The sequence below is a fragment of the Idiotropiscis lumnitzeri genome, unplaced genomic scaffold (assembly GCF_059441095.1).
Source record: "Idiotropiscis lumnitzeri isolate Australia: NSW breed Sydney's pygmy pipehorse unplaced genomic scaffold, RoL_Ilum_1.0 HiC_scaffold_50, whole genome shotgun sequence".
Taxonomy (NCBI): Eukaryota; Metazoa; Chordata; class Actinopteri; order Syngnathiformes; family Syngnathidae; genus Idiotropiscis; species Idiotropiscis lumnitzeri.
In genome coordinates this window covers 869,936-1,158,293 of record NW_028283588.1, presented here as the reverse complement: position 1 = coordinate 1,158,293, position 288,358 = coordinate 869,936, and positions in this window count along the sequence as shown.

The window sequence follows — 288,358 nt, the reverse complement described above, 5'->3', positions numbered from 1 at the left end:
GTACGGTCCGAACCGCGCGAAACGTCGGCACCGATCGTGTCCGGGGGAACGTGCTCTTCTTCGTCCACTCTCCTCTTCGCCCACGCTCTTCTTTGGCGCACGCCGGCCGTCTAATCTCTCCAGCGACCCGTCGTGCCGCTCGGCGAAACTACAATGCCCCCGAATATTTTTTAGACCCGCGAAGCACTGAACCCGCGAAAGGTGAACCGCGAAGTAGCGAGGGTTCACTGTATGTATAAGACCAAGACCTACAAAAAAGTCTCTTGGAGCAATGAGCTAGGTTTTACAGGAAGTCGGCCATTTTGAATTTACTTAAAAGGGGGCGGGTCACCACAATGGACTTTGTGTCGAAATTATTATTGGGGCCCGAGCAGCGACCGCGGCGAGGTCCCTATTGTTTTTGTAGAAAACATTATTACTTTTATTATTATTATTATTATTATTATTAGGGCCTGAGCAGCGACCGCTGCGAAGTCCCTATTGTTTTTGTAGAAATTATTATTATTATTATTTTTCCGATTGTTCGATCGCATTTTTGACCCCCGAAACATGCACAAAAACTCACCAAACTTGGCAGTCTCATCGGGCATGGCGAAAAATTTGATATTTTAACGTCTAATATGAACAGGAAGTGAGTTATGAATTTTTGAAAGTCCGACTTTTGCCCTTTTTTGCATGTTTACAGGGGTCATTCTTTTGCACCCTGATCCTAAAGGCTTCATCTGATTGCCTTAAAATTCTGTCTGTAGCATCTGAAGACCTGGGACAAACACTGGGGCTAAAATTTTTTGTTTCCGAAATACTATATGACGGGGGCGGGGCTTCAAAGTTTTCACTTAAGATTTCCTTCGCCGCAATGGACAAAATGCTTAATAACTCTCCTGCACATGCTGCTAAAAATCCAAAACTTCACATGTACATAAAGAGTCTGTACCTGAAGACATCTATATGTTTATATTCAGTTATACACCTTGCGCCAATCAATATCATTTTTTACATTTTGACGTACTGCACGGTGCCCTTTTAACGAATCCGATTGAAAATTGGCTAGAAAAGACTCAAGACATTGATCTTACTCTATCCCTATTTTTATGACTTTCCTTCAAAGGGCGTGGTTATTACGGTGCCGCAGAGTCTGATTATTCTCCGTGGCAAAAAAAGTTCCTGCAAAATGATTCAGATGATCCATCTTCTGGAAATCTTTCACATTTGAGGATATTCAGGCCCTGAAGACGGCTGCCAACTTATTTTTGATCGCAGTGGTAGCGCCACCAACTGGTTAAAACAAATACAAATTATTTTCGTTGATGTTTTTCTCCGGGCAGGTGAACAAAATCTACCTTATATTTGCTCGGATGAGTGTTTAGGCCTTGAGCATGTCACAATACGAAAGTCTTTCGCCTTCTTCAGAGTGTCACATGATGGTGTCTTGTGACCCGTCTTTATCAGCTGATGTTCCATGAGGGCGTGACTTACCTGTCACAAGAATGAAGGCAAGTCACGCCCCCCGCTGTCCGTTCACTCCGCCAAAATGCTGCTCCAGGTGGTAGAGAGGATGAAGGCTCCCTTGTCTCTGTTCATGGTTTTTATGCCTCGCTTGCAGATCTCAATGGCCTCTCTGATCCAGCGCTGTTGTTTGTTCTCTTCGGTGCGGATGACCCTGCCCTTCTCCCGGTCCATGATGTGGTTTTCCCTTTTGCAGTGGTCAGTGATTGCTGATTTGTAATGTTCATGTTGTGCTTGTTCTTTTACTGCTCTGATTTTTCATTTTTTTGACAGGTAAGTCACACCCTCATGGAACATCAGCTGATAAAGACGGGTCTCAAGACACCATCATGCGACACTCTGAAGAAGGCGAAAGACTCGCCGAAACATGTCAGGTAAAAAATTAACCTAAAACATAATTGTCTGCTTTTAATGAATCAGTCAAATATCAAAAATAAGAAGACAAAATGAACCTAATACAAATAAATGAATGCTTAATAACTCCCCTGCACATGCTCCTAAAAATCCAAACCTTCACCTGTAAATAAAACGTCCCGACCTGAAGACATCTTAATGTTATTATTTTGTTATACACACAGTGCCGCCAAGTGGAATCAAAAATTTGTTTTTATTTTAATTTTCACGTACTGCACGGTGCCCTTTTGACGAATCCGACTGAAAATTAGTCAGAAAAGACTCAAGACAATGATCTTACTCTCTGCCGAATTTTGTGACGTTTTGGCAAAAGGCGTGGCTATTAAGGTGCTGAAAAGTCCGATTGTACTCTGTGGCAACAAAAGCTCCGGCAACATGACTCAGATGATCCTATCTTCTCGAAGTTGTACACATTTGAGGATACTTCAGCCCTGAAGACATCTACCAACTTATTTTACATCGTAGTAGTAGCGCCACCAACTGGTAAAAGCTAATACAAGTTATTTTCTTGGATGTTTTTCTCCGTGCAACTCAACAAGGTCGCCCTCATATATGCTCGGATGACTGTTTCGGCCATGAGGATGTCACAATACGAAATTCGTGATTTTTCGTGAAAAGTTGTGGGAGTGGCATTGCACTGTTCGGCAATAAAACAAAGCTGATTATGAGGTTCTAAATATGAACGACAACTCGTAAAACTTTACACACACATCAGGCCGAGCAAATTTATCAATATTTTATACGTTAGTTGTGCAGCTTTTTTGAAATGGCTCGCCATGGCCCTCGAGAAATGTTAAAAAAAAGCAGCTCTGGTTGAGTGTTTCACCTCGCTTTTTGTAAATTTTATGGAGTACAGTGAACCCTCGGTTATCGCGGTTAATGGGGACCGAGACCACCCGCGAAAACTGAAAATCCGCGAAGTAGCGGCGCACCTTCAAAAATGCTTAAAAAAAATATACAATATATATAATAAATATAGAAATATATATATATATATATATATATATATATATGTATATATATATATAGATATATAGATATATATATACGGGGAGAGAGAGAGTGAAATTCATGTTATAACAAAAAAACCAAATTATTATTAAAACGTATTATTTTTTTATTCCCCAGCCATTCTTTTTGTATTTATTTAATTACTCCGACTTTTACCTGCTGGTACGCCGTCCGGTGTGCCCTGTGAAATGAAAGGTGGCATTCTTTATTTATTTATTCATTTATTCATTCATAACTGACAGCCTCGCGCTCCGCTCGTGCCCGGGCAGAAGAGGTGCTCCAATTTGGCTTAACTGTGACACACGCCCGTCCTCCTCCCCCGGAGCTTCCATTCGGTTAAACTTAGGGGCCGCTTGGCACCGCCCGTGCCCGGGGAAGGTGCTCCTCTTCGGCTTACTGTGACGCGAGCATGCCCTCCTCCTCCGGAGCTTCCATTCGGTTAAACTTAGGGGCCGCTTGGAACCGCCCGTGCCCGGGGAAGGTGCTCCTCTTCGGCTTACTGTGACGCGAGCATGCCCTCCTCCTCCGGAGCTTCCATTCGGTTAAACTTAGGGGCCGCTTGGCACCGCCCGTGCCCGGGGAAGGTGCTCCTCTACGGCTTAACTGCCACGCACGCTGGCCGGAGCTCTGGTACGGTCCGAACCGCGCGAAACGTCGCCACCGATCGTGTCCGGGGGAACGTGCTCTTCTTCGTCCACTCTCCTCTTCGCCCACGCTCTTCTTCGGCGCACGCCGGCCGTCTAACCGCTCCAGCGCCCCGTCGTGCCGCTCGGCGAAACTACAATGCCCCCGAATATTTTTTAGACCCGCGAAGCACTGAACCCGCGAAAGGTGAACCGCGAAGTAGCGAGGGTTCACTGTATGTATAAGACCAAGACCTACAAAAAAGTCTCTTGGAGCAATGAGCTAGGTTTTACAGGAAGTCGGCCATTTTGAATTTACTTAAAAGGGGGCGGGTCACCACAATGGACTTTGTGTAGAAATTATTATTAGGGCCTGAGCAGCGACCGCTGCGAAGTCCCTATTGTTTTTGTAGAAATTATTATTATTATTATTTTTCCGATTGTTTGATCGCATTTTTGACCCCGAAACATGCACAAAAACTCACCAAACTTGGCAGTCTCATCGGGCATGGCGAAAAATTTGATATTTTAACGTCTAATATGAACAGGAAGTGAGTTATGAATTTTTGAAAGTCCGACTTTTGCCCTTTTTTGCATGTTTACAGGGGTCATTCTTTTGCACCCTGATCCTAAAGGCTTCATCTGATTGCCTTAAAATTCTGTCTGTAGCATCTGAAGACCTGGGACAAACACTGGGGCTAAAAATTTTTGTTTCCGAAATACTATATGACGGGGGCGGGGCATCAAAGTTTTCACTTAAGAGTTCCTTCGCCGCAATGGACAAAATGCTTAATAACTCTCCTGCACATGCTGCTACAAATCCAAAACTTCACATGTACATAAAGAGTCTGTACCTGAAGACATCTATATGTTTATATTCAGTTATACACCTTGCGCCAATCAATATCATTTTTTACATTTTGACGTACTGCACGGTGCCCTTTTAACGAATCTGATTGAAAATTGGCTAGAAAAGACTCAAGACATTGATCTTACTCTATCCCTATTTTTGTGACTTTCCTTCGAAGGGCGTGGCTATTACGGTGCCGCAGAGTCTGATTATTCTCCGTGGCAACAAAAGTTCCTGCAAAATGATTCAGATGATCCATCTTCTCGAAATTTTTCACATTTGAGGATATTCAGGCCCTGAAGACGGCTGCCAACTTATTTTTGATCGCAGTGGTAGCGCCACCAACTGGTTAAAACAAATACAAATTATTTTCGTTGATGTTTTTCTCCGGGCATGTTAACAAAATCTACCTTATATTTGCTCGGATGAGTGTTTAGGCCTTGAGCATGTCACAATACGAAAGTCTTTCGCCTTCTTCAGAGTGTCACATGATGGTGTCTTGTGACCCGTCTTTATCAGCTGATGTTCCATGAGGGCGTGACTTACCTGTCACAAGAATGAAGGCAAGTCACGCCCCCCGCTGTCCGTTCACTCCGCCAAGATGCTGGTCCAGGTGGTAGAGAGGATGAAGGCTCCCTTGTCTCTGTTCATGGTTTTTATGCCTCGCTTGCAGATCTCAATGGCCTCTCTGATCCAGCGCTGTTGTTTGTTCTCTTCTGTGCGGATGACCCTGCCCTTCTCCCGGTCCATGATGTGGTTTTCCCTTTTGCAGTGGTCAGTGATTGCTGATTTGTAATGTTCATGTTGTGCTTGTTCTTTTACTGCTCTGATTTTTTTCATTTTTTTGACAGGTAAGTCACACCCTCATGGAACATCAGCTCAAGACACCATCATGCGACACTCTGAAGAAGGCGAAAGACTCGCCGAAACATGTCAGGTAAAAAATTAACCTAAAACATAATTGTCTGCTTTTAATGAATCAGTCAAATATCAATAATAAGAAGACAAAATGAACCTAATACAAATAAATGAATGCTTAATAACTCCCCTGCACATGCTCCTAAAAATCCAAACCTTCACCTGTAAATAAAACGTCCCGACCTGAAGACATCTTAATGTTATTATTTTGTTATACACACAGTGCCGCCAAGTGGAATCAAAAATTTGTTTTTATTTTAATTTTCACGTACTGCACGGTGCCCTTTTGACGAATCCGACTGAAAATGAGTCAGAAAAGATTCAAGACAATGATCTTACTCTGCCGAATTTTGTGACGTTTTGGCAAAAGGCGTGGCTATTACGGTGCTGAAAAGTCCGATTGTACTCTGTGGCAACAAAAGCTCCAGCAACATGACTCAGATGATCCTATCTTCTCGAAGTTGCACACATTTGAGGATACTTAAGCCCTGAAGACATCTACCAACTTATTTTTCATCGTAGTAGTAGCGCCACCAACTGGTAAAAGCTAATACAAGTTATTTTCTTGGATGTTTTTCTCCGTGCAACTCAACAAGGTCGCCCTCATATATGCTCGGATGACTGTTTCGGCCATGAGGATGTCATAATACGAAATTTGTCCTTTTTCATGAAAAGTTGTGGGAGTGGCATTGCACTGTTCGGCAATAAAACAACGCTGATTATGAGGTTCTAAATATGAACGACAACTCGTGAAACTTTACACACACATCAGGCCGAGCAAATTTATCAATATTTTATACGTTAGTTGTGCAGCTTTTTTGAAATGGCTCGCCATGGCCCTCGAGAAATGTTCAAAAAAGCAGCCCTGGTTGAGTGTTTCACCTCGCTTTTTGTAAATTTTATGGAGTACAGTGAACCCTCGGTTATTGCGGTTAATGGGGACCGAGACCACCCGCAAAAACTGAAAATCCGCGAAGTAGCGGCGCACCTTCAAAAATGCTTAAAAAAAATATACAATATATATAATAAATATATAAATATATATATATATATATATATATATACGGGGGGAGAGAGAGAGAGAGAGTAAATTCATGTTATAACAAAAAAACCAAATTATTATTAAAACGTATTATTTTTTTATTCCCCAGCCATTCTTTTTGTATTTATTTAATTACTCCGACTTTTACCTGCTGGTACGCCGTCCGGTGTGCCCTGTGAAATGAAAGGTAGCATTCTTTATTTATTTATTCATTTATTCATTCATAACTGACAGCCTCGCGCTCCGCTCGTGCCCGGGCAGAAGAGGTGCTCCAATTCGGCTTAACTGTGACACACGCCCGCCCTCCTCCCCCGGAGCTTCCATTCGGTTAAACTTAGGGGCCGCTTGGCACCGCCGTGCCCGGGGAAGGTGCTCCTCTTCGGCTTACTGTGACGCGAGCATGCCCTCCTCCTCCGGAGCTTCCATTCGGTTAAACTTAGGGGCCGCTTGGAACCGCCCGTGCCCGGGGAAGGTGCTCCTCTTCGGCTTACTGTGACGCGAGCATGCCCTCCTCCTCCGGAGCTTCCATTCGGTTAAACTTAGGGGCCGCTTGGAACCGCCCGTGCTCGAGGAAGGTGCTCCTCTTCGGCTTACTGTGACGCGAACATGCCCTCCTCCTCCGGAGCTTCCATTCGGTTAAACTTAGGGGCCGCTTGGCACCGCCCGTGCCCGGGGAAGGTGCTCCTCTACGGCTTAACTGCCACGCACGCCGGCCGGAGCTCTGGTACGGTCCGAACCGCGCGAAACGTCGCCACCGATCGTGTCCGGGGGAACGTGCTCTTCTTCGTCCACTCTCCTCTTCGCCCACGCTCTTCTTCGGCGCACGCCGGCCGTCTAACCGCTCCAGCGCCCCGTCGTGCCGCTTGGCGAAACTACAATGCCCCCGAATATTTTTTAGACCCGCGAAGCACTGAACCCGCGAAAGGTGAACCGCGAAGTAGCGAGGGTTCACTGTATGTACAAGACCAAGACCTACAAAAAAGTCTCTTGGAGCAATGAGCTAGGTTTTACAGGAAGTCGGCCATTTTGAATTTACTTAAAAGGGGGCGGGTCACCACAATGGACTTTGTGTAGAAATTATTATTGGGGCCCGAGCAGCGACCGCGGCGAGGTCCCTATTGTTTTTGTAGAAAATATTATTACTTTTATTATTATTATTATTATTATTATTATTAGGGCCTGAGCAGCGACCGCTGCGAAGTCCCTATTGTTTTTGTAGAAATTAGTATTATTATTATTTTTCCGATTGTTCGATCGCATTTTTGACCCCCGAAACATGCACAAAAACTCACCAAACTTGGCAGTCTCATCGGGCATGGCGAAAAATTTTATATTTTTTAACGTCTAATATGAACAGGAAGTGAGTTATGAATTTTTGAAAGTCCGACTTTTGCCCTTTTTTGCATGTTTACAGGGGTCATTCTTTTGCACCCTGATCCTAAAGGCTTCATCTGATTGCCTTAAAGTTCTGTCTGGAGCATCTTAAGACCTGGGACAAACACTGGGGCTAAAATTTTTTGTTTCCGAAATACTATATGACGGGGGCGGGGCTTCAAAGTTTTCACTTAAGATTTCCTTCGCCGCAATGGACAAAATGCTTAATAACTCTCCTGCACATGCTGCTAAAAATCCAAAACTTCACATGTACATAAAGAGTCGGTACCTGAAGACATCTATATGTTTATATTCAGTTATACACCTTGCGCCAATCAATATCAATTTTTACATTTTGACGTACTGCACGGTGCCCTTTTAACGAATCCGATTGAAAATTGGCTAGAAAAGACTCAAGACATTGATCTTACTCTATCCCTATTTTTATGACTTTCCTTCAAAGGGCGTGGCTATTACGGTGCCGCAGATTCTGATTATTCTCCGTGGCAACAAAAGTTCCTGCAAAATGATTCAGATGATCCATCTTCTGGAAATCTTTCACATTTGAGGATATTCAGGCCCTGAAGACGGCTGCCAACTTATTTTTGATCGCAGTGGTAGTGCCACCAACTGGTTAAAACAAATACAAATTATTTTCGTTGATGTTTTTCTCCGGGCAAGTGAACAAAATCTACCTTATATTTGCTCGGATGAGTGTTTAGGCCTTGAGCATGTCACAATACGAAAGTCTTTCGCCTTCTTCAGAGTGTCACATGATGCTGTCTTGTGACCCGTCTTTATCAGCTGATGTTCCATGAGGGCGTGACTTACCTGTCACAAGAATGAAGGCAAGTCACGCCCCCCGCTGTCCGTTCACTCCGCCAAGATGCTGGTCCAGGTGGTAGAGAGGATGAAGGCTCCCTTGTCTCTGTTCATGGTTTTTATGCCTCGCTTGCAGATCTCAATGGCCTCTCTGATCCAGCGCTGTTGTTTGTTCTCTTCTGTGCGGATGACCCTGCCCTTCTCCCGGTCCATGATGTGGTTTTCCCTTTTGCAGTGGTCAGTGATTGCTGATTTGTAATGTTCATGTTGTGCTTGTTCTTTTACTGCTCTGATTTTTTTCATTTTTTTGACAGGTAAGTCACACCCTCATGGAACATCAGCTCAAGACACCATCATGCGACACTCTGAAGAAGGCGAAAGACTCGCCGAAACATGTCAGGTAAAAAATTAACCGAAAACATAATTGTCTGCTTTTAATGAATCAGTCAAATATCAATAATAAGAAGACAAAATGAACCTAATACAAATAAATGAATGCTTAATAACTCCCCTGCACATGCTCCTAAAAATCCAAACCTTCACCTGTAAATAAAACGTCCCGACCTGAAGACATCTTAATGTTATTATTTTGTTATACACACAGTGCCGCCAAGTGGAATCAAAAATTTGTTTTTATTTTAATTTTCACGTACTGCACGGTGCCCTTTTGACGAATCCGACTGAAAATTAGTCAGAAAAGACTCAAGACAATGATCTTACTCTCTGCCGAATTTTGTGACGTTTTGGCAAAAGGCGTGGCTATTAAGGTGCTGAAAAGTCCGATTGTACTCTGTGGCAACAAAAGCTCCGGCAACATGACTCAGATGATCCTATCTTCTCGAAGTTGTACACATTTGAGGATACTTCAGCCCTGAAGACATCTACCAACTTATTTTACATCGTAGTAGTAGCGCCACCAACTGGTAAAAGCTAATACAAGTTATTTTCTTGGATGTTTTTCTCCGTGCAACTCAACAAGGTCGCCCTCATATATGCTCGGATGACTGTTTCGGCCATGAGGATGTCACAATACGAAATTCGTGATTTTTCGTGAAAAGTTGTGGGAGTGGCATTGCACTGTTCGGCAATAAAACAAAGCTGATTATGAGGTTCTAAATATGAACGACAACTCGTAAAACTTTACACACACATCAGGCCGAGCAAATTTATCAATATTTTATACGTTAGTTGTGCAGCTTTTTTGAAATGGCTCGCCATGGCCCTCGAGAAATGTTAAAAAAAAGCAGCTCTGGTTGAGTGTTTCACCTCGCTTTTTGTAAATTTTATGGAGTACAGTGAACCCTCGGTTATCGCGGTTAATGGGGACCGAGACCACCCGCGAAAACTGAAAATCCGCGAAGTAGCGGCGCACCTTCAAAAATGCTTAAAAAAAATATACAATATATATAATAAATATAGAAATATATATATATATATATATATATATATATATGTATATATATATATAGATATATAGATATATATATACGGGGAGAGAGAGAGTGAAATTCATGTTATAACAAAAAAACCAAATTATTATTAAAACGTATTATTTTTTTATTCCCCAGCCATTCTTTTTGTATTTATTTAATTACTCCGACTTTTACCTGCTGGTACGCCGTCCGGTGTGCCCTGTGAAATGAAAGGTGGCATTCTTTATTTATTTATTCATTTATTCATTCATAACTGACAGCCTCGCGCTCCGCTCGTGCCCGGGCAGAAGAGGTGCTCCAATTTGGCTTAACTGTGACACACGCCCGTCCTCCTCCCCCGGAGCTTCCATTCGGTTAAACTTAGGGGCCGCTTGGCACCGCCCGTGCCCGGGGAAGGTGCTCCTCTTCGGCTTACTGTGACGCGAGCATGCCCTCCTCCTCCGGAGCTTCCATTCGGTTAAACTTAGGGGCCGCTTGGAACCGCCCGTGCCCGGGGAAGGTGCTCCTCTTCGGCTTACTGTGACGCGAGCATGCCCTCCTCCTCCGGAGCTTCCATTCGGTTAAACTTAGGGGCCGCTTGGCACCGCCCGTGCCCGGGGAAGGTGCTCCTCTACGGCTTAACTGCCACGCACGCTGGCCGGAGCTCTGGTACGGTCCGAACCGCGCGAAACGTCGCCACCGATCGTGTCCGGGGGAACGTGCTCTTCTTCGTCCACTCTCCTCTTCGCCCACGCTCTTCTTCGGCGCACGCCGGCCGTCTAACCGCTCCAGCGCCCCGTCGTGCCGCTCGGCGAAACTACAATGCCCCCGAATATTTTTTAGACCCGCGAAGCACTGAACCCGCGAAAGGTGAACCGCGAAGTAGCGAGGGTTCACTGTATGTATAAGACCAAGACCTACAAAAAAGTCTCTTGGAGCAATGAGCTAGGTTTTACAGGAAGTCGGCCATTTTGAATTTACTTAAAAGGGGGCGGGTCACCACAATGGACTTTGTGTAGAAATTATTATTGGGGCCCGAGCAGCGACCGCGGCGAGGTCCCTATTGTTTTTGTAGAAAATATTATTACTTTTATTATTATTATTATTATTATTATTAGGGCCTGAGCAGCGACCGCTGCGAAGTCCCTATTGTTTTTGTAGAAATTATTATTATTATTATTTTTCCGATTGTTTGATCGCATTTTTGACCCCGAAACATGCACAAAAACTCACCAAACTTGGCAGTCTCATCGGGCATGGCGAAAAATTTGATATTTTAACGTCTAATATGAACAGGAAGTGAGTTATGAATTTTTGAAAGTCCGACTTTTGCCCTTTTTTGCATGTTTACAGGGGTCATTCTTTTGCACCCTGATCCTAAAGGCTTCATCTGATTGCCTTAAAATTCTGTCTGTAGCATCTGAAGACCTGGGACAAACACTGGGGCTAAAAATTTTTGTTTCCGAAATACTATATGACGGGGGCGGGGCATCAAAGTTTTCACTTAAGAGTTCCTTCGCCGCAATGGACAAAATGCTTAATAACTCTCCTGCACATGCTGCTACAAATCCAAAACTTCACATGTACATAAAGAGTCTGTACCTGAAGACATCTATATGTTTATATTCAGTTATACACCTTGCGCCAATCAATATCATTTTTTACATTTTGACGTACTGCACGGTGCCCTTTTAACGAATCTGATTGAAAATTGGCTAGAAAAGACTCAAGACATTGATCTTACTCTATCCCTATTTTTGTGACTTTCCTTCGAAGGGCGTGGCTATTACGGTGCCGCAGAGTCTGATTATTCTCCGTGGCAACAAAAGTTCCTGCAAAATGATTCAGATGATCCATCTTCTCGAAATTTTTCACATTTGAGGATATTCAGGCCCTGAAGACGGCTGCCAACTTATTTTTGATCGCAGTGGTAGCGCCACCAACTGGTTAAAACAAATACAAATTATTTTCGTTGATGTTTTTCTCCGGGCATGTTAACAAAATCTACCTTATATTTGCTCGGATGAGTGTTTAGGCCTTGAGCATGTCACAATACGAAAGTCTTTCGCCTTCTTCAGAGTGTCACATGATGGTGTCTTGTGACCCGTCTTTATCAGCTGATGTTCCATGAGGGCGTGACTTACCTGTCACAAGAATGAAGGCAAGTCACGCCCCCCGCTGTCCGTTCACTCCGCCAAGATGCTGGTCCAGGTGGTAGAGAGGATGAAGGCTCCCTTGTCTCTGTTCATGGTTTTTATGCCTCGCTTGCAGATCTCAATGGCCTCTCTGATCCAGCGCTGTTGTTTGTTCTCTTCTGTGCGGATGACCCTGCCCTTCTCCCGGTCCATGATGTGGTTTTCCCTTTTGCAGTGGTCAGTGATTGCTGATTTGTAATGTTCATGTTGTGCTTGTTCTTTTACTGCTCTGATTTTTTTCATTTTTTTGACAGGTAAGTCACACCCTCATGGAACATCAGCTCAAGACACCATCATGCGACACTCTGAAGAAGGCGAAAGACTCGCCGAAACATGTCAGGTAAAAAATTAACCGAAAACATAATTGTCTGCTTTTAATGAATCAGTCAAATATCAATAATAAGAAGACAAAATGAACCTAATACAAATAAATGAATGCTTAATAACTCCCCTGCACATGCTCCTAAAAATCCAAACCTTCACCTGTAAATAAAACGTCCCGACCTGAAGACATCTTAATGTTATTATTTTGTTATACACACAGTGCCGCCAAGTGGAATCAAAAATTTGTTTTTATTTTAATTTTCACGTACTGCACGGTGCCCTTTTGACGAATCCGACTGAAAATTAGTCAGAAAAGACTCAAGACAATGATCTTACTCTCTGCCGAATTTTGTGACGTTTTGGCAAAAGGCGTGGCTATTAAGGTGCTGAAAAGTCCGATTGTACTCTGTGGCAACAAAAGCTCCGGCAACATGACTCAGATGATCCTATCTTCTCGAAGTTGTACACATTTGAGGATACTTCAGCCCTGAAGACATCTACCAACTTATTTTACATCGTAGTAGTAGCGCCACCAACTGGTAAAAGCTAATACAAGTTATTTTCTTGGATGTTTTTCTCCGTGCAACTCAACAAGGTCGCCCTCATATATGCTCGGATGACTGTTTCGGCCATGAGGATGTCACAATACGAAATTCGTGATTTTTCGTGAAAAGTTGTGGGAGTGGCATTGCACTGTTCGGCAATAAAACAAAGCTGATTATGAGGTTCTAAATATGAACGACAACTCGTAAAACTTTACACACACATCAGGCCGAGCAAATCTATCAATATTTTATACGTTAGTTGTGCAGCTTTTTTGAAATGGCTCGCCATGGCCCTCGAGAAATGTTAAAAAAAAGCAGCTCTGGTTGAGTGTTTCACCTCGCTTTTTGTAAATTTTATGGAGTACAGTGAACCCTCGGTTATCGCGGTTAATGGGGACCGAGACCACCCGCGAAAACTGAAAATCCGCGAAGTAGCGGCGCACCTTCAAAAATGCTTAAAAAAAATATACAATATATATAATAAATATAGAAATATATATATATATATATATATATATATATATATATATGTATATATATATATAGATATATAGATATATATATACGGGGAGAGAGAGAGTGAAATTCATGTTATAACAAAAAAACCAAATTATTATTAAAACGTATTATTTTTTTATTCCCCAGCCATTCTTTTTGTATTTATTTAATTACTCCGACTTTTACCTGCTGGTACGCCGTCCGGTGTGCCCTGTGAAATGAAAGGTGGCATTCTTTATTTATTTATTCATTTATTCATTCATAACTGACAGCCTCGCGCTCCGCTCGTGCCCGGGCAGAAGAGGTGCTCCAATTTGGCTTAACTGTGACACACGCCCGTCCTCCTCCCCCGGAGCTTCCATTCGGTTAAACTTAGGGGCCGCTTGGCACCGCCCGTGCCCGGGGAAGGTGCTCCTCTTCGGCTTACTGTGACGCGAGCATGCCCTCCTCCTCCGGAGCTTCCATTCGGTTAAACTTAGGGGCCGCTTGGAACCGCCCGTGCCCGGGGAAGGTGCTCCTCTTCGGCTTACTGTGACGCGAGCATGCCCTCCTCCTCCGGAGCTTCCATTCGGTTAAACTTAGGGGCCGCTTGGCACCGCCCGTGCCCGGGGAAGGTGCTCCTCTACGGCTTAACTGCCACGCACGCTGGCCGGAGCTCTGGTACGGTCCGAACCGCGCGAAACGTCGCCACCGATCGTGTCCGGGGGAACGTGCTCTTCTTCGTCCACTCTCCTCTTCGCCCACGCTCTTCTTCGGCGCACGCCGGCCGTCTAACCGCTCCAGCGCCCCGTCGTGCCGCTCGGCGAAACTACAATGCCCCCGAATATTTTTTAGACCCGCGAAGCACTGAACCCGCGAAAGGTGAACCGCGAAGTAGCGAGGGTTCACTGTATGTATAAGACCAAGACCTACAAAAAAGTCTCTTGGAGCAATGAGCTAGGTTTTACAGGAAGTCGGCCATTTTGAATTTACTTAAAAGGGGGCGGGTCACCACAATGGACTTTGTGTAGAAATTATTATTGGGGCCCGAGCAGCGACCGCGGCGAGGTCCCTATTGTTTTTGTAGAAAATATTATTACTTTTATTATTATTATTATTATTATTATTAGGGCCTGAGCAGCGACCGCTGCGAAGTCCCTATTGTTTTTGTAGAAATTATTATTATTATTATTTTTCCGATTGTTTGATCGCATTTTTGACCCCGAAACATGCACAAAAACTCACCAAACTTGGCAGTCTCATCGGGCATGGCGAAAAATTTGATATTTTAACGTCTAATATGAACAGGAAGTGAGTTATGAATTTTTGAAAGTCCGACTTTTGCCCTTTTTTGCATGTTTACAGGGGTCATTCTTTTGCACCCTGATCCTAAAGGCTTCATCTGATTGCCTTAAAATTCTGTCTGTAGCATCTGAAGACCTGGGACAAACACTGGGGCTAAAAATTTTTGTTTCCGAAATACTATATGACGGGGGCGGGGCATCAAAGTTTTCACTTAAGAGTTCCTTCGCCGCAATGGACAAAATGCTTAATAACTCTCCTGCACATGCTGCTACAAATCCAAAACTTCACATGTACATAAAGAGTCTGTACCTGAAGACATCTATATGTTTATATTCAGTTATACACCTTGCGCCAATCAATATCATTTTTTACATTTTGACGTACTGCACGGTGCCCTTTTAACGAATCTGATTGAAAATTGGCTAGAAAAGACTCAAGACATTGATCTTACTCTATCCCTATTTTTGTGACTTTCCTTCGAAGGGCGTGGCTATTACGGTGCCGCAGAGTCTGATTATTCTCCGTGGCAACAAAAGTTCCTGCAAAATGATTCAGATGATCCATCTTCTCGAAATCTTTCACATTTGAGGATATTCAGGCCCTGAAGACGGCTGCCAACTTATTTTTGATCGCAGTGGTAGTGCCACCAACTGGTTAAAACAAATACAAATTATTTTCGTTGATGTTTTTCTCCGGGCAAGTGAACAAAATCTACCTTATATTTGCTCGGATGAGTGTTTAGGCCTTGAGCATGTCACAATACGAAAGTCTTTCGCCTTCTTCAGAGTGTCACATGATGCTGTCTTGTGACCCGTCTTTATCAGCTGATGTTCCATGAGGGCGTGACTTACCTGTCACAAGAATGAAGGCAAGTCACGCCCCCCGCTGTCCGTTCACTCCGCCAAGATGCTGGTCCAGGTGGTAGAGAGGATGAAGGCTCCCTTGTCTCTGTTCATGGTTTTTATGCCTCGCTTGCAGATCTCAATGGCCTCTCTGATCCAGCGCTGTTGTTTGTTCTCTTCTGTGCGGATGACCCTGCCCTTCTCCCGGTCCATGATGTGGTTTTCCCTTTTGCAGTGGTCAGTGATTGCTGATTTGTAATGTTCATGTTGTGCTTGTTCTTTTACTGCTCTGATTTTTTTCATTTTTTTGACAGGTAAGTCACACCCTCATGGAACATCAGCTCAAGACACCATCATGCGACACTCTGAAGAAGGCGAAAGACTCGCCGAAACATGTCAGGTAAAAAATTAACCTAAAACATAATTGTCTGCTTTTAATGAATCAGTCAAATATCAATAATAAGAAGACAAAATGAACCTAATACAAATAAATGAATGCTTAATAACTCCCCTGCACATGCTCCTAAAAATCCAAACCTTCACCTGTAAATAAAACGTCCCGACCTGAAGACATCTTAATGTTATTATTTTGTTATACACACAGTGCCGCCAAGTGGAATCAAAAATTTGTTTTTATTTTAATTTTCACGTACTGCACGGTGCCCTTTTGACGAATCCGACTGAAAATTAGTCAGAAAAGACTCAAGACAATGATCTTACTCTGCCGAATTTTGTGACGTTTTGGCAAAAGGCGTGGCTATTAAGGTGCTGAAAAGTCCGATTGTACTCTGTGGCAACAAAAGCTCCGGCAACATGACTCAGATGATCCTATCTTCTCGAAGTTGTACACATTTGAGGATACTTCAGCCCTGAAGACATCTACCAACTTATTTTACATCGTAGTAGTAGCGCCACCAACTGGTAAAAGCTAATACAAGTTATTTTCTTGGATGTTTTTCTCCGTGCAACTCAACAAGGTCGCCCTCATATATGCTCGGATGACTGTTTCGGCCATGAGGATGTCACAATACGAAATTCGTCCTTTTTCATGAAAAGTTGTGGGAGTGGCATTGCACTGTTCGTCAATAAAATAAAGCTGATTATGAGGTTCTAAATATGAACGACAACTCGTAAAACTTTACACACACATCAGGCCGAGCAAATTTATCAATATTTTATACGTTAGTTGTGCAGCTTTTTTGAAATGGCTCGCCATGGCCCTCGAGAAATGTTAAAAAAAGCAGCTCTGGTTGAGTGTTTCACCTCGCTTTTTGTAAATGTTATGGAGTACAGTGAACCCTCGGTTATCGCGGTTAACGGGGACCGAGACCACCCGCGAAAACTGAAAATCCGCGAAGTAGCGGCGCACCTTCAAAAATGCTTAAAAAAAATATACAATATATATAATAAATATATATATATATATATATATATATATATATACGGGGAGAGAGAGAGTGAAATTCATGTTATAACAAAAAAACCAAATTATTATTAAAACGTATTATTTTTTTATTCCCCAGCCATTCTTTTTGTATTTATTTAATTACTCCGACTTTTACCTGCTGGTACGCCGTCCGGTGTGCCCTGTGAAATGAAAGGTGGCATTCTTTATTTATTTATTCATTTATTCATTCATAACTGACAGCCTCGCGCTCCGCTCGTGCCCGGGCAGAAGAGGTGCTCCAATTTGGCTTAACTGTGACACACGCCCGCCCTCCTCCCCCGGAGCTTCCATTCGGTTAAACTTAGGGGCCGCTTGGCACCGCCTGTGCCCGGGGAAGGTGCTCCTCTTCGGCTTTCTGTGACGCGAGCATGCCCTCCTCCTCCGGAGCTTACATTCGGTTAAACTTAGGGGCCGCTTGGAACCGCCCGTGCCCGGGGAAGGTGCTCCTCTACGGCTTAACTGCCACGCACGCTGGCCGGAGCTCTGGTACGGTCCGAACCGCGCGAAACGTCGCCACCGATCGTGTCCGGGGGAACGTGCTCTTCTTCGTCCACTCTCCTCTTCGCCCACGCTCTTCTTCGGCGCACGCCGGCCGTCTAACCGCTCCAGCGCCCCGTTGTGTCGCTCGGCGAAACTACAATGCCCCCGAATATTTTTTAGACCCGCGAAGCACTGAACCCGCGAAAGGTGAACCGCGAAGTAGCGAGGGTTCACTGTATGTATAAGACCAAGACCTACAAAATAGTCTCTTGGAGCAATGAGCTAGGTTTTACAGGAAGTCGGCCATTTTGAATTTACTTAAAAGGGGGCGGGTCACCACAATGGACTTTGTGTAGAAATTATTATTGGGGCCCGAGCAGCGACCGCGGCGAGGTCCCTATTGTTTTTGTAGAAATTGTTATTAGGGCCCGAGCTGCGACGGCTGCGAGGTCCCTATTGTTTTTGTAGAAAATATTATTACTTTTATTATTATTATTATCATTATTATTATTAGGGCCTGAGCAGCGACCACCTTGCACCACCCAGTGGTGACAAAAATGATAATTTTTTACATTTTGACGTACTGCACGGTGCCCTTTTAACGAATCTGATTGAAAATTGGCCAAAAATGACTTTAGACATTGATCTTACTCTATCCCTATTTTTGTGACTTTGCTTCGTTGGGCGTGGCTATTACGGTGCCGCAAAGTCTGATTATTCACCGTGGAAACAAAAGTTCCGGCAAGATGACTCAGATGATCCTATCTTCTCGAAAATTTTCACATTTAAGGATATTGCAGCCCTGAAGTCATCTACCAACTTATGTTTGATTGTAGTAGTAGCGCCACCAACTGGTCAAAGCAAATACAAATTATTTTTGTTGATGTTTTTCTCTGAGCAGGTTAACAAGATCGCCCTCATATTTGCTCGGCTGAGTGTTTCGTCCTTCAGGATGTCACAATACGAAATTCGTTATTTTTTGTGAAAAGCTGTGGGCGTGGCATCGCACATATCACCAATAAAACAACACGTATTTTGAGGTTCTAAATATGAACGAAAACTCATGGAACTTTGCACACACATCAGGCCTGACAAAATCATGAATATTTCATTAGTTTCTCGTGCAGTTTTTTTAAAAATGGCTCTCTATCGCCCTCTAGAAATTTTCAAAAGAGCAGCCCCGGTTGTGTGTTTCACCTAGCTTTTTGAAAAATTTATGTTGATTGTATAAGGCCAAGACCTTCAAAAAAGTCTCTTGGAGCCATGAGCGAAATAGCACAGGAAGTCGGCCATTTTGAATTAACTTCAAAGGGGGCGTGTCACCACAATGGACAAAATGCTTAATAACTCCCCTGCACATGCTCCAAAAAATCCAAAACTTCACCTGTACGTCAAACGCGGACCTGAAGACATCTATATGTTCTTATTCTGTTATACACATAGCGCCACCTAGTGTAATCAATCTTTTTTTTTTTTTTTTTTACACGGAGCCCTTTTGACGAATCTGACTATATTTTTTGTCACAAGCACCTCTAGACATTGAACTCTCTGCCAAATTTTGTAACTTTTTGGCGATGGGCATGGCCGTTACGGTGCGTACTGCACGGAGCCCGTTTAACACATCTGAGTGAAAATTTGTCAGAACAGCCTCAAGACATTGATCTTAGTCAATGCCGAATTTTGCGACTTTTCAGCAAAGGGCGTGGCCACGACGGTGCCGCATTGTCTGATTTTTCTCTTTGGCAACACAAGTTCCTGTAACATCACTCAGATCATGCTATCATCTCAAATTTTTTCACATTTGAGGAGAGCCCAACCCTGAAGACATCGACAAACTAATTCTTAATCGTAGTGGTAGCGCCACCAACTGTTAAAATCAAATACAGGTTATTTTTGTTGATGTTTTTCTCCGAGCAGGTTAATAAGGTCTAACTCATATTTGCTCGGATGAATGTTTAGCCCTTCCGGATGTCGCAATACGAAATGTATCATTTTTTGTGAAATGCTGTGGGTGTGGCTTTGCATAGTTCGCTAATAAACTTAGGCTTATTTTGAGGTTCTAAATATTCATGAAAACTCATGAAACTTTGCATACACATCAGGCCTGGCAAAACCATCAATATTTTATTAGTTTCTCATGCAGCTTTTAAAAAATGGCTCTCTATCGCCCTCTAGAAATTTTCAAAAAAGCAGTTGGTTGAGTGTGATACCTAGGTTTTTGAAAATTTTGTGGAGTATTTATAAGGCCAAGACCTACAAAATATTCTCTTGGAGCCATGAGCTAAATTGCACAGGAAGTTGGCCATTTTGAATTTACTTAAAACATTGATGACGCTTTGACAACAAAAGCTGCTCTAAATTTAACAACGCAAAAATTTCTCTTGAAGGTTCCTCACGTTATTTCTCGTAAATATTTAACATTTCCAACAAAACTCGCCAAACTTGGCAGTCTCATCGGGCATGGCGAAAAATTTGATATTTTTGCGTCGTCATAAACGACGCAAACAAAATGGCTCTCTAGCTCCAACTAGAGTGGGAAACATCAAAGGAAAAACTGGCCCGTTTGACGTAGGCCTCCGAAAATTGCCAGGCACGTGTAGTACCCCGAGATGTACAAATACTTTCTTTGATGACAATAGTCTATAATGAACAGAAAGTGAGTTATGAATTTTTGAAAGTCCAACTTTCGCCCATTTTTGCACGTTTACAGGGGTCATTCTTTTGCACCCTGATGCTACAGGGTTCATCCGATTGCCTTACAATTCCGGCTGTACCATTTTAAGACCTGGGACAAACACTGGGACAAAAATCTTTAGTTTCCGAAATACTATATGACGGGGGCGGGGCTTCAAAGTTTTCGTTGAATATTTCCTTCGCCGCAATGGACAAAATGCTTGATAACTCCCCTGCACAAGCTGCTAAAAATACAAAACATCACAGGTACATAAAGAGTCGGTAGCCGAAGACATCTACATGTTTGTATTCAGTTATACACCTTGCGCCACCTAGTGGTGACAACAAATTTTTTTTTTACAATTTAACGTACTGCACGGAGCCCTTTAAACAAATTCGGCTCAAAATTGGTCAGAACAGACTCAAGAAATCGATCTTACCCCATACCAAATTTTGTGACTTTTTGTCAAAGAGCGTGGCTTTAACGGTGTTGCAAAGTCTGATTATTCACCGTGGAAACAAAAGCTCCGGCAACATGACTCAGATGATCCCATCTTCTTGAAATTTTTCACATTTGAGGATATTCCAGCCGTTGAGACCTCTAGCAACTTATTTTTGATCGTAGTGGTAGTGCCACTGTCAGGTTTAAATGTCCTGACGCCTTTTGGGCGAGCTTATTGAAATGGCCAAGGCCAGAGAGGAACCAAGCTACGCTCATGTGTCACTCTTGTTACTCCTTTCAACCAATGAATTAGGCAGCCAGGATTTGCCATCTACCAATTTGCGGAACCTGTCCTCAGCAATGTTTGCACCTTTGTTATCCCAATGTGTGCGTTCAAATAGTGGTGCATTTTTCCTGGTGTGAGATCAAATTGTCAAGTTGATTTGCTGTTCAAACTTTGACTTTCTCACACCCGCCTACGCTCTTCCTGCTTATTCTTACAATTTCTCTCTAACAAGTTCTCTGTTTTGTGACCTTGGTTCTCAAACGCTTCTACTTCTTATCAGTCTGGAATGTGCACCTGGTTTTGTGTCTTACAAGCCTGAATCAGTGCAAAACATTCTGCTGCTTGTCCTGAACATACAGATTTTAATATCCCTTGAAACTAAATTTCAATTTGCAATCCTAATAAAAATGTCTCTCCAGTCGGGAGAAAAGTGTCCAAAAGGTCAGGTCGCGGCTTGGTGGCAATTTGGATGCGGCTTCCACAGTCGTGAGGCATGTTCTACTGGTGCGGGAAAAAATGACGCAGAGCGCACCCCACCTTATCAGTGTAATGTGTCCCTGTGACAATTAGGTCGCCGTGCAATGTGAATGTGGTGGACAAGGATGTCATTTTTGGATTCCTTAAAGCAGCGGTCAGGACTGCTTGATCACACTCTGACGTGGCTCTCGCCACGGGATCCAATTGTTGTGACTAATATACAAATGGATTCACTTTGCCCTGGTTCCTTCAGTAACCCAGGCTAATGAAGTCATTTTTTGCAGTCACTGTTTGCTCAAATGGCTCATAGTAATTTGGTAGTGCGTTAAGATGCTTTGTCAATACAATCTTCTTTTTGGTCTCATCTTCCCTTGAACATTATGTTTACTACACACTAGACATGACCTACAATTTTTTTATTTTAATTTTTTTTTAATTTGTAGAACTTGTGGTACAGCAAATGTCCTGTACTCTGGCTATCAATCATCATACTATGGATATCAATCATATCAATCATCATACTATGGATATCAATCATCATCCCCCCCCTGTTGAGACATGGGAGTTCCCATGACTCAATTTATCAATTAAATATCAAGTTGGTAATGCTAATACATTGTAATCAATGATTTCATGCGTGACAAGTTCAAAAGCTTTGTCAGCCGCAAGTGTTCAAACTATTTTTTGTCATTGGCTTGTCATAAATGATGTCCAGCAATGGTAATTTCAGAAATCAGAAATCCCTTTGTCATTGTACTCAAGTGTGCAACGAGATTAGAGAGTTCCCCTCTCCAGTGCAATACAACAATAATTCAGATAAATATATAAATTTGATAAATAAGAGAATAGTTAGTGCGGGAGGGAGAGCCGTTAGCCGCTGCGTTTATGCGCGCCGCCATCTTGTATTCTTGAGTATTCTGAGTAATTTGCAATCCATGCCCGACAATAATTGCACACTTCTTTCAAAGACATCATTTACTTCTCTTTTATTTCTTTTAAGGCTTTGGCACAGTTTTTTCTTTTTGCTTATCACTGACAATGCGCCCTTTTTTAATCGAAATGAGGCCTCAGTAAGTCACTTACTTTTGATACATTGTATCTGATAGTCCCTTGCAGACTAACCATGTGTTGCACGTCATCGCCCAAACAGACTCTATTGTGAGCTACTTCTAATAATTTATTGACGTCCTATTTTGTTCTTCCAAATGTAGCAACCGATAATAATGTGCCCTTTTAAAGTTTTGACGTTTGTTTGAATTCGCCCTTGCTTATTGACTCTGATAATAAGGTCCAATTGTGTCAGTGTATCACGGCCTAATAAGTAAAACGCACGTTGATGTAGAACTGCTTCTCCACTTGCTTTTTTTGTTTGTTTTTTACGTCACGTGATCCTCCGTTGCTTTCACGACTGGTCCTGACAAATCACAAATTTCTTATCAAACTTGATTCTGTCTGTGTAAATTGTAATCGGTTTTCCTGGGTGGTTGACGGCAGTTTCGAGCAAAGTGGCCATGTTTCCTACAGTTGTAGCAGACGTCGTCTTTTGTTGGCAGGTGTCCTCTTCCTCTTCCACGTCCTTGGTAGAAGATCGGTGCTGACGGGGTGGTCGTGAGGCCCGCAGCCCATTTACGCATATTATCTTGGATTGGTGTGATTGTTTGGCAGGCCGCTTTGCATTCATCTCTTGTGGCAGGCTTCCCAGGGCGCTGTTGTCCACTTGTTGAGGCAATCCCGGCTCCTTTTCTCGCTGGCCCTCCTCCTCAGCTCTCTCACCCTGACTTCCTTTTTCACTGTCACTGTCTCTTTGATCCTCGGCTGGTGCATTTCCTCCTTTTTTTCTCGCTCCTGTTTCTTCGTCTTTCTTTATCTCCATATTAAGTACTTTCTGCTTCTTCTCTTAAACGTCTTTCACTCTCTTTCTAAATCAGCACACATCTTTCTTGGAGATGATAACCACCGGACTGCACCACTCCGACTTGGAAGGCTCAATGACTCCAAGCTTCAGCATTTCCTGGAGCTCCTTGGTTAGTCTCTCCACCAAGTGTTGCGGAACTCGGTAGGGGCGCTGACGAATTGGTAATCCTTCTTTGAGACGAATGACGTGTTCTACCACCGTCGTCTTCCCTGGGCTGGCGGAAAAAAGAGAAGGCACCGTCTTGAAAATTAAGCACATCTCTGTGACTTGCTTGGGTTTCCGACGTGCCAGTGCAGGCGCATCTGTCGTCGTCGAGGACTCCAGCTCTGCCTCGTCATCATCATCATCATCATCATCATTGTCGTCGTCCTCGTCCTTGTCGTCGTCGTCGTCCTCCTCCACCTTCCGCGCGAGTATGACCTCCTTTGGAGCCTGGTTTGAACGCTCCTTCCACTCTTTGAGGAGGTTCACATGATAAGTTTGTTTATTTTTTTTCTTCTCCGGATGGAAAATCTCATAGGTCACTGGACCCATCTTCCGGGTGACCTCATATGGCCCCTGCCACTTTACTAAAAGCTTGTTGTTGCATGTGGGGAGAAGCCGCAATACTTTTTGGCCGGGTTTAAACTCCCGGTGGCGAGCTTGCTGGTCATACCAGGTCTTCTGGCTTTTCTGGGCCTCCCGCAGGTTGACCTCTGCCTCCTACTGGTACCTGGCCAGTCTCTCCCTCATTTCCAGCACAAATTTCACCACCCCCCGATCACTTCACGTGGTGGAAGGTGCCTCCTAGGCCTTTCGGAGCAAGTCCAATGGCCCCTGAACCTCCCAAGCATGCAAGAGTTCAAAGGGAGAGAAACCTGTTGACGCCTGAGGAACTTCGCGATAGGCAAACAGCAAAAAGGGCAGCCACCGGTCCCAGTCTTTTCCAGTATCATCCACAAATTTCTGGAGCATCTTCTTTAAGGTCTGATTGAACCTTTCCACTAGTCCATCAGTCTATGGGTGGTATGGAGTGGTTTTGATGGCGGAGATGCCCAGTTGTTTGTTGAACAGTTGCATTAACCTTGAAGTGAAATTGGTTCCCTGGTCTGTTAGAATCTCATCTGGTATGCCAACTCTGGAAAGGAGTTGCACCAAGGCACAAAGTACTGCCGGAGCAGTGATTGTGCGCAATGGAAATGCCTCTGGGAAACGTGTGGCGTTGTCACACACTACACCACTGCTTTTTGTCAAAGGACCCACAATGTCCATAGCAATCCTGCGGAATGGAATGTGCAGCTTTTTTAAAATGGCTTGCCATGGCCCTCTAGAAATATTCAAAAACATCAGCCCTGGTTGAGTGATTCACCTACTTTTTGTAAATTCGATGGAGTATGTATAAGGCCAAGACCTACAAAAAAGTCTCTTGGAGCCATGCGCTAGGTTTTACAGGAAGTCGGCCATTTTGAATTTACTTAAATGGGGGCGGTTCACCACAATGGACTAAATGCTTAAAAACTCCCCTGCTCATGCTCTAAAAAAATCCCAAACTTACCCTGTACATAAAACGTCCCGACCTGAAGACATCTATATATTATTATACTGTTATACACACAGGTCCACCTCATGGTTTCAAAACAATATATTTTTTTTACATTTTAATATGCTGCACGGATCCCTTTTCAGGAAGCCGAATGAACATTTGTCAGAACAGCCTCAAGACGTTGATCTTAGTCTATGCTGAATTTTGTGACTTTTCAGCAAAGGGCGTAGCCATTACGGTGCTGCAGAAATTTATTAATCTCTGTGGCAACAAAAGCTACCGTAACATGAATCAGATGATCCTAACTTCTATAATATTTTCAAATTTAAGGATAGTCCAACCCTGAAGACATCTACCAACTTATTTTTCATCGTAGTGGTAGTGCCACTTACTGGTTAAAGCAAATACAAGTTATTTTTGTTGATATTTTTCTCAGAGTAGGTTAACAAGTTTGCTTATTTTGAGGTTCGAAATTTAAATGAAAAATCAGGCCTGGCAAATTCATCAATATTTTATTAGTTTGTTGTTTAATTTTTTTTAAATGGCTCGCTATCGCCCCCTTGAACATTTGGAAAAAAAAACAGCCCCGGATCTGTGTTTCTTCAAACTTTTTGAAAATTTGATGATGCATGTATAAAGCCAAGACAGAATAAGAAGTGTCTGGGAGCCACATTCTAAATTGACAGGAAGTCAGCCATTTTGGACTTACTTCAAACATGGACGAGGCTTTGACAACAAAAACTGCTTGAACTTTAACTCCACAAAAATTCCTTGTGAGGATTCCTCACGTTTTTTCTCGTAAATATTTCACATTTCCAACGTGCCGGTACCCCAACGTTGCCAGGGCTGCGAGGGCCCTTTATCGCAGCTCGCAGCGCTAGTTATTATTTTTTTTCTATTTTCCGATCGTTCGATCGCATTTTTGACCCCCTAAACATACACGAAAACTCACCAAACTTGACAGTCTCATATGGAGATGGTGAACGACCGTGGAAGAACAGTCAGTTAGCGATGACGCAAGAGAGGCTGTGCACCGAGAACGTTTTCTGAATATCACTATTGTGCCCTGACAGGTATGTGTTGGTAATGTATCAACCAAGCTGAGGCACGAACGAACTCTGAGGAGACGCAACCCGTGACGTCACTAGTAGTAGTTTTGTGTGGTTTTCACACCTCCTGTCTCATCCCTGAAAGCCATGTCTTGAATTCATCTCCACACTGGAATACCGTATCATACCCTCCCTCTATCGATGTATAAGGGCAGTCTATAATCAGATGGTCCATATTTTGACACTCATGGTTACACCAGGGGCATGCTTGCGTAGCCACTGCCCCCCATCTTTGCAAATTTTGGGCTGTACGTCCTTGTTTGCAAAGGATCCTGTTGTAGGATGTCCACTCTCTCCTGCTGGTTCCATTGTAGCCTGGGAGCTTCTCAGTGGGGTCTCCAATTCTCTCGCCTCCAACAGGTACATTTCCTCTCCATAGGTCGCGCCACCTATCTGCTGACGTGTGCTCTGATTCCCGTTCTTGGCTGAAGGGTCTTCTGGATCTCAGGCGGTGCCCTCCTGGGTTGTGTGCTAGGGCCCGACACAGGGGAGCCTCCTCCGGGAGTGCCAATATATTTTTTTGCATGATCTGTGTTGCCTGCTCTCTTCTAACTGCTGGAGGTTCAATGTTGCACATTGTTGGAAGCCAGTTTATAGGAGTAGAACGTATGGCGCCCGATATCAGTCTCATTGCTTCATTCAGCTGGACATCAACTTTGGATGTATGTGCACACCGGCCCCATACGGGGCTGCAATATTCAGCCACGCTGTAGCACAGTGCCATGACTGACGTCCGTAGAACGTTTTGGTTGGCACCCCAACCTGTTCCCGTAAGTTTACGGATTAGTGCCACTCTTGATTTCAGCTTCTGGGCTGTATTTTCTAGGTGTTTCCTGTAGGTGAGAGTTCTGTCTAGAGTTACCCCTAGATATTTTGGTTCACAATCCACCGGCAGGTTTCCCCCCTCTATTTCCACCCTTAGCTTGTAATTAGCTTGCTGGTTGGTTAGATGGAATGTTGTTACCACTGTCTTGGTTCTGTTCATTCTTAGGTACCATCTTTTAAAGTAATTTGAGAGCAACGCTATGTCCAGCGATAATGTTCTCTTGATTGTACCAAAATCCCTGTCTTGGGTTACCAATGCCCAGTCATCCGCATAACCGAATTTCCAGGATTCGTATCTGGAGGCAGGCCCTGGCATTAAGCGACCAGTTAATAGTTCGAATGGCGCAAAACCTGTTATTTTGTGAACAGTTTGGCGGACGACCAACAGGGCTAGGGGCAAAGCTTGCAACCACGTCATTTTTGTTTGAGCCATGATCTTAGCCAATTTTTCTTTCAAATTCCTGTTAAACCTTTCAACTTTGCCTTGGCTCTGGGGGTGGTAGACACACCCAAAGCGATGCTTCAGCCCCAACAGCGCCTCCACTTTAGCCAGCGCTTTGTTGTTAAAATGTGTCCCATTATCAGATCTGATTAAAGCAGGGAAACCATGTGTCGGAATATAATGATTTACCAAAGCTTTAAGGACTGACGTGGTATCTTCCTTTGCACACGGATACGCCTCCGGCCAGCGTGAATAAGAATCCACAATGACCAGAAGGAACCGCTTCCCGTTCACCCTGTCAATCATGTCCGTGAAATCAATTACAATTTCTGCTCCAGGCCAGGCCACAGGGGAGAACGCCCCTGGCTTGGGTTTTAATGTCGGTCGTGCATTAAATGTTTGACATAGTTCACAAGCCGCCACAAACTGCCAGACCACCTCCTGTAACCTTGGATGCCACCACTGACGAAGTTTTGGAAGCATTGCCTGAGGCCCCACATGTGCCACTGTATGGGCCTCAGCCAACACTGAGGTCATGAGTTGCCCTTCAGGGAGGACCGGCTGGCCCCTGGGACCCACCCGCCTGACCACCTTAGATGCGATCCACATTTATTTTTGTTCCGGCGACGACTTACCTTGTGCATCCATAATATCCTCCAGTGCCACTTCGGGTGCCACTGGAAGATCCGGGGGTTCCCCATCCCAGACCACAGCTGGGGTTGTTAACATCATCCCGCCCTGAGGGGTGTATCCAGCCACCTCTTTCGCGAAAGCATCCGCCCTCTCATTACCTTTCGCCACCATGGTGTTGGCCTTTGAGTGTCCCGGGACCTTTACAATCGCCAATTCGTGTGGACCCTTAATTGCTTCATACAATCGCTCCATCAAAGTTCTATGAGCAATTTCTTTGCCTTTCGCTGTTAGCCAGCCATTGTGCAACCACCCCTTTAGGTCAATCAGGGCAGCTGACGCTGCATATGCCGAATCAGTATATACAGTTAATTGCTGTCCTGGACACTGTTCCAAGGCCAACACCAGCGCCAACACCTCTGCCGCCTGGGCGGAGGGTTTTATTGTCAACTTCTGAGCTGTCACTGGGAGGAAGAAAGAACCTTTCCACTCCACCACTGCCGCGGCCGCGTGGAGTGTCCCATCCTTGGCACGCCAACAACACCCATCGGTGAACATAACCCGTCCACCTTCCAATGGTTCCGCATACAAGTCCTCACGGACCTTCTGATCTTTCTGTACTTTCAGAGCGCACTCATGTGCCCCTTCCAGGAGGTGATTAGCCATGTTCACACCATCATGCACATAAGTAACGTTTGGTGCCATCAATGTTTTCATCATCCGTGTTTGTCGCAGGGGTGTCAATGTAAATGCCACCGATGCTACAAAAGCTGACACCCCATGATCTGTCAACACCTGGACGGGATACCCCATGACCACATGAGCTGTTTTCTGTAGGACCTTTGCCAGGCCTGCTGCGTACCTAACACAGTCTGCTTGTTTCTGTTCAATTCCGTCTGATGGCACACTACAATACAATAAAACTGCCCTGTCTGTTCCATGTCTTTGGTACAATGCCGCATTCACTGTTTTCTCACTGCTCGCAACGTCTAAATAAAACACCTTAGTGTAATCTGGAGTGGCCAAAGCTGCTGCTGATGCTAATTCCTGAATTAATTGCACAAAGAATGCATCATCCTCAGGGGTCCACTGCAATGTGGCCTTCAAATTTCGGACCCCTTGTTGTTTGACCAGGGCCCGCAAGCCTGCTGTTTTATCCACATAACATGGGATGTATGCTCGGCTGTAGCCACACAATCCCAAGAAAGACAACATGTCCTGCACTGTGTGTGGACGTGGGTGTTGCAGGATGGAGCTGCGGTGATTTGGGGACATAGCCAAGCCGGCTGGGGTGATGACACGCCCCAGAAAAATCACAGACTTACGACAGCACTGTAACTTTTTCCTTGACACTTTGAAGCCCAGGTCAGCAAGCTTCAACAGCACTGCTCGTGTGGCTTCCACACACTGGTCGGATGTTTCGGCCGCAATGAGGAGATCGTCCACATACTGCAGGAGCACTGAGCCTTGGGGTAGCGCACATGAAAATAACAAGTCCTTCAAGACCTGATTAAAAATTCCTGGCGAATTCTTAATGCCCTGAGGGAGTCTTTTGTACTGCAATTTCACCCCTTTGTAAGAAAATGCAAACACGTGTCGTATTGATTCAGCCAGCGGTAAACAGAAATATGCATTCGCCAAATCAATTACCGTATACCACTGTTTCTGCGGGTCCAGGGAGGACAGGATGCGATGGGGGTCAGGAACTGGCAAAACTGGAGTTATAGTGATGTCATTCACTGGCCGCAAATCGTGGGCCATCCTCCATGTCACCCCATCAGCCTTCTGGACCGGCCTCAGAGGTGTGTTCCAAGAGGACGCCGACGTTTCCAACACCCCCGCATCCCACAATCCTGCCACTGTGTCCTCCATTCCTTTGTCTGCTTCCTTCGGCCATCGATATTGAGGACGGCGAACCGGAATGGAGCAGTCAACTTCCAATTGGATTGGCTGAACCGTCCGACAAAAACCAACATCAAATGGACCCTGTGACCACACGGTCTGTGGCATTTGATCCAACATTGCCTGTGCGGACTCATGGTCCGTCTGTTCCCGCCCATGATGGCGGTCCAAGAATACCAATTCAAGGTCTGACTTATCTACCATTTTTGCCATTATCCTGTAACTTTTGGTTGCAGCTGAGTGCCACACATCTAGAATTTCAGTCATCATCCAGTCATGTTGTTGTGTTAATCGTTTCACCATGGGCCCCAATTGGCGGGGATCATGGCCTGGCGACACAGCTAGTGACACGTGAGGCAAACCTTCCTCACTCATTCGATACCATTGCTCTTGCTCCGGCGACAACTGCACATATGCTGCCACCCCCTCGGGGCCCACAAAGATGCATGGTGCGCGCAATATCCAACCATCCCCCTCAATTTCTTCGAACGCATCTCTATATATGTCATCTGATTCTCTATCATAATATAGAGTGCAGTGCAATGGATCCAGTGGGGGGTGGTACGGTGCCAATGTCTGGATCCACGGTTTCCACAAGAGGTATGTGGAGTAGACACCTCCCCCAAGTGGAGTCTCAGGATTCAATCTAGCCCAGTAGATCCGTGCCGTTTCAGGTACTGTGGGGAGTGGTGCCATCAACCACTGACCCCTAGGTGTCACAGGCTGGAAGCATTCCAGTACCTGTCCGTCAGGAAATGTCACTGTAAGTCCCTTCTCGCCGCACAATATCTGGGCTCTCAATGCTGACAACATGTCTCTGCCCATTAAATTGATGGGTGTGTCCATTGCATGAACATATGAATGATATAGTCTCTGTCCAGTGTTTGTAATTTCCGTTTTCAGTGGCCGAGTAAAGGGCAGAGTCTGAGGACGTCCCGAGAAGCCGACTAACGTTGTAACTCGCCTCGACAACGCTGTACTTGGCAGTGGTATGTTGATTGATGAATGTGTTGCTCCAGTGTCCACCAACATCTGGACTGGAGTGTCCGCCACTGTCAACTGAAGCATTGGCTCTGCCTGGCCAGTGCTTCCCGAGCTTCCCAGGCCCCCCTATTCGTCTGGGCCGTACCACTGGTCAGCTTGGAAATACTGACCCCATGGATTCGGCTGTGGCCACGGGCGGGGCTGCTGCGGTACCCCTTGGTGTGGTGGCCCTGCTTGCTGGTTCTGCTGCTCCACCCCTGGTGGTGGGTTGCCATGACAATCACGTGCCCAGTGGTCAAGGGACCCGCAGTTGAAGCAAGTCCCTGGAGCGAACCCATTCCGCCCCCGGCCTGGGGGGGCGCCACGACCACGCCCTCTGTATCTACCACGGAACCCTTGACCTTGGCGCCGTTCAGCCCCCACTGGAGTTTGATACATCTGTTTTTGTTTCACCTTTTCTTGTTTTGCCTCACCATGCAACTTTGCCAACTGTAGTTTAACCAAACTAGTCGCCAGAGCGTCAGATTCCTTTTGATCTTTATTTGCTTTTTCCATGTAGATGCGGCAATGGTGTATCAAATGCCTCTTAAATCTCGGTTCCGGACAAACCAAAATGTCCGGATCAATTCTCAAAATCGCCTGCACCTCATTTGGGAGGCCGTTCAGCATCGCCGTCCTGAACATCATTTCAGCTTCAGGATAGTTGCCTGGGTGTTTACCTGTGGTCTCAATCCACAGCTCCAATGCCTGAGCATAATGTTGCTCGGGAGTCACATCTTTTCCGTAATTAAAAATTGTTGGCGCCACATCCACTGGGGAGGGAAAGGCCGCCCTCAGCTCCCGAAACAACGCCTCAGAAGTCTCAGCCAAGGGGGTTTCTCTCCCCAGCTGGCGGGTGCCAGCTGCCCCCTCAATATTCTGTAATTGAATCAGGGAACACGATCCCAAAATGGCTTGTCTAAAATCTCCCAATGCTACTCCCTGTCCTGACATGGCGGCTAAGAATTTAGTAATCCAGGCTCGTGCCCCTTTATGCAGCGGAGGCAATTTTTCCACCAATGCAGCCACATCCCGAAGCACCAGAGGCTCATAGTGACGGCCAGCGTGAGTCACCACTAGGGGTGCCATTGTTTGAGGCTGCTCCTGCTGTGCCATCATCTTATCTTTACTGCGTGTATTATAGCCTCGCTCAGCCCTGGACATGCTCTCCTCTTTATCGCCCAGCCTCTCTCCTTCACTCAACGCTCTGAGCATCTGCCGCTGTTCACGTAACACTACCTCGGCTTCCTCATCACTTTCCACTTCCTCCTCGCGGGGATCTGCGTCACTGGGCATTGCCTGCCCATGTTTCCGTGTCCCCGTCATCACTCCCTCTAACATCTCTCTTTCCTCACTTTGCACCCTGTGTCCTTCCAACAACTTTCGCGACGCCTCCTTCATCAGTGGTTTCGAATTTCTCTCACTCCCGGCACTCGGGGTGCCCCCACCTCCTGCGAGCGCTGCCCCTGACGTCAGCACGGGCGACTCCACATTCCCCTGCTGCTCTCCGCGCACTCTCTTCCTTTCATTATTCACAGCCTGTTCAATCAACTGTATGGTCGCTGGCGTCATCCGTGAATCGTGATCTTCTACATCCAAAACCATCCTGCCGCCCAAAGTGACTACGGGGGCCATTATTTGCGCCATCGGATACGGCGGCGGCTCATACACATACTGTCGCGAGTCAGGCAACTGTGGATAAATGCCTCTCCGACCTTCCGTCTTTTCTTCCACTTTTCCAATCACTTCATCCTTCTTTTTCACTTCATTCACACTCTCTTCCTCTTTTATTGCCCCCAGCGCAGTGGCAATAATTGCCAATTGGTGAATGCCTCGTCTATCTTTGTCCAATTCCTTCACTTCCTTCTCAAGTTTAATACGCTGTCGCCATCCAGCTTGGCTCTGATCCTCCTTCATATCTCGAATATTTGCCAACATTCTGGTTTCCTTTTTCTGTAACTGCCTCGCTAACTTCGACATGTCCCACGTTCCGGGACCACCGCAAAACAAATCATCCTTTTTTAATTTCAGAAACAACTTCTGACTCCGTTCTTTCACCTTCTTAATTTTCTTACTTTCCATTCCACTAATCAACTGTGATTCCAGCTGAGCATAATGACCATTAATCTCCGACCAGACTTCCGCCCGCTCGTCTGAAGCGCCAGACACAAGAAAACCCTCACATTTCCTCCCATTTTCCATCTCCAAATCCACTCGTGCGTGTCCCAAGCACTTCATACGCAGAACAAATTTAGGCTTCACATTCACACCGCTTCCACACAGACACGTAAATCCCAGATTTTAAACCGTGTCCTGATACGTAAATCCCAGATTTTATACCGTATCTTAACCACGAATAGTTCCAAACTATTCTAGTAGGTAAATCCCAGATTTTATATCCTCCTAACGTCCACACTGTTACACTTTTTTTTTTTTTTTTTTTTAATTTATTTTTTCTTTTTATTATGCCGTTCCGCTCCTCCTTCCTCTTATAATTTAGCGTTGCCAATGTGCAGAATTTGAAAAGGATCTGCTTACCTTATGTCACTGTGGGCCCAAAGAGGAAAGACGGTCGGATGTGCGGCTCCTATCAGGTCGTCACCTGGTGTGGACATGCGAGACCCAGTCTCATGTGGTCTTTCTCGAAGTTCCAAACTTCTTTTACCTCTCATGCATCGCGTTGGCGTCACCATAAATTGTTGGAATTTATCTTTAAATCAATGTTAGAATTTAATTTTAAACCAATGTAAACTCAAATTAATAATCTGACTCCAATTTGTGACTTTACCCAACTCTCACTCATCCAACAATATGCGCGCTCGTTCTGCAATAGAAAGGTATCAGGAAGCCGGCATTTTCACACACGAGTGGATTTATTCCTAACACACAAATCTACAACTTGAGTTTGGGTCCCTCTCAATACAGCTCTCTTTGTCTTCGCTGTTCAGCATTAATTTATAGACACAATATGCAAATGACACAGAGACAAAGGCATCCTGGCATGATTCTATTGGCTATGTGTATGCTGCAGTTAACTTTAGCTTGCTTCTCTTGGTCTTTCTTCAAGTGGTGGCCCCTCCTGCTTGTGGCTGGAGGGTCCAGTTTCTTGTGCATCCCTTCCCCCTCGAGGTATCTGTCTGCGCCAGGCACCGACCTAAAACCTCCCAAACCTCACATTCTTTCACTTTCTTTTTCCAGCTTCACCAGCCACCCACACAGCATTCCACAGAATAACAGTGACACAAGATGCAGGACATCGAATAAAACTAGCCAGGTTTAAACTCTTCCACTCCTTTAAAATAGAGGCACCACTTTTTAGTTTTCTTTGGTATCCTGCCTCTATGAATGTTGTTAGAGCCAGTACCTGTTCTGTGGTGCTTCTGTGCTTTCTAAATCCTGCCTGCTGGCAAGGAATATTCAGCTCCAGGGTTGGTGTTATTCTGGTTAGGATTATCCTCTCCATTATCTTATACATACTGCATAGCAGGGATATTGGTCTGTAGTTATTTGGGTCTTCTGGTGATTTCCCCGGTTTTAAGATGGCTATGACCCTAGCTCTTTTCCAGAGATGGCAGTATCTACCCATGTTTATTGCATCAGTGATAGCAGATGCCATCCATTTAATCGCAGCTGGACCCAGGTGTTTCAACATATCTGGGTAGATCCCATCAACTCCTGCTGCCTTGCCTGACTTCGTTGCTCTGAGTGCTGCTTTCACCTCCTCTTCGCTCACTGGGTGGGAGAACCCGTCTTCTTCTGGCATGTCTCTGATTAGCTGCTGGTACTTTTTCTTTATGGTGGTTTCGAACTGGTAGTCAGGGGTGTGAGCTCCTCTTCCTCTTATATTAATTGCAACACTATCAGGGCTCACTACGTTAGACTGTTTGCTCTTTTTTCCACCCCCGTCCAGTTTTTTAATCAGTTTCCATGCATGTCTACTGGATCTTGTAAAATCCATGCTCTCTACCGTTTCCATCCATCTTCTCTGTCTCTCCTCCTGCAGTCTCTCCAGCAATTTCTCTCCAGTATCTGGATTCTGGGTTTCCTCATAGGATTTTAATATTTCCTCACATTCTGGTGTCCAGCATGGTATATATCTTTTACGGACTCCCCGGGGTATGTGCTTTTTTGCACTGCTCTGAATGAGTTTATTGAACCTAATTATATTCTCCTGTTTTGCTGGGATTCGCTTGCATGTCTTATCAACTTGCTCTGCGAAACCCTGCCAGTTTGCCTTTCTAAAGTTTAAAGGATAATGTAAATGGCAGTCAATTTAAAAACTGAACAAAGAGTAGACTGCTAGGAGCCACTTTTGTGATCCCGGCATGGAAGTCCATTGTTTCAGAGGGGTCTCGTTCACACCTCCTGTGGTGCAGCTGTGATCCAATCTTCCTGCATTCCAATCCTGAGGGTTTGGTCATTAGCATGGTCTAAACTTCAGTTACACTTAAAGGATTTCATACATTTGACTATTAAAGGAATATAAGAGTTTGAGCTTAACATAGTTCATTAGATGTTGGTGCATCCAATGTATGAAAATGTGATATTGTAAAATGCTGAGAGTGTGACTGGTGAAGCGAAACTGGTTGCGGGGGTTGTGCAAGAATGGAATGTTTTAGAAGCAGAAGGTGCTGAGCGAGACAAGATGACTCCGGGAAGGAGCGGCCATCGGGGGATCGCACGCAGGAGGAGCCACGGGATTCGGCGGGAGGAGAAAGACCAATGAGAGCGAGCTAAAGTTAACTGCAATAAACATAGCCAATAGAATCATGCCAGGATGCCTTTGTCTGTGCCATTTTTGCATGTTGTATAGTATGAATCAGTACTGGGCAACTCGGGGGTAGAACACATTCGCTGGTGGCAAGAGAGGTGTAGAGTTGTATTGAGAGGGACCCGAGATCCAGGTGCCATGTAGAAAATCTGTATTGGGAATAAATCCACTTTGTGCGTGAAAATGCCGGCTTCCTGATACCTTTCTATTGCAGAACGAGCGCGCATATTGTTGGATGAGTGAGAGTTGGGTAAGGTCGCAAATTGGAGTCAGATTACTTATTTGAGTTTACATTGGGTTAAAGTTAAATTCTAACATTGATATAAAGATAAATTCCAACAAGTTCCATCTTGGCAGGGGTAGAGATTGTGTGACTGGTATGTTGATTCCTGTTTTTATCAATATTGGTCGGTGCTGGGACCTTGGGAAGTTACCCAGCACTCTTCGATGTGCTGGCATTGATATGCCATCTGTGTCCCTCGTAACGAAGGTCAGGTCAGGTGTGTATTCCCTCTGCCATCGTGCTGAGTGGAAGGTGCCTGGTTCATTTGGATGGTAAAGGAGGTGGAGATTATTTATTTCTGCCCAGTTGCTGAGCTGGATTCCAGCTGGGTCGGGCTCTGTGTATCCCCACGATGTATGGTGGCTATTGAAGTCTCCTAATATTATAGATTGATGTTGGTATTGTGGGAGGACACTAATTGGCCAGCTTGTATTTGGAGGCTTGTATATGTTGACCACTGTTGTACCCAGCACCTCAATCTCTGACCTGTGTATATTGTGTTCGTCCATAGAGGATCCTCTGTCTATGGCAGGGATGTCTTCATGTACATATATCATGGTTCCGTACTGTTGATGATCTATTCTCGTGATGGGTATGAAGCTGGATATACTGTATCTCGATGGGGGCGATTCTTTAGTCAGATGAGTTTCCTGCAGTGCCAACACTTGTACATCTTTCTCCCTCAGCATCTGCGCCATCAACTCACACTTAGCCATCGATATACCCTCCACATTCAATGAGATTATCCTCAGTCCTCCTCCTACTGTCACTACATTGTCATTTAGGTCATCATTAACTGAGTCTAGCGTATTTTTCGAAGTTGCAGGACTCTCTACTGCACCAACGCGGACCTGGTTATCCTGGGCGACGGCCGATCCAGTATGAATATTCCTTCTTTGAGCTTCCATTTCCATTTTTGAGGTGTGTAGTCGAGAGCAAGTTTTTAACGCTTGGTTCGACCACCAGGGTGGGATTCCTCTTAGTCAGGCCCCCAGAATGCTGGCTGCACTCCAGGGAGCCGCTCAAGCCTCCACACGACGACAACGTGGGAATCCCGGTCGTGGAGGGTGTCGTCACTTTCGGCGCGACATCTGTTCGTCTGCTTTCATCCACCAGGCGAGTAAACGCAACTATGGTTTCGTGCACCACCACATGCAACACTTGCACCATTCTCATGGAAAGACTCTCCCTGCTGGAGGGACGTGTCTGCCAGCTAGAGCAGAGTAATGTGGTAAGCGTAAATGTGGCGGACAGCACCGGTTAGCATTGGCCGTAAACGGCTTGCTAATCGCGTTGAGCCTGTTAAGACACAGAGCAGTTCCATTCCACCTCGGTCTCCTGGCTCCCGCACTTTAGTGAAAGGTGACTCCATTACTCGATACATTAAGCTTGAAAATCCAACCACAGAATGTGTATTGCTGGGGCCAGAGCACCCGACATTGAAGCTAATCTTATGGAGCTAGCACGCAAGAGACCTAGACACCAGCGCAGTGCAAACAACGCTAGCTATTCAGATATAGTAATACACGTCGGCTCCAATGACACTAGTGTTACTGCCGTTTCAATGATACGCTGGCTAAAGAAAGTTTTAACGCGCACTCACTCACCATGGGTTGAAGTTGCGATGACGTTCGCTCGGCTTCACTGGTCTTGATGTTGATGTGTAGTTATGTATGTCACGTCAAACAGTCAAGGGTTAGTCTTAATCGTAGTCATTTCAGTCCAGATGTCATGCCGTGAAGTCAAGTAAATCAAATAAATAAATCAATGGCTACGGTCTTCCAAACTTCAAATCAAAAACATCCGCGCATATGCGGTAATCAATACAATATACTATCTTCTATCTTCCAGTTTGTACATAAATAATGCGTCTTGAGTAAGTGCGGTTGAAAAACGGTATCCGACCAGCGTTCCCCCACCTGTCCTGCATTTGTTATTTATGGATGAACGCAACCAGTGCTGACGTCATCAATTGCCCTAGTGGTGGTGTTGCCATACTGCATTACTCAAAAGAAAACTGCTCCAACAACTAGGATGAAGCAATCAGAGATCACAAAGAAAAAACATAGCAAGGACTTGTGATCTCGCCAGAAAGATGAGTCTGAGTCGAGTAATTGTCTCTGGCCCCTTGCCTGCGAGAGGCAATGATGAGAAAGATGGGGGTGTAGCCCTCATTTCCGAATTTAATCTAAAACTTAGTCCTCGTCCTAGCAATTCCTTCAAAACATTTGAAGTTCTCATTATGCGATCCACGGCCGCACTGCCGTTTTATCTTGCCGTTTTTTACCGTCCCCCTGGCTCTTACTCAGGCTTTTTAGATGAATTTTCTGAATTTGTGGCTGATTTGGTAACTCATGCGGATAATATATCATGGGCGACTTCAACATTCATATGAATCTCCCGTCGGAACCACTTACCGTGGCGTTTCGGACAATAATTGATATGTTTGGTTTCATGCAAATAATAGATGAAGCAACGCATATAAATGGTAACACGTTAGATTTGGTATTAACCCGGGGCTTAGCATCCTCAAAAATAATTGTATTACCATATACTAGTGCTATAGCTGACCATTACTTAATCAAATTTGAAGTCTTGGCGCATTGCCATCGTTCTGACCATGATCAAAGCTATAGCAGCCGCAACATTAGCTCCTTAACCACCGCTGCGCTCTCTGAGCTACTCCCTTTAGTAACCGATTCGTTTCCTAATTATATTGGTACGATTGATGATCTTACAAACAACTTTAATGTCGCTCTGTTAAATGCGCCTGACTCCGTCGCACCTTTAAAAACTAAAACTTGTCCAAAGAGGCTGACTCCGTGGTTTAATGAGGAAACACGCATACTGAAACGATTCTTGTAGGAAGCTTGAGCGCAAATGGCGTGCGACCAAACTGGAGGTCTTCCGTCAGGCATGGTGCGCTAGTTTATACAAGGAAGCGCTCAATCTAGCCAAAACTAATTATTACTCTAGATTAATTGTTTTACATAAAAACAACCCTAAATATTTATTTGCTACTGTAGCAATGCTAACGCAACAGCAACCAACCTCGGATAGCTCTTCCTATTCAGCTCACGATTTCATGCAATTCTTTACTCAGAAGATTGAGTGTATTCGTGATGAGATTAAAGACACTGTTCTTACAATTCCGTTGAATTCCGTCATAAATGGTGTTAATAGGGACATTAGGGCTGATAACTGTCCGATAACCTTATCTCAATTTAAAAAAGTATCTCTTGAAAGCCAAACAAAATTGGTTAGTGGGGCAAAACCGACAACTTGTGTGCTCGATCCGCTTCCTGGCAAACTAATTAAAGAACTGTTTATGACCCTAGGACCGTCTGTCTTAAATATTATTAATCTATCACTTACCACGGGTATAGTACCAGCAGCTTTAGGACCGCCATTATGCGACCGCTACTTAAGCAACCAAACCTCGACCCAGAGAGTCTCAACAACTATAGACCGGTTTCAAATCTTCCGTTTATTGCAAAAATCTTGAAAAACTTAATGAATATATGACTAGTAATAATCAATTTGAACCTTTCCAATCAGGTTTTACCGAATGGAAGCTACGGAGGAGGAGGGCATGCTCGCGTCACAGTTAAGCCGAAGAGGAGCACCTTCCCCGGGCACGGGCGGTGTCAAGCGGCCCCTAAGTTTAACCGAATGGAAGCTCCGGAGGAGGAGGGCATGCTCGCGTCACAGTTAAGCCGAAGAGGAGCACCTCTTCCCCCCGGGCACGAGCGGAGCGCGAGGCTGTCAGTTATGAATGAATAAATGAATAAATAAATAAATGAAGAATGCCACCTTTCATTTCACTGGCATGATCCGTGCCTGTCATGCCGCGTGTGTTTTTGTTTTTTCAGCTGTGTGGGCGTTCCTCCAGCGATCGTCTCGCGCCATGCGGTCAGCTGCTGCGAGACGCGCCCACCAGCCCCGCACCGGATTCCCATTCACTCACTGATTACACTCACTACCACCTACACTGACTACCTGGCGTCGGATTGTTATCCTACTTGTGTCTGCGTTTGGAGAGTCCTGCTCAATCCTCCAGCTCTGCTGGAGGATCATAACATTCACAGGGCACACCGGACGGCGTACCAGAAGTTAAAAGTCGAAGTAATTAAATAAATACAAAAATAAGTAATTGAATAAATACAAAAATAATGGCTGGGGAATAAAAAAATAAGAAGTTTTAATAATAATTTTTTTTTGTTATAACATGAATTTCAGTCTCTCTCTCTCTACCCGTATATATATATATATATATATATATATATATATATATATATATATATATAATTTAAGCATTTTTGAAGGTGCGCCGCTACTTCGCGGATTTTCAGTTTTCGCGGGTGGTCTCGGTCCCCATTAACCGCGATAACCGAGGGTTCACTGTATTACTCTTACTCGATCTTGGCGCCGCTTTTGACACTTGATCATAACATATTATTAAAACGCCTTGAAACTTGTGTTGGCATTTCAGGTTCAGCGCTTTCTTGGTTTAATTCGTATCTGTCGGAGAGGACGCACTGTGTAATTCATGGCAATGCGACTTCTGATCTTTGTAAGATCACACGCGGAGTTCCGCAGGGATTGGTACTAGATGCTACCGCTTGGTGATATTATACGGAAATATAACATTAGTTTTCATTGTTATGCTGATGATACGCAATTATACATGCCGTTGGATATAACGAATCCGTGTGATTGCTATAAATTAGAGGCATGCCTTGCCGAAATTAAACTATGAATGTCTTTCAATTTTTTGCGTCTTAACTCAGATAAAACCGAGATGCTGATCATTGGACCAGCGCGTCATCGGTACCTTTTTCAAAGACACCACTATGAGTATCGATAAATTGCCCAAAAGGATTCAACAAAAAATCTCGGTGTTATATTTGACACAACTATGTCGTTTCAAATGCACATTAAAAATATTACTAGAACTGCATTTTTTCATCTGCGTAACATTGCTAAAATTCGCCCAATTCTATCAACTTGTGATGCAGAAATCTTAATCCATGCGTTTGTTTCGTCTCGCCTCGACTATTGTAACATTTTGCTCTCGGGTCTCCCCATGTCTAGTATTAAAAGTTAGTTCAAAATGCAGCAGCTAGACTCTTGACTAGAACGAGAAAGTTTGATCATATTACCCCGATACTTGCCAATTTGAATTGGCTTCCGGTCCACTTGAGATGTGATTTTAAAGTTCTGCTACTTGCCTATAAAATATTGCATGGCTTAGCTCCTTCCTATCTCGTTGACCTCGTGGTACCATATGTTCCGTCCCAAAACCTTCGCTCACAAAATGCTGGTCTTTTAGTGATTCCGCGAGCCAAAAAGAAGTCCACAGGTTCTAGAGCGTTCTCTATTCGGGCACCAATGCTTTGGAATGCACTACCCTCAGGTATTAGAGGCGCCACCTCAGTAGAAATGTTCAAAACACTATTAAAGACGCATTTATACTCTTGTGCATTTAGTTGAACTATTTGTTGGCCTGTTTACTGCCGCTTTTTCTCTTTTCTTCTCTATTCTGCCCCCTTTTCCCCGGCTGGGGGATTAGGTGACGGTGACCCACTAGGAAGTTTAAGGCATTGACAAACTGGGCATGCACCTGTTCCAGTGATGTCGTCTTCCTGCAGCGCGACATTTGATCAATTTATTTATATACTTTAGCATCTAATTTAATTATTTGTTGGCCTGTTTACTGCCGCTTCTCCTCTTTTCTGCCCCCTCTTCCCCTGCTTGGGAATTAGGTGATGGTGACCTGCTATGAAGATTACGGCACTGACCAACCGGGGAGGGACCTGCTCTCCCAAAGTCGTCTTCATGCAGCGCCTCTTCTGATTTCCCTATATTTCAGCACTTCGTTGAACTACTTGTTGGCCTGTTTACTATTTCTGTTCTTTTTTTTCTGTTCCCAATTCCACGGCTTGGGAATTAGGTGATGGTGATTCACTTGGAAGTGGCTGTTCTGAATTTACCCCAAACTGACTATTTCAAGATCGAAGGCTCATCCTCGGATATGCTGCCATGGAGATTACGGTCCTGGATGAGGACCCACTCCACTAAAGTCATCTTCCTGCAGCACTTCATTTAATTGACTCTCACATTATCTCATCTAACATTGTATAGCATCATTGTATGTGTCAAATGTTGCCCACTTAGCATCCAAAGCAGCCTGGTCATCCTGGAAGGGGGTTTCCCCCCCATCTGTGGTCCCTTCTCAAGTTTTCTCACTTTTCCCCCAATGGGGTTTTGAGTTTTTCCTTGCCCTCCTGGGGGTTAAGATCAGTGGATGTTGATTGTGGTTATGTAAAGCCCTTTGAGACTGTCTGTGATTAAGGGCTATACACATAAAATTGACTTGACTCGACTTGGACCAGAATAGAAGTGGATGAGGGAAAAAGGGAGGGGCGGTGTTGACTGATATTGTGCAGATGGAAGTAGGCTGACCGGGTTGTGTTATTATGCTTATGGAAAGATAGAGTGCTGTCAAGGATGACACCCAGACTCTTGACCTGAGGGGAGGGGAAAACAATGGAGGGGCCAACAGGAATGGGAAAACTGACAACTTTGGATTGTATTGATTTTGTACTGAAAAGAATAACTTCTGTTTTGTCGCTGTTAAGCCTCATGAAATCATTAGAAAACCAGTCATTGATTTCAGATAGACAGGAGGTGACGGAGGTGGGAGGGAGTGATATGCTGGGTTTGCAGGAGAACTAGAGCTGGGTGTCATCCGCGAAGCAATATAAAGCGATATTGAATTTTCGGAAAATGCTGCCAAGGGCAAGGAGGTATATGATACATAATAGGGGGGCCAGGACCGAGCCTTGGGGCAAACCTGAGGTGACTGGGAGGGACTTTGATGAGAAATATTTAAGCTGGATGAACTGAGTGCGGTCTTTGAAGTATGAATGGAACCAGTTGAGGGCGGTGTGGGTGATGCCGATGGAAGAAAGTCTTTTGAGAAGGATGGTGTGTGAGATGGTGTCAAAGGCCGCAGTCAGGTTAAGAAGGATGACAATGGAGAATGAATCGGAGTCAGCTGCAATGAGGAGATCAGAGGTGACCTTGAGTAGAGTTGATTCAGTGCTGTGAAGTGCACGGAAACCGGACTGAAAGGGTTATTGCAGGTGAGATGAGAGTGGAGTTGAGTGGCGACTACATTATCTAGGACTTTTGAAATGAATGGGGCAGAGGTTCAGGAAATAGTACTGAGCGGCTTTTTCTTAATCTCATGAGAAAATGTACTCGGGCAAGCACAGTCGAAAAGAGTCGTGCGTTATCTCAGCCCAGCCTCACATTCTTCCCCCGACACGGGTCTACGTCCAAGGGAAGGTCCTCTCCAGATTAATCATTGTCTGGATGGTTGATTCCCAGCTGGTCCCCAAGACTGGTATTCCACGGCTGGCCTTCTCCGGCGGGCAGTCTCTCCGTCTCTCCTGCTGGTATTCCCCTGTAATCTTGTCAGTGTGCATGTATGTGTGCTCCAAAATCAAATTATGTCTTTCAGAATGTGTTTTTGCAATGGCGTCCCAGTGAACCCTCCAATCAATCAATCAAATTTTATTTATAAGAGCACTTTTCATACATAAAATGCGGCTCAAAGTGCTGTACAATAAAAACATCCAAATTACAACGAAAAACTAAAACCCATTCCACCCACTCAACATAAACACAAGACACATCAACATACACGCCTGAACTCGCATACACACAGAACACTCGCATTCACACAACTTAATAAACCATCTTAGTAGAAAGACAGGGTAAGGCACAGAGAAACCATATGAGAAAATGTACCCAGGGTAGGTAATCCACGCTGAGAGGGATGACGGCTCACGCCCACAGGGAGCTGCGCCAACACACAGACCCCTAGCCCAGACTGACCGGGGTAGACCCTACACATAGTGCAGAGGGCCCCGGGCCTAAGGAGCCTCCGGGATGAAGCCCCCTGTGAGAAGGCCAGCCACACCTCCCAGCGCGGAGGCCCCCCTTGAGGAAACACTGGAGCTAAAATATATAAAAGAAAATGATAATGCTAAACAAAAAAGAAGCTAAAAATTAAAGGACAATAATATAAAAAGACGAAGCTAAAATATTTAAGAAAAATTATGATACTAAAAGACATAGAAGAAGCTAAAAATTAAAAGACAATAATATAAAACGACGGAGCTAAAATGTATAAGAAAAATTATACTAAAAGACAAAGAAGCTAAAAAAAATTAAAGACAATGATAATAGATAAAATGACAGTCCTGAATTAAAAGACTAAGATAAATTATTTAAAAGCCAAACAAAAAAGGTGAGTCTTGAGCAGGGGTGGGCAATTATTTTTTCCATGGGGCCGCATAAGAAACATAAAATATTGTGGAGGGCCGGGCCAAAAGGCTGAACTCAATTCTGCATAATATTAATTGTATTTCTTTTTTAAAAAGCAGTAAATAGCACTGTTTTGACAAGCTGGCAAGAGTATATATTAAAGTTAAGCAATGAAACTAAATACCAAATAAACTGAAAAAATGAGGTTGCCTTCCAAAAATTTATTCATTCAAATTTCTCAACACAATGGTAGACAAAATATTAACATTTTTTACTATTTGTGACTCATATTAGTAAACATATTCTGTCACATTCACTTCAAAACACATTTTGAGTTCCATATACTGTTGGATAGTTGTGTAAAGGTTCTGAGCATTTTAAAGACATCACAATATTGTCTTTTTGCACCAAACATTAAGCAAGATACAACATATTGACTGTCACTGAACTGTGATTTTGAGAAAAAGTGTCCCAGTTCATTGTTATCTGGTGCCGTTTTTATATTTCTCTCCATGTTTCGTCTGGTAATGCCGACTCAAATTGTAGTCCTTCAACACGGCGATCTGCTCCCCGCAAACTAAACACACAGCTTTACCTCTAACTTCAGCAAATAAATACTTCGCTGTCCAATTTTTGTTGAAAATTCTACATTCGGCATCTACCTTTCTTTTTTTAGCCTGAGCGGACATTTTTGAGGGCGAACGTCGTCTTGTTGTGATTCAATTGCGCGCATGTCTTGATAAACGCATTACGTCATTATGTGCGACGCACATTGTGCGGGAATAAAAAAAACAAAACAATTTCAGAATAAAAGCAGTGCAGCTTTAGCCCATGAATGAGGTGAAATTAAAAAGTATGTTTATTTTGAAATTTCCAATTAACCTTACACTCGCGGTCAGAGTCAACCAAAGGTATGTGGCCCGGGCCATACAATGCCCAGGTCTGTCATACGGGCCAGTCAGTGCCACCCGGCGGGCCGGATGTGGCCCGCGGGCCGTGCAATGCCCAGGTCTGGTCTTGAGCCTCCTTTTAAAAATATCAACGGTCTCTGCGGACCTGATGTCCTCCGGCAGGCTATTCCATAGACGAGGACCAGAATGGCTGAATGCAGCCTCGCCATGTGTTCCAGTCCTCACCCTAGGAATAATTAACAGGCCGGTGCCAGAGGACCTCAGGGTCCGCGAGGATGGCCCAAGACCGTTAAGGCATTTAAAAACTAATTGAAGCACCTTAAAATCAATCCTGAAACACACGGGGAGCCAATGCAGCGATTTTAAAACTAAATCCAGTGCCCAATTTGGTATGTTTGCATCTCTATGGCCTATGTGGAGAATGTGCTTTGTCATATTTGTCCATGAAGTGCTGTCTGGCTTGTCATCAGTTTGTAATGTGCAGACTGAATATGTATGATGTGAATGTGAGTGTAGGTCATGAAAATACTATGTTCACACATTTATAAACTAAGTAATATAACGTTAGCATGTGAAAATAATATCATAAAACAGTAAAGACCATGACTACAATCAGTCATTCCTATGCGTAGTAGAATTAGAATTAGAATTAGAAATCCCTTTATTGTCATTGTACTCAAGTGTGCAACGAGATTAGAGGGCTCCCCTCTCCAGTGCAATACAACAATAATACAGACAAATATATAAATTAGATAAATAAATAAGAGAGTGCAATGGAATTTAGTACAGAATAGGGTATATAAAAACACATCACGATGCTGTTCTGCAAGGTAGGGGTGTTCTCGTGTGTGTGTGAGAGTTCAGAATGGAGATGGCTCTCGGAAAGAAACTGTTTCTCAGTCTATTGGTCCTCGATTTGATGCATCTGTAGCGCCTGCTAGAGGGCAACAGGTCGAACAGGTGTGAGTTTGGGTGGGTATTGTCTTTGACGATGTTGAGAGCCCTTCTGAGGCACCGGGCGGTTTAGATGTCCGACAGTGAGGAGAGAGGGCAGCCAATAATCCTTTGCGCTGTTTTGACTGTCCTCTGGAGCCTCACTCTGTCCGCCTCAGTGCAGCCGCTGTACCAGGTGGAGACACAGTACGTCAACAGGCTCTCAATGGACGAGTGGTAGAAGGCTAGCAGCAGCTTCCTGTCCAGGTTGAATTTCCTGAGGACTCTCAGGAAGTGCAGACGCTGGTGGACCTTCTTTACCACTGCTGTGGTGTTGTGAGTCCAAGAAAGGTCGTCGGAGATCTGTACTCCGAGGAACTTGAACGTGTGGACCCTCTCCACACACACGCCTTCGATGCAGAGGGGGGGCGGCACCGTCTTGTTCCTCCTGAAGTCGACGACAATCTCCTTTGTTTTTGCAGTCTGTTGTCCTTGCACCAAGCTGTCAGTCTCTTTACCTCCTCTCTGTAGGCTGTCTCGTCACCTTTCGAGATCAGACCGACCACTGTCGCGTCGTCAGCAAACTTGACGATGGTGTTGTTGCCGTGGGCCGGGCTGCAGTCGTAGGTGTAGAGGGCGTATAGGAGAGGGCTCAGCACGCATCCTTGAGGGGAACCGGTGCTCAGCATGCAGGTGGAGGACGTGTAGGGGCCGAGCAACACAGTTTGGGGTCTGTTGGTCCGAAAGTCCTTAATCCAGATGCGTGTGAGGGCAGGGAGGCCGAGAATGTCCAGTTTGGCGACGAGGATGTCTGGGATGATTGTGTTGAATGCCAAGCTGTAGTCCACAAAGAACATCCTTGCATAGCTCCGCTGTTGTTTCAGGTGGCCCAGCACAACATGCAGAGCAGTGTTGATGGCGTCCTCAGTGGATCTGGTATGCAAACTGGTAGGGGTCCAGAGTGGGAGGAAGGCAGTCCCTGATGTGCTGGAGAACCAGCCTCTCGAAACACTTCATGATGACTGGTGTGAGAGCAACAGGACGGTAGTCATTCAGGTGGACGGCTGGTGACTTTTTGGGGACAGGAATAATGGTGGAAGTTTTCAAGCAGGAGGGGATGACTGCTTGAGCCAGGGAGCGGTTGAAGATCCTGCAGAAAACATGTGAAAGTTGGTGTTTTGAGGACCTTGCCTGGTATTCCGTCGGGTCCAGTAGCTTTCCTGGGTTTAACAGCCAGGAGCGCGCGCCTCACATCGTGTTCCTCTACGGTGAGTGGGGGGGAGTTGGAGCATGAAGTGCGGGGGTGTGACGGTTGGGACGAGTCAAAGCGAGCGAAGAAGCAGTTAAGCTCCTCTGCCAGCGATGCACTCGGGTCTGCAGAGGTCGTGCTGCTGCCACGGAAGTTGGTGATGCTCCGTAGACCCTGCCACACCTCCCGTGGTCTGTTACTGGCAAGGTGGGCCTCCAGCCTCCCCTTGTAGGTTGCCTTGGCTAGCTTGATGCCTTTGCTCAGGTCAGCACGAGCCACCCTGTACTGGGCTTTGTCGCCTGACCTGAAGGCAGCGTCACGGGCCTTGAGGAGAGAGCGAACCCTGCTGGACATCCAGGGCTTCGCATTTGGGAAGGTCCGTATAGTCCTGTGTAGGGACACAGTTTCCATGCAGAACTTGATGTAGTCCAGTACACAATGTGTGTAGACATCAAGGTCCTGATGATCAAAGAGGCCCCAGTTTGTGTCTTGAAAGCAGTCCTGTAATTCACTCATGGCGCCGTCACGCCAGGTTTTCACAGTCTTTGTGGTGGGCCTGAATCTGCGCCTGAGAGGGGTGTATGCAGGTGCGAGCTGCAAGGACAGGTGGTCTGACTGGCCGAGGGGGGCGAGTGGGAGGGCCCTGTATGCGTGCTTGATGTTCGAGTACACATGGTCGAGAGTGTTGTCTCCCCTCGTTGGGCACTTGACATGCTGGTGAAACTCTGGGAGTACAGTCTTTAAATTGGCCTTATTAAAGTCTCCCGCTACTACGTGAACGCCATCAGGGTGGGCCCGCTGATGTTTATTGATGACGCACGCGAGTAGCGAGAGCGCCGTGCTAGTGCTAGCGTCGGGAGGGATGTAAACAGCTGTGACAATCACGACCGTTAGCTCCCTCGGGAGAAAATAAGGCCGGCATTTAACGGACATGAACTCGATGTCGGGGGAAGAGTGCTTCTCGACGATCGTGCTATCGCCGCACCAGTTCTCATGCACGTAAACACAGAGCCACCCCGCCCCTTCTCTTACCGGTGTCCCTCGTCCGATCCGCGCGATGTAGCGAGCGCCCGGCCAGCTGGATGCTAGCGTCGGGGACGTCTGCGTGCAGCCAGGATTCCGTGACGACGATCACACTGCTGTCTCGCACATAGCGGTTTCCCAGGATTTGTAATCCCAGGTCGTCGATTTTGTGGACCACGGATCTGGCGTTGGTGAGGTACAGGCTCGGCAGTGGTTGCCTATGGGGCTGCCGTCGCAGCCGTTGCAAGACACCGGACCTGCAGCCCCGCTACTGCTTCCTCTCTCTGTGTCGCCTGCGCCGCCTCCCGGTCCCGATGACAAGCCACGGTGAGCCGGGCAGCCTCGCCAGTTCGTCCGGAATTTTGCAATCATAGCATATTCAGTAAATATAAACCTGCTAAATTAAATAATTGACATTCTGTCCCATAAATGTTTAAAATGCCGGTAATTGCCATACAATCCTTCAAGGGTCGACGAGCGATGTTCGGGAGGAGGAGCAGTGGTGGTGGTGCGTTTCCCTCGGGCATGTGTCGGTAAATCCAGCGGAGTTCAGCGGCAGTGGATTGAAGTTGTCCTGACACAGGTTGATGACATGACAGGAACAGGCAGAAGTGCGAGAAGCAGACTGGCCTGCGGGTCCACATGGCAGACAGGTGCTAACTTTGATAGGTAAGCTAAACTTTAGCCACAGTAGACGCGTCAGCGACAATGCAATCGGTGGGTGGCATTCATGAGAATCGGGATCGCTCAACATACAGATAATAAATAAAATCACTGTAACTGGAGGGATTGTAAACTGCTAAAGCAGGTACAACAAGCGGATCCAAAAAATTTCTGAGAGTTACCGGTGAGCAGTGGCAGCCAAACGTGCCAGCGTCCACCCAACCGGGAGTTGATTCAATATTCACAATATTTTATTATTTTGTCGTACAGTTGTTTAAAAATGGCTCGCTATCGCCCCCTAGAAAAAAAAAACAACAAAAAAAAACAGCCCCATATCTCTGTTTCACCAAACTGAAAATTTGATGAAGTGTGTACAAAGCCAAGACCTAATAAAAAGTCTCATGGAGCCGTATGCTAAATTGAACAGGAAGTCGGCCATTCTAAATTTATCAGAATCCGAAATCCTTTTATTGTCATTGTACAGTGTGCAACAAGATTAGGGAGCTCCCCTCTCCAGTGCAATACAACAATAATTTAATCAAATATATAAATTAGATAAATAAGAGAATAAATATTGTGATGGAAAATAGTATGAAATTGGAGAAATACAACACAATACGTCGCTGTTCAGCAAGGTAAGGGTGGTCGTGTGTGTGTGCATGTGTGTGAGAGTTCAGAATGGTGATGGCTCTCGGAAAGAAAATGTTTTTCAGTCTATTAGTCTTTGATTTGATGCACCTGTAGTGCCTGCCAACAAATTTACTTCAAACATTGACGAGGCTTTGAAAACAAAAGCTGCTCTAACTTTAACTACAAGCAAATTCCTCTTGAAGATTCCTCACGTTATTTCTCGGAAATATTTCACATTTCCAACGTGCCAGTACCCCAACGTTGTCCGGGTGGCGAGGGCCCTTTATAGCTGCTCGCAGCTCTAGTTTTTAATTAATTTTTTAAAATCAATGGTGATGACAGTGAAATATGTCTGGTCTGGTATCATGATAGCTGGAGGATATTTTGTCATGATATTTTAGTCAGGCCTGATAACAGTGATGTATGCTGATTTCAGGCTACTTTTATTTTGAAATGCCGTATCACATTTTGGTGGGACCGCAATTGATGGACAACTGGGGTTGTCTAGTGTCCCCCAAAATGGGTCTGATATCACGATAGCTCGAGGGTATTTTGAAATGATTATTTTAAAATCAGTGTTGATGACAATGAAATGTGCATATTTCAGGTGTTTTTTTTTTTATTGTGAAATTACACCAGATTTTGATGGGACCACTTTTGATGAACAGCTGGGGTCGTCGAGTGTCCAACAAAACTAGTCTGGTATTACGACAGCTCCAGCTCTTTTATTTTAAAATGCCTCCTTACATTTTGATGGGACTACTTTTGGTGGAAAGCTGTGTTGTCTAGTGTCCTCCAAACCTGGTTTGGTATTACCATAGCTAGAGGATATTTTTTAATGAAATTTTAAAGTCAGGCATGATGACAGTGAAATGTGCAGATTTCAGGCAACTTTTAGTTTGAAATTACAAATTAGATTTCAATGGGACCACTTTTTATGGACAGCTGGGGTAGTCTCGTGTCCCACAAAACTGGTCTGGTATCACGAAAGCTCGAGCTATGTTTTTTTTTAACTCAGTGGTGATGACCGTGAAATAAGCGAATTTCAGGCTACTTTTATTTTGAAGTGCCACATCACATTTTGATGTGACCACTTTTGGTGGACAGCTGGTGTGGTCTAGTATCCCCAGTCCTGGTTTGGTATCACGATAGTTTGAGGATATTTTTTAAAGATTTTTCTTTTAAATCAGTGTTGATCACAGTGCATATTTCAGGTGATTTTTTTATTTTGAAATGCCACATCAAATTTTGAAGTGACCACTTTTTGTGGACAACTGGGGTGGTCTGGTGTCCCGCAGAACTCGTCTGGTATCACGATAGCTTGAGGATTTTGTAATGATTTTAATTTTTTTAATCATTGGTGACGACAGACAAATAAGCAAATTTTCACGCTTTTATTTTTAAATATCCAATCAGATTTTGATGGGACCACATTTGTTTTTCCGGTTCCGTCGCCACGCGAGTGGCTACCTGCTAGAGCAGCACGGCTCACTATTTGAGCCTTTTTCGCGTGTTTTTCCCTTTACCCAGTTTTATTTATTTTACCTCATCGCAGCAATGGACATCCAAATTGCGGTGGTTTTATTGCTGCTGAGGGCTGTTTTTTGCGTGATCGTGTCCGGAGATGTCACTGGGAGCTACGGATCAATCGTTTACACAAGACATCAGCTGTTAGCACTTCGTGCTAACCCCGTGCCGACTCCCGGAGCGAGACCCGATATCCCCCGCGAGTTGAGGAGGAAGAGACGGGGGATGTCGTGCGGGGGCGAAACGCCAGGCAAAGAGGAGGCGTGACCACCCCGTCCTCCCGTCCGTTTTTATGGGAAATGTTAGATACCTTCCCAAGAAAATGGACGAGCTAACAGCGCTAACGCGGCACGAGAGGAACTTCCAATGAGCTAGCTTGCTGATGTTCACGGATTCATGGCTAACAGAGCTAACGCCGGACACCGTTGTGGAATTTGACGGCTTCCAAATACTACTTGCGGACAGGACACTGGAAAGCGGGAAGAGGAAAGAGGAGGGCTGGCTGTGTTTGTTAATGATAGATAGTGTAACCCTAGGCACATCACAGCTAAGGAGCAACTTTCCAGTCGGGACAATGAGCTGCTAGCTGTTAGCATGCGTCCATACTTGACAAGCATCGCGAGTTAACAAGGACGCGCACGTAACAGGTGCGTGAGTAAACTGCTTAAAACTTTGATCGTCATTCGGCTGACCTACAAATTGAGACGCTACAGTCAGTTTGACGTTTTTGTTTGCTTCATTGTGGATTGACATGGAGGAACAAGACAGTGGAAAGCGGACATTAAAAATGACGGAGAAAAGCTGTAGAAGATCACAAGCCTAAACGGATGCAGGCACGCAGCTGCAAATTTGCTCAATTGACCTCCATGCAACGTCAAATTGAACAATTGATGGAGGATGATGCAAATGTTGACGCTGTAAAAAACTGAGCTTCGTGTTTGCTTTAGCGGCATGGAGCAAGAATTTGTGGACCTCAATTCCGGTCTGCAAAATTTAAAGACTGAAGAGGATTTTGCCGATGACCAAAATAACTGGTTTGATCCAAAAAATGTAATTAATGGAAATGTGAGCAATGGAAGAAGGACGTTTTGAAACGTGCAGAGGAAGGATGCAATAAACAAATATCACCTGCTGATAGTAGATCTGCATCAACTAACTACACCCATAGAAGTAGAAGTAAAGAATCTAACAGACAGAAGCTCACTTCTGTCAACGTCTTCAATTAAATTAAAGGCTCAAATGGAACGAGCATGTTTAAAGGCAAAGGCTGCTGATTTACAACAAAGGTTGGCACTTGAGCAAGAAGAAGCTGCAATTAAAGCAAAGAAGGAAATGCATGCAATGCAAACGGCACTCCCTGAGTCTGATGCTAAATTGGATGTCTTGAGAAGATATGAAAATACCCAGGAGGATGGTATCCACATTCCTGATGAGTGTGTTACAATTTAAACAAGGAAAAACATTCAATTACCATCACAGCCTATCAGAGCAACAAGCAGTGTTGACCTGAAATGCTCCCACTTCGACTATTCCAATGGCTAGATTTCCACATCAGACAGAAAGTAGAGAACAACAGGGACATGTGCTTGATGGCCTTTGCCACGCAATCTCACAGCAAGCCAGTGTCGCAGAATACTTAGCAAAGAGTCAAAAAGCATCGCTTCTTCCCGAACTTTCCATTCCTACGTTTTACAGGCGACCCTCTGCATTATAAAACCTGTATAGGTGCCATTGAACATGGGATTGAAGGCCGTACAAGTGATAACCGTGATCATCTTCAATTTTAGCTGCAGTATACTAGTGAACAACCACATGAGTTGGTGAAGAGCTGCATCCATATGGAACCTCTGACAGGATATACCAAAGCAAAACAAATCTTGAAGGAGTTTTATGGTGATGACTTCATGATAGCAGAAGCATATTTAAAGGAAGCCATGGATTGGCCAACAATCAAGTCTGAAGATGGTGTTGCACTTCAGTCTTTCACATTATTCCTTATGGGCTGTTCGAACATATTGGCAGATGTTAATTACATGGAGGACTTGGACAACATGGCTAATATAAAGGCATTGGCAAACAAACTTCCATACAGACTTATAGAATCTTGGAGAAAATTTGCCTGCAATCTCCAAGAAAGAACAAATAGAAGAGTGAAGTTTAAGGATTTTGTTGACTTTGTTGACAAGCACGAAAGATTTCTATAAAACAGAAAACAAAATCACAACACACAGAAACAACAAAATCAAAGAAAGTCTTCACAACAGTCATTGTGCCCGCCAAGATGGAAAACAACAAAACCACCACGCCAAAGGCAGAACCTGTTTCAGTGGATGCTATTGCCAAACCATGTGCTAATTGTAATGGAGAGCAACACAGTCTCACAATTGGTAAGGAATTTAGGAGAAAGCATCACAAGGATAAGATTGACTTCTTGAGGAGCAAGGGTCTGTGTTTTGCATGTTTGATGCACGGTCGCATTAGCAGTTGCTGGAAACAAAAGCTTCAATGTCAAGAATGCTCTAGACTGCATCCTACAGCACTACACATTGTCCATAAACTTCTGCAAAGAAACAGCCTAAGACGATTGTGAATAGCAGTACCTATTAAGCGCCCTCGTACAAACAACAGAAACCTGGGGTGTCACTGGGGCCTGTAAATAGGACTGCATCCTTTCAATAATTCCGGTATGGGTCAAGGCACAAAAAGGAACCAAGACAGTGGCGACTTACTGTCCGGTTTAAAAATGCCCTGACGCCTTTTTTAGACTGAAATAACTTACTAAAGTTTTCGTTTTGTGCCATTCAGAATGGGAGAGGGAGCCAGGAGGTGAAACAGCCGTCTTGCCAGTTCAATCCCGCACACCCTCTGACTCTCACCCTCCGTTCTGCCTTTTTATTGAAACTAACTCATCAATAACTAATCACCAGAAGACAGAAAAGCATCAACAACTAATCACCAAGAGACAGAAAACATCAATAACTCACGGTATAAAGGTCAGTTTAACTAAAGCATCAATAACTAATCACCAGGGACTCCAGCAGGCAGAAAATCATAACCCAAGGTCAGTTTAACTAAACACATCTTCAGGATACGGTGTCTGTGTGTGTGTGTGTTAAAATAACAAGTAAGTGTCTCTGTGTGTGTTCAACATTAATGAGTGTATAAAAACATGATTATGAATACACAAACTGATTACCTATCCTCAGCCCATCTTACATTTCCCCCCTGTTGTGGATTTAAAAATCATGTCCTTGCGGCTTTAAGACAGATCATCATAATGAAATCATACAACAGTGTGATCATCAGTGGAGGAGCGAAAACCTCACATTAGGGAAAAATTCCCCTCCTCCCTTCCGGCGTAGAATGAGATCCTCATAATTTGATGACCATCAGGGAATAAAACTTGTCCCTGGGGTGACTTGGTGGAGGCCCTTGCCTCGTTGTAGGAGAGATAAGATAAGATAAGATGTCCTTTATTAGTCCCACAATGGGGAAATTTGAGGTGTTACAGCAGCAAAGATATAGATCACACAGAGTCGGCGGCGTAATGTAGCCGTTAATGTATAACATTAGCAGCAGACATTCAGAAAAAGCATGCAAATATACACAGTATAAACGTATCTAAGTGTAAGGAAACACTCCTAATGTTTGTCCATTATACGGAGGGGGAAACGCTGTAATGATAAAAACTACTGAATGATTGAAAATACTGCAATCATAAAAATATTGCAATGATAAAAGTACTGTAATGGTAAGAGTACTGAAATGATAGAAAAGTACTGCATGATAGAAAATACTGCAATGGTAAAAGTACTGTAATAGTAAAAGTACTGCAACGATAGAAAAATACTGCAATGATGAAAGTACTGCAATGGTAAAAGTACTGCAATGGTAAAAGTACTGTAATAGTAAAAGTACCGCAATGATAGAAAAATACTGCAATGATAAAAGTACTGCAATGATAAAAGTACTGTAATAGTGAACATCCTGCAGTGGTAGAAATACTACAGTGATAGAAGTATTGTAATAAGAATACTGTAATGGTAAACAAAATACATCATTGGTCAATATTTAAGTACACCCTTGGCTGAAAGTACAGTAGTAGTTAATATTGCATCCTAGGACTGCACAATTGCACTAATGCCCTCCCGTTTGTAGGCCTGACCCAATGTTCTTGTTAAAAAGTCTGACAGCAGTTGGCAGGAAGGAGCGGCGAAATCTCTCTTTGGTACAGCGAGGGTGTAAAAGTCTGTCACTGAAGGAGCTGTAAAGTGTTCTCAGAGTGTCATTGAATGGGTGGGCTGGTTTGTCCAGCATTGATGACAGTTTTGCCGTCATCCTTCTGCCCCCCACTGAGTCCACAGAGTCCAGGGAGCAGCCCAGGACAGAGCTGGCCCTCCTCACCAGTTTGTCCAGTCTCTTTTTGTCTCGGCCCGAGATGCCTCCTGCCCAGGAGACCACTCCATAGAAGATGACTGATGAAACCACCGAGTCATAGAAGTTCCTGAGGAGTGTTCCCCGAACGCCAAAGGACCTCAGCCGCCTGAGTAGGAAGAGTCTGCTCTGACCCTTCCTATAGAGAGCGTCTGTGTTGTCGCTCCAGTCCAGTTTATTGTTCAGATGAACACCCAGGTACTTGTAAGTTGAGACCCTCTCAATGTCTGTTCCCTGGATATTCACTGGTGCAGGTGGAGAGTGCCGACGCTTGCGGAAATCCACCACCAGCTCTTTGGATTTCCCAGCGTTGATTTGGAGGCGGTTCTGCTGACACCAGTCCACGAACCCCTGCGTAACCCCTCTGTACTCCCGATCGTCATCGTCAGTGATGAGGCCGACAATCGCAGAGTCATCAGAGAACTTCTGCAGGTGACAGGTTGTGGAATTGTATTTGTAGTCCGAGGTGTAGAGGGTGAACAGGAAGGGAGCCAGCACAGTTCCCTGCGGCGCTCCCGTGCTGCAGAGGAGCACGTCAGACACACAGTCCTGTGTTCTCACGTACTGTGGCCGGTTTGTGAGGTAGTTGTGAATCCATGTGATGAGGTGGTGGGCCACTCCCGCCTGCTCCAGCTTGTCTCCCAATAAGGCGGGCTGGATGGTGTTGAAAGCACTTGAGAAATCAAAGAACATGATCCTCACCGTGCCCCCCGCCTTCTCCAGGTGGAAGAGTGAAGTGTGGAGCAGGTAGATGATGGCATCATCCACACTGATGCCAGGCTGGTATGCAAATTGGAGTGGGTCCATTGAGGAGCTGACCAGGGGGCGCAGATGGACGAGGACCAGTCTCTCCAGGGTCTTCATCAGATGAGACGTCAGCGGCACTGGTCTGAAGTTGTTGAGCTCCTTCGGATGGGGTGTCTTTGGAACCGGAACCAGGCAGGATGTTTTCCACAGCTGGGGGACTCTGCCCAGCTTCAAGCTCAGGTTGAACATGTGCTGGACGATTCCACACAGCTGGTCTGCGCAGGATTTGAGGAGCTGGGAGCTGATCCCATCTGGGCCTGCCGCCTTCCTCGCCTTCATCTTCCTCAGCTGGTTCTTCACCTGAGATGTTGTGAGGAACAAGGCTGAGCAGGAGGAAGTGGTGGTTGTCTGATGAGGCTGGGAACTGGAGCCTGTGGAGAGAGAGAGGGGCGAGAGAGGGGGAGAGAGGGTCTTGTTCGCAGTGGCAGGAGGGGTGGGTGGGGGCTGCATCAGGGAAGCCTGAGCGGGGTCAGACATTTGATCAAACCTATTGAAAAATAGGTTCAACTCATTTGCCCACTGAAGCCCCCCCCCTTCTGGGTCTTACCTGCTTGTCCGTGGCCTGAGATGGTCTTCAGGCCCCTCCAGACATCCCTGGCATTGTTCCGCTGCAGTTGTTCTTCCATCCGCATCCTGTAGGACAGCCGTCCTTACCTCCCGGATCTTCGTGTATGGTGTGTGTGTGTGTGCACGTGTGAGGACAGGGGCAAGAAGTCCATGTGTTTTTACGTTTCAGTGTCCAGTTTGAGTTCGTCATTCTCAACATTAATCAGGTTGTAATGGTACATTTGGGCAACAAACCTACGATTAACCATCGTCTTTGTCATAAAAATAATGCAACATGAACAGACTACACATAACAAAATGAAAACTATAATTATCCCTATATATTGTTTTTTAAATTCTTCATAGTGGTCATAACATCAATAATTGTTTCATTTTTATTAAAAATTTAAATGCAGTAATGTACTCCAATCAAGGCTGATATTCCTTTATGTACGTCATTAATTTCCAAACAATATCTAATCTTTTTGTTCTGTGGCTTCAACATATTTATCATCTCATCAATATTAGCACCACAGAGTACTGAGTTTCGAGATCCTCACAATAGTCGTTCTCAAAATGATATTTTATTTTTATCAATTTAGCTTTGTTAAGGTAAGATATTTTATTGACACTCTAACATTAATATGCAAAGAACATGTACATTAGTACGAAATGTAAAAGAAAATTGTGGTGGGGGGGTGCGAATTGTTTTCTTCTTGGTAGGGGGGGCATGACAGGAAATAATTGAGAACCACTGGTCTAGTCACACACCAGCTCGGGTTCATTCCCTACCAGAGAAATGACATTCCATGTCCCCAGAGCTAGGCGCTTTATGTTGCCGGGGATTGGACTGCCTTTGACTGCCTCCTAGCTCAAAGGAAACCCAAATTCTTTGGTCCCGCCCACTGGTAGTGAGCCGAAGCCCTTGTATTAAATAATAAATAAATACATAAAATAAAAAAATTAATAAATTTAAAAAACGGACCGATCCACTGCTTGGGTTAGTTTGACCCACCTTGAGATCCGTTCCCACTCAGTGACAGTGTCTACAAGCCACTGCCACCAGGCCAGTGAACCCAACGTCCAGGCAGTGACAAAAAACGTGATCAAATTACATTGCTCATCATCAGGTGTTTGTGAGACGCTCTTTGTATGTTTCCTCAATTAAGACCTGTTTTCCATTGGTGTATTTGAAAAAAGTGGTGAACCTGTTAAATTCACTACAAAACGTTAAGAAGATGAAAGTAATGTTTGAAGGAATATTATTTTTCTATCGACGTGCCGGCGGGCGGGCACAGATAGAGAGTGATAAAGCAGCACCACCCGCGCGGGGCGTGCTGACGAAAAGGCAAGCGCTCCCTCCTCTCATCGCGTCCTTATTAAGACAGAAAAAAGACGCTGTTGAATTTGACCTATTCGCAGTTCGAGCAGGTGCTTAACGCTGGAGAATATCACCACTTCGAAGTTCGAACTGCTGTTGAAACGGAGAGGTAAGTGTTTTTCGTTGGGTTTTTTTCAAAACATGCGTCGAGTGCATTTGTTCATAGTTAGAGATAGTTGTGTGGAAAACACTATACAAAGTAGCACCATGGATGTGGGCCTACAACACTGGCCTAGCAAACATGTGCTCCTACATCGACATAATTGACGAGCTCCAGTTAAGCATTGAATAATTATAAAACGTCATGGTGCTTTTACTCATTTAAAGAACTAAACCGACGCGTATTGTCATCCGGTGGTCAGGTTTGCATTGAATGTGAGCACGAGGGACGCTAGCTTGTTGCGTTAGCTTTGCGGAGCTAACAGCTTGCACTTTTGTTATAGAACCACAGAATGCAAGTACCATGATAATTTCTGTCATTAATTTTTGTGTAGGACACGATGTTCACTGGTTAATTACATGATTCTTAAAGCAAAGGTTACTGTGAATGCAATTTTGGTAAGATTTTTGTAGTCACACTGCATAAATCTGTCTGTGTCTGTTGTTTAAACTTCAATATAAACTATTATGGTTGAAATCGTTAATTGGGATGGAGGAATTGATATTTTTTTAATTTATAATTTATTTTTCTTACACTAATATTGTTAAAACTCCATTTAGCCCATAGTATTAATAATTCTCAACACAATACTGTCTTTTTTCTTTATAGAATAAACAATGCCTTCCCTGAGATGCAGGAAGTCCCCAAAGCAGGATACTATTGAACATGCAGTCAAGGGTCTGGACAAGACTGCAGAGTTAGAAGCGAAGTATATAAACTAATTTAAAGGTATGAAGTTAACGCTTTTGCTAAGATATATTATTGTTTTCTGATAACCAAGCTGACATCGTTTTTTAAGTGGTTATTTTACATTAAGAGTGTCTTGACCTTTTCTTTTGCCACTTTTGTCAGTTTCAAGTTATTTCAGTGAGTGTGAAACCTGATGGTAGGAGTTCTATCTAAATTAAGGCTGTACTTGATGACGCCCTCCGGCATTTTTATACCACAATAGACCGGTGAACAAGTCCGATATTGATAGTCTAGTGTAAAGCACGTAATACGTCACAGAGATCACGTGACGCGATCCAATATGACTGTGTACAGTGTATGTCATTGTTTTGAAACTAAATAATCTTAAAGTTTTTTTTTTACGTAACCAGGTGCAATTGACATTTGTACTTTCAGTCCTAATACATACTGGCTAATGCAATGCTGGAAAATGAATTTTGGCTGGTCTGTTCCTTTAAAATCATAAAGAAGGGCTCTGCTCTATCCCTCACAAGAAGCAATGTTTCAAACCACCCTACATTAGTATAGTGGCACAAATGAATATGATGACTCCTTATTTGTGTGCTTAAAAATATGACGAAGCTAACTTGATTTCCCTGTTAACTAGGTCGAGGAGTATTTACCAAGGCCCCTTTCAGGAAAGACGACTTTATTCTTTATTATGGAGTACAGAGGAAAATTGATAGATTCTGATGAATCTCAACGCAGGAAGATGGATGGAAGAGGCACTGTCTTTTTGTTTGACTTCCGCCGGCAAGAAAAAACTTGGAGGTGAGGCAAAGATTGAGATGTTATCTTATTTTTGTTTTTATTTAAAAAAATAAACACATACTCATCCCATAAGTGTTAGGGGAAAAATCATTCTCTAAGCAAAAATGTATAATTACTTTTATTCATGCGTTGAATCTGTACAAATGAAAATATAGATCATGAAGTCTCAAAGACAAGCTGTTAATAGGGTCTGATTCCAATAGAAATTTCTTGTATGATTTGATTTAGATTTAAAAATTGTGGATTTCCTATTTTTATGTTTTGTGTACACAAGATTGTCTCAAAGATTAATTTCTGACATTGATTGAATAATTGTTTTTTTTTTTTTTTTTAATCTATTTTAAGTGTTGATGCAGCTCAAGAAGATGGCAGTCTGGGAAGACTGGTTAATGATGACCACATGCACCCCAACTGTAAAATGAAGAAGATGACAACAGAGGACAGACCACACCTCTGTCTGTTTGCGCTCCGAGACATTGATGTTGGCGAAGAAATAACTTAAGACTATGGACCAGCTGGCCTTGGAGAACACAGGTTTGTAAGATGCATCTTTAAGTACAATAACAGAGCCCACTTGTGGTGTTCTGGTGATGTAGTTTCCAATTAGTTTGGCAATCTAATAAATGTATGTGAGGTTTCTATGGAAGTTGAACATGCTGACTGACTGGGGGAGTTCTCCATTGTCCACTATCTGTAATTCAAATTTGTGGGTCTGAGTCAAAGTTTGGCTCTGCAGGAACAACGAACTGGTCAGGGAGTGACAGTATTACAAAGTTCTGCGTTACTCCTTTCTGGGCGGTGGCCCTGTTAGGCCATCATATGCCATATTGCAAATATCCCCATTGTGGGACTAATTAAGGACATCTTTATGTTGTGGTTTCCCTACCAGAACCAGCACCAACCCTGTATATTCATGATATAAAACACTGTTTCAATTTGATATTTAGCCTTTCTATACTGTAAAAATAGAAGACCCCAGGCTTTCCTGCGCGCCCTTGCCCAATTGGTGGTGTTCAGGAGACAACCTGGGACTGAAATATCAGTCACAACCAGTGTTGTTTTCGTCACTGATGACTATGACGAAAATACTTCGTTAACGCCCCTTTTTTAATGACGATGACAAGCTATACGAGGTTCTTTTATGACGAAAACATGACGTGATGTACATGAATTTTTTTCGTTGACTAGACAAAATTGTTAGCATGTGGTTCATAAATTATTTTATGTTGCTTTTAGTGAAATAAAGCCACAACAGTTGCCCAACAAAATGTTTTGCTTCTCTGCTTATTTTGGAGCAGTGAGTATTGATTCCACTGTTGCCACTTTTTTCTGTTTGTGATGTAGTAGTCCATCCAAAAGTCTTTGTTATTGGGTGGAAACCTTGAATGCCTTGTTTTAACTCAAATGGACTTAAACCCATCCATCCATCCATCCATCCGTTATCTGTACCGCTTCTCCTCACTAGGGTCGCGGGGGGTGTTGGAGCCTATCCCAGCTGTCTTCGGCAGTAGGCGAGGTACACCCTGAATTGGTGTCCAGCCAATCGCAGGACATGCATAGACGAACAACCATCCACGCTCACACTCATGCCTCGGGGCAATTAGAGTGTCCAAGCAACTTGCCATGCATGTTTTAAGAATATGGGAGGAAACCGGATTACCCAGAGGAAACCCACGCAGGAAAGCCGGAGCCAGAATCGTACCTACGACCTCAATATTGTGAGGCCATCATGCTAACCAGTTGGGCCACCGTGCCGCTTGGACTAAAACCTTTGTGAATAAATTGACGAAAACTAGGGTAAAACTTTTTTTGCGTTTCCGTCGATTAAAACTGGACTAAAACCCTTTTTTTAGTTTTCGTTGACTAAAACTGGACTAAAACTATAACGAATTGGGATGACTAAATGTGATGTAAACAAATCAGCACTTTGTCCAAATGACTTGGACAAAATCTAAAATGCCTGCCAAAAACAACACTGGTCACAACACGTGTCTACAGAAGATTAATTGGCATGGGCAAAATTAATTAGTTTTATTTCATTCATGAGCTTATGTTTTGTTTTGGGTGGCTAAGGCTTAAAATGTGTAAAAATCTAATCCAACCTCAAATATAATTAATTCAATAAATTTATGATGCTACTAAAACATCGAAGCAGCCTCCTCCAGGCTTTACAGACTCAGAAATGGAGGTATGCGTATCATGTGCTCATCCTGTCGTGTCTCGAGATGTTAAAATTGCAGTTAGATAGACGTGTGCTGATTAGACAAGACTTCTAATATATCTGGTGTCACAGGATATTTGTCAGTGAATGTGTATGTCTGGTTTGAGGCTCACTCAGCTTTTTCTTGTGTTGTGGGGTCCAGTTGAGTTGAATTGCGAGTCAGATATGTTGGCCATCTGACACCCAACTGTCAGGTTTGCGTTCGTGGGGACCCCGTAGAGCCATTTTTATTGTTGACATAAATCATAGCTAATCATCTTTTCCTTCATTATCATATGAAATACAGTTAGGAGTTGTATGTGCCTTTACTATGTTATAATCTTAGAACCTACCAGCCACTACAGCTGTCCGACAAGAAGACTTTTGGCTGTCCTGTGCTCCATTGCGGCCCTGGTGGCGTTCAAAAGACAACCTGTGACTGAAATATCAGTCACAACATATCTCTACTGAAGATTAATTGTCATGCGCTAAAGTAATTGGTTTTGTTTCATTCGTGAACTTGTTCTTTAAAATGTGTAAAATTCTGATCCATTTTCTTTTTTTTAATTCATTAAATTAATATTCAACTTGTTCATTAGGATGGAGGACAACCGACAATGACTGAATCGGCTGAGGTTGATGCCACCAGAACATCGAAGCAGCCTTCTCAAGGTTTGACAGACTCTGAAAAGGAGGTATGCGTATCATGTGGTCATCCTGTCGTGTCTTGAGATGTTAAAATTACAGTTAGATAGACCTGTGCTGGTTGGACAAGTTTTCTAATATATCTGGACATAAATCGTAGCTAATAATATTTTCCCTCATCATCATATGATATACAGTTATGCGTAGTGTATGTCTTTACTATGTTACAATCTAAGAACCTACCAGCCACTACAGTTCTCTCATTGGGAGACTTAAGCTTTCGTCAGGCTGTCGACTGCTGCATTGCCCTCTTATTGGCTTTAAGTACACAACCTGTAACTGAATTATCTGTCAGAACAGAACCTATGTGTCCACAGCAGGTGATTTGGCATGTGGATTCTTCAGATTGTTAGAAAATAGGTAAAATTGTGATCAAAAGTTTAAAATGTATAAAATTCTGGTATAGTTTGCAATAGTATATCTATTAAATCATTTCAAAACTTCTTAACAAGGATGGAGAACATTGGCTGTGACCGAATTGGTTGAGGTTTACATTACCAGGACCATTGAGCAGCCTCCTCGGGATCTACAAATTTAGGAATGAAGATATGCATCCCATGTTACAATCCTGTTATGGCCCGAGGTTTTGAAGTTGCAGTTACATATTGGGCTGGGCGATATGGCTGATAAGTACATAGCGATATAAGTATTTCATATGGGTCCATCGATACACATTGAATTCTTTTTTCATATTATTTTATTCATTATTTTTTTTATTTTCCAATATTTTCACTGCCCTGTTAAAAAAACATTTAATGTAGTTTTCCTCCCGGGAGCTTTTTGTTACGGTCAATTAAGTGTTTTTGTTAAATATAGCTGCGTAGAATAATTATATGCATTATTATCGTACCACAATGTTTTGGTTTTGCAAATAATTTCCTAAAATCATTCTAATTTTGTTATTACATTATTTTGTCATAATATCATTCATCAATATTTTAGTTTTTTTTTTTTTTCAAATAGAATTAAGACCTTTTTCTGTGCAGATTCCTCTGGGGATTAAGTATTTAATGGGTTCTCAATTTTCTCTTGGACTCTGATGCAACCCAGTCTCCTCCCTTGGACAAAAAATATGGGCTGAATCTTCCTTGGAATAACGACACAGATTCTGACGAATCATTGTCAAATCCTGCCCCTGAACTTTGTTCCTCAGACCCAGACCATATTACTATCCCAAGGCTCAGGAGGACCAAAAGTATACAGGTAAACAACCCATATAGATTTCAGGGAATCTTACAAGCAAATTGCATATATTTTATTGGTCTCCTGCCTTCTATCCTTTATATTTCGTTGTTGTTGTTGTTTTTTAGATTAAAAAAACAGGCTGACTTTGGAATGGATAAGCATTATTACTCCAACTCAGATGACAGTGGAGATGAATATATTCCGGATACAAGTGAGGCCTCTGATTCAGACGGAAGTGAATCTTTGAAAATTGTGGACCCTCTCTTGAAGTCTAAGAATGCCTTCAGAGATTTTTCTCCCACACCACGAATCTCAAAAGCCACCTCAACGCAGGTTGTTAATCAAGGGCGTTCACCCGTTCGGAGGAGTAGCAGCACTGGTGTGATTCTTGAATTCTATGGCTCTTCAAATATTTGTGCAGTTTAACACAAATCATCCAAAATAGAATTCAAGCACATCTGTGACAGAAATTCAAATTCAGAAGTCAAAGAGAGAGAACAAAAAAAAAATCTAATGCTGCCCTTCTTCCGAAGACATATACTGTAAACATTAAATGTATGTTAGGACAATCTTGAAAAAAGTATTAGAACACCCTTTACTTTTATTTCTTGTTAATTTTATTAACCAAAATATGTCCATTTTTATTACAGATTAATGAATACAAAATTAAAACTCTAATCAGCTACTTTTTAATCGTTATATTTGTATAAACAAATGTTATACATCTGTGTGTTAACTTATACAAGAAATGACGGAAAAGCAAGGGTGGTTTAGTATTTTTTTATCGTATATAGTCTGTATAATATCTTTAACCTATGCTGATGCTGTTTAATACTGATTTAAATAATAATAATAATGTCATAATCTGTTGGTTTTACATGAACAAAACCTTTCAAGCACTTTTTAAAATTCTAAATACTACCTCTTGTCAGTAAGTTGGTTCACAGCACTGCCTTGGAGTGAAAGTGTGTAGTGCTGAGACAGTCGGTATGTGCTGAGTCGTCTGACGTTTGTGTGACTGGTACCCAGGAAGGTAGCAAAACCAGGCAGTGTGTATGTCGTGCCCAGGAAGGCAGAGAAACCAAGCAATATGTATGTGGTACCCACGAAGGCAGAGAAACTAAGCAGTGTGTATGTGGTACCCGGGAAGGTAGCAAAACCAGGGAGTGTGCATAGATACAGACCCCAAAAGTGATTAAAACCAAATAAAGTCCCCAGAAGATCATCTGTAGTCAGGTGAAGGACCCTGTACTTTGTTCAACTCATTTACTCCCTTAGACGTACAAAGACGTCTTTTAATGCAATGGCGCCCTCTACCAAAGACGTATAAGTACGTTTCCTGTCTTTTTTACGTCATAGTGTACATAAGGGTCTGATGCAACCTCTGACTGAGAATCAGCCTTGTCCGCATTGTGAATCATGTAAAAATCACCCAGCAGGGGGCAGAGGTGCAAAAGATCCGCCTTGAATCTGCGCCAGAGGTACAAATGGGGGGGCGGGATCCTGGGGTAGACTTATAAGTGTGGAGAGCAGCGTGGGTAGCAGCAGCATCGGCAGCACTAGCAGCAGTCGCATTAGTAGCGTTAGCAATGAAATCCTCCAAGCAAATGACGATCGAGGAATGCTTTTTTGTAAAAAAAAGCTTCCTAAAAGCATCAAGGCGATGGAGACGCTTTGGTTGAGAGGATGACGCTTCGTCGTCGTCACAACAAAACGGCGTCTAAAGAGGGTGCGCGTGCCTTGCGGCCTGCATCGCCTGCCTTCGGACAATAGCCAAAGCAGCTGAGAGTCCTCACCAGATCCCCCCGAACGAGGAGGTAAGCGCTCGCAAGTTACCATTGAACATGTGGTTTTACCCCTCATGCTTTTATTGTACATATCATGCATCTTGCGGGCAGAAAATGTCGCGTAAATGTGCAGTTAGAAGCGAGCTTGCTCGCTGACTTCCTCGTCCGGCCGCCTCTATTGCACAATTACACGCGAGCGTAAGTCCTCGCCGACGAGGAAGTAAACGCTCGCAAGTTACCATTAAACATGTGGTTTTAGCCCTCATGCTTTTATTGTACATATCATGCATCTTGCGGGCAGAAAATGTCGCGTAAATGTGCAGTTAGACGCAAGCTTGCTCGCTGACTTTCTCGTCCGGGCGCCTATTGCACAATTACACGCGAGCGTAAGTCCTCGCCGACGAGGAAGTAAACGCTCGCAAGTTACCATTGAACATGTGGTTTTAGCCCTCATGCTTTTATTGTACATATCATGCATCTTGCGGGCAGAAAATGTCGCGTAAATGTGCAGTTACGCGCGAGCGCATCTCCTCCCGACGAGGAAACAACAATACTGAATGGTGTGGTAATCATGCATACTTTCTAAAATTCACAGATTGTGCATCCCGCGGCAAGAAAGTTCCTCCTCGTCTTGTTGGTGTAAAGAAAGGTAAATTATAATATGAAACTTCACACGCCAGCAATAAAATGCAGCAATAAATATATATTTCCAATTGTTTATATTTCTGTAATTTACAGGTTGTGCATCAGGAAGCAGTGGTTCCGGATGGCGTCACACTGGATGGCAACCGAGGAAAATCGACTTTACAGCAACCCCTGGACCACTGAATGCCGCTGCCCATTTGGAGTCTGAGGAGCCAGCTGATTTCCTGCAGCTGTTTCTCACGGATGAGCTTCTGCAGCACATCGCGGATGCCAGCAATCACTTCCCAGACAATTATTTTCACACAAACCCCAGTGGACAAACACAAGCTCGCCTATTTTCCACGGACCAGCAAAGCCAGACCACAACGAAAGTGTCGGGTCTGTTTGCGCAAAGGCAAACGGAGTGAAACAAGAATGTGGTGTGAACTATGTTGTGTGCCCTTGCATCAAGGCAACTGTTTTATTTTATATCACACAAAAAAAAAGTATGTATGACACTGATGTATTTCATTTTTGTACATAGTTCAACAGTTCAGTCGTTTAGTGTTTTGTGCAAATAAATTTATTTTATCAAAAACATTTTTTGTGCTTTTTTTTGTTATTTTATAGAAGGCATGCATTATTTAGATGTTAGAGGTGTCATAAAAGCCATAAATAATAGTGTCAAAATTCAAATTATGGTCAAAATGCATCAGTTTACAAAGCTCATTTTCTCAGTTTTTTCCCCAGGGATTGGAGTTTTCATGAAATTTAGCTATTTTCAAATGCTGATTGCTCAAGAATGGAAAAAGATAGGAACAAACATTTTTTTTCTGTTGAAAGAAGAGAGGCTCATCTTTCTTCGGGTGTGCTCCATGTCTATATAGCATTAGAATACTATATTCTGTGGGCCTTGCAATATTAGTCAAAACCCAGGAAAACGCTGGGATTGAGCGGGTTGCTCCAGTGAAAATGGCTGGTATTTAATGAGTTAAGACTGGTTAGGACATCCGGCTCGCAGTCCCAAGGTGCAGGGTTCGATCCCGGGACCCAGCTTTCCTGTGTGGAGGTTGCATTTGTGAGTGAGTTTGAGCGCAGATGGTTGTTCGTCTTTGCGTGCCCTGCGATTGGCTGGCAACCACTTCAGGGTGTGCCCCGCCTACTGTCCGTTGACAGCTGGGTAGGCTCCAGCACGCTATCCTTGTGAGAATAAGCGGATTGGATATTACATGTATGTGTTTATGCCCTAGGCCAGGCGAGGGCAAACTACGGCCCGGGGGCCACATGCGGCCCGTTAAGTTTTAATCCGGGCCGCCGAACTTGAAAAAAATTTAATGAATAAACCTTGTTAATGTTTTATTTTCTAAACACTGTGGTTTTCAAAGACAAATATTATTGTTGGAATGCTTTTATTCACTTTCATTTAAAATTAAATGTATTTTTTTTCTCAGATGAGGTGAGGTTTCCAAAACACTCCATCCATCTGCTCCTGGTCCGGCCCCTCTGTCATATTTTAGAACCCATTGTGGTCCTCCAATCAAAAAGTTTGCCCGCCCCTGCCCTAGGCTTTGTGTCTTTGCTTGGTTGACTGTGTAATGAGTGTATGAATGCATTTCTTTCTACCAGACACCTTGGACTTCCCATGGCAGATTAATAATCTATTTTATCTATCCATCAGGGTCACGAATGTCATTTGATGAGTAGAGAATTTAGAGTCTCCAATTAACCTAATATACATGGATTTGCGCATGGAAACCTGAGAAAAAGCCCTTAGTCCTACTTTTCCATCTGAACCACTTTATCCTCACGAGGGTCACAGCCGTGACATCCCAGCTGACTTCAGAAAGTAAGTGGGCGACGACTCATGATCTCTTGGTTGAATAATATTGTTAGGGGCTCAAAATGGCCCTCTACAATAAAATGGCAGAAGAATATTACATACTCTCTGGCAGAAGAATATTGCGTTTTTTTTGTTTTGTCCAATTAACTTAAATAAAACTTGGGAAAATTTAATGATTACATGTAAACCAGCTGGTCTTCCCCATACCAAGCCCTGGCTAAAACTGACTGAAAAATGCATGATGTGTGCCTTTTAAACTCCTCGGCCCATCCACTATGCCAGGGATGGGCAAACTTTTTGATTGGGAGGGGGGGGGCACAATGAGTCCTAAAATACATTTAATTTTAAACGAAAGTGAACAAAAGCATTACAACAATATATATGTCTTTGAAAAACCACAGTATTTAGAAAATAAACCATTAACAAGGCTTATTCATTTAATTTTTTTCAAGTTTGGGGGGCTGGATTGAAACGTTTAACGGGCCACAAGTGGCCCCCGGGCCGTAGTTTGCCCAAGTGCCCTAAGCCAATTGATTCTAAAAAATAACAGTTTTCTTCATCAAAACAACATTTTATGATCAACATAAATGTTAGTGAGTACATAAAGGTATACTCATTCGATCTATCATAACCCCATGCACTTAGACTGTACAAAAAAAAGAAAATTTTTATTTTAAAACCTAGTATTTCGCCATGACGTCACACGCTAGCGTCAAGTGCTTGGCGCTAAAAACCCGGAAGTAACAGCGGCGCTCGGTTTGAAAGTGGAGAGTTGTGCATGGTAGGCGAATTCGGGAGAAATGTTTGTTGAACACGAGGACTGTGGCGTAGAAGATGGTTTAACAGCGATCTAGTGCGCACCCAACCGTGATGGCTGACCAACGAAATAAATGCGGACCGACGGAGTGGACTGACAGGACGTGGAAAACAGGTGTGTGGCATGTGTGCGTGTGCACGAATGTGGGAGCGCGTTCACTATGGTGGCAGCGATCGCAAAGCAGCAGCACCACTCCTTGACAAAAGTATTGTACTTTCTCTGATGTTTTGGGTTTGCTCTGCTTTGGGGTTTGTAGTTCTGGCCACGCAAAAGTAACAAAGCAAGTTCTTGGATGTCTGCTTTTTTCTTGAACTGTTAATTGGTTAACATCGTGGCTCTTATTTTTATCTAATGTATGGAGTTTGGTGGCTATCTATATGCACAACTATATTAGTTGCACTTGAAATTGCATACAGAAAATTAGTATAAATAGGTTACGCTATAAAGTATAACAATATTAACAATCGTTATTGTTGTTACTGTTTATTTATTTTATTTTGCAATAACTGTGCTCCAAGCTTAGCTGTTGTGCCAGCTGCCAAGTAAAAATATGTAATCTCACTCAATAATAGGAATAAATACTTAACTAACATCTCAATTTTTCGGGTTGGGCTGTGGGGGAGGGGAGGGTGGCTGCCTGACATAAAGCAGACTGTCCTGCACATGCGCAGACCAGCCGAGTGTGTGAAGTGTGCGTAAGTGCAGTACCGGGACCGACCACTAGACAGCGATCCTGAGTAATTTTTCCGCACACACATTTCTAGCACACTCGTCTTGTTTTTGTGACCTTCCTGGGAAGCCCTGAAACTTTGACAGGACCTCCCCCTGAGCTTCTTATCACTGAATTCAATGCTCTTTTTTGTGGGGCCCAGATTTTTGGTCCCCACAAAAATTTTGGTCCCCTACAGTGGGTGTGCTGTCCGATGTTGGTCCCCAACATGTAGCTTATACATACAAACACACACACACCCCCCTACTTGTTTTTGTGACATTGTTGGGCCACCTGAGCAAAACTCACATTGTGGGAACCACCCTTTCTAGTGGTTGTACAGCTCTGAAAAAAATCAGGCAGTGTCCAGGAATTTAGTTAAACACAAAAACCACTTCAAATTACCAATTAATGACCAGGAGGTCAAATGAGTGACTCAAGTGCATGTAATTCAGTCACTGTAGCCCAAAGATTCTCTGGGCCAGTGGATGAACCATTATTCGTCTTGGACAGCATTGAAGCAGGCCGTAGCCTGGTTTCTAAAGCTGAAAGACTTACTGACAGAGTAAAGGAAAATAGAAAGGAGTTAATCACATTAGGTGAAGAAGGCAAGATGAATTTATTCAAGAGAACTGTCAAAGGAAAGTATTTGACCTGCGACGACTTGGATAAAGCAGAAAGAGAACTTGTGAAATACTGTCAAAGGCGAAGTTTCAAAAAAGATTTAGCCATATTTGAAAAACAAAAAAGGGTGAAGAAAAGTAGCCCACTTTACAAGTTCAATATAGTACTTCAAGATGGTGTCATGAGGGTTGGTGGACAGTTGAGCCACGCAGCCATGCCTGAAACAGCAAAACAGCAAGCCATCTTGCCAAGGATTCACATAACACAAAGCTAGTCCTGAGATACATTCATGAGATTACAGCTCACGCTGGAAGGAACCACATGATGGCTAATCTGCATCAACAGTTTTGGATACCTCGAGCTGCTAGAGTCATCAGAAGAGTGCTACCTGACGATCCGCCTTTCAAGAGAATTGGCGTTGATTATTTTGGTCCATTCTAAGTAAGTAGGGTTAGAGGACAAGTAAAGAGATACGGCGTGATTTTTACATGTCTCGCTGTACGAGCCGTACATCTGGAAATTGCATCTTCACGTGACACAGATGCTTGTCTCAACGCAATCCGAAGATTTCTTGTCAGAAGAGGACAAGTGAGAGAGATGTATTCTGATAACGGAACCAACTTTAGATCAGCTGACAGTGAAATGAAGAAATCAATCAAAGAATGGAACACTAAGTAAATCGAGAAACACTTGCTGCAAAAAGGTATTCAGTGGCATAGCAATCCCCCAGCAGGTTCCCACCACGGAGGAAGCTGTGAGCGACTTATTTGGTCTGTGAGAAAAATCCTGAATGTCACTGTAAAAGAACAAATTTCGGGTGAAGAAAGTCAATATACCTTGCTTGGTGAGGCTGAAGCAGTTATAAACAGCAGGCCTATCACAAGGACATCTTCCGACCTCAACGACTTGGAAGCACTCACACCCAACACTCTGTTGTGGCTGAAGGTCAAACCTGAGTTACCTCCTGGAGTCTTCTGTAAAGACGACCAATACGCCCCAATACGTACCTCTGGGAATGAGCTGGTCAGCTCTTTAAAGAGTATTATGTAAGTTGAAATACATTAATCCATTTTTCTTTTTTGGACCATCTTTAACTGTGTAGTGTGTAATGTCTAAAATACAAAATGATCAGATTTTAGGGTGCAGTTGACGACTGTGGCACAGGTCCTCGCTCTACAAGTGCTAATAGTCTTCGGCAAAGAGAAAAATCTGCCATAAGGTACAGAAAACATTGGCATCAGAGTAAATGGATGCATGTTTTTGCAATGTGCGAGGAAACTGGCGAACTCAGAGAAAACTACGCAGGCTTGGGAGAACATGCAAACTCTACACAGGAAGGCCGGAGCCGGAATCGATCCCACAACCTCTGCATTGTGAGACCATCGTGCTCACAAGTCGCCCACCGTGGCGGCCGTCCATTATGAATGCCATCCCACCATCCATTATCTGTACGGCTTCTCCTCACAAGGGTTGCGGGGGGTGCTGGAGCCTATCCCAGCTATCTTGGGGCAGTAGGTGGGGTACACCCTAAACTGGTTGCCAGCCAATCGCAGGTCACACAAAGACAAACAACCATCCGCGCTCACACTCACACCAATTTAGGGTGTCCAAACAACCTGCCATGCATGTGTTTGGAATGTGGGAGGAAACCGGAGAACCCACGCAGGCGTGTGGGAAACATGCAAACTCCAAACAGGAAAGCCGGAATCAATCCCGCGACCTCTGCATTGTGAGACCATCGTGCTAACAAGTCGCCCACCATGCATCCCTGCTAAATAAATGATTAATTTTTACATTTTAGTATTTGTAAGCGATCTTGTGTTCATGACAGCATTTTCAACAGTGTGGGTGTTTGTATGAAAGCATTTCACTCGTGTATGGGCATGAGCATGTTTCAGTTGTATTTATGAATAACAATAATTTCACAATTGTGCCTGAGCGCCTTTCACTGGTGTGTATGAGAATGTTTCACCTATGTGTATGAGCGCATTTGACGAGTGTATGAGCAACAACTATTTCACTAGTGTGTATGAGAGCGTTTCACTCGTATGTATGATAGCGTTTCATAAGTATGCATGAGCAACAACAATTTCACTGGTGTGTAAGAGTGCATTTCAGAAGTGTGAAGCGATTCCTGACTTTTGTCCCCAACGGCACCTCATACTCCCCATCTCCCGCTCACTTCTCCTGACCCCATGAGCCATCCCCGTTGCTACTACATGGAGATTTGATGTGTTTTTTTGTTATTAGCTTCTTCAACATCTCTTCTGATTCTCATCTCTTCTCTGGCGCTCGTCTCCGCCTGTCTGATTTGAAGTCGACCTCAGAATTTGCACTATTTTGACATGACTTCTGTGGTAATCACTACTGACATATTGTGTCATTTGCTCAATAATACATTAAAATTATAATAAATAATTAAAATGGGTCCGGTGCCGAGCTCTGGCTTCATATCTTTAAAAGTGGTCTTCTCAAATCTGTTACTAATGGCCTCTAAATCAGTTGTGGTAGAGAAGGGGCAAATTAGACCTTATGGCATCTTAATTTGGTCAAGTCTTGTACCCATTTTCAAGGCCAGCGACTATTGCTTTAGCTATATACAAGAAAAGGATTACTCTGAATATATACAACAACAAATCCCAGATGTCCAACCCAAATGTTGTTTCAAAATAATCCAGTTCAGATGATAAACAAATGTATTGGTATGTTGAGGTCATTATTTCAAATCAAAATATACACTTCTTTTTCAGACAATGGGGAGGATCGAAGAAGTGGAAAAGTTGCAGGAGTAACTTCAAAACAATGCAAAGAGACAGAATCTGGAAGAATGTCAAGTTTGTCCATGTTTATATTTCTGGAATTTAGTGGGCGTGCATCTCGAAATGTTTGGGGATGGTTCGGGCTGCCAGACAAGACTTTCACTGCGAGCGCTGGACCACTGGATGCTGCGGCAAACAGCGGACTTCTTGCAGCTATTTATTACCAACAAGCTACTCCTGCACATCAATGATGCGGATGGCACAGACTGCTTTGCAGACAATTATTTTGAGGCAAAACCAAGAGGTCTGTAAGCACTCTGAAAACAAAGTAAAATATTTGACACCCACGGCAAAAAAAGCCATGCTACAGCATAGGGCTGGGCGATAAACCGAAAATTTACCGTTACCGAAATTTATTACAATGACCGAAATCATTTTGCCCATGTCGGTAAATTCGATGAATAAAAAAAGAAAAGCCTTTTGTCTGCGGCAATGTTCATGCCCCTTTAAGACCGCTACAGCGCCTCTAGTCATGTGACTCCACCCGTCTGTCGCTCTCGTTGCTGGCGATTCAAATCCAGAAGCTTTCTCACCACCCACAACACAACCATGCTGTGCTGAAAGTTCAAAGTGAGAAGCAAGGTTCGACAAGTGACAACAGCCCATGAACGGAGGCGACACCATACGAGAGAACGTCTCAGAGGTGGACGCGATAGCCTAGCACATAGCTAAAGATAAAGCTCCTCTAGTTACGTGGCGCGCACAGGATTTAAACGCTTCATGAAAGCCGTATTTCCCGATATGGACTACATCGGGCCGGGAGCTTAGACATGTCAAGCATTTTGCATCTACATCCGACTTGTGGTCGGGTCGCAACATGGATCCCTGATTGAGCCTAACTGTGCATTACATAGATGACAAGTGGCGACTGCGCAGCAGAGTACTCGAGACGGCACATTTTCCCCGATAATACCCACTTGTTTATTTGGCTTGCATTGACATTTTCTTTCATTTTATTTAGCGTTTTTTTATTTGCCATTATTTACATCATGAGAGCATTTTGGCGCAATCTATTTGCAGAAAAAGATTTCGCAAGAGGTACCCTTTTTCTTTGTGACATTGTTCAAGTCATGCAAAGCAAGCTCAGGGTTCGCGGTTAACCGCTTCCCGATTGCCCGGGGCAAGTGAAATTTGGCCACGGGCAAGGTAAAATTATGGGCAACTTGCCCGACCGGGCAAGCATTTTTTAAAGCAGCCAAATATCTTTAATTTTGACGAAAACGGTGGTGTGATCTGTTTGTGTGCACCGTATGGTGATGGTTTAACCCAGACAACCCCTTATGTTTTGGTATGGTCCATTGGCCTTATCGGGGGCAATGGGCGGGCGCTACGGGGATCAGTTAGTTCAGTGAATGTCGAGTTAAAGTGGACGTCAATAAATCCCGCAGTATTGGAACTCGCTGTCGTAGCATCCTCATTTGAAGTTTGAAAAACACAACAAAAACCTACGATATTTTGGCCGAAAATTGGCGACGAGTTCGTTCAAATCCGAACATTTCGGATTCCTCTGACATGACTAAAATAGCTCGAATATTTTTAAGTAGACAATTCAGTTGTGAGTAAGGAAGGGAGTAATATTTGATTATTGGCTGTTAATTCATTAGCTCCATGATGTGACCTGACATAGTGTCAGTGACTGTGTTCTGTATATGCTATGAAACTTATGGAGGCAGCACCACAGGCACTGGTCTTAAAGGAATACACAAATTTGCCACACTCATAATTTACTCATGTGATTCCTCAATTAATACGCTCTCCTGGACTTAAAATTGATCATCTGGATTGCTGTAATATCATTTTCCCAATTTAACATGCAGATTTGTTAATTATTAAAACTACAATTAACATTTTCAATAACTGCACAGGATGATACATTTGCTCTTGTGAGTAGGGTTTCATGGTTGACGATGAAAACAAGATTAATTTATGCTTATCAGATTATATGTTTATTTACATTTGTGGCGCACATTTTACAACCATAAACATTTTATTCTTAGAGAAAAAAAATTGTCACTTGCCCAAGTCGGGCAAGTAATTTGGCCACTCGGGCAAGGCAAATTTTAGTGGCACTTGCCCTATGGGCAAGCAGTTTTTAAAGTTAACCGCGAACCCTGCAAGCTATTTGGAATGTTCATACAAATGATTTTTGTACTTTTATTTTTCATTGAAAGTAAAGTGTACCAGTTGGTCAATAAAAAAAACAGTCAATATGCAATTCCTGCATTTATTTTGATTTTAGTCCACGTGGGAATTTATCGTGCATTTATCGTTATCGAGGTAAAATTGCTCGATTTCTCGCGATATTGATTTGAGGTCATATCGCCCAGCCCTTCTACAGCATGTATACAGTGTGAGACGTGTTGTGTTCACTTGCTCCAAGGCAATTGTTTTAGTGTATACCACATACCCAACGAATTGTGTAATTTGTATGGCGGGGTGTACACATGCGTTGCAAAAACACATGCACACACTGTCACTCACGCACTTCCGTATATAGTTTATTTCAGCACCTTTTGTCATGCTGTTTTTATTTTATAGAAGGAAAGCATTATTTTGATGTCTGAGCTGTCACAAAAGAAAAAATAGAACTGTTGAAGTCAAGTCAAGCTTGTGCTTGAAATGTTTGTTCTTAGTTTCTCAGTTTTTCGTGAGCAATGGGAATTCAGTTATATTCAAACGCTGTCAGGTAAAGGCTCCATATTTTTATAGCATTATAGCACACTATTCTGTGGGCGCTAGAATTGAAGGGTTTGCGTTAGTAAAAATAGGTGGGATTAAATGAGCTGAAGTGTATCTCTTGAGTGCTCCTTAAATATTTGCCTGTGTTGGTATATTTTATTTTGGTCGTGTCATGTTTATTCTTACGCTGAAAGAGACATGAGGTGTTCGAAAAAAATAAATGATTTTTTTTTCCCGGTCAAAACTACCAATGGTGTCTGTTTTTTTTCCCTCCGTGAAATGTACGAGTTATCACTTTGACGCGCATGATGTCACGTGGCTGGAGGACTGGAAACTTGCACGAACAACATTTACGTTGAAATGTAACAATGACACATATATCGACATCTAACAAACATGCATGGGCATCTAACATTGACACTTACATTGACGTCTATAACATAAACCATTACAATCACATCTAACAAACACGGACATCTAACAGACACATCGACATCCATCATAAACATTTACATAGACATCGACATCTAACCAACCTTTACATAGACATCTTACACACATCGACATCTAACAAACATTTACATAGACATCTAACATAAACACATCTAATATAGACACATAGATTGACATCTAACATCGACACATTGAGATCTAACATAGACATACATTGACATCTAACATAGACTGTTACATCGACAACTAACATCGACACAAGGCTTTGTCAAATGACACGTCATGACGACATATACAGAGACACAAGGCACAACAGCATATTTTTGGTACAAATTGAACCCGATATGTTAGCTACCTCGTTCGACTTAAAGGGTTAGCGAACTTGTTATGGTGGTTGAGGCGTGGTGGCTACCCAGCTCGTGTAGTGTATATTAAACTTAAGTTAATAATTTATGACCAGTAAACACGGATGTTGTAACGCAAAACAATGTTCAAATGTTAGTTTTTTTTCAACACATTTCATGAGAAAAAGCTCTACTTGTCTGTGAGAAATGTATGTTGTAGACCCATTATATAACACAATATTACACAATTTTACATTGGAATTTCATTTAATAAAACATTGACAATTATCTTTACAAACACTGTGTATGATTCATCTTTTCATTTGTTGTTCAATGAGCAAAACAGTGGCGATCAAAACAGTGCAAATTAAATGACATTTTATAGGTATCTGGCTGCAATACAGTGAACCCTCGCTACTTCGCGGTTCACCTTTCGCGGGTTCAGTGCTTCGCGGGTCTAAAAAATATTCGGGGGCATTGTAGTTTCGCCGAGCGGCACGACGGGGCGCTGGAGTGGTTAGACGGCCGGCGTGCGCCGAAGAAGAACGTGGGCGAAGAGGAGAGTGGACAAAGAAGAGCACGTTCCCCCGGGCACGATTTGGGGCGACGTTTCGCGCGGTTCGGACCGTACCAGAGCTCCGGCCAGCGTGCGTGGCAGTTAAGCCGAAGAGGAACAACTTCCGCCCGGGCACTAGCGGGGCGACATTTCGCTCCGTTCGGGACCGTGCGAGAGCTCCGGAGGAGACCGGCCGGCGTGCGTGGTTGTTAAGCCGAAGAGGAACACCTTCCGCCCGGGCATGAGCGGAGCGCGAGGCTGTCAGTTATGAATGAATAAATGAATAAATAAATGAAGAATGCCAGGGCACACCGGACGGCGTACCAGCAGGTAAAAGTCGAAGTAATTAAATAAATACAAAAAGAAGTAATTGAATAAATACAAAAATAATGGCTGGGGAATAAAAAAATGTTTTAATAATTTTTTTTTTTTGTTATAACATGAATTTCACCCTCTCTCTCTCTACCCGTATATATATATATATATATATATATATATATATTATTTTATTTATTTATTTTTTTAAGCATTTTTGAAGGTGCGCCGCTACTTCGCACTTTTTTTTTTTAAGCATTTTTGAAGGTGCGCCGCTACTTCGCACTTTTTTTTTTTTAAGCATTTTTGAAGGTGCGCCGCTACTTCGCGGATTTTCAGTTTTCGCGGGTGGTCTCGGTCCCCATTAACCGCGATAACCGAGGGTTCACTGTAGTAAGTTACATTCTAATTTACATTTACAGGTAATGGAAATGACTACTGGTAACCTCAATTTAACTGTATTTCAGTCAGAATGCCTCAAACATCATAAAAAAATAAAACGTTGAGTATTATTTCTCCTTCAAAATGTCAGAAGAAATACTCTATAATGGCCTGACGACATTAACATAGTTTATAGTATATAGCAGGGGTGGGAAAACTTTTTTATTGGCGGGCCACAATGGGTTCTAAAATTTGACAGAGGGGCTGGACCAGGAGCAGATGGATGGAGTGTTTTGGTAACCTCATCTCATCTGAGAAAAAAAATACATTTAATTTTAAATGAAAGTGAACAAAAGCTTGTCTTTGAAAAACCACACTATTTTGAAAATAAAACATTAACAAGGTTTATTTTTTTTTTTTTCAAATTCGGCGGGCCGGATTAAAACGTTTAACGGGCCGCATGTGGCCCCCAGGCCGTAGTTTTCTCACGTCGGTATATAGCATAGCGGCATAGGTTCCCTCGTCAACATCAAGTGAGTTACCCTCTTACCAAGACCAAAATACGGGGCTCCCCATCTCCCGGTCACTTCTCCAGACCCCAACAGTCACCCTCGTTGCGAGAACTTTAAGATTCGATGTTTATTTTTTTTCGCTTCTTCAACTTCGTGTCTGATTCTTTTCTCTTCTCTGGCTCCAGGATTCCGCTGTCAATCAGATGACGATTGAGGCGGGACTTCCGGTTCAAAGTCACCCTCAGAGTTTGCAACCATTTGAGATGGCTTCTGTGGTAATAACAACTGTCATAGGTGCAATTTGCTCTATAAAGCATTAAAAAAAAATAATAATAATAAATTACAAAAAATAGTCAAGTACAGCACTCGTCTCATAAACTAGGTAAGAATTTAGCGTTACTAACGTTGCTACACTATAAAGAGTGTTTTACTGACTAGCTAAACCCAGTTTTGGTTTAGCTGTTATAAAAGTTTGTTTTTTTAGTGCTGTAAATGCATTTTCAGCTCGCGCTGTACACATTTGCTATGAGAGGCATTATCTCATAAGGGAAATATTGGACAATCAAATTAATGACTGCCCAGGCATCAGGATGTCTTTTTACACTATATAAAGGTGGAAATTTACATTGGAAACGTTTAGTTTAGCTGTTAATGAAGTTTCGTTTTTTTTAGTGCTGAAAATTCATTGTCTGCTGGCGCTGTACACTTTTTCTAAGTGTTGCAATATCTCATGAAGGAAATACTGGACAATCAAATTAATGACTTTCCAGGCTTCAGGATGCCTTTCTACACTATATAAAGGTGGAAATTTACATTGGAAACGTTTGGTTTAGCTGTTATAAAAGTTTGTTTTTTTAGTGCTGTAAATGCATTTTCAGCTCGCGCTGTACACATTTGCTATGAGAGGCATTATCTCATAAGGGAAATATTGGACAATCAAATTAATGACTGCCCAGGCTTCAGGATGTCTTTTTACACTATATAAAGGTGGAAATTTACATTGGAAACGTTTGGTTTAGCTGTTAGAAAAGTTTGTTTTTTTAGTGCTGTAAATGCATTTTCAGCTCGCGCTGTACACATTTGCTATGAGAGGCATTATCTCATAAGGGAAATATTGGACAATCAAATTAATGACTGCCCAGGCTTCAGGATGTCTTTTTACACCATATAAGGGTGGAAATTTACATTGGAAACGTTTAGTTTAGCTGTTAATGAAGTTTCGTTTTTTTAGTGCTGAAAATTCATTGTCTGCTGGCGCTGTACACTTTTTCTAAGTGTTGCAATATCTCATGAAGGAAATACTGGACAATCAAATAAATGACTTTCCAGGCTTCAGGATGCCTTTCTACACTATATAAAGGTGGAAATGTACATTGGAAACGTTTGGTTTAGCTGTTATAAAAGTTTGGTTTTTTAGTGCTGTAAATGCATTTTCAGCTCGCGCTGTACACATTTGCTATGAGAGGCATTATCTCAAAAGGGAAATATTGGACAATCAAATTAATGACTGCCCAGGCTTCAGGATGTCTTTTTACACTATATAAAGGTGGAAATTTACATTGGAAACGTTTGGTTTAGCTGTTATAAAAGTTTGGTTTTTTAGTGCTGAAAATGCATTTTCAGCTCGCACTGTACACATTTGCTATGTGAGGCATTATCTCATAAGGGGAATACTGGACAATCAAATTAATGACTTCCCAGGCTTCAGGATGCCTTTTTACACTCTATAAATGTGGAAATTTACATTGGAAACGTTTGGTTTAGCTGTTAATGAAGTTTCGTTTTTTTAGTGCTGAAAATTCATTGTCTGCTGGCGCTGTACACTTTTTCTAAGTGTTGCAATATCTCATGAAGGAAATACTGGACAATCAAATTAATGTCTTTCCAGGCTTCAGGATGCCTTTCTACACTATATAAAGGTGGAAATTTACATTGGAAACGTTTTGTTTAGCTATTAATGAAGTTTCGTTTTTTTTAGTGCTGAAAATTCATTGTCTGCTGGCGCTGTACACTTTTTCTAAGTGTTGCAATATCTCATGAAGAAAATACTGGACAATCAAATTAATGACTTTCCAGGCTTCAGGATGCCTTTCTACACTATATAAAGGTGGAAATTTACATTGGAAACGTTTGGTTTAGCTGTTAATGAAGTTTCGTTTTTTTAGTGCTGAAAATTCATTGTCTGCTGGCGCTGTACACTTTTTCTAAGTGTTGCAATATCTCATGAAGGAAATACTGGACAATCAAATTAATGACTTTCCAGGCTTCAGGATGCCTTTCTACACTATATAAAGGTGGAAATTTACATTGGAAACGTTTGGTTTAGCTGTTATAAAAGTTTGGTTTTTTAGTGCTGTAAATGCATTTTCAGCTCGCGCTGTACACATTTGCTATGAGAGGCATTATCTCATAAGGGAAATATTGGACAATCAAATTAATGACTGCCCAGGCTTCAGGATGTCTTTTTACACTATATAAGGGTGGAAATTTACATTGGAAACGTTTAGTTTAGCTGTTAATGAAGTTTCGTTTTTTTAGTGCTGAAAATTCATTGTCTGCTGGCGCTGTACACTTTTTCTAAGTGTTGCAATATCTCATGAAGGAAATACTGGACAATCACATTAATGACTTTCCAGGCTTCAGGATGCCTTTCTACACTATATAAAGGTGGAAATGTACATTGGAAACGTTTGGTTTAGCTGTTATAAAAGTTTGTTTTTTTAGTGCTGTAAATGCATTTTCAGCTCGCGCTGTACACATTTGCTATGAGAGGCATTATCTCATAAGGGAAATATTGGACAATCAAATTAATGACTGCCCAGGCTTCAGGATGTCTTTTTACACTATATAAAGGTGGAAATTTACATTGGAAACGTTTGGTTTAGCTGTTATAAAAGTTTGGTTTTTTTAGTGCTGAAAATGCATTTTCAGCTCGCACTGTCCACATTTGCTATGTGAGGCATTATCTCATAAGGGAAATACTGGACAATCAAATTAATGACTGCCCAGGCTTCAGGATGTCTTTTTACACTATATAAGGGTGGAAATTTACATTGGAAACGTTTAGTTTAGCTGTTAATGAAGTTTCGTTTTTTTAGTGCTGAGAATTCATTGTGTGCTGGCGCTGTACACTTTTTCTAAGTGTTGCAATATCTCATGAAGGAAATACTGGACAATCAAATTAATGACTTTCCGGGCTTCAGGATGCCTTTCTACACTATATAAAGGTGGAAATTTACATTTGAAACGTTTGGTTTAGCTGTTATAAAAGTTTGGTTTTTTAGTGCTGTAAATGCATTTTCAGCTCGCGCTGTACACTTTTTCTAAGTGTTGCAATATCTCATGAAGGAAATACTGGACAATCAAATTAATGACTTTCCAGGCTTCAGGATGCCTTTCTACACTATATAAAGGTGGAAATTTACATTGGAAACGTTTGGTTTAGCTGTTATAAAAGTTTGGTTTTTTAGTGCTGTAAATGCATTTTCAGCTCGCGCTGTACACATTTGCTATGAGAGGCATTATCTCATAAGGGAAATATTGGACAATCAAATTAATGGCTGCCCAGGCTTCAGGATGTCTTTTTACACTATATAAAGGTGGAAATTTACATTGGAAACTTTTAGTTTAGCTGTTAATGAAGTTTCGTTTTTTTAGTGCTGTAAATGCATTTTCAGCTCGCGCTGTACACATTTGCTATGAGAGGCATTATCTCATAAGGGAAATATTGGACAATCAAATTAATGACTGCCCAGGCTTCAGGATGTCTTTTTACACTATATAAAGGTGGAAATTTACATTGGAAACGTTTGGTTTAGCTGTTATAAAAGTTTGGTTTTTTAGTGCTGTAAATGCATTTTCAGCTCGCGCTGTACACATTTGCTATGTGAGGCATTATCTCATAAGGGAAATACTGGACAATCAAATTAATGACTGCCCAGGCTTCAGGATGTCTTTTTACACTATATAAAGGTGGAAATTTACATTGGAAACGTTTGGTTTAGCTGTTATAAAAGTTTGGTTTTTTAGTGCTGAAAATGCATTTTCAGCTCGCACTGTACACATTTGCTATGTGAGGCATTATCTCATAAGGGAAATATTGGACAATCAAATTAATGACTGCCCAGGCTTCAGGATGTCTTTTTACACTATATAAGGGTGGAAATTTACATTGGAAACGTTTGGTTTAGCTGTTAATGAAGTTTCGTTTTTTTAGTGCTGAAAATTCATTGTCTGCTGGCGCTGTACACTTTTTCTAAGTGTTGCAATATCTCATGAAGGAAATACTGGACAATCAAATTAATGACTTTCCAGGCTTCAGGATGCCTTTCTACACTATATAAAGGTGGAAATTTACATTGGAAACGTTTGGTTTAGCTGTTATAAAAGTTTGGTTTTTTAGTGCTGTAAATGCATTTTCAGCTCGCGCTGTACACATTTGCTATGAGAGGCATTATCTCATAAGGGAAATATTGGACAATCAAATTAATGACTGCCCAGGCTTCAGGATGTCTTTTTACACTATATAAGGGTGGAAATTTACATTGGAAACGTTTAGTTTAGCTGTTAATGAAGTTTCGTTTTTTTAGTGCTGAAAATTCATTGTCTGCTGGCGCTGTACACTTTTTCTAAGTGTTGCAATATCTCATGAAGGAAATACTGGACAATCAAATTAATGACTTTCCAGGCTTCAGGATGCCTTTCTACACTATATAAAGGTGGAAATGTACATTGGAAACGTTTGGTTTAGCTGTTATAAAAGTTTGGTTTTTTAGTGCTGTAAATGCATTTTCAGCCCGCGCTGTACACATTTGCTATGAGAGGCATTATCTCAAAAGGGAAATACTGGACAATCAAATTAATGACTGCCCAGGCTTCAGGATGTCTTTTTACACTATATAAAGGTGGAAATTTACATTGGAAACGTTTGGTTTAGCTGTTATAAAAGTTTGGTTTTTTAGTGCTTAAAATGCATTTTCAGCTCGCACTGTACACATTTGCTATGTGAGGCATTATCTCATAAGGGAAATACTGGACAATCAAATTAATGACTTCCCCGGCTTCAGGATGCCTTTTTACACTCTATAAAGGTGGAAATTTACATTGGAAACGTTTGGTTTAGCTGTTATAAAAGTTTGTTTTTTTCGTGCTGTAAATGCATTTTCAGCTCGCGCTGTACACATTTGCAATGAGAGGCATTATCTCATAAGGGAAATATTGGACAATCAAATTAATGACTGCCCAGGCTTCAGGATGTCTTTTTACACTATATAAAGGTGGAAATTTACATTGGAAACGTTTAGTTTAGCTGTTAATGAAGTTTCGTTTTTTTAGTGCTGAAAATTCATTGTCTGCTGGCGCTGTACACTTTTTCTAAGTGTTGCAATATCTCATGAAGGAAATACTGGACAATCAAATTAATGACTTTCCAGGCTTCAGGATGCCTTTCTACACTATATAAAGGTGGAAATTTACATTGGAAACGTTTGGTTTAGCTGTTATAAAAGTTTGGTTTTTTAGTGCTGTAAATGCATTTTCAGCTCGCGCTGTACACATTTGCTATGAGAGGCATTATCTCATAAGGGAAATATTGGACAATCAAATTAATGACTGCCCAGGCTTCAGGATGTCTTTTTACACTATATAAAGGTGGAAATTTACATTGGAAACGTTTGGTTTAGCTGTTATAAAAGTTTGGTTTTTTAGTGCTGTAAATGCATTTTCAGCTCGCGCTGTACACATTTGCTATGAGAGGCATTATCTCATAAGGGAAATATTGGACAATCAAATTAATGGCTGCCCAGGCTTCAGGATGTCTTTTTACACTATATAAAGGTGGAAATTTACATTGGAAACGTTTGGTTTAGCTGTTATAAAAGTTTGGTTTTTTAGTGCTTAAAATGCATTTTCAGCTCGCACTGTACACATTTGCTATGTGAGGCATTATCTCATAAGGGAAATACTGGACAATCAAATTAATGACTTCCCGGGCTTCAGGATGCCTTTTTACACTCTATAAAGGTGGAAATTTACATTGGAAACGTTTGGTTAAGCTGTTATAAAAGTTTGTTTTTTTCGTGCTGTAAATGCATTTTCAGCTCGCGCTGTACACATTTGCAATGAGAGGCATTATCTCATAAGGGAAATATTGGACAATCAAATTAATGGCTGCCCAGGCTTCAGGATGTCTTTTTACACTATATAAAGGTGGAAATTTACATTGGAAACGTTTAGTTTAGCTGTTAATGAAGTTTCGTTTTTTTTAGTGCTGAAAATTCATTGTCTGCTGGCGCTGTACACTTTTTCTAAGTGTTGCAATATCTCATGAAGGAAATACTGGACAATCAAATTAATGACTTTCCAGGCTTCAGGATGCCTTTCTACACTATATAAAGGTGGAAATTTACATTGGAAACGTTTAGTTTAGCTGTTAATGAAGTTTCGTTTTTTTAGTGCTGAAAATTCATTGTCTGCTGGCGCTGTACACGTTTTCTACGTGTTGCAATATCTCATGAAGGAAATACTGGACAATCAAATTAATGACTTTCCAGGCTTCAGGATGCCTTTCTACACTATATAAAGGTGGAAATTTACATTGGAAACGTTTGGTTTAGCTGTTCTAAAAGTTTGTTTTTTTAGTGCTGTAAATGCATTTTCAGCTCGCACTGTACACATTTGCTATGTGAGGCATTATCTCATAAGGGAAATACTGGACAATCAAATTAATGACTTCCCAGGCTTCAGGATGCCTTTTTACACTCTATAAATGTGGAAATTTACATTGGAAACGTTTGGTTTAGCTGTTAATGAAGTTTCGTTTTTTTAGTGCTGAAAATTCATTGTCTGCTGGCGCTGTACACTTTTTTCTAAGTGTTGCAATATCTCATGAAGGAAATACTGGACAATCAAATTAATGACTTTCCAGGCTTCAGGATGCCTTTCTACACTATATAAAGGTGGAAATTTACATTGGAAACGTTTGGTTTAGCTGTTATAAAAGTTTGGTTTTTTAGTGCTGTAAATGCATTTTCAGCTCGCGCTGTACACATTTGCTATGAGAGGCATTATCTCATAAGGGAAATATTGGACAATCAAATTAATGACTGCCCAGGCTTCAGGATGTCTTTTTACACTATATAAGGGTGGAAATTTACATTGGAAACGTTTGGTTTAGCTGTTATAAAAGTTTGGTTTTTTAGTGCTGAAAATGCATTTTCAGCTCGCACTGTACACATTTGCTATGTGAGGCATTATCTCATAAGGGAAATACTGGACAATCAAATTAATGACTTCCCAGGCTTCAGGATGCCTTTTTACACTCTATAAATGTGGAAATTTACATTGGAAACGTTTGGTTTAGCTGTTAACGAAGTTTCGTTTTTTTAGTGCTGAAAATTCATTGTCTGCTGGCGCTGTACACTTTTTCTAAGTGTTGCAATATCTCATGAAGGAAATACTGGACAATCAAATTAATGACTTTCCAGGCTTCAGGATGCCTTTCTACACTATATAAAGGTGGAAATTTACATTTGAAACGTTTGGTTTAGCTGTTATAAAAGTTTGTTTTTTTAGTGCTGTAAATGCATTTTCAGCTCGCGCTGTACACATTTGCTATGAGAGGCATTATCTCATAAGGGAAATATTGGACAATCAAATTAATGACTGCCCAGGCTTCAGGATGTCTTTTTACACTATATAAAGGTGGAAATATACATTGGAAACGTTTAGTTTAGCTGTTAATGAAGTTTCGTTTTTTTAGTGCTGAAAATTCATTGTCTGCTGGCGCTGTACACTTTTTCTAAGTGTTGCAATATCTCATGAAGGAAATACTGGACAATCAAATTAATGACTTTCCAGGCTTCAGGATGCCTTTCTACACTATATAAAGGTGGAAATTTACATTGGAAACGTTTGGTTTAGCTGTTATAAAAGTTTGTTTTTTTAGTGCTGTAAATACATTTTCAGCTCGCGCTGTACACATTTGCTATGAGAGGCATTATCTCATAAGGGAAATATTGGACAATCAAATTAATGACTGCCCAGGCTTCAGGATGTCTTTTTACACTATATAAAGGTGGAAATTTACATTGGAAACGTTTGGTTTAGCTGTTATAAAAGTTTGGTTTTTTAGTGCTGTAAATGCATTTTCAGCTCGCGCTGTACACATTTGCTATGAGAGGCATTATCTCATAAGGGAAATATTGGACAATCAAATTAATGACTGCCCAGGCTTCAGGATGTCTTTTTACACTATATAAAGGTGGAAATATACATTGGAAACGTTTAGTTTAGCTGTTAATGAAGTTTCGTTTTTTTAGTGCTGAAAATTCATTGTCTGCTGGCGCTGTACACTTTTTCTAAGTGTTGCAATATCTCATAAAGGAAATACTGGACAATCAAATTAATGACTTTCCAGGCTTCAGGATGCCTTTCTACACTATATAAAGGTGGAAATTTACATTGGAAACGTTTGGTTTACCTGTTATAAAAGTTTGTTTTTTTAGTGCTGTAAATGCATTTTCAGCTCGCGCTGTACACATTTGCTATGAGAGGCATTATCTCATAAGGGAAATATTGGACAATCAAATTAATGACTGCCCAGGCTTCAGGATGTCTTTTTACACTATATAAAGGTGGAAATATACATTGGAAACGTTTAGTTTAGCTGTTAATGAAGTTTCGTTTTTTTAGTGCTGAAAATTCATTGTCTGCTGGCGCTGTACACTTTTTCTAAGTGTTGCAATATCTCATGAAGGAAATACTGGACAATCAAATTAATGACTTTCCAGGCTTCAGGATGCCTTTCTACACTATATAAAGGTGGAAATTTACATTGGAAACGTTTGGTTTAGCTGTTATAAAAGTTTGTTTTTTTAGTGCTGTAAATACATTTTCAGCTCGCGCTGTACACATTTGCTATGAGAGGCATTATCTCATAAGGGAAATATTGGACAATCAAATTAATGACTGCCCAGGCTTCAGGATGTCTTTTTACACTATATAAAGGTGGAAATTTACATTGGAAACGTTTGGTTTAGCTGTTATAAAAGTTTGGTTTTTTAGTGCTGTAAATGCATTTTCAGCTCGCGCTGTACACATTTGCTACGAGAGGCATTATCTCATAAGGGAAATATTGGACAATCAAATTAATGACTGCCCAGGCTTCAGGATGTCTTTTTACACTATATAAAGGTGGAAATATACATTGGAAACGTTTAGTTTAGCTGTTAATGAAGTTTCGTTTTTTTAGTGCTGAAAATTCATTGTCTGCTGGCGCTGTACACTTTTTCTAAGTGTTGCAATATCTCATGAAGGAAATACTGGACAATCAAATTAATGACTTTCCAGGCTTCAGGATGCCTTTCTACACTATATAAAGGTGGAAATTTACATTGGAAACGTTTGGTTTACCTGTTATAAAAGTTTGTTTTTTTAGTGCTGTAAATGCATTTTCAGCTCGCGCTGTACACATTTGCTATGTGAGGCATTATCTCATAAGGGAAATACTGGACAATCAAATTAATGACTGCCCAGGCTTCAGGATGTCTTTTTACACTATATAAAGGTGGAAATTTACATTGGAAACGTTTGGTTTAGCTGTTATAAAAGTTTGTTTTTTTAGTGCTGAAAATGCATTTTCAGCTCGCACTGTACACATTTGCTATGTGAGGCATTATCTCATAAGGGAAATACTGGACAATCAAATTAATGACTTCCCAGGCTTCAGGATGCCTTTTTACACTCTATAAATGTGGAAATTTACATTGGAAACGTTTGGTTTAGCTGTTAATGAAGTTTCGTTTTTTTAGTGCTGAAAATTCATTGTCTGCTGGCGCTGTACACTTTTTCTAAGTGTTGCAATATCTCATGAAGGAAATACTGGACAATCAAATTAATGACTTTCCAGGCTTCACAGGATGCCTTTCTACACTATATAAAGGTGGAAATTTACATTGGAAACGTTTGGTTTAGCTGTTATAAAAGTTTGGTTTTTTAGTGCTGTAAATGCATTTTCAGCTCGCGCTGTACACATTTGCTATGAGAGGCATTATCTCATAAGGGAAATATTGGACAATCAAATTAATGACTGCCCAGGCTTCAGGATGTCTTTTTACACTATATAAAGGTGGAAATTTACATTGGAAACGTTTGGTTTATCTGTTATAAAAGTTTGGTTTTTTAGTGCTGTAAATGCATTTTCAGCTCGCGCTGTACACATTTGCTATGAGAGGCATTATCTCATAAGGGAAATATTGGACAATCAAATTAATGACTGCCCAGGCTTCAGGATGTCTTTTTAAACTATATAAAGGTGGAAATTTACATTGGAATCGTTTGGTTTAGCTGTTATAAAAGTTTGTTTTTTTAGTGCTGTAAATGCATTTTCAGCTCGCGCTGTACACATTTGCTATGAGAGGCATTATCTCATAAGGGAAATATTGGACAATCAAATTAATGGCTGCCCAGGCTTCAGGATGTCTTTTTACACTATATAAAGGTGGAAATTTACATTGGAAACGTTTAGTTTAGCTGTTAATGAAGTTTCGTTTTTTTTAAGTGCTGAAAATTCATTGTCTGCTGGCGCTGTACACTTTTTCTAAGTGTTGCAATATCTCATGAAGGAAATACTGGACAATCAAATTAATGACTTTCCAGGCTTCAGGATGCCTTTCTACACTATATAAAGGTGGAAATTTACATTGGAAACGTTTAGTTTAGCTGTTAATGAAGTTTCGTTTTTTTAGTGCTGAAAATTCATTGTCTGCTGGCGCTGTACACGTTTTCTACGTGTTGCAATATCTCATGAAGGAAATACTGGACAATCAAATTAATGACTTTCCAGGCTTCAGGATGCCTTTCTACACTATATAAAGGTGGAAATTTACATTGGAAACGTTTGGTTTAGCTGTTCTAAAAGTTTGTTTTTTTAATGCTGTAAATGCATTTTCAGCTCGCACTGTACACATTTGCTATGTGAGGCATTATCTCATAAGGGAAATACTGGACAATCAAATTAATGACTTCCCAGGCTTCAGGATGCCTTTTTACACTCTATAAATGTGGAAATTTACATTGGAAACGTTTGGTTTAGCTGTTAATGAAGTTTCGTTTTTTTAGTGCTGAAAATTCATTGTCTGCTGGCGCTGTACACTTTTTTCTAAGTGTTGCAATATCTCATGAAGGAAATACTGGACAATCAAATTAATGACTTTCCAGGCTTCAGGATGCCTTTCTACACTATATAAAGGTGGAAATTTACATTGGAAACGTTTGGTTTAGCTGTTATAAAAGTTTGGTTTTTTAGTGCTGTAAATGCATTTTCAGCTCGCGCTGTACACATTTGCTATGAGAGGCATTATCTCATAAGGGAAATATTGGACAATCAAATTAATGACTGCCCAGGCTTCAGGATGTCTTTTTACACTATATAAGGGTGGAAATTTACATTGGAAACGTTTGGTTTAGCTGTTATAAAAGTTTGGTTTTTTAGTGCTGAAAATGCATTTTCAGCTCGCACTGTACACATTTGCTATGTGAGGCATTATCTCATAAGGGAAATACTGGACAATCAAATTAATGACTTCCCAGGCTTCAGGATGCCTTTTTACACTCTATAAATGTGGAAATTTACATTGGAAATGTTTGGTTTAGCTGTTAACGAAGTTTCGTTTTTTTAGTGCTGAAAATTCATTGTCTGCTGGCGCTGTACACTTTTTCTAAGTGTTGCAATATCTCATGAAGGAAATACTGGACAATCAAATTAATGACTTTCCAGGCTTCAGGATGCCTTTCTACACTATATAAAGGTGGAAATTTACATTTGAAACGTTTGGTTTAGCTGTTATAAAAGTTTGTTTTTTTAGTGCTGTAAATGCATTTTCAGCTCGCGCTGTACACATTTGCTATGAGAGGCATTATCTCATAAGGGAAATATTGGACAATCAAATTAATGACTGCCCAGGCTTCAGGATGTCTTTTTACACTATATAAAGGTGGAAATATACATTGGAAACGTTTAGTTTAGCTGTTAATGAAGTTTCGTTTTTTTAGTGCTGAAAATTCATTGTCTGCTGGCGCTGTACACTTTTTCTAAGTGTTGCAATATCTCATGAAGGAAATACTGGACAATCAAATTAATGACTTTCCAGGCTTCAGGATGCCTTTCTACACTATATAAAGGTGGAAATTTACATTGGAAACGTTTGGTTTAGCTGTTATAAAAGTTTGTTTTTTTAGTGCTGTAAATACATTTTCAGCTCGCGCTGTACACATTTGCTATGAGAGGCATTATCTCATAAGGGAAATATTGGACAATCAAATTAATGACTGCCCAGGCTTCAGGATGTCTTTTTACACCATATAAAGGTGGAAATTTACATTGGAAACGTTTGGTTTAGCTGTTATAAAAGTTTGGTTTTTTAGTGCTGTAAATGCATTTTCAGCTCGCGCTGTACACATTTGCTATGAGAGGCATTATCTCATAAGGGAAATATTGGACAATCAAATTAATGACTGCCCAGGCTTCAGGATGTCTTTTTACACTATATAAAGGTGGAAATATACATTGGAAACGTTTAGTTTAGCTGTTAATGAAGTTTCGTTTTTTTAGTGCTGAAAATTCATTGTCTGCTGGCGCTGTACACTTTTTCTAAGTGTTGCAATATCTCATGAAGGAAATACTGGACAATCAAATTAATGACTTTCCAGGCTTCAGGATGCCTTTCTACACTATATAAAGGTGGAAATTTACATTGGAAACGTTTGGTTTACCTGTTATAAAAGTTTGTTTTTTTAGTGCTGTAAATGCATTTTCAGCTCGCGCTGTACACATTTGCTATGTGAGGCATTATCTCATAAGGGAAATACTGGACAATCAAATTAATGACTGCCCAGGCTTCAGGATGTCTTTTTACACTATATAAAGGTGGAAATTTACATTGGAAACGTTTGGTTTAGCTGTTATAAAAGTTTGTTTTTTTAGTGCTGAAAATGCATTTTCAGCTCGCACTGTACACATTTGCTATGTGAGGCATTATCTCATAAGGGAAATACTGGACAATCAAATTAATGACTTCCCAGGCTTCAGGATGCCTTTTTACACTATAAATGTGGAAATTTACATTGGAAACGTTTGGTTTAGCTGTTAATGAAGTTTCGTTTTTTTAGTGCTGAAAATTCATTGTCTGCTGGCGCTGTACACTTTTTCTAAGTGTTGCAATATCTCATGAAGGAAATACTGGACAATCAAATTAATGACTTTCCAGGCTTCACAGGATGCCTTTCTACACTATATAAAGGTGGAAATTTACATTGGAAACGTTTGGTTTAGCTGTTATAAAAGTTTGGTTTTTTAGTGCTGTAAATGCATTTTCAGCTCGCGCTGTACACATTTGCTATGAGAGGCATTATCTCATAAGGGAAATATTGGACAATCAAATTAATGACTGCCCAGGCTTCAGGATGTCTTTTTACACTATATAAAGGTGGAAATTTACATTGGAAACGTTTGGTTTATCTGTTATAAAAGTTTGGTTTTTTAGTGCTGTAAATGCATTTTCAGCTCGCGCTGTACACATTTGCTATGAGAGGCATTATCTCATAAGGGAAATATTGGACAATCAAATTAATGACTGCCCAGGCTTCAGGATGTCTTTTTAAACTATATAAAGGTGGAAATTTACATTGGAAACGTTTGGTTTAGCTGTTATAAAAGTTTGGTTTTTTAGTGCTGTAAATGCATTTTCAGCTCGCGCTGTACACATTTGCTATGAGAGGCATTATCTCATAAGGGAAATATTGGACAATCAAATTAATGGCTGCCCAGGCTTCAGGATGTCTTTTTACACTATATAAAGGTGGAAATTTACATTGGAAACGTTTAGTTTAGCTGTTAATGAAGTTTCGTTTTTTTTAGTGCTGAAAATTCATTGTCTGCTGGCGCTGTACACTTTTTCTAAGTGTTGCAATATCTCATGAAGGAAATACTGGACAATCAAATTAATGACTTTCCAGGCTTCAGGATGCCTTTCTACACTATATAAAGGTGGAAATTTACATTGGAAACGTTTAGTTTAGCTGTTAATGAAGTTTCGTTTTTTTAGTGCTGAAAATTCATTGTCTGCTGGCGCTGTACACGTTTTCTACGTGTTGCAATATCTCATGAAGGAAATACTGGACAATCAAATTAATGACTTTCCAGGCTTCAGGATGCCTTTCTACACTATATAAAGGTGGAAATTTACATTGGAAACGTTTGGTTTAGCTGTTCTAAAAGTTTGTTTTTTTAATGCTGTAAATGCATTTTCAGCTCGCACTGTACACATTTGCTATGTGAGGCATTATCTCATAAGGGAAATACTGGACAATCAAATTAATGACTTCCCAGGCTTCAGGATGCCTTTTTACACTCTATAAATGTGGAAATTTACATTGGAAACGTTTGGTTTAGCTGTTAATGAAGTTTCGTTTTTTTAGTGCTGAAAATTCATTGTCTGCTGGCGCTGTACACTTTTTTCTAAGTGTTGCAATATCTCATGAAGGAAATACTGGACAATCAAATTAATGACTTTCCAGGCTTCAGGATGCCTTTCTACACTATATAAAGGTGGAAATTTACATTGGAAACGTTTGGTTTAGCTGTTATAAAAGTTTGGTTTTTTAGTGCTGTAAATGCATTTTCAGCTCGCGCTGTACACATTTGCTATGAGAGGCATTATCTCATAAGGGAAATATTGGACAATCAAATTAATGACTGCCCAGGCTTCAGGATGTCTTTTTACACTATATAAGGGTGGAAATTTACATTGGAAACGTTTGGTTTAGCTGTTATAAAAGTTTGGTTTTTTAGTGCTGAAAATGCATTTTCAGCTCGCACTGTACACATTTGCTATGTGAGGCATTATCTCATAAGGGAAATACTGGACAATCAAATTAATGACTTCCCAGGCTTCAGGATGTCTTTTTACACTATATAAAGGTGGAAATATACATTGGAAACGTTTAGTTTAGCTGTTAATGAAGTTTCGTTTTTTTAGTGCTGAAAATTCATTGTCTGCTGGCGCTGTACACTTTTTCTAAGTGTTGCAATATCTCATGAAGGAAATACTGGACAATCAAATTAATGACTTTCCAGGCTTCAGGATACCTTTCTACACTATATAAAGGTGGAAATTTACATTGGAAACGTTTGGTTTACCTGTTATAAAAGTTTGTTTTTTTAGTGCTGTAAATGCATTTTCAGCTCGCGCTGTACACATTTGCTATGTGAGGCATTATCTCATAAGGGAAATACTGGACAATCAAATTAATGACTTCCCAGGCTTCAGGATGCCTTTTTACACTCTATAAATGTGGAAATTTACATTGGAAATGTTTGGTTTAGCTGTTAACGAAGTTTCGTTTTTTTAGTGCTGAAAATTCATTGTCTGCTGGCGCTGTACACTTTTTCTAAGTGTTGCAATATCTCATGAAGGAAATACTGGACAATCAAATTAATGACTTTCCAGGCTTCAGGATGCCTTTCTACACTATATAAAGGTGGAAATTTACATTTGAAACGTTTGGTTTAGCTGTTATAAAAGTTTGTTTTTTTAGTGCTGTAAATGCATTTTCAGCTCGCGCTGTACACATTTGCTATGAGAGGCATTATCTCATAAGGGAAATATTGGACAATCAAATTAATGACTGCCCAGGCTTCAGGATGTCTTTTTACACTATATAAAGGTGGAAATATACATTGGAAACGTTTAGTTTAGCTGTTAATGAAGTTTCGTTTTTTTAGTGCTGAAAATTCATTGTCTGCTGGCGCTGTACACTTTTTCTAAGTGTTGCAATATCTCATGAAGGAAATACTGGACAATCAAATTAATGACTTTCCAGGCTTCAGGATGCCTTTCTACACTATATAAAGGTGGAAATTTACATTGGAAACGTTTGGTTTAGCTGTTATAAAAGTTTGTTTTTTTAGTGCTGTAAATACATTTTCAGCTCGCGCTGTACACATTTGCTATGAGAGGCATTATCTCATAAGGGAAATATTGGACAATCAAATTAATGACTGCCCAGGCTTCAGGATGTCTTTTTACACTATATAAAGGTGGAAATTTACATTGGAAACGTTTGGTTTAGCTGTTATAAAAGTTTGTTTTTTTAGTGCTGTAAATGCATTTTCAGCTCGCGCTGTACACATTTGCTATGAGAGGCATTATCTCATAAGGGAAATATTGGACAATCAAATTAATGACTGCCCAGGCTTCAGGATGTCTTTTTACACTATATAAAGGTGGAAATATACATTGGAAACGTTTAGTTTAGCTGTTAATGAAGTTTCGTTTTTTTAGTGCTGAAAATTCATTGTCTGCTGGCGCTGTACACTTTTTCTAAGTGTTGCAATATCTCATGAAGGAAATACTGGACAATCAAATTAATGACTTTCCAGGCTTCAGGATACCTTTCTACACTATATAAAGGTGGAAATTTACATTGGAAACGTTTGGTTTACCTGTTATAAAAGTTTGTTTTTTTAGTGCTGTAAATGCATTTTCAGCTCGCGCTGTACACATTTGCTATGTGAGGCATTATCTCATAAGGGAAATACTGGACAATCAAATTAATGACTGCCCAGGCTTCAGGATGTCTTTTTACACTATATAAAGGTGGAAATTTACATTGGAAACGTTTGGTTTAGCTGTTATAAAAGTTTGTTTTTTTAGTGCTGAAAATGCATTTTCAGCTCGCACTGTACACATTTGCTATGTGAGGCATTATCTCATAAGGGAAATACTGGACAATCAAATTAATGACTTCCCAGGCTTCAGGATGCCTTTTTACACTCTATAAATGTGGAAATTTACATTGGAAACGTTTGGTTTAGCTGTTAATGAAGTTTCGTTTTTTTAGTGCTGAAAATTCATTGTCTGCTGGCGCTGTACACTTTTTCTAAGTGTTGCAATATCTCATGAAGGAAATACTGGACAATCAAATTAATGACTTTCCAGGCTTCAGGATGCCTTTCTACACTATATAAAGGTGGAAATTTACATTGGAAACGTTTGGTTTAGCTGTTATAAAAGTTTGGTTTTTTAGTGCTGTAAATGCATTTTCAGCTCGCGCTGTACACATTTGCTATGAGAGGCATTATCTCATAAGGGAAATATTGGACAATCAAATTAATGACTGCCCAGGCTTCAGGATGTCTTTTTACACTATATAAAGGTGGAAATTTACATTGGAAACGTTTGGTTTATCTGTTATAAAAGTTTGGTTTTTTAGTGCTGTAAATGCATTTTCAGCTCGCGCTGTACACATTTGCTATGAGAGGCATTATCTCATAAGGGAAATATTGGACAATCAAATTAATGACTGCCCAGGCTTCAGGATGTCTTTTTAAACTATATAAAGGTGGAAATTTACATTGGAAACGTTTGGTTTAGCTGTTATAAAAGTTTGGTTTTTTAGTGCTGTAAATGCATTTTCAGCTCGCGCTGTACACATTTGCTATGAGAGGCATTATCTCATAAGGGAAATATTGGACAATCAAATTAATGGCTGCCCAGGCTTCAGGATGTCTTTTTACACTATATAAAGGTGGAAATTTACATTGGAAACGTTTAGTTTAGCTGTTAATGAAATTTCGTTTTTTTAGTGCTGAAAATTCATTGTCTGCTGGCGCTGTACACTTTTTCTAAGTGTTGCAATATCTCATGAAGGAAATACTGGACAATCAAATTAATGACTTTCCAGGCTTCAGGATGCCTTTCTACACTATATAAAGGTGGAAATTTACATTTGAAACGTTTAGTTTAGCTGTTATAAAAGTTTGTTTTTTTAGTGCTGTAAATGCATTTTCAGCTCGCGCTGTACACATTTGCTATGAGAGGCATTATCTCATAAGGGAAATATTGGACAATCAAATTAATGACTGCCCAGGCTTCAGGATGTCTTTTTACACTATATAAAGGTGGAAATATACATTGGAAACGTTTAGTTTAGCTGTTAATGAAGTTTCGTTTTTTTAGTGCTGAAAATTCATTGTCTGCTGGCGCTGTACACTTTTTCTAAGTGTTGCAATATCTCATGAAGGAAATACTGGACAATCAAATTAATGACTTTCCAGGCTTCAGGATACCTTTCTACACTATATAAAGGTGGAAATTTACATTGGAAACGTTTGGTTTACCTGTTATAAAAGTTTGTTTTTTTAGTGCTGTAAATGCATTTTCAGCTCGCGCTGTACACATTTGCTATGTGAGGCATTATCTCATAAGGGAAATACTGGACAATCAAATTAATGACTGCCCAGGCTTCAGGATGTCTTTTTACACTATATAAAGGTGGAAATTTACATTGGAAACGTTTGGTTTAGCTGTTATAAAAGTTTGTTTTTTTAGTGCTGAAAATGCATTTTCAGCTCGCACTGTACACATTTGCTATGTGAGGCATTATCTCATAAGGGAAATACTGGACAATCAAATTAATGACTTCCCAGGCTTCAGGATGCCTTTTTACACTCTATAAATGTGGAAATTTACATTGGAAACGTTTGGTTTAGCTGTTAATGAAGTTTCGTTTTTTTAGTGCTGAAAATTCATTGTCTGCTGGCGCTGTACACTTTTTCTAAGTGTTGCAATATCTCATGAAGGAAATACTGGACAATCAAATTAATGACTTTCCAGGCTTCAGGATGCCTTTCTACACTATATAAAGGTGGAAATTTACATTGGAAACGTTTGGTTTAGCTGTTATAAAAGTTTGGTTTTTTAGTGCTGTAAATGCATTTTCAGCTCGCGCTGTACACATTTGCTATGAGAGGCATTATCTCATAAGGGAAATATTGGACAATCAAATTAATGACTGCCCAGGCTTCAGGATGTCTTTTTACACTATATAAAGGTGGAAATTTACATTGGAAACGTTTGGTTTATCTGTTATAAAAGTTTGGTTTTTTAGTGCTGTAAATGCATTTTCAGCTCGCGCTGTACACATTTGCTATGAGAGGCATTATCTCATAAGGGAAATATTGGACAATCAAATTAATGACTGCCCAGGCTTCAGGATGTCTTTTTAAACTATATAAAGGTGGAAATTTACATTGGAAACGTTTGGTTTAGCTGTTATAAAAGTTTGGTTTTTTAGTGCTGTAAATGCATTTTCAGCTCGCGCTGTACACATTTGCTATGAGAGGCATTATCTCATAAGGGAAATATTGGACAATCAAATTAATGGCTGCCCAGGCTTCAGGATGTCTTTTTACACTATATAAAGGTGGAAATTTACATTGGAAACGTTTAGTTTAGCTGTTAATGAAATTTCGTTTTTTTAGTGCTGAAAATTCATTGTCTGCTGGCGCTGTACACTTTTTCTAAGTGTTGCAATATCTCATGAAGGAAATACTGGACAATCAAATTAATGACTTTCCAGGCTTCAGGATGCCTTTCTACACTATATAAAGGTGGAAATTTACATTTGAAACGTTTAGTTTAGCTGTTATAAAAGTTTGTTTTTTTAGTGCTGTAAATGCATTTTCAGCTCGCGCTGTACACATTTGCTATGAGAGGCATTATCTCATAAGGGAAATATTGGACAATCAAATTAATGACTGCCCAGGCTTCAGGATGTCTTTTTACACTATATAAAGGTGGAAATATACATTGGAAACGTTTAGTTTAGCTGTTAATGAAGTTTCGTTTTTTTAGTGCTGAAAATTCATTGTCTGCTGGCGCTGTACACTTTTTCTAAGTGTTGCAATATCTCATGAAGGAAATACTGGACAATCAAATTAATGACTTTCCAGGCTTCAGGATGCCTTTCTACACTATATAAAGGTGGAAATTTACATTGGAAACGTTTGGTTTAGCTGTTATAAAAGTTTGTTTTTTTAGTGCTGTAAATACATTTTCAGCTCGCGCTGTACACATTTGCTATGAGAGGCATTATCTCATAAGGGAAATATTGGACAATCAAATTAATGACTGCCCAGGCTTCAGGATGTCTTTTTACACTATATAAAGGTGGAAATTTACATTGGAAACGTTTGGTTTAGCTGTTATAAAAGTTTGGTTTTTTAGTGCTGTAAATGCATTTTCAGCTCGCGCTGTACACATTTGCTATGAGAGGCATTATCTCATAAGGGAAATATTGGACAATCAAATTAATGACTGCCCAGGCTTCAGGATGTCTTTTTACACTATATAAAGGTGGAAATATACATTGGAAACGTTTAGTTTAGCTGTTAATGAAGTTTCGTTTTTTTAGTGCTGAAAATTCATTGTCTGCTGGCGCTGTACACTTTTTCTAAGTGTTGCAATATCTCATGAAGGAAATACTGGACAATCAAATTAATGACTTTCCAGGCTTCAAGATGCCTTTCTACACTATATAAAGGTGGAAATTTACATTGGAAACGTTTGGTTTACCTGTTATAAAAGTTTGTTTTTTTAGTGCTGTAAATGCATTTTCAGCTCGCGCTGTACACATTTGCTATGTGAGGCATTATCTCATAAGGGAAATACTGGACAATCAAATTAATGACTGCCCAGGCTTCAGGATGTCTTTTTACACTATATAAAGGTGGAAATTTACATTGGAAACGTTTGGTTTAGCTGTTATAAAAGTTTGTTTTTTTAGTGCTGAAAATGCATTTTCAGCTCGCACTGTACACATTTGCTATGTGAGGCATTATCTCATAAGGGAAATACTGGACAATCAAATTAATGACTTCCCAGGCTTCAGGATGCCTTTTTACACTCTATAAATGTGGAAATTTACATTGGAAACGTTTGGTTTAGCTGTTAATGAAGTTTCGTTTTTTTAGTGCTGAAAATTCATTGTCTGCTGGCGCTGTACACTTTTTCTAAGTGTTGCAATATCTCATGAAGGAAATACTGGACAATCAAATTAATGACTTTCCAGGCTTCAGGATGCCTTTCTACACTATATAAAGGTGGAAATTTACATTTGAAACGTTTGGTTTAGCTGTTATAAAAGTTTGTTTTTTTAGTGCTGTAAATGCATTTTCAGCTCGCGCTGTACACATTTGCTATGAGAGGCATTATCTCATAAGGGAAATATTGGACAATCAAATTAATGACTGCCCAGGCTTCAGGATGTCTTTTTACACTATATAAAGGTGGAAATATACATTGGAAACGTTTAGTTTAGCTGTTAATGAAGTTTCGTTTTTTTAGTGCTGAAAATTCATTGTCTGCTGGCGCTGTACACTTTTTCTAAGTGTTGCAATATCTCATGAAGGAAATACTGGACAATCAAATTAATGACTTTCCAGGCTTCAGGATGCCTTTCTACACTATATAAAGGTGGAAATTTACATTGGAAACGTTTGGTTTAGCTGTTATAAAAGTTTGTTTTTTTAGTGCTGTAAATACATTTTCAGCTCGCGCTGTACACATTTGCTATGAGAGGCATTATCTCATAAGGGAAATATTGGACAATCAAATTAATGACTGCCCAGGCTTCAGGATGTCTTTTTACACTATATAAAGGTGGAAATTTACATTGGAAACGTTTGGTTTAGCTGTTATAAAAGTTTGGTTTTTTAGTGCTGTAAATGCATTTTCAGCTCGCGCTGTACACATTTGCTATGAGAGGCATTATCTCATAAGGGAAATATTGGACAATCAAATTAATGACTGCCCAGGCTTCAGGATGTCTTTTTACACTATATAAAGGTGGAAATATACATTGGAAACGTTTAGTTTAGCTGTTAATGAAGTTTCGTTTTTTTAGTGCTGAAAATTCATTGTCTGCTGGCGCTGTACACTTTTTCTAAGTGTTGCAATATCTCATGAAGGAAATACTGGACAATCAAATTAATGACTTTCCAGGCTTCAGGATGCCTTTCTACACTATATAAAGGTGGAAATTTACATTGGAAACGTTTGGTTTACCTGTTATAAAAGTTTGTTTTTTTAGTGCTGTAAATGCATTTTCAGCTCGCGCTGTACACATTTGCTATGTGAGGCATTATCTCATAAGGGAAATACTGGACAATCAAATTAATGACTGCCCAGGCTTCAGGATGTCTTTTTACACTATATAAAGGTGGAAATTTACATTGGAAACGTTTGGTTTAGCTGTTATAAAAGTTTGTTTTTTTAGTGCTGAAAATGCATTTTCAGCTCGCACTGTACACATTTCCTATGTGAGGCATTATCTCATAAGGGAAATACTGGACAATCAAATTAATGACTTCCCAGGCTTCAGGATGCCTTTTTACACTCTATAAATGTGGAAATTTACATTGGAAACGTTTGGTTTAGCTGTTAATGAAGTTTCGTTTTTTTAGTGCTGAAAATTCATTGTCTGCTGGCGCTGTACACTTTTTCAAAGTGTTGCAATATCTCATGAAGGAAATACTGGACAATCAAATTAATGACTTTCCAGGCTTCAGGATGCCTTTCTACACTATATAAAGGTGGAAATTTACATTGGAAACTTTTGGTTTAGCTGTTATAAAAGTTTGGTTTTTTAGTGCTGTAAATGCATTTTCAGCTCGCGCTGTACACATTTGCTATGAGAGGCATTATCTCATAAGGGAAATATTGGACAATCAAATTAATGACTGCCCAGGCTTCAGGATGTCTTTTTACACTATATAAAGGTGGAAATTTACATTGGAAACGTTTGGTTTATCTGTTATAAAAGTTTGGTTTTTTAGTGCTGTAAATGCATTTTCAGCTCGCGCTGTACACATTTGCTATGAGAGGCATTATCTCATAAGGGAAATATTGGACAATCAAATTAATGACTGCCCAGGCTTCAGGATGTCTTTTTAAACTATATAAAGGTGGAAATTTACATTGGAAACGTTTGGTTTAGCTGTTATAAAAGTTTGGTTTTTTAGTGCTGTAAATGCATTTTCAGCTCGCGCTGTACACATTTGCTATGAGAGGCATTATCTCATAAGGGAAATATTGGACAATCAAATTAATGGCTGCCCAGGCTTCAGGATGTCTTTTTACACTATATAAAGGTGGAAATTTACATTGGAAACGTTTAGTTTAGCTGTTAATGAAATTTCGTTTTTTTAGTGCTGAAAATTCATTGTCTGCTGGCGCTGTACACTTTTTCTAAGTGTTGCAATATCTCATGAAGGAAATACTGGACAATCAAATTAATGACTTTCCAGGCTTCAGGATGCCTTTCTACACTATATAAAGGTGGAAATTTACATTGGAAACGTTTGGTTTAGCTGTTATAAAAGTTTGGTTTGTTAGAACTGTAAATGCATTTTCAGCTCGCACTGTACACATTTGCTATGTGAGGCATTATCTCATAAGGGAAATACTGGACAATCAAATTAATGACTTCCCAGGCTTCAGGATGCCTTTTTACACTCTATAAATGTGGAAATTTACATTGGAAACGTTTGGTTTAGCTGTTAATGAAGTTTCGTTTTTTTAGTGCTGAAAATTCATTGTCTGCTGGCGCTGTACACTTTTTCTAAGTGTTGCAATATCTCATGAAGGAAATACTGGACAATCAAATTAATGACTTTCCAGGCTTCAGGATGCCTTTTTACACTATATAAACGTGGCAATTTACATTGGAAACGTTTGGTTTAGCTGTTATAAAAGTTTGGTTTTTTTAGTGCTGAAAATGCATTTTCAGCTCGCACTGTACACATTTGCTATGTGAGGCATTATCTCATGAAGGAAATACTGGACAATCAAATTAATGACTTTCCAGGCTTCAGGATGCCTTTTTACACTATATAAAGGTAGAAATTTACATTGGAAACGTTTGGTTTAGCTGTTATAAAAGTTTGTTTTTTTAGTGCTGTAAATGCATTTTCAGCTCGCGCTGTACACATTTGCTATGAGAGGCATTATCTCATAAGGGAAATATTGGACAATCAAATTAATGACTGCCCAGGCTTCAGGATGTCTTTTTACACTATATAAAGGTGGAAATTTACATTGGAAACGTTTAGTTTAGCTGTTAATGAAGTTTCGTTTTTTTTAGTGCTGAAAATTCATTGTCTGCTGGCGCTGTACACTTTTTCTAAGTGTTGCAATATCTCATGAAGGAAATACTGGACAATCAAATTAATGACTTTCCAGGCTTCAGGATGCCTTTCTACACTATATAAAGGTGGAAATGTACATTGGAAACGTTTGGTTTAGCTGTTATAAAAGTTTGGTTTTTTAGTGCTGTAAATGCATTTTCAGCTCGCGCTGTACACATTTGCTATGAGAGGCATTATCTCATAAGGGAAATATTGGACAATCAAATTAATGACTGCCCAGGCTTCAGGATGTCTTTTTACACTATATAAGGGTGGAAATTTACATTGGAAACGTTTAGTTTAGCTGTTAATGAAGTGTCGTTTTTTTAGTGCTGAAAATTCATTGTCTGCTGGCGCTGTACACTTTTTCTAAGTGTTGCAATATCTCATGAAGGAAATACTGGACAATCAAATTAATGACTTTCCAGGCTTCAGGATGCCTTTCTACACTATATAAAGGTGGAAATGTACATTGGAAACGTTTGGTTTAGCTGTTATAAAAGTTTGGTTTTTTAGTGCTGTAAATGCATTTTCAGCTCGCGCTGTACACATTTGCTATGAGAGGCATTATCTCAAAAGGGAAATATTGGACAATCAAATTAATGACTGCCCAGGCTTCAGGATGTCTTTTTACACTATATAAAGGTGGAAATTTACATTGGAAACGTTTGGTTTAGCTGTTATAAAAGTTGGGTTTTTTAATGCTGAAAATGCATTTTCAGCTCGCACTGTACACATTTGCTATGTGAGGCATTATCTCATAAGGGAAATACTGGACAATCAAATTAATGACTTCCCAGGCTTCAGGATGCCTTTTTACACTCTATAAATGTGGAAATTTACATTGGAAACGTTTGGTTTAGCTGTTAATGAAGTTTCGTTTTTTTAGTGCTGAAAATTCATTGTCTGCTGGCGCTGTACACTCTTTCTAAGTGTTGCAATATCTCATGAAGGAAATACTGGACAATCAAATTAATGACTTTCCAGGCTTCAGGATGCCTTTCTACACTATATAAAGGTGGAAATTTACATTTGAAACGTTTGGTTTAGCTGTTATAAAAGTTTGGTTTTTTAGTGCTGTAAATGCATTTTCAGCTCGCGCTGTACACATTTGCTATGAGAGGCATTATCTCATAAGGGAAATATTGGACAATCAAATTAATGACTGCCCAGGCTTCAGGATGTCTTTTTACACTATATAAAGGTGGAAATTTACATTGGAAACGTTTGGTTTAGCTGTTATAAAAGTTTGGTTTTTTAGTGCTTAAAATGCATTTTCAGCTCGCACTGTACACATTTGCTATGTGAGGCATTATCTCATAAGGGAAATACTGGACAATCAAATTAATGACTTCCCAGGCTTCAGGATGCCTTTTTACACTCTATAAAGGTGGAAATTTACATTGGAAACGTTTGGTTTAGCTGTTATAAAAGTTTGTTTTTTTCGTGCTGTAAATCCATTTTCAGCTCGCGCTGTACACATTTGCAATGAGAAGCATTATCTCATAAGGGAAATATTGGACAATCAAATTAATGACTGCCCAGGCTTCAGGATGTCTTTTTACACTATATAAAGGTGGAAATTTACATTGGAAACGTTTAGTTTAACTGTTAATGAAGTTTCGTTTTTTTTAGTGCTGAAAATTCATTGTCTGCTGGCGCTGTACACTTTTTCTAAGTGTTGCAATATCTCATGAAGGAAATACTGGACAATCAAATTAATGACTTTCCAGGCTTCAGGATGCCTTTCTACACTATATAAAGGTGGAAATTTACATTGGAAACGTTTGGTTTAGCTGTTATAAAAGTTGGGTTTTTTAATGCTGAAAATGCATTTTCAGCTCGCACTGTACACATTTGCTATGTGAGGCATTATCTCATAAGGGAAATACTGGACAATCAAATTAATGACTTCCCAGGCTTCAGGATGCCTTTTTACACTCTATAAATGTGGAAATTTACATTGGAAACGTTTGGTTTAGCTGTTATAAAAGTTGGGTTTTTTAATGCTGAAAATGCATTTTCAGCTCGCACTGTACACATTTGCTATGTGAGGCATTATCTCATAAGGGAAATACTGGACAATCAAATTAATGACTTCCCAGGCTTCAGGATGCCTTTTTACACTCTATAAATGTGGAAATTTACATTGGAAACGTTTGGTTTAGCTGTTAATGAAGTTTCGTTTTTTTAGTGCTGAAAATTCATTGTCTGCTGGCGCTGTACACTCTTTCTAAGTGTTGCAATATCTCATGAAGGAAATACTGGACAATCAAATTAATGACTTTCCAGGCTTCAGGATGCCTTTCTACACTATATAAAGGTGGAAATTTACATTTGAAACGTTTGGTTTAGCTGTTATAAAAGTTTGTTTTTTTAGTGCTGTAAATGCATTTTCAGCTCGCGCTGTACACATTTGCTATGAGAGGCATTATCTCATAAGGGAAATATTGGACAATCAAATTAATGACTGCCCAGGCTTCAGGATGTCTTTTTACACTATATAAAGGTGGAAATTTACATTGGAAACGTTTGGTTTAGCTGTTATAAAAGTTTGGTTTTTTAGTGCTTAAAATGCATTTTCAGCTCGCACTGTACACATTTGCTATGTGAGGCATTATCTCATAAGGGAAATACTGGACAATCAAATTAATGACTTCCCAGGCTTCAGGATGCCTTTTTACACTCTATAAAGGTGGAAATTTACATTGGAAACGTTTGGTTTAGCTGTTATAAAAGTTTGTTTTTTTCGTGCTGTAAATCCATTTTCAGCTCGCGCTGTACACATTTGCAATGAGAAGCATTATCTCATAAGGGAAATATTGGACAATCAAATTAATGACTGCCCAGGCTTCAGGATGTCTTTTTACACTATATAAAGGTGGAAATTTACATTGGAAACGTTTAGTTTAGCTGTTAATGAAGTTTCGTTTTTTTTAGTGCTGAAAATTCATTGTCTGCTGGCGCTGTACACTTTTTCTAAGTGTTGCAATATCTCATGAAGGAAATACTGGACAATCAAATTAATGACTTTCCAGGCTTCAGGATGCCTTTCTACACTATATAAAGGTGGAAATTTACATTGGAAACGTTTGGTTTAGCTGTTATAAAAGTTTGGTTTTTTAGTGCTGTAAATGCATTTTCAGCTCGCGCTGTACACATTTGCTATGAGAGGCATTATCTCATAAGGGAAATATTGGACAATCAAATTAATGACTGCCCAGGCTTCAGGATGTCTTTTTACACTATATAAAGGTGGAAATTTACATTGGAAACGTTTGGTTTAGCTGTTATAAAAGTTTGGTTTTTTAGTGCTGTAAATGCATTTTCAGCTCGCGCTGTACACATTTGCTATGAGAGGCATTATCTCATAAGGGAAATATTGGACAATCAAATTAATGGCTGCCCAGGCTTCAGGATGTCTTTTTACACTATATAAAGGTGGAAATTTACATTGGAAACTTTTAGTTCAGCTGTTAATGAAGTTTCGTTTTTTTAGTGCTGAAAATTCATTGTCTGCTGGCGCTGTACACTTTTTCTATGTGTTGCAATATCTCATGAAGGAAATACTGGACAATCAAATTAATGACTTTCCAGGCTTCAGGATGCCTTTCTACACTATATAAAGGTGGAAATGTACATTGGAAACGTTTGGTTTAGCTGTTATAAAAGTTTGGTTTTTTAGTGCTGTAAATGCATTTTCAGCTCGCGCTGTACACATTTGCTATGAGAGGCATTATCTCAGAAGGGAAATATTGGACAATCAAATTAATGACTGCCCAGGCTTCAGGATGTCTTTTTACACTATATAAAGGTGGAAATTTACATTGGAAACGTTTGGTTTAGCTGTTATAAAAGTTTGGTTTTTTTAGTGCTGAAAATGCATTTTCAGCTCGCACTGTACACATTTGCTATGTGAGGCATTATCTCATAAGGGAAATACTGGACAATCAAATTAATGACTTCCCAGGCTTCAGGATGCCTTTTTACACTCTATAAATGTGGAAATTTACATTGGAAACGTTTGGTTTAGCTGTTAATGAAGTTTCGTTTTTTTAGTGCTGAAAATTCATTGTCTGCTGGCGCTGTACACTCTTTCTAAGTGTTGCAATATCTCATGAAGGAAATACTGGACAATCAAATTAATGACTTTCCAGGCTTCAGGATGCCTTTCTACACTATATAAAGGTGGAAATGTACATTGGAAACGTTTGGTTTAGCTGTTATAAAAGTTTGGTTTTTTAGTGCTGTAAATGCATTTTCAGCTCGCGCTGTACACATTTGCTATGAGAGGCATTATCTCAAATGGGAAATATTGGACAATCAAATTAATGACTGCCCAGGCTTCAGGATGTCTTTTTACACTATATAAAGGTGGAAATTTACATTGGAAACGTTTGGTTTAGCTGTTATAAAAGTTGGGTTTTTTAATGCTGAAAATGCATTTTCAGCTCGCACTGTACACATTTGCTATGTGAGGCATTATCTCATAAGGGAAATACTGGACAATCAAATTAATGACTTCCCAGGCTTCAGGATGCCTTTTTACACTCTATAAATGTGGAAATTTACATTGGAAACGTTTGGTTTAGCTGTTAATGAAGTTTCGTTTTTTTAGTGCTGAAAATTCATTGTCTGCTGGCGCTGTACACTCTTTCTAAGTGTTGCAATATCTCATGAAGGAAATACTGGACAATCAAATTAATGACTTTCCAGGCTTCAGGATGCCTTTCTACACTATATAAAGGTGGAAATTTACATTTGAAACGTTTGGTTTAGCTGTTATAAAAGTTTGTTTTTTTAGTGCTGTAAATGCATTTTCAGCTCGCGCTGTACACATTTGCTATGAGAGGCATTATCTCATAAGGGAAATATTGGACAATCAAATTAATGACTGCCCAGGCTTCAGGATGTCTTTTTACACTATATAAAGGTGGAAATTTACATTAGAAACGTTTGGTTTAGCTGTTATAAAAGTTTGGTTTTTTAGTGCTTAAAATGCATTTTCAGCTCGCACTGTACACATTTGCTATGTGAGGCATTATCTCATAAGGGAAATACTGGACAATCAAATTAATGACTTCCCAGGCTTCAGGATGCCTTTTTACACTCTATAAAGGTGGAAATTTACATTGGAAACGTTTGGTTTAGCTGTTATAAAAGTTTGTTTTTTTCGTGCTGTAAATCCATTTTCAGCTCGCGCTGTACACATTTGCAATGAGAAGCATTATCTCATAAGGGAAATATTGGACAATCAAATTAATGACTGCCCAGGCTTCAGGATGTCTTTTTACACTATATAAAGGTGGAAATTTACATTGGAAACGTTTAGTTTAGCTGTTAATGAAGTTTCGTTTTTTTTAGTGCTGAAAATTCATTGTCTGCTGGCGCTGTACACTTTTTCTAAGTGTTGCAATATCTCATGAAGGAAATACTGGACAATCAAATTAATGAATTTCCAGGCTTCAGGATGCCTTTCTACACTATATAAAGGTGGAAATTTACATTGGAAACGTTTGGTTTAGCTGTTATAAAAGTTTGGTTTTTTAGTGCTGTAAATGCATTTTCAGCTCGCGCTGTACACATTTGCTATGAGAGGCATTATCTCATAAGGGAAATATTGGACAATCAAATTAATGACTGCCCAGGCTTCAGGATGTCTTTTTACACTATATAAAGGTGGAAATTTACATTGGAAACGTTTGGTTTAGCTGTTATAAAAGTTTGGTTTTTTAGTGCTGTAAATGCATTTTCAGCTCGCGCTGTACACATTTGCTATGAGAGGCATTATCTCATAAGGGAAATATTGGACAATCAAATTAATGGCTGCCCAGGCTTCAGGATGTCTTTTTACACTATATAAAGGTGGAAATTTACATTGGAAACTTTTAGTTCAGCTGTTAATGAAGTTTCGTTTTTTTAGTGCTGAAAATTCATTGTCTGCTGGCGCTGTACACTTTTTCTATGTGTTGCAATATCTCATGAAGGAAATACTGGACAATCAAATTAATGACTTTCCAGGCTTCAGGATGCCTTTCTACACTATATAAAGGTGGAAATGTACATTGGAAACGTTTGGTTTAGCTGTTATAAAAGTTTGGTTTTTTAGTGCTGTAAATGCATTTTCAGCTCGCGCTGTACACATTTGCTATGAGAGGCATTATCTCAGAAGGGAAATATTGGACAATCAAATTAATGACTGCCCAGGCTTCAGGATGTCTTTTTACACTATATAAAGGTGGAAATTTACATTGGAAACGTTTGGTTTAGCTGTTATAAAAGTTTGGTTTTTTTAGTGCTGAAAATGCATTTTCAGCTCGCACTGTACACATTTGCTATGTGAGGCATTATCTCATAAGGGAAATACTGGACAATCAAATTAATGACTTCCCAGGCTTCAGGATGCCTTTTTACACTCTATAAATGTGGAAATTTACATTGGAAACGTTTGGTTTAGCTGTTAATGAAGTTTCGTTTTTTTAGTGCTGAAAATTCATTGTCTGCTGGCGCTGTACACTTTTTCTAAGTGTTGCAATATCTCATGAAGGAAATACTGGACAATCAAATTAATGACTTTCCAGGCTTCAGGATGCCTTTCTACACTATATAAAGGTGGAAATGTACATTGGAAACGTTTGGTTTAGCTGTTATAAAAGTTTGGTTTTTTAGTGCTGTAAATGCATTTTCAGCTCGCGCTGTACACATTTGCTATGAGAGGCATTATCTCAAATGGGAAATATTGGACAATCAAATTAATGACTGCCCAGGCTTCAGGATGTCTTTTTACACTATATAAAGGTGGAAATTTACATTGGAAACGTTTGGTTTAGCTGTTATAAAAGTTGGGTTTTTTAATGCTGAAAATGCATTTTCAGCTCGCACTGTACACATTTGCTATGTGAGGCATTATCTCATAAGGGAAATACTGGACAATCAAATTAATGACTTCCCAGGCTTCAGGATGCCTTTTTACACTCTATAAATGTGGAAATTTACATTGGAAACGTTTGGTTTAGCTGTTAATGAAGTTTCGTTTTTTTAGTGCTGAAAATTCATTGTCTGCTGGCGCTGTACACTTTTTCTAAGTGTTGCAATATCTCATGAAGGAAATACTGGACAATCAAATTAATGACTTTCCAGGCTTCAGGATGCCTTTCTACACTATATAAAGGTGGAAATTTACATTGGAAACGTTTGGTTTAGCTGTTATAAAAGTTTGGTTTTTTAGTGCTGTAAATGCATTTTCAGCTCGCGCTGTACACATTTGCTATGAGAGGCATTATCTCATAAGGGAAATATTGGACAATCAAATTAATGACTGCCCAGGCTTCAGGATGTCTTTTTACACTATATAAAGGTGGAAATATACATTGGAAACGTTTAGTTTAGCTGTTAATGAAGTTTCGTTTTTTTAGTGCTGAAAATTCATTGTCTGCTGGCGCTGTACACTTTTTCTAAGTGTTGCAATATCTCATGAAGGAAATACTGGACAATCAAATTAATGACTTTCCAGGCTTCAAGATGCCTTTCTACACTATATAAAGGTGGAAATTTACATTGGAAACGTTTGGTTTACCTGTTATAAAAGTTTGTTTTTTTAGTGCTGTAAATGCATTTTCAGCTCGCGCTGTACACATTTGCTATGTGAGGCATTATCTCATAAGGGAAATACTGGACAATCAAATTAATGACTTCCCAGGCTTCAGGATGCCTTTTTACACTCTATAAATGTGGAAATTTACATTGGAAACGTTTGGTTTAGCTGTTAATGAAGTTTCGTTTTTTTAGTGCTGAAAATTCATTGTCTGCTGGCGCTGTACACTTTTTCTAAGTGTTGCAATATCTCATGAAGGAAATACTGGACAATCAAATTAATGACTTTCCAGGCTTCAGGATGCCTTTCTACACTATATAAAGGTGGAAATTTACATTTGAAACGTTTGGTTTAGCTGTTATAAAAGTTTGTTTTTTTAGTGCTGTAAATGCATTTTCAGCTCGCGCTGTACACATTTGCTATGAGAGGCATTATCTCATAAGGGAAATATTGGACAATCAAATTAATGACTGCCCAGGCTTCAGGATGTCTTTTTACACTATATAAAGGTGGAAATATACATTGGAAACGTTTAGTTTAGCTGTTAATGAAGTTTCGTTTTTTTAGTGCTGAAAATTCATTGTCTGCTGGCGCTGTACACTTTTTCTAAGTGTTGCAATATCTCATGAAGGAAATACTGGACAATCAAATTAATGACTTTCCAGGCTTCAGGATGCCTTTCTACACTATATAAAGGTGGAAATTTACATTGGAAACGTTTGGTTTAGCTGTTATAAAAGTTTGTTTTTTTAGTGCTGTAAATACATTTTCAGCTCGCGCTGTACACATTTGCTATGAGAGGCATTATCTCATAAGGGAAATATTGGACAATCAAATTAATGACTGCCCAGGCTTCAGGATGTCTTTTTACACTATATAAAGGTGGAAATTTACATTGGAAACGTTTGGTTTAGCTGTTATAAAAGTTTGGTTTTTTAGTGCTGTAAATGCATTTTCAGCTCGCGCTGTACACATTTGCTATGAGAGGCATTATCTCATAAGGGAAATATTGGACAATCAAATTAATGACTGCCCAGGCTTCAGGATGTCTTTTTACACTATATAAAGGTGGAAATATACATTGGAAACGTTTAGTTTAGCTGTTAATGAAGTTTCGTTTTTTTAGTGCTGAAAATTCATTGTCTGCTGGCGCTGTACACTTTTTCTAAGTGTTGCAATATCTCATGAAGGAAATACTGGACAATCAAATTAATGACTTTCCAGGCTTCAGGATGCCTTTCTACACTATATAAAGGTGGAAATTTACATTGGAAACGTTTGGTTTACCTGTTATAAAAGTTTGTTTTTTTAGTGCTGTAAATGCATTTTCAGCTCGCGCTGTACACATTTGCTATGTGAGGCATTATCTCATAAGGGAAATACTGGACAATCAAATTAATGACTGCCCAGGCTTCAGGATGTCTTTTTACACTATATAAAGGTGGAAATTTACATTGGAAACGTTTGGTTTAGCTGTTATAAAAGTTTGTTTTTTTAGTGCTGAAAATGCATTTTCAGCTCGCACTGTACACATTTGCTATGTGAGGCATTATCTCATAAGGGAAATACTGGACAATCAAATTAATGACTTCCCAGGCTTCAGGATGCCTTTTTACACTCTATAAATGTGGAAATTTACATTGGAAACGTTTGGTTTAGCTGTTAATGAAGTTTCGTTTTTTTAGTGCTGAAAATTCATTGTCTGCTGGCGCTGTACACTTTTTCTAAGTGTTGCAATATCTCATGAAGGAAATACTGGACAATCAAATTAATGACTTTCCAGGCTTCAGGATGCCTTTCTACACTATATAAAGGTGGAAATTTACATTGGAAACTTTTGGTTTAGCTGTTATAAAAGTTTGGTTTTTTAGTGCTGTAAATGCATTTTCAGCTCGCGCTGTACACATTTGCTATGAGAGGCATTATCTCATAAGGGAAATATTGGACAATCAAATTAATGACTGCCCAGGCTTCAGGATGTCTTTTTACACTATATAAAGGTGGAAATTTACATTGGAAACGTTTGGTTTATCTGTTATAAAAGTTTGGTTTTTTAGTGCTGTAAATGCATTTTCAGCTCGCGCTGTACACATTTGCTATGAGAGGCATTATCTCATAAGGGAAATATTGGACAATCAAATTAATGACTGCCCAGGCTTCAGGATGTCTTTTTAAACTATATAAAGGTGGAAATTTACATTGGAAACGTTTGGTTTAGCTGTTATAAAAGTTTGGTTTTTTAGTGCTGTAAATGCATTTTCAGCTCGCGCTGTACACATTTGCTATGAGAGGCATTATCTCATAAGGGAAATATTGGACAATCAAATTAATGGCTGCCCAGGCTTCAGGATGTCTTTTTACACTATATAAAGGTGGAAATTTACATTGGAAACGTTTAGTTTAGCTGTTAATGATATTTCGTTTTTTTAGTGCTGAAAATTCATTGTCTGCTGGCGCTGTACACTTTTTCTAAGTGTTGCAATATCTCATGAAGGAAATACTGGACAATCAAATTAATGACTTTCCAGGCTTCAGGATGCCTTTCTACACTATATAAAGGTGGAAATTTACATTGGAAACGTTTGGTTTAGCTGTTATAAAAGTTTGGTTTGTTAGAACTGTAAATGCATTTTCAGCTCGCACTGTACACATTTGCTATGTGAGGCATTATCTCATAAGGGAAATACTGGACAATCAAATTAATGACTTCCCAGGCTTCAGGATGCCTTTTTACACTCTATAAATGTGGAAATTTACATTGGAAACGTTTGGTTTAGCTGTTAATGAAGTTTCGTTTTTTTAGTGCTGAAAATTCATTGTCTGCTGGCGCTGTACACTTTTTCTAAGTGTTGCAATATCTCATGAAGGAAATACTGGACAATCAAATTAATGACTTTCCAGGCTTCAGGATGCCTTTTTACACTATATAAAGGTGGCAATTTACATTGGAAACGTTTGGTTTAGCTGTTATAAAAGTTTGGTTTTTTTAGTGCTGAAAATGCATTTTCAGCTCGCACTGTACACATTTGCTATGTGAGGCATTATCTCATGAAGGAAATACTGGACAATCAAATTAATGACTTTCCAGGCTTCAGGATGCCTTTTTACACTATATAAAGGTAGAAATTTACATTGGAAACGTTTGGTTTAGCTGTTATAAAAGTTTGTTTTTTTAGTGCTGTAAATGCATTTTCAGCTCGCGCTGTACACATTTGCTATGAGAGGCATTATCTCATAAGGGAAATATTGGACAATCAAATTAATGACTGCCCAGGCTTCAGGATGTCTTTTTACACTATATAAAGGTGGAAATTTACATTGGAAACGTTTAGTTTAGCTGTTAATGAAGTTTCGTTTTTTTTAGTGCTGAAAATTCATTGTCTGCTGGCGCTGTACACTTTTTCTAAGTGTTGCAATATCTCATGAAGGAAATACTGGACAATCAAATTAATGACTTTCCAGGCTTCAGGATGCCTTTCTACACTATATAAAGGTGGAAATGTACATTGGAAACGTTTGGTTTAGCTGTTATCAAAGTTTGGTTTTTTAGTGCTGTAAATGCATTTTCAGCTCGCGCTGTACACATTTGCTATGAGAGGCATTATCTCATAAGGGAAATATTGGACAATCAAATTAATGACTGCCCAGGCTTCAGGATGTCTTTTTACACTATATAAGGGTGGAAATTTACATTGGAAACGTTTAGTTTAGCTGTTAATGAAGTGTCGTTTTTTTAGTGCTGAAAATTCATTGTCTGCTGGCGCTGTACACTTTTTCTAAGTGTTGCAATATCTCATGAAGGAAATACTGGACAATCAAATTAATGACTTTCCAGGCTTCAGGATGCCTTTCTACACTATATAAAGGTGGAAATGTACATTGGAAACGTTTGGTTTAGCTGTTATAAAAGTTTGGTTTTTTAGTGCTGTAAATGCATTTTCAGCTCGCGCTGTACACATTTGCTATGAGAGGCATTATCTCAAAAGGGAAATATTGGACAATCAAATTAATGACTGCCCAGGCTTCAGGATGTCTTTTTACACTATATAAAGGTGGAAATTTACATTGGAAACGTTTGGTTTAGCTGTTATAAAAGTTGGGTTTTTTAATGCTGAAAATGCATTTTCAGCTCGCACTGTACACATTTGCTATGTGAGGCATTATCTCATAAGGGAAATACTGGACAATCAAATTAATGACTTCCCAGGCTTCAGGATGCCTTTTTACACTCTATAAATGTGGAAATTTACATTGGAAACGTTTGGTTTAGCTGTTAATGAAGTTTCGTTTTTTTAGTGCTGAAAATTCATTGTCTGCTGGCGCTGTACACTCTTTCTAAGTGTTGCAATATCTCATGAAGGAAATACTGGACAATCAAATTAATGACTTTCCAGGCTTCAGGATGCCTTTCTACACTATATAAAGGTGGAAATTTACATTTGAAACGTTTGGTTTAGCTGTTATAAAAGTTTGGTTTTTTAGTGCTGTAAATGCATTTTCAGCTCGCGCTGTACACATTGGCTATGAGAGGCATTATCTCATAAGGGAAATATTGGACAATCAAATTAATGACTGCCCAGGCTTCAGGATGTCTTTTTACACTATATAAAGGTGGAAATTTACATTGGAAACGTTTGGTTTAGCTGTTATAAAAGTTTGGTTTTTTAGTGCTTAAAATGCATTTTCAGCTCGCACTGTACACATTTGCTATGTGAGGCATTATCTCATAAGGGAAATACTGGACAATCAAATTAATGACTTCCCACGCTTCAGGATGCCTTTTTACACTCTATAAAGGTGGAAATTTACATTGGAAACGTTTGGTTTAGCTGTTATAAAAGTTTGTTTTTTTCGTGCTGTAAATCCATTTTCAGCTCGCGCTGTACACATTTGCAATGAGAAGCATTATCTCATAAGGGAAATATTGGACAATCAAATTAATGACTGCCCAGGCTTCAGGATGTCTTTTTACACTATATAAAGGTGGAAATTTACATTGGAAACGTTTAGTTTAGCTGTTAATGAAGTTTCGTTTTTTTTAGTGCTGAAAATTCATTGTCTGCTGGCGCTGTACACTTTTTCTAAGTGTTGCAATATCTCATGAAGGAAATACTGGACAATCAAATTAATGACTTTCCAGGCTTCAGGATGCCTTTCTACACTATATAAAGGTGGAAATGTACATTGGAAACGTTTGGTTTAGCTGTTATAAAAGTTTGGTTTTTTAGTGCTGTAAATGCATTTTCAGCTCGCGCTGTACACATTTGCTATGAGAGGCATTATCTCAAAAGGGAAATATTGGACAATCAAATTAATGACTGCCCAGGCTTCAGGATGTCTTTTTACACTATATAAAGGTGGAAATTTACATTGGAAACGTTTGGTTTAGCTGTTATAAAAGTTGGGTTTTTTAATGCTGAAAATGCATTTTCAGCTCGCACTGTACACATTTGCTATGTGAGGCATTATCTCATAAGGGAAATACTGGACAATCAAATTAATGACTTCCCAGGCTTCAGGATGCCTTTTTACACTCTATAAATGTGGAAATTTACATTGGAAACGTTTGGTTTAGCTGTTAATGAAGTTTCGTTTTTTTAGTGCTGAAAATTCATTGTCTGCTGGCGCTGTACACTCTTTCTAAGTGTTGCAATATCTCATGAAGGAAATACTGGACAATCAAATTAATGACTTTCCAGGCTTCAGGATGCCTTTCTACACTATATAAAGGTGGAAATTTACATTTGAAACGTTTGGTTTAGCTGTTATAAAAGTTTGTTTTTTTAGTGCTGTAAATGCATTTTCAGCTCGCGCTGTACACATTTGCTATGAGAGGCATTATCTCATAAGGGAAATATTGGACAATCAAATTAATGACTGCCCAGGCTTCAGGATGTCTTTTTACACTATATAAAGGTGGGAATTTACATTGGAAACGTTTGGTTTAGCTGTTATAAAAGTTTGGTTTTTTAGTGCTTAAAATGCATTTTCAGCTCGCACTGTACACATTTGCTATGTGAGGCATTATCTCATAAGGGAAATACTGGACAATCAAATTAATGACTTCCCAGGCTTCAGGATGCCTTTTTACACTCTATAAAGGTGGAAATTTACATTGGAAACGTTTGGTTTAGCTGTTATAAAAGTTTGTTTTTTTCGTGCTGTAAATCCATTTTCAGCTCGCGCTGTACACATTTGCAATGAGAAGCATTATCTCATAAGGGAAATATTGGACAATCAAATTAATGACTGCCCAGGCTTCAGGATGTCTTTTTACACTATATAAAGGTGGAAATTTACATTGGAAACGTTTAGTTTAGCTGTTAATGAAGTTTCGTTTTTTTTAGTGCTGAAAATTCATTGTCTGCTGGCGCTGTACACTTTATCTAAGTGTTGCAATATCTCATGAAGGAAATACTGGACAATCAAATTAATGACTTTCCAGGCTTCAGGATGCCTTTCTACACTATATAAAGGTGGAAATTTACATTGGAAACGTTTGGTTTAGCTGTTATAAAAGTTTGGTTTTTTAGTGCTGTAAATGCATTTTCAGCTCGCGCTGTACACATTTGCTATGAGAGGCATTATCTCATAAGGGAAATATTGGACAATCAAATTAATGACTGCCCAGGCTTCAGGATGTCTTTTTACACTATATAAAGGTGGAAATTTACATTGGAAACGTTTGGTTTAGCTGTTATAAAAGTTTGGTTTTTTAGTGCTGTAAATGCATTTTCAGCTCGCGCTGTACACATTTGCTATGAGAGGCATTATCTCATAAGGGAAATATTGGACAATCAAATTAATGGCTGCCCAGGCTTCAGGATGTCTTTTTACACTATATAAAGGTGGAAATTTACATTGGAAACTTTTAGTTTAGCTGTTAATGAAGTTTCGTTTTTTTAGTGCTGAAAATTCATTGTCTGCTGGCGCTGTACACTTTTTCTATGTGTTGCAATATCTCATGAAGGAAATACTGGACAATCAAATTAATGACTTTCCAGGCTTCAGGATGCCTTTCTACACTATATAAAGGTGGAAATTTACATTGGAAACGTTTAGTTTAGCTGTTAATGAAGTTTCGTTTTTTTTAGTGCTGAAAATTCATTGTCTGCTGGCGCTGTACACTTTTTCTAAGTGTTGCAATATCTCATGAAGGAAATACTGGACAATCAAATTAATGACTTTCCAGGCTTCAGGATGCCTTTCTACACTATATAAAGGTGGAAATGTACATTGGAAACGTTTGGTTTAGCTGTTATAAAAGTTTGGTTTTTTAGTGCTGTAAATGCATTTTCAGCTCGCGCTGTACACATTTGCTATGAGAGGCATTATCTCAAAAGGGAAATATTGGACAATCAAATTAATGACTGCCCAGGCTTCAGGATGTCTTTTTACACTATATAAAGGTGGAAATTTACATTGGAAACGTTTGGTTTAGCTGTTATAAAAGTTGGGTTTTTTAATGCTGAAAATGCATTTTCAGCTCGCACTGTACACATTTGCTATGTGAGGCATTATCTCATAAGGGAAATACTGGACAATCAAATTAATGACTTCCCAGGCTTCAGGATGCCTTTTTACACTCTATAAATGTGGAAATTTACATTGGAAACGTTTGGTTTAGCTGTTAATGAAGTTTCGTTTTTTTAGTGCTGAAAATTCATTGTCTGCTGGCGCTGTACACTCTTTCTAAGTGTTGCAATATCTCATGAAGGAAATACTGGACAATCAAATTAATGACTTTCCAGGCTTCAGGATGCCTTTCTACACTATATAAAGGTGGAAATTTACATTTGAAACGTTTGGTTTAGCTGTTATAAAAGTTTGTTTTTTTAGTGCTGTAAATGCATTTTCAGCTCGCGCTGTACACATTTGCTATGAGAGGCATTATCTCATAAGGGAAATATTGGACAATCAAATTAATGACTGCCCAGGCTTCAGGATGTCTTTTTACACTATATAAAGGTGGAAATTTACATTGGAAACGTTTGGTTTAGCTGTTATAAAAGTTTGGTTTTTTAGTGCTTAAAATGCATTTTCAGCTCGCACTGTACACATTTGCTATGTGAGGCATTATCTCATAAGGGAAATACTGGACAATCAAATTAATGACTTCCCAGGCTTCAGGATGCCTTTTTACACTCTATAAAGGTGGAAATTTACATTGGAAACGTTTGGTTTAGCTGTTATAAAAGTTTGTTTTTTTCGTGCTGTAAATCCATTTTCAGCTCGCGCTGTACACATTTGCAATGAGAAGCATTATCTCATAAGGGAAATATTGGACAATCAAATTAATGACTGCCCAGGCTTCAGGATGTCTTTTTACACTATATAAAGGTGGAAATTTACATTGGAAACGTTTAGTTTAGCTGTTAATGAAGTTTCGTTTTTTTTAGTGCTGAAAATTCATTGTCTGCTGGCGCTGTACACTTTTTCTAAGTGTTGCAATATCTCATGAAGGAAATACTGGACAATCAAATTAATGACTTTCCAGGCTTCAGGATGCCTTTCTACACTATATAAAGGTGGAAATTTACATTGGAAACGTTTGGTTTAGCTGTTATAAAAGTTTGGTTTTTTAGTGCTGTAAATGCATTTTCAGCTCGCGCTGTACACATTTGCTATGAGAGGCATTATCTCATAAGGGAAATATTGGACAATCAAATTAATGACTGCCCAGGCTTCAGGATGTCTTTTTACACTATATAAAGGTGGAAATTTACATTGGAAACGTTTGGTTTAGCTGTTATAAAAGTTTGGTTTTTTAGTGCTGTAAATGCATTTTCAGCTCGCGCTGTACACATTTGCTATGAGAGGCATTATCTCATAAGGGAAATATTGGACAATCAAATTAATGGCTGCCCAGGCTTCAGGATGTCTTTTTACACTATATAAAGGTGGAAATTTACATTGGAAACTTTTAGTTCAGCTGTTAATGAAGTTTCGTTTTTTTAGTGCTGAAAATTCATTGTCTGCTGGCGCTGTACACTTTTTCTATGTGTTGCAATATCTCATGAAGGAAATACTGGACAATCAAATTAATGACTTTCCAGGCTTCAGGATGCCTTTCTACACTATATAAAGGTGGAAATGTACATTGGAAACGTTTGGTTTAGCTGTTATAAAAGTTTGGTTTTTTAGTGCTGTAAATGCATTTTCAGCTCGCGCTGTACACATTTGCTATGAGAGGCATTATCTCAGAAGGGAAATATTGGACAATCAAATTAATGACTGCCCAGGCTTCAGGATGTCTTTTTACACTATATAAAGGTGGAAATTTACATTGGAAACGTTTGGTTTAGCTGTTATAAAAGTTTGGTTTTTTTAGTGCTGAAAATGCATTTTCAGCTCGCACTGTACACATTTGCTATGTGAGGCATTATCTCATAAGGGAAATACTGGACAATCAAATTAATGACTTCCCAGGCTTCAGGATGCCTTTTTACACTCTATAAATGTGGAAATTTACATTGGAAACGTTTGGTTTAGCTGTTAATGAAGTTTCGTTTTTTTTAGTGCTGAAAATTCATTGTCTGCTGGCGCTGTACACTTTTTCTAAGTGTTGCAATATCTCATGAAGGAAATACTGGACAATCAAATTAATGACTTTCCAGGCTTCAGGATGCCTTTCTACACTATATAAAGGTGGAAATGTACATTGGAAACGTTTGGTTTAGCTGTTATAAAAGTTTGGTTTTTTAGTGCTGTAAATGCATTTTCAGCTCGCGCTGTACACATTTGCTATGAGAGGCATTATCTCAAATGGGAAATATTGGACAATCAAATTAATGACTGCCCAGGCTTCAGGATGTCTTTTTACACTATATAAAGGTGGAAATTTACATTGGAAACGTTTGGTTTAGCTGTTATAAAAGTTGGGTTTTTTAATGCTGAAAATGCATTTTCAGCTCGCACTGTACACATTTGCTATGTGAGGCATTATCTCATAAGGGAAATACTGGACAATCAAATTAATGACTTCCCAGGCTTCAGGATGCCTTTTTACACTCTATAAAGGTGCAAATTTACATTGGAAACGTTTAGTTTAGCTTTTAATGAAGTTTCGTGTTTTTTAGTGCTGAAAATTCATTGTCTGCTGGCGCTGTACACTCTTTCTAAGTGTTGCAATATCTCATGAAGGAAATACTGGACAATCAAATTAATGACTTTCCAGGCTTCAGGATGCCTTTCTACACTATATAAAGGTGGAAATTTACATTTGAAACGTTTGGTTTAGCTGTTATAAAAGTTTGTTTTTTTAGTGCTGTAAATGCATTTTCAGCTCGCGCTGTACACATTTGCTATGAGAGGCATTATCTCATAAGGGAAATATTGGACAATCAAATTAATGACTGCCCAGGCTTCAGGATGTCTTTTTACACTATATAAAGGTGGAAATTTACATTGGAAACGTTTGGTTTAGCTGTTATAAAAGTTTGGTTTTTTAGTGCTTAAAATGCATTTTCAGCTCGCACTGTACACATTTGCTATGTGAGGCATTATCTCATAAGGGAAATACTGGACAATCAAATTAATGACTTCCCAGGCTTCAGGATGCCTTTTTACACTCTATAAAGGTGGAAATTTACATTGGAAACGTTTGGTTTAGCTGTTATAAAAGTTTGTTTTTTTCGTGCTGTAAATCCATTTTCAGCTCGCGCTGTACACATTTGCAATGAGATTCATTATCTCATAAGGGAAATATTGGACAATCAAATTAATGACTGCCCAGGCTTCAGGATGTCTTTTTACACTATATAAAGGTGGAAATTTACATTGGAAACGTTTAGTTTAGCTGTTAATGAAGTTTCGTTTTTTTTAGTGCTGAAAATTCATTGTCTGCTGGCGCTGTACACTTTTTCTAAGTGTTGCAATATCTCATGAAAGGAAATACTGGACAATCAAATTAATGAATTTCCAGGCTTCAGGATGCCTTTCTACACTATATAAAGGTGGAAATTTACATTGGAAACGTTTGGTTTAGCTGTTATAAAAGTTTGGTTTTTTAGTGCTGTAAATGCATTTTCAGCTCACGCTGTACACATTTGCTATGAGAGGCATTATCTCATAAGGGAAATATTGGACAATCAAATTAATGACTGCCCAGGCTTCAGGATGTCTTTTTACACTATATAAAGGTGGAAATTTACATTGGAAACGTTTGGTTTAGCTGTTATAAAAGTTTGGTTTTTTAGTGCTGTAAATGCATTTTCAGCTCGCGCTGTACACATTTGCTATGAGAGGCATTATCTCATAAGGGAAATATTGGACAATCAAATTAATGGCTGCCCAGGCTTCAGGATGTCTTTTTACACTATATAAAGGTGGAAATTTACATTGGAAACTTTTAGTTCAGCTGTTAATGAAGTTTCGTTTTTTTAGTGCTGAAAATTCATTGTCTGCTGGCGCTGTACACTTTTTCTATGTGTTGCAATATCTCATGAAGGAAATACTGGACAATCAAATTAATGACTTTCCAGGCTTCAGGATGCCTTTCTACACTATATAAAGGTGGAAATGTACATTGGAAACGTTTGGTTTAGCTGTTATAAAAGTTTGGTTTTTTAGTGCTGTAAATGCATTTTCAGCTCGCGCTGTACACATTTGCTATGAGAGGCATTATCTCAGAAGGGAAATATTGGACAATCAAATTAATGACTGCCCAGGCTTCAGGATGTCTTTTTACACTATATAAAGGTGGAAATTTACATTGGAAACGTTTGGTTTAGCTGTTATAAAAGTTTGGTTTTTTTAGTGCTGAAAATGCATTTTCAGCTCGCACTGTACACATTTGCTATGTGAGGCATTATCTCATAAGGGAAATACTGGACAATCAAATTAATGACTTCCCAGGCTTCAGGATGCCTTTTTACACTCTATAAATGTGGAAATTTACATTGGAAACGTTTGGTTTAGCTGTTAATGAAGTTTCGTTTTTTTAGTGCTGAAAATTCATTGTCTGCTGGCGCTGTACACTTTTTCTAAGTGTTGCAATATCTCATGAAGGAAATACTGGACAATCAAATTAATGACTTTCCAGGCTTCAGGATGCCTTTCTACACTATATAAAGGTGGAAATGTACATTGGAAACGTTTGGTTTAGCTGTTATAAAAGTTTGGTTTTTTAGTGCTGTAAATGCATTTTCAGCTCGCGCTGTACACATTTGCTATGAGAGGCATTATCTCAAATGGGAAATATTGGACAATCAAATTAATGACTGCCCAGGCTTCAGGATGTCTTTTTACACTATATAAAGGTGGAAATTTACATTGGAAACGTTTGGTTTAGCTGTTATAAAAGTTGGGTTTTTTAATGCTGAAAATGCATTTTCAGCTCGCACTGTACACATTTGCTATGTGAGGCATTATCTCATAAGGGAAATACTGGACAATCAAATTAATGACTTCCCAGGCTTCAGGATGCCTTTTTACACTCTATAAATGTGGAAATTTACATTGGAAACGTTTGGTTTAGCTGTTAATGAAGTTTCGTTTTTTTAGTGCTGAAAATTCATTGTCTGCTGGCGCTGTACACTTTTTCTAAGTGTTGCAATATCTCATGAAGGAAATACTGGACAATCAAATTAATGACTTTCCAGGCTTCAGGATGCCTTTCTACACTATATAAAGGTGGAAATTTACATTGGAAACGTTTGGTTTAGCTGTTATAAAAGTTTGGTTTTTTAGTGCTGTAAATGCATTTTCAGCTCGCGCTGTACACATTTGCTATGAGAGGCATTATCTCATAAGGGAAATATTGGACAATCAAATTAATGACTGCCCAGGCTTCAGGATGTCTTTTTACACTATATAAAGGTGGAAATTTACATTGGAAACGTTTGGTTTAGCTGTTATAAAAGTTTGTTTTTTTAGTGCTGAAAATGCATTTTCAGCTCGCACTGTACACATTTGCTATGTGAGGCATTATCTCATAAGGGAAATACTGGACAATCAAATTAATGACTTCCCAGGCTTCAGGATGCCTTTTTACACTCTATAAATGTGGAAATTTACATTGGAAACGTTTGGTTTAGCTGTTAATGAAGTTTCGTTTTTTTAGTGCTGAAAATTCATTGTCTGCTGGCGCTGTACACTTTTTCTAAGTGTTGCAATATCTCATGAAGGAAATACTGGACAATCAAATTAATGACTTTCCAGGCTTCAGGATGCCTTTCTACACTATATAAAGGTGGAAATTTACATTGGAAACGTTTGGTTTAGCTGTTATAAAAGTTTGGTTTTTTAGTGCTGTAAATGCATTTTCAGCTCGCGCTGTACACATTTGCTATGAGAGGCATTATCTCATAAGGGAAATATTGGACAATCAAATTAATGACTGCCCAGGCTTCAGGATGTCTTTTTACACTATATAAAGGTGGAAATTTACATTGGAAACGTTTGGTTTAGCTGTTATAAAAGTTTGGTTTTTTAGTGCTGTAAATGCATTTTCAGCTCGCGCTGTACACATTTGCTATGAGAGGCATTATCTCATAAGGGAAATATTGGACAATCAAATTAATGGCTGCCCAGGCTTCAGGATGTCTTTTTACTCTATATAAAGGTGGAAATTTACATTGGAAACGTTTAGTTTAGCTGTTAATGAAGTTTCGTTTTTTTAGTGCTGAAAATTCATTGTCTGCTGGCGCTGTACACTTTTTCTAAGTGTTGCAATATCTCATGAAGGAAATACTGGACAATCAAATTAATGACTTTCCAGGCTTCAGGATGCCTTTCTACACTATATAAAGGTGGAAATTTACATTGGAAACGTTTGGTTTAGCTGTTATAAAAGTTTGGTTTTTTAGTGCTGTAAATGCATTTTCAGCTCGCGCTGTACACATTTGCTATGAGAGGCATTATCTCATAAGGGAAATATTGGACAATCAAATTAATGACTGCCCAGGCTTCAGGATGTCTTTTTACACTATATAAAGGTGGAAATTTACATTGGAAACGTTTGGTTTAGCTGTTATAAAAGTTTGGTTTTTTAGTGCTTAAAATGCATTTTCAGCTCGCACTGTACACATTTGCTATGTGAGGCATTATCTCATAAGGGAAATACTGGACAATCAAATTAATGACTGCCCAGGCTTCAGGATGTCTTTTTACACTATATAAAGGTGGAAATTTACATTGGAAACGTTTGGTTTAGTTGTTATAAAAGTTTGTTTTTTTAGTGCTGAAAATGCATTTTCAGCTCGCACTGTACACATTTGCTATGTGAGGCATTATCTCATAAGGGAAATACTGGACAATCAAATTAATGACTTCCCAGGCTTCAGGATGCCTTTTTACACTCTATAAATGTGGAAATTTACATTGGAAACGTTTGGTTTAGCTGTTAATGAAGTTTCGTTTTTTTAGTGCTGAAAATTCATTGTCTGCTGGCGCTGTACACTTTTTCTAAGTGTTGCAATATCTCATGAAGGAAATACTGGACAATCAAATTAATGACTTTCCAGGCTTCAGGATGCCTTTCTACACTATATAAAGGTGGAAATTTACATTGGAAACGTTTGGTTTAGCTGTTATAAAAGTTTGGTTTTTTAGTGCTGTAAATGCATTTTCAGCTCGCGCTGTACACATTTGCTATGAGAGGCATTATCTCATAAGGGAAATATTGGACAATCAAATTAATGACTGCCCAGGCTTCAGGATGTCTTTTTACACTATATAAAGGTGGAAATTTACATTGGAAACGTTTGGTTTAGCTGTTATAAAAGTTTGGTTTTTTAGTGCTGTAAATGCATTTTCAGCTCGCGCTGTACACATTTGCTATGAGAGGCATTATCTCATAAGGGAAATATTGGACAATCAAATTAATGGCTGCCCAGGCTTCAGGATGTCTTTTTACTCTATATAAAGGTGGAAATTTACATTGGAAACGTTTAGTTTAGCTGTTAATGAAGTTTCGTTTTTTTAGTGCTGAAAATTCATTGTCTGCTGGCGCTGTACACTTTTTCTAAGTGTTGCAATATCTCATGAAGGAAATACTGGACAATCAAATCAATGACTTTCCAGGCTTCAGGATGCCTTTCTACACTATATAAAGGTGGAAATTTACATTGGGAACGTTTGGTTTAGCTGTTATAAAAGTTTGGTTTTTTAGTGCTGTAAATGCATTTTCAGCTCGCACTGTACACATTTGCTATGTGAGGCATTATCTCATAAGGGAAATACTGGACAATCAGATTAATGACTTCCCAGGCTTCAGGATGCCTTTTTACACTCTATAAATGTGGAAATTTACATTGGAAACGTTTGGTTTAGCTGTTAATGAAGTTTCGTTTTTTTAGTGCTGAAAATTCATTGTCTGCTGGCGCTGTACACTTTTTCTAAGTGTTGCAATATCTCATGAAGGAAATACTGGACAATCAAATTAATGACTTTCCAGGCTTCATGATGCCTTTCTACACTATATAAAGGTGGGAATTTACATTGGAAACGTTTGGTTTAGATGTTATAAAAGTTTGGTTTTTTAGTGCTGTAAATGCATTTTCAGCTCGCGCTGTACACATTTGCTATGAGAGGCATTATCTCATAAGGGAAATATTGGACAATCAAATTAATGACTGCCCAGGCTTCAGGATGTCTTTTTACACTATATAAAGGTGGAAATTTACATTGGAAACGTTTAGTTTAGCTGTTATAAAAGTTTGTTTTTTTAGTGCTGTAAATGCATTTTCAGCTCGCGCTGTACACATTTGCTATGTGAGGCATTATCTCATAAGGGAAATACTGGACAATCAAATTAATGACTGCCCAGGCTTCAGGATGTCTTTTTACACTATATAAAGGTGGAAATTTACATTGGAAACGTTTGGTTTAGCTGTTATAAAAGTTTGGTTTTTTAGTGCTGAAAATGCATTTTCAGCTCGCACTGTACACATTTGCTATGTGAGGCATTATCTCATAAGGGAAATACTGGACAATCAAATTAATGACTTCCCAGGCTTCAGGATGCCTTTTTACACTCTATAAATGTGGAAATTTACATTGGAAACGTTTGGTTTAGCTGTTAATGAAGTTTCGTTTTTTTAGTGCTGAAAATTCATTGTCTTGGCGCTGTACACTTTTTCTAAGTGTTGCAATATCTCATGAAGGAAATACTGGACAATCAAATTAATGACTTTCCAGGCTTCAGGATGCCTTTCTACACTATATAAAGGTGGAAATTTACATTTGAAACGTTTGGTTTAGCTGTTATAAAAGTTTGTTTTTTTAGTGCTGTAAATGCATTTTCAGCTCGCACTGTACACATTTGCTATGAGAGGCATTATCTCATAAGGGAAATATTGGACAATCAAATTAATGACTGCCCAGGCTTCAGGATGTCTTTTTACACTATATAAAGGCGGAAATTTACATTGGAAACGTTTGGTTTAGCTGTTATAAAAGTTTGGTTTTTTAGTGCTTAAAATGCATTTTCAGCTCGCACTGTACACATTTGCTATGTGAGGCATTATCTCATAAGGGAAATACTGGACAATCAAATTAATGACTTCCCAGGCTTCAGGATGCCTTTTTACACTCTATAAAGGTGGAAATTTACATTGGAAACGTTTGGTTTAGCTGTTAATGAAGTTTCGTTTTTTTAGTGCTGAAAATTCATTGTCTGCTGGCGCTGTACACTTTTTCTAAGTGTTGCAATATCTCATGAAGGAAATACTGGACAATCAAATTAATGACTTTCCAGGCTTCAGGATGCCTTTCTACACTATATAAAGGTGGAAATTTACATTTGAAACGTTTGGTTTAGCTGTTATAAAAGTTTGGTTTTTTAGTGCTGTAAATGCATTTTCAGCTCGCACTGTACACATTTGCTATGAGAGGCATTATCTCATAAGGGAAATATTGGACAATCAAATTAATTGCTGCCCAGGCTTCAGGATGTCTTTTTACACTATATAAAGGTGGAAATTTACATTGGAAACTTTTAGTTTAGCTGTTAATGAAGTTTCGTTTTTTTAGTGCTGAAAATTCATTGTCTGCTGGCGCTGTACACTTTTTCTAAGTGTTGCAATATCTCATAAAGGAAATACTGGACAATCAAATTAATGACTTTCCAGGCTTCAGGATGCCTTTCTACACTATATAAAGGTGGAAATGTACATTGGAAACGTTTGGTTTAGCTGTTATAAAAGTTTGGTTTTTTAGTGCTGTAAATGCATTTTCAGCTCGCGCTGTACACATTTGCTATGTGAGGCATTATCTCAGAAGGGAAATATTGGACAATCAAATTAATGACTGCCCAGGCTTCAGGATGTCTTTTTACACTATATAAAGGTGGAAATTTACATTGGAAACGTTTGGTTTAGCTGTTATAAAAGTTTGGTTTTTTTAGTGCTGAAAATGCATTTTCAGCTCGCACTATACACATTTGCTATGTGAGGCATTATCTCATAAGGGAAATACTGGACAATCAAATTAATGACTGCCCAGGCTTCAGGATGTCTTTTTACACTATATAAAGGTGGAAATTTACATTGGAAACGTTTGGTTTAGCTGTTATAAAAGTTTGGTTTTTTAGTGCTGAAAATGCATTTTCAGCTCGCACTGTACACATTTGCTATGTGAGGCATTATCTCATAAGGGAAATACTGGACAATCAAATTAATGACTTCCCAGGCTTCAGGATGCCTTTTTACACTCTATAAATGTGGAAATTTACATTGGAAACGTTTGGTTTAGCTGTTAATGAAGTTTCGTTTTTTTAGTGCTGAAAATTCATTGTCTGCTGGCGCTGTACACTTTTTCTAAGTGTTGCAATATCTCATGAAGGAAATACTGGACAATCAAATTAATGACTTTCCAGGCTTCAGGATGCCTTTCTACACTATATAAAGGTGGAAATGTACATTGGAAACGTTTGGTTTAGCTGTTATAAAAGTTTGGTTTTTTAGTGCTGTAAATGCATTTTCAGCTCGCGCTGTACACATTTGCTATGAGAGGCATTATCTCATAAGGGAAATATTGGACAATCAACTAAATGACTGCCCAGGCTTCAGGATGTCTTTTTACACTATATAAGGGTGGAAATTTACATTGGAAACGTTTAGTTTAGCTGTTAATGAAGTGTCGTTTTTTTAGTGCTGAAAATTCATTGTCTGCTGGCGCTGTACACTTTTTCTAAGTGTTGCAATATCTCATGAAGGAAATACTGGACAATCAAATTAATGACTTTCCAGGCTTCAGGATGCCTTTCTACACTATATAAAGGTGGAAATGTACATTGGAAACGTTTGGTTTAGCTGTTATAAAAGTTTGGTTTTTTAGTGCTGTAAATGCATTTTCAGCTCGCGCTGTACACATTTGCTATGAGAGGCATTATCTCAAAAGGGAAATATTGGACAATCAAATTAATGACTGCCCAGGCTTCAGGATGTCTTTTTACACTATATAAAGGTGGAAATTTACATTGGAAACGTTTGGTTTAGCTGTTATAAAAGTTGGGTTTTTTAATGCTGAAAATGCATTTTCAGCTCGCACTGTACACATTTGCTATGTGAGGCATTATCTCATAAGGGAAATACTGGACAATCAAATTAATGACTTCCCAGGCTTCAGGATGCCTTTTTACACTCTATAAATGTGGAAATTTACATTGGAAACGTTTGGTTTAGCTGTTAATGAAGTTTCGTTTTTTTAGTGCTGAAAATTCATTGTCTGCTGGCGCTGTACACTCTTTCTAAGTGTTGCAATATCTCATGAAGGAAATACTGGACAATCAAATTAATGACTTTCCAGGCTTCAGGATGCCTTTCTACACTATATAAAGGTGGAAATTTACATTTGAAACGTTTGGTTTAGCTGTTATAAAAGTTTGGTTTTTTAGTGCTGTAAATGCATTTTCAGCTCGCGCTGTACACATTTGCTATGAGAGGCATTATCTCATAAGGGAAATATTGGACAATCAAATTAATGACTGCCCAGGCTTCAGGATGTCTTTTTACACTATATAAAGGTGGAAATTTACATTGGAAACGTTTGGTTTAGCTGTTATAAAAGTTTGGTTTTTTAGTGCTTAAAATGCATTTTCAGCTCGCACTGTACACATTTGCTATGTGAGGCATTATCTCATAAGGGAAATACTGGACAATCAAATTAATGACTTCCCAGGCTTCAGGATGCCTTTTTACACTCTATAAATGTGGAAATTTACATTGGAAACGTTTGGTTTAGCTGTTAATGAAGTTTCGTTTTTTTAGTGCTGAAAATTCATTGTCTGCTGGCGCTGTACACTTTTTCTAAGTGTTGCAATATCTCATGAAGGAAATACTGGACAATCAAATTAATGACTTTCCAGGCTTCAGGATGCCTTTCTACACGATATAAAGGTGGAAATGTACATTGGAAACGTTTGGTTTAGCTGTTATAAAAGTTTGTTTTTTTAGTGCTGTAAATGCATTTTCAGCTCGCGCTGTACACATTTGCTATGAGAGGCATTATCTCATAAGGGAAATATTGGACAATCAAATTAATGACTGCCCAGGCTTCAGGATGTCTTTTTACACTATATAAAGGTGGAAATTTACATTGGAAACGTTTGGTTTAGCTGTTATAAAAGTTTGGTTTTTTTAGTGCTGAAAATGCATTTTTAGCTCGCAATGTCCACATTTGCTATGTGAGGCATTATCTCATAAGGGAAATACTGGACAATCAAATTAATGACTGCCCAGGCTTCAGGATGTCTTTTTACACTACATAAAGGTGGAAATTTACATTGGAAACGTTTGGTTTAGCTGTTATAAAAGTTTGTTTTTTTAGTGCTGAAAATGCATTTTCAGCTCGCACTGTACACATTTGCTATGTGAGGCATTATCTCATAAGGGAAATACTGGACAATCAAATTAATGACTTCCCAGGCTTCAGGATGCCTTTTTACACTCTATAAAGGTGCAAATTTACATTGGAAACGTTTAGTTTAGCTTTTAATGAAGTTTCGTGTTTTTTAGTGCTTAAAATTCATTTTCAGCTCGCACTGTACACTTTTTCTAAGTGTTGCAATATCTCATGAAGGAAATACTGGACAATAAAATTAATGACTTTCCAGGCTTCAGGATGTCTTTTTACACTATATAAAGGTGGAAATTTACATTGGAAACGTTTGGTTTAGCTGTTATAAAAGTTTGGTTTTTTAGTGCTGTAAATGCATTTTCAGCTCGCGCTGTACACATTTGCTATGAGAGGCATTATCTCATAAGGGAAATATTGGACAATCAAATTAATGGCTGCCTAGGCTTCAGGATGTCTTTTTACACTATATAAAGGTGGAAATTTACATTGGAAACTTTTAGTTTAGCTCTTAATGAAGTTTCGTTTTTTTAGTGCTGAAAATTCATTGTCTGCTGGCGCTGTACACTTTTTCTAAGTGTTGCAATATCTCATGAAGGAAATACTGGACAATCAAATTAATGACTTTCCAGGCTTCATGATGCCTTTCTACACTATATAAAGGTGGGAATTTACATTGGAAACGTTTGGTTTAGCTGTTATAAAAGTTTGGTTTTTTAGTGCTGTAAATGCATTTTCAGCTCGCGCTGTACACATTTGCTATGAGAGGCATTATCTCATAACGGAAATATTGGACAATCAAATTAATGACTGCCCAGGCTTCAGGATGTCTTTTTACACTATATAAAGGTGGAAATTTACATTGGAAACGTTTGGTTTAGCTGTTATAAAAGTTTGGTTTTTTAGTGCTGTAAATGCATTTTCAGCTCGCGCTGTACACATTTGCTATGTGAGGTATTATCTCATAAGGGAAATACTGGACAATCAAATTAATGACTGCCCAGGCTTCAGGATGTCTTTTTACACTATATAAAGGTGGAAATTTACATTGGAAACGTTTGGTTTAGCTGTTATAAAAGTTTGTTTTTTTAGTGCTGAAAATGCATTTTCAGCTCGCACTGTACACATTTGCTATGTGAGGCATTATCTCATAAGGGAAATACTGGACAATCAAATTAATGACTTCCCAGGCTTCAGGATGCCTTTTTACACTCTATAAATGTGGAAATTTACATTGGAAACGTTTGGTTTAGCTGTTAATGAAGTTTCGTTTTTTTAGTGCTGAAAATTCATTGTCTGCTGGCGCTGTACACTCTTTCTAAGTGTTGCAATATCTCATGAAGGAAATACTGGACAATCAAATTAATGACTTTCCAGGCTTCAGGATGCCTTTCTACACTATATAAAGGTGGAAATTTACATTGGAAACGTTTGGTTTAGCTGTTATAAAAGTTTGTTTTTTTAGTGCTGAAAATGCATTTTCAGCTCGCACTGTACACATTTGCTATGTGAGGCATTATCTCATAAGGGAAATACTGGACAATCAAATTAATGACTTCCCAGGCTTCAGGATGCCTTTTTACACTCTATAAATGTGGAAATTTACATTGGAAACGTTTGGTTTAGCTGTTAATGAAGTTTCGTTTTTTTAGTGCTGAAAATTCATTGTCTGCTGGCGCTGTACACTTTTTCTAAGTGTTGCAATATCTCATGAAGGAAATACTGGACAATCAAATTAATGACTTTCCAGGCTTCAGGATGCCTTTCTACACTATATAAAGGTGGAAATTTACATTTGAAACGTTTGGTTTAGCTGTTATAAAAGTTTGTTTTTTTAGTGCTGTAAATGCATTTTCAGCTCGCACTGTACACATTTGCTATGAGAGGCATTATCTCATAAGGGAAATATTGGACAATCAAATTAATGACTGCCCAGGCTTCAGGATGTCTTTTTACACTATATAAAGGTGGAAATTTACATTGGAAACGTTTGGTTTAGCTGTTATAAAAGTTTGGTTTTTTAGTGCTTAAAATGCATTTTCAGCTCGCACTGTACACATTTGCTATGTGAGGCATTATCTCATAAGGGAAATACTGGACAATCAAATTAATGACTTCCCAGGCTTCAGGATGCCTTTTTACACTCTATAAAGGTGGAAATTTACATTGGAAACGTTTGGTTTAGCTGTTAATGAAGTTTCGTTTTTTTAGTGCTGAAAATTCATTGTCTGCTGGCGCTGTACACTTTTTCTAAGTGTTGCAATATCTCATAAAGGAAATACTGGACAATCAAATTAATGACTTTCCAGGCTTCAGGATGCCTTTCTACACTATATAAAGGTGGAAATGTACATTGGAAACGTTTGGTTTAGCTGTTATAAAAGTTTGGTTTTTTAGTGCTGTAAATGCATTTTCAGCTCGCGCTGTACACATTTGCTATGTGAGGCATTATCTCAGAAGGGAAATATTGGACAATCAAATTAATGACTGCCCAGGCTTCAGGATGTCTTTTTACACTATATAAAGGTGGAAATTTACATTGGAAACGTTTGGTTTAGCTGTTATAAAAGTTTGGTTTTTTTAGTGCTGAAAATGCATTTTCAGCTCGCACTATACACATTTGCTATGTGAGGCATTATCTCATAAGGGAAATACTGGACAATCAAATTAATGACTGCCCAGGCTTCAGGATGTCTTTTTACACTATATAAAGGTGGAAATTTACATTGGAAACGTTTGGTTTAGCTGTTATAAAAGTTGGGTTTTTTAATGCTGAAAATGCATTTTCAGCTCGCACTGTACACATTTGCTATGTGAGGCATTATCTCATAAGGGAAATACTGGACAATCAAATTAATGACTTCCCAGGCTTCAGGATGTCTTTTTACACTATATAAAGGTGGAAATTTACATTGGAAACGTTTGGTTTAGCTGTTATAAAAGTTTGTTTTTTTAGTGCTGAAAATGCATTTTCAGCTCGCACTGTACACATTTGCTATGTGAGGCATTATCTCATAAGGGAAATACTGGACAATCAAATTAATGACTTCCCAGGCTTCAGGATGCCTTTTTACACTCTATAAATGTGGAAATTTACATTGGAAACGTTTGGTTTAGCTGTTAATGAAGTTTCGTTTTTTTAGTGCTGAAAATTCATTGTCTGCTGGCGCTGTACACTCTTTCTAAGTGTTGCAATATCTCATGAAGGAAATACTGGACAATCAAATTAATGACTTTCCAGGCTTCAGGATGCCTTTCTACACTATATAAAGGTGGAAATTTACATTGGAAACGTTTGGTTTAGCTGTTATAAAAGTTTGTTTTTTTAGTGCTGAAAATGCATTTTCAGCTCGCACTGTACACATTTGCTATGTGAGGCATTATCTCATAAGGGAAATACTGGACAATCAAATTAATGACTTCCCAGGCTTCAGGATGCCTTTTTACACTCTATAAATGTGGAAATTTACATTGGAAACGTTTGGTTTAGCTGTTAATGAAGTTTCGTTTTTTTAGTGCTGAAAATTCATTGTCTGCTGGCGCTGTACACTTTTTCTAAGTGTTGCAATATCTCATGAAGGAAATACTGGACAATCAAATTAATGACTTTCCAGGCTTCATGATGCCTTTCTACACTATATAAAGGTGGGAATTTACATTGGAAACGTTTGGTTTAGATGTTATAAAAGTTTGGTTTTTTAGTGCTGTAAATGCATTTTCAGCTCGCGCTGTACACATTTGCTATGAGAGGCATTATCTCATAAGGGAAATATTGGACAATCAAATTAATGACTGCCCAGGCTTCAGGATGTCTTTTTACACTATATAAAGGTGGAAATTTACATTGGAAACGTTTAGTTTAGCTGTTATAAAAGTTTGTTTTTTTAGTGCTGTAAATGCATTTTCAGCTCGCGCTGTACACATTTGCTATGTGAGGCATTATCTCATAAGGGAAATACTGGACAATCAAATTAATGACTGCCCAGGCTTCAGGATGTCTTTTTACACTATATAAAGGTGGAAATTTACATTGGAAACGTTTGGTTTAGCTGTTATAAAAGTTTGGTTTTTTAGTGCTGAAAATGCATTTTCAGCTCGCACTGTACACATTTGCTATGTGAGGCATTATCTCATAAGGGAAATACTGGACAATCAAATTAATGACTTCCCAGGCTTCAGGATGCCTTTTTACACTCTATAAATGTGGAAATTTACATTGGAAACGTTTGGTTTAGCTGTTAATGAAGTTTCGTTTTTTTAGTGCTGAAAATTCATTGTCTGCTGGCGCTGTACACTTTTTCTAAGTGTTGCAATATCTCATGAAGGAAATACTGGACAATCAAATTAATGACTTTCCAGGCTTCAGGATGCCTTTCTACACTATATAAAGGTGGAAATTTACATTTGAAACGTTTGGTTTAGCTGTTATAAAAGTTTGTTTTTTTAGTGCTGTAAATGCATTTTCAGCTCGCACTGTACACATTTGCTATGAGAGGCATTATCTCATAAGGGAAATATTGGACAATCAAATTAATGACTGCCCAGGCTTCAGGATGTCTTTTTACACTATATAAAGGTGGAAATTTACATTGGAAACGTTTGGTTTAGCTGTTATAAAAGTTTGGTTTTTTAGTGCTTAAAATGCATTTTCAGCTCGCACTGTACACATTTGCTATGTGAGGCATTATCTCATAAGGGAAATACTGGACAATCAAATTAATGACTTCCCAGGCTTCAGGATGCCTTTTTACACTCTATAAAGGTGGAAATTTACATTGGAAACGTTTGGTTTAGCTGTTAATGAAGTTTCGTTTTTTTAGTGCTGAAAATTCATTGTCTGCTGGCGCTGTACACTTTTTCTAAGTGTTGCAATATCTCATAAAGGAAATACTGGACAATCAAATTAATGACTTTCCAGGCTTCAGGATGCCTTTCTACACTATATAAAGGTGGAAATGTACATTGGAAACGTTTGGTTTAGCTGTTATAAAAGTTTGGTTTTTTAGTGCTGTAAATGCATTTTCAGCTCGCGCTGTACACATTTGCTATGTGAGGCATTATCTCAGAAGGGAAATATTGGACAATCAAATTAATGACTGCCCAGGCTTCAGGATGTCTTTTTACACTATATAAAGGTGGAAATTTACATTGGAAACGTTTGGTTTAGCTGTTATAAAAGTTTGGTTTTTTTAGTGCTGAAAATGCATTTTCAGCTCGCACTATACACATTTGCTATGTGAGGCATTATCTCATAAGGGAAATACTGGACAATCAAATTAATGACTGCCCAGGCTTCAGGATGTCTTTTTACACTATATAAAGGTGGAAATTTACATTGGAAACGTTTGGTTTAGCTGTTATAAAAGTTGGGTTTTTTAATGCTGAAAATGCATTTTCAGCTCGCACTGTACACATTTGCTATGTGAGGCATTATCTCATAAGGGAAATACTGGACAATCAAATTAATGACTTCCCAGGCTTCAGGATGCCTTTTTACACTCTATAAATGTGGAAATTTACATTGGAAACGTTTGGTTTAGCTGTTAATGAAGTTTCGTTTTTTTAGTGCTGAAAATTCATTGTCTGCTGGCGCTGTACACTCTTTCTAAGTGTTGCAATATCTCATGAAGGAAATACTGGACAATCAAATTAATGACTTTCCAGGCTTCAGGATGCCTTTCTACACTATATAAAGGTGGAAATTTACATTTGAAACGTTTGGTTTAGCTGTTATAAAAGTTTGGTTTTTTAGTGCTGTAAATGCATTTTCAGCTCGCGCTGTACACATTTGCTATGAGAGGCATTATCTCATAAGGGAAATATTGGACAATCAAATTAATGACTGCCCAGGCTTCAGGATGTCTTTTTACACTATATAAAGGTGGAAATTTACATTGGAAACGTTTGGTTTAGCTGTTATAAAAGTTTGGTTTTTTAGTGCTTAAAATGCATTTTCAGCTCGCACTGTACACATTTGCTATGTGAGGCATTATCTCATAAGGGAAATACTGGACAATCAAATTAATGACTTCCCAGGCTTCAGGATGCCTTTTTACACTCTATAAATGTGGAAATTTACATTGGAAACGTTTGGTTTAGCTGTTAATGAAGTTTCGTTTTTTTAGTGCTGAAAATTCATTGTCTGCTGGCGCTGTACACTTTTTCTAAGTGTTGCAATATCTCATGAAGGAAATACTGGACAATCAAATTAATGACTTTCCAGGCTTCAGGATGCCTTTCTACACGATATAAAGGTGGAAATGTACATTGGAAACGTTTGGTTTAGCTGTTATAAAAGTTTGTTTTTTTAGTGCTGTAAATGCATTTTCAGCTCGCGCTGTACACATTTGCTATGAGAGGCATTATCTCATAAGGGAAATATTGGACAATCAAATTAATGACTGCCCAGGCTTCAGGATGTCTTTTTACACTATATAAAGGTGGAAATTTACATTGGAAACGTTTGGTTTAGCTGTTATAAAAGTTTGGTTTTTTTAGTGCTGAAAATGCATTTTTAGCTCGCAATGTCCACATTTGCTATGTGAGGCATTATCTCATAAGGGAAATACTGGACAATCAAATTAATGACTGCCCAGGCTTCAGGATGTCTTTTTACACTACATAAAGGTGGAAATTTACATTGGAAACGTTTGGTTTAGCTGTTATAAAAGTTTGTTTTTTTAGTGCTGAAAATGCATTTTCAGCTCGCACTGTACACATTTGCTATGTGAGGCATTATCTCATAAGGGAAATACTGGACAATCAAATTAATGACTTCCCAGGCTTCAGGATGCCTTTTTACACTCTATAAAGGTGGAAATTTACATTGGAAACGTTTAGTTTAGCTTTTAATGAAGTTTCGTGTTTTTTAGTGCTTAAAATTCATTTTCAGCTCGCACTGTACACTTTTTCTAAGTGTTGCAATATCTCATGAAGGAAATACTGGACAATAAAATTAATGACTTTCCAGGCTTCAGGATGTCTTTTTACACTATATAAAGGTGGAAATTTACATTGGAAACGTTTGGTTTAGCTGTTATAAAAGTTTGGTTTTTTAGTGCTGTAAATGCATTTTCAGCTCGCGCTGTACACATTTGCTATGAGAGGCATTATCTCATAAGGGAAATATTGGACAATCAAATTAATGGCTGCCTAGGCTTCAGGATGTCTTTTTACACTATATAAAGGTGGAAATTTACATTGGAAACTTTTAGTTTAGCTGTTAATGAAGTTTCGTTTTTTTAGTGCTGAAAATTCATTGTCTGCTGGCGCTGTACACTTTTTCTAAGTGTTGCAATATCTCATGAAGGAAATACTGGACAATCAAATTAATGACTTTCCAGGCTTCATGATGCCTTTCTACACTATATAAAGGTGGGAATTTACATTGGAAACGTTTGGTTTAGCTGTTATAAAAGTTTGGTTTTTTAGTGCTGTAAATGCATTTTCAGCTCGCGCTGTACACATTTGCTATGAGAGGCATTATCTCATAACGGAAATATTGGACAATCAAATTAATGACTGCCCAGGCTTCAGGATGTCTTTTTACACTATATAAAGGTGGAAATTTACATTGGAAACGTTTGGTTTAGCTGTTATAAAAGTTTGGTTTTTTAGTGCTGTAAATGCATTTTCAGCTCGCGCTGTACACATTTGCTATGTGAGGCATTATCTCATAAGGGAAATACTGGACAATCAAATTAATGACTGCCCAGGCTTCAGGATGTCTTTTTACACTATATAAAGGTGGAAATTTACATTGGAAACGTTTGGTTTAGCTGTTATAAAAGTTTGTTTTTTTAGTGCTGAAAATGCATTTTCAGCTCGCACTGTACACATTTGCTATGTGAGGCATTATCTCATAAGGGAAATACTGGACAATCAAATTAATGACTTCCCAGGCTTCAGGATGCCTTTTTACACTCTATAAATGTGGAAATTTACATTGGAAACGTTTGGTTTAGCTGTTAATGAAGTTTCGTTTTTTTAGTGCTGAAAATTCATTGTCTGCTGGCGCTGTACACTCTTTCTAAGTGTTGCAATATCTCATGAAGGAAATACTGGACAATCAAATTAATGACTTTCCAGGCTTCAGGATGCCTTTCTACACTATATAAAGGTGGAAATTTACATTTGAAACGTTTGGTTTAGCTGTTATAAAAGTTTGGTTTTTTAGTGCTGTAAATGCATTTTCAGCTCGCGCTGTACACATTTGCTATGAGAGGCATTATCTCATAAGGGAAATATTGGACAATCAAATTAATGACTGCCCAGGCTTCAGGATGTCTTTTTACACTATATAAAGGTGGAAATTTACATTGGAAACGTTTGGTTTAGCTGTTATAAAAGTTTGGTTTTTTAGTGCTTAAAATGCATTTTCAGCTCGCACTGTACACATTTGCTATGTGAGGCATTATCTCATAAGGGAAATACTGGACAATCAAATTAATGACTTCCCAGGCTTCAGGATGCCTTTTTACACTCTATAAAGGTGGAAATTTACATTGGAAACGTTTGGTTTAGCTGTTATAAAAGTTTGTTTTTTTCGTGCTGTAAATGCATTTTCAGCTCGCGCTGTACACATTTGCAATGAGAGGCATTATCTCATAAGGGAAATACTGGACAATCAAATTAATGACTTCCCAGGCTTCAGGATGCCTTTTTACACTCTATAAATGTGGAAATTTACATTGGAAACGTTTGGTTTAGCTGTATAAAGTTTCGTTTTTTTAGTGCTGAAAATTCATTGTCTGCTGGCGCTGTACACTTTTTCTAAGTGTTGCAATATCTCATGAAGGAAATACTGGACAATCAAATTAATGACTTTCCAGGCTTCAGGATGCCTTTCTACACTATATAAAGGTGGAAATTTACATTGGAAACGTTTGGTTTAGCTGTTATAAAAGTTTGTTTTTTTAGTGCTGTAAATGCATTTTCAGCTCGCGCTGTACACATTTGCTATGAGAGGCATTATCTCATAAGGGAAATATTGGACAATCAAATTAATGACTGCCCAGGCTTCAGGATGTCTTTTTACACTATATAAAGGTGGAAATTTACATTGGAAACGTTTGGTTTAGTTGTTATAAAAGTTTGGTTTTTTATTGCTGTAAATGCATTTTCAGCTCGCGCTGTACACATTTGCTATGAGAGGCATTATCTCATAACGGAAATATTGGACAATCAAATTAATGGCTGCCTAGGCTTCAGGATGTCTTTTTACACTATATAAAGGTGGAAATTTACATTGGAAACTTTTAGTTTAGCTGTTAATGAAGTTTCGTTTTTTTAGTGCTGAAAATTCATTGTCTGCTGGCGCTGTACACTTTTTCTAAGTGTTGCAATATCTCATGAAGGAAATACTGGACAATCAAATTAATGACTTTCCAGGCTTCAGGATGCCTTTCTACACTATATAAAGGTGGAAATGTACATTGGAAACGTTTGGTTTAGCTGTTATAAAAGTTTGGTTTTTTAGTGCTGTAAATGCATTTTCAGCTCGCGCTGTACACATTTGCTATGAGAGGCATTATCTCATAAGGGAAATATTGGACAATCAAATTAATGACTGCCCAGGCTTCAGGATGTCTTTTTACACTATATAAGGGTGGAAATTTACATTGGAAACGTTTAGTTTAGCTGTTAATGAAGTTTCGTTTTTTTAGTGCTGAAAATTCATTGTCTGCTGGCGCTGTACACTTTTTCTAAGTGTTGCAATATCTCATGAAGGAAATACTGGACAATCAAATTTATGACTTTCCAGGCTTCAGGATGCCTTTCTACACTATATAAACGTGGAAATTTACATTGGAAACGTTTGGTTTAGCTGTTATAAAAGTTAGTTTTTTTAGTGCTGTAAATACATTTTCAGCTCGCGCTGTACACATTTGCTATGAGAGGCATTATCTCATAAGGGAAATATTGGACAATCAAATTAATGACTGCACAGGCTTCAGGATGTCTTTTTACACTATATAAAGGTGGAAATTTACATTGGAAACGTTTGGTTTAGCTGTTATAAAAGTTTGGTTTTTTTAGTGCTGAAAATGCATTTTTAGCTCGCACTATCCACATTTGCTATGTGAGGCATTATCTCATAAGGGAAATACTGGACAATCAAATTAATGACTGCCCAGGCTTCAGGATGTCTTTTTACACTATATAAAGGTGGAAATTTACATTGGAAACGTTTGGTTTAGCTGTTATAAAAGTTTGTTTTTTTAGTGCTGAAAATGCATTTTCAGCTCGCACTGTACACATTTGCTATGTGAGGCATTATCTCATAAGGGAAATACTGGACAATCAAATTAATGACTTCCCAGGCTTCAGGATGCCTTTTTACACTCTATAAATGTGGAAATTTACATTGGAAACGTTTGGTTTAGCTGTTAATGAAGTTTCGTTTTTTTAGTGCTGAAAATTCATTGTCTGCTGGCGCTGTACACTTTTTCTAAGTGTTGCAATATCTCATGAAGGAAATACTGGTCAATCAAATTAATGACTTTCCAGGCTTCAGGATGCCTTTCTACACTATATAAAGGTGGAAATTTACATTTGAAACGTTCGGTTTAGCTGTTATAAAAGTTTGTTTTTTTAGTGCTGTAAATGCATTTTCAGCTCGCACTGTACACATTTGCTATGAGAGGCATTATCTCATAAGGGAAATATTGGACAATCAAATTAATGACTGCCCAGGCTTCAGGATGTCTTTTTACACTATATAAAGGTGGAAATTTACATTGGAAACGTTTGGTTTAGCTGTTATAAAAGTTTGGTTTTTTAGTGCTTAAAATGCATTTTCAGCTCGCACTGTACACATTTGCTATGTGAGGCATTATCTCATAAGGGAAATACTGGACAATCAAATTAATGACTTCCCAGGCTTCAGGATGCCTTTTTACACTCTATAAAGGTGGAAATTTACATTGGAAACGTTTGGTTTAGCTGTTATAAAAGTTTGTTTTTTTCGTGCTGTAAATGCATTTTCAGCTCGCGCTGTACACATTTGCAATGAGAGGCATTATCTCATAAGGGAAATATTGGACAATCAAATTAATGACTGCCCAGGCTTCAGGATGTCTTTTTACACTATATAAAGGTGGAAATTTACATTGGAAACGTTTAGTTTAGCTTTTAATGAAGTTTCGTGTTTTTTAGTGCTTAAAATTCATTTTCAGCTCGCACTGTACACTTTTTCTAAGTGTTGCAATATCTCATGAAGGAAATACTGGACAATCAAATTAATGACTTTCCAGGCTTCAGTATGTCTTTTTACACTATATAAAGGTGGAAATTTACATTGGAAACGTTTGGTTTAGCTGTTATAAAAGTTTGGTTTTTTAGTGCTGTAAATGCATTTTCAGCTCGCGCTGTACACATTTGCTATGAGAGGCATTATCTCATAAGGGAAATATTGGACAATCAAATTAATGGCTGCCTAGGCTTCAGGATGTCTTTTTACACTATATAAAGGTGGAAATTTACATTGGAAACTTTTAGTTTAGCTGTTAATGAAGTTTCGTTTTTTTAGTGCTGAAAATTCATTGTCTGCTGGCGCTGTACACTTTTTCTAAGTGTTGCAATATCTCATGAAGGAAATACTGGACAATCAAATTAATGACTTTCCAGGCTTCATGATGCCTTTCTACACTATATAAAGGTGGGAATTTACATTGGAAACGTTTGGTTTAGCTGTTATAAAAGTTTGGTTTTTTAGTGCTGTAAATGCATTTTCAGCTCGCGCTGTACACATTTGCTATGAGAGGCATTATCTCATAACGGAAATATTGGACAATCAAATTAATGACTGCCCAGGCTTCAGGATGTCTTTTTACACTATATAAAGGTGGAAATTTACATTGGAAACGTTTGGTTTAGCTGTTATAAAAGTTTGGTTTTTTAGTGCTGTAAATGCATTTTCAGCTCGTGCTGTACACATTTGCTATGTGAGGCATTATCTCATAAGGGAAATACTGGACAATCAAATTAATGACTGCCCAGGCTTCAGGATGTCTTTTTACACTATATAAAGGTGGAAATTTACATTGGAAACGTTTGGTTTAGCTGTTATAAAAGTTTGTTTTTTTAGTGCTGAAAATGCATTTTCAGCTCGCACTGTACACATTTGCTATGTGAGGCATTATCTCATAAGGGAAATACTGGACAATCAAATTAATGACTTCCCAGGCTTCAGGATGCCTTTTTACACTCTATAAATGTGGAAATTTACATTGGAAACGTTTGGTTTAGCTGTTAATGAAGTTTCGTTTTTTTAGTGCTGAAAATTCATTGTCTGCTGGCGCTGTACACTCTTTCTAAGTGTTGCAATATCTCATGAAGGAAATACTGGACAATCAAATTAATGACTTTCCAGGCTTCAGGATGCCTTTCTACACTATATAAAGGTGGAAATTTACATTTGAAACGTTTGGTTTAGCTGTTATAAAAGTTTGGTTTTTTAGTGCTGTAAATGCATTTTCAGCTCGCGCTGTACACATTTGCTATGAGAGGCATTATCTCATAAGGGAAATATTGGACAATCAAATTAATGACTGCCCAGGCTTCAGGATGTCTTTTTACACTATATAAAGGTGGAAATTTACATTGGAAACGTTTGGTTTAGCTGTTATAAAAGTTTGGTTTTTTAGTGCTTAAAATGCATTTTCAGCTCGCACTGTACACATTTGCTATGTGAGGCATTATCTCATAAGGGAAATACTGGACAATCAAATTAATGACTTCCCAGGCTTCAGGATGCCTTTTTACACTCTATAAAGGTGGAAATTTACATTGGAAACGTTTGGTTTAGCTGTTATAAAAGTTTGTTTTTTTCGTGCTGTAAATGCATTTTCAGCTCGCGCTGTACACATTTGCAATGAGAGGCATTATCTCATAAGGGAAATACTGGACAATCAAATTAATGACTTCCCAGGCTTCAGGATGCCTTTTTACACTCTATAAATGTGGAAATTTACATTGGAAACGTTTGGTTTAGCTGTATAAAGTTTCGTTTTTTTAGTGCTGAAAATTCATTGTCTGCTGGCGCTGTACGATTTTTCTAAGTGTTGCAATATCTCATGAAGGAAATACTGGACAATCAAATTAATGACTTTCCAGGCTTCAGGATGCCTTTCTACACTATATAAAGGTGGAAATTTACATTGGAAACGTTTGGTTTAGCTGTTATAAAAGTTTGTTTTTTTAGTGCTGTAAATGCATTTTCAGCTCGCGCTGTACACATTTGCTATGAGAGGCATTATCTCATAAGGGAAATATTGGACAATCAAATTAATGACTGCCCAGGCTTCAGGATGTCTTTTTACACTATATAAAGGTGGAAATTTACATTGGAAACGTTTGGTTTAGTTGTTATAAAAGTTTGGTTTTTTATTGCTGTAAATGCATTTTCAGCTCGCGCTGTACACATTTGCTATGAGAGGCATTATCTCATAAGGGAAATATTGGACAATCAAATTAATGGCTGCCTAGGCTTCAGGATGTCTTTTTACACTATATAAAGGTGGAAATTTACATTGGAAACTTTTAGTTTAGCTGTTAATGAAGTTTCGTTTTTTTAGTGCTGAAAATTCATTGTCTGCTGGCGCTGTACACTTTTTCTAAGTGTTGCAATATCTCATGAAGGAAATACTGGACAATCAAATTAATGACTTTCCAGGCTTCAGGATGCCTTTCTACACTATATAAAGGTGGAAATGTACATTGGAAACGTTTGGTTTAGCTGTTATAAAAGTTTGGTTTTTTAGTGCTGTAAATGCATTTTCAGCTCGCGCTGTACACATTTGCTATGAGAGGCATTATCTCATAAGGGAAATATTGGACAATCAAATTAATGACTGCCCAGGCTTCAGGATGTCTTTTTACACTATATAAGGGTGGAAATTTACATTGGAAACGTTTAGTTTAGCTGTTAATGAAGTTTCGTTTTTTTAGTGCTGAAAATTCATTGTCTGCTGGCGCTGTACACTTTTTCTAAGTGTTGCAATATCTCATGAAGGAAATACTGGACAATCAAATTTATGACTTTCCAGGCTTCAGGATGCCTTTCTACACTATATAAAGGTGGAAATTTACATTGGAAACGTTTGGTTTAGCTGTTATAAAAGTTAGTTTTTTTAGTGCTGTAAATACATTTTCAGCTCGCGCTGTACACATTTGCTATGAGAGGCATTATCTCATAAGGGAAATATTGGACAATCAAATTAATGACTGCCCAGGCTTCAGGATGTCTTTTTACACTATATAAAGGTGGAAATTTACATTGGAAACGTTTGGTTTAGCTGTTATAAAAGTTTGGTTTTTTTAGTGCTGAAAATGCATTTTTAGCTCGCACTGTCCACATTTGCTATGTGAGGCATTATCTCATAAGGGAAATACTGGACAATCAAATTAATGACTGCCCAGGCTTCAGGATGTCTTTTTACACTATATAAAGGTGGAAATTTACATTGGAAACGTTTGGTTTAGCTGTTATAAAAGTTTGTTTTTTTAGTGCTGAAAATGCATTTTCAGCTCGCACTGTACACATTTGCTATGTGAGGCATTATCTCATAAGGGAAATACTGGACAATCAAATTAATGACTTCCCAGGCTTCAGGATGCCCTTTTACACTCTATAAATGTGGAAATTTACATTGGAAACGTTTGGTTTAGCTGTTAATGAAGTTTCGTTTTTTTAGTGCTGAAAATTCATTGTCTGCTGGCGCTGTACACTTTTTCTAAGTGTTGCAATATCTCATGAAGGAAATACTGGACAATCAAATTAATGACTTTCCAGGCTTCAAGATGCCTTTCTACACTATATAAATGTGGAAATCTACATTGGAAACGTTTGGTTTAGCTGTTATAAAAGTTTGGTTTTTTAGTGCTGTAGTAAATGCATTTTCAGCTCGCGCTGTACACATTTGCTATGAGAGGCATTATCTCATAAGGGAAATATTGGACAATCAAATTAATGACTGCCCAGGCTTCAGGATGTCTTTTTACACTATATAAAGGTGGAAATTTACATTGGAAACGTTTAGTTTAGCTGTTAATGAAGTTTCGTTTTTTTAGTGCTGAAAATTCATTGTCTGCTGGCGCTGTACACTTTTTCTAAGTGTTGCAATATCTCATGAAGGAAATACTGGACAATCAAATTAATGACTTTCCGGGCTTCAGGATGCCTTTCTACACTATATAAAGGTAGAAATTTACATTGGAAACGTTTGGTTTAGCTGTTATAAAAGTTTGGTTTTTTAGTGCTGTAAATGCATTTTCAGCTCGCGCTGTACACATTTGCTATGAGAGGCATTATCTCATAAGGGAAATATTGGACAATCAAATTAATGACTGCCCAGGCTTCAGGATGTCTTTTTACACTATATAAAGGTGGAAATTTACATTGGAAACGTTTGGTTTAGCTGTTATAAAAGTTTGGTTTTTTAGTGCTGTAAATGCATTTTCAGCTCGCGCTGTACACATTTGCTATGAGAGGCATTATCTCATAAGGGAAATATTGGACAATCAAATTAATGGCTGCCCAGGCTTCAGGATGTCTTTTTACACTATATAAAGGTGGAAATTTACATTGGAAACGTTTAGTTTAGCTGTTAATGAAGTTTCGGTTTTTTAGTGCTGAAAATTCATTGTCTCCTGGCGCTGTACACTTTTTCTAAGTGTTGCAATATCTCATGAAGGAAATACTGGACAATCAAATTAATGACTTTCCAGGCTTCAGGATGCCTTTCTACACTATATAAAGGTGGAAATTTACATTGGAAACGTTTGGTTTAGCTGTTATAAAAGTTTGTTTTTTTAGTGCTGTAAATGCATTTTCAGCTCGCGCTGTACACATTTGCTATGAGAGGCATTATCTCATAAGGGAAATATTGGACAATCAAATTAATGACTGCCCAGGCTTCAGGATGTCTTTTTACACTATATAAAGGTGGAATTTACATTGGAAACGTTTGGTTTAGCTGTTATAAAAGTTTGGTTTTTTAGTGCTGAAAATGCATTTTCAGCTCGCACTGTACACATTTGCTATGTGAGGCATTATCTCATGAAGGAAATACTGGACAATCAAATTAATGACTTTCCAGGCTTCAGGATGCCTTTTTACACTATATAAAGGTGGAAATTTACATTGGAAACGTTTGGTTTAGCTGTTATAAAAGTTTGGTTTTTTAGTGCTGTAAATGCATTTTCAGCTCGCGCTGTACACATTTGCTATGAGAGGCATTATCTCATAAAGGAAATATTGGACAATCGAATTAATGACTGCCCAGGCTTCAGGATGTCTTTTTACACTATATAAAGGTGGAAATTTACATTGGAAACGTTTGGTTTAGCTGTTATAAAAGTTTGGTTTTTTAGTGCTGAAAATGCATTTTCAGCTCGCACTGTACACATTTGCTATGTGAGGCATTATCTCATAAGGGAAATACTGGACAATCAAATTAATGACTTCCCAGGCTTCAGGATGCCTTTTTACACTCTATAAATGTGGAAATTTACATTGGAAACGTTTGGTTTAGCTGTTAATGAAGTTTCGTTTTTTTAGTGCTGAAAATTCATTGTCTGCTGGCGCTGTACACCTTTTCTAAGTGTTGCAATATCTCATGAAGGAAATACTGGACAATCAAATTAATGACTTTCCAGGCTTCAAGATGCCTTTCTACACTATATAAAGGTGGAAATTTACATTGGAAACGTTTGGTTTAGCTGTTATAAAAGTTTGGGTTTTTAGTCCTGTAAATGCATTTTCAGCTCGCGCTGTACACATTTGCTATGAGAGGCATTATCTCATAAGGGAAATATTGGACAATCAAATTAATGACTGCCCAGGCTTCAGGATGTCTTTTTACACTATATAAAGGTGGAAATTTACATTGGAAACGTTTAGTTTAGCTGTTATAAAAGTTTGTTTTTTTAGTGCTGTAAATGCATTTTCAGCTCGCGCTGTACACATTTGCTATGAGAGGCATTATCTCATAAGGGAAATATTGGACAATCAAATTAATGACTGCCCAGGCTTCAGGATGTCTTTTTACACTATATAAAGGTGGAAATTTACATTGGAAACGTTTGGTTTAGCTGTTATAAAAGTTTGGTTTTTTTAGTGCTGAAAATGCATTTTTAGCTCGCAATGTCCACATTTGCTATGTGAGGCATTATCTCATAAGGGAAATACTGGACAATCAAATTAATGACTGCCCAGGCTTCAGGATGTCTTTTTACACTACATAAAGGTGGAAATTTACATTGGAAACGTTTGGTTTAGCTGTTATAAAAGTTTGTTTTTTTAGTGCTGAAAATGCATTTTCAGCTCGCACTGTACACATTTGCTATGTGAGGCATTATCTCATAAGGGAAATACTGGACAATCAAATTAATGACTTCCCAGGCTTCAGGATGCCTTTTTACACTCTATAAAGGTGGAAATTTACATTGGAAACGTTTAGTTTAGCTTTTAATGAAGTTTCGTGTTTTTTAGTGCTTAAAATTCATTTTCAGCTCGCACTGTACACTTTTTCTAAGTGTTGCAATATCTCATGAAGGAAATACTGGACAATAAAATTAATGACTTTCCAGGCTTCAGGATGTCTTTTTACACTATATAAAGGTGGAAATTTACATTGGAAACGTTTGGTTTAGCTGTTATAAAAGTTTGGTTTTTTAGTGCTGTAAATGCATTTTCAGCTCGCGCTGTACACATTTGCTATGAGAGGCATTATCTCATAAGGGAAATATTGGACAATCAAATTAATGGCTGCCTAGGCTTCAGGATGTCTTTTTACACTATATAAAGGTGGAAATTTACATTGGAAACTTTTAGTTTAGCTGTTAATGAAGTTTCGTTTTTTTAGTGCTGAAAATTCATTGTCTGCTGGCGCTGTACACTTTTTCTAAGTGTTGCAATATCTCATGAAGGAAATACTGGACAATCAAATTAATGACTTTCCAGGCTTCATGATGCCTTTCTACACTATATAAAGGTGGGAATTTACATTGGAAACGTTTGGTTTAGCTGTTATAAAAGTTTGGTTTTTTAGTGCTGTAAATGCATTTTCAGCTCGCGCTGTACACATTTGCTATGAGAGGCATTATCTCATAACGGAAATATTGGACAATCAAATTAATGACTGCCCAGGCTTCAGGATGTCTTTTTACACTATATAAAGGTGGAAATTTACATTGGAAACGTTTGGTTTAGCTGTTATAAAAGTTTGGTTTTTTAGTGCTGTAAATGCATTTTCAGCTCGCGCTGTACACATTTGCTATGTGAGGCATTATCTCATAAGGGAAATACTGGACAATCAAATTAATGACTGCCCAGGCTTCAGGATGTCTTTTTACACTATATAAAGGTGGAAATTTACATTGGAAACGTTTGGTTTAGCTGTTATAAAAGTTTGTTTTTTTAGTGCTGAAAATGCATTTTCAGCTCGCACTGTACACATTTGCTATGTGAGGCATTATCTCATAAGGGAAATACTGGACAATCAAATTAATGACTTCCCAGGCTTCAGGATGCCTTTTTACACTCTATAAATGTGGAAATTTACATTGGAAACGTTTGGTTTAGCTGTTAATGAAGTTTCGTTTTTTTAGTGCTGAAAATTCATTGTCTGCTGGCGCTGTACACTCTTTCTAAGTGTTGCAATATCTCATGAAGGAAATACTGGACAATCAAATTAATGACTTTCCAGGCTTCAGGATGCCTTTCTACACTATATAAAGGTGGAAATTTACATTTGAAACGTTTGGTTTAGCTGTTATAAAAGTTTGGTTTTTTAGTGCTGTAAATGCATTTTCAGCTCGCGCTGTACACATTTGCTATGAGAGGCATTATCTCATAAGGGAAATATTGGACAATCAAATTAATGACTGCCCAGGCTTCAGGATGTCTTTTTACACTATATAAAGGTGGAAATTTACATTGGAAACGTTTGGTTTAGCTGTTATAAAAGTTTGGTTTTTTAGTGCTTAAAATGCATTTTCAGCTCGCACTGTACACATTTGCTATGTGAGGCATTATCTCATAAGGGAAATACTGGACAATCAAATTAATGACTTCCCAGGCTTCAGGATGCCTTTTTACACTCTATAAAGGTGGAAATTTACATTGGAAACGTTTGGTTTAGCTGTTATAAAAGTTTGTTTTTTTCGTGCTGTAAATGCATTTTCAGCTCGCGCTGTACACATTTGCAATGAGAGGCATTATCTCATAAGGGAAATACTGGACAATCAAATTAATGACTTCCCAGGCTTCAGGATGCCTTTTTACACTCTATAAATGTGGAAATTTACATTGGAAACGTTTGGTTTAGCTGTATAAAGTTTCGTTTTTTTAGTGCTGAAAATTCATTGTCTGCTGGCGCTGTACACTTTTTCTAAGTGTTGCAATATCTCATGAAGGAAATACTGGACAATCAAATTAATGACTTTCCAGGCTTCAGGATGCCTTTCTACACTATATAAAGGTGGAAATTTACATTGGAAACGTTTGGTTTAGCTGTTATAAAAGTTTGTTTTTTTAGTGCTGTAAATGCATTTTCAGCTCGCGCTGTACACATTTGCTATGAGAGGCATTATCTCATAAGGGAAATATTGGACAATCAAATTAATGACTGCCCAGGCTTCAGGATGTCTTTTTACACTATATAAAGGTGGAAATTTACATTGGAAACGTTTGGTTTAGTTGTTATAAAAGTTTGGTTTTTTATTGCTGTAAATGCATTTTCAGCTCGCGCTGTACACATTTGCTATGAGAGGCATTATCTCATAAGGGAAATATTGGACAATCAAATTAATGGCTGCCTAGGCTTCAGGATGTCTTTTTACACTATATAAAGGTGGAAATTTACATTGGAAACTTTTAGTTTAGCTGTTAATGAAGTTTCGTTTTTTTAGTGCTGAAAATTCATTGTCTGCTGGCGCTGTACACTTTTTCTAAGTGTTGCAATATCTCATGAAGGAAATACTGGACAATCAAATTAATGACTTTCCAGGCTTCAGGATGCCTTTCTACACTATATAAAGGTGGAAATGTACATTGGAAACGTTTGGTTTAGCTGTTATAAAAGTTTGGTTTTTTAGTGCTGTAAATGCATTTTCAGCTCGCGCTGTACACATTTGCTATGAGAGGCATTATCTCATAAGGGAAATATTGGACAATCAAATTAATGACTGCCCAGGCTTCAGGATGTCTTTTTACACTATATAAGGGTGGAAATTTACATTGGAAACGTTTAGTTTAGCTGTTAATGAAGTTTCGTTTTTTTAGTGCTGAAAATTCATTGTCTGCTGGCGCTGTACACTTTTTCTAAGTGTTGCAATATCTCATGAAGGAAATACTGGACAATCAAATTTATGACTTTCCAGGCTTCAGGATGCCTTTCTACACTATATAAACGTGGAAATTTACATTGGAAACGTTTGGTTTAGCTGTTATAAAAGTTAGTTTTTTTAGTGCTGTAAATACATTTTCAGCTCGCGCTGTACACATTTGCTATGAGAGGCATTATCTCATAAGGGAAATATTGGACAATCAAATTAATGACTGCACAGGCTTCAGGATGTCTTTTTACACTATATAAAGGTGGAAATTTACATTGGAAACGTTTGGTTTAGCTGTTATAAAAGTTTGGTTTTTTTAGTGCTGAAAATGCATTTTTAGCTCGCACTGTCCACATTTGCTATGTGAGGCATTATCTCATAAGGGAAATACTGGACAATCAAATTAATGACTGCCCAGGCTTCAGGATGTCTTTTTACACTATATAAAGGTGGAAATTTACATTGGAAACGTTTGGTTTAGCTGTTATAAAAGTTTGTTTTTTTAGTGCTGAAAATGCATTTTCAGCTCGCACTGTACACATTTGCTATGTGAGGCATTATCTCATAAGGGAAATACTGGACAATCAAATTAATGACTTCCCAGGCTTCAGGATGCCTTTTTACACTCTATAAATGTGGAAATTTACATTGGAAACGTTTGGTTTAGCTGTTAATGAAGTTTCGTTTTTTTAGTGCTGAAAATTCATTGTCTGCTGGCGCTGTACACTTTTTCTAAGTGTTGCAATATCTCATGAAGGAAATACTGGACAATCAAATTAATGACTTTCCAGGCTTCATGATGCCTTTCTACACTATATAAAGGTGGGAATTTACATTGGAAACGTTTGGTTTAGCTGTTATAAAAGTTTGGTTTTTTAGTGCTGTAAATGCATTTTCAGCTCGCGCTGTACACATTTGCTATGAGAGGCATTATCTCATAACGGAAATATTGGACAATCAAATTAATGACTGCCCAGGCTTCAGGATGTCTTTTTACACTATATAAAGGTGGAAATTTACATTGGAAACGTTTAGTTTAGCTGTTATAAAAGTTTGTTTTTTTAGTGCTGTAAATGCATTTTCAGCTCGCGCTGTACACATTTGCTATGTGAGGCATTATCTCATAAGGGAAATACTGGACAATCAAATTAATGACTGCCCAGGCTTCAGGATGTCTTTTTACACTATATAAAGGTGGAAATTTACATTGGAAACGTTTGGTTTAGCTGTTATAAAAGTTTGTTTTTTTAGTGCTGAAAATGCATTTTCAGCTCGCACTGTACACATTTGCTATGTGAGGCATTATCTCATAAGGGAAATACTGGACAATCAAATTAATGACTTCCCAGGCTTCAGGATGCCTTTTTACACTCTATAAATGTGGAAATTTACATTGGAAACGTTTGGTTTAGCTGTTAATGAAGTTTCGTTTTTTTAGTGCTGAAAATTCATTGTCTGCTGGCGCTGTACACTTTTTCTAAGTGTTGCAATATCTCATGAAGGAAATACTGGTCAATCAAATTAATGACTTTCCAGGCTTCAGGATGCCTTTCTACACTATATAAAGGTGGAAATTTACATTTGAAACGTTCGGTTTAGCTGTTATAAAAGTTTGTTTTTTTAGTGCTGTAAATGCATTTTCAGCTCGCACTGTACACATTTGCTATGAGAGGCATTATCTCATAAGGGAAATATTGGACAATCAAATTAATGACTGCCCAGGCTTCAGGATGTCTTTTTACACTATATAAAGGTGGAAATTTACATTGGAAACGTTTGGTTTAGCTGTTATAAAAGTTTGGTTTTTTAGTGCTTAAAATGCATTTTCAGCTCGCACTGTACACATTTGCTATGTGAGGCATTATCTCATAAGGGAAATACTGGACAATCAAATTAATGACTTCCCAGGCTTCAGGATGCCTTTTTACACTCTATAAAGGTGGAAATTTACATTGGAAACGTTTGGTTTAGCTGTTATAAAAGTTTGTTTTTTTCGTGCTGTAAATGCATTTTCAGCTCGCGCTGTACACATTTGCAATGAGAGGCATTATCTCATAAGGGAAATATTGGACAATCAAATTAATGACTGCCCAGGCTTCAGGATGTCTTTTTACACTATATAAAGGTGGAAATTTACATTGGAAACGTTTAGTTTAGCTTTTAATGAAGTTTCGTGTTTTTTAGTGCTTAAAATTCATTTTCAGCTCGCACTGTACACTTTTTCTAAGTGTTGCAATATCTCATGAAGGAAATACTGGACAATCAAATTAATGACTTTCCAGGCTTCAGTATGTCTTTTTACACTATATAAAGGTGGAAATTTACATTGGAAACGTTTGGTTTAGCTGTTATAAAAGTTTGGTTTTTTAGTGCTGTAAATGCATTTTCAGCTCGCGCTGTACACATTTGCTATGAGAGGCATTATCTCATAAGGGAAATATTGGACAATCAAATTAATGGCTGCCTAGGCTTCAGGATGTCTTTTTACACTATATAAAGGTGGAAATTTACATTGGAAACTTTTAGTTTAGCTGTTAATGAAGTTTCGTTTTTTTAGTGCTGAAAATTCATTGTCTGCTGGCGCTGTACACTTTTTCTAAGTGTTGCAATATCTCATGAAGGAAATACTGGACAATCAAATTAATGACTTTCCAGGCTTCATGATGCCTTTCTACACTATATAAAGGTGGGAATTTACATTGGAAACGTTTGGTTTAGCTGTTATAAAAGTTTGGTTTTTTAGTGCTGTAAATGCATTTTCAGCTCGCGCTGTACACATTTGCTATGAGAGGCATTATCTCATAACGGAAATATTGGACAATCAAATTAATGACTGCCCAGGCTTCAGGATGTCTTTTTACACTATATAAAGGTGGAAATTTACATTGGAAACGTTTGGTTTAGCTGTTATAAAAGTTTGGTTTTTTAGTGCTGTAAATGCATTTTCAGCTCGTGCTGTACACATTTGCTATGTGAGGCATTATCTCATAAGGGAAATACTGGACAATCAAATTAATGACTGCCCAGGCTTCAGGATGTCTTTTTACACTATATAAAGGTGGAAATTTACATTGGAAACGTTTGGTTTAGCTGTTATAAAAGTTTGTTTTTTTAGTGCTGAAAATGCATTTTCAGCTCGCACTGTACACATTTGCTATGTGAGGCATTATCTCATAAGGGAAATACTGGACAATCAAATTAATGACTTCCCAGGCTTCAGGATGCCTTTTTACACTCTATAAATGTGGAAATTTACATTGGAAACGTTTGGTTTAGCTGTTAATGAAGTTTCGTTTTTTTAGTGCTGAAAATTCATTGTCTGCTGGCGCTGTACACTCTTTCTAAGTGTTGCAATATCTCATGAAGGAAATACTGGACAATCAAATTAATGACTTTCCAGGCTTCAGGATGCCTTTCTACACTATATAAAGGTGGAAATTTACATTTGAAACGTTTGGTTTAGCTGTTATAAAAGTTTGGTTTTTTAGTGCTGTAAATGCATTTTCAGCTCGCGCTGTACACATTTGCTATGAGAGGCATTATCTCATAAGGGAAATATTGGACAATCAAATTAATGACTGCCCAGGCTTCAGGATGTCTTTTTACACTATATAAAGGTGGAAATTTACATTGGAAACGTTTGGTTTAGCTGTTATAAAAGTTTGGTTTTTTAGTGCTTAAAATGCATTTTCAGCTCGCACTGTACACATTTGCTATGTGAGGCATTATCTCATAAGGGAAATACTGGACAATCAAATTAATGACTTCCCAGGCTTCAGGATGCCTTTTTACACTCTATAAAGGTGGAAATTTACATTGGAAACGTTTGGTTTAGCTGTTATAAAAGTTTGTTTTTTTCGTGCTGTAAATGCATTTTCAGCTCGCGCTGTACACATTTGCAATGAGAGGCATTATCTCATAAGGGAAATACTGGACAATCAAATTAATGACTTCCCAGGCTTCAGGATGCCTTTTTACACTCTATAAATGTGGAAATTTACATTGGAAACGTTTGGTTTAGCTGTATAAAGTTTCGTTTTTTTAGTGCTGAAAATTCATTGTCTGCTGGCGCTGTACGATTTTTCTAAGTGTTGCAATATCTCATGAAGGAAATACTGGACAATCAAATTAATGACTTTCCAGGCTTCAGGATGCCTTTCTACACTATATAAAGGTGGAAATTTACATTGGAAACGTTTGGTTTAGCTGTTATAAAAGTTTGTTTTTTTAGTGCTGTAAATGCATTTTCAGCTCGCGCTGTACACATTTGCTATGAGAGGCATTATCTCATAAGGGAAATATTGGACAATCAAATTAATGACTGCCCAGGCTTCAGGATGTCTTTTTACACTATATAAAGGTGGAAATTTACATTGGAAACGTTTGGTTTAGTTGTTATAAAAGTTTGGTTTTTTATTGCTGTAAATGCATTTTCAGCTCGCGCTGTACACATTTGCTATGAGAGGCATTATCTCATAAGGGAAATATTGGACAATCAAATTAATGGCTGCCTAGGCTTCAGGATGTCTTTTTACACTATATAAAGGTGGAAATTTACATTGGAAACTTTTAGTTTAGCTGTTAATGAAGTTTCGTTTTTTTAGTGCTGAAAATTCATTGTCTGCTGGCGCTGTACACTTTTTCTAAGTGTTGCAATATCTCATGAAGGAAATACTGGACAATCAAATTAATGACTTTCCAGGCTTCAGGATGCCTTTCTACACTATATAAAGGTGGAAATGTACATTGGAAACGTTTGGTTTAGCTGTTATAAAAGTTTGGTTTTTTAGTGCTGTAAATGCATTTTCAGCTCGCGCTGTACACATTTGCTATGAGAGGCATTATCTCATAAGGGAAATATTGGACAATCAAATTAATGACTGCCCAGGCTTCAGGATGTCTTTTTACACTATATAAGGGTGGAAATTTACATTGGAAACGTTTAGTTTAGCTGTTAATGAAGTTTCGTTTTTTTAGTGCTGAAAATTCATTGTCTGCTGGCGCTGTACACTTTTTCTAAGTGTTGCAATATCTCATGAAGGAAATACTGGACAATCAAATTTATGACTTTCCAGGCTTCAGGATGCCTTTCTACACTATATAAAGGTGGAAATTTACATTGGAAACGTTTGGTTTAGCTGTTATAAAAGTTAGTTTTTTTAGTGCTGTAAATACATTTTCAGCTCGCGCTGTACACATTTGCTATGAGAGGCATTATCTCATAAGGGAAATATTGGACAATCAAATTAATGACTGCCCAGGCTTCAGGATGTCTTTTTACACTATATAAAGGTGGAAATTTACATTGGAAACGTTTGGTTTAGCTGTTATAAAAGTTTGGTTTTTTTAGTGCTGAAAATGCATTTTTAGCTCGCACTGTCCACATTTGCTATGTGAGGCATTATCTCATAAGGGAAATACTGGACAATCAAATTAATGACTGCCCAGGCTTCAGGATGTCTTTTTACACTATATAAAGGTGGAAATTTACATTGGAAACGTTTGGTTTAGCTGTTATAAAAGTTTGTTTTTTTAGTGCTGAAAATGCATTTTCAGCTCGCACTGTACACATTTGCTATGTGAGGCATTATCTCATAAGGGAAATACTGGACAATCAAATTAATGACTTCCCAGGCTTCAGGATGCCCTTTTACACTCTATAAATGTGGAAATTTACATTGGAAACGTTTGGTTTAGCTGTTAATGAAGTTTCGTTTTTTTAGTGCTGAAAATTCATTGTCTGCTGGCGCTGTACACTTTTTCTAAGTGTTGCAATATCTCATGAAGGAAATACTGGACAATCAAATTAATGACTTTCCAGGCTTCAAGATGCCTTTCTACACTATATAAATGTGGAAATCTACATTGGAAACGTTTGGTTTAGCTGTTATAAAAGTTTGGTTTTTTAGTGCTGTAGTAAATGCATTTTCAGCTCGCGCTGTACACATTTGCTATGAGAGGCATTATCTCATAAGGGAAATATTGGACAATCAAATTAATGACTGCCCAGGCTTCAGGATGTCTTTTTACACTATATAAAGGTGGAAATTTACATTGGAAACGTTTAGTTTAGCTGTTAATGAAGTTTCGTTTTTTTAGTGCTGAAAATTCATTGTCTGCTGGCGCTGTACACTTTTTCTAAGTGTTGCAATATCTCATGAAGGAAATACTGGACAATCAAATTAATGACTTTCCGGGCTTCAGGATGCCTTTCTACACTATATAAAGGTAGAAATTTACATTGGAAACGTTTGGTTTAGCTGTTATAAAAGTTTGGTTTTTTAGTGCTGTAAATGCATTTTCAGCTCGCGCTGTACACATTTGCTATGAGAGGCATTATCTCATAAGGGAAATATTGGACAATCAAATTAATGGCTGCCCAGGCTTCAGGATGTCTTTTTACACTATATAAAGGTGGAAATTTACATTGGAAACGTTTAGTTTAGCTGTTAATGAAGTTTCGGTTTTTTAGTGCTGAAAATTCATTGTCTCCTGGCGCTGTACACTTTTTCTAAGTGTTGCAATATCTCATGAAGGAAATACTGGACAATCAAATTAATGACTTTCCAGGCTTCAGGATGCCTTTCTACACTATATAAAGGTGGAAATTTACATTGGAAACGTTTGGTTTAGCTGTTATAAAAGTTTGTTTTTTTAGTGCTGTAAATGCATTTTCAGCTCGCGCTGTACACATTTGCTATGAGAGGCATTATCTCATAAGGGAAATATTGGACAATCAAATTAATGACTGCCCAGGCTTCAGGATGTCTTTTTACACTATATAAAGGTGGAATTTACATTGGAAACGTTTGGTTTAGCTGTTATAAAAGTTTGGTTTTTTAGTGCTGAAAATGCATTTTCAGCTCGCACTGTACACATTTGCTATGTGAGGCATTATCTCATGAAGGAAATACTGGACAATCAAATTAATGACTTTCCAGGCTTCAGGATGCCTTTTTACACTATATAAAGGTGGAAATTTACATTGGAAACGTTTGGTTTAGCTGTTATAAAAGTTTGGTTTTTTAGTGCTGTAAATGCATTTTCAGCTCGCGCTGTACACATTTGCTATGAGAGGCATTATCTCATAAAGGAAATATTGGACAATCGAATTAATGACTGCCCAGGCTTCAGGATGTCTTTTTACACTATATAAAGGTGGAAATTTACATTGGAAACGTTTGGTTTAGCTGTTATAAAAGTTTGGTTTTTTAGTGCTGAAAATGCATTTTCAGCTCGCACTGTACACATTTGCTATGTGAGGCATTATCTCATAAGGGAAATACTGGACAATCAAATTAATGACTTCCCAGGCTTCAGGATGCCTTTTTACACTCTATAAATGTGGAAATTTACATTGGAAACGTTTGGTTTAGCTGTTAATGAAGTTTCGTTTTTTTAGTGCTGAAAATTCATTGTCTGCTGGCGCTGTACACCTTTTCTAAGTGTTGCAATATCTCATGAAGGAAATACTGGACAATCAAATTAATGACTTTCCAGGCTTCAAGATGCCTTTCTACACTATATAAAGGTGGAAATTTACATTGGAAACGTTTGGTTTAGCTGTTATAAAAGTTTGGGTTTTTAGTCCTGTAAATGCATTTTCAGCTCGCGCTGTACACATTTGCTATGAGAGGCATTATCTCATAAGGGAAATATTGGACAATCAAATTAATGACTGCCCAGGCTTCAGGATGTCTTTTTACACTATATAAAGGTGGAAATTTACATTGGAAACGTTTAGTTTAGCTGTTATAAAAGTTTGTTTTTTTAGTGCTGTAAATGCATTTTCAGCTCGCGCTGTACACATTTGCTATGAGAGGCATTATCTCATAAGGGAAATATTGGACAATCAAATTAATGACTGCCCAGGCTTCAGGATGTCTTTTTACACTATATAAAGGTGGAAATTTACATTGGAAACGTTTGGTTTAGCTGTTATAAAAGTTTGGTTTTTTTAGTGCTGAAAATGCATTTTTAGCTCGCAATGTCCACATTTGCTATGTGAGGCATTATCTCATAAGGGAAATACTGGACAATCAAATTAATGACTGCCCAGGCTTCAGGATGTCTTTTTACACTACATAAAGGTGGAAATTTACATTGGAAACGTTTGGTTTAGCTGTTATAAAAGTTTGTTTTTTTAGTGCTGAAAATGCATTTTCAGCTCGCACTGTACACATTTGCTATGTGAGGCATTATCTCATAAGGGAAATACTGGACAATCAAATTAATGACTTCCCAGGCTTCAGGATGCCTTTTTACACTCTATAAAGGTGGAAATTTACATTGGAAACGTTTAGTTTAGCTTTTAATGAAGTTTCGTGTTTTTTAGTGCTTAAAATTCATTTTCAGCTCGCACTGTACACTTTTTCTAAGTGTTGCAATATCTCATGAAGGAAATACTGGACAATAAAATTAATGACTTTCCAGGCTTCAGGATGTCTTTTTACACTATATAAAGGTGGAAATTTACATTGGAAACGTTTGGTTTAGCTGTTATAAAAGTTTGGTTTTTTAGTGCTGTAAATGCATTTTCAGCTCGCGCTGTACACATTTGCTATGAGAGGCATTATCTCATAAGGGAAATATTGGACAATCAAATTAATGGCTGCCTAGGCTTCAGGATGTCTTTTTACACTATATAAAGGTGGAAATTTACATTGGAAACTTTTAGTTTAGCTGTTAATGAAGTTTCGTTTTTTTAGTGCTGAAAATTCATTGTCTGCTGGCGCTGTACACTTTTTCTAAGTGTTGCAATATCTCATGAAGGAAATACTGGACAATCAAATTAATGACTTTCCAGGCTTCATGATGCCTTTCTACACTATATAAAGGTGGGAATTTACATTGGAAACGTTTGGTTTAGCTGTTATAAAAGTTTGGTTTTTTAGTGCTGTAAATGCATTTTCAGCTCGCGCTGTACACATTTGCTATGAGAGGCATTATCTCATAACGGAAATATTGGACAATCAAATTAATGACTGCCCAGGCTTCAGGATGTCTTTTTACACTATATAAAGGTGGAAATTTACATTGGAAACGTTTGGTTTAGCTGTTATAAAAGTTTGGTTTTTTAGTGCTGTAAATGCATTTTCAGCTCGCGCTGTACACATTTGCTATGTGAGGCATTATCTCATAAGGGAAATACTGGACAATCAAATTAATGACTGCCCAGGCTTCAGGATGTCTTTTTACACTATATAAAGGTGGAAATTTACATTGGAAACGTTTGGTTTAGCTGTTATAAAAGTTTGTTTTTTTAGTGCTGAAAATGCATTTTCAGCTCGCACTGTACACATTTGCTATGTGAGGCATTATCTCATAAGGGAAATACTGGACAATCAAATTAATGACTTCCCAGGCTTCAGGATGCCTTTTTACACTCTATAAATGTGGAAATTTACATTGGAAACGTTTGGTTTAGCTGTTAATGAAGTTTCGTTTTTTTAGTGCTGAAAATTCATTGTCTGCTGGCGCTGTACACTCTTTCTAAGTGTTGCAATATCTCATGAAGGAAATACTGGACAATCAAATTAATGACTTTCCAGGCTTCAGGATGCCTTTCTACACTATATAAAGGTGGAAATTTACATTTGAAACGTTTGGTTTAGCTGTTATAAAAGTTTGGTTTTTTAGTGCTGTAAATGCATTTTCAGCTCGCGCTGTACACATTTGCTATGAGAGGCATTATCTCATAAGGGAAATATTGGACAATCAAATTAATGACTGCCCAGGCTTCAGGATGTCTTTTTACACTATATAAAGGTGGAAATTTACATTGGAAACGTTTGGTTTAGCTGTTATAAAAGTTTGGTTTTTTAGTGCTTAAAATGCATTTTCAGCTCGCACTGTACACATTTGCTATGTGAGGCATTATCTCATAAGGGAAATACTGGACAATCAAATTAATGACTTCCCAGGCTTCAGGATGCCTTTTTACACTCTATAAAGGTGGAAATTTACATTGGAAACGTTTGGTTTAGCTGTTATAAAAGTTTGTTTTTTTCGTGCTGTAAATGCATTTTCAGCTCGCGCTGTACACATTTGCAATGAGAGGCATTATCTCATAAGGGAAATACTGGACAATCAAATTAATGACTTCCCAGGCTTCAGGATGCCTTTTTACACTCTATAAATGTGGAAATTTACATTGGAAACGTTTGGTTTAGCTGTATAAAGTTTCGTTTTTTTAGTGCTGAAAATTCATTGTCTGCTGGCGCTGTACACTTTTTCTAAGTGTTGCAATATCTCATGAAGGAAATACTGGACAATCAAATTAATGACTTTCCAGGCTTCAGGATGCCTTTCTACACTATATAAAGGTGGAAATTTACATTGGAAACGTTTGGTTTAGCTGTTATAAAAGTTTGTTTTTTTAGTGCTGTAAATGCATTTTCAGCTCGCGCTGTACACATTTGCTATGAGAGGCATTATCTCATAAGGGAAATATTGGACAATCAAATTAATGACTGCCCAGGCTTCAGGATGTCTTTTTACACTATATAAAGGTGGAAATTTACATTGGAAACGTTTGGTTTAGTTGTTATAAAAGTTTGGTTTTTTATTGCTGTAAATGCATTTTCAGCTCGCGCTGTACACATTTGCTATGAGAGGCATTATCTCATAAGGGAAATATTGGACAATCAAATTAATGGCTGCCTAGGCTTCAGGATGTCTTTTTACACTATATAAAGGTGGAAATTTACATTGGAAACTTTTAGTTTAGCTGTTAATGAAGTTTCGTTTTTTTAGTGCTGAAAATTCATTGTCTGCTGGCGCTGTACACTTTTTCTAAGTGTTGCAATATCTCATGAAGGAAATACTGGACAATCAAATTAATGACTTTTCAGGCTTCAGGATGCCTTTCTACACTATATAAAGGTGGAAATGTACATTGGAAACGTTTGGTTTAGCTGTTATAAAAGTTTGGTTTTTTAGTGCTGTAAATGCATTTTCAGCTCGCGCTGTACACATTTGCTATGAGAGGCATTATCTCATAAGGGAAATATTGGACAATCAAATTAATGACTGCCCAGGCTTCAGGATGTCTTTTTACACTATATAAGGGTGGAAATTTACATTGGAAACGTTTAGTTTAGCTGTTAATGAAGTTTCGTTTTTTTAGTGCTGAAAATTCATTGTCTGCTGGCGCTGTACACTTTTTCTAAGTGTTGCAATATCTCATGAAGGAAATACTGGACAATCAAATTTATGACTTTCCAGGCTTCAGGATGCCTTTCTACACTATATAAACGTGGAAATTTACATTGGAAACGTTTGGTTTAGCTGTTATAAAAGTTAGTTTTTTTAGTGCTGTAAATACATTTTCAGCTCGCGCTGTACACATTTGCTATGAGAGGCATTATCTCATAAGGGAAATATTGGACAATCAAATTAATGACTGCCCAGGCTTCAGGATGTCTTTTTACACTATATAAAGGTGGAAATTTACATTGGAAACGTTTGGTTTAGCTGTTATAAAAGTTTGGTTTTTTTAGTGCTGAAAATGCATTTTTAGCTCGCACTGTCCACATTTGCTATGTGAGGCATTATCTCATAAGGGAAATACTGGACAATCAAATTAATGACTGCCTAGGCTTCAGGATGTCTTTTTACACTATATAAAGGTGGAAATTTACATTGGAAACGTTTGGTTTAGCTGTTATAAAAGTTTGTTTTTTTAGTGCTGAAAATGCATTTTCAGCTCGCACTGTACACATTTGCTATGTGAGGCATTATCTCATAAGGGAAATACTGGACAATCAAATTAATGACTTCCCAGGCTTCAGGATGCCTTTTTACACTCTATAAATGTGGAAATTTACATTGGAAACGTTTGGTTTAGCTGTTAATGAAGTTTCGTTTTTTTAGTGCTGAAAATTCATTGTCTGCTGGCGCTGTACACTTTTTCTAAGTGTTGCAATATCTCATGAAGGAAATACTGGACAATCAAATTAATGACTTTCCAGGCTTCATGATGCCTTTCTACACTATATAAAGGTGGGAATTTACATTGGAAACGTTTGGTTTAGCTGTTATAAAAGTTTGGTTTTTTAGTGCTGTAAATGCATTTTCAGCTCGCGCTGTACACATTTGCTATGAGAGGCATTATCTCATAACGGAAATATTGGACAATCAAATTAATGACTGCCCAGGCTTCAGGATGTCTTTTTACACTATATAAAGGTGGAAATTTACATTGGAAACGTTTAGTTTAGCTGTTATAAAAGTTTGTTTTTTTAGTGCTGTAAATGCATTTTCAGCTCGCGCTGTACACATTTGCTATGTGAGGCATTATCTCATAAGGGAAATACTGGACAATCAAATTAATGACTGCCCAGGCTTCAGGATGTCTTTTTACACTATATAAAGGTGGAAATTTACATTGGAAACGTTTGGTTTAGCTGTTATAAAAGTTTGTTTTTTTAGTGCTGAAAATGCATTTTCAGCTCGCACTGTACACATTTGCTATGTGAGGCATTATCTCATAAGGGAAATACTGGACAATCAAATTAATGACTTCCCAGGCTTCAGGATGCCTTTTTACACTCTATAAATGTGGAAATTTACATTGGAAACGTTTGGTTTAGCTGTTAATGAAGTTTCGTTTTTTTAGTGCTGAAAATTCATTGTCTGCTGGCGCTGTACACTTTTTCTAAGTGTTGCAATATCTCATGAAGGAAATACTGGACAATCAAATTAATGACTTTCCAGGCTTCATGATGCCTTTCTACACTATATAAAGGTGGGAATTTACATTGGAAACGTTTGGTTTAGCTGTTATAAAAGTTTGGTTTTTTAGTGCTGTAAATGCATTTTCAGCTCGCGCTGTACACATTTGCTATGAGAGGCATTATCTCATAAGGGAAATATTGGACAATCAAATTAATGGCTGCCTAGGCTTCAGGATGTCTTTTTACACTATATAAAGGTGGAAATTTACATTGGAAACTTTTAGTTTAGCTGTTAATGAAGTTTCGTTTTTTTAGTGCTGAAAATTCATTGTCTGCTGGCGCTGTACACTTTTTCTAAGTGTTGCAATATCTCATGAAGGAAATACTGGACAATCAAATTAATGACTTTCCAGGCTTCATGATGCCTTTCTACACTATATAAAGGTGGGAATTTACATTGGAAACGTTTGGTTTAGCTGTTATAAAAGTTTGGTTTTTTAGTGCTGTAAATGCATTTTCAGCTCGCGCTGTACACATTTGCTATGAGAGGCATTATCTCATAACGGAAATATTGGACAATCAAATTAATGACTGCCCAGGCTTCAGGATGTCTTTTTACACTATATAAAGGTGGAAATTTACATTGGAAACGTTTGGTTTAGCTGTTATAAAAGTTTGGTTTTTTAGTGCTGTAAATGCATTTTCAGCTCGCGCTGTACACATTTGCTATGTGAGGCATTATCTCATAAGGGAAATACTGGACAATCAAATTAATGACTGCCCAGGCTTCAGGATGTCTTTTTACACTATATAAAGGTGGAAATTTACATTGGAAACGTTTGGTTTAGCTGTTATAAAAGTTTGTTTTTTTAGTGCTGAAAATGCATTTTCAGCTCGCACTGTACACATTTGCTATGTGAGGCATTATCTCATAAGGGAAATACTGGACAATCAAATTAATGACTTCCCAGGCTTCAGGATGCCTTTTTACACTCTATAAATGTGGAAATTTACATTGGAAACGTTTGGTTTAGCTGTTAATGAAGTTTCGTTTTTTTAGTGCTGAAAATTCATTGTCTGCTGGCGCTGTACACTCTTTCTAAGTGTTGCAATATCTCATGAAGGAAATACTGGACAATCAAATTAATGACTTTCCAGGCTTCAGGATGCCTTTCTACACTATATAAAGGTGGAAATTTACATTTGAAACGTTTGGTTTAGCTGTTATAAAAGTTTGGTTTTTTAGTGCTGTAAATGCATTTTCAGCTCGCGCTGTACACATTTGCTATGAGAGGCATTATCTCATAAGGGAAATATTGGACAATCAAATTAATGACTGCCCAGGCTTCAGGATGTCTTTTTACACTATATAAAGGTGGAAATTTACATTGGAAACGTTTGGTTTAGCTGTTATAAAAGTTTGGTTTTTTAGTGCTTAAAATGCATTTTCAGCTCGCACTGTACACATTTGCTATGTGAGGCATTATCTCATAAGGGAAATACTGGACAATCAAATTAATGACTTCCCAGGCTTCAGGATGCCTTTTTACACTCTATAAAGGTGGAAATTTACATTGGAAACGTTTGGTTTAGCTGTTATAAAAGTTTGTTTTTTTCGTGCTGTAAATGCATTTTCAGCTCGCGCTGTACACATTTGCAATGAGAGGCATTATCTCATAAGGGAAATACTGGACAATCAAATTAATGACTTCCCAGGCTTCAGGATGCCTTTTTACACTCTATAAATGTGGAAATTTACATTGGAAACGTTTGGTTTAGCTGTATAAAGTTTCGTTTTTTTAGTGCTGAAAATTCATTGTCTGCTGGCGCTGTACACTTTTTCTAAGTGTTGCAATATCTCATGAAGGAAATACTGGACAATCAAATTAATGACTTTCCAGGCTTCAGGATGCCTTTCTACACTATATAAAGGTGGAAATTTACATTGGAAACGTTTGGTTTAGCTGTTATAAAAGTTTGTTTTTTTAGTGCTGTAAATGCATTTTCAGCTCGCGCTGTACACATTTGCTATGAGAGGCATTATCTCATAAGGGAAATATTGGACAATCAAATTAATGACTGCCCAGGCTTCAGGATGTCTTTTTACACTATATAAAGGTGGAAATTTACATTGGAAACGTTTGGTTTAGTTGTTATAAAAGTTTGGTTTTTTATTGCTGTAAATGCATTTTCAGCTCGCGCTGTACACATTTGCTATGAGAGGCATTATCTCATAAGGGAAATATTGGACAATCAAATTAATGGCTGCCTAGGCTTCAGGATGTCTTCTTACACTATATAAAGGTGGAAATTTACATTGGAAACTTTTAGTTTAGCTGTTAATGAAGTTTCGTTTTTTTAGTGCTGAAAATTCATTGTCTGCTGGCGCTGTACACTTTTTCTAAGTGTTGCAATATCTCATGAAGGAAATACTGGACAATCAAATTAATGACTTTCCAGGCTTCAGGATGCCTTTCTACACTATATAAAGGTGGAAATGTACATTGGAAACGTTTGGTTTAGCTGTTATAAAAGTTTGGTTTTTTAGTGCTGTAAATGCATTTTCAGCTCGCGCTGTACACATTTGCTATGAGAGGCATTATCTCATAAGGGAAATATTGGACAATCAAATTAATGACTGCCCAGGCTTCAGGATGTCTTTTTACACTATATAAGGGTGGAAATTTACATTGGAAACGTTTAGTTTAGCTGTTAATGAAGTTTCGTTTTTTTAGTGCTGAAAATTCATTGTCTGCTGGCGCTGTACACTTTTTCTAAGTGTTGCAATATCTCATGAAGGAAATACTGGACAATCAAATTTATGACTTTCCAGGCTTCAGGATGCCTTTCTACACTATATAAACGTGGAAATTTACATTGGAAACGTTTGGTTTAGCTGTTATAAAAGTTAGTTTTTTTAGTGCTGTAAATACATTTTCAGCTCGCGCTGTACACATTTGCTATGAGAGGCATTATCTCATAAGGGAAATATTGGACAATCAAATTAATGACTGCCCAGGCTTCAGGATGTCTTTTTACACTATATAAAGGTGGAAATTTACATTGGAAACGTTTGGTTTAGCTGTTATAAAAGTTTGGTTTTTTTAGTGCTGAAAATGCATTTTTAGCTCGCACTGTCCACATTTGCTATGTGAGGCATTATCTCATAAGGGAAATACTGGACAATCAAATTAATGACTGCCCAGGCTTCAGGATGTCTTTTTACACTATATAAAGGTGGAAATTTACATTGGAAACGTTTGGTTTAGCTGTTATAAAAGTTTGTTTTTTTAGTGCTGAAAATGCATTTTCAGCTCGCACTGTACACATTTGCTATGTGAGGCATTATCTCATAAGGGAAATACTGGACAATCAAATTAATGACTTCCCAGGCTTCAGGATGCCTTTTTACACTCTATAAATGTGGAAATTTACATTGGAAACGTTTGGTTTAGCTGTTAATGAAGTTTCGTTTTTTTAGTGCTGAAAATTCATTGTCTGCTGGCGCTGTACACTTTTTCTAAGTGTTGCAATATCTCATGAAGGAAATACTGGACAATCAAATTAATGACTTTCCAGGCTTCATGATGCCTTTCTACACTATATAAAGGTGGGAATTTACATTGGAAACGTTTGGTTTAGCTGTTATAAAAGTTTGGTTTTTTAGTGCTGTAAATGCATTTTCAGCTCGCGCTGTACACATTTGCTATGAGAGGCATTATCTCATAACGGAAATATTGGACAATCAAATTAATGACTGCCCAGGCTTCAGGATGTCTTTTTACACTATATAAAGGTGGAAATTTACATTGGAAACGTTTAGTTTAGCTGTTATAAAAGTTTGTTTTTTTAGTGCTGTAAATGCATTTTCAGCTCGCGCTGTACACATTTGCTATGTGAGGCATTATCTCATAAGGGAAATACTGGACAATCAAATTAATGACTGCCCAGGCTTCAGGATGTCTTTTTACACTATATAAAGGTGGAAATTTACATTGGAAACGTTTGGTTTAGCTGTTATAAAAGTTTGTTTTTTTAGTGCTGAAAATGCATTTTCAGCTCGCACTGTACACATTTGCTATGTGAGGCATTATCTCATAAGGGAAATACTGGACAATCAAATTAATGACTTCCCAGGCTTCAGGATGCCTTTTTACACTCTATAAATGTGGAAATTTACATTGGAAACGTTTGGTTTAGCTGTTAATGAAGTTTCGTTTTTTTAGTGCTGAAAATTCATTGTCTGCTGGCGCTGTACACTTTTTCTAAGTGTTGCAATATCTCATGAAGGAAATACTGGACAATCAAATTAATGACTTTCCAGGCTTCATGATGCCTTTCTACACTATATAAAGGTGGGAATTTACATTGGAAACGTTTGGTTTAGCTGTTATAAAAGTTTGGTTTTTTAGTGCTGTAAATGCATTTTCAGCTCGCGCTGTACACATTTGCTATGAGAGGCATTATCTCATAAGGGAAATATTGGACAATCAAATTAATGGCTGCCTAGGCTTCAGGATGTCTTTTTACACTATATAAAGGTGGAAATTTACATTGGAAACTTTTAGTTTAGCTGTTAATGAAGTTTCGTTTTTTTAGTGCTGAAAATTCATTGTCTGCTGGCGCTGTACACTTTTTCTAAGTGTTGCAATATCTCATGAAGGAAATACTGGACAATCAAATTAATGACTTTCCAGGCTTCATGATGCCTTTCTACACTATATAAAGGTGGGAATTTACATTGGAAACGTTTGGTTTAGCTGTTATAAAAGTTTGGTTTTTTAGTGCTGTAAATGCATTTTCAGCTCGCGCTGTACACATTTGCTATGAGAGGCATTATCTCATAACGGAAATATTGGACAATCAAATTAATGACTGCCCAGGCTTCAGGATGTCTTTTTACACTATATAAAGGTGGAAATTTACATTGGAAACGTTTGGTTTAGCTGTTATAAAAGTTTGGTTTTTTAGTGCTGTAAATGCATTTTCAGCTCGCGCTGTACACATTTGCTATGTGAGGCATTATCTCATAAGGGAAATACTGGACAATCAAATTAATGACTGCCCAGGCTTCAGGATGTCTTTTTACACTATATAAAGGTGGAAATTTACATTGGAAACGTTTGGTTTAGCTGTTATAAAAGTTTGTTTTTTTAGTGCTGAAAATGCATTTTCAGCTCGCCCTGTACACATTTGCTATGTGAGGCATTATCTCATAAGGGAAATACTGGACAATCAAATTAATGACTTCCCAGGCTTCAGGATGCCTTTTTACACTCTATAAATGTGGAAATTTACATTGGAAACGTTTGGTTTAGCTGTTAATGAAGTTTCGTTTTTTTAGTGCTGAAAATTCATTGTCTGCTGGCGCTGTACACTCTTTCTAAGTGTTGCAATATCTCATGAAGGAAATACTGGACAATCAAATTAATGACTTTCCAGGCTTCAGGATGCCTTTCTACACTATATAAAGGTGGAAATTTACATTTGAAACGTTTGGTTTAGCTGTTATAAAAGTTTGGTTTTTTAGTGCTGTAAATGCATTTTCAGCTCGCGCTGTACACATTTGCTATGAGAGGCATTATCTCATAAGGGAAATATTGGACAATCAAATTAATGACTGCCCAGGCGTCAGGATGTCTTTTTACACTATATAAAGGTGGAAATTTACATTGGAAACGTTTGGTTTAGCTGTTATAAAAGTTTGGTTTTTTAGTGCTTAAAATGCATTTTCAGCTCGCACTGTACACATTTGCTATGTGAGGCATTATCTCATAAGGGAAATACTGGACAATCAAATTAATGACTTCCCAGGCTTCAGGATGCCTTTTTACACTCTATAAAGGTGGAAATTTACATTGGAAACGTTTGGTTTAGCTGTTATAAAAGTTTGTTTTTTTCGTGCTGTAAATGCATTTTCAGCTCGCGCTGTACACATTTGCAATGAGAGGCATTATCTCATAAGGGAAATACTGGACAATCAAATTAATGACTTCCCAGGCTTCAGGATGCCTTTTTACACTCTATAAATGTGGAAATTTACATTGGAAACGTTTGGTTTAGCTGTATAAAGTTTCGTTTTTTTAGTGCTGAAAATTCATTGTCTGCTGGCGCTGTACGATTTTTCTAAGTGTTGCAATATCTCATGAAGGAAATACTGGACAATCAAATTAATGACTTTCCAGGCTTCAGGATGCCTTTCTACACTATATAAAGGTGGAAATTTACATTGGAAACGTTTGGTTTAGCTGTTATAAAAGTTTGTTTTTTTAGTGCTGTAAATGCATTTTCAGCTCGCGCTGTACACATTTGCTATGAGAGGCATTATCTCATAAGGGAAATATTGGACAATCAAATTAATGACTGCCCAGGCTTCAGGATGTCTTTTTACACTATATAAAGGTGGAAATTTACATTGGAAACGTTTGGTTTAGTTGTTATAAAAGTTTGGTTTTTTATTGCTGTAAATGCATTTTCAGCTCGCGCTGTACACATTTGCTATGAGAGGCATTATCTCATAAGGGAAATATTGGACAATCAAATTAATGGCTGCCTAGGCTTCAGGATGTCTTTTTACACTATATAAAGGTGGAAATTTACATTGGAAACTTTTAGTTTAGCTGTTAATGAAGTTTCGTTTTTTTAGTGCTGAAAATTCATTGTCTGCTGGCGCTGTACACTTTTTCTAAGTGTTGCAATATCTCATGAAGGAAATACTGGACAATCAAATTAATGACTTTCCAGGCTTCAGGATGCCTTTCTACACTATATAAAGGTGGAAATGTACATTGGAAACGTTTGGTTTAGCTGTTATAAAAGTTTGGTTTTTTAGTGCTGGAAATGCATTTTCAGCTCGCGCTGTACACATTTGCTATGAGAGGCATTATCTCATAAGGGAAATATTGGACAATCAAATTAATGACTGCCCAGGCTTCAGGATGTCTTTTTACACTATATAAGGGTGGAAATTTACATTGGAAACGTTTAGTTTAGCTGTAAATGAAGTTTCGTTTTTTTAGTGCTGAAAATTCATTGTCTGCTGGCGCTGTACACTTTTTCTAAGTGTTGCAATATCTCATGAAGGAAATACTGGACAATCAAATTTATGACTTTCCAGGCTTCAGGATGCCTTTCTACACTATATAAAGGTGGAAATTTACATTGGAAACGTTTGGTTTAGCTGTTATAAAAGTTAGTTTTTTTAGTGCTGTAAATACATTTTCAGCTCGCGCTGTACACATTTGCTATGAGAGGCATTATCTCATAAGGGAAATATTGGACAATCAAATTAATGACTGCCCAGGCTTCAGGATGTCTTTTTACACTATATAAAGGTGGAAATTTACATTGGAAACGTTTGGTTTAGCTGTTATAAAAGTTTGGTTTTTTTAGTGCTGAAAATGCATTTTTAGCTCGCACAGTCCACATTTGCTATGTGAGGCATTATCTCATAAGGGAAATACTGGACAATCAAATTAATGACTGCCCAGGCTTCAGGATGTCTTTTTACACTATATAAAGGTGGAAATTTACATTGGAAACGTTTGGTTTAGCTGTTATAAAAGTTTGTTTTTTTAGTGCTGAAAATGCATTTTCAGCTCGCACTGTACACATTTGCTATGTGAGGCATTATCTCATAAGGGAAATACTGGACAATCAAATTAATGACTTCCCAGGCTTCAGGATGCCCTTTTACACTCTATAAATGTGGAAATTTACATTGGAAACGTTTGGTTTAGCTGTTAATGAAGTTTCGTTTTTTTAGTGCTGAAAATTCATTGTCTGCTGGCGCTGTACACTTTTTCTAAGTGTTGCAATATCTCATGAAGGAAATACTGGACAATCAAATTAATGACTTTCCAGGCTTCAAGATGCCTTTCTACACTATATAAATGTGGAAATCTACATTGGAAACGTTTGGTTTAGCTGTTATAAAAGTTTGGTTTTTTAGTGCTGTAGTAAATGCATTTTCAGCTCGCGCTGTACACATTTGCTATGAGAGGCATTATCTCATAAGGGAAATATTGGACAATCAAATTAATGACTGCCCAGGCTTCAGGATGTCTTTTTACACTATATAAAGGTGGAAATTTACATTGGAAACGTTTAGTTTAGCTGTTAATGAAGTTTCGTTTTTTTAGTGCTGAAAATTCATTGTCTGCTGGCGCTGTACACTTTTTCTAAGTGTTGCAATATCTCATGAAGGAAATACTGGACAATCAAATTAATGACTTTCCGGGCTTCAGGATGCCTTTCTACACTATATAAAGGTAGAAATTTACATTGGAAACGTTTGGTTTAGCTGTTATAAAAGTTTGGTTTTTTAGTGCTGTAAATGCATTTTCAGCTCGCGCTGTACACATTTGCTATGAGAGGCATTATCTCATAAGGGAAATATTGGACAATCAAATTAATGACTGCCCAGGCTTCAGGATGTCTTTTTACACTATATAAAGGTGGAAATTTACATTGGAAACGTTTGGTTTAGCTGTTATAAAAGTTTGGTTTTTTAGTGCTGTAAATGCATTTTCAGCTCGCGCTGTACACATTTGCTATGAGAGGCATTATCTCATAAGGGAAATATTGGACAATCAAATTAATGGCTGCCCAGGCTTCAGGATGTCTTTTTACACTATATAAAGGTGGAAATTTACATTGGAAACGTTTAGTTTAGCTGTTAATGAAGTTTCGGTTTTTTAGTGCTGAAAATTCATTGTCTCCTGGCGCTGTACACTTTTTCTAAGTGTTGCAATATCTCATGAAGGAAATACTGGACAATCAAATTAATGACTTTCCAGGCTTCAGGATGCCTTTCTACACTATATAAAGGTGGAAATTTACATTGGAAACGTTTGGTTTAGCTGTTATAAAAGTTTGTTTTTTTAGTGCTGTAAATGCATTTTCAGCTCGCGCTGTACACATTTGCTATGAGAGGCATTATCTCATAAGGGAAATATTGGACAATCAAATTAATGACTGCCCAGGCTTCAGGATGTCTTTTTACACTATATAAAGGTGGAATTTACATTGGAAACGTTTGGTTTAGCTGTTATAAAAGTTTGGTTTTTTAGTGCTGAAAATGCATTTTCAGCTCGCACTGTACACATTTGCTATGTGAGGCATTATCTCATGAAGGAAATACTGGACAATCAAATTAATGACTTTCCAGGCTTCAGGATGCCTTTTTACACTATATAAAGGTGGAAATTTACATTGGAAACGTTTGGTTTAGCTGTTATAAAAGTTTGGTTTTTTAGTGCTGTAAATGCATTTTCAGCTCGCGCTGTACACATTTGCTATGAGAGGCATTATCTCATAAAGGAAATATTGGACAATCGAATTAATGACTGCCCAGGCTTCAGGATGTCTTTTTACACTATATAAAGGTGGAAATTTACATTGGAAACGTTTGGTTTAGCTGTTATAAAAGTTTGGTTTTTTAGTGCTGAAAATGCATTTTCAGCTCGCACTGTACACATTTGCTATGTGAGGCATTATCTCATAAGGGAAATACTGGACAATCAAATTAATGACTTCCCAGGCTTCAGGATGCCTTTTTACACTCTATAAATGTGGAAATTTACATTGGAAACGTTTGGTTTAGCTGTTAATGAAGTTTCGTTTTTTTAGTGCTGAAAATTCATTGTCTGCTGGCGCTGTACACCTTTTCTAAGTGTTGCAATATCTCATGAAGGAAATACTGGACAATCAAATTAATGACTTTCCAGGCTTCAAGATGCCTTTCTACACTATATAAAGGTGGAAATTTACATTGGAAACGTTTGGTTTAGCTGTTATAAAAGTTTGGGTTTTTAGTCCTGTAAATGCATTTTCAGCTCGCGCTGTACACATTTGCTATGAGAGGCATTATCTCATAAGGGAAATATTGGACAATCAAATTATTGACTGCCCAGGCTTCAGGATGTCTTTTTACACTATATAAAGGTGGAAATTTACATTGGAAACGTTTAGTTTAGCTGTTATAAAAGTTTGTTTTTTTAGTGCTGAAAATGCATTTTCAGCTCGCACTGTACACATTTGCTATGTGAGGCATTATCTCATAAGGGAAATACTGGACAATCAAATTAATGACTTCCCAGGCTTCAGGATGCCTTTTTACACTCTATAAATGTGGAAATTTACATTGGAAACGTTTGGTTTAGCTGTTAATGAAGTTTCGTTTTTTTAGTGCTGAAAATTCATTGTCTGCTGGCTCTGTACACTTTTTCTAAGTGTTGCAATATCTCATGAAGGAAATACTGGACAATCAAATTAATGACTTTCCAGGCTTCAGGATGCCTTTCTACACTATATAAAGGTGGAAATTTACATTGGAAACGTTTGGTTTAGCTGTTATAAAAGTTTGTTTTTTTAGTGCTGTAAATGCATTTTCAGCTCGCGCTGTACACATTTGCTATGAGAGGCATTATATCATAAGGGAAATATTGGACAATCAAATTAATGACTGCCCAGGCTTCAGGATGTCTTTTTACACTATATAAAGGTGGAAATTTACATTGGAAACGTTTAGTTTAGCTGTAATGAAGTTTCGTTTTTTTAGTGCTGAAAATTCATTGTCTGCTGGCGCTGTACACTTTTTCTAAGTGTTGCAATATCTCATGAAGGAAATACTGGACAATCAAATTAATGACTTTCCAGGCTTCAGGATGCCTTTCTACACTATATAAAGGTAGAAATTTACATTGGAAACGTTTGGTTTAGCTGTTATAAAAGTTTGGTTTTTTAGTGCTGTAAATGCATTTTCAGCTCGCGCTGTACACATTTGCTATGAGAGGCATTATCTCATAAGGGAAATATTGGACAATCAAATTAATGACTGCCCAGGCTTCAGGATGTCTTTTTACACTATATAAAGGTGGAAATTTACATTGGAAACGTTTGGTTTAGCTGTTATAAAAGTTTGGTTTTTTAGTGCTGTAAATGCATTTTCAGCTCGCGCTGTACACATTTGCTATGAGAGGCATTATCTCATAAGGGAAATATTGGACAATCAAATTAATGGCTGCCCAGGCTTCAGGATGTCTTTTTACACTATATAAATGTGGAAATTTACATTGGAAACGTTTGGTTTAGCTGTTAATGAAGTTTCGTTTTTTTAGTGCTGAAAATTCATTGTCTGCTGGCGCTGTACACTTTTTCTAAGTGTTGCAATATCTCATGAAGGAAATACTGGACAATCAAATTAATGAGTTTCCAGGCTTCAGGATGCCTTTCTACACTATATAAAGGTGGAAATTTACATTGGAAACGTTTGGTTTAGCTGTTATAAAAGTTTGTTTTTTTAGTGCTGTAAATGCATTTTCAGCTCGCGCTGTACACATTTGCTATGAGAGGCATTATCTCATAAGGGAAATATTGGACAATCAAATTAATGACTGCCCAGGCTTCAGGATGTCTTTTTACACTATATAAAGGTGGAAATTTACATTGGAAACGTTTAGTTTAGCTGTTATAAAAGTTTGTTTTTTTAGTGCTGTAAATGCATTTTCAGCTCGCGCTGTACACATTTGCTATGTGAGGCATTATCTCATAAGGGAAATACTGGACAATCAAATTAATGACTGCCCAGGCTTCAGGATGTCTTTTTACACTATATAAAGGTGGAAATTTACATTGGAAACGTTTGGTTTAGCTGTTATAAAAGTTTGGTTTTTTAGTGCTGAAAATGCATTTTCAGCTCGCACTGTACACATTTGCTATGTGAGGCATTATCTCATAAGGGAAATACTGGACAATCAAATTAATGACTTCCCAGGCTTCAGGATGCCCTTTTACACTCTATAAATGTGGAAATTTACATTGGAAACGTTTGGTTTAGCTGTTAATGAAGTTTCGTTTTTTTAGTGCTGAAAATTCATTGTCTGCTGGCGCTGTACACTTTTTCTAAGTGTTGCAATATCTCATGAAGGAAATACTGGACAATCAAATTAATGACTTTCCAGGCTTCAGGATGCCTTTCTACACTATATAAAGGTAGAAATTTACATTGGAAACGTTTGGTTTAGCTGTTATAAAAGTTTGGTTTTTTAGTGCTGTAAATGCATTTTCAGCTCGCGCTGTACACATTTGCTATGAGAGGCATTATCTCATAAGGGAAATATTGGACAATCAAATTAATGACTGCCCAGGCTTCAGGATGTCTTTTTACACTATATAAAGGTGGAAATTTACATTGGAAACGTTTGGTTTAGCTGTTATAAAAGTTTGGTTTTTTAGTCCTGTAAATGCATTTTCAGCTCGCGCTGTACACATTTGCTATGAGAGGCATTATCTCATGAGGGAAATATTGGACAATCAAATTAATGGCTGCCCAGGCTTCAGGATGTCTTTTTACACTATATAAAGGTGGAAATTTACATTGGAAACGTTTAGTTTAGCTGTTAATGAAGTTTCGGTTTTTTAGTGCTGAAAATTCATTGTCTCCTGGCGCTGTACACTTTTTCTAAGTGTTGCAATATCTCATGAAGGAAATACTGGACAATCAAATTAATGACTTTCCAGGCTTCAGGATGCCTTTCTACACTATATAAAGGTGGAAATTTACATTGGAAACGTTTGGTTTAGCTGTTATAAAAGTTTGGTTTTTTAGTGCTGTAAATGCATTTTCAGCTCGCGCTGTACACATTTGCTATGAGAGGCATTATCTCATAAGGGAAATATTGGACAATCAAATTAATGACTGCCCAGGCTTCAGGATGTCTTTTTACACTATATAAAGGTGGAATTTACATTGGAAACGTTTGGTTTAGCTGTTATAAAAGTTTGGTTTTTTAGTGCTGAAAATGCATTTTCAGCTCGCACTGTACACATTTGCTATGTGAGGCATTATCTCATGAAGGAAATACTGGACAATCAAATTAATGACTTTCCAGGCTTTAGGATGCCTTTTTACACTATATAAAGGTGGAAATTTACATTGGAAACGTTTGGTTTAGCTGTTATAAAAGTTTGGTTTTTTAGTGCTGTAAATGCATTTTCAGCTCGCGCTGTACACATTTGCTATGAGAGGCATTATCTCATAAAGGAAATATTGGACAATCGAATTAATGACTGCCCAGGCTTCAGGATGTCTTTTTACACTATATAAAGGTGGAAATTTACATTGGAAACGTTTGGTTTAGCTGTTATAAAAGTTTGTTTTTTTAGTGCTGAAAATGCATTTTCAGCTCGCACTGTACACATTTGCTATGTGAGGCATTATCTCATAAGGGAAATACTGGACAATCAAATTAATGACTTCCCAGGCTTCAGGATGCCTTTTTACACTCTACAAATGTGGAAATTTACATTGGAAACGTTTGGTTTAGCTGTTATAAAAGTTTGGTTTTTTAGTGCTGTAAATGCATTTTCAGCTCGCGCTGTACACATTTGCTATGAGAGGCATTATCTCATAAGGGAAATATTGGACAATCAAATTAATGACTGCCCAGGCTTCAGGATGTCTTTTTACACTATATAAAGGTGGAAATTTACATTGGAAACGTTTGGTTTAGCTGTTATAAAAGTTTGGTTTTTTAGTGCTGTAAATGCATTTTCAGCTCGCGCTGTACACATTTGCTATGAGAGGCATTATCTCATAAGGGAAATATTGGACAATCAAATTAATGACTGCCCAGGCTTCAGGATGTCTTTTTACACTATATAAAGGTGGAATTTACATTGGAAACGTTTGGTTTAGCTGTTATAAAAGTTTGGTTTTTTAGTGCTGAAAATGCATTTTCAGCTCGCACTGTACACATTTGCTATGTGAGGCATTATCTCATGAAGGAAATACTGGACAATCAAATTAATGACTTTCCAGGCTTCAGGATGCCTTTTTACACTATATAAAGGTGGAAATTTACATTGGAAACGTTTGGTTTAGCTGTTATAAAAGTTTGTTTTTTTAGTGCTGTAAATGCATTTTCAGCTCGCGCTGTACACATTTGCTATGAGAGGCATTATCTCATAAAGGAAATATTGGACAATCGAATTAATGACTGCCCAGGCTTCAGGATTTCTTTTTACACTATATAAAGGTGGAAATTTACATTGGAAACGTTTGGTTTAGCTGTTATAAAAGTTTGGTTTTTTAGTGCTGAAAATGCATTTTCAGCTCGCACTGTACACATTTGCTATGTGAGGCATTATCTCATAAGGGAAATACTGGACAATCAAATTAATGACTTCCCAGGCTTCAGTATGCCTTTTTACACTCTATAAATGTGGAAATTTACATTGGAAACGTTTGGTTTAGCTGTTAATGAAGTTTCGTTTTTTTAGTGCTGAAAATTCATTGTCTGCTGGCGCTGTACACCTTTTCTAAGTGTTACAATATCTCATGAAGGAAATACTGGACAATCAAATTAATGACTTTCCAGGCTTCAAGATGCCTTTCTACACTATATAAAGGTGGAAATTTACATTGGAAACGTTTGGTTTAGCTGTTATAAAAGTTTGGGTTTTTAGTCCTGTAAATGCATTTTCAGCTCGCGCTGTACACATTTGCTATGAGAGGCATTATCTCATAAGGGAAATATTGGACAATCAAATTAATGACTGCCCAGGCTTCAGGATGTCTTTTTACACTATATAAAGGTGGAAATTTACATTGGAAACGTTTAGTTTAGCTGTTATAAAAGTTTGTTTTTTTAGTGCTGTAAATGCATTTTCAGCTCGCGCTGTACACATTTGCTATGTGAGGCATTATTCTCATAAGGGAAATACTGGACAATCAAATTAATGACTGCCCAGGCTTCAGGATGCCTTTTTACACTCTATAAATGTGGAAATTTACATTGGAAACGTTTGGTTTAGCTGTTAATGAAGTTTCGTTTTTTTAGTGCTGAAAATTCATTGTCTGCTGGCGCTGTACACTTTTTCTAAGTGTTGCAATATCTCATGAAGGAAATACTGGACAATCAAATTAATGACTTTCCAGGCTTCAGGATGCCTTTCTACACTATATAAAGGTGGAAATTTACATTGGAAACGTTTGGTTTAGCTGTTATAAAAGTTTGTTTTTTTAGTGCTGTAAATGCATTTTCAGCTCGCGCTTTACACATTTGCTATGAGAGGCATTATATCATAAGGGAAATATTGGACAATCAAATTAATGACTGCCCAGGCTTCAGGATGTCTTTTTACACTATATAAAGGTGGAAATTTACATTGGAAACGTTTAGTTTAGCTGTAATGAAGTTTCGTTTTTTTAGTGCTGAAAATTCATTGTCTGCTGGCGCTGTACACTTTTTCTAAGTGTTGCAATAACTCATGAAGGAAATACTGGACAATCAAATTAATGACTTTCCAGGCTTCAGGATGCCTTTCTACACTATATAAAGGTAGAAATTTACATTGGAAACGTTTGGTTTAGCTGTTATAAAAGTTTGGTTTTTTAGTGCTGTAAATGCATTTTCAGCTCGCGCTGTACACATTTGCTATGAGAGGCATTATCTCATAAGGGAAATATTGGACAATCAAATTAATGACTGCCCAGGCTTCAGGATGTCTTTTTACACTATATAAAGGTGGAAATTTACATTGGAAACGTTTGGTTTAGCTGTTATAAAAGTTTGGTTTTTTAGTGCTGTAAATGCATTTTCAGCTCGCGCTGTACACATTTGCTATGAGAGGCATTATCTCATAAGGGAAATATTGGACAATCAAATTAATGGCTGCCCAGGCTTCAGGATGTCTTTTTACACTATATAAATGTGGAAATTTACATTGGAAACGTTTGGTTTAGCTGTTAATGAAGTTTCGTTTTTTTAGTGCTGAAAATTCATTGTCTGCTGGCGCTGTACACTTTTTCTAAGTGTTGCAATATCTCATGAAGGAAATACTGGACAATCAAATTAATGAGTTTCCAGGCTTCAGGATGCCTTTCTACACTATATAAAGGTGGAAATTTACATTGGAAACGTTTGGTTTAGCTGTTATAAAAGTTTGTTTTTTTAGTGCTGTAAATGCATTTTCAGCTCGCGCTGTACACATTTGCTATGAGAGGCATTATCTCATAAGGGAAATATTGGACAATTAAATTAATGACTGCCCAGGCTTCAGGATGTCTTTTTACACTATATAAAGGTGGAAATTTACATTGGAAACGTTTGGTTTAGCTGTTATAAAAGTTTGGTTTTTTAGTGCTTAAAATGCATTTTCAGCTCGCACTGTACACATTTGCTATGTGAGGCATTATCTCATAAGGGAAATACTGGACAATCAAATTAATGACTTCCCGGGCTTCAGGATGCCTTTTTACACTCTATAAAGGTGGAAATTTACATTGGAAACGTTTGGTTAAGCTGTTATAAAAGTTTGTTTTTTTCGTGCTGTAAATGCATTTTCAGCTCGCGCTGTACACATTTGCAATGAGAGGCATTATCTCATAAGGGAAATATTGGACAATCAAATTAATGGCTGCCCAGGCTTCAGGATGTCTTTTTACACTATCTAAAGGTGGAAATTTACATTGGAAACGTTTGGTTTAGCTGTTATAAAAGTTTGGTTTTTTAGTGCTGAAAATGCATTTTCAGCTCGCACTGTACACATTTGCTATGTGAGGCATTATCTCATAAGGGAAATACTGGACAATCAAATTAATGACTTCCCAGGCTTCAGGATGCCCTTTTACACTCTATAAATGTGGAAATTTACATTGGAAACGTTTGGTTTAGCTGTTAATGAAGTTTCGTTTTTTTAGTGCTGAATATTCATTGTCTGCTGGCGCTGTACACTTTTTCTAAGTGTTGCAATATCTCATGAAGGAAATACTGGACAATCAAATTAATGACTTTCCAGGCTTCAGGATGCCTTTCTACACTATATAAATGTGGAAATTTACATTGGAAACGTTTGGTTTAGCTGTTATAAAAGTTTGGTTTTTTAGTGCTGTAAATGCATTTTCAGCTCGCGCTGTACACATTTGCTATGAGAGGCATTATCTCATAAGGGAAATATTGGACAATCAAATTAATGACTGCCCAGGCTTCAGGATGTCTTTTTACACTATATAAAGGTGGAAATTTACATTGGAAACGTTTAGTTTAGCTGTTAATGAAGTTTCGTTTTTTTAGTGCTGAAAATTCATTGTCTGCTGGCGCTGTACACTTTTTCTAAGTGTTGCAATATCTCATGAAGGAAATACTGGACAATCAAATTAATGACTTTCCAGGCTTCAGGATGCCTTTCTACACTATATAAAGGTAGAAATTTACATTGGAAACGTTTGGTTTAGCTGTTATAAAAGTTTGGTTTTTTAGTGCTGTAAATGCATTTTCAGCTCGCGCTGTACACATTTGCTATGAGAGGCATTATCTCATAAGGGAAATATTGGACAATCAAATTAATGACTGCCCAGGCTTCAGGATGTCTTTTTACACTATATAAAGGTGGAAATTTACATTGGAAACGTTTGGTTTAGCTGTTATAAAAGTTTGGTTTTTTAGTGCTGTAAATGCATTTTCAGCTCGCGCTGTACACATTTGCTATGAGAGGCATTATCTCATGAGGGAAATATTGGACAATCAAATTAATGGCTGCCCAGGCTTCAGGATGTCTTTTTACACTATATAAAGGTGGAAATTTACATTGGAAACGTTTAGTTTAGCTGTTAATGAAGTTTCGGTTTTTTAGTGCTGAAAATTCATTGTCTCCTGGCGCTGTACACTTTTTCTAAGTGTTGCAATATCTCATGAAGGAAATACTGGACAATCAAATTAATGACTTTCCAGGCTTCAGGATGCCTTTCTACACTATATAAAGGTGGAAATTTACATTGGAAACGTTTGGTTTAGCTGTTATAAAAGTTTGGTTTTTTAGTGCTGTAAATGCATTTTCAGCTCGCGCTGTACACATTTGCTATGAGAGGCATTATCTCATAAGGGAAATATTGGACAATCAAATTAATGACTGCCCAGGCTTCAGGATGTCTTTTTACACTATATAAAGGTGGAATTTACATTGGAAACGTTTGGTTTAGCTGTTATAAAAGTTTGGTTTTTTAGTGCTGAAAATGCATTTTCAGCTCGCACTGTACACATTTGCTATGTGAGGCATTATCTCATGAAAGAAATACTGGACAATCAAATTAATGACTTTCCAGGCTTCAGGATGCCTTTTTACACTATATAAAGGTGGAAATTTACATTGGAAACGTTTGGTTTAGCTGTTATAAAAGTTTGGTTTTTTAGTGCTGTAAATGCATTTTCAGCTCGCGCTGTACACATTTGCTATGAGAGGCATTATCTCATAAAGGAAATATTGGACAATCGAATTAATGACTGCCCAGGCTTCAGGATGTCTTTTTACACTATATAAAGGTGGAAATTTACATTGGAAACGTTTGGTTTAGCTGTTATAAAAGTTTGTTTTTTTAGTGCTGAAAATGCATTTTCAGCTCGCACTGTACACATTTGCTATGTGAGGCATTATCTCATAAGGGAAATACTGGACAATCAAATTAATGACTTCCCAGGCTTCAGGATGCCTTTTTACACTCTATAAATGTGGAAATTTACATTGGAAACGTTTGGTTTAGCTGTTATAAAAGTTTGGTTTTTTAGTGCTGTAAATGCATTTTCAGCTCGCGCTGTACACATTTGCTATGAGAGGCATTATCTCATAAGGGAAATATTGGACAATCAAATTAATGACTGCCCAGGCTTCAGGATGTCTTTTTACACTATATAAAGGTGGAAATTTACATTGGAAACGTTTGGTTTAGCTGTTATAAAAGTTTGGTTTTTTAGTGCTGTAAATGCATTTTCAGCTCGCGCTGTACACATTTGCTATGAGAGGCATTATCTCATAAGGGAAATATTGGACAATCAAATTAATGACTGCCCAGGCTTCAGGATGTCTTTTTACACTATATAAAGGTGGAATTTACATTGGAAACGTTTGGTTTAGCTGTTATAAAAGTTTGGTTTTTTAGTGCTGAAAATGCATTTTCAGCTCGCACTGTACACATTTGCTATGTGAGGCATTATCTCATGAAGGAAATACTGGACAATCAAATTAATGACTTTCCAGGCTTCAGGATGCCTTTTTACACTATATAAAGGTGGAAATTTACATTGGAAACGTTTGGTTTAGCTGTTATAAAAGTTTGGTTTTTTAGTGCTGTAAATGCATTTTCAGCTCGCGCTGTACACATTTGCTATGAGAGGCATTATCTCATAAAGGAAATATTGGACAATCGAATTAATGACTGCCCAGGCTTCAGGATGTCTTTTTACACTATATAAAGGTGGAAATTTACATTGGAAACGTTTGGTTTAGCTGTTATAAAAGTTTGGTTTTTTAGTGCTGAAAATGCATTTTCAGCTCGCACTGTACACATTTGCTATGTGAGGCATTATCTCATAAGGGAAATACTGGACAATCAAATTAATGACTTCCCAGGCTTCAGGATGCCTTTTTACACTCTATAAATGTGGAAATTTACATTGGAAACGTTTGGTTTAGCTGTTAATGAAGTTTCGTTTTTTTAGTGCTGAAAATTCATTGTCTGCTGGCGCTGTACACCTTTTCTAAGTGTTACAATATCTCATGAAGGAAATACTGGACAATCAAATTAATGACTTTCCAGGCTTCAAGATGCCTTTCTACACTATATAAAGGTGGAAATTTACATTGGAAACGTTTGGTATAGCTGTTATAAAAGTTTGGGTTTTTAGTCCTGTAAATGCATTTTCAGCTCGCGCTGTACACATTTGCTATGAGAGGCATTATCTCATAAGGGAAATATTGGACAATCAAATTAATGACTGCCCAGGCTTCAGGATGTCTTTTTACACTATATAAAGGTGGAAATTTACATTGGAAACGTTTAGTTTAGCTGTTATAAAAGTTTGTTTTTTTAGTGCTGTAAATGCATTTTCAGCTCGCGCTGTACACATTTGCTATGTGAGGCATTATTCTCATAAGGGAAATACTGGACAATCAAATTAATGACTGCCCAGGCTTCAGGATGTCTTTTTACACTATATAAAGGTGGAAATTTACATTGGAAACGTTTGGTTTAGCTGTTATAAAAGTTTGGTTTTTTAGTGCTGAAAATGCATTTTCAGCTCGCACTGTACACATTTGCTATGTGAGGCATTATCTCATAAGGGAAATACTGGACAATCAAATTAATGACTTCCCAGGCTTCAGGATGCCTTTTTACACTCTATAAATGTGGAAATTTACATTGGAAACGTTTGGTTTAGCTGTTAATGAAGTTTCGTTTTTTTAGTGCTGAAAATTCATTGTCTGCTGGCGCTGTACACTTTTTCTAAGTGTTGCAATATCTCATGAAGGAAATACTGGACAATCGAATTAATGACTTTCCAGGCTTCAGGATGCCTTTCTACACTATATAAAGGTGGAAATTTACATTGGAAACGTTTGGTTTAGCTGTTATAAAAGTTTGGTTTTTTAGTGCTGTAAATGCATTTTCAGCTCGCGCTGTACACATTTGCTATGAGAGGCATTATATCATAAGGGAAATATTGGACAATCAAATTAATGACTGCCCAGACTTCAGGATGTCTTTTTACACTATATAAAGGTGGAAATTTACATTGGAAACGTTTAGTTTAGCTGTTAATGAAGTTTCGTTTTTTTAGTGCTGAAAATTCATTGTCTGCTGGCGCTGTACACTTTTTCTAAGTGTTGCAATATCTCATGAAGGAAATACTGGACAATCAAATTAATGACTTTCCAGGCTTCAGGATGCCTTTCTGCACTATATAAAGGTAGAAATTTACATTGGAAACGTTTGGTTTAGCTGTTATAAAAGTTTGGTTTTTTAGTGCTGTAAATGCATTTTCAGCTCGCGCTGTACACATTTGCTATGAGAGGCATTATCTCATAAGGGAAATATTGGACAATCAAATTAATGACTGCCCAGGCTTCAGGATGTCTTTTTACACTATATAAAGGTGGAAATTTACATTGGAAACGTTTGGTTTAGCTGTTATAAAAGTTTGGTTTTTTAGTGCTGTAAATGCATTTTCAGCTCGCGCTGTACACATTTGCTATGAGAGGCCTTATCTCATAAGGGAAATATTGGACAATCAAATTAATGGCTGCCCAGGCTTCAGGATGTCTTTTTACACTATATAAATGTGGAAATTTACATTGGAAACGTTTGGTTTAGCTGTTAATGAAGTTTCGTTTTTTTAGTGCTGAAAATTCATTGTCTGCTGGCGCTGTACACTTTTTCTAAGTGTTGCAATATCTCATGAAGGAAATACTGGACAATCAAATTAATGACTTTCCAGGCTTCAGGATGCCTTTCTACACTATATAAAGGTGGAAATTTACATTGGAAACGTTTGGTTTAGCTGTTATAAAAGTTTGTTTTTTTAGTGCTGTAAATGCATTTTCAGCTCGCGCTGTACACATTTGCTATGAGAGGCATTATCTCATCAGGGAAATATTGGACAATCAAATTAATGACTGCCCAGGCTTCAGGATGTCTTTTTACACTATATAAAGGTGGAAATTTACATTGGAAACGTTTAGTTTAGCTGTTATAAAAGTTTGTTTTTTTAGTGCTGTAAATGCATTTTCAGCTCGCGCTGTACACATTTGCTATGTGAGGCATTATCTCATAAGGGAAATACTGGACAATCAAATTAATGACTGCCCAGGCTTCAGGATGTCTTTTTACACTATATAAAGGTGGAAATTTACATTGGAAACGTTTGGTTTAGCTGTTATAAAAGTTTGGTTTTTTAGTGCTGAAAATGCATTTTCAGCTCGCACTGTACACATTTGCTATGTGAGGCATTATCTCATAAGGGAAATACTGGACAATCAAATTAATGACTTCCCAGGCTTCAGGATGCCCTTTTACACTCTATAAATGTGGAAATTTACATTGGAAACGTTTGGTTTAGCTGTTAATGAAGTTTCGTTTTTTTAGTGCTGAAAATTCATTGTCTGCTGGCGCTGTACACTTTTTCTAAGTGTTGCAATATCTCATGAAGGAAATACTGGACAATAAAATTAATGACTTTCCAGGCTTCAGGATGCCTTTCTACACTATATAAATGTGGAAATTTACATTGGAAACGTTTGGTTTAGCTGTTATAAAAGTTTGTTTTTTTAGTGCTGTAAATGCATTTTCAGCTCGCGCTGTACACATTTGCTATGAGAGGCATTATCTCATAAGGGAAATATTGGACAATCAAATTAATGACTGCCCAGGCTTCAGGATGTCTTTTTACACTATATAAAGGTGGAAATTTACATTGGAAACGTTTGGTTTAGCTGTGATAAAAGTTTGGTTTTTTTAGTGCTGAAATGCATTTTCAGCTCGCACTGTACACATTTGCTATGTGAGGCATTATCTCATAAGGGAAATACTGGACAATCAAATTAATGACTGCCCAGGCTTCAGGATGTCTTTTTACACTATCTAAAGGTGGAAATTTACATTGGAAACGTTTGGTTTAGCTGTTATAAAAGTTTGGTTTTTTAGTGCTGTAAATGCATTTTCAGCTCGCGCTGTACACATTTGCTATGAGAGGCATTATCTCATAAGGGAAATATTGGACAATCAAATTAATGACTGCCCAGGCTTCAGGATGTCTTTTTACACTATATAAAGGTGGAAATTTACATTGGAAACGTTTAGTTTAGCTGTTATAAAAGTTTGTTTTTTTAGTGCTGTAAATGCATTTTCAGCTCGCGCTGTACACATTTGCTATGTGAGGCATTATCTCATAAGGGAAATACTGGACAATCAAATTAATGACTGCCCAGGCTTCAGGATGTCTTTTTACACTATATAAAGGTGGAAATTTACATTGGAAACGTTTGGTTTAGCTGTTATAAAAGTTTGGTTTTTTAGTGCTGAAAATGCATTTTCAGCTCGCACTGTACACATTTGCTATGTGAGGCATTATCTCATAAGGGAAATACTGGACAATCAAATTAATGACTTCCCAGGCTTCAGAATGCCCTTTTACACTCTATAAATGTGGAAATTTACATTGGAAACGTTTGGTTTAGCTGTTAATGAAGTTTCGTTTTTTTAGTGCTGAAAATTCATTGTCTGCTGGCGCTGTACACTTTTTCTAAGTGTTGCAATATCTCATGAAGGAAATACTGGACAATCAAATTAATGACTTTCCAGGCTTCAGGATGCCTTTCTACACTATATAAATGTGGAAATTTACATTGGAAACGTTTGGTTTAGCTGTTATAAAAGTTTGGTTTTTTAGTGCTGTAAATGCATTTTCAGCTCGCGCTGTACACATTTGCTATGAGAGGCATTATCTCATAAGGGAAATATTGGACAATCAAATTAATGACTGCCCAGGCTTCAGGATGTCTTTTTACACTATATAAAGGTGGAAATTTACATTGGAAACGTTTAGTTTAGCTGTTAATGAAGTTTCGTTTTTTTAGTGCTGAAAATTCATTGTCTGCTGGCGCTGTACACTTTTTCTAAGTGTTGCAATATCTCATGAAGGAAATACTGGACAATCAAATTAATGACTTTCCAGGCTTCAGGATGCCTTTCTACACTATATAAAGGTAGAAATTTACATTGGAAACGTTTGGTTTAGCTGTTATAAAAGTTTGGTTTTTTAGTGCTGTAAATGCATTTTCAGCTCGCGCTGTACACATTTGCTATGAGAGGCATTATCTCATGAGGGAAATATTGGACAATCAAATTAATGGCTGCCCAGGCTTCAGGATGTCTTTTTACACTATATAAAGGTGGAAATTTACATTGGAAACGTTTAGTTTAGCTGTTAATGAAGTTTCGGTTTTTTAGTGCTGAAAATTCATTGTCTCCTGGCGCTGTACACTTTTTCTAAGTGTTGCAATATCTCATGAAGGAAATACTGGACAATCAAATTAATGACTTTCCAGGCTTCAGGATGCCTTTCTACACTATATAAAGGTGGAAATTTACATTGGAAACGTTTGGTTTAGCTGTTATAAAAGTTTGGTTTTTTAGTGCTGTAAATGCATTTTCAGCTCGCGCTGTACACATTTGCTATGAGAGGCATTATCTCATAAGGGAAATATTGGACAATCAAATTAATGACTGCCCAGGCTTCAGGATGTCTTTTTACACTATATAAAGGTGGAATTTACATTGGAAACGTTTGGTTTAGCTGTTATAAAAGTTTGTTTTTTTAGTGCTGAAAATGCATTTTCAGCTCGCACTGTACACATTTGCTATGTGAGGCATTATCTCATGAAGGAAATACTGGACAATCAAATTAATGACTTTCCAGGCTTCAGGATGCCTTTTTACACTATATAAAGGTGGAAATTTACATTGGAAACGTTTGGTTTAGCTGTTATAAAAGTTTGGTTTTTTAGTGCTGTAAATGCATTTTCAGCTCGCACTGTACACATTTGCTATGTGAGGCATTATCTCATAAGGGAAATACTGGACAATCAAATTAATGACTTCCCAGGCTTCAGGATGCCTTTTTACACTCTATAAATGTGGAAATTTACATTGGAAACGTTTGGTTTAGCTGTTAATGAAGTTTCGTTTTTTTAGTGCTGAAAATTCATTGTCTGCTGGCGCTGTACACCTTTTCTAAGTGTTGCAATATCTCATGAAGGAAATACTGGACAATCAAATTAATGACTTTCCAGGCTTCAGGATGCCTTTCTACACTATATAAAGGTGGAAATTTACATTGGAAACGTTTGGTTTAGCTGTTATAAAAGTTTGGTTTTTTAGTGCTGTAAATGCATTTTCAGCTCGCGCTGTACACATTTGCTATGAGAGGCATTATCTCATAAGGGAAATATTGGACAATCAAATTAATGACTGCCCAGGCTTCAGGATGTCTTTTTACACTATATAAAGGTGGAAATTTACATTGGAAACGTTTGGTTTAGCTGTTATAAAAGTTTGGTTTTTTAGTGCTGTAAATGCATTTTCAGCTCGCGCTGTACACATTTGCTTGAGAGGCATTATCTCATAAGGGAAATATTGGACAATCAAATTAATGACTGCCCAGGCTTCAGGATGTCTTTTTACACTATATAAAGGTGGAATTTACATTGGAAACGTTTGGTTTAGCTGTTATAAAAGTTTGGTTTTTTAGTGCTGAAAATGCATTTTCAGCTCGCACTGTACACATTTGCTATGTGAGGCATTATCTCATGAAGGAAATACTGGACAATCAAATTAATGACTTTCCAGGCTTCAGGATGCCTTTTTACACTATATAAAGGTGGAAATTTACATTGGAAACGTTTGGTTTAGCTGTTATAAAAGTTTGGTTTTTTAGTGCTGTAAATGCATTTTCAGCTCGCGCTGTACACATTTGCTATGAGAGGCATTATCTCATAAAGGAAATATTAGACAATCGAATTAATGACTGTCCAGGCTTCAGGATGTCTTTTTACACTATATAAAGGTGGAAATTTACATTGGAAACGTTTGGTTTAGCTGTTATAAAAGTTTGGTTTTTTAGTGCTGAAAATGCATTTTCAGCTCGCACTGTACACATTTGCTATGTGAGGCATTATCTCATAAGGGAAATACTGGACAATCAAATTAATGACTTCCCAGGCTTCAGGATGCCTTTTTACACTCTATAAATGTGGAAATTTACATTGGAAACGTTTGGTTTAGCTGTTAATGAAGTTTCGTTTTTTTAGTGCTGAAAATTCATTGTCTGCTGGCGCTGTACACCTTTTCTAAGTGTTGCAATATCTCATGAAGGAAATACTGGACAATCAAATTAATAACTTTCCAGGCTTCAAGATGCCTTTCTACACTATATAAAGGTGGAAATTTACATTGGAAACGTTTGGTTTAGCTGTTATAAAAGTTTGGGTTTTTAGTCCTGTAAATGCATTTTCAGCTCGCGCTGTACACATTTGCTATGAGAGGCATTATCTCATAAGGGAAATATTGGACAATCAAATTAATGACTGCCCAGGCTTCAGGATGTCTTTTTACACTATATAAAGGTGGAAATTTACATTGGAAACGTTTAGTTTAGCTGTTATAAAAGTTTGTTTTTTTAGTGCTGTAAATGCATTTTCAGCTCGCGCTGTACACATTTGCTATGTGAGGCATTATTCTCATAAGGGAAATACTGGACAATCAAATTAATGACTGCCCAGGCTTCAGGATGTCTTTTTACACTATATAAAGGTGGAAATTTACATTGGAAACGTTTGGTTTAGCTGTTATAAAAGTTTGGTTTTTTAGTGCTGAAAATGCATTTTCAGCTCGCACTGTACACATTTGCTATGTGAGGCATTATCTCATAAGGGAAATACTGGACAATCAAATTAATGACTTCCCAGGCTTCAGGATGCCTTTTTACACTCTATAAATGTGGAAATTTACATTGGAAACGTTTGGTTTAGCTGTTAATGAAGTTTCGTTTTTTTAGTGCTGAAAATTCATTGTCTGCTGGCGCTGTACACTTTTTCTAAGTGTTGCAATATCTCATGAAGGAAATACTGGACAATCAAATTAATGACTTTCCAGGCTTCAGGATGCCTTTCTACACTATATAAAGGTGGAAATTTACATTGGAAACGTTTGGTTTAGCTGTTATAAAAGTTTGGTTTTTTAGTGCTGTAAATGCATTTTCAGCTCGCGCTGTACACATTTGCTATGAGAGGCATTATATCATAAGGGAAATATTGGACAATCAAATTAATGACTGCCCAGACTTCAGGATGTCTTTTTACACTATATAAAGGTGGAAATTTACATTGGAAACGTTTAGTTTAGCTGTTAATAAAGTTTTGTTTTTTTAGTGCTGAAAATTCATTGTCTGCTGGCGCTGTACACTTTTTCTAAGTGTTGCAATATCTCATGAAGGAAATACTGGACAATCAAATTAATGACTTTCCAGGCTTCAGGATGCCTTTCTACACTATATAAAGGTGGAAATTTACATTGGAAACGTTTGGTTTAGCTGTTATAAAAGTTTGTTTTTTTAGTGCTGTAAATGCATTTTCAGCTCGCGCTGTACACATTTGCTATGAGAGGCATTATCTCATCAGGGAAATATTGGACAATCAAATTAATGACTGCCCAGGCTTCAGGATGTCTTTTTACACTATATAAAGGTGGAAATTTACATTGGAAACGTTTAGTTTAGCTGTTATAAAAGTTTGTTTTTTTAGTGCTGTAAATGCATTTTCAGCTCGCGCTGTACACATTTGCTATGTGAGGCATTATCTCATAAGGGAAATACTGGACAATCAAATTAATGACTGCCCAGGCTTCAGGATGTCTTTTTACACTATATAAAGGTGGAAATTTACATTGGAAACGTTTGGTTTAGCTGTTATAAAAGTTTGGTTTTTTAGTGCTGAAAATGCATTTTCAGCTCGCACTGTACACATTTGCTATGTGAGGCATTATCTCATAAGGGAAATACTGGACAATCAAATTAATGACTTCCCAGGCTTCAGGATGCCCTTTTACACTCTATAAATGTGGAAATTTACATTGGAAACGTTTGGTTTAGCTGTTAATGAAGTTTCGTTTTTTTAGTGCTGAAAATTCATTGTCTGCTGGCGCTGTACACTTTTTCTAAGTGTTGCAATATCTCATGAAGGAAATACTGGACAATAAAATTAATGACTTTCCAGGCTTCAGGATGCCTTTCTACACTATATAAATGTGGAAATTTACATTGGAAACGTTTGGTTTAGCTGTTATAAAAGTTTGGTTTTTTAGTGCTGTAAATGCATTTTCAGCTCGCGCTGTACACATTTGCTATGAGAGGCATTATCTCATAAGGGAAATATTGGACAATCAAATTAATGACTGCCCAGGCTTCAGAATGTCTTTTTACACTATATAAAGGTGGAAATTTACATTGGAAACGTTTAGTTTAGCTGTTAATGAAGTTTCGTTTTTTTAGTGCTGAAAATTCATTGTCTGCTGGCGCTGTACACTTTTTCTAAGTGTTGCAATATCTCATGAAGGAAATACTGGACAATCAAATTAATGACTTTCCAGGCTTCAGGATGCCTTTCTACACTATATAAAGGTAGAAATTTACATTGGAAACGTTTGGTTTAGCTGTTATAAAAGTTTGGTTTTTTAGTGCTGTAAATGCATTTTCAGCTCGCGCTGTACACATATGCTATGAGAGGCATTATCTCATAAGGGAAATATTGGACAATCAAATTAATGACTGCCCAGGCTTCAGGATGTCTTTTTACACTATATAAAGGTGGAAATTTACATTGGAAACGTTTGGTTTAGCTGTTATAAAAGTTTGTTTTTTTAGTGCTGAAAATGCATTTTCAGCTCGCACTGTACACATTTGCTATGTGAGGCATTATCTCATAAGGGAAATACTGGACAATCAAATTAATGACTTCCCAGGCTTCAGGATGCCTTTTTACACTCTATAAATGTGGAAATTTACATTGGAAACGTTTGGTTTAGCTGTTAATGAAGTTTCGTTTTTTTAGTGCTGAAAATTCATTGTCTGCTGGCGCTGTACACTTTTTCTAAGTGTTGCAATATCTCATGAAGGAAATACTGGACAATCAAATTAATGACTTTCCAGGCTTCAGTATGCCTTTCTACACTATATAAAGGTGGAAATTTACATTGGAAACGTTTGGTTTAGCTGTTATAAAAGTTTGGTTTTTTAGTGCTGAAAATGCATTTTCAGCTCGCACTGTACACATTTGCTATGTGAGGCATTATCTCATAAGGGAAATACTGGACAATCAAATTAATGACTTCCCAGGCTTCAGGATGCCTTTTTACACTCTATAAATGTGGAAATTTACATTGGAAACGTTTGGTTTAGCTGTTAATGAAGTTTCGTTTTTTTAGTGCTGAAAATTCATTGTCTGCTAGCGCTGTACACTTTTTCTAAGTGTTGCAATATCTCATGAAGGAAATACTGGACAATCAAATTAATGACTTTCCAGGCTTCAGGATGCCTTTATACACTATATAAAGGTGGAAATTTACATTGGAAACGTTTGGTTTAGCTGTTATAAAAGTTTGGTTTTTTAGTGCTGTAAATGCATTTTCAGCTCGCGCTGTACACATTTGCTATGAGAGGCATTATCTCATAAGGGAAATATTGGACAATCAAATTAATGACTGCCCAGGCTTCAGGATGTCTTTTTACACTATATAAAGGTGGAAATTTACATTGGAAACGTTTGGTTTAGCTGTGATAAAAGTTTGGTTTTTTTAGTGCTGAAAATGCATTTTCAGCTCGCACTGTACACATTTGCTATGTGAGGCATTATCTCATAAGGGAAATACTGGACAATCAAATTAATGACTGCCCAGGCTTCAGGATGTCTTTTTACACTATCTAAAGGTGGAAATTTACATTGGAAACGTTTGGTTTAGCTGTTATAAAAGTTTGGTTTTTTAGTGCTGAAAATGCATTTTCAGCTCGCACTGTACACATTTGCTATGTGAGGCATTATCTCATAAGGGAAATGCTGGACAATCAAATTAATGACTTACCAGGCTTCAGGATGCCTTTTTACACTCTATAAATGTGGAAATTTACATTGGAAACGTTTGGTTTAGCTGTTAATGAAGTTTCGTTTTTTAAGTGCTGAAAATTCATTGTCTGCTGGCGCTGTACACTTTTTCTAAGTGTTGCAATATCTCATGAAGGAAATACTGGACAATCAAATTAATGACTTTCCAGGCTTCAGGATGCCTTTCTACACTATATAAAGGTGGAAATTTACATTTGAAACGTTTGGTTTAGCTGTTATAAAAGTTTGGTTTTTTAGTGCTGTAAATGCATTTTCAGCTCGCGCTGTACACATTTGCTATGAGAGGCATTATCTCATAAGGGAAATATTGGACAATCAAATTAATGACTGCCCAGGCTTCAGGATGTCTTTTTACACTATATAAAGGTGGAAATATACATTGGAAACGTTTAGTTTAGCTGTTAATGAAGTTTCGTTTTTTTAGTGCTGAAAATTCATTGTCTGCTGGCGCTGTACACTTTTTCTAAGTGTTGCAATATCTCATGAAGGAAATACTGGACAATCAAATTAATGACTTTCCAGGCTTCAGGATGCCTTTCTACACTATATAAAGGTGGAAATTTACATTGGAAACGTTTGGTTTAGCTGTTATAAAAGTTTGGTTTTTTAGTGCTGTAAATGCATTTTCAGCTCGCGCTGTACACATTTGCTATGAGAGGCATTATCTCATAAGGGAAATATTGGACAATCAAATTAATGACTGCCCAGGCTTCAGGATGTCTTTTTACACTATATAAAGGTGGAAATTTACATTGGAAACGTTTGGTTTAGCTGTTATAAAAGTTTGGTTTTTTAGTGCTGTAAATGCATTTTCAGCTCGCGCTGTACACATTTGCTATGAGAGGCATTATCTCATAAGGGAAATATTGGACAATCAAATGAATGACTGCCCAGGCTTCAGGATGTCTTTCTACACTATATAAAGGTGGAAATTTACATTGGAAACGTTTGGTTTAGCTGTTATAAAAGTTTGGTTTTTTAGTGCTGAAAATGCATTTTCAGCTCGCACTGTACACATTTGCTATGTGAGGCATTATCTCATAAGGGAAATACTGGACAATCAAATTAATGACTTCCCAGGCTTCAGGATACCTTTTTACACTCTATAAATGTGGAAATTTACATTGGAAACGTTTGGTTTAGCTGTTAATGAAGTTTCGTTTTTTTAGTGCTGAAAATTCATTGTCTGCTAGCGCTGTACACTTTTTCTAAGTGTTGCAATATCTCATGAAGGAAATACTGGACAATCAAATTAATGACTTTCCAGGCTTCAGGATGCCTTTCTACACTATATAAAGGTGGAAATTTACATTGGAAACGTTTGGTTTAGCTGTTATAAAAGTTTGGTTTTTTAGTGCTGTAAATGCATTTTCAGCTCGCGCTGTACACATTTGCTATGAGAGGCATTATCTCATAAGGGAAATATTGGACAATCAAATTAATGACTGCCCAGGCTTCAGGATGTCTTTTTACACTATATAAAGGTGGAAATTTACATTGGAAACGTTTGGTTTAGCTGTGATAAAAGTTTGGTTTTTTTAGTGCTGAAAATGCATTTTCAGCTCGCACTGTACACATTTGCTATGTGAGGCATTATCTCATAAGGGAAATACTGGACAATCAAATTAATGACTGCCCAGGCTTCAGGATGTCTTTTTACACTATCTAAAGGTGGAAATTTACATTGGAAACGTTTGGTTTAGCTGTTATAAAAGTTTGGTTTTTTAGTGCTGAAAATGCATTTTCAGCTCGCACTGTACACATTTGCTATGTGAGGCATTATCTCATAAGGGAAATACTGGACAATCAAATTAATGACTTACCAGGCTTCAGGATGCCTTTTTACACTCTATAAATGTGGAAATTTACATTGGAAACGTTTGGTTTAGCTGTTAATGAAGTTTCGTTTTTTAAGTGCTGAAAATTCATTGTCTGCTGGCGCTGTACACTTTTTCTAAGTGTTGCAATATCTCATGAAGGAAATACTGGACAATCAAATTAATGACTTTCCAGGCTTCAGGATGCCTTTCTACACTATATAAAGGTGGAAATTTACATTTGAAACGTTTGGTTTAGCTGTTATAAAAGTTTGGTTTTTTAGTGCTGTAAATGCATTTTCAGCTCGCGCTGTACACATTTGCTATGAGAGGCATTATCTCATAAGGGAAATATTGGACAATCAAATTAATGACTGCCCAGGCTTCAGGATGTCTTTTTACACTATATAAAGGTGGAAATATACATTGGAAACGTTTAGTTTAGCTGTTAATGAAGTTTCGTTTTTTTAGTGCTGAAAATTCATTGTCTGCTGGCGCTGTACACTTTTTCTAAGTGTTGCAATATCTCATGAAGGAAATACTGGACAATCAAATTAATGACTTTCCAGGCTTCAGGATGCCTTTCTACACTATATAAAGGTGGAAATTTACATTGGAAACGTTTGGTTTAGCTGTTATAAAAGTTTGGTTTTTTAGTGCTGTAAATGCATTTTCAGCTCGCGCTGTACACATTTGCTATGAGAGGCATTATCTCATAAGGGAAATATTGGACAATCAAATTAATGACTGCCCAGGCTTCAGGATGTCTTTTTACACTATATAAAGGTGGAAATTTACATTGGAAACGTTTGGTTTAGCTGTTATAAAAGTTTGGTTTTTTAGTGCTGTAAATGCATTTTCAGCTCGCGCTGTACACATTTGCTATGAGAGGCATTATCTCATAAGGGAAATATTGGACAATCAAATGAATGACTGCCCAGGCTTCAGGATGTCTTTCTACACTATATAAAGGTGGAAATTTACATTGGAAACGTTTGGTTTAGCTGTTATAAAAGTTTGGTTTTTTAGTGCTGAAAATGCATTTTCAGCTCGCACTGTACACATTTGCTATGTGAGGCATTATCTCATAAGGGAAATACTGGACAATCAAATTAATGACTTCCCAGGCTTCAGGATACCTTTTTACACTCTATAAATGTGGAAATTTACATTGGAAACGTTTGGTTTAGCTGTTAATGAAGTTTCGTTTTTTTAGTGCTGAAAATTCATTGTCTGCTAGCGCTGTACACTTTTTCTAAGTGTTGCAATATCTCATGAAGGAAATACTGGACAATCAAATTAATGACTTTCCAGGCTTCAGGATGCCTTTCTACACTATATAAAGGTGGAAATTTACATTGGAAACGTTTGGTTTAGCTGTTATAAAAGTTTGGTTTTTTAGTGCTGTAAATGCATTTTCAGCTCGCGCTGTACACATTTGCTATGAGAGGCATTATCTCATAAGGGAAATATTGGACAATCAAATTAATGACTGCCCAGGCTTCAGGATGTCTTTTTACACTATATAAAGGTGGAAATTTACATTGGAAACGTTTGGTTTAGCTGTGATAAAAGTTTGGTTTTTTTAGTGCTGAAAATGCATTTTCAGCTCGCACTGTACACATTTGCTATGTGAGGCATTATCTCATAAGGGAAATACTGGACAATCAAATTAATGACTGCCCAGGCTTCAGGATGTCTTTTTACACTATCTAAAGGTGGAAATTTACATTGGAAACGTTTGGTTTAGCTGTTATAAAAGTTTGGTTTTTTAGTGCTGAAAATGCATTTTCAGCTCGCACTGTACACATTTGCTATGTGAGGCATTATCTCATAAGGGAAATACTGGACAATCAAATTAATGACTTACCAGGCTTCAGGATGCCTTTTTACACTCTATAAATGTGGAAATTTACATTGGAAACGTTTGGTTTAGCTGTTAATGATGTTTCGTTTTTTAAGTGCTGAAAATTCATTGTCTGCTGGCGCTGTACACTTTTTCTAAGTGTTGCAATATCTCATGAAGGAAATACTGGACAATCAAATTAATGACTTTCCAGGCTTCAGGATGCCTTTCTACACTATATAAAGGTGGAAATTTACATTTGAAACGTTTGGTTTAGCTGTTATAAAAGTTTGGTTTTTTTAGTGCTGTAAATGCATTTTCAGCTCGCGCTGTACACATTTGCTATGAGAGGCATTATCTCATAAGGGAAATATTGGACAATCAAATTAATGACTGCCCAGGCTTCAGGATGTCTTTTTACACTATATAAAGGTGGAAATATACATTGGAAACGTTTAGTTTAGCTGTTAATGAAGTTTCGTTTTTTTAGTGCTGAAAATTCATTGTCTGCTGGCGCTGTACACTTTTTCTAAGTGTTGCAATATCTCATGAAGGAAATACTGGACAATCAAATTAATGACTTTCCAGGCTTCAGGATGCCTTTCTACACTATATAAAGGTGGAAATTTACATTGGAAACGTTTGGTTTAGCTGTTATAAAAGTTTGGTTTTTTAGTGCTGTAAATGCATTTTCAGCTCGCGCTGTACACATTTGCTATGAGAGGCATTATCTCATAAGGGAAATATTGGACAATCAAATTAATGACTGCCCAGGCTTCAGGATGTCTTTTTACACTATATAAAGGTGGAAATTTACATTGGAAACGTTTGGTTTAGCTGTTATAAAAGTTTGGTTTTTTAGTGCTGTAAATGCATTTTCAGCTCGCGCTGTACACATTTGCTATGAGAGGCATTATCTCATAAGGGAAATATTGGACAATCAAATGAATGACTGCCCAGGCTTCAGGATGTCTTTTTACACTATATAAAGGTGGAAATTTACATTGGAAACGTTTGGTTTAGCTGTTATAAAAGTTTGGTTTTTTAGTGCTGAAAATGCATTTTCATCTCGCACTGTACACATTTGCTATGTGAGGCATTATCTCATAAGGGAAATACTGGACAATCAAATTAATGACTTCCCAGGCTTCAGGATGCCTTTTTACACTCTATAAATGTGGAAATTTACATTGGAAACGTTTGGTTTAGCTGTTAATGAAGTTTCGTTTTTTAGTGCTGAAAATTCATTGTCTGCTGGCGCTGTACACTTTTTCTAAGTGTTGCAATATCTCATGAAGGAAATACTGGACAATCAAATTAATGACTTTCCAGGCTTCAGGATGCCTTTTTACACTATATAAAGGTGGAAATTTACATTGGAAACGTTTGGTTTAGCTGTTATAAAAGTTTGGTTTTTTAGTGCTGTAAATGCATTTTCAGCTCGCGCTGTACACATTTGCTATGAGAGGCATTATCTCATAAGGGAAATATTGGACAATCAAATTAATGACTGCCCAGGCTTCAGGATGTCTTTTTACACTATATAAAGGTGGAAATTTACATTGGAAACGTTTGGTTTAGCTGTGATAAAAGTTTGGTTTTTTTAGTGCTGAAATGCATTTTCAGCTCGCACTGTACACATTTGCTATGTGAGGCATTATCTCATAAGGGAAATACTGGACAATCAAATTAATGACTGCCCAGGCTTCAGGATGTCTTTTTACACTATCTAAAGGTGGAAATTTACATTGGAAACGTTTGGTTTAGCTGTTATAAAAGTTTGTTTTTTTAGTGCTGTAAATGCATTTTCAGCTCGCGCTGTACACATTTGCTATGAGAGGCATTATCTCATAAGGGAAATATTGGACAATCAAATTAATGACTGCCCAGGCTTCAGGATGTCTTTTTACACTATATAAAGGTGGAAATTTACATTGGAAACGTTTAGTTTAGCTGTTATAAAAGTTTGTTTTTTTAGTGCTGTAAATGCATTTTCAGCTCGCGCTGTACACATTTGCTATGTGAGGCATTATCTCATAAGGGAAATACTGGACAATCAAATTAATGACTGCCCAGGCTTCAGGATGTCTTTTTACACTATATAAAGGTGGAAATTTACATTGGAAACGTTTGGTTTAGCTGTTATAAAAGTTTGGTTTTTTTAGTGCTGAAAATGCATTTTCAGCTCGCACTGTACACATTTGCTATGTGAGGCATTATCTCATAAGGGAAATACTGGACAATCAAATTAATGACTTCCCAGGCTTCAGAATGCCCTTTTACACTCTATAAATGTGGAAATTTACATTGGAAACGTTTGGTTTAGCTGTTAATGAAGTTTCGTTTTTTTAGTGCTGAAAATTCATTGTCTGCTGGCGCTGTACACTTTTTCTAAGTGTTGCAATATCTCATGAAGGAAATACTGGACAATCAAATTAATGACTTTCCAGGCTTCAGGATGCCTTTCTACACTATATAAATGTGGAAATTTACATTGGAAACGTTTGGTTTAGCTGTTATAAAAGTTTGGTTTTTTAGTGCTGTAAATGCATTTTCAGCTCGCGCTGTACACATTTGCTATGAGAGGCATTATCTCATAAGGGAAATATTGGACAATCAAATTAATGACTGCCCAGGCTTCAGGATGTCTTTTTACACTATATAAAGGTGGAAATTTACATTGGAAACGTTTAGTTTAGCTGTTAATGAAGTTTCGTTTTTTTAGTGCTGAAAATTCATTGTCTGCTGGCGCTGTACACTTTTTCTAAGTGTTGCAATATCTCATGAAGGAAATACTGGACAATCAAATTAATGACTTTCCAGGCTTCAGGATGCCTTTCTACACTATATAAAGGTAGAAATTTACATTGGAAACGTTTGGTTTAGCTGTTATAAAAGTTTGGTTTTTTAGTGCTGTAAATGCATTTTCAGCTCGCGCTGTACACATTTGCTATGAGAGGCATTATCTCATAAGGGAAATATTGGACAATCAAATTAATGACTGCCCAGGCTTCAGGATGTCTTTTTACACTATATAAAGGTGGAAATTTACATTGGAAACGTTTGGTTTAGCTGTTATAAAAGTTTGGTTTTTTAGTGCTGTAAATGCATTTTCAGCTCGCGCTGTACACATTTGCTATGAGAGGCATTATCTCATGAGGGAAATATTGGACAATCAAATTAATGGCTGCCCAGGCTTCAGGATGTCTTTCTACACTATATAAAGGTGGAAATTTACATTGGAAACGTTTAGTTTAGCTGTTAATGAAGTTTCGGTTTTTTAGTGCTGAAAATTCATTGTCTCCTGGCGCTGTACACTTTTTCTAAGTGTTGCAATATCTCATGAAGGAAATACTGGACAATCAAATTAATGACTTTCCAGGCTTCAGGATGCCTTTCTACACTATATAAAGGTGGAAATTTACATTGGAAACGTTTGGTTTAGCTGTTATAAAAGTTTGGTTTTTTAGTGCTGTAAATGCATTTTCAGCTCGCGCTGTACACATTTGCTATGAGAGGCATTATCTCATAAGGGAAATATTGGACAATCAAATTAATGACTGCCCAGGCTTCAGGATGTCTTTTTACACTATATAAAGGTGGAATTTACATTGGAAACGTTTGGTTTAGCTGTTATAAAAGTTTGTTTTTTTAGTGCTGAAAATGCATTTTCAGCTCGCACTGTACACATTTGCTATGTGAGGCATTATCTCATGAAGGAAATACTGGACAATCAAATTAATGACTTTCCAGGCTTCAGGATGCCTTTTTACACTATATAAAGGTGGAAATTTACATTGGAAACGTTTGGTTTAGCTGTTATAAAAGTTTGGTTTTTTAGTGCTGTAAATGCATTTTCAGCTCGCGCTGTACACATTTGCTATGAGAGGCATTATCTCATAAAGGAAATATTGGACAATCGAATTAATGACTGCCCAGGCTTCAGGATGTCTTTTTACACTATATAAAGGTGGAAATTTACATTGGAAACGTTTGGTTTAGCTGTTATAAAAGTTTGGTTTTTTAGTGCTGTAAATGCATTTTCAGCTCGCGCTGTACACATTTGCTATGAGAGGCATTATCTCATAAGGGAAATATTGGACAATCAAATTAATGACTGCCCAGGCTTCAGGATGTCTTTTTACACTATATAAAGGTGGAAATTTACATTGGAAACGTTTGGTTTAGCTGTTATAAAAGTTTGGTTTTTTAGTGCTGAAAATGCATTTTCAGCTCGCACTGTACACATTTGCTATGTGAGGCATTATCTCATGAAGGAAATACTGGACAATCAAATTAATGACTTTCCAGGCTTCAGGATGTCTTTTTACACTATATAAAGGTGGAAATTTACATTGGAAACGTTTGGTTTAGCTGTTATAAAAGTTTGGTTTTTTAGTGCTGAAAATGCATTTTCAGCTCGCACTGTACACATTTGCTATGTGAGGCATTATCTCATAAGGGAAATACTGGACAATCAAATTAATGACTTCCCAGGCTTCAGGATGCCTTTTTACACTCTATAAATGTGGAAATTTACATTGGAAACGTTTGGTTTAGCTGTTAATGAAGTTTCGTTTTTTTAGTGCTGAAAATTCATTGTCTGCTGGCGCTGTACACCTTTTCTAAGTGTTGCAATATCTCATGAAGGAAATACTGGACAATCAAATTAATGACTTTCCAGGCTTCAAGATGCCTTTCTACACTATATAAAGGTGGAAATTTACATTGGAAACGTTTGGTTTAGCTGTTATAAAAGTTTGGGTTTTTAGTCCTGTAAATGCATTTTCAGCTCGCGCTGTACACATTTGCTATGAGAGGCATTATCTCATAAGGGAAATATTGGACAATCAAATTAATGACTGCCCAGGCTTCAGGATGTCTTTTTACACTATATAAAGGTGGAAATTTACATTGGAAACGTTTAGTTTAGCTGTTATAAAAGTTTGTTTTTTTAGTGCTGTAAATGCATTTTCAGCTCGCGCTGTACACATTTGCTATGTGAGGCATTATTCTCATAAGGGAAATACTGGACAATCAAATTAATGACTGCCCAGGCTTCAGGATGTCTTTTTACACTATATAAAGGTGGAAATTTACATTGGAAACGTTTGGTTTAGCTGTTATAAAAGTTTGGTTTTTTAGTGCTGAAAATGCATTTTCAGCTCGCACTGTACACATTTGCTATGTGAGGCATTATCTCATAAGGGAAATACTGGACAATCAAATTAATGACTTCCCAGGCTTCAGGATGCCTTTTTACACTCTATAAATGTGGAAATTTACATTGGAAACGTTTGGTTTAGCTGTTAATGAAGTTTCGTTTTTTTAGTGCTGAAAATTCATTGTCTGCTGGCGCTGTACACTTTTTCTAAGTGTCGCAATATCTCATGAAGGAAATACTGGACAATCAAATTAATGACTTTCCAGGCTTCAGGATGCCTTTCTACACTATATAAAGGTGGAAATTTACATTGGAAACGTTTGGTTTAGCTGATATAAAAGTTTGGTTTTTTAGTGCTGTAAATGCATTTTCAGCTCGCACTGTACACATTTGCTATGTGAGGCATTATCTCATAAGGGAAATACTGGACAATCAAATTAATGACTTCCCAGGCTTCAGGATGCCTTTTTACACTCTATAAATGTGGAAATTTACATTGGAAACGTTTGGTTTAGCTGTTAATGAAGTTTCGTTTTTTTAGTGCTGAAAATTCATTGTCTGCTGGCGCTGTACACTTTTGCTATGTGAGGCATTATCTCATAAGGGAAATAGTGGACAATCAAATTAATGACTGCCCAGGCTTCAGGATGTCTTTTTACACTATATAAAGGTGGAAATTTACATTGGAAACGTTTGGTTTAGCTGTTATAAAAGTTTGGTTTTTTAGTGCTGAAAATGCATTTTCAGCTCGCACTGTACACATTTGCTATGTGAGGCATTATCTCATAAGGGAAATACTGGACAATCAAATTAATGACTTCCCAGGCTTCAGGATGTCTTTTTACACTATATAAAGGTGGAAATTTACATTGGAAACGTTTGGTTTAGCTGTTAATGAAGTTTCGTTTTTTTAGTGCTGAAAATTCATTGTCTGCTGGCGCTGTACACATTTGCTATGAGAGGCCTTATCTCATAAGGGAAATATTGGACAATCAAATTAATGGCTGCCCAGGCTTCAGGATGTCTTTTTACACTATATAAATGTGGAAATTTACATTGGAAACGTTTGGTTTAGCTGTTAATGAAGTTTCGTTTTTTAGTGCTGAAAATTCATTGTCTGCTGGCGCTGTACACTTTTTCTAAGTGTTGCAATATCTCATGAAGGAAATACTGGACAATCAAATTAATGACTTTCCAGGCTTCAGGATGCCTTTCTACACTATATAAAGGTGGAAATTTACATTGGAAACGTTTGGTTTAGCTGTTATAAAAGTTTGTTTTTTTAGTGCTGTAAATGCATTTTCAGCTCGCGCTGTACACATTTGCTATGAGAGGCATTATCTCATCAGGGAAATATTGGACAATCAAATTAATGACTGCCCAGGCTTCAGGATGTCTTTTTACACTATATAAAGGTGGAAATTTACATTGGAAACGTTTAGTTTAGCTGTTATAAAAGTTTGTTTTTTTAGTGCTGTAAATGCATTTTCAGCTCGCGCTGTACACATTTGCTATGTGAGGCATTATCTCATAAGGGAAATACTGGACAATCAAATTAATGACTGCCCAGGCTTCAGGATGTCTTTTTACACTATATAAAGGTGGAAATTTACATTGGAAACGTTTGGTTTAGCTGTTATAAAAGTTTGGTTTTTTAGTGCTGAAAATGCATTTTCAGCTCGCACTGTACACATTTGCTATGTGAGGCATTATCTCATAAGGGAAATACTGGACAATCAAATTAATGACTTCCCAGGCTTCAGGATGCCCTTTTACACTCTATAAATGTGGAAATTTACATTGGAAACGTTTGGTTTAGCTGTTAATGAAGTTTCGTTTTTTTAGTGCTGAAAATTCATTGTCTGCTGGCGCTGTACACTTTTTCTAAGTGTTGCAATATCTCATGAAGGAAATACTGGACAATAAAATTAATGACTTTCCAAGCTTCAGGATGCCTTTCTACACTATATAAATGTGGAAATTTACATTGGAAACGTTTGGTTTAGCTGTTATAAAAGTTTGGTTTTTTAGTGCTGTAAATGCATTTTCAGCTCGCGCTGTACACATTTGCTATGAGAGGCATTATCTCATAAGGGAAATATTGGACAATCAAATTAATGACTGCCCAGGCTTCAGGATGTCTTTTTACACTATATAAAGGTGGAAATTTACATTGGAAACGTTTAGTTTAGCTGTTAATGAAGTTTCGTTTTTTTAGTGCTGAAAATTCATTGTCTGCTGGCGCTGTACACTTTTTCTAAGTGTTGCAATATCTCATGAAGGAAATACTGGACAATCAAATTAATGACTTTCCAGGCTTCAGGATGCCTTTCTACACTATATAAAGGTAGAAATTTACATTGGAAACGTTTGGTTTAGCTGTTATAAAAGTTTGGTTTTTTAGTGCTGTAAATGCATTTTCAGCTCGCGCTGTACACATTTGCTATGAGAGGCATTATCTCATAAGGGAAATATTGGACAATCAAATTAATGACTGCCCAGGCTTCAGGATGTCTTTTTACACTATATAAAGGTGGAAATTTACATTGGAAACGTTTGGTTTAGCTGTTATAAAAGTTTGTTTTTTTAGTGCTGAAAATGCATTTTCAGCTCGCACTGTACACATTTGCTATGTGAGGCATTATCTCATAAGGGAAATACTGGACAATCAAATTAATGACTTCCCAGGCTTCAGGATGCCTTTTTACACTCTATAAATGTGGAAATTTACATTGGAAACGTTTGGTTTAGCTGTTAATGAAGTTTCGTTTTTTTAGTGCTGAAAATTCATTGTCTGCTGGCGCTGTACACTTTTTCTAAGTGTTGCAATATCTCATGAAGGAAATACTGGACAATCAAATTAATGACTTTCCAGGCTTCAGTATGCCTTTCTACACTATATAAAGGTGGAAATTTACATTGGAAACGTTTGGTTTAGCTGTTATAAAAGTTTGGTTTTTTTAGTGCTGAAATGCATTTTCAGCTCGCACTGTACACATTTGCTATGTGAGGCATTATCTCATAAGGGAAATACTGGACAATCAAATTAATGACTGCCCAGGCTTCAGGATGTCTTTTTACACTATCTAAAGGTGGAAATTTACATTGGAAACGTTTGGTTTAGCTGTTATAAAAGTTTGGTTTTTTAGTGCTGTAAATGCATTTTCAGCTCGCGCTGTACACATTTGCTATGTGAGGCATTATCTCAAAAGGGAAATACTGGACAATCAAATTAATGACTTCCCAGGCTTCAGGATGCCTTTTTACACTGTATAAAGGTGGAAATTTACATTGGAAACGTTTGGTTTAGCTGTTATAAAAGTTTGGTTTTTTAGTGCTGTAAATGCATTTTCAGCTCGCGCTGTACATATTTGCTATGAGAGGCATTATCTCATAAGGGAAATATTGGACAATCAAATTAATGACTGCCCAGGCTTCAGGATGTCTTTTTACACTATCTAAAGGTGGAAATTTACATTGGAAACGTTTGGTTTAGCTGTTATAAAAGTTTGGTTTTTTAGTGCTGTAAATGCATTTTCAGCTCGCGCTGTACACATTTGCTATGAGAGGCATTATCTCATAAGGGAAATATTGGACAATCAAATTAATGACTGCCCAGGCTTCAGGATGTCTTTTTACACTATATAAAGGTGGAAATTTACATTGGAAACGTTTAGTTTAGCTGTTATAAAAGTTTGTTTTTTTAGTGCTGTAAATGCATTTTCAGCTCGCGCTGTACACATTTGCTATGTGAGGCATTATCTCATAAGGGAAATACTGGACAATCAAATTAATGACTGCCCAGGCTTCAGGATGTCTTTTTACACTATATAAAGGTGGAAATTTACATTGGAAACGTTTGGTTTAGCTGTTATAAAAGTTTGGTTTTTTAGTGCTGAAAATGCATTTTCAGCTCGCACTGTACACATTTGCTATGTGAGGCATTATCTCATAAGGGAAATACTGGACAATCAAATTAATGACTTCCCAGGCTTCAGAATGCCCTTTTACACTCTATAAATGTGGAAATTTACATTGGAAACGTTTGGTTTAGCTGTTAATGAAGTTTCGTTTTTTTAGTGCTGAAAATTCATTGTCTGCTGGCGCTGTACACTTTTTCTAAGTGTTGCAATATCTCATGAAGGAAATACTGGACAATCAAATTAATGACTTTCCAGGCTTCAGGATGCCTTTCTACACTATATAAATGTGGAAATTTACATTGGAAACGTTTGGTTTAGCTGTTATAAAAGTTTGGTTTTTTAGTGCTGTAAATGCATTTTCAGCTCGCGCTGTACACATTTGCTATGAGAGGCATTATCTCATAAGGGAAATATTGGACAATCAAATTAATGACTGCCCAGGCTTCAGGATGTCTTTTTACACTATATAAAGGTGGAAATTTACATTGGAAACGTTTAGTTTAGCTGTTAATGAAGTTTCGTTTTTTTAGTGCTGAAAATTCATTGTCTGCTGGCGCTGTACACTTTTTCTAAGTGTTGCAATATCTCATGAAGGAAATACTGGACAATCAAATTAATGACTTTCCAGGCTTCAGGATGCCTTTCTACACTATATAAAGGTAGAAATTTACATTGGAAACGTTTGGTTTAGCTGTTATAAAAGTTTGGTTTTTTAGTGCTGTAAATGCATTTTCAGCTCGCGCTGTACACATTTGCTATGAGAGGCATTATCTCATAAGGGAAATATTGGACAATCAAATTAATGACTGCCCAGGCTTCAGGATGTCTTTTTACACTATATAAAGGTGGAAATTTACATTGGAAACGTTTGGTTTAGCTGTTATAAAAGTTTGGTTTTTTAGTGCTGTAAATGCATTTTCAGCTCGCGCTGTACACATTTGCTATGAGAGGCATTATCTCATGAGGGAAATATTGGACAATCAAATTAATGGCTGCCCAGGCTTCAGGATGTCTTTTTACACTATATAAAGGTGGAAATTTACATTGGAAACGTTTAGTTTAGCTGTTAATGAAGTTTCGGTTTTTTAGTGCTGAAAATTCATTGTCTCCTGGCGCTGTACACTTTTTCTAAGTGTTGCAATATCTCATGAAGGAAATACTGGACAATCAAATTAATGACTTTCCAGGCTTCAGGATGCCTTTCTACACTATATAAAGGTGGAAATTTACATTGGAAACGTTTGGTTTAGCTGTTATAAAAGTTTGGTTTTTTAGTGCTGTAAATGCATTTTCAGCTCGCGCTGTACACATTTGCTATGAGAGGCATTATCTCATAAGGGAAATATTGGACAATCAAATTAATGACTGCCCAGGCTTCAGGATGTCTTTTTACACTATATAAAGGTGGAATTTACATTGGAAACGTTTGGTTTAGCTGTTATAAAAGTTTGTTTTTTTAGTGCTGAAAATGCATTTTCAGCTCGCACTGTACACATTTGCTATGTGAGGCATTATCTCATGAAGGAAATACTGGACAATCAAATTAATGACTTTCCAGGCTTCAGGATGCCTTTTTACACTATATAAAGGTGGAAATTTACATTGGAAACGTTTGGTTTAGCTGTTATAAAAGTTTGGTTTTTTAGTGCTGTAAATGCATTTTCAGCTCGCGCTGTACACATTTGCTATGAGAGGCATTATCTCATAAAGGAAATATTGGACAATCGAATTAATGACTGCCCAGGCTTCAGGATGTCTTTTTACACTATATAAAGGTGGAAATTTACATTGGAAACGTTTGGTTTAGCTGTTATAAAAGTTTGTTTTTTTAGTGCTGAAAATGCATTTTCAGCTCGCACTGTACACATTTGCTATGTGAGGCATTATCTCATAAGGGAAATACTGGACAATCAAATTAATGACTTCCCAGGCTTCAGGATGCCTTTTTACACTCTATAAATGTGGAAATTTACATTGGAAACGTTTGGTTTAGCTGTTAATGAAGTTTCGTTTTTTTAGTGCTGAAAATTCATTGTCTGCTGGCGCTGTACACCTTTTCTAAGTGTTGCAATATCTCATGAAGGAAATACTGGACAATCAAATTAATGACTTTCCAGGCTTCAGGATGCCTTTCTACACTATATAAAGGTGGAAATTTACATTGGAAACGTTTGGTTTAGCTGTTATAAAAGTTTGGTTTTTTAGTGCTGTAAATGCATTTTCAGCTCGCGCTGTACACATTTGCTATGAGAGGCATTATCTCATAAGGGAAATATTGGACAATCAAATTAATGACTGCCCAGGCTTCAGGATGTCTTTTTACACTATATAAAGGTGGAAATTTACATTGGAAACGTTTGGTTTAGCTGTTATAAAAGTTTGGTTTTTTAGTGCTGTAAATGCATTTTCAGCTCGCGCTGTACACATTTGCTTGAGAGGCATTATCTCATAAGGGAAATATTGGACAATCAAATTAATGACTGCCCAGGCTTCAGGATGTCTTTTTACACTATATAAAGGTGGAATTTACATTGGAAACGTTTGGTTTAGCTGTTATAAAAGTTTGTTTTTTTAGTGCTGAAAATGCATTTTCAGCTCGCACTGTACACATTTGCTATGTGAGGCATTATCTCATGAAGGAAATACTGGACAATCAAATTAATGACTTTCCAGGCTTCAGGATGCCTTTTTACACTATATAAAGGTGGAAATTTACATTGGAAACGTTTGGTTTAGCTGTTATAAAAGTTTGGTTTTTTAGTGCTGTAAATGCATTTTCAGCTCGCGCTGTACACATTTGCTATGAGAGGCATTATCTCATAAGGGAAATATTGGACAATCAAATTAATGACTGCCCAGGCTTCAGGATGTCTTTTTACACTATATAAAGGTGGAAATTTACATTGGAAACGTTTAGTTTAGCTGTTATAAAAGTTTGTTTTTTTAGTGCTGTAAATGCATTTTCAGCTCGCGCTGTACACATTTGCTATGTGAGGCATTATTCTCATAAGGGAAATACTGGACAATCAAATTAATGACTGCCCAGGCTTCAGGATGTCTTTTTACACTATATAAAGGTGGAAATTTACATTGGAAACGTTTGGTTTAGCTGTTATAAAAGTTTGGTTTTTTAGTGCTGAAAATGCATTTTCAGCTCGCACTGTACACATTTGCTATGTGAGGCATTATCTCATAAGGGAAATACTGGACAATCAAATTAATGACTTCCCAGGCTTCAGGGTGCCTTTTTACACTCTATAAATGTGGAAATTTACATTGGAAACGTTTGGTTTAGCTGTTAATGAAGTTTCGTTTTTTTAGTGCTGAAAATTCATTGTCTGCTGGCGCTGTACACTTTTTCTAAGTGTTGCAATATCTCATGAAGGAAATACTGGACAATCAAATTAATGACTTTCCAGGCTTCAGGATGCCTTTCTACACTATATAAAGGTGGAAATTTACATTGGAAACGTTTGGTTTAGCTGTTATAAAAGTTTGGTTTTTTAGTGCTGTAAATGCATTTTCAGCTCGCGCTGTACACATTTGCTATGAGAGGCATTATATCATAAGGGAAATATTGGACAATCAAATTAATGACTGCCCAGACTTCAGGATGTCTTTTTACACAATATAAAGGTGGAAATTTACATTGGAAACGTTTAGTTTAGCTGTTAATAAAGTTTCGTTTTTTTAGTGCTGAAAATTCATTGTCTGCTGGCGCTGTACACTTTTTCTAAGTGTTGCAATATCTCATGAAGGAAATACTGGACAATCAAATTAATGACTTTCCAGGCTTCAGGATGCCTTTCTACACTATATAAAGGTAGAAATTTACATTGGAAACGTTTGGTTTAGCTGTTATAAAAGTTTGGTTTTTTAGTGCTGTAAATGCATTTTCAGCTCGCGCTGTACACATTTGCTATGAGAGGCATTATCTCATAAGGGAAATATTGGACAATCAAATTAATGACTGCCCAGGCTTCAGGATGTCTTTTTACACTATATAAAGGTGGAAATTTACATTGGAAACGTTTGGTTTAGCTGTTATAAAAGTTTGGTTTTTTAGTGCTGTAAATGCATTTTCAGCTCGCGCTGTACACATTTGCTATGAGAGGCCTTATCTCATAAGGGAAATATTGGACAATCAAATTAATGGCTGCCCAGGCTTCAGGATGTCTTTTTACACTATATAAATGTGGAAATTTACATTGGAAACGTTTGGTTTAGCTGTTAATGAAGTTTCGTTTTATTAGTGCTGAAAATTCATTGTCTGCTGGCGCTGTACACTTTTTCTAAGTGTTGCAATATCTCATGAAGGAAATACTGGACAATCAAATTAATGACTTTCCAGGCTTCAGGATGCCTTTCTACACTATATAAAGGTGGAAATTTACATTGGAAACGTTTGGTTTAGCTGTTATAAAAGTTTGTTTTTTTAGTGCTGTAAATGCATTTTCAGCTCGCGCTGTACACATTTGCTATGAGAGGCATTATCTCATCAGGGAAATATTGGACAATCAAATTAATGACTGCCCAGGCTTCAGGATGTCTTTTTACACTATATAAAGGTGGAAATTTACATTGGAAACGTTTAGTTTAGCTGTTATAAAAGTTAGTTTTTTTAGTGCTGTAAATGCATTTTCAGCTCGCGCTGTACACATTTGCTATGTGAGGCATTATCTCATAAGGGAAATACTGGACAATCAAATTAATGACTGCCCAGGCTTCAGGATGTCTTTTTACACTATATAAAGGTGGAAATTTACATTGGAAACGTTTGGTTTAGCTGTTATAAAAGTTTGGTTTTTTAGTGCTGAAAATGCATTTTCAGCTCGCACTGTACACATTTGCTATGTGAGGCATTATCTCATAAGGGAAATACTGGACAATCAAATTAATGACTTCCCAGGCTTCAGGATGCCCTTTTACACTCTATAAATGTGGAAATTTACATTGGAAACGTTTGGTTTAGCTGTTAATGAAGTTTCGTTTTTTTAGTGCTGAAAATTCATTGTCTGCTGGCGCTGTACACTTTTTCTAAGTGTTGCAATATCTCATGAAGGAAATACTGGACAATAAAATTAATGACTTTCCAGGCTTCAGGATGCCTTTCTACACTATATAAATGTGGAAATTTACATTGGAAACGTTTGGTTTAGCTGTTATAAAAGTTTGGTTTTTTAGTGCTGTAAATGCATTTTCAGCTCGCGCTGTACACATTTGCTATGAGAGGCATTATCTCATAAGGGAAATATTGGACAATCAAATTAATGACTGCCCAGGCTTCAGGATGTCTTTTTACACTATATAAAGGTGGAAATTTACATTGGAAACGTTTGGTTTAGCTGTTATAAAAGTTTGGTTTTTTAGTGCTGTAAATGCATTTTCAGCTCGCGCTGTACACATTTGCTATGAGAGGCATTATCTCATAAGGGAAATATTGGACAATCAAATTAATGACTGCCCAGGCTTCAGGATGTCTTTTTACACTATATAAAGGTGGAAATATACATTGGAAACGTTTAGTTTAGCTGTTAATGAAGTTTCGTTTTTTTAGTGCTGAAAATTCATTGTCTGCTGGCGCTGTACACTTTTTCTAAGTGTTGCAATATCTCATGAAGGAAATACTGGACAATCAAATTAATGACTTTCCAGGCTTCAGGATGCCTTTCTACACTATATAAAGGTGGACATTTACATTGGAAACGTTTGGTTTACCTGTTATAAAAGTTTGTTTTTTTAGTGCTGTAAATGCATTTTCAGCTCGCGCTGTACACATTTGCTATGAGAGGCATTATCTCATAAGGGAAATATTGGACAATCAAATTAATGACTGCCCAGGCTTCAGGATGTCTTTTTACACTATATAAAGGTGGAAATATACATTGGAAACGTTTAGTTTAGCTGTTAATGAAGTTTCGTTTTTTTAGTGCTGAAAATTCATTGTCTGCTGGCGCTGTACACTTTTTCTAAGTGTTGCAATATCTCATGAAGGAAATACTGGACAATCAAATTAATGACTTTCCAGGCTTCAGTATGCCTTTCTACACTATATAAAGGTGGAAATTTACATTGGAAACGTTTGGTTTAGCTGTTATAAAAGTTTGGTTTTTTAGTGCTGAAAATGCATTTTCAGCTCGCACTGTACACATTTGCTATGTGAGGCATTATCTCATAAGGGAAATACTGGACAATCAAATTAATGACTTCCCAGGCTTCAGGATGCCTTTTTACACTCTATAAATGTGGAAATTTACATTGGAAACGTTTGGTTTAGCTGTTAATGAAGTTTCGTTTTTTTAGTGCTGAAAATTCATTGTCTGCTAGCGCTGTACACTTTTTCTAAGTGTTGCAATATCTCATGAAGGAAATACTGGGCAATCAAATTAATGACTTTCCAGGCTTCAGGATGCCTTTATACACTATATAAAGGTGGAAATTTACATTGGAAACGTTTGGTTTAGCTGTTATAAAAGTTTGGTTTTTTAGTGCTGTAAATGCATTTTCAGCTCGCGCTGTACACATTTGCTATGAGAGGCATTATCTCATAAGGGAAATATTGGACAATCAAATTAATGACTGCCCAGGCTTCAGGATGTCTTTTTACACTATATAAAGGTGGAAATTTACATTGGAAACGTTTGGTTTAGCTGTGATAAAAGTTTGGTTTTTTTAGTGCTGAAAATGCATTTTCAGCTCGCACTGTACACATTTGCTATGTGAGGCATTATCTCATAAGGGAAATACTGGACAATCAAATTAATGACTGCCCAGGCTTCAGGATGTCTTTTTACACTATCTAAAGGTGGAAATTTACATTGGAAACGTTTGGTTTAGCTGTTATAAAAGTTTGGTTTTTTAGTGCTGAAAATGCATTTTCAGCTCGCACTGTACACATTTGCTATGTGAGGCATTATCTCATAAGGGAAATACTGGACAATCAAATTAATGACTTACCAGGCTTCAGGATGCCTTTTTACACTCTATAAATGTGGAAATTTACATTGGAAACGTTTGGTTTAGCTGTTAATGAAGTTTCGTTTTTTAAGTGCTGAAAATTCATTGTCTGCTGGCGCTGTACACTTTTTCTAAGTGTTGCAATATCTCATGAAGGAAATACTGGACAATCAAATTAATGACTTTCCAGGCTTCAGGATGCCTTTCTACACTATATAAAGGTGGAAATTTACATTTGAAACGTTTGGTTTAGCTGTTATAAAAGTTTGTTTTTTTAGTGCTGTAAATGCATTTTCAGCTCGCGCTGTACACATTTGCTATGAGAGGCATTATCTCATAAGGGAAATATTGGACAATCAAATTAATGACTGCCCAGGCTTCAGGATGTCTTTTTACACTATATAAAGGTGGAAATATACATTGGAAACGTTTAGTTTAGCTGTTAATGAAGTTTCGTTTTTTTAGTGCTGAAAATTCATTGTCTGCTGGCGCTGTACACTTTTTCTAAGTGTTGCAATATCTCATGAAGGAAATACTGGACAATCAAATTAATGACTTTCCAGGCTTCAGGATGCCTTTCTACACTATATAAAGGTGGAAATTTACATTGGAAACGTTTGGTTTAGCTGTTATAAAAGTTTGGTTTTTTAGTGCTGTAAATGCATTTTCAGCTCGCGCTGTACACATTTGCTATGAGAGGCATTATCTCATAAGGGAAATATTGGACAATCAAATTAATGACTGCCCAGGCTTCAGGATGTCTTTTTACACTATATAAAGGTGGAAATATACATTGGAAACGTTTAGTTTAGCTGTTAATGAAGTTTCGTTTTTTTAGTGCTGAAAATTCATTGTCTGCTGGCGCTGTACACTTTTTCTAAGTGTTGCAATATCTCATGAAGGAAATACTGGACAATCAAATTAATGACTTTCCAGGCTTCAGGATGCCTTTCTACACTATATAAAGGTGGAAATTTACATTGGAAACGTTTGGTTTAGCTGTTATAAAAGTTTGTTTTTTTAGTGCTGTAAATGCATTTTCAGCTCGCGCTGTACACATTTGCTATGAGAGGCATTATCTCATCAGGGAAATATTGGACAATCAAATTAATGACTGCCCAGGCTTCAGGATGTCTTTTTACACTATATAAAGGTGGAAATTTACATTGGAAACGTTTAGTTTAGCTGTTATAAAAGTTTGTTTTTTTAGTGCTGTAAATGCATTTTCAGCTCGCGCTGTACACATTTGCTATGTGAGGCATTATCTCATAAGGGAAATACTGGACAATCAAATTAATGACTGCCCAGGCTTCAGGATGTCTTTTTACACTATATAAAGGTGGAAATTTACATTGGAAACGTTTGGTTTAGCTGTTATAAAAGTTTGGTTTTTTAGTGCTGAAAATGCATTTTCAGCTCGCACTGTACACATTTGCTATGTGAGGCATTATCTCATAAGGGAAATACTGGACAATCAAATTAATGACTTCCCAGGCTTCAGGATGCCCTTTTACACTCTATAAATGTGGAAATTTACATTGGAAACGTTTGGTTTAGCTGTTAATGAAGTTTCGTTTTTTTAGTGCTGAAAATTCATTGTCTGCTGGCGCTGTACACTTTTTCTAAGTGTTGCAATATCTCATGAAGGAAATACTGGACAATAAAATTAATGACTTTCCAGGCTTCAGGATGCCTTTCTACACTATATAAATGTGGAAATTTACATTGGAAACGTTTGGTTTAGCTGTTATAAAAGTTTGGTTTTTTAGTGCTGTAAATGCATTTTCAGCTCGCGCTGTACACATTTGCTATGAGAGGCATTATCTCATAAGGGAAATATTGGACAATCAAATTAATGACTGCCCAGGCTTCAGGATGTCTTTTTACACTATATAAAGGTGGAAATTTACATTGGAAACGTTTAGTTTAGCTGTTAATGAAGTTTCGTTTTTTTAGTGCTGAAAATTCATTGTCTGCTGGCGCTGTACACTTTTTCTAAGTGTTGCAATATCTCATGAAGGAAATACTGGACAATCAAATTAATGACTTTCCAGGCTTCAGGATGCCTTTCTACACTATATAAAGGTAGAAATTTACATTGGAAACGTTTGGTTTAGCTGTTATAAAAGTTTGGTTTTTTAGTGCTGTAAATGCATTTTCAGCTCGCGCTGTACACATTTGCTATGAGAGGCATTATCTCATAAGGGAAATATTGGACAATCAAATTAATGACTGCCCAGGCTTCAGGATGTCTTTTTACACTATATAAAGGTGGAAATTTACATTGGAAACGTTTGGTTTAGCTGTTATAAAAGTTTGTTTTTTTAGTGCTGAAAATGCATTTTCAGCTCGCACTGTACACATTTGCTATGTGAGGCATTATCTCATAAGGGAAATACTGGACAATCAAATTAATGACTTCCCAGGCTTCAGGATGCCTTTTTACACTCTATAAATGTGGAAATTTACATTGGAAACGTTTGGTTTAGCTGTTAATGAAGTTTCGTTTTTTTAGTGCTGAAAATTCATTGTCTGCTGGCGCTGTACACTTTTTCTAAGTGTTGCAATATCTCATGAAGGAAATACTGGACAATCAAATTAATGACTTTCCAGGCTTCAGTATGCCTTTCTACACTATATAAAGGTGGAAATTTACATTGGAAACGTTTGGTTTAGCTGTTATAAAAGTTTGGTTTTTTTAGTGCTGAAATGCATTTTCAGCTCGCACTGTACACATTTGCTATGTGAGGCATTATCTCATAAGGGAAATACTGGACAATCAAATTAATGACTGCCCAGGCTTCAGGATGTCTTTTTACACTATCTAAAGGTGGAAATTTACATTGGAAACGTTTGGTTTAGCTGTTATAAAAGTTTGGTTTTTTAGTGCTGTAAATGCATTTTCAGCTCGCGCTGTACACATTTGCTATGTGAGGCATTATCTCAAAAGGGAAATACTGGACAATCAAATTAATGACTTCCCAGGCTTCAGGATGCCTTTTTACACTGTATAAAGGTGGAAATTTACATTGGAAACGTTTGGTTTAGCTGTTATAAAAGTTTGGTTTTTTAGTGCTGTAAATGCATTTTCAGCTCGCGCTGTACATATTTGCTATGAGAGGCATTATCTCATAAGGGAAATATTGGACAATCAAATTAATGACTGCCCAGGCTTCAGGATGTCTTTTTACACTATCTAAAGGTGGAAATTTACATTGGAAACGTTTGGTTTAGCTGTTATAAAAGTTTGGTTTTTTAGTGCTGTAAATGCATTTTCAGCTCGCGCTGTACACATTTGCTATGAGAGGCATTATCTCATAAGGGAAATATTGGACAATCAAATTAATGACTGCCCAGGCTTCAGGATGTCTTTTTACACTATATAAAGGTGGAAATTTACATTGGAAACGTTTAGTTTAGCTGTTATAAAAGTTTGTTTTTTTAGTGCTGTAAATGCATTTTCAGCTCGCGCTGTACACATTTGCTATGTGAGGCATTATCTCATAAGGGAAATACTGGACAATCAAATTAATGACTGCCCAGGCTTCAGGATGTCTTTTTACACTATATAAAGGTGGAAATTTACATTGGAAACGTTTGGTTTAGCTGTTATAAAAGTTTGGTTTTTTAGTGCTGAAAATGCATTTTCAGCTCGCACTGTACACATTTGCTATGTGAGGCATTATCTCATAAGGGAAATACTGGACAATCAAATTAATGACTTCCCAGGCTTCAGAATGCCCTTTTACACTCTATAAATGTGGAAATTTACATTGGAAACGTTTGGTTTAGCTGTTAATGAAGTTTCGTTTTTTTAGTGCTGAAAATTCATTGTCTGCTGGCGCTGTACACTTTTTCTAAGTGTTGCAATATCTCATGAAGGAAATACTGGACAATCAAATTAATGACTTTCCAGGCTTCAGGATGCCTTTCTACACTATATAAATGTGGAAATTTACATTGGAAACGTTTGGTTTAGCTGTTATAAAAGTTTGGTTTTTTAGTGCTGTAAATGCATTTTCAGCTCGCGCTGTACACATTTGCTATGAGAGGCATTATCTCATAAGGGAAATATTGGACAATCAAATTAATGACTGCCCAGGCTTCAGGATGTCTTTTTACACTATATAAAGGTGGAAATTTACATTGGAAACGTTTAGTTTAGCTGTTAATGAAGTTTCGTTTTTTTAGTGCTGAAAATTCATTGTCTGCTGGCGCTGTACACTTTTTCTAAGTGTTGCAATATCTCATGAAGGAAATACTGGACAATCAAATTAATGACTTTCCAGGCTTCAGGATGCCTTTCTACACTATATAAAGGTAGAAATTTACATTGGAAACGTTTGGTTTAGCTGTTATAAAAGTTTGGTTTTTTAGTGCTGTAAATGCATTTTCAGCTCGCGCTGTACACATTTGCTATGAGAGGCATTATCTCATAAGGGAAATATTGGACAATCAAATTAATGACTGCCCAGGCTTCAGGATGTCTTTTTACACTATATAAAGGTGGAAATTTACATTGGAAACGTTTGGTTTAGCTGTTATAAAAGTTTGGTTTTTTAGTGCTGTAAATGCATTTTCAGCTCGCGCTGTACACATTTGCTATGAGAGGCATTATCTCATGAGGGAAATATTGGACAATCAAATTAATGGCTGCCCAGGCTTCAGGATGTCTTTTTACACTATATAAAGGTGGAAATTTACATTGGAAACGTTTAGTTTAGCTGTTAATGAAGTTTCGGTTTTTTAGTGCTGAAAATTCATTGTCTCCTGGCGCTGTACACTTTTTCTAAGTGTTGCAATATCTCATGAAGGAAATACTGGACAATCAAATTAATGACTTTCCAGGCTTCAGGATGCCTTTCTACACTATATAAAGGTGGAAATTTACATTGGAAACGTTTGGTTTAGCTGTTATAAAAGTTTGGTTTTTTAGTGCTGTAAATGCATTTTCAGCTCGCGCTGTACACATTTGCTATGAGAGGCATTATCTCATAAGGGAAATATTGGACAATCAAATTAATGACTGCCCAGGCTTCAGGATGTCTTTTTACACTATATAAAGGTGGAATTTACATTGGAAACGTTTGGTTTAGCTGTTATAAAAGTTTGTTTTTTTAGTGCTGAAAATGCATTTTCAGCTCGCACTGTACACATTTGCTATGTGAGGCATTATCTCATGAAGGAAATACTGGACAATCAAATTAATGACTTTCCAGGCTTCAGGATGCCTTTTTACACTATATAAAGGTGGAAATTTACATTGGAAACGTTTGGTTTAGCTGTTATAAAAGTTTGGTTTTTTAGTGCTGTAAATGCATTTTCAGCTCGCGCTGTACACATTTGCTATGAGAGGCATTATCTCATAAAGGAAATATTGGACAATCGAATTAATGACTGCCCAGGCTTCAGGATGTCTTTTTACACTATATAAAGGTGGAAATTTACATTGGAAACGTTTGGTTTAGCTGTTATAAAAGTTTGTTTTTTTAGTGCTGAAAATGCATTTTCAGCTCGCACTGTACACATTTGCTATGTGAGGCATTATCTCATAAGGGAAATACTGGACAATCAAATTAATGACTTCCCAGGCTTCAGGATGCCTTTTTACACTCTATAAATGTGGAAATTTACATTGGAAACGTTTGGTTTAGCTGTTAATGAAGTTTCGTTTTTTTAGTGCTGAAAATTCATTGTCTGCTGGCGCTGTACACCTTTTCTAAGTGTTGCAATATCTCATGAAGGAAATACTGGACAATCAAATTAATGACTTTCCAGGCTTCAGGATGCCTTTCTACACTATATAAAGGTGGAAATTTACATTGGAAACGTTTGGTTTAGCTGTTATAAAAGTTTGGTTTTTTAGTGCTGTAAATGCATTTTCAGCTCGCGCTGTACACATTTGCTATGAGAGGCATTATCTCATAAGGGAAATATTGGACAATCAAATTAATGACTGCCCAGGCTTCAGGATGTCTTTTTACACTATATAAAGGTGGAAATTTACATTGGAAACGTTTGGTTTAGCTGTTATAAAAGTTTGGTTTTTTAGTGCTGTAAATGCATTTTCAGCTCGCGCTGTACACATTTGCTTGAGAGGCATTATCTCATAAGGGAAATATTGGACAATCAAATTAATGACTGCCCAGGCTTCAGGATGTCTTTTTACACTATATAAAGGTGGAATTTACATTGGAAACGTTTGGTTTAGCTGTTATAAAAGTTTGTTTTTTTAGTGCTGAAAATGCATTTTCAGCTCGCACTGTACACATTTGCTATGTGAGGCATTATCTCATGAAGGAAATACTGGACAATCAAATTAATGACTTTCCAGGCTTCAGGATGCCTTTTTACACTATATAAAGGTGGAAATTTACATTGGAAACGTTTGGTTTAGCTGTTATAAAAGTTTGGTTTTTTAGTGCTGTAAATGCATTTTCAGCTCGCGCTGTACACATTTGCTATGAGAGGCATTATCTCATAAGGGAAATATTGGACAATCAAATTAATGACTGCCCAGGCTTCAGGATGTCTTTTTACACTATATAAAGGTGGAAATTTACATTGGAAACGTTTAGTTTAGCTGTTATAAAAGTTTGTTTTTTTAGTGCTGTAAATGCATTTTCAGCTCGCGCTGTACACATTTGCTATGTGAGGCATTATTCTCATAAGGGAAATACTGGACAATCAAATTAATGACTGCCCAGGCTTCAGGATGTCTTTTTACACTATATAAAGGTGGAAATTTACATTGGAAACGTTTGGTTTAGCTGTTATAAAAGTTTGGTTTTTTAGTGCTGAAAATGCATTTTCAGCTCGCACTGTACACATTTGCTATGTGAGGCATTATCTCATAAGGGAAATACTGGACAATCAAATTAATGACTTCCCAGGCTTCAGGGTGCCTTTTTACACTCTATAAATGTGGAAATTTACATTGGAAACGTTTGGTTTAGCTGTTAATGAAGTTTCGTTTTTTTAGTGCTGAAAATTCATTGTCTGCTGGCGCTGTACACTTTTTCTAAGTGTTGCAATATCTCATGAAGGAAATACTGGACAATCAAATTAATGACTTTCCAGGCTTCAGGATGCCTTTCTACACTATATAAAGGTGGAAATTTACATTGGAAACGTTTGGTTTAGCTGTTATAAAAGTTTGGTTTTTTAGTGCTGTAAATGCATTTTCAGCTCGCGCTGTACACATTTGCTATGAGAGGCATTATATCATAAGGGAAATATTGGACAATCAAATTAATGACTGCCCAGACTTCAGGATGTCTTTTTACACAATATAAAGGTGGAAATTTACATTGGAAACGTTTAGTTTAGCTGTTAATAAAGTTTCGTTTTTTTAGTGCTGAAAATTCATTGTCTGCTGGCGCTGTACACTTTTTCTAAGTGTTGCAATATCTCATGAAGGAAATACTGGACAATCAAATTAATGACTTTCCAGGCTTCAGGATGCCTTTCTACACTATATAAAGGTAGAAATTTACATTGGAAACGTTTGGTTTAGCTGTTATAAAAGTTTGGTTTTTTAGTGCTGTAAATGCATTTTCAGCTCGCGCTGTACACATTTGCTATGAGAGGCATTATCTCATAAGGGAAATATTGGACAATCAAATTAATGACTGCCCAGGCTTCAGGATGTCTTTTTACACTATATAAAGGTGGAAATTTACATTGGAAACGTTTGGTTTAGCTGTTATAAAAGTTTGGTTTTTTAGTGCTGTAAATGCATTTTCAGCTCGCGCTGTACACATTTGCTATGAGAGGCCTTATCTCATAAGGGAAATATTGGACAATCAAATTAATGGCTGCCCAGGCTTCAGGATGTCTTTTTACACTATATAAATGTGGAAATTTACATTGGAAACGTTTGGTTTAGCTGTTAATGAAGTTTCGTTTTATTAGTGCTGAAAATTCATTGTCTGCTGGCGCTGTACACTTTTTCTAAGTGTTGCAATATCTCATGAAGGAAATACTGGACAATCAAATTAATGACTTTCCAGGCTTCAGGATGCCTTTCTACACTATATAAAGGTGGAAATTTACATTGGAAACGTTTGGTTTAGCTGTTATAAAAGTTTGTTTTTTTAGTGCTGTAAATGCATTTTCAGCTCGCGCTGTACACATTTGCTATGAGAGGCATTATCTCATCAGGGAAATATTGGACAATCAAATTAATGACTGCCCAGGCTTCAGGATGTCTTTTTACACTATATAAAGGTGGAAATTTACATTGGAAACGTTTAGTTTAGCTGTTATAAAAGTTAGTTTTTTTAGTGCTGTAAATGCATTTTCAGCTCGCGCTGTACACATTTGCTATGTGAGGCATTATCTCATAAGGGAAATACTGGACAATCAAATTAATGACTGCCCAGGCTTCAGGATGTCTTTTTACACTATATAAAGGTGGAAATTTACATTGGAAACGTTTGGTTTAGCTGTTATAAAAGTTTGGTTTTTTAGTGCTGAAAATGCATTTTCAGCTCGCACTGTACACATTTGCTATGTGAGGCATTATCTCATAAGGGAAATACTGGACAATCAAATTAATGACTTCCCAGGCTTCAGGATGCCCTTTTACACTCTATAAATGTGGAAATTTACATTGGAAACGTTTGGTTTAGCTGTTAATGAAGTTTCGTTTTTTTAGTGCTGAAAATTCATTGTCTGCTGGCGCTGTACACTTTTTCTAAGTGTTGCAATATCTCATGAAGGAAATACTGGACAATAAAATTAATGACTTTCCAGGCTTCAGGATGCCTTTCTACACTATATAAATGTGGAAATTTACATTGGAAACGTTTGGTTTAGCTGTTATAAAAGTTTGGTTTTTTAGTGCTGTAAATGCATTTTCAGCTCGCGCTGTACACATTTGCTATGAGAGGCATTATCTCATAAGGGAAATATTGGACAATCAAATTAATGACTGCCCAGGCTTCAGGATGTCTTTTTACACTATATAAAGGTGGAAATTTACATTGGAAACGTTTGGTTTAGCTGTTATAAAAGTTTGGTTTTTTAGTGCTGTAAATGCATTTTCAGCTCGCGCTGTACACATTTGCTATGAGAGGCATTATCTCATAAGGGAAATATTGGACAATCAAATTAATGACTGCCCAGGCTTCAGGATGTCTTTTTACACTATATAAAGGTGGAAATATACATTGGAAACGTTTAGTTTAGCTGTTAATGAAGTTTCGTTTTTTTAGTGCTGAAAATTCATTGTCTGCTGGCGCTGTACACTTTTTCTAAGTGTTGCAATATCTCATGAAGGAAATACTGGACAATCAAATTAATGACTTTCCAGGCTTCAGGATGCCTTTCTACACTATATAAAGGTGGACATTTACATTGGAAACGTTTGGTTTACCTGTTATAAAAGTTTGTTTTTTTAGTGCTGTAAATGCATTTTCAGCTCGCGCTGTACACATTTGCTATGAGAGGCATTATCTCATAAGGGAAATATTGGACAATCAAATTAATGACTGCCCAGGCTTCAGGATGTCTTTTTACACTATATAAAGGTGGAAATATACATTGGAAACGTTTAGTTTAGCTGTTAATGAAGTTTCGTTTTTTTAGTGCTGAAAATTCATTGTCTGCTGGCGCTGTACACTTTTTCTAAGTGTTGCAATATCTCATGAAGGAAATACTGGACAATCAAATTAATGACTTTCCAGGCTTCAGTATGCCTTTCTACACTATATAAAGGTGGAAATTTACATTGGAAACGTTTGGTTTAGCTGTTATAAAAGTTTGGTTTTTTAGTGCTGAAAATGCATTTTCAGCTCGCACTGTACACATTTGCTATGTGAGGCATTATCTCATAAGGGAAATACTGGACAATCAAATTAATGACTTCCCAGGCTTCAGGATGCCTTTTTACACTCTATAAATGTGGAAATTTACATTGGAAACGTTTGGTTTAGCTGTTAATGAAGTTTCGTTTTTTTAGTGCTGAAAATTCATTGTCTGCTAGCGCTGTACACTTTTTCTAAGTGTTGCAATATCTCATGAAGGAAATACTGGACAATCAAATTAATGACTTTCCAGGCTTCAGGATGCCTTTATACACTATATAAAGGTGGAAATTTACATTGGAAACGTTTGGTTTAGCTGTTATAAAAGTTTGGTTTTTTAGTGCTGTAAATGCATTTTCAGCTCGCGCTGTACACATTTGCTATGAGAGGCATTATCTCATAAGGGAAATATTGGACAATCAAATTAATGACTGCCCAGGCTTCAGGATGTCTTTTTACACTATATAAAGGTGGAAATTTACATTGGAAACGTTTGGTTTAGCTGTGATAAAAGTTTGGTTTTTTTAGTGCTGAAAATGCATTTTCAGCTCGCACTGTACACATTTGCTATGTGAGGCATTATCTCATAAGGGAAATACTGGACAATCAAATTAATGACTGCCCAGGCTTCAGGATGTCTTTTTACACTATCTAAAGGTGGAAATTTACATTGGAAACGTTTGGTTTAGCTGTTATAAAAGTTTGGTTTTTTAGTGCTGAAAATGCATTTTCAGCTCGCACTGTACACATTTGCTATGTGAGGCATTATCTCATAAGGGAAATACTGGACAATCAAATTAATGACTTACCAGGCTTCAGGATGCCTTTTTACACTCTATAAATGTGGAAATTTACATTGGAAACGTTTGGTTTAGCTGTTAATGAAGTTTCGTTTTTTAAGTGCTGAAAATTCATTGTCTGCTGGCGCTGTACACTTTTTCTAAGTGTTGCAATATCTCATGAAGGAAATACTGGACAATCAAATTAATGACTTTCCAGGCTTCAGGATGCCTTTCTACACTATATAAAGGTGGAAATTTACATTTGAAACGTTTGGTTTAGCTGTTATAAAAGTTTGTTTTTTTAGTGCTGTAAATGCATTTTCAGCTCGCGCTGTACACATTTGCTATGAGAGGCATTATCTCATAAGGGAAATATTGGACAATCAAATTAATGACTGCCCAGGCTTCAGGATGTCTTTTTACACTATATAAAGGTGGAAATATACATTGGAAACGTTTAGTTTAGCTGTTAATGAAGTTTCGTTTTTTTAGTGCTGAAAATTCATTGTCTGCTGGCGCTGTACACTTTTTCTAAGTGTTGCAATATCTCATGAAGGAAATACTGGACAATCAAATTAATGACTTTCCAGGCTTCAGGATGCCTTTCTACACTATATAAAGGTGGAAATTTACATTGGAAACGTTTGGTTTAGCTGTTATAAAAGTTTGGTTTTTTAGTGCTGTAAATGCATTTTCAGCTCGCGCTGTACACATTTGCTATGAGAGGCATTATCTCATAAGGGAAATATTGGACAATCAAATTAATGACTGCCCAGGCTTCAGGATGTCTTTTTACACTATATAAAGGTGGAAATTTACATTGGAAACGTTTGGTTTAGCTGTTATAAAAGTTTGTTTTTTTAGTGCTGTAAATGCATTGTCAGCTCGCGCTGTACACATTTGCTATGAGAGGCATTATCTCATAAGGGAAATATTGGACAATCAAATTAATGACTTTCCAGGCTTCAGGATGCCTTTCTACACTATATAAAGGTGGAAATTTACATTGGAAACGTTTGGTTTAGCTGTTATAAAAGTTTGTTTTTTTAGTGCTGTAAATGCATTTTCAGCTCGCGCTGTACACATTTGCTATGAGAGGCATTATCTCATCAGGGAAATATTGGACAATCAAATTAATGACTGCCCAGGCTTCAGGATGCCTTTTTACACTCTATAAATGTGGAAATTTACATTGGAAACGTTTGGTTTAGCTGTTAAAGAAGTTTCGTTTTTTTAGTGCTGAAAATTCATTGTCTGCTGGCGCTGTACACTTTTTCTAAGTGTTGCAATATCTCATGAAGGAAATACTGGACAATCAAATTAATGACTTTCCAGGCTTCAGGATGCCTTTCTACACTATATAAAGGTGGAAATTTACATTGGAAACGTTTGGTTTAGCTGTTATAAAAGTTTGGTTTTTTAGTGCTGTAAATGCATTTTCAGCTCGCGCTGTACACATTTGCTATGAGAGGCATTATCTCATAAGGGAAATATTGGACAATCAAATTAATGACTGCCCAGGCTTCAGGATGCCTTTCTACACTATATAAAGGTGGAAATTTACATTGGAAACGTTTGGTTTAGCTGTTATAAAAGTTTGGTTTTTTAGTGCTGTAAATGCATTTTCAGCTCGCACTGTACACATTTGCTATGTGAGGCATTATCTCATAAGGGAAATACTGGACAATCAAATTAATGACTTCCCAGGCTTCAGGATGCCTTTTTACACTCTATAAATGTGGAAATTTACATTGGAAACGTTTGGTTTAGCTGTTAATGAAGTTTCGTTTTTTTAGTGCTGAAAATTCATTGTCTGCTGGCGCTGTACACCTTTTCTAAGTGTTGCAATATCTCATGAAGGAAATACTGGACAATCAAATTAATGACTTTCCAGGCTTCAAGATGCCTTTCTACACTATATAAAGGTGGAAATGTACATTGGAAACGTTTGGTTTAGCTGTTATAAAAGTTTGTTTTTTTAGTGCTGTAAATGCATTTTCAGCTCGCGCTGTACACATTTGCTATGAGAGGCATTATCTCAAAAGGGAAATATTGGACAATCAAATTAATGACTGCCCAGGCTTCAGGATGTCTTTTTACACTATATAAATGTGGAAATTTACATTGGAAACGTTTGGTTTAGCTGTTATAAAAGTTTGGTTTTTTAGTGCTGTAAATGCATTTTCAGCTCGCGCTGTACACATTTGCTATGTGAGGCATTATCTCATAAGGGAAATACTGGACAATCAAATTAATGACTGCCCAGGCTTCAGGATGTCTTTTTACACTATATAAAGGTGGAAATTTACATTGGAAACGTTTGGTTTAGCTGTTATAAAAGTTTGGTTTTTTAGTGCTGAAAATGCATTTTCAGCTCGCACTGTACACATTTGCTATGTGAGGCATTATCTCATAAGGGAAATACTGGACAATCAAATTAATGACTTCCCAGGCTTCAGGATGCCTTTTTACACTCTATAAATGTGGAAATTTACATTGGAAACGTTTGGTTTAGCTGTTAATGAAGTTTCGTTTTTTTAGTGCTGAAAATTCATTGTCTGCTGGCGCTGTACACTTTTTCTAAGTGTTGCAATATCTCATGAAGGAAATACTGGACAATCAAATTAATGACTTTCCAGGCTTCAGGATGCCTTTCTACACTATATAAAGGTGGAAATTTACATTGGAAACGTTTGGTTTAGCTGTTATAAAAGTTTGGTTTTTTAGTGCTGAAAATGCATTTTCAGCTCGCACTGTACACATTTGCTATGTGAGGCATTATCTCATAAGGGAAATACTGGACAATCAAATTAATGACTTCCCAGGCTTCAGGATGCCTTTTTACACTCTATAAATGTGGAAATTTACATTGGAAACGTTTGGTTTAGCTGTTAATGAAGTTTCGTTTTTTTAGTGCTGAAAATTCATTGTCTGCTGGCGCTGTACACTTTTTCTAAGTGTTGCAATATCTCATGAAGGAAATACTGGACAATCAAATTAATGACTTTCCAGGCTTCAGGATGCCTTTCTACACTATATAAAGGTGGAAATTTACATTGGAAACGTTTGGTTTAGCTGTTATAAAAGTTTGGTTTTTTAGTGCTGTAAATGCATTTTCAGCTCGCGCTGTACACGTTTGCTATGAGAGGCATTATCTCATAAGGGAAATATTGGACAATCAAATTAATGACTGCCCAGGCTTCAGGATGTCTTTTTACACTATATAAAGGTGGAAATTTACATTGGAAACGTTTAGTTTAGCTGTTAATGAAGTTTCGTTTTTTTTAGTGCTGAAAATTCATTGTCTGCTGGCGCTGTACACTTTTTCTAAGTGTTGCAATATCTCATGAAGGAAATACTGGACAATCAAATTAATGACTTTCCAGGCTTCAGGATGCCTTTCTACACTATATAAAGGTGGAAATTTACATTGGAAACGTTTGGTTTAGCTGTTATAAAAGTTTGGTTTTTTAGTGCTGTAAATGCATTTTCAGCTCGCGCTGTACACATTTGCTATGAGAGGCATTATCTCATAAGGGAAATATTGGACAATCAAATTAATGACTGCCCAGGCTTCAGGATGTCTTTTTACACTATATAAAGGTGGAAATTTACATTGGAAACGTTTGGTTTAGCTGTTATAAAAGTTTGGTTTTTTAGTGCTGTAAATGCATTTTCAGCTCGCGCTGTACATATTTGCTATGAGAGGCATTATCTCATAAGGGAAATATTGGACAATCAAATTAATGGCTGCCCAGGCTTCAGGATGTCTTTTTACTCTATATAAAGTTGGAAATTTACATTGGAAACGTTTAGTTTAGCTGTTAATGAAGTTTCGTTTTTTTAGTGCTGAAAATTCATTGTCTGCTGGCGCTGTACACTTTTTCTAAGTGTTGCAATATCTCATGAAGGAAATACTGGACAATCAAATCAATGACTTTCCAGGCTTCAGGATGCCTTTCTACACTATATAAAGGTGGAAATTTACATTGGAAACGTTTGGTTTAGCTGTTATAAAAGTTTGGTTTTTTAGTGCTGTAAATGCATTTTCAGCTCGCACTGTACACATTTGCTATGTGAGGCCTTATCTTATAAGGGAAATACTGGACAATCAAATTAATGACTTCCCAGGCTTCAGGATGCCTTTTTACACTCTATAAATGTGGAAATTTACATTGGAAACGTTTGGTTTAGCTGTTAATGAAGTTTCGTTTTTTTAGTGCTGAAAATTCATTGTCTGCTGGCGCTGTACACTTTTTCTAAGTGTTGCAATATCTCATGAAGGAAATACTGGACAATCAAATTAATGACTTTCCAGGCTTCAGGATGCCTTTCTACACTATATAAAGGTGGAAATGTACATTGGAAACGTTTGGTTTAGCTGTTATAAAAGTTTGTTTTTTTAGTGCTGTAAATGCATTTTCAGCTCGCGCTGTACACATTTGCTATGAGAGGCATTGTCTCATAAGGGAAATATTGGACAATCAAATTAATGACTGCCCAGGCTTCAGGATGTCTTTTTACACTATATAAAGGTGGAAATTTACATTGGAAACGTTTGGTTTAGCTGTTATAAAAGTTTGTTTTTTTAGTGCTGTAAATGCATTTTCAGCTCGCGCTGTACACATTTGCTATGAGAGGCATTGTCTCATAAGGGAAATATTGGACAATCAAATTAATGACTGCCCAGGCTTCAGGATGTCTTTTTACACTATATAAAGGTGGAAATTTACATTGGAAACGTTTGGTTTAGCTGTTATAAAAGTTTGTTTTTTTTAGTGCTGAAAATGCATTTTCAGCTCGAACTGTACACATTTGCTATGTGAGGCATTATCTCATTAGGGAAATACTGGACAATCAAATTAATGACTGCCCAGGCTTCAGGATGTCTTTTTACACTATCTAAAGGTGGAAATTTACATTGGAAACGTTTGGTTTAGCTGTTATAAAAGTTTGGTTTTTTAGTGCTGAAAATGCATTTTCAGATCGCACTGTACACATTTGCTATGTGAGGCATTATCTCATAAGGGAAATACTGGACAATCAAATTAATGACTTCCCAGGCTTCAGGATGCCTTTTTACACTCTATAAATGTGGAAATTTACATTGGAAACGTTTGGTTTAGCTGTTAATGAAGTTTCGTTTTTTTAGTGCTGAAAATTCATTGTCTGCTGGCGCTGTACACTTTTTCTAAGTGTTGCAATATCTCATGAAGGAAATACTGGACAATCAAATTAATGACTTTCCAGGCTTCAGGATGCCTTTCTACACTATATAAACGTGGAAATTTACATTTGAAACGTTTGGTTTAGCTGTTATAAAAGTTTGGTTTTTTAGTGCTGTAAATGCATTTTCAGCTCGCGCTGTACACATTTGCTATGAGAGGCATTATCTCATAAGGGAAATATTGGACAATCAAATTAATGACTGCCCAGGCTTCAGGATGTCTTTTTACACTATATAAAGGTGGAAATATACATTGGAAACGTTTAGTTTAGCTGTTAATGAAGTTTCGTTTTTTTAGTGCTGAAAATTCATTGTCTGCTGGCGCTGTACACTTTTTCTAAGTGTTGCAATATCTCATGAAGGAAATACTGGACAATCAAATCAATGACTTTCCAGGCTTCAGGATGCCTTTCTACACTATATAAAGGTGGAAATTTACATTGGAAACGTTTGGTTTAGCTGTTATAAAAGTTTGGTTTTTTAGTGCTGTAAATGCATTTTCAGCTCGCACTGTACACATTTGCTATGTGAGGCATTATCTCATAAGGGAAATACTGGACAATCAAATTAATGACTTCCCAGGCTTCAGGATGCCTTTTTACACTCTATAAATGTGGAAATTTACATTGGAAACGTTTGGTTTAGCTGTTAATGAAGTTTCGTTTTTTTAGTGCTGAAAATTCATTGTCTGCTGGCGCTGTACACTTTTTCTAAGTGTTGCAATATCTCATGAAGGAAATACTGGACAATCAAATTAATGACTTTCCAGGCTTCAGGATGCCTTTCTACACTATATAAAGGTGGAAATGTACATTGGAAACGTTTGGATTAGCTGTTATAAAAGTTTGTTTTTTTCGTGCTGTAAATGCATTTTCAGCTCGCGCTGTACACATTTGCTATGAGAGGCATTGTCTCATAAGGGAAATATTGGACAATCAAATTAATGACTGCCCAGGCTTCAGGATGTCTTTTTACACTATATAAAGGTGGAAATTTACATTGGAAACGTTTGGTTTAGCTGTTATAAAAGTTTGGTTTTTTTAGTGCTGAAAATGCATTTTCAGCTCGCACTGTACACATTTGCTATGTGAGGCATTATCTCATAAGGGAAATACTGGACAATCAAATTAATGACTGCCCAGGCTTCAGGATGTCTTTTTACACTATATAAAGGTGGAAATTTACATTGGAAACGTTTGGTTTAGCTGTTATAAAAGTTTGGTTTTTTAGTGCTGAAAATGCATTTTCAGCTCGCACTGTACACATTTGCTATGTGAGGCATTATCTCATAAGGGAAATACTGGACAATCAAATTAATGACTTCCCAGGCTTCAGGATGCCTTTTTACACTCTATAAATGTGGAAATTTACATTGGAAACGTTTGGTTTAGCTGTTAATGAAGTTTCGTTTTTTTAGTGCTGAAAATTCATTGTCTGCTGGCGCTGTACACTTTTTCTAAGTGTTGCAATATCTCATGAAGGAAATACTGGACAATCAAATTAATGACTTTCCAGGCTTCAGGATGCCTTTCTACACTATATAAAGGTGGAAATTTACATTGGAAACGTTTGGTTTAGCTGTTATAAAAGTTTGGTTTTTTAGTGCTGTAAATGCATTTTCAGCTCGCGCTGTACACATTTGCTATGAGAGGCATTATCTCATAAGGGAAATATTGGACAATCAAATTAATGACTGCCCAGGCTTCAGGATGTCTTTTTACACTATATAAAGGTGGAAATTTACATTGGAAACGTTTGGTTTAGCTGTTATAAAAGTTTGGTTTTTTTAGTGCTGAAAATGCATTTTCAGCTCGCACTGTACACATTTGCTATGTGAGGCATTATCTCATAAGGGAAATACTGGACAATCAAATTAATGACTGCCCAGGCTTCAGGATGTCTTTTTACACTATCTAAAGGTGGAAATTTACATTGGAAACGTTTGGTTTAGCTGTTATTAAAGTTTGGTTTTTTAGTGCTGAAAATGCATTTTCAGATCGCACTGTACACATTTGCTATGTGAGGCATTATCTCATAAGGGAAATACTGGACAATCAAATTAATGACTTCCCAGGCTTCAGGATGCCTTTTTACACTCTATAAATGTGGAAATTTACATTGGAAACGTTTGGTTTAGCTGTTAATGAAGTTTCGTTTTTTTAGTGCTGAAAATTCATTGTCTGCTGGCGCTGTACACTTTTTCTAAGTGTTGCAATATCTCATGAAGGAAATACTGGACAATCAAATTAATGACTTTCCAGGCTTCAGGATGCCTTTCTACACTATATAAACGTGGAAATTTACATTTGAAACGTTTGGTTTAGCTGTTATAAAAGTTTGGTTTTTTAGTGCTGTAAATGCATTTTCAGCTCGCGCTGTACACATTTGCTATGAGAGGCATTATCTCATAAGGGAAATATTGGACAATCAAATTAATGACTGCCCAGGCTTCAGGATGTCTTTTTACACTATATAAAGGTGGAAATATACATTGGAAACGTTTAGTTTAGCTGTTAATGAAGTTTCGTTTTTTTAGTGCTGAAAATTCATTGTCTGCTGGCGCTGTACACTTTTTCTAAGTGTTGCAATATCTCATGAAGGAAATACTGGACAATCAAATCAATGACTTTCCAGGCTTCAGGATGCCTTTCTACACTATATAAAGGTGGAAATTTACATTGGAAACGTTTGGTTTAGCTGTTATAAAAGTTTGGTTTTTTAGTGCTGTAAATGCATTTTCAGCTCGCACTGTACACATTTGCTATGTGAGGCATTATCTCATAAGGGAAATACTGGACAATCAAATTAATGACTTCCCAGGCTTCAGGATGCCTTTTTACACTCTATAAATGTGGAAATTTACATTGGAAACGTTTGGTTTAGCTGTTAATGAAGTTTCGTTTTTTTAGTGCTGAAAATTCATTGTCTGCTGGCGCTGTACACTTTTTCTAAGTGTTGCAATATCTCATGAAGGAAATACTGGACAATCAAATTAATGACTTTCCAGGCTTCAGGATGCCTTTCTACACTATATAAAGGTGGAAATGTACATTGGAAACGTTTGGATTAGCTGTTATAAAAGTTTGTTTTTTTCGTGCTGTAAATGCATTTTCAGCTCGCGCTGTACACATTTGCTATGAGAGGCATTGTCTCATAAGGGAAATATTGGACAATCAAATTAATGACTGCCCAGGCTTCAGGATGTCTTTTTACACTATATAAAGGTGGAAATTTACATTGGAAACGTTTGGTTTAGCTGTTATAAAAGTTTGGTTTTTTTAGTGCTGAAAATGCATTTTCAGCTCGCACTGTACACATTTGCTATGTGAGGCATTATCTCATAAGGGAAATACTGGACAATCAAATTAATGACTGCCCAGGCTTCAGGATGTCTTTTTACACTATATAAAGGTGGAAATTTACATTGGAAACGTTTGGTTTAGCTGTTATAAAAGTTTGGTTTTTTAGTGCTGAAAATGCATTTTCAGCTCGCACTGTACACATTTGCTATGTGAGGCATTATCTCATAAGGGAAATACTGGACAATCAAATTAATGACTTCCCAGGCTTCAGGATGCCTTTTTACACTCTATAAATGTGGAAATTTACATTGGAAACGTTTGGTTTAGCTGTTAATGAAGTTTCGTTTTTTTAGTGCTGAAAATTCATTGTCTGCTGGCGCTGTACACTTTTTCTAAGTGTTGCAATATCTCATGAAGGAAATACTGGACAATCAAATTAATGACTTTCCAGGCTTCAGGATGCCTTTCTACACTATATAAAGGTGGAAATTTACATTGGAAACGTTTGGTTTAGCTGTTATAAAAGTTTGGTTTTTTAGTGCTGTAAATGCATTTTCAGCTCGCGCTGTACACATTTGCTATGAGAGGCATTATCTCATAAGGGAAATATTGGACAATCAAATTAATGACTGCCCAGGCTTCAGGATGTCTTTTTACACTATATAAAGGTGGAAATTTACATTGGAAACGTTTGGTTTAGCTGTTATAAAAGTTTGGTTTTTTTAGTGCTGAAAATGCATTTTCAGCTCGCACTGTACACATTTGCTATGTGAGGCATTATCTCATAAGGGAAATACTGGACAATCAAATTAATGACTGCCCAGGCTTCAGGATGTCTTTTTACACTATCTAAAGGTGGAAATTTACATTGGAAACGTTTGGTTTAGCTGTTATAAAAGTTTGGTTTTTTAGTGCTGAAAATGCATTTTCAGATCGCACTGTACACATTTGCTATGTGAGGCATTATCTCATAAGGGAAATACTGGACAATCAAATTAATGACTTCCCAGGCTTCAGGATGCCTTTTTACACTCTATAAATGTGGAAATTTACATTGGAAACGTTTGGTTTAGCTGTTAATGAAGTTTCGTTTTTTTAGTGCTGAAAATTCATTGTCTGCTGGCGCTGTACACTTTTTCTAAGTGTTGCAATATCTCATGAAGGAAATACTGGACAATCAAATTAATGACTTTCCAGGCTTCAGGATGCCTTTCTACACTATATAAACGTGGAAATTTACATTTGAAACGTTTGGTTTAGCTGTTATAAAAGTTTGGTTTTTTAGTGCTGTAAATGCATTTTCAGCTCGCGCTGTACACATTTGCTATGAGAGGCATTATCTCATAAGGGAAATATTGGACAATCAAATTAATGACTGCCCAGGCTTCAGGATGTCTTTTTACACTATATAAAGGTGGAAATATACATTGGAAACGTTTAGTTTAGCTGTTAATGAAGTTTCGTTTTTTTAGTGCTGAAAATTCATTGTCTGCTGGCGCTGTACACTTTTTCTAAGTGTTGCAATATCTCATGAAGGAAATACTGGACAATCAAATTAATGACTTTCCAGGCTTCAGGATGCCTTTCTACACTATATAAAGGTGGAAATTTACATTGGAAACGTTTGGTTTAGCTGTTATAAAAGTTTGGTTTTTTAGTGCTGTAAATGCATTTTCAGCTCGCGCTGTACACATTTGCTATGAGAGGCATTATCTCATAAGGGAAATATTGGACAATCAAATTAATGACTGCCCAGGCTTCAGGATGTCTTTTTACACTATATAAAGGTGGAAATTTACATTGGAAACGTTTGGTTTAGCTGTTATAAAAGTTTGGTTTTTTAGTGCTGTAAATGCATTTTCAGCTCGCGCTGTACACATTTGCTATGTGAGGCATTATCTCATAAGGGAAATACTGGACAATCAAATTAATGACTGCCCAGGCTTCAGGATGTCTTTTTACACTATATAAAGGTGGAAATTTACATTGGAAACGTTTGGTTTAGCTGTTATAAAAGTTTGGTTTTTTAGTGCTGAAAATGCATTTTCAGCTCGCACTGTACACATTTGCTATGTGAGGCATTATCTCATAAGGGAAATACTGGACAATCAAATTAATGACTTCCCAGGCTTCAGGATGCCTTTTTACACTCTATAAATGTGGAAATTTACATTGGAAACGTTTGGTTTAGCTGTTAATGAAGTTTCGTTTTTTTAGTGCTGAAAATTCATTGTCTGCTGGCGCTGTACACTTTTTCTAAGTGTTGCAATATCTCATGAAGGAAATACTGGACAATCAAATTAATGACTTTCCAGGCTTCAGGATGCCTTTCTACACTATATAAAGGTGGAAATTTACATTGGAAACGTTTGGTTTAGCTGTTATAAAAGTTTGGTTTTTTAGTGCTGTAAATGCATTTTCAGCTCGCGCTGTACACATTTGCTATGAGAGGCATTATCTCATAAGGGAAATATTGGACAATCAAATTAATGACTGCCCAGGCTTCAGGATGTCTTTTTACACTATATAAAGGTGGAAATTTACATTGGAAACGTTTAGTTTAGCTGTTAATGAAGTTTCGTTTTTTTTAGTGCTGAAAATTCATTGTCTGCTGGCGCTGTACACTTTTTCCAAGTGTTGCAATATCTCATGAAGGAAATACTGGACAATCAAATTAATGACTTTCCAGGCTTCAGGATGCCTTTCTACACTATATAAAGGTGGAAATTTACATTGGAAACGTTTGGTTTAGCTGTTATAAAAGTTTGGTTTTTTAGTGCTGTAAATGCATTTTCAGCTCGCGCTGTACACATTTGCTATGAGAGGCATTATCTCATAAGGGAAATATTGGACAATCAAATTAATGACTGCCCAGGCTTCAGGATGTCTTTTTACACTATATAAAGGTGGAAATTTACATTGGAAACGTTTAGTTTAGCTGTTAATGAAGTTTCGTTTTTTTTAGTGCTGAAAATTCATTGTCTGCTGGCGCTGTACACTTTTTCTAAGTGTTGCAATATCTCATGAAGGAAATACTGGACAATCAAATTAATGACTTTCCAGGCTTCAGGATGCCTTTCTACACTATATAAAGGTGGAAATTTACATTGGAAACGTTTGGTTTAGCTGTTATAAAAGTTTGGTTTTTTAGTGCTGTAAATGCATTTTCAGCTCGCGCTGTACACATTTGCTATGAGAGGCATTATCTCATAAGGGAAATATTGGACAATCAAATTAATGGCTGCCCAGGCTTCAGGATGTCTTTTTACTCTATATAAAGTTGGAAATTTACATTGGAAACGTTTAGTTTAGCTGTTAATGAAGTTTCGTTTTTTTAGTGCTGAAAATTCATTGTCTGCTGGCGCTGTACACTTTTTCTAAGTGTTGCAATATCTCATGAAGGAAATACTGGACAATCAAATCAATGACTTTCCAGGCTTCAGGATGCCTTTCTACACTATATAAAGGTGGAAATTTACATTGGAAACGTTTGGTTTAGCTGTTATAAAAGTTTGGTTTTTTAGTGCTGTAAATGCATTTTCAGCTCGCACTGTACACATTTGCTATGTGAGGCATTATCTCATAAGGGAAATACTGGACAATCAAATTAATGACTTCCCAGGCTTCAGGATGCCTTTTTACACTCTATAAATGTGGAAATTTACATTGGAAACGTTTGGTTTAGCTGTTAATGAAGTTTCGTTTTTTTAGTGCTGAAAATTCATTGTCTGCTGGCGCTGTACACTTTTTCTAAGTGTTGCAATATCTCATGAAGGAAATACTGGACAATCAAATTAATGACTTTCCAGGCTTCAGGATGCCTTTCTACACTATATAAAGGTGGAAATTTACATTGGAAACGTTTGGTTTAGCTGTTATAAAAGTTTGGTTTTTTAGTGCTGTAAATGCATTTTCAGCTCGCGCTGTACACATTTGCTATGAGAGGCATTATCTCATAAGGGAAATATTGGACAATCAAATTAATGACTTCCCAGGCTTCAGGATGTCTTTTTACACTATATAAAGGTGGAAATATACATTGGAAACGTTTAGTTTAGCTGTTAATGAAGTTTCGTTTTTTTAGTGCTGAAAATTCATTGTCTGCTGGCGCTGTACACTTTTTCTAAGTGTTGCAATATCTCATGAAGGAAATACTGGACAATCAAATTAATGACTTTCCAGGCTTCAGGATGCCTTTCTACACTATATAAAGGTGGAAATTTACATTGGAAACGTTTGGTTTAGCTGTTATAAAAGTTTGGTTTTTTAGTGCTGTAAATGCATTTTCAGCTCGCGCTGTACACATTTGCTATGAGAGGCATTATCTCATAAGGGAAATATTGGACAATCAAATTAATGACTGCCCAGGCTTCAGGATGTCTTTTTACACTATATAAAGGTGGAAATTTACATTGGAAACGTTTGGTTTAGCTGTTATAAAAGTTTGGTTTTTTAGTGCTGAAAATGCATTTTCAGCTCGCACTGTACACATTTGCTATGTGAGGCATTATCTCATAAGGGAAATACTGGACAATCAAATTAATGACTTCCCAGGCTTCAGGATGCCTTTTTACACTCTATAAATGTGGAAATTTACATTGGAAACGTTTGGTTTAGCTGTTAATGAAGTTTCGTTTTTTTAGTGCTGAAAATTCATTGTCTGCTGGCGCTGTACACTTTTTCTAAGTGTTGCAATATCTCATGAAGGAAATACTGGACAATCAAATTAATGACTTTCCAGGCTTCAGGATGCCTTTCTACACTATATAAAGGTGGAAATTTACATTGGAAACGTTTGGTTTAGCTGTTATAAAAGTTTGGTTTTTTAGTGCTGTAAATGCATTTTCAGCTCGCGCTGTACACGTTTGCTATGAGAGGCATTATCTCATAAGGGAAATATTGGACAATCAAATTAATGACTGCCCAGGCTTCAGGATGTCTTTTTACACTATATAAAGGTGGAAATTTACATTGGAAACGTTTAGTTTAGCTGTTAATGAAGTTTCGTTTTTTTTAGTGCTGAAAATTCATTGTCTGCTGGCGCTGTACACTTTTTCTAAGTGTTGCAATATCTCATGAAGGAAATACTGGACAATCAAATTAATGATTTTCCAGGCTTCAGGATGCCTTTCTACACTATATAAAGGTGGAAATTTACATTGGAAACGTTTGGTTTAGCTGTTATAAAAGTTTGGTTTTTTAGTGCTGTAAATGCATTTTCAGCTCGCGCTGTACACATTTGCTATGAGAGGCATTATCTCATAAGGGAAATATTGGACAATCAAATTAATGACTGCCCAGGCTTCAGGATGTCTTTCTACACTATATAAAGGTGGAAATTTACATTGGAAACGTTTGGTTTAGCTGTTATAAAAGTTTGGTTTTTTAGTGCTGTAAATGCATTTTCAGCTCGCGCTGTACACATTTGCTATGAGAGGCATTATCTCATAAGGGAAATATTGGACAATCAAATTAATGGCTGCCCAGGCTTCAGGATGTCTTTTTACTCTATATAAAGTTGGAAATTTACATTGGAAACGTTTAGTTTAGCTGTTAATGAAGTTTCGTTTTTTTAGTGCTGAAAATTCATTGTCTGCTGGCGCTGTACACTTTTTCTAAGTGTTGCAATATCTCATGAAGGAAATACTGGACAATCAAATCAATGACTTTCCAGGCTTCAGGATGCCTTTCTACACTATATAAAGGTGGAAATTTACATTGGAAACGTTTGGTTTAGCTGTTATAAAAGTTTGGTTTTTTAGTGCTGTAAATGCATTTTCAGCTCGCACTGTACACATTTGCTATGTGAGGCCTTATCTTATAAGGGAAATACTGGACAATCAAATTAATGACTTCCCAGGCTTCAGGATGCCTTTTTACGCTCTATAAATGTGGAAATTTACATTGGAAACGTTTGGTTTAGCTGTTAATGAAGTTTCGTTTTTTTAGTGCTGAAAATTCATTGTCTGCTGGCGCTGTACACTTTTTCTAAGTGTTGCAATATCTCATGAAGGAAATACTGGACAATCAAATTAATGACTTTCCAGGCTTCAGGATGCCTTTCTACACTATATAAAGGTGGAAATGTACATTGGAAACGTTTGGTTTAGCTGTTATAAAAGTTTGTTTTTTTAGTGCTGTAAATGCATTTTCAGCTCGCGCTGTACACATTTGCTATGAGAGGCATTGTCTCATAAGGGAAATATTGGACAATCAAATTAATGACTGCCCAGGCTTCAGGATGTCTTTTTACACTATATAAAGGTGGAAATTTACATTGGAAACGTTTGGTTTAGCTGTTATAAAAGTTTGGTTTTTTAGTGCTGAAAATGCATTTTCAGCTCGCACTGTACACATTTGCTATGTGAGGCATTATCTCATAAGGGAAATACTGGACAATCAAATTAATGACTGCCCAGGCTTCAGGATGCCTTTTTACACTATATAAAGGTGGAAATTTACATTGGAAACGTTTGGTTTAGCTGTTATAAAAGTTTGTTTTTTTTAGTGCTGAAAATGCATTTTCAGCTCGCACTGTACACATTTGCTATGTGAGGCATTATCTCATTAGGGAAATACTGGACAATCAAATTAATGACTGCCCAGGCTTCAGGATGTCTTTTTACACTATCTAAAGGTGGAAATTTACATTGGAAACGTTTGGTTTAGCTGTTATAAAAGTTTGGTTTTTTAGTGCTGAAAATGCATTTTCAGCTCGCACTGTACACATTTGCTATGTGTACTTATCTCATAAGGGAAATACTGGACAATCAATGACTTCCCAGGCTTCAGGATGCCTTTTTACACTCTATAAATGTGGAAATTTACATTGGAAACGTTTGGTTTAGCTGTTAATGAAGTTTCGTTTTTTTAGTGCTGAAAATTTATTGTCTGCTGGCGCTGTACACTTTTTCTAAGTGTTGCAATATCTCATGAAGGAAATACTGGACAATCAAATTAATGACTTTCCAGGCTTCAGGATGCCTTTCTACACTATATAAAGGTGGAAATTTACATTTGAAACGTTTGGTTTAGCTGTTATAAAAGTTTGGTTTTTTAGTGCTGTAAATGCATTTTCAGCTCGCGCTGTACACATTTGCTATGAGAGGCATTATCTCATAAGGGAAATATTGGACAATCAAATTAATGACTGCCCAGGCTTCAGGATGTCTTTTTACACTATATAAAGGTGGAAATATACATTGGAAACGTTTAGTTTAGCTGTTAATGAAGTTTCGTTTTTTTAGTGCTGAAAATTCATTGTCTGCTGGCGCTGTACACTTTTTCTAAGTGTTGCAATATCTCATGAAGGAAATACTGGACAATCAAATTAATGATTTTCCAGGCTTCAGGATGCCTTTCTACACTATATAAAGGTGGAAATTTACATTGGAAACGTTTGGTTTAGCTGTTATAAAAGTTTGGTTTTTTTAGTGCTGAAAATGCATTTTCAGCTCGCGCTGTACACTTTTTCTAAGTGTTGCAATATCTCATGAAGGAAATACTGGACAATCAAATTAATGACTTTCCAGGCTTCAGGATGCCTTTCTACACTATATAAAGGTGGAAATTTACATTGGAAACGTTTGGTTTAGCTGTTATAAAAGTTTGGTTTTTTTAGTGCTGAAAATGCATTTTCAGCTCGCGCTGTACACATTTGCTATGTGAGGCATTATCTCATAAGGGAAATACTGGACAATCAAATTAATGACTTTCCAGGCTTCAGGATGCCTTTCTACACTATATAAAGGTGGAAATTTACATTGGAAACGTTTGGCTTAGCTGTTATAAAAGTTTGGTTTTTTAGTGCTGTAAATGCATTTTCAGCTCGCGCTGTACACATTTGCTATGAGAGGCATTATCTCATAAGGGAAATATTGGACAATCAAATTAATGACTGCCCAAGCTTCAGGATGTCTTTTTACACTATATAAAGGTGGAAATTTACATTGGAAACGTTTGGTTTAGCTGTTATAAAAGTTTGGTTTTTTAGTGCTGTAAATGCATTTTCAGCTCGCGCTGTACACATTTGCTATGAGAGGCATTATCTCATAAGGGAAATATTGGACAATCAAATTAATGGCTGCCCAGGCTTCAGGATGTCTTTTTACTCTATATAAAGTTGGAAATTTACATTGGAAACGTTTAGTTTAGCTGTTAATGAAGTTTCGTTTTTTTAGTGCTGAAAATTCATTGTCTGCTGGCGCTGTACACTTTTTCTAAGTGTTGCAATATCTCATGAAGGAAATACTGGACAATCAAATCAATGACTTTCCAGGCTTCAGGATGCCTTTCTACACTATATAAAGGTGGAAATTTACATTGGAAACGTTTGGTTTAGCTGTTATAAAAGTTTGGTTTTTTAGTGCTGTAAATGCATTTTCAGCTCGCACTGTACACATTTGCTATGTGAGGCCTTATCTTATAAGGGAAATACTGGACAATCAAATTAATGACTTCCCAGGCTTCAGGATGCCTTTTTACACTCTATAAATGTGGAAATTTACATTGGAAACGTTTGGTTTAGCTGTTAATGAAGTTTCGTTTTTTTAGTGCTGAAAATTCATTGTCTGCTGGCGCTGTACACTTTTTCTAAGTGTTGCAATATCTCATGAAGGAAATACTGGACAATCAAATTAATGACTTTCCAGGCTTCAGGATGCCTTTCTACACTATATAAAGGTGGAAATGTACATTGGAAACGTTTGGTTTAGCTGTTATAAAAGTTTGTTTTTTTAGTGCTGTAAATGCATTTTCAGCTCGCGCTGTACACATTTGCTATGAGAGGCATTGTCTCATAAGGGAAATATTGGACAATCAAATTAATGACTGCCCAGGCTTCAGGATGTCTTTATACACTATATAAAGGTGGAAATTTACATTGGAAACGTTTGGTTTAGCTGTTATAAAAGTTTGGTTTTTTTAGTGCTGAAAATGCATTTTCAGCTCGCACTGTACACATTTGCTATGTGAGGCATTATCTCATAAGGGAAATACTGGACAATCAAATTAATGACTGCCCAGGCTTCAGGATGTCTTTTTACACTATATAAAGGTGGAAATTTACATTGGAAACGTTTGTTTTAGCTGTTATAAAAGTTTGGTTTTTTAGTGCTGAAAATGCATTTTCAGCTCGCACTGTACACATTTGCTATGTGAGGCATTATCTCATAAGGGAAATACTGGACAATCAAATTAATGACTTCCCAGGCTTCAGGATGCCTTTTTACACTCTATAAATGTGGAAATTTACATTGGAAACGTTTGGTTTAGCTGTTAATGAAGTTTCGTTTTTTTAGTGCTGAAAATTCATTGTCTGCTGGCGCTGTACACTTTTTCTAAGTGTTGCAATATCTCATGAAGGAAATACTGGACAATCAAATTAATGACTTTCCAGGCTTCAGGATGCCTTTCTACACTATATAAAGGTGGAAATTTACATTGGAAACGTTTGTTTTAGCTGTTATAAAAGTTTGGTTTTTTAGTGCTGAAAATGCATTTTCAGCTCGCACTGTACACATTTGCTATGTGAGGCATTATCTCATAAGGGAAATACTGGACAATCAAATTAATGACTGCCCAGGCTTCAGGATGTCTTTTTACACTATATAAAGGTGGAAATTTACATTGGAAACGTTAGGTTTAGCTGTTATAAAAGTTTGGTTTTTTTAGTGCTGAAAATGCATTTTCAGATCGCACTGTACACATTTGCTATGTGAGGCATTATCTCATAAGGGAAATACTGGACAATCAAATTAATGACTGCCCAGGCTTCAGGATGTCTTTTTACACTATCTAAAGGTGGAAATTTACATTGGAAACGTTTGGTTTAGCTGTTATAAAAGTTTGGTTTTTTAGTGCTGAAAATGCATTTTCAGCTCGCACTGTACACATTTGCTATGTGAGGCATTATCTCATAAGGGAAATACTGGACAATCAAATTAATGACTTCCCAGGCTTCAGGATGCCTTTTTACACTCTATAAATGTGGAAATTTACATTGGAAACGTTTGGTTTAGCTGTTAATGAAGTTTCGTTTTTTTAGTGCTGAAAATTCATTGTCTGCTGGCGCTGTACACTTTTTCTAAGTGTTGCAATATCTCATGAAGGAAATACTGGACAATCAAATTAATGACTTTCCAGGCTTCAGGATGCCTTTCTACACTATATAAAGGTGGAAATTTACATTTGAAACGTTTGGTTTAGCTGTTATAAAAGTTTGGTTTTTTAGTGCTGTAAATGCATTTTCAGCTCGCGCTGTACACATTTGCTATGAGAGGCATTATCTCATAAGGGAAATATTGGACAATCAAATTAATGACTGCCCAGGCTTCAGGATGTCTTTTTACACTATATAAAGGTGGAAATATACATTGGAAACGTTTAGTTTAGCTGTTAATGAAGTTTCCTTTTTTTAGTGCTGAAAATTCATTGTCTGCTGGCGCTGTACACTTTTTCTAAGTGTTGCAATATCTCATGAAGGAAATACTGGACAATCAAATTAATGACTTTCCAGGCTTCAGGATGCCTTTCTACACTATATAAAGGTGGAAATTTACATTGGAAACGTTTGGTTTAGCTGTTATAAAAGTTTGGTTTTTTAGTGCTGTAAATGCATTTTCAGCTCGCGCTGTACACATTTGCTATGTGAGGCATTATCTCATAAGGGAAATACTGGACAATCAAATTAATGACTGCCCAGGCTTCAGGATGTCTTTTTAGACTATATAAAGGTGGAAATTTACATTGGAAACGTTTGGTTCAGCTGTTATAAAAGTTTGGTTTTTTAGTGCTGAAAATGCATTTTCAGCTCGCACTGTACACATTTGCTATGTGAGGCATTATCTCATAAGGGAAGTACTGGACAATCAAATTAATGACTTCCCAGGCTTCAGGATGCCTTTTTACACTCTATAAATGTGGAAATTTACATTGGAAACGTTTGGTTTAGCTGTTAAAGAAGTTTCGTTTTTTTAGTGCTGAAAATTCATTGTCTGCTGGCGCTGTACACTTTTTCTAAGTGTTGCAATATCTCATGAAGGAAATACTGGACAATCAAATTATTGACTTTCCAGGCTTCAGGATGCCTTTCTACACTATATAAAGGTGGAAATTTACATTGGAAACGTTTGGTTTAGCTGTTATAAAAGTTTGGTTTTTTAGTGCTGTAAATGCATTTTCAGCTCGCGCTGTACACATTTGCTATGAGAGGCATTATCTCATAAGGGAAATATTGGACAATCAAATTAATGACTGCCCAGGCTTCAGGATGTCTTTTTACACTATATAAAGGTGGAAATTTACATTGGAAACGTTTGGTTTAGCTGTTATAAAAGTTTGGTTTTTTAGTGCTGTAAATGCATTTTCAGCTCGCGCTGTACACATTTGCTATGAGAGGCATTATCTCATAAGGGAAATATTGGACAATCAAATTAATGGCTGCCCAGGCTTCAGGATGTCTTTTTACTCTATATAAAGTTGGAAATTTACATTGGAAACGTTTAGTTTAGCTGTTAATGAAGTTTCGTTTTTTTAGTGCTGAAAATTCATTGTCTGCTGGCGCTGTACACTTTTTCTAAGTGTTGCAATATCTCATGAAGGAAATACTGGACAATCAAATCAATGACTTTCCAGGCTTCAGGATGCCTTTCTACACTATATAAAGGTGGAAATTTACATTGGAAACGTTTGGTTTAGCTGTTATAAAAGTTTGGTTTTTTAGTGCTGAAAATGCATTTTCAGCTCGCACTGTACACATTTGCTATGTGAGGCATTATCTCATAAGGGAAATACTGGACAATCAAATTAATGACTTCCCAGGCTTCAGGATGCCTTTTTACACTCTATAAATGTGGAAATTTACATTGGAAACGTTTGGTTTAGCTGTTAATGAAGTTTCGTTTTTTTAGTGCTGAAAATTCATTGTCTGCTGGCGCTGTACACTTTTTCTAAGTGTTGCAATATCTCATGAAGGAAATACTGGACAATCAAATTAATGACTTTCCAGGCTTCAGGATGCCTTTCTACACTATATAAAGGTGGAAATGTACATTGGAAACGTTTGGTTTAGCTGTTATAAAAGTTTGTTTTTTTAGTGCTGTAAATGCATTTTCAGCTCGCGCTGTACACATTTGCTATGAGAGGCATTGTCTCATAAGGGAAATATTGGACAATCAAATTAATGACTGCCCAGGCTTCAGGATGTCTTTTTACACTATATAAAGGTGGAAATTTACATTGGAAACGTTTGGTTTAGCTGTTATAAAAGTTTGGTTTTTTAGTGCTGAAAATGCATTTTCAGCTCGCACTGTACACATTTGCTATGTGAGGCATTATCTCATAAGGGAAATACTGGACAATCAAATTAATGACTGCCCAGGCTTCAGGATGCCTTTTTACACTATATAAAGGTGGAAATTTACATTGGAAACGTTTGGTTTAGCTGTTATAAAAGTTTGTTTTTTTTAGTGCTGAAAATGCATTTTCAGCTCGCACTGTACACATTTGCTATGTGAGGCATTATCTCATTAGGGAAATACTGGACAATCAAATTAATGACTGCCCAGGCTTCAGGATGTCTTTTTACACTATCTAAAGGTGGAAATTTACATTGGAAACGTTTGGTTTAGCTGTTATAAAAGTTTGGTTTTTTAGTGCTGAAAATGCATTTTCAGCTCGCACTGTACACATTTGCTATGTGTACTTATCTCATAAGGGAAATACTGGACAATCAATGACTTCCCAGGCTTCAGGATGCCTTTTTACACTCTATAAATGTGGAAATTTACATTGGAAACGTTTGGTTTAGCTGTTAATGAAGTTTCGTTTTTTTAGTGCTGAAAATGCATTTTCAGCTCGCACTGTACACATTTGCTATGTGAGGCATTATCTCATTAGGGAAATACTGGACAATCAAATTAATGACTGCCCAGGCTTCAGGATGTCTTTTTACACTATCTAAAGGTGGAAATTTACATTGGAAACGTTTGGTTTAGCTGTTATAAAAGTTTGGTTTTTTTAGTGCTGAAAATGCATTTTCAGCTCGCGCTGTACACTTTTTCTAAGTGTTGCAATATCTCATGAAGGAAATACTGGACAATCAAATTAATGACTTTCCAGGCTTCAGGATGCCTTTCTACACTATATAAAGGTGGAAATTTACATTTGAAACGTTTGGTTTAGCTGTTATAAAAGTTTGGTTTTTTAGTGCTGTAAATGCATTTTCAGCTCGCGCTGTACACATTTGCTATGAGAGGCATTATCTCATAAGGGAAATATTGGACAATCAAATTAATGACTGCCCAGGCTTCAGGATGTCTTTTTACACTATATAAAGGTGGAAATATACATTGGAAACGTTTAGTTTAGCTGTTAATGAAGTTTCGTTTTTTTAGTGCTGAAAATTCATTGTCTGCTGGCGCTGTACACTTTTTCTAAGTGTTGCAATATCTCATGAAGGAAATACTGGACAATCAAATTAATGATTTTCCAGGCTTCAGGATGCCTTTCTACACTATATAAAGGTGGAAATTTACATTGGAAACGTTTGGTTTAGCTGTTATAAAAGTTTGGTTTTTTTAGTGCTGAAAATGCATTTTCAGCTCGCGCTGTACACTTTTTCTAAGTGTTGCAATATCTCATGAAGGAAATACTGGACAATCAAATTAATGACTTTCCAGGCTTCAGGATGCCTTTCTACACTATATAAAGGTGGAAATTTACATTGGAAACGTTTGGTTTAGCTGTTATAAAAGTTTGGTTTTTTTAGTGCTGAAAATGCATTTTCAGCTCGCGCTGTACACATTTGCTATGTGAGGCATTATCTCATAAGGGAAATACTGGACAATCAAATTAATGACTTTCCAGGCTTCAGGATGCCTTTCTACACTATATAAAGGTGGAAATTTACATTGGAAACGTTTGGCTTAGCTGTTATAAAAGTTTGGTTTTTTAGTGCTGTAAATGCATTTTCAGCTCGCGCTGTACACATTTGCTATGAGAGGCATTATCTCATAAGGGAAATATTGGACAATCAAATTAATGACTGCCCAGGCTTCAGGATGTCTTTTTACACTATATAAAGGTGGAAATTTACATTGGAAACGTTTGGTTTTTAGCTGTTATAAAAGTTTGGTTTTTTTAGTGCTGAAAATGCATTTTCAGCTCGCACTGTACACATTTGCTATGTGAGGCATTATCTCATAAGGGAAATACTGGACAATCAAATTAATGACTGCCCAGGCTTCAGGATATCTTTTTACACTATCTAAAGGTGGAAATTTACATTGGAAACGTTTGGTTTAGCTGTTATAAAAGTTTGGTTTTTTAGTGCTGAAAATGCATTTTCAGCTCGCACTGTACACATTTGCTATGTGAGGCATTATCTCATAAGGGAAATACTGGACAATCAATGACTTCCCAGGCTTCAGGATGCCTTTTTACACTCTATAAATGTGGAAATTTACATTGGAAACGTTTGGTTTAGCTGTTAATGAAGTTTCGTTTTTTTAGTGCTGAAAATTCATTGTCTGCTGGCGCTGTACACTTTTTCTAAGTGTTGCAATATCTCATGAAGGAAATACTGGACAATCAAATTAATGACTTTCCAGGCTTCAGGATGCCTTTCTACACTATATAAAGGTGGAAATTTACATTTGAAACGTTTGGTTTAGCTGTTATAAAAGTTTGGTTTTTTAGTGCTGTAATGCATTTTCAGCTCGCGCTGTACACATTTGCTATGAGAGGCATTATCTCATAAGGGAAATATTGGACAATCAAATTAATGACTGCCCAGGCTTCAGGATGTCTTTTTACACTATATAAAGGTGGAAATATACATTGGAAACGTTTAGTTTAGCTGTTAATGAAGTTTCGTTTTTTTAGTGCTGAAAATTCATTGTCTGCTGGCGCTGTACACTTTTTCTAAGTGTTGCAATATCTCATGAAGGAAATACTGGACAATCAAATTAATGACTTTCCAGGCTTCAGGATGCCTTTCTACACTATATAAAGGTGGAAATTTACATTGGAAACGTTTGGTTTAGCTGTTATAAAAGTTTGGTTTATTAGTGCTGTAAATGCATTTTCAGCTCGCGCTGTACACATTTGCTATGAGAGGCATTATCTCATAAGGGAAATATTGGACAATCAAATTAATGACTGCCCAGGCTTCAGGATGTCTTTTTACACTATATAAAGGTGGAAATTTACATTGGAAACGTTTGGTTTAGCTGTTATAAAAGTTTGGTTTTTTAGTGCTGTAAATGCATTTTCAGCTCGCGCTGTACACATTTGCTATGTGAGGCATTATCTCATAAGGGAAATACTGGACAATCAAATTAATGACTGCCCAGGCTTCAGGATGTCTTTTTACACTATATAAAGGTGGAAATTTACATTGGAAACGTTTGGTTTAGCTGTTATAAAAGTTTGTTTTTTTAGTGCTGAAAATGCATTTTCAGCTCGCACTGTACACATTTGCTATGTGAGGCATTATCTCATAAGGGAAATACTGGACAATCAAATTAATGACTGCCCAGGCTTTAGGATGTCTTTTTACACTATATAAAGGTGGAAATTTACATTGGAAACGTTTGGTTTAGCTGTTATAAAAGTTTGGTTTTTTAGTGCTGTAAATGCATTTTCAGCTCGCGCTGTACACATTTGCTATGTGAGGCATTATCTCATAAGGGAAATACTGGACAATCAAATTAATGACTTCCCAGGCTTCAGGATGCCTTTTTACACTCTATAAATGTGGAAATTTACATTGGAAACGTTTGGTTTAGCTGTTAATGAAGTTTCGTTTTTTTAGTGCTGAAAATTCATTGTCTGCTGGCGCTGTACACTTTTTCTAAGTGTTGCAATATCTCATGAAGGAAATACTGGACAATCAAATTAATGACTTTCCAGGCTTCAGGATGCCTTTCTACACTATATAAACGTGGAAATTTACATTTGAAACGTTTGGTTTAGCTGTTATAAAAGTTTGGTTTTTTAGTGCTGTAAATGCATTTTCAGCTCGCGCTGTACACATTTGCTATGAGAGGCATTATCTCATAAGGGAAATATTGGACAATCAAATTAATGACTGCCCAGGCTTCAGGATGTCTTTTTACACTATATAAAGGTGGAAATATACATTGGAAACGTTTAGTTTAGCTGTTAATGAAGTTTCGTTTTTTTAGTGCTGAAAATTCATTGTCTGCTGGCGCTGTACACTTTTTCTAAGTGTTGCAATATCTCATGAAGGAAATACTGGACAATCAAATTAATGACTTTCCAGGCTTCAGGATGCCTTTCTACACTATATAAAGGTGGAAATTTACATTGGAAACGTTTGGTTTAGCTGTTATAAAAGTTTGGTTTTTTAGTGCTGTAAATGCATTTTCAGCTCGCGCTGTACACATTTGCTATGAGAGGCATTATCTCATAAGGGAAATATTGGACAATCAAATTAATGACTGCCCAGGCTTCAGGATGTCTTTTTACACTATATAAAGGTGGAAATTTACATTGGAAACGCTTGGTTTAGCTGTTATAAAAGTTTGGTTTTTTAGTGCTGTAAATGCATTTTCAGCTCGCGCTGTACACATTTGCTATGTGAGGCATTATCTCATAAGGGAAATACTGGACAATCAAATTAATGACTGCCCAGGCTTCAGGATGTCTTTTTACACTATATAAAGGTGGAAATTTACATTGGAAACGTTTGGTTTAGCTGTTATAAAAGTTTGGTTTTTTAGTGCTGAAAATGCATTTTCAGCTCGCACTGTACACATTTGCTATGTGAGGCATTATCTCATAAGGGAAATCCTGGACAATCAAATTAATGACTTCCCAGGCTTCAGGATGCCTTTTTACACTCTATAAATGTGGAAATTTACATTGGAAACGTTTGGTTTAGCTGTTAATGAAGTTTCGTTTTTTTAGTGCTGAAAATTCATTGTCTGCTGGCGCTGTACACTTTTTCTAAGTGTTGCAATATCTCATGAAGGAAATACTGGACAATCAAATTAATGACTTTCCAGGCTTCAGGATGCCTTTCTACACTATATAAAGGTGGAAATTTACATTGGAAACGTTTGGTTTAGCTGTTATAAAAGTTTGGTTTTTTAGTGCTGTAAATGCATTTTCAGCTCGCGCTGTACACATTTGCTATGAGAGGCATTATCTCATAAGGGAAATATTGGACAATCAAATTAATGACTGCCCAGGCTTCAGGATGTCTTTTTACACTATATAAAGGTGGAAATTTACATTGGAAACGTTTAGTTTAGCTGTTAATGAAGTTTCGTTTTTTTTAGTGCTGAAAATTCATTGTCTGCTGGCGCTGTACACTTTTTCCAAGTGTTGCAATATCTCATGAAGGAAATACTGGACAATCAAATTAATGACTTTCCAGGCTTCAGGATGCCTTTCTACACTATATAAAGGTGGAAATTTACATTGGAAACGTTTGGTTTAGCTGTTATAAAAGTTTGGTTTTTTAGTGCTGTAAATGCATTTTCAGCTCGCGCTGTACACATTTGCTATGAGAGGCATTATCTCATAAGGGAAATATTGGACAATCAAATTAATGACTGCCCAGGCTTCAGGATGTCTTTTTACACTATATAAAGGTGGAAATTTACATTGGAAACGTTTAGTTTAGCTGTTAATGAAGTTTCGTTTTTTTTAGTGCTGAAAATTCATTGTCTGCTGGCGCTGTACACTTTTTCTAAGTGTTGCAATATCTCATGAAGGAAATATTGGACAATCAAATTAATGACTTTCCAGGCTTCAGGATGCCTTTCTACACTATATAAAGGTGGAAATTTACATTGGAAACGTTTGGTTTAGCTGTTATAAAAGTTTGGTTTTTTAGTGCTGTAAATGCATTTTCAGCTCGCGCTGTACACATTTGCTATGAGAGGCATTATCTCATAAGGGAAATATTGGACAATCAAATTAATGGCTGCCCAGGCTTCAGGATGTCTTTTTACTCTATATAAAGTTGGAAATTTACATTGGAAACGTTTAGTTTAGCTGTTAATGAAGTTTCGTTTTTTTAGTGCTGAAAATTCATTGTCTGCTGGCGCTGTACACTTTTTCTAAGTGTTGCAATATCTCATGAAGGAAATACTGGACAATCAAATCAATGACTTTCCAGGCTTCAGGATGCCTTTCTACACTATATAAAGGTGGAAATTTACATTGGAAACGTTTGGTTTAGCTGTTATAAAAGTTTGGTTTTTTAGTGCTGTAAATGCATTTTCAGCTCGCACTGTACACATTTGCTATGTGAGGCATTATCTCATAAGGGAAATACTGGACAATCAAATTAATGACTTCCCAGGCTTCAGGATGCATTTTTACACTCTATAAATGTGGAAATTTACATTGGAAACGTTTGGTTTAGCTGTTAATGAAGTTTCGTTTTTTTAGTGCTGAAAATTCATTGTCTGCTGGCGCTGTACACTTTTTCTAAGTGTTGCAATATCTCATGAAGGAAATACTGGACAATCAAATTAATGACTTTCCAGGCTTCAGGATGCCTTTCTACACTATATAAAGGTGGAAATTTACATTGGAAACGTTTGGTTTAGCTGTTATAAAAGTTTGGTTTTTTAGTGCTGTAAATGCATTTTCAGCTCGCGCTGTACACATTTGCTATGAGAGGCATTATCTCATAAGGGAAATATTGGACAATCAAATTAATGACTGCCCAGGCTTCAGGATGTCTTTTTACACTATATAAAGGTGGAAATTTACATTGGAAACGTTTGGTTTAGCTGTTATAAAAGTTTGTTTTTTTTAGTGCTGAAAATGCATTTTCAGCTCGCACTGTACACATTTGCTATGTGAGGCATTATCTCATTAGGGAAATACTGGACAATCAAATTAATGACTGCCCAGGCTTCAGGATGTCTTTTTACACTATCTAAAGGTGGAAATTTACATTGGAAACGTTTGGTTTAGCTGTTATAAAAGTTTGGTTTTTTAGTGCTGAAAATGCATTTTCAGCTCGCACTGTACACATTTGCTATGTGAGGCATTATCTCATAAGGGAAATACTGGACAATCAAATTAATGACTTCCCAGGCTTCAGGATGCCTTTTTACACTCTATAAATGTGGAAATTTACATTGGAAACGTTTGGTTTAGCTGTTAATGAAGTTTCGTTTTTTTAGTGCTGAAAATTCATTGTCTGCTGGCGCTGTACACTTTTTCTAAGTGTTGCAATATCTCATGAAGGAAATACTGGACAATCAAATTAATGACTTTCCAGGCTTCAGGATGCCTTTCTACACTATATAAAGGTGGAAATTTACATTTGAAACGTTTGGTTTAGCTGTTATAAAAGTTTGGTTTTTTAGTGCTGTAAATGCATTTTCAGCTCGCGCTGTACACATTTGCTATGAGAGGCATTATCTCATAAGGGAAATATTGGACAATCAAATTAATGACTTCCCAGGCTTCAGGATGTCTTTTTACACTGTATAAAGGTGGAAATATACATTGGAAACGTTTAGTTTAGCTGTTAATGAAGTTTCGTTTTTTTAGTGCTGAAAATTCATTGTCTGCTGGCGCTGTACACTTTTTCTAAGTGTTGCAATATCTCATGAAGGAAATACTGGACAATCAAATTAATGACTTTCCAGGCTTCAGGATGCCTTTCTACACTATATAAAGGTGGAAATTTACATTGGAAACGTTTGGTTTAGCTGTTATAAAAGTTTGGTTTTTTAGTGCTGTAAATGCATTTTCAGCTCGCGCTGTACACATTTGCTATGAGAGGCATTATCTCATAAGGGAAATATTGGACAATCAAATTAATGACTGCCCAGGCTTCAGGATGTCTTTTTACACTATATAAAGGTGGAAATTTACATTGGAAACGTTTGGTTTAGCTGTTATAAAAGTTTGGTTTTTTAGTGCTGAAAATGCATTTTCAGCTCGCACTGTACACATTTGCTATGTGAGGCATTATCTCATAAGGGAAATACTGGACAATCAAATTAATGACTTCCCAGGCTTCAGGATGCCTTTTTACACTCTATAAATGTGGAAATTTACATTGGAAACGTTTGGTTTAGCTGTTAATGAAGTTTCGTTTTTTTAGTGCTGAAAATTCATTGTCTGCTGGCGCTGTACACTTTTTCTAAGTGTTGCAATATCTCATGAAGGAAATACTGGACAATCAAATTAATGACTTTCCAGGCTTCAGGATGCCTTTCTACACTATATAAAGGTGGAAATTTACATTGGAAACATTTGGTTTAGCTGTTATAAAAGTTTGGTTTTTTAGTGCTGTAAATGCATTTTCAGCTCGCGCTGTACACGTTTGCTATGAGAGGCATTATCTCATAAGGGAAATATTGGACAATCAAATTAATGACTGCCCAGGCTTCAGGATGTCTTTTTACACTATATAAAGGTGGAAATTTACATTGGAAACGTTTAGTTTAGCTGTTAATGAAGTTTCGTTTTTTTTAGTGCTGAAAATTCATTGTCTGCTGGCGCTGTACACTTTTTCTAAGTGTTGCAATATCTCATGAAGGAAATACTGGACAATCAAATTAATGACTTTCCAGGCTTCAGGATGCCTTTCTACACTATATAAAGGTGGAAATTTACATTGGAAACGTTTGGTTTAGCTGTTATAAAAGTTTGTTTTTTTAGTGCTGTAAATGCATTTTCAGCTCGCGCTGTACACATTTGCTATGAGAGGCATTATCTCATAAGGGAAATATTGGACAATCAAATTAATGACTGCCCAGGCTTCAGGATGTCTTTTTACACTATATAAAGGTGGAAATTTACATTGGAAACGTTTGGTTTAGCTGTTATAAAAGTTTGGTTTTTTAGTGCTGTAAATGCATTTTCAGCTCGCGCTGTACACATTTGCTATGAGAGGCATTATCTCATAAGGGAAATATTGGACAATCAAATTAATGGCTGCCCAGGCTTCAGGATGTCTTTTTACTCTATATAAAGTTGGAAATTTACATTGGAAACGTTTAGTTTAGCTGTTAATGAAGTTTCGTTTTTTTAGTGCTGAAAATTCATTGTCTGCTGGCGCTGTACACTTTTTCTAAGTGTTGCAATATCTCATGAAGGAAATACTGGACAATCAAATCAATGACTTTCCAGGCTTCAGGATGCCTTTCTACACTATATAAAGGTGGAAATTTACATTGGAAACGTTTGGTTTAGCTGTTATAAAAGTTTGGTTTTTTAGTGCTGTAAATGCATTTTCAGCTCGCACTGTACACATTTGCTATGTGAGGCCTTATCTTATAAGGGAAATACTGGACAATCAAATTAATGACTTCCCAGGCTTCAGGATGCCTTTTTACACTCTATAAATGTGGAAATTTACATTGGAAACGTTTGGTTTAGCTGTTAATGAAGTTTCGTTTTTTTAGTGCTGAAAATTCATTGTCTGCTGGCGCTGTACACTTTTTCTAAGTGTTGCAATATCTCATGAAGGAAATACTGGACAATCAAATTAATGACTTTCCAGGCTTCAGGATGCCTTTCTACACTATATAAAGGTGGAAATTTACATTGGAAACATTTGGTTTAGCTGTTATAAAAGTTTGGTTTTTTAGTGCTGTAAATGCATTTTCAGCTCGCGCTGTACACGTTTGCTATGAGAGGCATTATCTCATAAGGGAAATATTGGACAATCAAATTAATGACTGCCCAGGCTTCAGGATGTCTTTTTACACTATATAAAGGTGGAAATTTACATTGGAAACGTTTAGTTTAGCTGTTAATGAAGTTTCGTTTTTTTTAGTGCTGAAAATTCATTGTCTGCTGGCGCTGTACACTTTTTCTAAGTGTTGCAATATCTCATGAAGGAAATACTGGACAATCAAATTAATGACTTTCCAGGCTTCAGGATGCCTTTCTACACTATATAAAGGTGGAAATTTACATTGGAAACGTTTGGTTTAGCTGTTATAAAAGTTTGTTTTTTTAGTGCTGTAAATGCATTTTCAGCTCGCGCTGTACACATTTGCTATGAGAGGCATTATCTCATAAGGGAAATATTGGACAATCAAATTAATGACTGCCCAGGCTTCAGGATGTCTTTTTACACTATATAAAGGTGGAAATTTACATTGGAAACGTTTGGTTTAGCTGTTATAAAAGTTTGGTTTTTTAGTGCTGTAAATGCATTTTCAGCTCGCGCTGTACACATTTGCTATGAGAGGCATTATCTCATAAGGGAAATATTGGACAATCAAATTAATGGCTGCCCAGGCTTCAGGATGTCTTTTTACTCTATATAAAGTTGGAAATTTACATTGGAAACGTTTAGTTTAGCTGTTAATGAAGTTTCGTTTTTTTAGTGCTGAAAATTCATTGTCTGCTGGCGCTGTACACTTTTTCTAAGTGTTGCAATATCTCATGAAGGAAATACTGGACAATCAAATCAATGACTTTCCAGGCTTCAGGATGCCTTTCTACACTATATAAAGGTGGAAATTTACATTGGAAACGTTTGGTTTAGCTGTTATAAAAGTTTGGTTTTTTAGTGCTGTAAATGCATTTTCAGCTCGCACTGTACACATTTGCTATGTGAGGCCTTATCTTATAAGGGAAATACTGGACAATCAAATTAATGACTTCCCAGGCTTCAGGATGCCTTTTTACACTCTATAAATGTGGAAATTTACATTGGAAACGTTTGGTTTAGCTGTTAATGAAGTTTCGTTTTTTTAGTGCTGAAAATTCATTGTCTGCTGGCGCTGTACACTTTTTCTAAGTGTTGCAATATCTCATGAAGGAAATACTGGACAATCAAATTAATGACTTTCCAGGCTTCAGGATGCCTTTCTACACTATATAAAGGTGGAAATGTACATTGGAAACGTTTGGTTTAGCTGTTATAAAAGTTTGTTTTTTTAGTGCTGTAAATGCATTTTCAGCTCGCGCTGTACACATTTGCTATGAGAGGCATTGTCTCATAAGGGAAATATTGGACAATCAAATTAATGACTGCCCAGGCTTCAGGATGTCTTTTTACACTATATAAAGGTGGAAATTTACATTGGAAACGTTTGGTTTAGCTGTTATAAAAGTTTGGTTTTTTAGTGCTGAAAATGCATTTTCAGCTCGCACTGTACACATTTGCTATGTGAGGCATTATCTCATAAGGGAAATACTGGACAATCAAATTAATGACTGCCCAGGCTTCAGGATGCCTTTTTACACTATATAAAGGTGGAAATTTACATTGGAAACGTTTGGTTTAGCTGTTATAAAAGTTTGTTTTTTTTAGTGCTGAAAATGCATTTTCAGCTCGCACTGTACACATTTGCTATGTGAGGCATTATCTCATTAGGGAAATACTGGACAATCAAATTAATGACTGCCCAGGCTTCAGGATGTCTTTTTACACTATCTAAAGGTGGAAATTTACATTGGAAACGTTTGGTTTAGCTGTTATAAAAGTTTGGTTTTTTAGTGCTGAAAATGCATTTTCAGCTCGCACTGTACACATTTGCTATGTGTACTTATCTCATAAGGGAAATACTGGACAATCAATGACTTCCCAGGCTTCAGGATGCCTTTTTACACTCTATAAATGTGGAAATTTACATTGGAAACGTTTGGTTTAGCTGTTAATGAAGTTTCGTTTTTTTAGTGCTGAAAATGCATTTTCAGCTCGCACTGTACACATTTGCTATGTGAGGCATTATCTCATTAGGGAAATACTGGACAATCAAATTAATGACTGCCCAGGCTTCAGGATGTCTTTTTACACTATCTAAAGGTGGAAATTTACATTGGAAACGTTTGGTTTAGCTGTTATAAAAGTTTGGTTTTTTTAGTGCTGAAAATGCATTTTCAGCTCGCGCTGTACACTTTTTCTAAGTGTTGCAATATCTCATGAAGGAAATACTGGACAATCAAATTAATGACTTTCCAGGCTTCAGGATGCCTTTCTACACTATATAAAGGTGGAAATTTACATTTGAAACGTTTGGTTTAGCTGTTATAAAAGTTTGGTTTTTTAGTGCTGTAAATGCATTTTCAGCTCGCGCTGTACACATTTGCTATGAGAGGCATTATCTCATAAGGGAAATATTGGACAATCAAATTAATGACTGCCCAGGCTTCAGGATGTCTTTTTACACTATATAAAGGTGGAAATATACATTGGAAACGTTTAGTTTAGCTGTTAATGAAGTTTCGTTTTTTTAGTGCTGAAAATTCATTGTCTGCTGGCGCTGTACACTTTTTCTAAGTGTTGCAATATCTCATGAAGGAAATACTGGACAATCAAATTAATGATTTTCCAGGCTTCAGGATGCCTTTCTACACTATATAAAGGTGGAAATTTACATTGGAAACGTTTGGTTTAGCTGTTATAAAAGTTTGGTTTTTTTAGTGCTGAAAATGCATTTTCAGCTCGCGCTGTACACTTTTTCTAAGTGTTGCAATATCTCATGAAGGAAATACTGGACAATCAAATTAATGACTTTCCAGGCTTCAGGATGCCTTTCTACACTATATAAAGGTGGAAATTTACATTGGAAACGTTTGGTTTAGCTGTTATAAAAGTTTGGTTTTTTTAGTGCTGAAAATGCATTTTCAGCTCGCGCTGTACACATTTGCTATGTGAGGCATTATCTCATAAGGGAAATACTGGACAATCAAATTAATGACTTTCCAGGCTTCAGGATGCCTTTCTACACTATATAAAGGTGGAAATTTACATTGGAAACGTTTGGCTTAGCTGTTATAAAAGTTTGGTTTTTTAGTGCTGTAAATGCATTTTCAGCTCGCGCTGTACACATTTGCTATGAGAGGCATTATCTCATAAGGGAAATATTGGACAATCAAATTAATGACTGCCCAGGCTTCAGGATGTCTTTTTACACTATATAAAGGTGGAAATTTACATTGGAAACGTTTGGTTTAGCTGTTATAAAAGTTTGGTTTTTTAGTGCTGTAAATGCATTTTCAGCTCGCGCTGTACACATTTGCTATGAGAGGCATTATCTCATAAGGGAAATATTGGACAATCAAATTAATGGCTGCCCAGGCTTCAGGATGTCTTTTTACTCTATATAAAGTTGGAAATTTACATTGGAAACGTTTAGTTTAGCTGTTAATGAAGTTTCGTTTTTTTAGTGCTGAAAATTCATTGTCTGCTGGCGCTGTACACTTTTTCTAAGTGTTGCAATATCTCATGAAGGAAATACTGGACAATCAAATCAATGACTTTCCAGGCTTCAGGATGCCTTTCTACACTATATAAAGGTGGAAATTTACATTGGAAACGTTTGGTTTAGCTGTTATAAAAGTTTGGTTTTTTAGTGCTGTAAATGCATTTTCAGCTCGCACTGTACACATTTGCTATGTGAGGCCTTATCTTATAAGGGAAATACTGGACAATCAAATTAATGACTTCCCAGGCTTCAGGATGCCTTTTTACACTCTATAAATGTGGAAATTTACATTGGAAACGTTTGGTTTAGCTGTTAATGAAGTTTCGTTTTTTTAGTGCTGAAAATTCATTGTCTGCTGGCGCTGTACACTTTTTCTAAGTGTTGCAATATCTCATGAAGGAAATACTGGACAATCAAATTAATGACTTTCCAGGCTTCAGGATGCCTTTCTACACTATATAAAGGTGGAAATGTACATTGGAAACGTTTGGTTTAGCTGTTATAAAAGTTTGTTTTTTTAGTGCTGTAAATGCATTTTCAGCTCGCGCTGTACACATTTGCTATGAGAGGCATTGTCTCATAAGGGAAATATTGGACAATCAAATTAATGACTGCCCAGGCTTCAGGATGTCTTTTTACACTATATAAAGGTGGAAATTTACATTGGAAACGTTTGGTTTAGCTGTTATAAAAGTTTGTTTTTTTTAGTGCTGAAAATGCATTTTCAGCTCGCACTGTACACATTTGCTATGTGAGGCATTATCTCATAAGGGAAATACTGGACAATCAAATTAATGACTGCCCAGGCTTCAGGATGTCTTTTTACACTATATAAAGGTGGAAATTTACATTGGAAACGTTTGTTTTAGCTGTTATAAAAGTTTGGTTTTTTAGTGCTGAAAATGCATTTTCAGCTCGCACTGTACACATTTGCTATGTGAGGCATTATCTCATAAGGGAAATACTGGACAATCAAATTAATGACTTCCCAGGCTTCAGGATGCCTTTTTACACTCTATAAATGTGGAAATTTACATTGGAAACGTTTGGTTTAGCTGTTAATGAAGTTTCGTTTTTTTAGTGCTGAAAATTCATTGTCTGCTGGCGCTGTACACTTTTTCTAAGTGTTGCAATATCTCATGAAGGAAATACTGGACAATCAAATTAATGACTTTCCAGGCTTCAGGATGCCTTTCTACACTATATAAAGGTGGAAATTTACATTGGAAACGTTTGTTTTAGCTGTTATAAAAGTTTGGTTTTTTAGTGCTGAAAATGCATTTTCAGCTCGCACTGTACACATTTGCTATGTGAGGCATTATCTCATAAGGGAAATACTGGACAATCAAATTAATGACTGCCCAGGCTTCAGGATGTCTTTTTACACTATATAAAGGTGGAAATTTACATTGGAAACGTTAGGTTTAGCTGTTATAAAAGTTTGGTTTTTTTAGTGCTGAAAATGCATTTTCAGATCGCACTGTACACATTTGCTATGTGAGGCATTATCTCATAAGGGAAATACTGGACAATCAAATTAATGACTGCCCAGGCTTCAGGATGTCTTTTTACACTATCTAAAGGTGGAAATTTACATTGGAAACGTTTGGTTTAGCTGTTATAAAAGTTTGGTTTTTTAGTGCTGAAAATGCATTTTCAGCTCGCACTGTACACATTTGCTATGTGAGGCATTATCTCATAAGGGAAATACTGGACAATCAAATTAATGACTTCCCAGGCTTCAGGATGCCTTTTTACACTCTATAAATGTGGAAATTTACATTGGAAACGTTTGGTTTAGCTGTTAATGAAGTTTCGTTTTTTTAGTGCTGAAAATTCATTGTCTGCTGGCGCTGTACACTTTTTCTAAGTGTTGCAATATCTCATGAAGGAAATACTGGACAATCAAATTAATGACTTTCCAGGCTTCAGGATGCCTTTCTACACTATATAAAGGTGGAAATTTACATTTGAAACGTTTGGTTTAGCTGTTATAAAAGTTTGGTTTTTTAGTGCTGTAAATGCATTTTCAGCTCGCGCTGTACACATTTGCTATGAGAGGCATTATCTCATAAGGGAAATATTGGACAATCAAATTAATGACTGCCCAGGCTTCAGGATGTCTTTTTACACTATATAAAGGTGGAAATATACATTGGAAACGTTTAGTTTAGCTGTTAATGAAGTTTCCTTTTTTTAGTGCTGAAAATTCATTGTCTGCTGGCGCTGTACACTTTTTCTAAGTGTTGCAATATCTCATGAAGGAAATACTGGACAATCAAATTAATGACTTTCCAGGCTTCAGGATGCCTTTCTACACTATATAAAGGTGGAAATTTACATTGGAAACGTTTGGTTTAGCTGTTATAAAAGTTTGGTTTTTTAGTGCTGTAAATGCATTTTCAGCTCGCGCTGTACACATTTGCTATGTGAGGCATTATCTCATAAGGGAAATACTTGGACAATCAAATTAATGACTGCCCAGGCTTCAGGATGTCTTTTTAGACTATATAAAGGTGGAAATTTACATTGGAAACGTTTGGTTTAGCTGTTAATGAAGTTTCGTTTTTTTTAGTGCTGAAAATTCATTGTCTGCTGGCGCTGTACACTTTTTCTAAGTGTTGCAATATCTCATGAAGGAAATACTGGACAATCAAATTAATGACTTTCCAGGCTTCAGGATGCCTTTCTACACTATATAAAGGTGGAAATTTACATTGGAAACGTTTGGTTTAGCTGTTATAAAAGTTTGGTTTTTTAGTGCTGTAAATGCATTTTCAGCTCGCGCTGTACACGTTTGCTATGAGAGGCATTATCTCATAAGGGAAATATTGGACAATCAAATTAATGACTGCCCAGGCTTCAGGATGTCTTTTTACACTATATAAAGGTGGAAATTTACATTGGAAACGTTTAGTTTAGCTGTTAATGAAGTTTCGTTTTTTTTAGTGCTGAAAATTCATTGTCTGCTGGCGCTGTACACTTTTTCTAAGTGTTGCAATATCTCATGAAGGAAATACTGGACAATCAAATTAATGACTTTCCAGGCTTCAGGATGCCTTTCTACACTATATAAAGGTGGAAATTTACATTGGAAACGTTTGGTTTAGCTGTTATAAAAGTTTGGTTTTTTAGTGCTGTAAATGCATTTTCAGCTCGCGCTGTACACATTTGCTATGAGAGGCATTATCTCATAAGGGAAATATTGGACAATCAAATTAATGACTGCCCAGGCTTCAGGATGTCTTTTTACACTATATAAAGGTGGAAATTTACATTGGAAACGTTTGGTTTAGCTGTTATAAAAGTTTGGTTTTTTAGTGCTGTAAATGCATTTTCAGCTCGCGCTGTACACATTTGCTATGAGAGGCATTATCTCATAAGGGAAATATTGGACAATCAAATTAATGGCTGCCCAGGCTTCAGGATGTCTTTTTACTCTATATAAAGTTGGAAATTTACATTGGAAACGTTTAGTTTAGCTGTTAATGAAGTTTCGTTTTTTTAGTGCTGAAAATTCATTGTCTGCTGGCGCTGTACACTTTTTCTAAGTGTTGCAATATCTCATGAAGGAAATACTGGACAATCAAATCAATGACTTTCCAGGCTTCAGGATGCCTTTCTACACTATATAAAGGTGGAAATTTACATTGGAAACGTTTGGTTTAGCTGTTATAAAAGTTTGGTTTTTTAGTGCTGTAAATGCATTTTCAGCTCGCACTGTACACATTTGCTATGTGAGGCCTTATCTTATAAGGGAAATACTGGACAATCAAATTAATGACTTCCCAGGCTTCAGGATGCCTTTTTACACTCTATAAATGTGGAAATTTACATTGGAAACGTTTGGTTTAGCTGTTAATGAAGTTTCGTTTTTTTAGTGCTGAAAATTCATTGTCTGCTGGCGCTGTACACTTTTTCTAAGTGTTGCAATATCTCATGAAGGAAATACTGGACAATCAAATTAATGACTTTCCAGGCTTCAGGATGCCTTTCTACACTATATAAAGGTGGAAATGTACATTGGAAACGTTTGGTTTAGCTGTTATAAAAGTTTGTTTTTTTAGTGCTGTAAATGCATTTTCAGCTCGCGCTGTACACATTTGCTATGAGAGGCATTGTCTCATAAGGGAAATATTGGACAATCAAATTAATGACTGCCCAGGCTTCAGGATGTCTTTTTACACTATATAAAGGTGGAAATTTACATTGGAAACGTTTGGTTTAGCTGTTATAAAAGTTTGGTTTTTTAGTGCTGAAAATGCATTTTCAGCTCGCACTGTACACATTTGCTATGTGAGGCATTATCTCATAAGGGAAATACTGGACAATCAAATTAATGACTGCCCAGGCTTCAGGATGCCTTTTTACACTATATAAAGGTGGAAATTTACATTGGAAACGTTTGGTTTAGCTGTTATAAAAGTTTGTTTTTTTTAGTGCTGAAAATGCATTTTCAGCTCGCACTGTACACATTTGCTATGTGAGGCATTATCTCATTAGGGAAATACTGGACAATCAAATTAATGACTGCCCAGGCTTCAGGATGTCTTTTTACACTATCTAAAGGTGGAAATTTACATTGGAAACGTTTGGTTTAGCTGTTATAAAAGTTTGGTTTTTTAGTGCTGAAAATGCATTTTCAGCTCGCACTGTACACATTTGCTATGTGTACTTATCTCATAAGGGAAATACTGGACAATCAATGACTTCCCAGGCTTCAGGATGCCTTTTTACACTCTATAAATGTGGAAATTTACATTGGAAACGTTTGGTTTAGCTGTTAATGAAGTTTCGTTTTTTTAGTGCTGAAAATTTATTGTCTGCTGGCGCTGTACACTTTTTCTAAGTGTTGCAATATCTCATGAAGGAAATACTGGACAATCAAATTAATGACTTTCCAGGCTTCAGGATGCCTTTCTACACTATATAAAGGTGGAAATTTACATTTGAAACGTTTGGTTTAGCTGTTATAAAAGTTTGGTTTTTTAGTGCTGTAAATGCATTTTCAGCTCGCGCTGTACACATTTGCTATGAGAGGCATTATCTCATAAGGGAAATATTGGACAATCAAATTAATGACTGCCCAGGCTTCAGGATGTCTTTTTACACTATATAAAGGTGGAAATATACATTGGAAACGTTTAGTTTAGCTGTTAATGAAGTTTCGTTTTTTTAGTGCTGAAAATTCATTGTCTGCTGGCGCTGTACACTTTTTCTAAGTGTTGCAATATCTCATGAAGGAAATACTGGACAATCAAATTAATGATTTTCCAGGCTTCAGGATGCCTTTCTACACTATATAAAGGTGGAAATTTACATTGGAAACGTTTGGTTTAGCTGTTATAAAAGTTTGGTTTTTTTAGTGCTGAAAATGCATTTTCAGCTCGCGCTGTACACTTTTTCTAAGTGTTGCAATATCTCATGAAGGAAATACTGGACAATCAAATTAATGACTTTCCAGGCTTCAGGATGCCTTTCTACACTATATAAAGGTGGAAATTTACATTGGAAACGTTTGGTTTAGCTGTTATAAAAGTTTGGTTTTTTTAGTGCTGAAAATGCATTTTCAGCTCGCGCTGTACACATTTGCTATGTGAGGCATTATCTCATAAGGGAAATACTGGACAATCAAATCAATGACTTTCCAGGCTTCAGGATGCCTTTCTACACTATATAAAGGTGGAAATTTACATTGGAAACGTTTGGCTTAGCTGTTATAAAAGTTTGGTTTTTTAGTGCTGTAAATGCATTTTCAGCTCGCGCTGTACACATTTGCTATGAGAGGCATTATCTCATAAGGGAAATATTGGACAATCAAATTAATGACTGCCCAGGCTTCAGGATGTCTTTTTACACTATATAAAGGTGGAAATTTACATTGGAAACGTTTGGTTTAGCTGTTATAAAAGTTTGGTTTTTTAGTGCTGTAAATGCATTTTCAGCTCGCGCTGTACACATTTGCTATGAGAGGCATTATCTCATAAGGGAAATATTGGACAATCAAATTAATGGCTGCCCAGGCTTCAGGATGTCTTTTTACTCTATATAAAGTTGGAAATTTACATTGGAAACGTTTAGTTTAGCTGTTAATGAAGTTTCGTTTTTTTAGTGCTGAAAATTCATTGTCTGCTGGCGCTGTACACTTTTTCTAAGTGTTGCAATATCTCATGAAGGAAATACTGGACAATCAAATCAATGACTTTCCAGGCTTCAGGATGCCTTTCTACACTATATAAAGGTGGAAATTTACATTGGAAACGTTTGGTTTAGCTGTTATAAAAGTTTGGTTTTTTAGTGCTGTAAATGCATTTTCAGCTCGCACTGTACACATTTGCTATGTGAGGCCTTATCTTATAAGGGAAATACTGGACAATCAAATTAATGACTTCCCAGGCTTCAGGATGCCTTTTTACACTCTATAAATGTGGAAATTTACATTGGAAACGTTTGGTTTAGCTGTTAATGAAGTTTCGTTTTTTTAGTGCTGAAAATTCATTGTCTGCTGGCGCTGTACACTTTTTCTAAGTGTTGCAATATCTCATGAAGGAAATACTGGACAATCAAATTAATGACTTTCCAGGCTTCAGGATGCCTTTCTACACTATATAAAGGTGGAAATGTACATTGGAAACGTTTGGTTTAGCTGTTATAAAAGTTTGTTTTTTTAGTGCTGTAAATGCATTTTCAGCTCGCGCTGTACACATTTGCTATGAGAGGCATTGTCTCATAAGGGAAATATTGGACAATCAAATTAATGACTGCCCAGGCTTCAGGATGTCTTTTTACACTATATAAAGGTGGAAATTTACATTGGAAACGTTTGGTTTAGCTGTTATAAAAGTTTGTTTTTTTTAGTGCTGAAAATGCATTTTCAGCTCGCACTGTACACATTTGCTATGTGAGGCATTATCTCATAAGGGAAATACTGGACAATCAAATTAATGACTGCCCAGGCTTCAGGATGTCTTTTTACACTATATAAAGGTGGAAATTTACATTGGAAACGTTTGTTTTAGCTGTTATAAAAGTTTGGTTTTTTAGTGCTGAAAATGCATTTTCAGCTCGCACTGTACACATTTGCTATGTGAGGCATTATCTCATAAGGGAAATACTGGACAATCAAATTAATGACTTCCCAGGCTTCAGGATGCCTTTTTACACTCTATAAATGTGGAAATTTACATTGGAAACGTTTGGTTTAGCTGTTAATGAAGTTTCGTTTTTTTAGTGCTGAAAATTCATTGTCTGCTGGCGCTGTACACTTTTTCTAAGTGTTGCAATATCTCATGAAGGAAATACTGGACAATCAAATTAATGACTTTCCAGGCTTCAGGATGCCTTTCTACACTATATAAAGGTGGAAATTTACATTGGAAACGTTTGTTTTAGCTGTTATAAAAGTTTGGTTTTTTAGTGCTGAAAATGCATTTTCAGCTCGCACTGTACACATTTGCTATGTGAGGCATTATCTCATAAGGGAAATACTGGACAATCAAATTAATGACTGCCCAGGCTTCAGGATGTCTTTTTACACTATATAAAGGTGGAAATTTACATTGGAAACGTTAGGTTTAGCTGTTATAAAAGTTTGGTTTTTTTAGTGCTGAAAATGCATTTTCAGATCGCACTGTACACATTTGCTATGTGAGGCATTATCTCATAAGGGAAATACTGGACAATCAAATTAATGACTGCCCAGGCTTCAGGATGTCTTTTTACACTATCTAAAGGTGGAAATTTACATTGGAAACGTTTGGTTTAGCTGTTATAAAAGTTTGGTTTTTTAGTGCTGAAAATGCATTTTCAGCTCGCACTGTACACATTTGCTATGTGAGGCATTATCTCATAAGGGAAATACTGGACAATCAAATTAATGACTTCCCAGGCTTCAGGATGCCTTTTTACACTCTATAAATGTGGAAATTTACATTGGAAACGTTTGGTTTAGCTGTTAATGAAGTTTCGTTTTTTTAGTGCTGAAAATTCATTGTCTGCTGGCGCTGTACACTTTTTCTAAGTGTTGCAATATCTCATGAAGGAAATACTGGACAATCAAATTAATGACTTTCCAGGCTTCAGGATGCCTTTCTACACTATATAAAGGTGGAAATTTACATTTGAAACGTTTGGTTTAGCTGTTATAAAAGTTTGGTTTTTTAGTGCTGTAAATGCATTTTCAGCTCGCGCTGTACACATTTGCTATGAGAGGCATTATCTCATAAGGGAAATATTGGACAATCAAATTAATGACTGCCCAGGCTTCAGGATGTCTTTTTACACTATATAAAGGTGGAAATATACATTGGAAACGTTTAGTTTAGCTGTTAATGAAGTTTCCTTTTTTTAGTGCTGAAAATTCATTGTCTGCTGGCGCTGTACACTTTTTCTAAGTGTTGCAATATCTCATGAAGGAAATACTGGACAATCAAATTAATGACTTTCCAGGCTTCAGGATGCCTTTCTACACTATATAAAGGTGGAAATTTACATTGGAAACGTTTGGTTTAGCTGTTATAAAAGTTTGGTTTTTTAGTGCTGTAAATGCATTTTCAGCTCGCGCTGTACACATTTGCTATGTGAGGCATTATCTCATAAGGGAAATACTGGACAATCAAATTAATGACTGCCCAGGCTTCAGGATGTCTTTTTAGACTATATAAAGGTGGAAATTTACATTGGAAACGTTTGGTTCAGCTGTTATAAAAGTTTGGTTTTTTAGTGCTGAAAATGCATTTTCAGCTCGCACTGTACACATTTGCTATGTGAGGCATTATCTCATAAGGGAAATACTGGACAATCAAATTAATGACTTCCCAGGCTTCAGGATGCCTTTTTACACTCTATAAATGTGGAAATTTACATTGGAAACGTTTGGTTTAGCTGTTAAAGAAGTTTCGTTTTTTTAGTGCTGAAAATTCATTGTCTGCTGGCGCTGTACACTTTTTCTAAGTGTTGCAATATCTCATGAAGGAAATACTGGACAATCAAATTATTGACTTTCCAGGCTTCAGGATGCCTTTCTACACTATATAAAGGTGGAAATTTACATTGGAAACGTTTGGTTTAGCTGTTATAAAAGTTTGGTTTTTTAGTGCTGTAAATGCATTTTCAGCTCGCGCTGTACACATTTGCTATGAGAGGCATTATCTCATAAGGGAAATATTGGACAATCAAATTAATGACTGCCCAGGCTTCAGGATGTCTTTTTACACTATATAAAGGTGGAAATTTACATTGGAAACGTTTGGTTTAGCTGTTATAAAAGTTTGGTTTTTTAGTGCTGTAAATGCATTTTCAGCTCGCGCTGTACACATTTGCTATGAGAGGCATTATCTCATAAGGGAAATATTGGACAATCAAATTAATGGCTGCCCAGGCTTCAGGATGTCTTTTTACTCTATATAAAGTTGGAAATTTACATTGGAAACGTTTAGTTTAGCTGTTAATGAAGTTTCGTTTTTTTAGTGCTGAAAATTCATTGTCTGCTGGCGCTGTACACTTTTTCTAAGTGTTGCAATATCTCATGAAGGAAATACTGGACAATCAAATCAATGACTTTCCAGGCTTCAGGATGCCTTTCTACACTATATAAAGGTGGAAATTTACATTGGAAACGTTTGGTTTAGCTGTTATAAAAGTTTGGTTTTTTAGTGCTGAAAATGCATTTTCAGCTCGCACTGTACACATTTGCTATGTGAGGCATTATCTCATAAGGGAAATAATGGACAATCAATGACTTCCCAGGCTTCAGGATGCCTTTTTACACTATCTAAAGGTGGAAATTTACATTGGAAACGTTTGGTTTAGCTGTTATAAAAGTTTGGTTTTTTAGTGCTGAAAATGCATTTTCAGCTCGCACTGTACACATTTGCTATGTGAGGCATTATCTCATAAGGGAAATACTGGACAATCAATGACTTCCCAGGCTTCAGGATGCCTTTTTACACTCTATAAATGTGGAAATTTACATTGGAAACGTTTGGTTTAGCTGTTAATGAAGTTTCGTTTTTTTAGTGCTGAAAATTCATTGTCTGCTGGCGCTGTACACTTTTTCTAAGTGTTGCAATATCTCATGAAGGAAATACTGGACAATCAAATTAATGACTTTCCAGGCTTCAGGATGCCTTTCTACACTATATAAAGGTGGAAATTTACATTTGAAACGTTTGGTTTAGCTGTTATAAAAGTTTGGTTTTTTAGTGCTGTAAATGCATTTTCAGCTCGCGCTGTACACATTTGCTATGAGAGGCATTATCTCATAAGGGAAATATTGGACAATCAAATTAATGACTTCCCAGGCTTCAGGATGCCTTTTTACACTCTATAAATGTGGAAATTTACATTGGAAACGTTTGGTTTAGCTGTTAATGAAGTTTCGTTTTTTTAGTGCTGAAAATTCATTGTCTGCTGGCGCTGTACACTTTTTCTAAGTGTTGCAATATCTCATGAAGGAAATACTGGACAATCAAATTAATGACTTTCCAGGCTTCAGGATGCCTTTCTACACTATATAAAGGTGGAAATGTACATTGGAAACGTTTGGTTTAGCTGTTATAAAAGTTTGTTTTTTTAGTGCTGTAAATGCATTTTCAGCTCGCGCTGTACACATTTGCTATGAGAGGCATTGTCTCATAAGGGAAATATTGGACAATCAAATTAATGACTGCCCAGGCTTCAGGATGTCTTTTTACACTATATAAAGGTGGAAATTTACATTGGAAACGTTTGGTTTAGCTGTTATAAAAGTTTGTTTTTTTTAGTGCTGAAAATGCATTTTCAGCTCGCACTGTACACATTTGCTATGTGAGGCATTATCTCATAAGGGAAATACTGGACAATCAAATTAATGACTGCCCAGGCTTCAGGATGTCTTTTTACACTATATAAAGGTGGAAATTTACATTGGAAACGTTTGTTTTAGCTGTTATAAAAGTTTGGTTTTTTAGTGCTGAAAATGCATTTTCAGCTCGCACTGTACACATTTGCTATGTGAGGCATTATCTCATAAGGGAAATACTGGACAATCAAATTAATGACTTCCCAGGCTTCAGGATGCCTTTTTACACTCTATAAATGTGGAAATTTACATTGGAAACGTTTGGTTTAGCTGTTAATGAAGTTTCGTTTTTTTAGTGCTGAAAATTCATTGTCTGCTGGCGCTGTACACTTTTTCTAAGTGTTGCAATATCTCATGAAGGAAATACTGGACAATCAAATTAATGACTTTCCAGGCTTCAGGATGCCTTTCTACACTATATAAAGGTGGAAATTTACATTGGAAACGTTTGTTTTAGCTGTTATAAAAGTTTGGTTTTTTAGTGCTGAAAATGCATTTTCAGCTCGCACTGTACACATTTGCTATGTGAGGCATTATCTCATAAGGGAAATACTGGACAATCAAATTAATGACTGCCCAGGCTTCAGGATGTCTTTTTACACTATATAAAGGTGGAAATTTACATTGGAAACGTTAGGTTTAGCTGTTATAAAAGTTTGGTTTTTTTAGTGCTGAAAATGCATTTTCAGATCGCACTGTACACATTTGCTATGTGAGGCATTATCTCATAAGGGAAATACTGGACAATCAAATTAATGACTGCCCAGGCTTCAGGATGTCTTTTTACACTATCTAAAGGTGGAAATTTACATTGGAAACGTTTGGTTTAGCTGTTATAAAAGTTTGGTTTTTTAGTGCTGAAAATGCATTTTCAGCTCGCACTGTACACATTTGCTATGTGAGGCATTATCTCATAAGGGAAATACTGGACAATCAAATTAATGACTTCCCAGGCTTCAGGATGCCTTTTTACACTCTATAAATGTGGAAATTTACATTGGAAACGTTTGGTTTAGCTGTTAATGAAGTTTCGTTTTTTTAGTGCTGAAAATTCATTGTCTGCTGGCGCTGTACACTTTTTCTAAGTGTTGCAATATCTCATGAAGGAAATACTGGACAATCAAATTAATGACTTTCCAGGCTTCAGGATGCCTTTCTACACTATATAAAGGTGGAAATTTACATTTGAAACGTTTGGTTTAGCTGTTATAAAAGTTTGGTTTTTTAGTGCTGTAAATGCATTTTCAGCTCGCGCTGTACACATTTGCTATGAGAGGCATTATCTCATAAGGGAAATATTGGACAATCAAATTAATGACTGCCCAGGCTTCAGGATGTCTTTTTACACTATATAAAGGTGGAAATATACATTGGAAACGTTTAGTTTAGCTGTTAATGAAGTTTCCTTTTTTTAGTGCTGAAAATTCATTGTCTGCTGGCGCTGTACACTTTTTCTAAGTGTTGCAATATCTCATGAAGGAAATACTGGACAATCAAATTAATGACTTTCCAGGCTTCAGGATGCCTTTCTACACTATATAAAGGTGGAAATTTACATTGGAAACGTTTGGTTTAGCTGTTATAAAAGTTTGGTTTTTTAGTGCTGTAAATGCATTTTCAGCTCGCGCTGTACACATTTGCTATGTGAGGCATTATCTCATAAGGGAAATACTGGACAATCAAATTAATGACTGCCCAGGCTTCAGGATGTCTTTTTAGACTATATAAAGGTGGAAATTTACATTGGAAACGTTTGGTTCAGCTGTTATAAAAGTTTGGTTTTTTAGTGCTGAAAATGCATTTTCAGCTCGCACTGTACACATTTGCTATGTGAGGCATTATCTCATAAGGGAAATACTGGACAATCAAATTAATGACTTCCCAGGCTTCAGGATGCCTTTTTACACTCTATAAATGTGGAAATTTACATTGGAAACGTTTGGTTTAGCTGTTAAAGAAGTTTCGTTTTTTTAGTGCTGAAAATTCATTGTCTGCTGGCGCTGTACACTTTTTCTAAGTGTTGCAATATCTCATGAAGGAAATACTGGACAATCAAATTATTGACTTTCCAGGCTTCAGGATGCCTTTCTACACTATATAAAGGTGGAAATTTACATTGGAAACGTTTGGTTTAGCTGTTATTAAAGTTTGGTTTTTTAGTGCTGTAAATGCATTTTCAGCTCGCGCTGTACACATTTGCTATGAGAGGCATTATCTCATAAGGGAAATATTGGACAATCAAATTAATGACTGCCCAGGCTTCAGGATGTCTTTTTACACTATATAAAGGTGGAAATTTACATTGGAAACGTTTGGTTTAGCTGTTATAAAAGTTTGGTTTTTTAGTGCTGTAAATGCATTTTCAGCTCGCGCTGTACACATTTGCTATGAGAGGCATTATCTCATAAGGGAAATATTGGACAATCAAATTAATGGCTGCCCAGGCTTCAGGATGTCTTTTTACTCTATATAAAGTTGGAAATTTACATTGGAAACGTTTAGTTTAGCTGTTAATGAAGTTTCGTTTTTTTAGTGCTGAAAATTCATTGTCTGCTGGCGCTGTACACTTTTTCTAAGTGTTGCAATATCTCATGAAGGAAATACTGGACAATCAAATCAATGACTTTCCAGGCTTCAGGATGCCTTTCTACACTATATAAAGGTGGAAATTTACATTGGAAACGTTTGGTTTAGCTGTTATAAAAGTTTGGTTTTTTAGTGCTGAAAATGCATTTTCAGCTCGCACTGTACACATTTGCTATGTGAGGCATTATCTCATAAGGGAAATAATGGACAATCAATGACTTCCCAGGCTTCAGGATGCCTTTTTACACTATCTAAAGGTGGAAATTTACATTGGAAACGTTTGGTTTAGCTGTTATAAAAGTTTGGTTTTTTAGTGCTGAAAATGCATTTTCAGCTCGCACTGTACACATTTGCTATGTGAGGCATTATCTCATAAGGGAAATACTGGACAATCAATGACTTCCCAGGCTTCAGGATGCCTTTTTACACTCTATAAATGTGGAAATTTACATTGGAAACGTTTGGTTTAGCTGTTAATGAAGTTTCGTTTTTTTAGTGCTGAAAATTCATTGTCTGCTGGCGCTGTACACTTTTTCTAAGTGTTGCAATATCTCATGAAGGAAATACTGGACAATCAAATTAATGACTTTCCAGGCTTCAGGATGCCTTTCTACACTATATAAAGGTGGAAATTTACATTTGAAACGTTTGGTTTAGCTGTTATAAAAGTTTGGTTTTTTAGTGCTGTAAATGCATTTTCAGCTCGCGCTGTACACATTTGCTATGAGAGGCATTATCTCATAAGGGAAATATTGGACAATCAAATTAATGACTGCCCAGGCTTCAGGATGTCTTTTTACACTATATAAAGGTGGAAATATACATTGGAAACGTTTAGTTTAGCTGTTAATGAAGTTTCGTTTTTTTAGTGCTGAAAATTCATTGTCTGCTGGCGCTGTACACTTTTTCTAAGTGTTGCAATATCTCATGAAGGAAATACTGGACAATCAAATTAATGACTTTCCAGGCTTCAGGATGCCTTTCTACACTATATAAAGGTGGAAATTTACATTGGAAACGTTTGGTTTAGCTGTTATAAAAGTTTGGTTTATTAGTGCTGTAAATGCATTTTCAGCTCGCGCTGTACACATTTGCTATGAGAGGCATTATCTCATAAGGGAAATATTGGACAATCAAATTAATGACTGCCCAGGCTTCAGGATGTCTTTTTACACTATATAAAGGTGGAAATTTACATTGGAAACGTTTGGTTTAGCTGTTATAAAAGTTTGGTTTTTTAGTGCTGTAAATGCATTTTCAGCTCGCGCTGTACACATTTGCTATGTGAGGCATTATCTCATAAGGGAAATACTGGACAATCAAATTAATGACTGCCCAGGCTTCAGGATGTCTTTTTACACTATATAAAGGTGGAAATTTACATTGGAAACGTTTGGTTTAGCTGTTATAAAAGTTTGGTTTTTTAGTGCTGAAAATGCATTTTCAGCTCGCACTGTACACATTTGCTATGTGAGGCATTATCTCATAAGGGAAATACTGGACAATCAAATTAATGACTGCCCAGGCTTTAGGATGTCTTTTTACACTATATAAAGGTGGAAATTTACATTGGAAACGTTTGGTTTAGCTGTTATAAAAGTTTGGTTTTTTAGTGCTGTAAATGCATTTTCAGCTCGCGCTGTACACATTTGCTATGAGAGGCATTATCTCATAAGGGAAATATTGGACAATCAAATTAATGACTGCCCAGGCTTCAGGATGTCTTTTTACACTATATAAAGGTGGAAATTTACATTGGAAACGTTTGGTTTAGCTGTTATAAAAGTTTGGTTTTTTAGTGCTGAAAATGCATTTTCAGCTCGCACTGTACACATTTGCTATGTGAGGCATTATCTCATAAGGGAAATACTGGACAATCAAATTAATGACTTCCCAGGCTTCAGGATGCCTTTTTACACTCTATAAATATGGAAATTTACATTGGAAACGTTTGGTTTAGCTGTTAATGAAGTTTCGTTTTTTTAGTGCTGAAAATTCATTGTCTGCTGGCGCTGTACACTTTTTCTAAGTGTTGCAATATCTCATGAAGGAAATACTGGACAATCAAATTAATGACTTTCCAGGCTTCAGGATGCCTTTCTACACTATATAAAGGTGGAAATTTACATTGGAAACGTTTGGTTTAGCTGTTATAAAAGTTTGGTTTTTTAGTGCTGTAAATGCATTTTCAGCTCGCGCTGTACACATTTGCTATGAGAGGCATTATCTCATAAGGGAAATATTGGACAATCAAATTAATGACTGCCCAGGCTTCAGGATGTCTTTTTACACTATATAAAGGTGGAAATTTACATTGGAAACGTTTAGTTTAGCTGTTAATGAAGTTTCGTTTTTTTTAGTGCTGAAAATTCATTGTCTGCTGGCGCTGTACACTTTTTCTAAGTGTTGCAATATCTCATGAAGGAAATACTGGACAATCAAATTAATGACTTTCCAGGCTTCAGGATGCCTTTCTACACTATATAAAGGTGGAAATTTACATTGGAAACGTTTGGTTTAGCTGTTATAAAAGTTTGGTTTTTTAGTGCTGTAAATGCATTTTCAGCTCGCGCTGTAAACATTTGCTATGAGAGGCATTATCTCATAAGGGAAATATTGGACAATCAAATTAATGACTGCCCAGGCTTCAGGATGTCTTTTTACACTATATAAAGGTGGAAATTTATATTGGAAACGTTTAGTTTAGCTGTTAATGAAGTTTCGTTTTTTTAGTGCTGAAAATTCATTGTCTGCTGGCGCTGTACACTTTTTCTAAGTGTTGCAATATCTCATGAAGGAAATACTGGACAATCAAATTAATGACTTTCCAGGCTTCCGGATGCCTTTCTACACTATATAAAGGTGGAAATGTACATTGGAAACGTTTGGTTTAGCTGTTATAAAAGTTTGGTTTTTTAGTGCTGTAAATGCATTTTCAGCTCGCGCTGTACACATTTGCTATGAGAGGCATTATCTCAAAAGGGAAATATTGGACAATCAAATTAATGACTGCCCAGGCTTCAGGATGTCTTTTCACACTATATAAAGGTGGAAATTTACATTGGAAACGTTTGGTTTAGCTGTTATAAAAGTTGGGTTTTTTAGTGCTGAAAATGCATTTTCAGCTCGCACTGTACACATTTGCTATGTGAGGCATTATCTCATAAGGGAAATACTGGACAATCAAATTAATGACTTCCCAGGCTTCAGGATGCCTTTTTACACTCTATAAATGTGGAAATTTACATTGGAAACGTTTGGTTTAGCTGTTAATGAAGTTTCGTTTTTTTAGTGCTGAAAATTCATTGTCTGCTGGCGCTGTACACTTTTTCTAAGTGTTGCAATATCTCATGAAGGAAATACTGGACAATCAAATTAATGACTTTCCAGGCTTCAGGATGCCTTTCTACACTATATAAAGGTCAAAATTTACATTGGAAACGTTTGGTTTAGCTGTTATAAAAGTTTGGTTTTTTAGTGCTGTAAATGCATTTTCAGCTCGCGCTGTACACATTTGCTATGAGAGGCATTATCTCATAAGGGAAATATTGGACAATCAAATTAATGACTGCCCAGGCTTCAGGATGTCTTTTTACACTATATAAAGGTGGAAATTTACATTGGAAACGTTTAGTTTAGCTGTTAATGAAGTTTCGTTTTTTTTAGTGCTGAAAATTCATTGTCTGCTGGCGCTGTACACTTTTTCTAAGTGTTGCAATATCTCATGAAGGAAATACTGGACAATCAAATTAATGACTTTCCAGGCTTCAGGATGCCTTTCTACACTATATAAAGGTGGAAATTTACATTGGAAACGTTTGGTTTAGCTGTTATAAAAGTTTGGTTTTTTAGTGCTGTAAATGCATTTTCAGCTCGCGCTGTACACATTTGCTATGAGAGGCATTATCTCATAAGGGAAATATTGGACAATCAAATTAATGACTGCCCAGGCTTCAGGATGTCTTTTTACACTATATAAAGGTGGAAATTTACATTGGAAACGTTTGGTTTAGCTGTTATAAAAGTTTGGTTTTTTAGTGCTGTAAATGCATTTTCAGCTCGCGCTGTACACATTTGCTATGAGAGGCATTATCTCATAAGGGAAATATTGGACAATCAAATTAATGGCTGCCCAGGCTTCAGGATGTCTTTTTACTCTATATAAAGTTGGAAATTTACATTGGAAACGTTTAGTTTAGCTGTTAATGAAGTTTCGTTTTTTTAGTGCTGAAAATTCATTGTCTGCTGGCGCTGTACACTTTTTATAAGTGTTGCAATATCTCATGAAGGAAATACTGGACAATCAAATCAATGACTTTCCAGGCTTCAGGATGCCTTTCTACACTATATAAAGGTGGAAATTTACATTGGAAACGTTTGGTTTAGCTGTTATAAAAGTTTGGTTTTTTAGTGCTGTAAATGCATTTTCAGCTCGCACTGTACACATTTGCTATGTGAGGCATTATCTCATAAGGGAAATACTGGACAATCAAATTAATGACTTCCCAGGCTTCAGGATGCCCTTTTACACTCTATAAATGTGGAAATTTACATTGGAAACGTTTGGTTTAGCTGTTAATGAAGTTTCGTTTTTTTAGTGCTGAAAATTCATTGTCTGCTGGCGCTGTACACTTTTTCTAAGTGTTGCAATATCTCATGAAGGAAATACTGGACAATCAAATTAATGACTTTCCAGGCTTCAGGATGCCTTTCTACACTATATAAAGGTGGAAATGTACATTGGAAACGTTTGGTTTAGCTGTTATAAAAGTTTGTTTTTTTAGTGCTGTAAATGCATTTTCAGCTCGCGCTGTACACATTTGCTATGAGAGGCATTGTCTCATAAGGGAAATATTGGACAATCAAATTAATGACTGCCCAGGCTTCAGGATGTCTTTTTACACTATATAAAGGTGGAAATTTACATTGGAAACGTTTGGTTTAGCTGTTATAAAAGTTTGGTTTTTTTAGTGCTGAAAATGCATTTTCAGCTCGCACTGTACACATTTGCTATGTGAGGCATTATCTCATAAGGGAAATACTGGACAATCAAATTAATGACTGCCCAGGCTTCAGGATGTCTTTTTACACTATATAAAGGTGGAAATTTACATTGGAAACGTTTGGTTTAGCTGTTATAAAAGTTTGGTTTTTTAGTGCTGAAAATGCATTTTCAGCTCGCACTGTACACATTTGCTATGTGAGGCATTATCTCATAAGGGAAATACTGGACAATCAAATTAATGACTTCCCAGGCTTCAGGATGCCTTTTTACACTCTATAAATGTGGAAATTTACATTGGAAACGTTTGGTTTAGCTGTTAATGAAGTTTCGTTTTTTTAGTGCTGAAAATTCATTGTCTGCTGGCGCTGTACACTTTTTCTAAGTGTTGCAATATCTCATGAAGGAAATACTGGACAATCAAATTAATGACTTTCCAGGCTTCAGGATGCCTTTCTACACTATATAAAGGTGGAAATTTACATTTGAAACGTTTGGTTTAGCTGTTATAAAAGTTTGGTTTTTTAGTGCTGTAAATGCATTTTCAGCTCGCGCTGTACACATTTGCTATGAGAGGCATTATCTCATAAGGGAAATATTGGACAATCAAATTAATGACTGCCCAGGCTTCAGGATGTCTTTTTACACTATATAAAGGTGGAAATATACATTGGAAACGTTTAGTTTAGCTGTTAATGAAGTTTCGTTTTTTTAGTGCTGAAAATTCATTGTCTGCTGGCGCTGTACACTTTTTCTAAGTGTTGCAATATCTCATGAAGGAAATACTGGACAATCAAATTAATGACTTTCCAGGCTTCAGGATGCCTTTCTACACTATATAAAGGTGGAAATTTACATTGGAAACGTTTGGTTTAGCTGTTATAAAAGTTTGGTTTTTTAGTGCTGTAAATGCATTTTCAGCTCGCGCTGTACACATTTGCTATGAGAGGCATTATCTCATTAGGGAAATATTGGACAATCAAATTAATGACTGCCCAGGCTTCAGGATGTCTTTTTACACTATATAAAGGTGGAAATTTACATTGGAAACGTTTGGTTTAGCTGTTATAAAAGTTTGGTTTTTTAGTGCTGTAAATGCATTGTCAGCTCGCGCTGTACACATTTGCTATATGAGGCATTATCTCATAAGGGAAATACTGGACAATCAAATTAATGACTGCCCAGGCTTCAGGATGTCTTTTTACACTATATAAAGGTGGAAATTTACATTGGAAACGTTTGGTTTAGCTGTTATAAAAGTTTGGTTTTTTAGTGCTGAAAATGCATTTTCAGCTCGCACTGTACACATTTGCTATGTGAGGCATTATCTCATAAGGGAAATACTGGACAATCAAATTAATGACTTCCCAGGCTTCAGGATGCCTTTTTACACTCTATAAATGTGGAAATTTACATTGGAAACGTTTGGTTTAGCTGTTAAAGAAGTTTCGTTTTTTTAGTGCTGAAAATTCATTGTCTGCTGGCGCTGTACACTTTTTCTAAGTGTTGCAATATCTCATGAAGGAAATACTGGACAATCAAATTAATGACTTTCCAGGCTTCAGGATGCCTTTCTACACTATATAAAGGTGGAAATTTACATTGGAAACGTTTGGTTTAGCTGTTATAAAAGTTTGGTTTTTTAGTGCTGTAAATGCATTTTCAGCTCGCGCTGTACACATTTGCTATGAGAGGCATTATCTCATAAGGGAAATATTGGACAATCAAATTAATGACTGCCCAGGCTTCAGGATGCCTTTCTACACTATATAAAGGTGGAAATTTACATTGGAAACGTTTGGTTTAGCTGTTATAAAAGTTTGGTTTTTTAGTGCTGTAAATGCATTTTCAGCTCGCACTGTACACATTTGCTATGTGAGGCATTATCTCATAAGGGAAATACTGGACAATCAAATTAATGACTTCCCAGGCTTCAGGATGCCTTTTTACACTCTATAAATGTGGAAATTTACATTGGAAACGTTTGGTTTAGCTGTTAATGAAGTTTCGTTTTTTTAGTGCTGAAAATTCATTGTCTGCTGGCGCTGTACACCTTTTCTAAGTGTTGCAATATCTCATGAAGGAAATACTGGACAATCAAATTAATGACTTTCCAGGCTTCAAGATGCCTTTCTACACTATATAAAGGTGGAAATGTACATTGGAAACGTTTGGTTTAGCTGTTATAAAAGTTTGTTTTTTTAGTGCTGTAAATGCATTTTCAGCTCGCGCTGTACACATTTGCTATGAGAGGCATTATCTCAAAAGGGAAATATTGGACAATCAAATTAATGACTGCCCAGGCTTCAGGATGTCTTTTTACACTATATAAATGTGGAAATTTACATTGGAAACGTTTGGTTTAGCTGTTATAAAAGTTTGGTTTTTTAGTGCTGTAAATGCATTTTCAGCTCGCGCTGTACACATTTGCTATGTGAGGCATTATCTCATAAGGGAAATACTGGACAATCAAATTAATGACTGCCCAGGCTTCAGGATGTCTTTTTACACTATATAAAGGTGGAAATTTACATTGGAAACGTTTGGTTTAGCTGTTATAAAAGTTTGGTTTTTTAGTGCTGAAAATGCATTTTCAGCTCGCACTGTACACATTTGCTATGTGAGGCATTATCTCATAAGGGAAATACTGGACAATCAAATTAATGACTTCCCAGGCTTCAGGATGCCTTTTTACACTCTATAAATGTGGAAATTTACATTGGAAACGTTTGGTTTAGCTGTTAATGAAGTTTCGTTTTTTTAGTGCTGAAAATTCATTGTCTGCTGGCGCTGTACACTTTTTCTAAGTGTTGCAATATCTCATGAAGGAAATACTGGACAATCAAATTAATGACTTTCCAGGCTTCAGGATGCCTTTCTACACTATATAAAGGTGGAAATTTACATTGGAAACGTTTGGTTTAGCTGTTATAAAAGTTTGGTTTTTTAGTGCTGTAAATGCATTTTCAGCTCGCGCTGTACACATTTGCTATGAGAGGCATTATCTCATAAGGGAAATATTGGACAATCAAATTAATGACTGCCCAGGCTTCAGGATGTCTTTTTACACTATATAAAGGTGGAAATTTACATTGGAAACGTTTAGTTTAGCTGTTAATGAAGTTTCGTTTTTTTTAGTGCTGAAAATTCATTGTCTGCTGGCGCTGTACACTTTTTCTAAGTGTTGCAATATCTCATGAAGGAAATACTGGACAATCAAATTAATGACTTTCCAGGCTTCAGGATGCCTTTCTACACTATATAAAGGTGGAAATTTACATTGGAAACGTTTGGTTTAGCTGTTATAAAAGTTTGGTTTTTTAGTGCTGTAAATGCATTTTCAGCTCGCGCTGTACACATTTGCTATGAGAGGCATTATCTCATAAGGGAAATATTGGACAATCAAATTAATGACTGCCCAGGCTTCAGGATGTCTTTTTACACTATATAAAGGTGGAAATTTACATTGGAAACGTTTGGTTTAGCTGTTATAAAAGTTTGGTTTTTTAGTGCTGTAAATGCATTTTCAGCTCGCACTGTACACATTTGCTATGTGAGGCATTATCTCATAAGGGAAATACTGGACAATCAAATTAATGACTTCCCAGGCTTCAGGATGCCTTTTTACACTCTATAAATGTGGAAATTTACATTGGAAACGTTTGGTTTAGCTGTTAATGAAGTTTCGTTTTTTTAGTGCTGAAAATTCTTTGTCTGCTGGCGCTATACACTTTTTCTAAGTGTTGCAATATCTCATGAAGGAAATACTGGACAATCAAATTAATGACTTTCCAGGCTTCAGGATGCCTTTCTACACTATATAAAGGTGGAAATTTACATTGGAAACGTTTGGTTTAGCTGTTATAAAAGTTTGTTTTTTTAGTGCTGTAAATGCATTTTCAGCTCGCGCTGTACACATTTGCTATGAGAGGCATTATCTCATAAGGGAAATATTGGACAATCAAATTAATGACTGCCCAGGCTTCAGGATGTCTTTTTACACTATATAAAGGTGGAAATTTACATTGGAAACGTTTAGTTTAGCTGTTATAAAAGTTTGTTTTTTTAGTGCTGTAAATGCATTTTCAGCTCGCGCTGTACACATTTGCTATGTGAGGCATTATCTCATAAGGGAAATACTGGACAATCAAATTAATGACTGCCCAGGCTTCAGGATGTCTTTTTACACTATATAAAGGTGGAAATTTACATTGGAAACGTTTGGTTTAGCTGTTATAAAAGTTTGGTTTTTTAGTGCTGAAAATGCATTTTCAGCTCGCACTGTACACATTTGCTATGTGAGGCATTATATCATAAGGGAAATACTGGACAATCAAATTAATGACCTCCCAGGCTTCAGGATGCCCTTTTACACTCTATAAATGTGGAAATTTACATTGGAAACGTTTGGTTTAGCTGTTAATGAAGTTTCGTTTTTTTAGTGCTGAAAATTCATTGTCTGCTGGCGCTGTACACTTTTTCTAAGTGATGCAATATCTCATGAAGGAAATACTGGACAATCAAATTAATGACTTTCCAGGCTTCAGGATGCCTTTCTACACTATATAAAGGTGGAATTTACATTGGAAACGTTTGGTTTAGCTGTTATAAAAGTTTGGTTTTTTAGTGCTGAAAATGCATTTTCAGCTCGCACTGTACACATTTGCTATGTGAGGCATTATCTCATGAAGGAAATACTGGACAATCAAATTAATGACTTTCCAGGCTTCAGGATGCCTTTCTACACTATATAAAGGTGGAAATTTACATTGGAAACGTTTGGTTTAGCTGTTATAAAAGTTTGGTTTTTTAGTGCTGTAAATGCATTTTCAGCTCGCGCTGTACACATTTGCTATGAGAGGCATTATCTCATAAGGGAAATATTGGACAATCAAATTAATGACTGCCCAGGCTTCAGGATGTCTTTTTACACTATATAAAGGTGGAAATTTACATTGGAAACGTTTAGTTTAGCTGTTAATGAAGTTTCGTTTTTTTAGTGCTGAAAATTCATTGTCTGCTGGCGCTGTACACTTTTTCTAAGTGTTGCAATATCTCATGAAGGAAATACTGGACAATCAAATTAATGACTTTCCAGGCTTCAGGATGCCTTTCTACACTATATAAAGGTGGAAATGTACATTGGAAACGTTTGGTTTAGCTGTTATAAAAGTTTGTTTTTTTAGTGCTGTAAATGCATTTTCAGCTCGCGCTGTCCACATTTGCTATGAGAGGCATTATCTCATAAGGGAAATATTGGACAATCAAATTAATGACTGCCCAGGCTCCAGGATGTCTTTTTACACTATATAAAGGTGGAAATTTACATTGGAAACGTTTGGTTTAGCTGTTATAAAAGTTTGGTTTTTTTAGTGCTGAAAATGCATTTTCAGCTCGCACTGTACACATTTGCTATGTGAGGCATTATCTCATAAGGGAAATACTGGACAATCAAATTAATGACTGCCCAGGCTTCAGGATGTCTTTTTACACTATATAAAGGTGGAAATTTACATTGGAAACGTTTGGTTTAGCTGTTATAAAAGTTTGGTTTTTTAGTGCTGAAAATGCATTTTCAGCTCGCACTGTACACATTTGCTATGAGAGGCATTATCTCATAAGGGAAATACTGGACAATCAAATTAATGACTTCCCAGGCTTCAGGATGCCTTTTTACACTCTATAAATGTGGAAATTTACATTGGAAACGTTTGGTTTAGCTGTTAATGAAGTTTCGTTTTTTTAGTGCTGAAAATTCATTGTCTGCTGGCGCTGTACACTTTTTCTAAGTGTTGCAATATCTCATGAAGGAAATACTGGACAATCAAATTAATGACTTTCCAGGCTTCAGGATGCCTTTCTACACTATATAAAGGTGGAAATTTACATTGGAAACGTTTGGTTTAGCTGTTATAAAAGTTTGTTTTTTTTAGTGCTGTAAATGCATTTTCAGCTCGCGCTGTACACATTTGCTATGAGAGGCATTATCTCATAAGGGAAATATTGGACAATCAAATTAATGACTGCCCAGGCTTCAGGATGTCTTTTTACACTATATAAAGGTGGAAATTTACATTGGAAACGTTTAGTTTAGCTGTTATAAAAGTTTGTTTTTTTAGTGCTGTAAATGCATTTTCAGCTCGCGCTGTACACATTTGCTATGTGAGGCATTATCTCATAAGGGAAATACTGGACAATCAAATTAATGACTGTCCAGGCTTCAGGATGTCTTTTTACACTATATAAAGGTGGAAATTTACATTGGAAACGTTTGGTTTAGCTGTTATAAAAGTTTGGTTTTTTAGTGCTGAAAATGCATTTTCACCTCGCACTGTACACATTTGCTATGTGAGGCATTATCTCATAAGGGAAATACTGGACAATCAAATTAATGACTTCCCAGGCTTCAGGATGCCCTTTTACACTCTATAAATGTGGAAATTTACATTGGAAACGTTTGGTTTAGCTGTTAATGAAGTTTCGTTTTTTTAGTGCTGAAAATTCATTGTCTGCTGGCGCTGTACACTTTTTCTAAGTGTTGCAATATCTCATGAAGGAAATACTGGACAATCAAATTAATGACTTTCCAGGCTTCAGGATGCCTTTCTACACTATATAAAGGTGGAAATTTACATTGGAAACGTTTGGTTTAGCTGTTATAAAAGTTTGGTTTTTTAGTGCTGTAAATGCATTTTCAGCTCGCGCTGTACACATTTGCTATGAGAGGCATTATCTCATAAGGGAAATATTGGACAATCAAATTAATGACTGCCCAGGCTTCAGGATGTCTTTTTACACTATATAAAGGTGGAAATTTACATTGGAAACGTTTGGTTTAGCTGTTATAAAAGTTTGGTTTTTTAGTGCTGTAAATGCATTTTCAGCTCGCACTGTACACATTTGCTATGTGAGGCATTATCTCATAAGGGAAATACTGGACAATCAAATTAATGACTTCCCAGGCTTCAGGATGCCTTTTTACACTCTATAAATGTGGAAATTTACATTGGAAACGTTTGGTTTAGCTGTTAATGAAGTTTCGTTTTTTTAGTGCTGAAAATTCTTTGTCTGCTGGCGCTATACACTTTTTCTAAGTGTTGCAATATCTCATGAAGGAAATACTGGACAATCAAATTAATGACTTTCCAGGCTTCAGGATGCCTTTCTACACTATATAAAGGTGGAAATTTACATTGGAAACGTTTGGTTTAGCTGTTATAAAAGTTTGTTTTTTTAGTGCTGTAAATGCATTTTCAGCTCGCGCTGTACACATTTGCTATGAGAGGCATTATCTCATAAGGGAAATATTGGACAATCAAATTAATGACTGCCCAGGCTTCAGGATGTCTTTTTACACTATATAAAGGTGGAAATTTACATTGGAAACGTTTAGTTTAGCTGTTATAAAAGTTTGTTTTTTTAGTGCTGTAAATGCATTTTCAGCTCGCGCTGTACACATTTGCTATGTGAGGCATTATCTCATAAGGGAAATACTGGACAATCAAATTAATGACTGCCCAGGCTTCAGGATGTCTTTTTACACTATATAAAGGTGGAAATTTACATTGGAAACGTTTGGTTTAGCTGTTATAAAAGTTTGGTTTTTTAGTGCTGAAAATGCATTTTCAGCTCGCACTGTACACATTTGCTATGTGAGGCATTATATCATAAGGGAAATACTGGACAATCAAATTAATGACCTCCCAGGCTTCAGGATGCCCTTTTACACTCTATAAATGTGGAAATTTACATTGGAAACGTTTGGTTTAGCTGTTAATGAAGTTTCGTTTTTTTAGTGCTGAAAATTCATTGTCTGCTGGCGCTGTACACTTTTTCTAAGTGTTGCAATATCTCATGAAGGAAATACTGGACAATCAAATTAATGACTTTCCAGGCTTCAGGATGCCTTTCTACACTATATAAAGGTGGAATTTACATTGGAAACGTTTGGTTTAGCTGTTATAAAAGTTTGGTTTTTTAGTGCTGAAAATGCATTTTCAGCTCGCACTGTACACATTTGCTATGTGAGGCATTATCTCATGAAGGAAATACTGGACAATCAAATTAATGACTTTCCAGGCTTCAGGATGCCTTTCTACACTATATAAAGGTGGAAATTTACATTGGAAACGTTTGGTTTAGCTGTTATAAAAGTTTGGTTTTTTAGTGCTGTAAATGCATTTTCAGCTCGCGCTGTACACATTTGCTATGAGAGGCATTATCTCATAAGGGAAATATTGGACAATCAAATTAATGACTGCCCAGGCTTCAGGATGTCTTTTTACACTATATAAAGGTGGAAATTTACATTGGAAACGTTTAGTTTAGCTGTTAATGAAGTTTCGTTTTTTTAGTGCTGAAAATTCATTGTCTGCTGGCGCTGTACACTTTTTCTAAGTGTTGCAATATCTCATGAAGGAAATACTGGACAATCAAATTAATGACTTTCCAGGCTTCAGGATGCCTTTCTACACTATATAAAGGTGGAAATGTACATTGGAAACGTTTGGTTTAGCTGTTATAAAAGTTTGTTTTTTTAGTGCTGTAAATGCATTTTCAGCTCGCGCTGTCCACATTTGCTATGAGAGGCATTATCTCATAAGGGAAATATTGGACAATCAAATTAATGACTGCCCAGGCTCCAGGATGTCTTTTTACACTATATAAAGGTGGAAATTTACATTGGAAACGTTTGGTTTAGCTGTTATAAAAGTTTGGTTTTTTTAGTGCTGAAAATGCATTTTCAGCTCGCACTGTACACATTTGCTATGTGAGGCATTATCTCATAAGGGAAATACTGGACAATCAAATTAATGACTGCCCAGGCTTCAGGATGTCTTTTTACACTATATAAAGGTGGAAATTTACATTGGAAACGTTTGGTTTAGCTGTTATAAAAGTTTGGTTTTTTAGTGCTGAAAATGCATTTTCAGCTCGCACTGTACACATTTGCTATGAGAGGCATTATCTCATAAGGGAAATACTGGACAATCAAATTAATGACTTCCCAGGCTTCAGGATGCCTTTTTACACTCTATAAATGTGGAAATTTACATTGGAAACGTTTGGTTTAGCTGTTAATGAAGTTTCGTTTTTTTAGTGCTGAAAATTCATTGTCTGCTGGCGCTGTACACTTTTTCTAAGTGTTGCAATATCTCATGAAGGAAATACTGGACAATCAAATTAATGACTTTCCAGGCTTCAGGATGCCTTTCTACACTATATAAAGGTGGAAATTTACATTGGAAACGTTTGGTTTAGCTGTTATAAAAGTTTGTTTTTTTTAGTGCTGTAAATGCATTTTCAGCTCGCGCTGTACACATTTGCTATGAGAGGCATTATCTCATAAGGGAAATATTGGACAATCAAATTAATGACTGCACAGGCTTCAGGATGTCTTTTTACACTATATAAAGGTGGAAATTTACATTGGAAACGTTTAGTTTAGCTGTTAATGAAGTTTCGTTTTTTTAGTGCTGAAAATTCATTGTCTGCTGGCGCTGTACACTTTTTCTAAGTGTTGCAATATCTCATGAAGGAAATACTGGACAATCAAATTAATGACTTTCCAGGCTTCAGGATGCCTTTCTACACTATATAAAGGTAGAAATTTACATTGGAAACGTTTGGTTTAGCTGTTATAAAAGTTTGGTTTTTTAGTGCTGTAAATGCATTTTCAGCTCGCGCTGTACGCATTTGCTATGAGAGGCATTATCTCATAAGGGAAATATTGGACAATCAAATTAATGACTGCCCAGGCTTCAGGATGTCTTTTTACACTATATAAAGGTGGAAATTTACATTGGAAACGTTTGGTTTAGCTGTTATAAAAGTTTGGTTTTTTAGTGCTGTAAATGCATTTTCAGCTCGCGCTGTACACATTTGCTATGAGAGGCATTATCTCATAAGGGAAATATTGGACAATCAAATTAATGGCTGCCCAGGCTTCAGGATGTCTTTTTACACTATATAAAGGTGGAAATTTACATTGGAAACGTTTAGTTTAGCTGTTAATGAAGTTTCGGTTTTTTAGTGCTGAAAATTCATTGTCTGCTGGCGCTGTACACTTTTTCTAAGTGTTGCAATATCTCATGAAGGAAATACTGGACAATCAAATTAATGACTTTCCAGGCTTCAGGATGCCTTTCTACACTATATAAAGGTGGAAATTTACATTGGAAACGTTTGGTTTAGCTGTTATAAAAGTTTGGTTTTTTAGTGCTGTAAATGCATTTTCAGCTCGCGCTGTACACATTTGCTATGAGAGGCATTATCTCATAAGGGAAATATTGGACAATCAAATTAATGACTGCCCAGGCTTCAGGATGTCTTTTTACACTATATAAAGGTGGAATTTACATTAGAAACGTTTGGTTTAGCTGTTATAAAAGTTTGGTTTTTTAGTGCTGAAAATGCATTTTCAGCTCGCACTGTACACATTTGCTTATGTGAGGCATTATCTCATGAAGGAAATACTGGACAATCAAATTAATGACTTTCCAGGCTTCAGGATGCCTTTTTACACTATATAAAGGTGGAAATTTACATTGGAAACGTTTGGTTTAGCTGTTATAAAAGTTTGTTTTTTTAGTGCTGTAAATGCATTTTCAGCTCGCGCTGTACACATTTGCTATGAGAGGCATTATCTCATAAAGGAAATATTGGACAATCGAATTAATGACTGCCCAGGCTTCAGGATGTCTTTTTACACTATATAAAGGTGGAAATTTACATTGGAAACGTTTGGTTTAGCTGTTATAAAAGTTTGGTTTTTTAGTGCTGAAAATGCATTTTCAGCTCGCACTGTACACATTTGCTATGTGAGGCATTATCTCATAAGGGAAATACTGGACAATCAAATTAATGACTTCCCAGGCTTCAGGATGCCTTTTTACACTCTATAAATGTGGAAATTTACATTGGAAACGTTTGGTTTAGCTGTTAATGAAGTTTCGTTTTTTTAGTGCTGAAAATTCATTGTCTGCTGGCGCTGTACACCTTTTCTAAGTGTTGCAATATCTCATGAAGGAAATACTGGACAATCAAATTAATGACTTTCCAGGCTTCAGGATGCCTTTCTACACTATATAAAGGTGGAAATTTACATTGGAAACGTTTGGTTTAGCTGTTATGAAAGTTTGGGTTTTTAGTGCTGTAAATGCATTTTCAGCTCGCGCTGTACACATTTGCTATGAGAGGCATTATCTCATAATGGAAATATTGGACAATCAAATTAATGACTGCCCAGGCTTCAGGATGTCTTTTTACACTATATAAAGGTGGAAATTTACATTGGAAACGTTTAGTTTAGCTGTTAATGAAGTTTCGTTTTTTTAGTGCTGAAAATTCATTGTCTGCTGGCGCTGTACACTTTTTCTAAGTGTTGCAATATCTCATGAATGAAATACTGGACAATCAAATTAATGACTTTCCAGGCTTCAGGATGCCTTTCTACACTATATAAAGGTGGAAATTTACATTGGAAACGTTTGGTTTAGCTGTTATAAAAGTTTGGTTTTTTAGTGCTGTAAATGCATTTTCAGCTCGCGCTGTACACATTTGCTATGAGAGGCATTATCTCATAAGGGAAATATTGGACAATCAAATTAATGACTGCCCAGGCTTCAGGATGTCTTTTTACACTATATAAAGGTGGAAATTTACATTGGAAACGTTTGGTTTAGCTGTTATAAAAGTTTGGTTTTTTAGTGCTGTAAATGCATTTTCAGCTCGCGCTGTACACATTTGCTATGAGAGGCATTATCTCATAAGGGAAATATTGGACAATCAAATTAATGGCTGCCCGGGCTTCAGGATGTCTTTTTATACTATATAAAGGTGGAAATTTACATTGGAAACGTTTAGTTTATCTGTTAATGAAGTTTCGTTTTTTTAGTGCTGAAAATTCATTGTCTGCTGGCGCTGTACACTTTTTCTAAATGTTGCAATATCTCATGAAGGAAATACTGGACAATCAAATTAATGACTTTCCAGGCTTCAGGATGCCTTTCTACACTATATAAAGGTGGAAATTTACATTGGAAACGTTTGGTTTAGCTGTTATAAAAGTTTGGTTTTTTAGTGCTGTAAATGCATTTTCAGCTCGCGCTGTACACATTTGCTATGAGAGGCATTATCTCATAAGGGAAATATTGGACAATCAAATTAATGACTGCCCAGGCTTCAGGATGTCTTTTTACACTATATAAAGGTGGAAATTTACATTGGAAACGTTTGGTTTAGGTGTTATATAAGTTTGGTTTTTTAGTGCTGAAAATGCATTTTCAGCTCGCACTGTACACATTTGCTATGTGAGGCATTATCTCATAAGGGAAATACTGGACAATCAAATTAATGACTTCCCAGGCTTCAGGATGCCTTTTTACACTCTATAAATGTGGAAATTTACATTGGAAACGTTTGGTTTAGCTGTTAATGAAGTTTCGTTTTTTTAGTGCTGAAAATTCATTGTCTGCTGGCGCTGTACACTTTTTCTAAGTTTTGCAATATCTCATGTAGGAAATACTGGACAATCAAATTAATGACTTTCCAGGCTTCAGGATGCCTTTCTACACTATATAAAGGTGGAAATTTACATTGGAGACGTTTGGTTTAGCTGTTATAAAAGTTTGGTTTTTTAGTGCTGTAAATGCATTTTCAGCTCGCGCTGTACACATTTGCTATGAGAGGCATTATCTCATAAGGGAAATATTGGACAATCAAATTAATGACTGCCCAGGCTTCAGGATGCCTTTCTACACTATATAAAGGTGGAAATGTACATTGGAAACGTTTGGTTTAGCTGTTATAAAAGTTTGTTTTTTTAGTGCTGTAAATGCATTTTCAGCTCGCGCTGTCCACATTTGCTATGAGAGGCATTATCTCATAAGGGAAATATTGGACAATCAAATTAATGACTGCCCAGGCTCCAGGATGTCTTTTTACACTATATAAAGGTGGAAATTTACATTGGAAACGTTTGGTTTAGCTGTTATAAAAGTTTGGTTTTTTTAGTGCTGAAAATGCATTTTCAGCTCGCACTGTACACATTTGCTATGTGAGGCATTATCTCATAAGGGAAATACTGGACAATCAAATTAATGACTGCCCAGGCTTCAGGATGTCTTTTTACACTATATAAAGGTGGAAATTTACATTGGAAACGTTTGGTTTAGCTGTTATAAAAGTTTGGTTTTTTAGTGCTGAAAATGCATTTTCAGCTCGCACTGTACACATTTGCTATGAGAGGCATTATCTCATAAGGGAAATACTGGACAATCAAATTAATGACTTCCCAGGCTTCAGGATGCCTTTTTACACTCTATAAATGTGGAAATTTACATTGGAAACGTTTGGTTTAGCTGTTAATGAAGTTTCGTTTTTTTAGTGCTGAAAATTCATTGTCTGCTGGCGCTGTACACTTTTTCTAAGTGTTGCAATATCTCATGAAGGAAA